The 243,793-nt window shown below is 34.3% G+C and overlaps 6 protein-coding genes, 3 non-coding genes and 1 pseudogene across 16 annotated transcripts; 3 read left to right on the top strand and 7 right to left on the bottom strand.

The window, feature by feature from the left end:
- Positions 1-1,089: 1,089 nt before the first annotated feature.
- LOC128988683 (RING-box protein 2) lies at positions 1,090-104,557 on the top strand. 2 transcript variants are annotated; one of them, XR_008490412.1, is made up of 2 exons: positions 1,090-1,305; positions 103,690-103,784. XR_008490412.1 is itself a non-coding variant. In XM_054410216.1 (2 exons), exons 1-2 carry the CDS (start codon positions 1,185-1,187, stop codon positions 104,502-104,504), a joined length of 306 nt encoding a protein of 101 aa, XP_054266191.1. In that variant the 5' UTR covers positions 1,090-1,184; the 3' UTR covers positions 104,505-104,557. The 2 variants fall into 2 exon arrangements, 1 of the variants encoding a protein (XP_054266191.1); XM_054410216.1 differs by lacking the exon at positions 103,690-103,784 and adding an exon at positions 104,320-104,557.
- LOC128988682 (facilitated trehalose transporter Tret1-2 homolog) lies at positions 4,902-68,264 on the bottom strand. Of its 7 annotated transcripts, none has more exons than XM_054410211.1 (10): positions 68,093-68,264; positions 18,402-18,586; positions 17,642-17,852; positions 10,451-10,576; positions 9,700-9,823; positions 9,310-9,483; positions 8,484-8,713; positions 7,742-7,891; positions 6,776-7,082; positions 4,902-6,304 (listed from the first exon to the last, which is right to left on the bottom strand). In XM_054410211.1, exons 1-10 carry the CDS (start codon positions 68,147-68,149, stop codon positions 6,003-6,005), a joined length of 1,866 nt encoding a protein of 621 aa, XP_054266186.1. In that variant the 5' UTR covers positions 68,150-68,264; the 3' UTR covers positions 4,902-6,002. The 7 variants fall into 7 exon arrangements, with proteins under 7 accessions (XP_054266186.1, XP_054266184.1, XP_054266185.1 ...); XM_054410209.1 differs by lacking the exon at positions 68,093-68,264 and adding an exon at positions 36,161-36,259; XM_054410210.1 differs by lacking the exon at positions 68,093-68,264 and adding an exon at positions 31,600-31,745.
- Trnar-acg (transfer RNA arginine (anticodon ACG)) lies at positions 96,784-96,856 on the bottom strand. Its single transcript has one exon. It is a non-coding gene; the product is annotated as a tRNA-Arg (tRNA).
- Positions 97,630-97,702, top strand: Trnar-acg (transfer RNA arginine (anticodon ACG)). The gene has a single exon. It is a non-coding gene; the product is annotated as a tRNA-Arg (tRNA).
- On the bottom strand, positions 99,244-99,315 carry Trnaw-cca (transfer RNA tryptophan (anticodon CCA)). Its single transcript has one exon. It is a non-coding gene; the product is annotated as a tRNA-Trp (tRNA).
- Positions 104,558-105,487: 930 nt separating the features above from the next.
- Positions 105,488-132,502, bottom strand: LOC128989201 (uncharacterized). The gene is made up of 16 exons (XM_054411073.1): positions 132,424-132,502; positions 129,193-129,370; positions 128,070-128,238; positions 126,493-126,584; positions 120,373-120,611; positions 116,972-117,157; positions 116,141-116,319; positions 115,567-115,678; positions 114,955-115,069; positions 113,971-114,110; positions 113,003-113,206; positions 111,876-112,031; positions 109,350-109,501; positions 107,366-107,546; positions 107,062-107,242; positions 105,488-105,503 (listed from the first exon to the last, which is right to left on the bottom strand). Exons 1-16 carry the CDS (start codon positions 132,500-132,502, stop codon positions 105,488-105,490), a joined length of 2,379 nt encoding a protein of 792 aa, XP_054267048.1.
- Positions 120,939-122,641, bottom strand: LOC128989916 (alpha-1,3-mannosyl-glycoprotein 2-beta-N-acetylglucosaminyltransferase-like). The gene has a single exon (XM_054412048.1). The coding sequence runs from the start codon at positions 122,564-122,566 to the stop codon at positions 121,145-121,147; it is 1,422 nt and encodes a 473-aa protein (XP_054268023.1). The 5' UTR covers positions 122,567-122,641; the 3' UTR covers positions 120,939-121,144.
- On the bottom strand, positions 130,238-130,347 carry LOC128991198 (U4 spliceosomal RNA; annotated as a pseudogene).
- Positions 132,503-141,272: 8,770 nt separating the features above from the next.
- Positions 141,273-145,942, bottom strand: LOC128990115 (putative uncharacterized protein DDB_G0282133). The gene is made up of 4 exons (XM_054412369.1): positions 144,935-145,942; positions 144,347-144,413; positions 141,965-142,042; positions 141,273-141,605 (listed from the first exon to the last, which is right to left on the bottom strand). Exons 1-4 carry the CDS (start codon positions 145,922-145,924, stop codon positions 141,511-141,513), a joined length of 1,230 nt encoding a protein of 409 aa, XP_054268344.1. The 5' UTR covers positions 145,925-145,942; the 3' UTR covers positions 141,273-141,510.
- Positions 145,943-151,784: 5,842 nt separating this feature from the next.
- LOC128990776 (anaphase-promoting complex subunit 7) lies at positions 151,785-178,686 on the top strand. Its single transcript, XM_054413353.1, has 14 exons — positions 151,785-152,270; positions 158,967-159,065; positions 160,886-161,012; positions 162,135-162,316; positions 164,415-164,521; positions 165,182-165,365; positions 169,171-169,241; positions 169,379-169,511; positions 170,949-171,059; positions 172,085-172,216; positions 172,753-172,881; positions 173,405-173,550; positions 177,062-177,248; positions 178,507-178,686. Exons 1-13 carry the CDS (start codon positions 152,199-152,201, stop codon positions 177,237-177,239), a joined length of 1,671 nt encoding a protein of 556 aa, XP_054269328.1. The 5' UTR covers positions 151,785-152,198; the 3' UTR covers positions 177,240-177,248; positions 178,507-178,686.
- The last annotated feature ends 65,107 nt before the right edge of the window (positions 178,687-243,793 follow it).

Below are 243,793 nucleotides of genomic sequence, written 5' to 3'. Positions count from 1 at the left end.
TACTACATCGGTGGCTCAGTTAGTGTTCGTAGCTTCACGGACTTCGGGCCCAAGTCGGATCTTATGGTCACTGCATGCCACTAAAATTTATCAGTACAGTTCCACCTTCGCACTGTACCGGCTCGCCCCTTGCTTTGCTGGATATACGTTCCACGCACAGATCTGTAGAAACATACTCCCTTAGTAGATTTCTCATCCTTATGGAACAGCTGAAGACAATTTTATTGTTAGTTCATGTACGGTTTATGTAGAGGTCGTGTTTTGTTTACAATTTGTTTCCCGTTATTACAGCCATTTAAAACCTCGTTTAACCAAATAATACGATCTAATCATAAACAATAACTTGTCCCCTAGTTATATAACCAAAAAGTAAAGCACAAATCAAGAAATTACCCTAAAATTATGGAAACAAAGTTTCATCGACACTAGCGCCTTTGTGTCACGTACATGAACTAGACACGAAAAACGTGCTTCAAAATTTACAATGGGATGAGAAGTCTACTTAGTCTATGTGGACGGGCAAGGTTAAAAGAGGTCACCAACCTCTAAAAAAAAAAAAAAAACACAACCATTTCAAAAATAGGGTTCCAAGATATCCTGGGAATATCCTGTACTGCTCTGTGTGGGTTTTAGGCTAAAAATATGCGTCTTATCATAAGACTTTTATGACCCACTGAGCACTGACCCAGCCTACGAAGATGAATTAAAATTGTTCAGACAAAGATCTAAAAGTTTAAACTACTAAAGAGAAATAAATGACAGGTATATTTCATTGGTAAAATCCAAGCGTATATTAGGGGGTCCATAAATACCCTGACTATAAATACAGAAAAAGGGTTTGTTTAGCAGTCTGTTGTCAAATTATATGACAAAAAGGCTTTTGTTGTATACGTTTTGAGGGAGAATAAAAAAATGTGGTATCACCATGAAATATGTATAATATAATTGCTGAAGCTTCTCGCTATTATTTAATCCATGGCCTTGTATCCAGGACTTCCAGTAAAACTATCAACAATTTCTATCAGCTGTCATGCTGTCAAATTGGGTTTTTTTTTGCTTCTGTTCTGCTAGCTTCTGTCAACTGCTGGTACTGGTGGTGGTGGTAGACTGTTTTGTTTTGTCTGTTGTCCGTTGTCTATACTGTATATTTCGGATTGTAGTTTGCTAATTTGTGTTTAGAATTTATGGAATCAGATAGTTCGAAATCTGACAAAATGTTTTCTTTAAAAAAGTGGAATGCTGTTGCTATGTGGAGCTGGGACGTAGAATGTGATACTTGTGCCATTTGTCGTGTTCAAGTGATGGGTGAGTTTTTAGGTTAGTTAGGCCTATGTATAATCTTTGACTCTATCCAATTAGTCAATGGTATAATATAAACTACACTCTTAAAAATTATTTTTAATTATTGTTTTTACTGTCCAGCCTAGACCTCAGACCGCAATTGAAAAAATATGATTTCGAATCAAGTTTTTTTCACAGTAGTGAGATTATATTTAGGCTCAGGTCAGGGGGCTCAGCAGATAACTTAGGCTAACTTAATTTTGGCACCTCCGTCATCAAAGATCTTAAATCAGTCTCATACTAGGTAACTTAAGCCTAGCTGTTGTATTCATCTCATCTCAGGTTTTTATTTATTTATTTATTGCAAACGGCAATACACCAATACAAAATATTACAAATATGATAGCGTTGAAAACAATGTCCAGTTTTACAGTTTGATTTATATACAGAACTAGCTGGCCCGACAGACGTCGTCCTGTCCTAATGTGGTTTTATGTCAAATGCTCGTTCATTTTCAAGATGAGCTCGTTTGCATGGCTCAATCACGTCCTGTTTGAAGTTCGTTCGCTATGCTCAATCACCTTTAGGTTAGAGCTTGTTCGCTGCGCTCACTTGCCTTCAGGTTAGCTCGTTTGCTACCCTAATTCTACATTATTGCGTAGGCCTACATTTGAATTAAATTACTGTTGATTCTTGAAAAATCCACCCCCAGATAGTTCGACACATTCATCAATTCACTGCTGCGATCATCTTAGCATAATTTTAGTTGTTATCAAGCCTATTTACAAGTAGAGTACATTCACTTTCTCTGCTTTTTTTATTTATTTGTCAATCAAACTTATATAGCCTATGTAACTATTTAGCATTTGACCTTACCTTAGGTAATATAGGTTTCAGTTTTTAGGATTAAACTGATAAATTTGAAAGTGTGACAGTCTAAAAGTAGCCTATTTAAAAACAAACCTCTCAAGTTGACTTTTCTTATCCCATAGGTTAAATGTATTATATATTGAAAGCAGCATTGAATAAAACAAACAGGCTAAGTTACTATCAATATAATTTTCTGTTGTGTTTGGAAAACTGTTATTAGTCTTAACTTATGCTTTTGAAGACAAAAACTAACTATGTTGTAGATTTGTAACTTGACGAGAACCTTAGGAACTTTAGGGAGCCATTCTAGTACTGATTTCTAGTAATGAAAGGCACATTTGTCAGTGAAAGGCACAAAAATAGTTTGAAACAAGGGCTAGTACTAGGAGGTACTTATTGGTGTTTACACTTTTCCACTTGAATTGCTAATTACTGTGTAGTCTTAAAATGTACATTTTTCCTACCACAGCATGGAAAAAATCATTGTCACACCTTTAAACGGTAGTACCACAAAGAAGTAAGGTGCAGAGGAAACACGCTTATGGGCGAATGTGCACATCCATCTGGTGTTTTGTGTCGGAAATATACTTATGACGAGCAAGGAAGAGCCTGAAAAACGGGAATTGTGCGGAAATTCCTGTTTTAAAAATTGTCAGCGCACTGAAGCCTGAAATTCCTCAAACCTATAAAGTTGCCATGTCAGTGGATGAGAATTATTATTGAATCAGCATTATGCACCCACATTGCAAGCGGACAATATTAGAAAATGTTAAATACTGAGCTATCCTTGCTCCAATTAATGCTGAAATCTAAATATATAAAAGGCAAAGCCCTCACTGACTCACTGACTGACTCACTCACTCACTCATCACTAATTCTCCCACTTCCCATTAACCTAGGAAGCTGAAATTCGGTACACCGATTATTTGGGCATTAAATAAGAAAACTAAGTAGTTTTTATTCTGATCGGGCTTTCGGGCTCCGCCCCAGTGGCTCTGGAGTTTCCCATGTTAATCTTATGAATTTTCATATTTAAAAGGAATTAAAGAATCTTAACAGCTGTTTCAATTAAACATGTTGGTTCTGTTCTATGATTTTCAATAGCATTAAAGTTACAAGGATTACCAACAGGGTGCAGCATTATTATTTTTTATTTATGACAACACCTAATTTGCAACCAAAAGGTGAGTGAGCGTAGCGAACGAACTTCAACCTAGAGGCGAGTTAGCGTAGCGAACGAGCTAATCTGAAGGCAAGTGAGCGCAGCGAACGAGCTCCAACCTAAAGGTGAGTGAGCGTAGCGAACAAACTTCAACCAGGACGTGATTGAGCCATGCGTCACTTATGAAGTTAAACGGGGCAAAGCCCGCGGGTACAGCTAGTTGGAAAGATAAACAACAAAATTATCCAAATGCTACCGGGCCATGAGAAGGCTTGCAAAAGTTTTGAGTCAATAATTATTAACTTATTTAATAAATGTTTTTCTTCCAGTACTACCTTCAATAGTTTCTATAGAAATAAATCAATGGACGGCACAAAAATTCAAAGGAGATTACCTTTTCAATTACCTACCATTCGTCTCTTTGCATCAAAATGACATCTCGATCTTTTAAAAATTTGTTTTTAGGACAAATCAAGTGAAACAGGATGTTACAGAGAAACCCCTTATTGTATTAAAGGTACTTTCACTAACATGTTCACTACAACTCACACCAAGCCCGAGGTCCCGTGTTCAAATCCTGCCAATCACTAATGGGTATGCCTCGACCTTCTAGAACTAGCCTGAAGTGATGTGTAAAACAGTTATGGGCTAATTCAATAGCACTATTTAGGTTTTAATCAACAGTTTGTAAAGATTTCTATTGGTGGATTTAAGGATTAGCTTGAGTTCTCAATGTGACTTTCTCCGTTGTGAACTACACAATAACAAGCAAAATTAATTAATTTTAAACTATTGTACTTGTTGCTCGAATTCGAGCAATTGCGAAGTATTACAGGCGTTATTTTAAAAAGAATAACAGTCATAATTCCCGATGACTTTAAAAGAGTCAACTGAAAGATTATGGAAATACTCACGATGTACATTACAGTTCGATGTAATCAACATATCGTGTAAATATCTAATAATTTTTCAAAAGCTGATCTTGTTTTTTGGTGTTTTCTACAAATGTTTCCCACTCATAGCCTTCATTTTTCTTTTTAGTATATCAAATTGTCAAGGCTTTCTCGCTTTTTACCATTGTAATATTTACGCCAACTCGGGAATAAATTTAAATTCAAATAGTAAATATTTCAATTCAACCAAGTCAGTAAAATGTTTGTAGCACACGTTTCCTTAAATTGCAAATAAAATATTTAACAGCAATTAAATTATCCAGCTCTGATCATAATGTAAACAAATAGGCCTATGTTTTTCATAAGGATAACATGGGAACTTTGCAGAGCCCAAGTGACTTTTAAAAAAAAATTATGGCCAGTTTGAAAAATCTATACAACTAGACACACGTTTTGGTATATAATTTGAAGGGTAAAATCTTAAAACAAAAAAAGCCTTGTTTACAAAGTTTCACGTATAACAATATAGATTTCATAAGCATGTAAACATGATGGTATAGGCAACATTTGGTCAGAGACTGTATATGACCAACCTAAGTAGAATCATGTAAGTACCTAGCTTAATTTCGGCCGTGCCTAATTCCTTTGCTTTGAAGTTGTTTTTAATTTTTTGGGTGACAAATAAAATGGATTCCTTGTTTAAAAATGATCACAATACTTTATTTAGTAGGTATAAATACAATTCGTCTATCTATATCCCTAAGATAAAATAAAAAATAAGTTAACACAATGTAATTCTCATTTTATATCCCATTTTGCAAACTTATGTTGAAAAAGTCCATACAAAAGGTTGACCAAGAGTTTCAAATTGCACACGTTACTAATTTTAAAATCAAAACATGATATGGGTAATGAATTTATTTACTAGTAATATAACTAGTTCAGGTCAATAAGAAAGTAGTTTTGATTTATACTTGAATATAAGTTTTAGAAAGCTAAAACTAGTTCTGTTATTAACAAACGTTTTAAGGATAGAAACGGCTTTGGACTTAAATTCAACATAAATTTGCAACTGCAGTATCAAAATATAAACAGTCTCTAATGTATCTATAATATCAGGAAAGGCACTTATTACACTACAATAATTTAGTAGATGTCTATAATGGCTAAGTTATGAAGTAATTCTCACTAAAACTAGTTAATATTTTGATATTAAATGCTGAATCCATATCAAAATCAGTCCGCCGCAAGTCAACCTTGGCTCACAGATCAGTGCTGACGACTAACGAAGCAACAAAAATAATTTATAACAATAATAACATTATTAACAACAATATGTACAATAGCGAATCATTAACTGGTAACACTAAACCCTGACTTTATAATAAACATCACTGGACAACCAAAACGTTGTCATTATTCTCACTCGGCGCCCTTCGGTTCTAACCAAAGCTTAACCTTCCTAGCAGAACAGCCTTAAGACTAAAGATTCAAATTCTCAGATCTTTCTTGAGGAACGGAATGTCAGTATGATTTTGGAATGTCATAAGAACGAATTTTAAATATAAGTACACGCATAACTTCTACAGTTAATTGTCTTAATCAGATTCAAATTCAATATGAATCAAGAAAGATTGAAATAAATTTCAACAACTCAGCTCCACCGAGTGATGGAAGACTACCTTTGTGCTCTACACAATCAATCTCAATCCTATATACATCTCAATCCTCAAAATTATCTTTGTACAGGATGACTGGCAACAACGTAACAGCAATATCGCTATATCGCGACGTACTTATATCGCTATGGGAGTTGGCTTCAGGTTAGCGATGGAGCTCATTCTTCTGGCCGTTCTGACTGGAATCTTGGGACCTTCACCGATCAGATTCCTCTCGATGTCTTCCAGGCTCTTGCCTTGTGTTTCGGGAACGCAGTAGAACACGAAGAAAAGACTTATGAAGCAGCAAGCGCCGTACATGAGGAACGGCATGCTGTAGCCCCATTGGCTGCCAAAGTCTTTGAAGGTCTTGGTGATGAAGAATGTGGTGAACCAGTTAAAACTGGTGGCAATGGAAGCAGCTGATCCTCTGATTCTGGCTGTAAAAAAAGAAAAGGATTGTTAGAACATTGCCTTAAGTTTACTAAAATTTACCATTTAATCTGATCGTTTTGATATTCAGACTAGAAGAACATTTTTAAATGCTTGCAGAAGGAATAGATCAAATCAGAACCAGCAGAAATAACTAGCCAATAATTTACTATTTACTTTTTTTCATCTACAGGGGTGCTTTATATTATATTATCTTAATTGCTACAAAGTAGGAACCTCGCTTTTAGTTCAGCCCAACAATTCCATCAAGGCTAAAAACTTTTCATCAAATCTTTTGTTTGTGTAATGTGTATGATTTCAAGCAGAAAATGAACAATGAGTGTCCATTACTGTATTTTAAACTTCACTTGGTTTGCGCAACACAAATTCTACACAATCTAACTTTCAGAATTCAGAACTTATCCTTATAGTTAGCTGCTAACTTAGAGTTAGTGCAAAAAATCTCACAACACACTTACCAGGCAGAATTTCTCCCATCATGAGCCAAGGAATGGGGCCAAATCCGATGGAGAATCCGATAATGTATACGATGAAGCTGACAAGAGGAATCCACCCCAGATGGTCCATGTCCACACTCGTGTACTCTCTGAAGTAGAAGTAGATTCCGAGGGAAGTGATGGTGACTGTCATAAGGCTGCCGGACAGGTAGAGAAGGATCTTGCGACCAAGACGATCAATCAGAGCAGAGCTGACAAAGACTGTAACGAGGTTCACTAGAGCAATGATGATGGTGCAGAGGTTGTTGTCAATGGAGCTCTTACTTGCCTGCAAATTTACAGAGATGTTAAGACTACTGGGATTTATAAATGAGGAGCATTCATTTTTTTGAAATGAAAATTGGATACCGTACCTTAAAAATATACTGAGTCACCACTCTCGCCATAAGCTGAAAGTTGTGCTTTTTTAGTAGGTAGCTTTATTTGAAAGGACTTGAAAGGATGTAAATTGATTTTTGAAATAGGAAATGAGTTAGCCATTTGAGGGATTTCAATTGAGATGGAACTAATCGTACATCTCTGGAAAAATTACGCCATTTTTAGAACAAGAAAAAGTGTATTCAGTTACAGTAGTTGGAAGAGCATAGGGTCTGGGCTTAAGTAGCAAACAATGATCATGAAAGAAATAAGATTATTGTAGTTCAAAGACACGTGAATGAAAAACTGAATGGACTTAAAATGAAACATTATAATGCTTTAACTAATTTAAAAAACTTTTATGCCCAAAAATTTAAGCAAAAGTGCAGTGGAGGACTGGCATGTTGCTTGGAGCCATCTCAAGTTTGAAATAATGATTTCCGATAATTGTTTGTATATAGATTATTATCTAGCCAGGTTCTGAAAATATGTGCTGTAGTTGAGACTTAAACAGTTGATGTATTGGTAATTATGTTATTAAAAGAAGTAGTAAAATTTTTAATTTCCTACCTTAAAGATGTCCACAGTGTAGAACATGACAGCGTTGATTCCACTCATCTGTTGGAACAGCATAAGTCCCATGGAAATGACCAGAGGCTTTGCGTAACGGCGGGAAAACAGCTCTCCTAGACCAGGGTTTGAATCTTCCAGCTGGGACTCCTGTCAATTGAAATACAAGTTTGAATGTTGAATAAACCAATGTGAGATGCCATTGTAGCAGATTCATTGCAGATAAAGAATTATTGATGTTCTAACCTTCCTTAAGATTTACTTGTAGTTATATTTTCTACTATTGAGGCGTTTTGAAACATTTTTGTAAAATACAGATCAAATTTTGATCAACCAAGGCTTGGCAAAACAACCAAGGCTTTATATTTTGACAGTGGCTAGGCTTGAAACCTATTGTCTGATATGTAGAAGATTGTTTTAAAATCTAATAATCATGACTGTTAGATCCTACAGGTATATTTGAGTTCTCTAAGACAGATATTGTTTACATTCAGTAAATTATCAGGTTGTCAGAATAAGTACAGGTTCATCCCGTCAGTTCTAGACACCGTGTAAATATTGATACTTAGTCAACCCTTTTGCTTGATAATCTTTTATGTACAAACCTTTAAAATACATCTGCCCAGTCTTCCACTTCCATACATACCAAATGCACTCTACAACCTTTAAATAAGATTGGATATTCCAGAATCATGCTTCGAACCAAATTTTAAATTTAAACAACAGTATTTATCAATCTTACATGGTGGTTTTTCTCAATCTCGCTGAACTCCTGGCTAACGTCGGTGTATCTGCCTCTCAGCCACTGCAGGGCCTTACGAGCTCGCTTCTTCTTCTCCTTGCCGATGTACCAACGAGGAGTCTCGGGGATGAGGAACATACAGATGATGAAGGGGATGGGGATGGCAGCTCCGACTAGAGCTAGGTTTGACCAGTTGAGGTACTTGCCGGAGAAGAAACATACGAGGATACCTGGAACAGGATGTAGGCTGTAGATTTATATACATAATTTAGATTCCTCAGAGAGCTACTAAGAGTCAAGAAATAAAATAATGTAAATTGTATGTACCTCTACTGAAGTAAATTTGAAGCTGTTACGGTAAAATAATGTTGCAAAGAATTCAAAATTAGCAGAGTTAGAGCTGAGGACTAGTTATTGTAACTCAGCCAAAATATTTTACAATATTCTAGTAAACCATTCCAAATTTCCTTTCTACAGTAAAAATTGTGTAAATTTAAGGTGATCCTAAACAGATAGTTTATTCTAAATATTTAAGCCACAAATTACATTTTGTATATAAGATATACTTAATTAGAAATGGTATTTTTTAGATATTTTTATAAACCATCTTATCTGGTACTAATCTCCAAGTCTACAAAATCTATCATCTGAAGTAAACTGCAATGAAAAAACAACTTTTTCTTAGCCAAATGTTTAAGACCTCTTAAGTAGAGAATATTTGAGAACTAAGACCATTTATTTTTACACATAGTTTATTTTATAGAATGTTAAATTTGACTGAGTCTTGTAAATTATTTTGCTTTTGGAAGTTTAATGGATAACTCACCTAGATTACCAACAGATGTTGGCAGCAGTCCTAGAATGCCTCTGACTTCTGACTGGATTGTCTCCCCAAGGTAGACAGGTAGAGCCAGGGTGATGATACCAGTACAGAACCCAGCAATACATCTTCCCGCATACACCATGCCGATGTTCATGGCAAAGGCGATCAGCATGAACGCTGCAGAAAAAAACAGTGGTGTAAAAACTGTTTGATCTTTGACAGGAGGAGCATCAAAGTTTGATTTGAAATAGAAGTAGGGAAATCTACAATCACAAAGATCGGCTCAAGTTTCATAAGCATTTCTGAATTGTGTCCAAGGTCTTGTTTAGCTAAAATCTAGAAAAGCTCAATAACATTGTTGGAGAAAGTAGAGCAATAGTATTGCATACTTACAAAGTAGGAAAGGAAATGCTGTCAGAAGAATAGTGGTTTTGCGACCTATCCTGTCGATTGCTGGACCTCCTATCATACCTCCAAAGATGGCAAAGAGTGGCAGTAAACTACCGATCCAGGACTCCTGTAAAATGAAAAAATATTGTTGAAAAAGATGAAGTAATTCAGAATCAATAACGTAATTTATGGTCATAGGTTTGGTTAGAATCCTGAATACGTACTAATAATCAATTTTAAAGAAAAAGGATAGTTAACTTGTTCAACTTGTTTGGGTACAAATGTTTCCAATTGGGAATCACTGTTTGTGCAAAAGGTAGTGGAAACTTCCCAGACGCACCAAGTTGCTGTGGCGTCATTGCATTGAGACAGTCCAAATTGTTTATCAAGTGAGGCGTCTGTCGATCTGGTGGATTGAATTGACTCGTATCAGAGGTCTGTCTTTGATTGGTCAATTATAGGAGGCTCGATCCTCAATTGATCTGTAATGCCAAACACTCTTTGACTGACGTCAATCAATGATACGTGGCGTTGGACAGTGTAACATTGTGTTAGTTGAAAGGTCATTGAGATTTAATCTGATAAACATGCCTTAATGTGTTTGTGTTAGACACTTTAAAGTTACTTTTTTATTTGATACATATTATGTTGAGTTGAGCCTCTTTGAATGAACTGAAATGAAATTTTAGCATCTTGAATGATGTCGAGGAACTTGAACCGCTCCAGGTTTAATTGGATGATCTTGAAAACTTACATGGTTCTCCGTAATGTGACCTAGTGCCCCAGGTTGATCTTTCATGGAAGGAATGGCAGGTGAAGTGTAGGAACTGACGAATCCCACGATCATGGAACCCAGGGACACAGAGATTGCTGCCAGCACCTGTAATGAAACAGTTTGTCAGCATTTGACAGTTTGGTGATGGAATGTCAATCACAATACAACATTGTGCTTTCGGCCTTTGGATATTGATAGAAATAGTAGATGTCCCACTCACAAGTTAAATCTGAAGCCAGTTTTTTTAGTAAAAATTGAAAGTATACATTTAAAGAGTGTGCTCTTGTCAACCACTGAACTTTTTAGCCACGTTAAACTTTAAGGACTTATTGTTAACTGTAGCATCTAAACTGTCACGTAAACTATCACAGTTTTAGAAACTAAAAGAGGAAATTGTATGGTGGCATAATGTGAGTGGCTTATTCATCAATGTTTATTTCCTTGACAAATATTTTACAGTTGGTCCAATATGGGATATTAATTGTGTATCCAAAAGTGATTTGCGGGACTTAATTTTATTACAGTATAGAAAGAACAATTGACTTGATTTAATTTGCAGTTTATTTAACTTTTCCCCAATGTTGATTTGCTGATCTGACAATCAAACGTTACAAAAGACTGTGTTTGCCCAGATGTTCTGAATGTAGCAATGTTGTGTGTGATGAGTTAGGTTTTGTTGACAGTAGTGATATAAGTCAGAGGCAGTTGTGTACCTAGTAATATGTTGAAGGTTATTAATAATTTCACTCTTAACATTTCCAATGTCAAAAAAATCCATCCAATAGTACAGCACAATAATTTACCAATTTTTTTTGGTTTTGCAGTTTCAACTGTTTTGGGAAATCACACTGCAGAAAATATTATTTTTGTCAAAATCAAGGGAAAATATGTTCTATTTATTATTTTTGTTTCTATAGATTAAATATTCTTTGTTGCAATCAAGCAAAACGTTTAATTGGTATATATGTATATAATATTTTGGTATGGTATTTAAATAATATTTAGCCTCTGGATCATGTTTATACAAGTGTAAAAGGGATATTAAAAATCGATAATAATCACCAGACAGTTGTATTTAACATAAACAAACTCTTGTAAATATTAACATTATTTCAATGCTGTGGATGATTTTTTATCAGCACGAATAGAAAAAAAATATATATATATATATTCAAGTCGGGACTCAACGTATTGTCGCAAATTCTAAAACATAATGATTACACATCTTCTAATACAAAACTTTACCTGACCTTCTAAATGAAAAAAACGCACGTTTACCCTTCAGTTGCAGACAAAACAAGCCATTCACAACCCCTTGATCTACCGGCGTCTTTGATTAGCAAAATCTAAACGTACAAAACGTCGGTTCCTACGTGTTGACGGAAGTACTGAACACGAAGGTGAAGTCGTGAGCCGACTGTCGTGTTCAAGTGTTCATTCAAGTTGCGTAGCTTGTGTTCATTGATACGCTAACTGTTCAGGGTTAATGTGTCTGAATATCTGCGACAAATCGCCTTATCTTTATAGTGTTTGCGAGATCGCGCGTTTCGGTTGATTTTGTCATGTAATTAGTGTTGATTTGGTTAGTTATAAGTTAAAATTGAATATGTATAGACACTGTTGTAGTGTTCGCCTTCAATTGTCGATGGTTCTACTGCAAGCCAGATAGTTTCTGGATCCAGATGTTATTTTGTCTGGGAATTAAATTCATACTATGCAACAGCTTTTATACCTTTCCCTTATAATAAACGTAAAAAATTTCAAATGCATATGTTAAAATGTTAAGTAATTTTTTTATCTGAATTAATAAAAAATAAATCCAACTGCGGATTGTAACTAAAACGTGTCGCATCACTTTAAAGAATACCTAAAATATAAAATACTAGACAATAAACGATCATAAAGATTGTAACTGGCGTATGTAATAGTGTGTAAAATAAAATTATACAACAATAACACGACGATAACTATAAAAATTAGATTATCCGAAATCATAGATGGATGCATTTTTTTACTTAGTAAATAGCCTCAACCATTGTAGTTATATTGCTCGTAACATAATGTTAACATGCTTTTCATTTAAATCCTTTGAGGGATTTAGGCTAAAATTCGAATCAATATACAGTTTAAATCGGTGTGTTTTGGTAACTTAACAAACATTGCTCTACAAATGTTCAATGTCACTAGTCAAATACGTCGAGATTTGTAAATAAGTGGATTAGTGGATAGGTTTGTAGACTTTGACGTACATAGGTTTCATGGCTTTAGAAAAAAAAATGTACAAATTGAATTTTAGCTTGTTAAATTCATGTAACTAATTAGTTTACTTATAATGCCAATGAAGAAATATTATGTTAAACTCTTTTCAACGCACTAAAAATTAAAATTATCTTGCGTAAAAATGTCTTCAATTTCTAGATATTTCCCCTCTCAAAAAAAAACGCACATCTTTTTTTAAATACAATTTAGTACAGTAGTTTGCTCTGCTACATTTACTAAGCATATTGCCCCATTTCATAACTTAACTTTGAGAATATGCAATATAAAACTATATTTATGTACTGTATTAAGATCTAACGGGTTCACTTCTTATATTTTGTCTTAATATTTGGCCGAGTGTGTAAAATTCAGATAGTTGTACATTATGTATCCTCATAACGTTTACCTACTTATATTGCATTATTTCACGGTGAATAATTGACACTTTATTTTTTTTATTTATACCAAGTCAAGCACAATAACACTCCCCAATGCCCTCACAAATTTATCTAGTACCTATAAAGTCACAGCTGAAATACAGAGAAGCTACCAAATATATTAACATGTAACCGAATATGGACCTGACAGATGACATAAAAGAAGACTTCAACAATTATATCCTTTTCAAAACTATGAAATGGAAACTAAATCGAACCGATTTGGCAACTCCGCCGAAAACCGACAACATCGCAGATACAATCCCGGGAACCCCACGCCCCGGTCCTTTTACACCCCTATTGTAAGTCTAACTAAAAAAAGGTAACTTATTATCCTACTCTGTTTAAATATAATATACCTACAAGAAGGTTTACCCTATTCTAAAAATATCACACCCACTATGTTATGTAGTGCAAACTACATAATACGTAGCAATATAAGTGATACGTATATGAGATGTACCATGTACAATTATCAGCGTGTTTATGGCTAGCTCCGGTATTTGCTGCCTAGGTCAAACACGTGGTAGATGTAGCTCCGGACGCTAACCTCTCTTTTCAACCCCCAACGAGCGGCAAGGTTCATTTGTGCAACACAATTTGAACACACAATTCTTATTTTGCGAATTTGTTATTTTATCATTATATTTTATACCTTACCAAAAATGCATTGCTCGTGAGTAATTTGAGAGTTGAATTTATCAAACGAATTAGTATTGATGAGCAATGATTATAACAAAAATTTGCTTTTAAATACGCACTGTAGTAGTTAATTAAATTGAGCCAGTTTTACTATTTGAATAGTTTATCGCATTTCATGCTGTTATATATTACACCTCTAGGTAGGTGCTATTTTGAAAAATAAAAACATAATTCATAATGTTTTTTCTAAATAGCTAGTTCTACTGATTTACAGTTAATTTGAGCCGTCTTTGATTAATTCAGTTCCAGGCTACAACTTGATTTATCTTATATTATTTTCAAACATAATTTATAAACATTTTTTTAAAAAGCTTTTTTTACTCTTTTATTTTGAACAGGTATTATTTATTTCACATATAATTGTTGCAGGAAAATCCTAATCATTATTCTAGTTTGAAACAGCGAGCAACTTAAAACAACCAAAATAACCATTACATACGATTTTTCTAATTATTTGAGAAAATGTCACCTGAGAAAAAGTGAAGTTTGGTTTGACGGATGTGTCGTCGAACACAGTGACCTGTATGTTGGAGTGGGTATCAGCTCGCATCAGCACCTTCATGATGACTATCAGCAACTATCAGCTATCAGTATCAGTCGCGAACACCAGTATAGCACTATAGCTGCACGACAACGCTGCCGACTATATAGCAGGGGACACTACCCCCCTCCCTCCTCCTAGCGCCTTACGTTTACACCCCACGCCGCGAAGCGCCACCCACCGAAAGTCGTCAATGATTTAAGTGGTTATTGTGACGGCATGAACCCGAAAGTATGCACTGAATGCTCAGTTTTTCGTTAGATATTTTATTTGTAAACAAAAACGGAAAACCATTGTGTACAACGTTATTTGAGTTTTAAATTAGAATGTAGTTATTGTGATGGGATGGGTTTTTCAGTAATAGGATATGATAATAGAAATTAATAATTTTGTGTATTATGTATAGACACCAGCATTTTTAACCTAAAACGAACTATATTTAACCTATTTTATGAAACATTAATAAATAAATCAAATACTGTACAACGATTTCGTATATTATGTACCTAATTAGTTTTTTTGTGATTAAGCTTAAAAACCATCACTACTATAGAAAACAAAAAATAAATTTGTATTATTATGCAGTTAGTTTTTGGTCATGTTTGTGCTTTCGTGAAAAATACATTTATCAGGGAAATTGATAAAATGGATTTTTAATTCGTAGGCAATTCGTGTTTTGTTTACTGGTTAACCTATGTTTAAATGGTATAGTTAAATAAATATATATAAACCTAGGTAGTAAAATAGTAAAACTATATGATTTATAACTAAAGTATGATTGATTTGGATTAAATTGTCATACACAGAATGAGATTACAGGAAATTGCGGTCATTTCACAATAATTTTGTAAATTTTAGAATGAATTTGTTTTAAATTTTAACACTTTCGTTTTGAATTTTTCTCATGTAAACGATAGGGATTTAATTTTATTTATGGAAATAAGGTGATTATTTACAGTTTTACTACACAAGCAAATTATGTACACCGTTTAATTCTCTGAAAGAGAATAATATTTTGTGAAATCCTGATTCTAAACAACTGTTTAATTCAGTAAAATGTTTGCATTTTTGTTTTAAAACAAAAACATTAATATGTTAAATATCTCTCTGAATCCACGCACAAAATATATTCAAGCTTAATTACTTTTTGATTGTTATTCCAAGAACAATGTCGAGATGCTAACTATTGTCGAGTCATCGAAGGTAACATTTTGACCTCGGGGTTGGGTAGACGCGCCAACGCGCGGCCTTTTTGGTAAAACTCCCGCCCTTTTTACAGCCCGATGTGCAAAGAATTCGAATTCAAACTTGCCGCGTCAGATTGTGAAGATTGCAATATGTAAGATGCGAAATGAGATTGTTGTGTTAATGTCACTGTGTCTTAATGTCTAAAATAATTTTCGTATTTATAAGATGGTTCTCTCGTGGATGTTGTATTAATAGTCATTACTAAGTTATCGACCAAGTTACATCAGCCTGTCAGATTAATGTACTGATGTAAGTTCCGGCGCTACCGTATAATTCTTGGAAAAGAAAAATAGTTGATTTTATTTATTGATGTACAAATATCACCGGTTTGCTACCCCTATACGATATTTTAGTTTTTATTACTTTTTTCTGTTAATTAATTAAATTACTACTTGCCCCTTCATTTATAAACTCATACGTTACTCAAAATTATTTGAAATGTGAAATTTTTTAATTGGTCCGCACACCTAAATAATAACTTAAATAGGCATATTTGATAATTTAATCATAGGTGTAAAATGATAAAATGTGTTACTTTATATTTGAAATTCGTGATATTTGGTTCATAATTGAAATACGAGCACTTAATTTATAGCTTAATACAATGTTTTTACAAGATTTCAAAATTATTTAGTTAAATATATGTTTATAATTTGAAACCTAGCTGCAAGTATCAATTTAAAAGTGTAATAATATTTATCTTCGTTTGAATTTAAAATTAATAAAAATATTTGTTTTATTTAATGATTTTAAAACTTTTTTATTGAAAAAAGAACCCTACAACCTGTACACTTACAGATATTATAGAATGTTATCATTGAATTTGAATCGTGATGGCGTATTTGAGTTATTTCCAAGTATCATACTATCACTTAAAATACAAAATTTAACCTAATCATAATTTAATGTAATATTTCTTGCCTGCGAATTGTAAGTGCATGTTTCGCTGATGGGCTGAATGACAGATCGCACTAGGGTTATCTTCATGTCTTGTGTATGTTGCCTGTCACCACCGTGTGCCTATGTAGCCCCGCAGTCCCTGTCTGTGTCTACAGCACCCTGAGTAGCTGTGTTATACCAGTCAATACTCAAAGAACCGTTATCGAGCTGTTATCAGCCTATTTAGCCGGTTATCAGTAATATTAGCCGGGCACATGGCGACAAATGATCCAGTATTTTTGCCAATGAATACCGCCCTTTGTTTGTGGTCAGAATGGTTTTTGCGCGGTGATGCTGTGTGTGGAATATTTCTAGGTGCTTAAAACCGTAGGCTTGTGTTGGAACTAGATGGATTTCCTGATTTTTTTTTCATTTTTTTGAGACGCAACATACTGTTGTTGATCTTACAGTTGTTAAAATATTGATAAGGGTTGGTTAGGTTAAAAAGTATCTCCGAAAAAAGACAATTCTTCGTCCATTCCTGTTAGGAATCAATAATATACTGGTTTAGCAAACAAAATTATTCTGTTTAATCCTGATCTAACCACTGCCAATAACAAAACAAAAATCTTCAGAAAGTTGGGCCCCGGTTCAGCGTGTTTTAGGGTCTTTAGACATTCCATTATGATCTGTTGAATTCATTATCCCTCTATTTTCAATCAACATATTTCTACACTGCGTTAGTGATTTAATCACTGTCCCTACGTGAATGCAATTATCTGATCCATTTTTATCTTGACTTTGAACAGTCATTACTTCCACAGCGAATTCCGTTTAGTTAGGTTTGAACGCAAGGGGGTTTCCTTACTGTCATTTCTGCAGCACAAACAGGGTAGGTCTTACTATTCACAGACTACCGTTTGTCCTGCTTTGATTAGTCCAATCCTGATTAATCACTGTCTACAACCAAAGACAACGGTTCCTACTTGAGGCATGTTCACTTTACAGCTCAATTTACAAACGGTGGCCATCCAGAGACTAGCGTGTAACCCCTTTGATCAGTTTGACGTGATCACTAACTACACAACATATATTTGTTCCTACCTGAGGCACGTAGGTGTGACCCTCTTGATCGTCGACGTTGATCACAGTTTGACTCGCCGGCTCCTCAGGCTTGTCGTCTACAAAGTTGACCATCTCCTCGGCCTTCGCCCCGACTTTTTCGGTGATCTCGGGCACCTGGGGACGGGCTAGCAGGAGGTTCAACTCCTTCTGTTGTCCTGGGTCCATCCTGGGCTTGGCGCGGGTAAAGTACCTGTGAACCAGAGAGAAATGTTACATTGTGTCAGAGTGTAGTGGTCGTGAGGATGCAGGCGGTTTTCAAAGTCATTTCGGATGTTTTTTATGATAGGATATTATAATGTTGCGTGAAATATTTCTGTCGTTTGTCTGAACTTAAAACTTTACTTTGAGGATGAGTTATAGACATTCAATTCACAAAAGCTGTTGCCAGATTTAGGAATTGATCTTAGTTTAACTAAGCCACCAATAGAGCCTGATAAATTACTGATTTCAGTCGAAAGTACCTACTTTTAAACCAAGTCGAAAAAGCCGCCTCATTGCAAAATAAAGTCTCTTTTATTTACGATTTATATTTACATAAAGTAAGTCAAAGAATCTAGAAAAGAGATAAATTAGAATTTAGACATTAGGACTTTGTGTTTGGCTCTACAAACTCTGCTCTAATTGAATACTAATTGGCTTCAGCTGATTATTGAGGATGGCTTGCTTCAGTATCCAAATGACATTGGCCATAGTTATTTCCGTATGTTCGTCGGAGGGTTGAACCTCTCCTTGGACCTACCCTTGTCTCCTCTTCTGCTTGATCAAGGCGGTGGTGGATCCTCCGCTGGTAGCGACGCTCGCTGCTGAGGACGTCGCCGAGGAGACGATGGAAGGCCGAGGACGGTGATGGGACGAGAAGAGGCGTCCTCCGCCGCGCTCGATGATCTGAAGCTCGTCCTCTGACAAATAGTCCGAGGAGGCTGTCTGCAACAAAATAAACCATTGCACTTTGCGATATTTTTGATAGGCGGAAGGTTTGGGATGACTTGTGATGAATTTTGATGCTTGTGTAATTGGGGTAGGGAAGTGTGCGAGTCGGATGTTGCAGCGTGGAATGGGTATCTTCAAGTGTTGTGCGATTATTATCGATATTAATACGTAAAAAATATCAAAGTGTTGCGTCTTGGAACCGTTGACCCATCGGGGAATGTTTCAACGTATGTCAGGCGTTAACTTTTTTAAGTGTCTCTACAGTAAGATAATTTTCGTCACTCATGTAGGCCTACACTTGGATATATTTTAGTCATGTGATTTAAACTGACGTCTTTTGTAAAGGTGTGTAATTGTTTGCACCTGTGTAATCATAAATAGCAAAATCACGTGAGTCTTCGAGATTTAGTACAATGTTAAAAAAGTTTAAAAAATTGCAAACACTCAAATCAAAAATTGGAAATTTAACGTTTGAAATAAATCGAAAATTGGGACTTTTGATTCGCCTAGTAAACGTTCAAAATACATAAACAAGATATAGATACATTAAAACAGTAAAACGCTCTAAGTACATTTGTCGCTACTGTATTTCCTCCCAAAGCGTTTGGGTTTACTAAAATAAATGGGACGGTACATCAAAGTGCTAAGTAACCAAGATTAGTGTTATCCGGTTAAGGTTAGCCGAGGTTACATTGAACATGGTTACAACATGTCATTGGTTACTCACAGCATCCGTACGGCTCCGGTATCACTATCAGTGCTATCAGTGTCCAGTGTGATTACCCTTGGACCAAACTTTGCGGGCTTCCACCCAACCTAACCTACGCAATACACCCTTTCAGCCGTCAGAGGCGTGGGCAATACATGGAGGGTTGGAGTTGTGCAAATAGTAATTTACCGAGAGGTTACACTAAGAGATTGTCACAAAGATTCCATACGCATTTTTACACACAATTGCACAAGTGCGTGGATCACTACAGTTTAACACTTTTGCATGAGCTGTATCTTTGTCGAACCACTCTCGAGTTCCCATAATGTTAACAAAATTAACACATAAAAAACTTGATCATTATCTATGAGAGGTTAGTTGTTGCATAATGACAAATTCCAATTGGGTTGGAATAGAAAGATAACATTTATTCTTCTTTTCCAACTTTTTGTCAATATTTAATGTTTAGTTTAGGTTTTATTACAGGTACGTACGGTATGTTAATATGACGTAACATTCAACTACACTTGTCGATAAAGCTAAAATATTTGCAATGTAATGACGCAATCTCCTTGGTTTTATGACTTATTCAAAGTCTTTACCTTTCGATTTTGATTATTTAGGAAGTACATATAGTTTCCAAAAGTTATCACAAAATCATTCATGTTCCGCTAAGTTTGTGCCACGGAATATTTACAATGGAAAACCTAGCCGGAGTTATATAACAGTTCGAGAACACTAAATGTTAATTTTGGCAGGCATTTGTTGATCGAAAGTTCTCAAGGACTTTTCGTTTACGTTTGATTAATTCTGATCACATCCGCTTCTAGAACTTATGAAGACGTTAGCATAATACGCGTAAGTAACCCTGGGAGTATATAACCATTGTTGTGAATTACAGTTACATCTATTGTTAACTACTCAAGTATTTTACGAATGTAATTCATGACTGAAATATTTACCAGTACACACAATTTAGTTGATTGTCAAACAAAATTTTTAATTTTAAGTATTTCGAATTAATGTAGATCGATGAAAATATTTGAAAACCGTATATGGTAAACGTAGACAGATGTTGAATTTATAAAGCTAACGCACGAAAATAAAATTGTTATCCATAACATTTTAGGCATAAAAACTTATGTAGCAGATAATTTCTACGGATATTGGTAGGTTTAGGCTAAAGCAGATTGGAATCCGCATCGTATGCAATCCTTTGGTTTATTTGCACCTCACTTCACACATCATTAATTCGAATAATTGTTTCATTACTAAGTTCGATTGTAGTGTTTATCGTTATTCCACGTTAATTTGAATTGGATGCTGAACGTTACAGTATAAAACCTTAATAATCCATAATCTGTTTAACGCTTTAGTAATTTTGAAATAAAATGTCATCCCTGGTTTAATAAGAATCGAATTACGCCACACAACATGGTGCATGCTAGATCAATAATTAGTCACAGTGATTACACTAAACGATTTTCAATTTGTTTGATTTGCAAATGTTTACTCTTAGTATGGTGAATAATAACAATTCACTTTCCCCAACTCACCTAAAACATAAGACGTGTTTAAACCGTTCCTAGACACCAACACTACAACTTTCTTAAATTACTTTTTTGTCGCCAAAGCTTCCTGTAGACACCACGCCTGAAAAACTCGCTTAAACATCGTGACAGGGCAGTTTGCTATACTAGACACCTCACCAAGATTACTAGACACCAAGCCCAGATTATGGTTATGTTAGGTATCTGAGCGTGGTGTCTAGTAATCTTGACAATGGCGTATAGTAATCTGGGAGTGGTGTCTAGTAATCTAGGCGAGATGTCTAGAATAGTAAACTGCCCTGTCATTGTGTTTAAGCGAATTTTTCAGGGTTGGTGTCTAGTAATCTAGGCGTGGTGTCCACAGGAAGTCTCGGCGACAAAAAGTCAATTGAAAAAGTTGTAGTGTTGAAGTCTAGTTTAAAAACGTCTTATTGGACGTTTTAGATTAGTTGGGGAATGTAAATAATAACCAAGTCGACAGTTCCAAACCAACTAAAACTAATTGCAAAATAACACATTTTAAAACACATATTTTTACACAATAATAACCCTATAGGACTTACAATAGTAAATATTTTCCGTAGTAGTTGCATTGTAGTCACGTGTAGAAACCAGGACCAGGAACCAGGAGCCGGTAGTCAATGACAGTCCTGAGGGAAGGAAGGGGATGATTGGGTGGTGGGAGGGGAGGAAAGTAGGGGTGATTTCCAGAACCTTCCATACCATTCAGTACCGTCCTATCCTGGGGGTGGAATGGTGGGTGCGTCAGACCGCTTGCACCCCATAACCTAACCCACGATTCACGTATAACAGCTATAAAGTCGATATAGGACGAACGCTATTTCGTATTTAAATAGATTTTGTCTACAATTTTGAGTTGAATTGCATTTATAGTAGGTTAGAAAGTATTTTGGCAACCGTAAAATCAGTCTCGTTGTCTGATTGTAATTTTCGTTAGGTAGTATAGAAAACATCTAATTTTTTCACCGTTTATGCTAAGCTAATTTACAATGTAGAAGCTAATATTGTTTGGTATTAAAATAATATCTAGCCTTCTACAAACGTTTTGTCTTTTTACAACAGTGTTTAATCGTGTAAAAGATAGTCCCAGTTTGTGTTAATAACTGTAGAGTGTTACACTAAAGATGCAATATTTAACATCTACACATTCATAGTATGTACTGTGTAATATGTTCTCGTGTTATTTTTGCACACATAATTGACTCACAGGTCTTGAAAGATCTGGGTGAAAATAATAACGAAATATATTTCAGCGAGATTCATTTAAAAGTTTGTACAGTCATTTTTATTTTCCCACCAACCATTACTTTGAAGTCCTTTTCACACGAAAGGTTGTGCATTTGCCAAACTAATGACCGATTTCGATCCTTTCAACCTTCTCAAAAACCATAAAGCAACTCGTTTCACGTGCCTTAAATGTTTTGAACGTAATACATTTATTTTCAATAATAAATTTATATGTTTGCCAAAAGTCAACAAACAATCAAAGTAAGTATGAACAAGGTCTATTCTAGATTTCTCTTTTCCCTCTATTTTTTACCAAAGATAGAACTGGATCATTATAAATCAATCATTTAATGTATCATTTTAAAATTAAAGCTAGCTATAGAGTAAACGTGAACGTGATTGAATCAAAACAGCTGATCTCAACAACTTGTCGAGATCAGCTGTTTTGTCTCCACCTGTTCACAGCTGATTCGCCTCATCTAACCTCGACTCTACGGAAGCTCCAGGATACTCAGTACAGTACTGGGATGTCCAACACGTCAAGGTTTAGGCCTACGTGCGGCCTTAGGCCTCGAACCCGTCCAAGTTACGACTTTGCTCTGATTTGCGAAAGATTTATTTTGATTAATGGATCGGCATGTTCACCGATAGTGTAGTATATTACACGCCAACGTGTGAGACAAAGGCCTATCCGTGGGTATGCTAGATAACTCATCTAGGCGTGGACCTAATTATGTCTGTCATTGAATTTTGGATGCTAAAAGTAGACATCCGATCTACATGGACCAGCAATGGTGGATTTGTTCCATAAAAATTGCATTGTATGAACAACATTAAGAGTGTGCTATCTAAAATTTAATTCTCTCTTTAGTTTTTGTTGGTGGTGTGGCAAAAAATATGCTATAGTTGACAACGAATTGTCCTTTCTGTTCGGTTTGATTAAATAGTTGGTTAAATTTCTAGCACTACGTCGAATTTTGTTCTAAATACTAGCATAATAATTTTAACATGGGTATGGATTGCTGGGTCTCATCACACTCCAGAGTCAAAGATTTCAAGTTGACGGGTTCAACTAGGGGTTTTAGGGGTTGAGGGTTCAATTTTAGGTTTGCATATGTAAATTTATTTTTAGCTCTTGATTATATATTGTGCGAACCGCAATGCAGTAATAGAAAATTTCACTAAATTAAATAGAATTTAGTTATAAACTAGTTCAGTAGGTAAATTACTTGAGTAGACCAACACAATACAGTAATAGTAAAGTAAATTTACTAGTTACTATTAGCGCATAATCTAATCTTTTCATTTTATCGTGTTTTTTATGGCGATGTTTTTGTTTCTGTATGTCGAAAATCGCAGATTTTACAGTACAGTAATTGTTTGAACCTAACCATACGGCTATATTTTGTGATTAAAAATTGGGCGTTGTTCGACCCAGCACTAAATTAATAATTATATTAACTGTTGTGATTTTTTTTTATAAGTGGATTGTGTGGTTGAAATTAAAATTTATACTAGGCCCGCTTTCTATGGTATTAAAATAAATATATTAGGGAGCATATTATCTGTTGAACTGCATTTCGTTATCCTGAGTTATGAAATATAATTGCATTGTATATTGCCTACACACGATTATTAGGAATTCGGGTCTGTACATTTCATTAACGAGAAAATTGTGTTTGTTTTTATAAAAAAAGTAACTTACAGAGGGTAGTTGTAGATGACAGTGAGGTCCCCACATCTTTTGGCTTTCACACACATTTGTCAGCCGATACAACCCACAGTGAGACATTTTCAGTATGTTTTTCAGCACTGGACCACCAATGTACTAAACTCACTTAGTTCAAATGTAAGACTGACCAGAAATACTTGGTTATCTTTATATACTCAAGTAGGTGATTAAAATTATCGTGATTTTGGAACGTTCCAGTAATCAGTATTTCAAATGTAAATGCACAACAAAATGATAAATTAAACATTTATATCATATTGTTCTAAATTTATCCATTCATACAAGATATGAAAGGTTAGTATCTCCGTTTAGATAGTAGAACTATTTTATAATCGAGTCCCTTTCGTAAAGTTCCGAATGTAAATCATAGAAGTTACTGGTTTTTAAGATAAAGCTCAATAATATTCTAGATATATCTTTGAAGCAATGTTTTTGACAAATGTCGAGTAATTTCAGTTCAGAATAAATTATAGTGAATGTATAGTTTTTGTAACGATTATAGTATGTGTTTAATATTTAATTACAATGTACAGAATACTGAAAAAGTCAAAAATATTAACTATTGAATAATTATTTTAATAATCTTACCAAATATTCGTTAAGATCGCTGTTGCCCTTTAAAGTTTGTTTTGCAGACTGACCGAAATCACCAAGAATGGGTCACAGGTCTTTTGATATCCACTTTATACGTCATTAACACAATGTGATACTTTAACATTGTTTGGACTTTGTAAATCGGTCGCAACTCACGTGATTCGAGCCGTGATTTCGACTGATTTTGATTAGTTTCCGGAATTTACTCCTTTTGATTATAATTGGCATTTGCCGGTTTTTATTTGTTCTTTCATTGCCGATTTTGGATTAAATTAGGCTTTAAGTAATAAAATTATGCGTTAGTCCTAAACTGATTCGATAATTATCAATAGTGTTTATCGTTTTTATAACTTTACTGTCTTTTATTACTGAAGTTTTAGAATCAAATAATTGCAACACGTTCTTAAATTCTTCTGTTTAAGAGCCTAATCGTTCGTGTTGTAAAACGCAATATTTTTATATAAAAAAAATTATATCTATGCACCAATCGGATACTTAGAATTAAGATAATCGTTGGTTCTATTATTTGTGCTATACTTAATTGAATCCAAAATATAACATTGAGAGTAAGCAAACGCCGACGTTGGCGTTGAAGTGCCCAAGTATTAAGTGGAAATATTGATCTGCTTTAAGTGGTTGAGGGAGGCGAATTGGGATAGGTAAGGGGTTTCTTAACCTAACATACATGTGAAAGAGTATCATATGTCTTTTAGACTATTGTTGTTTCTTTTACGGTGATGAAAATCCATAACAAACATATAAATATATGTCGGTATCATACACCTCGCAAAATAGATTGTTAATATATGCAATGTTTTTTTCGTTCGTGGATGTTTAAGAAATACAAAAATATGTAAACTATGGGCTACGAGTACCTTATATTTATTCTTTGTACATATACGGCTGGAACTGATAAATGTTTTACGTTTAAACATTTATTGCCTTCTCAAAATTCTAACACTAGGCTATATAGCCTTTGGACTTTCTCCATTTATTTTCAAAATATATACATTAAAAAACTTAATGCTAATAACTAAACGAGAGGAATATGCTCATTTTATTTTTATTTTCATTATATGGTTATTTAAAAACTTAATCAGCAATTAAAATATTTTTTAAACAGTTAATTGCCTGTGCTTCACCTCAAGTGCTTTTTTGTTAGCTTTTTAAATTAAAAATTAAAATTCTCAAAACATTTATAATTTGTTTAGGGTATGGCGAGATACAAAATGTTAAATCCTAATGTATTTCTCAGGGATTTAAAAGAATATGTGTTTTTTAACTTATTGTGCATCCTCACAAATTATAATTAAAACATTTTTCGTTTAGGCCTATATCAACTTGTAATCAAATATACAAGTACTACATTATGTAACATTTGCAGAGTTATAAATAGGCCTACTCATTAATTAGGGAGTCAATTCAAGTTGATTATGGTCTACGTAACTATAGCTAATGTAATTTGCACACGATTTTGCTATTTCATGCAGAAATTTCCCCTGATTCGAGCGTCAAGTCAAAGCTGAAGCTACTGAGGAAATAAAGGACAATCAGCGGTTGGGGTTTGTAGGGGGAGACAGGGGGTAGCATCGAGGGAATAGACGTAAATTAAATAATTCATCTTAATTAAGATTGTAACTTTTAATTAACTTCGAAACATTTTGTTCAACATTTCAAATTTAATGTTTTTTGCTTTAATTCACATTATTACCTCTAGATTAATCTCTATTTTTCATTTGCTTAAATTGTATTATTTTATTTTTTTTTTTGTTTCATGGTACTTGGGTTTAAATTGCGATACGGTGTGCTGCGAATATGAAAGCGCCTTCAAATGCCTAACGCACAAACACATGAGCTGTGCATCTGAATTGCGGTACAAGAGATGCAGGCGTTAGCGTAGGATCGTAAATTTGTAGAACAATGTATATTTTTGTATTTCTTTTTTTATTATTAATGATTTTACTATAAATGACATAAAAATTATATTTGAAGTTTCCCTTAAATAAAATTATTTATGATGTTAACATGAAAATAAGTTTAAAACTTTTATCAAACTTAATTGATGAATAAAATACAGTACTACTTTATATATCAGTTAAAATGTTTAATATACAATTGGAATACGTTGAATCATTCACTTTATAAAAGTCAATGGCTGAATGTATAAGTAAATTATTTTCTTTTGCAATCCGAAGATATAAGAAAAATCTTCATCTTTTTCCAGGCTTTATTATACTGTAGTTGTAGGAGTATCTGTATAAAAAATGTCTGTCGATTTTAAATTATGGTATTATTGAGTAATTTGTATATTGACAAATTCTGTTTATTCTGCGTTTAGCCAAATATTTGGTTTTTTTTTTAAATTACTGTTTTCATAAATGTCTTTGAGTTGTGGAGTGTGATTCAATAAATACAATTGGTACGTAATATTATTACGTAAGAGGTTGGTTGTAATTTTTTTGGAATAATGTTAATTCATTCAGGTTCAAAATTAGCAAAATACAGTAGCTTGGGTTTACCTACTTATATTCAAAATTTGTATTAAGTTTATCGGCAATTTGTATTGTATTTGTGCATTTCCCATCTCTGTAAGCATTTTTAGCCCGGAGATATCTATTGCCCGGAGATATTTTTTGCCATCTATTATCTATGGAAAAGATTAAACTCTTTTTAGCGAATTTCCCATATAGGGAATAAGCTATTACCACAGACAATATAATACTTTAACCTTAACTTACTTACTTAACCTTACTTTAACATTAAAGTATTATATTGTCTGTGCTATTACCGTAGTACTCGTGGTAAGACCTGGACGCGGGACTGATTTTTTTTTCGCGTTTTGAGGTCCCTAGAGGCCAAAAACACCATCCGTTTGAATTCATATATATATATATATATATATATATATATATGTGTGTGTGTGTGTGTGTCCGTTAGCACGATAACTCGAGCAAAAATGATCCGATTTTGACGAAATTTGGTACAAACGTGTAAACCTACGTTTATTCGAACGAGTTCGCGATCCAGCATGATCGGACCATGGCAACGGGGGTTTACGGGGGGTTTTATGGGGTAAAAATAGGTTTTTCCCATTTTTGACCCAAAAGCATAAAATTTAGCAATTTCTTTCCAAATCATTTTGTAGAGCTTACAAAAACAAATAATTTAGTATATTCAAGCGTTATTATATGCCTAATGGTTACGGAGAAAATTCCAAAAAATTGTAAATTTAAAATTCCAATGTTATTCTTATGGAGAATAAGTAAACTGTTGTAGTTTGCTTGTTTATGAACATATTTTGATCAAATTTGGAAAATGTTTTTATTTCTTACTAACTATTAACATTTTACAAAAAAAAAACAAAACAGTTTTACCCTCCCTGATGCAGCAAACCTAAGTACTTGTTAAACTAATTCTATTTAAATAGGGAATAAATGTTATATTTTTAAGTAGACATTTCAGTGTAAATCTAATCAGTCAAATGGAAATTCGCTTAGTCTGCAGGTTTGCTGCGGCGGGGGTATTTTCACTGTCCGCTGAAAACTAAAAAGGTTATTGTACATTACGTTTAGATTATTTCCGATATTTATTGCTGGAAGGTAGAAAAATACTATTGAGTCACTTACTTCGGTGTATTGATTCATTAGTTTATGCGTGTATTTTACAATTTCCTTTGATGTATCTACCGATAAGTATCTTACTTCTCTGTGATGTATCTTTGTATTTATTTAATTCAATCCGTCTACTCGTAAATCTTTTATCCAACAATTTTCGTAAAAGTTACGAAAATATATAAAATTTGTACAGTATTGTGAAATAGATCGGTTACTAAATGGTTGTGCAAGGACTCAAATATTTAGTTTTGTAACCAATAGAAACTCATAGCACTTGTTACATCAGAAAGCATACCCCCATGCAATCGGGGGCATGCTTGTGAACTGTGAACTTGTGAACTGTAGTTTTAAGGTCTTAATTTTTTTCTAATTCAATTTTTTTTATTTCCAGGTAAGATGTTCACAAGTCCTGACCCAGTTGGTAACTACTGTAGTTTCAAGTTAAGGTCAGTGATTTCTTCTAGTTTCCCAGAATGTCCAAGGTCACCAGGAAGCCTAGCCTGTGTTGCACAATAGATAAGCTTTTCTCCTATACTTGTTGTTCGTTCTGGAGTAGGTTTCCGCGTGGCCTTGAGACGGTCAAGGTCGTTGGGGTGCGGTGACCTCTCGCTCCAGTTATCAGTTCTTGCTGCAGAATTCCGCCGACCGGTGTCCTGATTCATCTTCAAGGAATTCGCTTTGGAAACTTTAAATAGACTGCTAATTAAATTGCTGTATGAATTATTTATAGTGTAGATCGTTGTTGTTCGTTAACTTGTATTTTGGTTTTACATGGTTGGCTTTCGATTAGAATGCATTTGAAAATCTTGTTCTTCGGGAGATTATTGCGTTGCTGAAGTATCAGCCTTGAACTTAAGGACTCGGTTATCTTCGCAGACTAAAATATTCATGCTTTGTTTGGGCTTCTTTGCAAAAAACTTTAAAATTAGTTTTTATATAGAGGCGTATATAAAAAATATATATATTATAGAGGTGTATGGGAGACTCAGATGGAGGCATTGTTTGATGTTCGTGTCGTTGACACTGATGCTCCATCTTATGTCGCCATCCCTCATCAACAAGTTATAAAAAAAGCGGAAGATGAAAAAAAAGGAAAGTATACTAAGGCTTGTGATCAACTACAAGCATCATTTACTCCTCTTGTTACAAGTGTTGATGGAATTTTTGGGAATGAATTCAAAATGTTTTTTAAGGGTTATGGCTGAAAAACTATCTGAAAATGGAAAAAAACCCATACAGATTGGTAATTAATTGGTTAAGATCTAGAGCAATTTGTGCTGTTTTAAGGGCAACCAATATGTGTTTGAGGAGAAATAGAAAGAACGGTCAGCGAGAGAATTTGAAGATGGAACTGGAATTCCAATTTTTTTGAAGTAAAAATTAATCGTAAATTTCTAATTGTACAGTATTCTAAACTTTATTTTCTAAAATTTCTATTATAATTTTTTATATGGGTCTTTACATTCATTTTAGTTGTACCTATTTGAAATTTGCCCGTATACAAAGACGACTCGGTTCTCCCGCGCAAGTTCAAGTATTTGTTCTTGTTTCCAGTTCCTGACGAGATATTTATAAAATTTCATAAAACTGCCTGACGATAAAATCGTTTAAAACTTCTTCCCTTGTTAGTTAATTACACCATTCCTCTAAAGGTCAGGAGATTTACATAAACTTATTTTCCCGCGGTTTACGGAACCTGAAGACACTTTGCTTTAGGTTTTATGTTTTCTACGCAGTGTGACTGGCCTGGCCACTTTGCAAATCTAAATGGTCACGAGGAGAGAGTTGGGTTTGTCGACCTGTAGTTCCCGCCAAATAGGTGATACCCAGCTGATCACAGTTTGGCGGATGATAAACACCAGGTGATCGTAATTTGAACGAAATATGTGAACAGGTGTGCTAACGTGTAATCCGCGGAACCTTCTAGACGCTCTAGTTTCGATGTCCTGGAGACGATTATCTGCATCAGCTGATCGCAATTTGGAGGGAAGGTGTAAGCAGGTATGTCAGCGTCATGCGTGGAATCTTCTAGACGCTTGTCAGTCTCGTTGACCTGGGTTTCCCGCCAAAAGTGATCTACATCAGCTGATCGCGATTTGGAGGGAAGACGTAGGCAGGTATGTCAGCGTCATGCGTGGAACCTTCTAGACGCGTGTCAGTCTCGTCGACCGGCTGTCTATAAATAGACACGCAAAGAAAGAGACGCGAACACGCTTTCACACTCCAAACTTCGCGGATTTTAAAAATAGAATGCAAACTGTGTTGGGTCGCGTTGTATCTGAACAATGATCGGTCGTTTCTCAATAATATCCGCGAATGAAAACAATATTATTTAATTTTAAGTTAAAACATCTATCGTCTAAATAAGTAAAACAATTAATTTTAAATAGTTCGTAAAAGTTGGTTTAACTATGTTCAAAGTTGTTAAGACTCGATTACTCAGATCCCAGAAAGACTTCTTGTGTAAATTTGGTTTTCAACAAGATTACGTAACTATGGAAAGTATTTCCAAGCCGGCTCTATCGCGGTTATATGTAGAAAATATCAGTTAAAGACTCATTAAATCCTTTAAATAGTGCGAGGTCTAAATATACAAAACAAAGTCTAAAGATAACCTAAGTAGGTTATGCTTACTGCATCGTTGCGAAATCCACAACAACGCTGCATTTGACCGAGTTATGTTGTGATGAGTTGTACAATGAGTTCCAGAAGTTGTCAGTATTTGGTTGAATTTACATTTACTAAACGGTATTGTGAAATTATGAATTGGATGAAATCTCATGGATTAGAAAGGTACAGACTCCGCACATGGCAGATGTTTAGAAAGATGTTTGTTTATCAGAAGTGGACTTCCCATTGATTATCAAACTGAATGGAATATTTTTAGTGTTCGATTCTAAATTTGGATTGTTAGCCAGGTAAGCCAGATGTGACAGTTTTATCAACAGTTTAGAAACTAAAGTTTAAAATCCCGACATTATTTTTCTTTGCGGTTGGCAACAATGGAAAAGACAATAGTAAGTTGTTATCAGAAGTTGAAGGTCGTCGGTTCAGATGTCAAACGCACGGGTAGACTATGTCGCTTGTTGAGATATCTTTGAATATAAAAAATCGATATATGTTTCTGTCTTGTGTGAAATAATGTATAGCTGCCTATTTAAAATTATGGACTAATACCACCAAAATTACAACAATAGAAAAAACATTGTGTGTATAAATGTAACTTTATCGAGGTTTTACTTATTAAATATGAGAACTAGATTGGATGGGGTGTATTATAGTGCATATTATTTTATGTGGTGAGAATAGCCTATATGGTCAACTATATGGCCTATATTGTAAGTAGCCTGCTTATTATTCTGTGTCTTGTCTGTATGCCTTTGTAAAAAATATGAAGCAAATGTATAAATTGTACAAATTTCACACTTCTTTGACTACTAATTTCATATAAACGATCCATTAAAATATTTTAAAATCCAATTTTCAAACAGAAGTAATATTTCCGCACCACTTCTTAATTTACTAAAGGAGGTTAAGGTTTAAAAATTTAGTCAACTTACAAATCCAAGATTGCCATCGTAGCCTTGAGATTCTTCTTTTCCCCACCAGCGAAACATGTTGATAAATAGATAAGGCGCGGAGATAAAATAGATAAAACGGATTGTCCAGTGAGACGTTGACACTCAACCACAGTTGACTTGCCTACTGACGCGCCGACGCTGCCCGCACTATATATATACAGGTGGACTCTACTACCTGAGCTGAAAACATCGCTGGAAGGCTCCAGTCAGATTTACGCCACAATTGCGACTCTTTGGTAAAAAACCTGCGGGAAGTGCTTCCCCGAACGCGGGTTAGTTTGGGTTTCGCCAAAACTTGTTAGTCGAACGCGGGTTGGGATAGTAACAGCAAAAACAGTGAGCTATAAATCGTGTCAGATGTTTTTGAAATAAGGGATGAACAATTTTTGTTGTGCTTTTTGTGGGTGTGAAGTGAATTTTTTTTAAGACATACAAGTTAGTTTTACTTAGTTACATTTAATATTTTACTCTATGGCTTTAGGGGTTAATGTATTCGTACGCTTGTGTGTGATATTGTTGATCTGAAGACAAACATAGCGGTGTGGCGCTATTTATGATTGATCGTGACAAGAGTTAACATCTGTTTGTTGTCTTCGCTGTTAATACTTTTGTTTGTTGCCCTCGGGACAGTTGTAGATTTGAAAAATATTTCATTCAGATAGAAAGATGAGAAAGAAGACATCAATCGTAAAAAATATGTAACCATTTCGAAATATTCAAATTTTTAAATTTCCGAAAGTAAAGTTGAATACAAGATCTGAGTTTAATTAACTGTCTTATTTGAAAACTACGTTTTCTCTATGTTACAGAAAACTAGTTCTACTAAACTAGTCAGAAAACTTGTGTACTTCTAGAAAAACAGTCAGAAAACTGCATGTAAATTTTAGGACAAGTCGTATTTAAGTCGTTAAAATAAACGGATTATAGCTTTGAACGACAATCTCGTCCTTTAATTATGAAATTGGTTACAGTATTAGAAAAGAGGTAAAAAATTCGTATAACGCTACCGGTAGTAAAATTTAGTTTATTACAAGAACACTGTAATAAACTGTTAGTCTTCTTTAAACTAATGTTGTTAGTAAAAAAATATAGTATACAAAAATAAGAATATACTAATAGGAAACGCTGAAAACCAAGTGGAAAATGCGAGTAAAAATCAGATACTGGTACTTTCGAGAAAACCTGTGAAGTAAATATTGTATACTCTTTACTTGAAAGTGCTTGTAGCTAGAAACTATCTTCAAGACATGTTTTTTTATTCGTGTTAAAAATCGTGTATTGATTTGTTTACTACTGTACCACCAACTGTGGCAAACAGCTGATTGATGTTTTCAGCTTTGACTGGATATCCTTGAGGGTTGGCCGCCAAAAAGCCGGCCGGCTTGCGAACGTCCCACATCGCCGGACAGGCGGACAGATGCCGGTTTTGCAAAGTTTGATTAATTCACTCAAGAAGCGTACTATATATAGCCTCTATACACGGACACGAACCGGTCCGGGCCTTATCTAACTTGGTACTTTTCCTTTCAAAGTCTAAAAAGCCGCTTGGGTGAAATAAGCGATAGGTCATCAAGTTCTCGATGGGAATCCCATTCAATGTGCAATCGTTTAAAAGGTTTACCTTGTAAACTGGTTGTTTTGGGTGTGAATAATTTTTCGTTTTTAGTCTTTACGTAATATTTAATAAATTTTTTTGTAGGTAATTTACGTTGGGATACATAAAAATTCTAAATGTGTTTGGTATAAAAAAGGTCTTTGTGTAATATTTTGATATTACGTAGTATTAAGTCTAGATTTTCCATTTCAACAGTTTTTCTATAAAAAAAAAGGATGTCAGAAATACGGATATGAATAGTAGATTTTCATATCGCATGATATTTTTATCATCGTTGTGATTCTGTGCGTGACGTCATTTTTAAAGTGCATTGATATAAATAAAAACTCCACTAGCTATAAAACGCCACAGGTTTCATGTAAAATTAAAAATTGTCAAATTCTACGAATTTTATCATCATTTAAAAGTATTGTAGAATAAGATTTATGAAAATATTATGTAACAAAACATGACTTTAACAAAGACCAGAGTGCGTGTTTTCAGTTTAATTGTAGATTTTCTATAAATCACTTCGTATTTTTTTTACACTATGTTTTCGAAAACTCACTTATAAGTTTGGGTGTTGGTCTCGAGTGATAAAATGAATTGAGATATTGCCATATACTAAGTCTAAGGTAGTGACAGAAATGTGTAAATACATTTATAAAAATAAATTATTAAATTTTAACGGGTGAATACATTTTAAGCAAATAAACGACGTAATAATTGTTTTACATACTTTTTCCAGTTATTGAAAATTTACATGGATACATATTAAATTTTTTATCGCCTTTCTTTCAAAGATGCGACAACCGATATCACAAATAACCCCCACATCTATGTTTTTTATGAATACTGCGTTTTAAACCCCTATCCCCCTGCCCTACGCAGTACGCCCACAGACAGAAGCACAAAAACGTGGAAAGTTCTAGAATCTAGATCCCAACCCTTCTGTCACCTGTGGATTGGCTCTAATGTAGGAATTTTGTAAACAGTACTATACGGCCTGAGCGCGTTTCAAAACCCTTTTAAATAAACCACCTCTAATAATTTGTATTGAATGTATTTATTTAAACCTGGTTTCAAAAATAGTACAGTTTTTGTCGTAGGATTTGGTTATAATTTTGAAAACCATGAGTGCATTGCATTGTGAAGTATTACGAAAGTTGGCGCAATCGCAAAAACAGGTTTTCACAGTTCAATCAATTTAAATTTTTAAACAATTAAACTAATTATTATTATGAATCCAAATGTTGCAATTATAATTAAATTATATTGCAAATCACAACGACAATCTATTCTGTCTGGAAGTTCTTTGGTGCCTCCCATTATATTTAGGTTGATCAGTGATTTGTTGGGTGTAGAAAGCTTCTAAAACTATTTTTACAAATTTTGGAACTCAGTTTATTATTACTTCAGTATTTTTGCTTCATCATTTCAATTACACATACAATTATGAGTAACGTCGTGGAATTATACTACTGATGAAACTATTTCGACTAGGCCTATTTTATTTATTCGATATCGTAGCACTTGTGTATCTGAAAATATTATTTTTTTTCGTTTTGATGCATTGAAATGTAGATAAAAGCGCCAAGTCAACTGAATTTCACATTCAATAGTAGTAAACCTTAGCCATAAATGATTTCTTCAACCATCCCAGAAAAGAGGTTAAAACAGTTTATAAAATACGACTACTAATTAGCGTGCCACTTTTAAATCGAATCAAAGAACATCAAATGATATATTTGAGTTGATTAGAGATTACACAGTAAGAATTGAACTCATATTTCATTGTTGTGTATATTTTCCATTAAATTGATATGTTTTCAAGTACGAAAATTCAGCGTAAAAGTCGGACTTCAATGAGGGTGTAACTGGTTCGATTCACGGCATATTCACAAAATCTAAGGATTTTGAATCGCTTTCCCTTAAAAGTGTTTGTGATTCCTTCATAATGAAATGCCACTTGTTTGGACAAAAAATAGTAAAATTTACGTCAAAAAATGGCGCACTGGATGCAAATGTGTAACGCGATAGTTGAAATGCGCTAACGAGTCACGAGCAGAAGCTGAACATTTGAACAAACTCGGCTAAGTGCTAATTCACCGCTGTAATGCATACAGTGTATAATCAGATACAGTATGTACATGATTGAAGTGTAGTTAACATCTATACAAGCTATGTACTGTATTATTGCAAGATGATAAGACAACGTTTTGGGAGTAGCTTACTCAATATTTTACATTATCTAAAAAAATAATTTTTTCCAAAATTATCTGTAATTTTAATTACATTTATCAGTGACACAAATGTATTCATTTGTCAGAACCGACACACATTTAAATGAGAAACTATGATTATTTGTTTCAAGAATAATTGTACGTATAAAGTACTTAGTATTTGTCGGTATATACGCTCATTAACTTTTAGCAATAAAAATACTGTAGGCGCTACTTAAAAATTTACTTTAATGGAGATTTTATTATTATAATTTGAAATTTTACCCCGTTTTCCGGAATATTAAATTTAACAAATTTACGGAAATCGGTTATTTGAACCTGTCTGACTTTTACCATAACATTTTCGCCAAAATTATGCATTTCAATTTAATAGATTGGTGACGTTATATTATTTTTTTTAATTTTTAAAAACTAAAATTATTCGTAATATTTCTATTAAACTATTAATTATGTTCTGAATTTACCCTTATAGTCTTATGAAAAAAGTTTAAAAATTCAGCGAACAACGTAAAACAACAAATAAATTAGATATTACAGTACTATCTTTAATTATTTTTAACACGAATAATTTCAAATTGTGGCAATTTATAATGTATAATTAACTAACACTCTAAAACCCATGTAAAGTTACAAAAGGCTAAGTATAATTTTACAAATTTTAATTTCAATAATTTTAAATTGTGTAATAATTTAACACTCTTACCGTCTCGTCTCCTTTAGTGTCCTCTGCATTTTCAAACACAATACTCAGAAACCTACTTCGCGACTTGATCAAATCCCGAAACATTGCCGAGTTGTCCGCCACCGTTGATAATAATCCAATTGATAAGAAGCGAACAGGTGAGTTTAGGTTATGTTCTTTGCGCCGTGACGTCGCAGCTCCTGATTGGTCGACTGTTGCATGATGGGAGGTGTGTCATGACGTCACAGCCGAGCCCCCCGTCAGCTGGCTGCCGTTTCTTACAGCTGTTGCATCAGATGTTTTGACCAAGTGTAATTTATGGCGCCAATACGTCCTTGGAAAAAACATGCTAATTTGCCTACAAGTTTAACGACCGTTTGGAGAAATCTAAATGTCAAGGTGTAAATGACAGGTCATTTCTATTTTTAGATGTTTAGCGAAACAATCTAGGTGGTTATGGCGCAATTACGGCACTTAGCTTTTTTTAACACACCAACTCGGTTGTTAAATGTTATTTACCAAAACTGCAGTTAAATTGAATCGGAATTAGTATTTTATCTCGGGTTCCTTTGAAGTTAGGTGATTTCTGTATTTTTATAATTTAATTCAGGCTCCACATACATTCTCCAGCTGCAATCTTTTAATTTTTTACTAAAAAAAAAAAAAATTCACTATGTGTGTTTGATAAAAATATTTTGTTTACACTTATTATTTCTACTGTATTATCCAATTCCCAGTAACGTAGCGTTGACAGGCGTATTAGATTAAAAAATTTAACCATCGTTTAACTAGTAATTTATACTTTTGACTTTATTTATCTATTTATTCCCCCTAAGATACATGCCAGTAAATATGAATTATCAACAACTTGCTGACAGTCAGAGTTGAAAAAAGCGATAATTCACAAAGCATAACAAAACAAAGAATGCCTAGTAACAATAAATATTGACTCAAAAAAGACTAACAAGTTATAGTTCTAGGTCATAACACTGACGTCATAATATTAGCGCATGGATGTAAGACTATGCAGAAAACGTAAAAGGTATACTGTACTATAAATATTTGATTTTATGACCGTGTTTGTTACAGTTTTATATTTAACAATAACCACATAACTTAGTTTAAACTCATCTCGATTTCTTGTTAAAGAAACATCTTGAAATATATTCGACACCCCGTCTTATATTCGTTACCCGTCGTTAGTAAGGGTAACAAATATTTGACAAAAATCTATAGTTGGAGGCGATTTGTGATTAATCAAACTTAAAATGCTTTATTATATAAATGTGTTTGAATAAAATCAGAGAAAATAATTTACCAATTTAATTCTTAACATTTGAAAAATGTTGTCATCGACTCATCAACTCGTCGATTTAGCAATCTTCCAATGTTAAAATCTTGTTTGAAGGATTCCAATATAAATGTGAGGGTTGCCTATAAAAAAGAATATTCTGAGGTGAAATCACAGGATCTAGAGGTCTTTGCATTTGCGTTTGAGGACAAATTTTACTTACGATGTAGATTTTATGGCGATCAATAGTTTTTGCGATGCGTCTACATTCTTCACATTTACTACCGGCAATGGCCTGGTTCCTGAAGGATTCCCGATAAAATTCTACTTGAAATGCGTAGGTGTCAAGAGTATTTAGTTCGTAAACACGTATATAGGGAAGGAGTGCGGAAGGAAATAGAATAAATACGTCTGTATCTAAGTTGATTTTGCATTTTGGCTCAATCTCTTATAATGACATTTACTGTATGTTTGTTTACGACGGATCAAATCATAACAACAATAATTGGTTCAGATTTTACCAATATTCTTTTACACAAAAAAGTTTCATAGATTTATTCCAAATCCATGCAAACTAACTAACCAGTAGCCATACTATTAGCAGAAATATTTTGGTTAGTGAAAAAAAACTATTTACTTTTCCGATAAACAAATTATTCGAGTAGACCTAATCCTAGTTGACCTAGCTTAGATCAATCGATCATTGCACAATTCTGCCGTGACAAAACCTAAGCAAAAATGTTGCATACATTTGATCCTTCTGCACTAGTTACAAAACTATTCAGGTCATTATTAGTAAAAACACTCATTACTTAAATACAAAATTGTGCTATTTATGTGTTGTGCAGATTTAGAACAAACTCTATGGAATTTAAAAATATTCTTTGTGTAAATATATTTTAGATATTCACGAATAATGGGAGAACCAAAGCTTCTGCGAAATTTATAGATACAGACGTGTTCCTATAGAGTTGAATATTAGTCGAATCTCGAATCAATATCGTCGACATAGATGCAGCGTGCAGTTTCCTCCTCCATGATAAATGTGAGTAAAGTAATGATAATAAGTTTCATATCAATAGTATGATAAGAACTCCATTATTACTTGGAGACTCTCATCAAACACATAGACTTACTTCATCACAACACTTACTGAGGAACCATGTGAGACAATTCTAGTTATTCTTTCTCAATTCAATTATAAACATTTTATTGAAAAAAGATGATGCATTCTAAATCAAGGTAATAAGTGCAAGTTAAGTATAGATTTTGGGTTTAATCAATGTAGTCCTATGACCTGGGTCCACAGTTATTTTTTATTCGTTACTTACTAGTTCCACCGAATTTTTTTAGTTATTGCCGATGGTATGCTTCTGTTATATTATACGGTGTGTTAACATTTTCGACCAACTCAAGTCTACCTCTATGTCAATCTCTCCAACAAATTGTTCAATCTAATTAGTTCTTGACATTTCTTTGAACTCTTTTTAGCAATCGAAGTTTATCCATTTTTTTCCTCCCTAACTCACGAAATTTATCCAAATTATTTTCATCCCTAATCGTTATCTTAGAAAATTTCCCATATAGGAAACAAACTATTACCGAAGGTGGTATGGTAAGGCCCGGGACCAAAAGTCACATTTTCCTCGATATTCCGACAAATTCTGTTATTACTCGAAATTGACCCATTTTAAACGTCTTGTTTATTACACTAACTCCCTAAACTCCATTTTATAACTCCAAGCCACCCTTTTATCAATCCTAAAAATTCTTTCATTATAACCAAAGTTCCATTTTCTTGAAATTTCTCAGGATTCTTTCAGCAATCGAAGATCTTTTCGACTTCACTTAATGTCTTCAAAGGACGTCATTATTTCTATCTCCTTTGACATTTCGTTCAATTGCGCAACTATATGCACATTCCTGCAGGCCAAATTGCGTTTCCCCAATCTAGAGGTCAACCCGGACATTGAAAATGCAAATCAACACGCGCCGCGACCTCTACTATCGCGCATGACGGCGATGCGCAGTGACAAGTACAAGCTGCGCAGTGACAGAGCATGCGCACAATCTGTCACTCACACACTCTGTTGCGTCGCGACCTCTACTATCGCGCATGACGGCGATGCGCGGTGACAAGTACAAGCTGCGCAGTGACAGAGCGTGCGCACAATCTGTCACTCACACACTCTGTTGCGTCGCGACCTCTACTATCGCGCATGACGGCGATGCGCGGTGACAAGTACAAGCTGCGCAGTGACAGAGCGTGCGCACAATCTGTCACTCACACACTCTGTTGCGTCGCGACCTCTACTATCGCGCATGACGGCGATGCGCGGTGACAAGTACAAGCTGCGCAGTGACAGAGCGTGCGCACAATCTGTCACTCACACACTCTGTTGCGTCGCGACCTCTACTATCGCGCATGACGGCGATGCGCGGTGACAAGTACAAGCTGCGCAGTGACAGAGCGTGCGCACAATCTGTCACTCACACACTCTGTTGCGTCGCGACCTCTACTATCGCGCATGACGGCGATGCGCGGTGACAAGTACAAGCTGCGCAGTGACAGAGCGTGCGCACAATCTGTCACTCACACACTCTGTTGCGTCGCGACCTCTACTACCGCGCATGACGGTGATGCGCGGGGACAAGTACAAGCTGCGCAGTGACAGAGCATGCGCACAATCTGTCACTCACACACTCTGTTGCGTCGCGACCTCTACTATCGCGCATGACGGCGATGCGCGGTGACAAGTACAAGCTGCGCAGTGACAGAGCGTGCGCACAATCTGTCACTCACACACTCTGTTGCGTCGCGACCTCTACTATCGCGCATGACGGTGATGCGCGGGGACAAGTACAAGCTGCGCAGTGACAGAGCGTGCGCACAATCTGTCACTCACACACTCTGTTGCGTCGCGACCTCTACTATCGCGCATGACGGTGATGCGCGGGGACAAGTACAAGCTGCGCAGTGACAGAGCATGCGCACAATCTGTCACTCACACACTCTGTTGCGTCGCGACCTCTACTATCGCGCATGACGGTGATGCGCGGGGACAAGTACAAGCTGCGCAGTGACAGAGCATGCGCACAATCTGTCACTCACACACTCTGTTGCGTCGCGACCTCTACTACCGCGCATGACGGTGATGCGCGGGGACAAGTACAAGCTGCGCAGTGACAGAGCGTGCGCACAATCTGTCACTCACACACTCTGTTGCGTCGCGACCTCTACTATCGCGCATGACGGTGATGCGCGGGGACAAGTACAAGCTGCGCAGTGACAGAGCGTGCGCACAATCTGTCACTCACACACTCTGTTGCGTCGCGACCTCTACTATCGCGCATGACGGTGATGCGCGGGGACAAGTACAAGCTGCGCAGTGACAGAGCATGCGCACAATCTGTCACTCACACACTCTGTTGCGTCGCGACCTCTACTACCGCGCATGACGGTGATGCGCGGGGACAAGTACAAGCTGCGCAGTGACAGAGCGTGCGCACAATCTGTCACTCACACACTCTGTTGCGTCGCGACCTCTACTATCGCGCATGACGGTGATGCGCGGGGACAAGTACAAGCTGCGCAGTGACAGAGCATGCGCACAATCTGTCACTCACACACTCTGTTGCGTCGCGACATCTCGGCGCCGCGCCGTTGTCTTCAGGAAAATTGCGTAACAGTCTATTTTACGAGTCTACTCGCATAATCGCACTTGCGATCACCTTATTTGATGGTTTTTATGTTCAAGTATTCCTTGCTTATCAATTTCAACTACTGTGAACCGATATAAATTAAAAATTTCCCATTGGTATCGTCTTTCAGTAGACCGTGGAACCAACCACAAGTTCTAAATCGAGTACAACAAGTACGTTAAAAAACTGACGCAACAACCTGTCTGCAGATTTGCACGTACGCGACATTCCCCAGAGGCAAACAGGTGTTTCGCAAGTGCGGAAAGCTTTGTGCGAACTGCTGATGCAGCTCGGCCAATGGGAGCGCGCCGCTGAGGACACACCCTCGGCAAGCTGATTGCTGATTGGCCAAGGCCAGGGGCAGATGTCCTTGACGTCATCAGACACCGGGTGTTCTGCGGCAATTGACCGAGGCGACAGACTAATCTGAGACATGTTATGTGTTGACGATAGTGATCTTCCGGGTCGTGAACTTGCCTCCGGCGCCATCTTGGAATGGATGTGATTGACAAAAATGTCACCAGTCTTCGTTTCATGCGCAGATGTACAAAGAACATACGTAAGATAAAATAGGGTGTGATGCCTAGAGGTTAGCTCCTTGGTCTTCGGAGCGAGAAATTCGATTCTCGGCGAATTCGCAAAATTTCAGCCCACCTTCCTTTTAGTTTATTCCGCTTAAAATGCCGACGGCGTAGAAACTATCAAAAAGGACTCATTTTCTCATTTTTATAACGTAGTAACAATATTTATATAGTAAATGAGGTACTTTGAGTATTTTACTTAAATTATGTTTTATAAGTTCTAACCTGAAATCACTTGTATTTGCCACGAGCAATGGTTTAGCTAAATTGTAGTATAGTTAAACAAATCTAAGCGCATCGAGAACACATCCAGCCATATATAAACTCTCAGCATTGATTTTACTCTGTTTGGTATTGAAAATGTTGAGGTTATATGTTGAAATAATATGTTGGTCATCAACCGGCTTGACTATCGATTGGCTAGTTTGAATCTGGACTTAGCTGTCCCTTTTCATTGGGGTTTTATAAGGAGTCGTCTTCGCCTTGAATGGCGGACCCTTGTGTGGTGGTAACGTGTTCATTATCATGAATAAAAAGCATTACTCAATGCCAGACATACAGTATCGTGATTTAAATTTGAGAATCCAACAAACGTGCGTGCCTAAAATAAAGAATCCAATATTACGAAACCAACGAAAAAATTCTAAACGTCATTAAATTTGTTTTTGTACAACTAAATACATGTAGGACAAGGTAGACTGATGATTAAAACCCAAGGAGATGAAATTACTGCATAGTAATTGAGGAATATTATAAAGTAGTATACTAGTACCTGTTTTAGTCTGATTATATAATTAAAACACGTTATTAATAAACCCTTAAACAAGAATCTTTTATACGTTTTAATATGTTACTTGAACAGTAATAAAAAAACGTAAATGTAAGTAGTTGATTGCAATTCTTACAGTGGTTATAGTTGCTTGGATAAAATATATCAATGTACTACTACTGTGCATACTTTTTACATAAAAAAAGGATCCTCAAACATCCTCAAACCTATCATTCCTATGTCTTATCCTATTCCTATATTATAGTTACAGTTTTTAATCACGAAGCCATATTTGTGATAAAAGTAGTGACTTCACATATCTTTTCACCTCTTTCGCGAATCTTTTTCGTTATCAATGATATCATTGCTATTAATACACATTGTACAAGGAAAATTTAACTAGTTGAATTTTCTCTTATCTTTGAAAGACGTTTCTTGTTTAGCCTTATCTCAAAATACTTAAACACCAGATGGCTAAATGGATTAGTAATTTCCTGCCACTTAACTTTACTGTAATTTGCCATTCAGTTATAATACAAGTGTTACCATAAGTGTTAACATAACATTCACCATCCAACTAGATTAGATATTGACATCCGACACTTTCATTGATCGATGTGCACTTTCAGGTTGTAGTAGGTAGCAGGATCTTCTTATGTGTTTGTCTATTTGTATACCATAAGCGTTCACTTGTATATGTAAATCACTTAACAGTAAGAAACTGAATAATTAATATAAGTATTGAGAGAGAATGGTAAGTTAATTACAACCAGAACTAAACATAAAACATAAACATTAGTCAATTGATTTAACTAATAACAATTGGCTCAGATTATTAAGGCAGACTACATATTTACCATACATCTGACTTTCTTTGGGGTTTCTAAATTTTCTTTTGTACCTTTTTGGCGGTCGAAGGGCCCCCCATACACGGTCAATATTATTGCAGAATATTGTTATTGAACATGGCTATATTGAAGGTGAAAATCAGATTGTGCAACAGATTGAGTGAATACAAAAAATATTGCATAATCTTCAAAATATTGAACCGTGTATGGCTAGTATTGAGCAATATCTGTCAGTCTGCCAGTTTAATCTGCTAGAGGTAGGTAGTTTTTGAGTTAAAATTGTGTTTTAAACATTTAAACTTTGTGAATTGTTTAGTATCAAACGATTCTGCGTATAATGTGAGTAGGTTTTTAAAGTGGTGTTTCCTCTCCCTTTAACATTATCTTTTTTACAAAATGGAATCTATTTCTTCTCTATTCCAATCCATTCCAGCCATACTCTCATTTTTCCATATTTGTTTATCTGTGTTTTCCATTTCTCATCTCCCATATTCTGAGTAGGCAAGTATCTTGCGCCAGCTTTGTTCTCATGATATAACTTGTTGTTTAGTTTCTTATCATAGTCCTTGACTTGAAACTTTTGCAGTTTTTTTTTTTAAAGAAACTTTCAAATGTTGTCTCCTGAGGGGATTTAACCTCAGTTTCCGTTCATATAACAGTTCAGCTTATTATAATCCTCATTCCAGTGGAGTTGTAACAATTAAATTAATTATAATTAACTCATAACAATTGACACAATAAAGGCAGACTATTTACAATACACACTCTCGGGTTTAAGAGGATACTTTTGACAACGCTATGAATAATGGTTATATGAATGTTCATGACTAATAAATAGATGGATAAGGTTTATGTTTTCTGTAGTTTTAAGGGGGTACCGATAAATAAGTGCAGGTTAGATTTAATTTTTACTATCATAATTTGCTTGAACCTTTTAATTTAGTTACTCTGGTGTTATACCAACCAAACCTAATAATTATAACCTAACCTAACTCAATTATATCAATTATTTAACATGGGGACGCCCCTATAAATGCGTATTTTAACCCAAATATGAGCGAAGGATGAGTGTAGGATGAGTGGTGCGACCTTGTAGTCTTGTTAGTGACTAAGGCATGTCCCTTAAGACACAACCTAACCTAACCAAAGAGTGGGGTTTCAAACTAATAAAAATGTTATTTGTAAGTTGATTTATCGGTGTGGTTGGTAAAAGTACCCAAAGTACTAAAGGTATGTACCAAAGTATGTATACCAAAGTACCTTAATTTAATATGAACATTGATTCATTTTAAGATTTTAGGTACATACTCGTAGTATGTGTACTCATATAGGTACAGTATGTAGTAATGTTTTAGTATAGAGATTATATAAAACGGATCTACTATTATGTTGACAGATCTTTTACTGTACTGCTATGATCGTCAGTTAAAATAAATCATGTAAATCATGAATTTTCTACGATAAAAGGGGTAATTGTCTTCTTTACCAAACACCTCTGTATACTAGATCAAGGTAGTGGACTGTTTAGCTAACTATAGATTACTAAAGTTCGACGGTTAATGAACTGATAGTGTTACTAAATATAATCTTTATCTTGTAATTATGTTATCAAAGATGATAACGACTCAAATGGATTTCGCGTTACCTCTTAACTCAGCCATAAACTATTTTGCGACATGTTAATACTGTGCAACTCTTTCAAGTATCGATCTAGCGTACAAAAGTACTACAGTCTTATATAAAGACAAATGGGTAGGCCTAATGCTTTAGAGTTAAGAATAAGGGAAGTGGGGATTTTTTTTATATTTTTAACGTGAAAAAATCAATGTCATGTAAACTGTAACACCTTGATGGTTATGCATCAATTACAAACTTGATCAACAATTTATTCTTAAGCTGTCTTAGCTGTTTTCGATTCCAAAATATTTGGTAAGATGTATGTTACTATTAAAGGGAATATCAAATTTCTTTTATTCGGATATAAAACTTTTATGGTTCTCTTATCGTTATGCACCTTATTGTCCCTATTCATCAAATAATCGTAGCTCAAACTAATTCTTGCCATAGGGTAACCTCAGTAGATTCTCCACCCAATACAGTATTGTTACACGATTTTAAATAAGATAAACTACCCAGCTTAATATTTTCTCGTTTACCCAACATCACATATAGTATATTTAGTCTATTTAGTTAGACACAGACTATATACATCGATGGTAGGTAAAATATCCCAAGTTCTGCCAAGTTAAAATTAAGAGATACAACTTCAAGAGCCAAGATTTAAGGCGCAAAATTCCCACTAAGATTGATTTAGTGGAAAGATTTTACCTTGGAACAAAGCTCCGCCAATAGTGAATTGTTGCAATTTACCGCGTTTATGAAGAAGCAACTAGCGAATCACGAGTCATAGTTGCCATAAATGCTATTCTTACCACATCAAGTGTGATAGTTTATGGCATTGTTTACGTTGGTTTTGGAAGGTCTAATGTCCAGTTGTCAGCCAAAACCGATCGTCATGCAGCTATTTTTTTGTAAATCATACTAGTTTTATGGAGTTGTAGTTTTATGTGGATGGTTTATGTTTCAGTGAATTTCTCTATAGGGAAAAAAGCTAATACCTCAGGTTACTGGGAAAGACTTGAACTTCGCTTGATAACTCAAGTAATTTTGGTCCGATTTCGATTAAATTTGGTATACGTAGAGCCGAATAAACTTGATTAAGTTCGCGAATCAGCAAGATCGGACAATATAAACGGGGTTTTATTGGGTTTTGAAATTGTAAAAGAAATGTATTTTTAACATTTTTACTTAAAACAGGGAAAGGTCTAAATCGAATTATGTACAATCATAGTGTGGTCCAAAAAACAAACAAATTCGTACATGAAACATTGTTGTTCAATTTAAGGTTACGGAGAAAATTACAAAAACCGTATATTTAAACCTATTATTATCATGAAAAAGAAAAACTTTAGAAGTTGTTTTTATGGTTATATTTTGATCAAAATTCCGCAAATTTATTGATTTCATCCTAAACTATTGAAGACACTACTACCCACCCTTCCCCGTAGCGGAAATCGAAGGTAATCTTTAAATCTAATCTTGTTAAAGGGAATATGGTTCAGGATCAATTTTAATTCAAATCCAATCGGTCAAATCGAAATTCGCAGTCTGCAGGTTTGATGTGGCGGGAGTATTCGTATAAGAATGGTACCCATCCATCTAGGGCCATAAAAGTGACAGTACAAACAGAATTAGTATCAAATCTAATAAAAAAAACTCAATGAGTATGAGTAGGTAAAAATATCTAGAAGAACTCTGTACTCGACTCTCTTCGCAGATTTCGTGAGATTGGCAATCAATGTACATTCTGTTACCGCAACCCTATATGGTTTTAAAGGGACCAAAACCCACCAACCAAAAGGGGACTATATTCACCATCTGAAAACATGTGTTTAAAACTAATATACTCTCACAATATCATTCCATCTAGGGAGCTTATAATCAATATGTTGGCCGACACACTTCTTATTTGACTTGTGATAAATGAAGACTTGTTTAATCTGTTGACAGGAAGTACAATCAAGCCAAGGAGATCCAGATCTATTAAGTCTTGTGAAAGTTTAGATCAGTCAGTGAACCCTGCGAAGTGCGAAGTATGGCAAACTTGGTATCCTATACTTGTAAACTTGATAGCAAGGATAACGTGGTATTTATATAGAGTGTTCAAAAAAGGTGCGGACATATTTTACCTACTGATTTCTTGGGTAAAAATAAAGAGAAAAACCGGAATAACATTTTTTTTTTCAAAATCGCTTCGTTACCCAGATATCAGCTATTTTGTATTTTTTACATAAGCATTTTTATCTTTAGACTTTTACAACTGATCTTTATGAAACTTGGCATGTATGTTAAGGTAGAAAGACCCATGTAAAAAAAATCGTCTTGATTCAACACAAAATTTCAAAATGGCGGTCATTTTAATTTTAAAAAAACTTATTTTTTTCAAAAACGGCTGGTTTTATGAAAATATGTCAAGAACACTTTTATTTAGACTTTTCAATTCCCTATCAAATGATACCAAGTTCAAAAAGATCAAATAAGAAATAATACGATTTTTAGGTGCGAATTGGGTAGGATTTGCTAGTCAGGTTTGCCCCATTTTACAACTAAAAATCATAATATTTCAGCTATTTCTTATTAGATCTTTTTGAACTTGGTATCGTTTGATAGATAATTAACAATGCAAAATAAAAGTGTTCTTGAATTTTTTTTCATAATAGATATTTTTGAGTAATTTATGTTTAAAATCTTTAAATGGCCGCCATTTTTAAACTTTAGGTTGCATCAAGATGAATCTTTTTCTAACACGGGTCTCTTCTACCTTAATATACGTACCAAGTTTCATAAGGATCAGTAGAAAATATTAAAAGATAAAAAAAATATAAAAAAATACAAAATGGCGGATATCTAGTTAACGAAGTGATTTTGGAAAAAAAAATATTCTTGATTTTCTCTTTTTTTGACCCAAGGAATCACTAGGTAAAATATGCCCGCACATTTTTTAAACACCCTGTATATCATACTTGGGATTTTCAAATTCCAATCTCTAAAAGGCCTAAACAAGTATATTATCTTAGTTTTAAAATTTTGAAGTTTCAATTTTGTACTCCAGAGATTTATGATAAATAGATAACTAACCTTCGTTTATCAGCAAATATTTAAAACACGCCTCTTCAGTTGAATATAGTATTTTTGTTAGTTTGGTTCTTTGCGAAGATTGATATTTACATACATTGCCCACTGTTCTTATACAGAATGCTATTGCGCCTTTTCAATCTGTTGGCCGTGATATTGAACTTGGTGAATAGATGTGAGACAAACAATCTGATTGTTCAGATGTTGTTGCCGACTGTTAAACGTCACTAAAGCATCACATAGCAGCTTATTTATCGTAGAAGTAAGCATCATCGTACATGTAATACTTAATATTAATTCCAACTTTGAAGTTTTGATAATTCTTTGGATAATAAAAACAGTTTTCCATATATTTGTTGTTTTTTAACGGATACAATTTAATTGATTAATAATGCAAAAATTCTCTCTTATGATGGATTCGATTGATAATTAACATTTGGATTTAATTTTTTATTAAACAAATTAGGGTGGTAATTATGAATAGTAACCTGTATATTAGACTACTGTGAAAATAAAACATTGATATATAAACGCAGTAGCCTAATCAGAAACATTTGAGCACAGTTGCGGGCCGAAAAACTTGATACAAGAACAAAATAGCCTAATCAGAAACGTTTTAATACAGCCATTGACTATGGTAAAGCTCTGTGGCGAAAACCGTGTACACATAAAGTCAAATACTCTTTTGGAAGCCTCTAAAGACGGTGACACACTATCGATCTTTTCCCCGAACAAGACCCCGAACCGAGCAGGGAGAAGGGAGAAGGGAGGTCGAAGGGAGGATGTTCGATAGTGTGTCACGGGTCCGTACACCGATCAAGACGCCGAACAAGACATCAGGCCGAGCAGGGAGACGAGCGCTCTGGAGGCGGTTTTTTGGCAAAAGATCAAAGAAAAGATCGGTCCGATGTACGGTCCGATGTACGATAGTGTGTCACGGTACATTTTTGCCCCGTACATCGTCGCGAGCGCCGCACCGAGCGGCCGCCTGCGCTAGCATTGATAATTCCGCGCTCTCACTCGCACACACTCTCTATCTGTCTCCAAACTTCCTTTTGCCGCGCTCGGTAGAATTCGTCTGGTCTTGGTCATGTTCGGGGAAATGTTCGGAGTAAAATTTTGCTGATATTTATCTCCCTTCTCCCTTCTCCCTGCTCGGTTCGGGGTCTTGATCGGGGAAATGATCGATAGTGTGTCACCGCCTTAAAACCTCGCTAAGCACATTAAACAAATACGAGGATATCAAATGAAGTGCGCGCATAATAGCATGACGCCAATAGTTTGTGGCTAGTCGAATGACAATTACTTTGTTGGCGCTCTTCTATGAGTCCTCTCAAATTGGCCGTCGAGATGAATCAACGCCAGTCAAAATTGCAAGTTGTGCGATCGAGAATGTTCTACTGTATGTCAGTTGCGTCGACAGAAGGCGTAACGTTGAAATTGTATTACAAATTAGGGTCTAAAAAGTGTTAAGAAGGTCTGTGTTGGAATCATGTGATTTTGCTACATACTAATATATGAAAGATTTATTCGTGTCTTTAAAAACAACTGTTCCAAAACCATCAAATCTATAGCACTATAGTGCTGAAATTGTTAGGTTTAGGATTAAATTAGATTCTTACGGCGCCAAACCGGGGTGCATTGTTTAGGACGGAGAAGAGTGAAGGTGAAATGAAATGAAATGAACCTCTCTCAGGATCAAGCCTTGTGATTACCAAGTGAGCACTATAGTATATTCACCATCCGCCCAACTGTATTTCAGTATTATTACGTATTTGCATTAAGAGCTGTCCTTAATTTATTTAGCCCAGACAACATTTAGATTACGTTTACTTGTACGAAACCGGGTTTTTGTCCTAGGACACTAGACACGAGCCTGAAATTGTTTTTCACATTACTTCAGGCTAGACCTAGGGGTTGCGGCATTATCACATGGATACAATCCTTTGGTGATTTGGCAGGATTTGAACCTGGGACCGAAGTCTCGTGCTCTAACCACTAGACCAGCTCACCCCAAATACGAAACAGGCTAACGATTAACAATCCGTTTATATTAAATGGAGTGATTGTCTTCTTTTGATACCAAAACATTTTGCCAAGAATAAAATCCGGTAATCTCAAAAATAGACAAGAAAAATTGCTTCAACCTCAGCTACAATTGATACGTGCTTCAACGTTATGGGGGATCTGAGGCTTGTGTATTAGAGGCGTCGAAACATATATTTGAAGATAAATTACACACAAAAACCAATAATCTCATTCATTCTATATACTTAATTCAATAAGGGGTTTCCCTGTAACATCCCTTTTCCAGCTGTCATACTTATCCGATTTTTACGATTTAGGTATCATTTTAAAGCTTGTAATCTAGTGCACCTGCGAATTGGAGTTAAAAAGGTAATTTATTTTATGGTTTCGCCCCCTCACGTTTAATTTGATTCTAGAGTCAACTTTCAAGTACCTAGTTATGCCGAACAACTTTCATTATATCGGGTTTAATGTGAATTGTAATTCAAAAGCTGTTTCTTCAGTTAAATGCAACTACAGACAGATTGTTAACAAGACACTATATAGTTTATAAAAATGAATAGGCTAATTTTTTCAATTTGCTTATAGTGTAGGTCTAGAATCTAAAATCAACTGATTAATTTATAATTAGAAGTTTTATTCGCAAAACACTGTTCTAAACAAACATAATCTTGAAAAGGTGTGTTGCACTGAACCAATTTTGCCTCGAAAACAAGTTTTGGATCTTATTGTTGCGCAATTTGCACGGGCCCCCTCATAATTTTTCTAGATCTTAAACCTCACCTCAATGATGAGAAACGCCACCCTAGTGAGCCGCACCATGCTGCGTCGCTGGTACGTCCTGGCCCTGGTGCTGATAGCAGTGCTGAAGGACATGCCGTGGGATCTGCTAAACTGCTGATCCACTACTGCAGCACAGCCTCAGTTAATTGCTTGTCTATCAACCTCTCATTACGGCCCACCTCAACGTCAGTGGGAAATTAATTTCGCAAATAATCAAACTCCGCCGTTCTGTTTTATTTTTGGCGGGTCATTGAATTTTAATCGTTAATTATGCTTCTGGGAATTATCTGTGTCAATTTTTGTGGGGTTTAAAGTGTGATTATGAACTTTTGCTATCTGTTTGAAGGGTAGTTTTGATTCACTAATGTATTTTATACGTTTAAATCGTACGAATATGAGTTTTTCCATAAAAAATGCCCATATAATTTCTTGTAAACGTATTTAAAATGCACATTGAAAAGGTGAAACTGGCGGGAAAGTAATATAAAAAAATATTTAACAGTTGTGTTTTGAGTAGAATTACATGCACCCTGTATTCGGTTATGTTAATCTAAGAATTGAATCACAAAAAAAACTATAATGAAATTCAGTAATTTTAAACATTTTGTTGTTTCAGTATAATTTTTTTAAAGATAATTTACGAATCTTGAATGGAATTTTAGACTTTTTCTTCAGCAACCAAAAGTCGATGATAGAACATAAATGCTGTAAATATCTTTAAAGAACAAATACCCCTGTACTGTTAAGATATTAACCATTAATATGTACATGTGGTAAATTACAGAATAATTTTATAGCGAGTGTCCAATCAAAATAAGCCTCATTTTACAAATTTTTAAACACTGTAGTTTCTAACTTGTTATTTGCGATTCAACCTTAAGTGTATGTACTTCAAGAATGTTACTAGGCATTTTTAATAAATCCGTAACAAGACATAAAGAAGTTTTTTTCTCATAACAACCTATTAATTAAACTAACTTGTAACCACTGTAATATTGTTATTAGACGATAAACAATACTGTGGTGTTATATTTCTATTTCATTCTTTATACTTGTTTTGGATCGGAAATCATTGAAGTTATAAGGAAATCTGATCAAAAAATAAATTAAATGGTCGCTTACCCTACTTATTATTATTTTACTGTGTGGTCTTTATCAATAGTCCTTGAAGTGATATATTGATACTGGATACGCCTTGACATAGGTCAGTTAGATACGACAGTTCCGATATAAAGTAGTTTGTACTATCGTAGTATCCATGTAACCTTGTGGTTTTATGCTTACCCGTTTACGTGTTTGGCCATGAAGGATTTGAATAAGAATCTTGTTTGTCTGAACGATGATTAGTTTAAATAATCTCATCACGTGCAGCTAAACTGTACTATTTTTAAATGTTTAAGTTTGTGTTTACTATTTATGCTACCTTTTCAGCAACAATACTTTCTATTTATTCATCCCACACCTAATCGTTCCTTTTTAGAATTTTTGCCTCATAATTTGAACATAAATTAATCTTCTTGTCTTCATTGGCACATCCAACTTTTCCCTATGAAGATGAATTAGTATTTTTTTGTCAAAAATTTATTGTTTTGCTTTTGGCTTGTGAATCTTTTTTATGAGCTACAGGTAAATAGGCCTGACTGAAATCGAAGAATTTGGCTAAAAATATACCTGTGTTACATTGAAATAAAAATTGAAAAAAAAATGTATACTGGATGCTACATTATGTGATAAAATTCTAATTCTGTGATAATATTCACTTCAAACGCAGTATAAGTACGTAAAAAATACCACATTAAAAAGGGTGGCTTCTAAAAAAAATCTTATTGATACAGAAATCGTAAAACCAATCAGTACAGAAACTATTGCATTTGGTACACTTAAACAACCACATTCTAGTGAAACCAAATACTGTAATTTGAGTACTGTACTCTCTTTTCTAAAGTGCAGGCCATACAGAACTTATTTAGGTGTCGGCTTAGTTTCTTCAAACCATAAAATAAGCTGGCTTAAACGCTATTTTGTTCCAAAAGTATCAACACTATCAACCATGCCAAGTTGCATACTTGATTCGCTTTTTACCAAGAAACCTCTCATATTGCTTTGTTTGTTTTGGCCATTGACAAGTGTCTTAAATCAACAAATAACGCAAACTCAATTAGTTAAATAGTTCATAGAACCAAGTTTGCTGTATTCGAAGGTATAGTAATTTACAAGAGCACAATCTTTTGGTCACTCACATCAACTACGACAATTTTAATTAAAAAACCGGTGACCACTTTAAAATGGGAATAGAATGTCTAGTTGTATCAATAGTCAAAGCTAAAACTTCATCGGAATGGGGTGTCTACGGATCATTATAGCCTAAGTTTGCACACTTGCACGTAGAAAGCACTTGTAACGTGGTGTTCGCGTTCTCATGACGACCAAGAGCACGTTCTCTCTACTCTATGTCTTTATCTCTCCCCCCATTCTATCCTTCTCTCCCGGCTTCTAGAACCTTCCAGTCGACCAGACTTGCAGGAATGTAATTATCGTACACCAGTTAGCAGTTAGCAAGTACAAGTATCCGCGTTTGCAAATAGAACCGCTATCTCTGAAGAGTTTCTGTACTAACAGAAGAAGAAATGTATGTACGAGGATGTCAAGTAAAACCTATGTTCTTCCTGTAATAATCGACTCATACGTTTTTACATACGTTTTGTACAGCAAACAATTTTAAAAAGTCTTAGCAATTTACTATAATGATTGCGACAAGTAACATAATTACTATTCTGTACGGTAAAAGGTGTAAAATATAAAAAAAATATTTTAAGATTTTTTAAGTTACTAATTATTTTTTTACAATCATCGGTAAGCGAATACGTTTGTTAAACAATATTAAAACAAATATATTGTTTTAAAATCCGTTACATGCCCACAACTCAATTTTTTTCAATTACACTTCTATTACCTATCAAAACCTTTATTAGGTAATAAATAATGAGAAATACTATTTAGAAATGTTTTTTTGTCACACGCTATATACATTTGGAGAAAACACACAAAATACAAGAATAACTAACGCAAATTTCAAGATTTTCGAGAAGTTTTTTGGTTAGGTTAGGTTATAACCCAACCACACTTCTCGAACTTAATAAAAAATAATTAGCAACTTTAAAAATCTTAAAATGTTTTTTTTTTTACACCTTTTGTTTACCAATATGTTGAAATACAACTCTTAGTAATTGTTGTCTTCTTAAATAATAAACACTTATATAGCTTATAAAGTAGCAAATCCAACTAATGATTGAACCAATTTTATTTGTACTATGCGTCAATCTCAGTCTTAATTTATATTTATTAAAAGTAGGCCTATATTATGAAAAAAAACCTATATAAATCGATTAGTGTTTTGCTTAGTATATAGGCGTTGCTGGTTCGACGCAATTTAGCATTTAGACAAATTTACTAAATATAGATCCTGTATTTCAGTCCGAAGTTGATAGAAATGGAAATTTGGCGATGATTTGCATAGGCCTATTTCTAACATGAGGTTGGAAATAGATCGAATAGAGACTTCATTTGAATACATAGAAAGAATTCTATGGCACTTGGTTATTTCAAGAGAAAGATGTTATCTTACAAACAGGTGTTTATAAGATAATTTTCAACTATTGTATTTTAGCACGGTTTTACGTAGTTTGATGTTCAATCACGAAACACACGTTCTCGTTTTGTTGAAATGTCACAGTCGTTATTAAATTGTATTTTTATTTTGAAATTTAATTTTTGTTATATAAATACATGGAAAGTAAATTAAAGTAAGTATAATAGCCCATAAGTTTGTCCGATGATGATTTGAGTGTGCGTCATCAATCATTATTAAAAACAATTAAAATAGTATATTAATTTTTAAGTATCTTCAGTAACTCGACGTATGTTTATTAACTTTCCGTAATATTATGTAATGCGTACTATGCTAATTAAGAAGTTATTACAACCATATGATATACTTATAGGCGTTGCTGATAGGCTACTCTTGATCAATATTAAATTTGTAAAAATATCGTACCATTCCCAAGCATAGTAGGTAGCTGAGTACTGCACTTGCAAGATAATTATTACTGCAAATCTGATCCTTTTTTTACGGAACAATTCCACGAATAAACACAAGGGGTTTCCAACCAAGGGTTACATGTGTAATGTAAATATTTTTAATCTGTGATTGATTTGGCCTGGCCATGGCCAAGGCTACACCCACGCCGTAGTCTGTATCTGTGACTTGGGGTTATTTTTGGACAAACTGTGTACAAACATCACCTCTCTTCGGTGGTCCATCTGTGCTTAAAATACTTCTGGAACTTGGAACTTCTGTCGGGGAAGTAGAAAAGCGCGCGAATATTTGGTTGAAGCTGAGTTTTAGAAATGAACGTTAGTATAAATAGCAAATCAGATCTATGGCTGAAGTAGTTTTTTAATGCAATTAATAGTAATAAAAAAAATAAATGAAAATGAAACGTATTGCAATTTAATACTGCTTTAGTATTTAATTGTAAATACAATTTTATGTACTGCTATACATTAAATCTGTATATTGTCTGCAACTTATGGTTTGTCAACGTTTTCGCAAAATTAGGTACTGTATTTGCAAATTTAGGAATAATAATCCCGAAATTATCCTCATTCGTTGTGATACGTTTATCATTTACGAATTACGTGTGTATTTTTAAAGTTCATACCTTAAAATAAAAACATTGCAAACTAAATAACTGACTTAATTTTGTTATTTGTATTAAGTTTTATGACTGGGTGAGAAAGATAAACACAGAAAACTATAAATCAGTGCTTATTTTGGAAGCAGTAACATTTAGCTGTAATGTTTGGCTGGAAGTTACAATATGTGCATGCATATAACCATGTTGTCAAATGAAGACATTTTATGTGTTAAATCTGTGAACACAGTTTAATAGACTTTAAATACTTTTACCTTAAAAATCGATTCGCAGATGCTATACAATCTGGTATAATTTTTTTGTATTACTAGCCTACTTTAATTGGTTAATAATACATTACGACCATTTTTATAACCATTAAATAATTTGTAAAAGTTTACTAGGTTTTTACAGTGTTTCGTATAATTTTAACTGTTGAAAACATTCTTTTATGCCTATTAGGCTCATTTTTTTTATTTGCAATATTTTAATGTGCGAAATCTTTTTTTTTACTTTTTAATTAAAACATTCCATGGTAGTAAATTTGTATAGTGGCCCATTATTCATTGCTACCCGCTTAATTTTCAAGTCAAATGACTATATAAGACATAATTCATCTTGTTTTGCGAAGTCTCCGGGCAGATTACCATATGGAACCCGCATACATCTAAGAATATCTCAGACTTGCCGTAATAAATTAACAGTTTTGCCCAAAACTGGATTAGAAACTGTTGCCTTAAATTGATGATACAAGTTTTGCACATTTCCTTGTAGGATGGAAGGGATTAAACGGAGCTTTCCCACGGTTAAGAGGAAATTCTTGGGGGGGGGGGTAAAAGCTTTTTGTGTTGTGTTGGGTGCTGTGATGTCATAGGATAGCGTTTTAAGTATGTAATTTTTTAATGTCCTCCATATACATGTTGTTTTAAAACTATCTCCTTAAACTCCGAGGGCATGTTCCTTAGACATAAAATGAGGTTACTAACCTGTCGTCAATCAGTCCTATATTGTCGTGGATGACTATAGCACAGACAAGGGAAACTTTTATTTCCTTAGTCGATGACTATAGTTTCGGCAGTCTGGTTTTGTCCTTGGCCGGCCTCACGCGCATGTACATGATTTTGTATTATAAATGTTTTCGTATGTGTTATGTGTATGTGTGAAGTAATTTTGACGACGGCTTGTGCAAGAGAATATGTTTGACATATGACGACTGAAGAGAAGATTTGAAAATGGGTTTTTAACCCCGTCATCCACGACAATATAGGACTGATTGACGACAGGTTATTAACCTCATTTTATGACAATAAATCAATCCTGGAGGCAAATTATGTATAAATGTTCCTTAGGTCAAAACAAACAAAAATTATCGTATACACATATGCCCTATCTCGCTTCGTTTTCCGTCTGTCAGTGTGTATGTGTTTTTTTTTTCATAACTTCCCACAACTTTTAAACCACTTAGGTGCCAACTTCAAACTTGGTACGTGTATGATGACTAATAGGAACGGTTTTTTCGCAAAGCATCAAGTTTCTACTTTGTATAGTTTTAAAATGACGCCATTTTTATTTTTCTGAGCTTAATAACTTAAAAACGAAAGCATTTATAAGTACAACTTTTATAGGGACGTAACACAAATAAATGCAAAAAAATTAATTTTTATAACGGTAATACCTGCTAGTTTATTGAATTTGCCCACATTTTTAGTTTTAACTTCAGAAAATTTTATCTTTCTTCGTTATTTGTGTTATGACCCTATAAAAACTGTACATTTCTGTAAAGGGACTTAAATTTCCAACCTTTTTGTTATTTTGAAACTATTATATAAACCCTACGGTTTTTGAGTTGAAAGGCCTTAACATTAAAATGGCCGCCATTTTGAAATTATACAAAGTAGAAACATGATGCTTTTCAAAAGAATAGTTCCTATTAGTCCATCATACACGTTACAAGTTTAAAGTTGGTACTTCGAGTAGTTCTAAAGTTATGGGAAGATAATATGTAAAAAGTACATACACACCGACAGACGGAAAACGGAGCAAGACAGGGCATTTGTTTATAAGATATTTTAGGTTGGTTTTGACCTAAGGAATATGGCCACGGAGTTTCAGGAGAGAGTTTCGAAACACCCTGTATAACAAAAACACAATCGCTGTCATAAAAAAAAATATTGAGGTACTACTAAAAATCTCAATAAAGCAAATTTCCTGAAAACATTAGTGCATAACATGATAATTAAAGTTTTATTTCAGTGCATCATCTTATACTATAGAATTGAGTGAACATTAACAAGGAGAGAAGAATGGCAATATTATAGGTTAGCAAGCATGATAATAAGCTGCAAACTGCTTTTTCCGATCATTTAGACATTAAACCCGCTTTTCTATCGCTGAAGTGGGTATAGCATTTTAGGTTTACAATTTATTATATAAACTTAACTGTATGTGATAGACGTACGAGCCATAGTCGATGTGCGATACTTTTACAGTTTGTAGTATTGACGTCATGTGGATTATCAGCGAATGCTTTCAGCTTGATTACCCATATGGTAACATTTACAAGGCTTTTATCATGATAAGTTTCTGCATTAACAGTACATGCAGTTATAATATATCATTGGGTGTAATGGCAAGCACTAACAGAATGAGCAAATTATGACCAAGCTTTTGACCTCGTAATTTTAATTTATTTAGGGGTTAAATTTGTAAACCAGTTTTTTATTTGGATAAAAATGTATCTTAAGACTCTTTGTTACGATCTAGGCTTCGCTTTGCACGTGGAATTTAGTGTTCCTTATGATGTTTCTTTTTTGTGTTACCCAAGTAGTCTTTCAATGTTATTTAAATTGGAAAAAATATGTGACAATTTTAAAGGAATGTTTTAGTGGAAATTCAACCAGTTAGATGAATGGCTATTTAACCTTATCTTCAGGTTTGCTGCGGCAGGAGTATTTAGTAGTATGTTACATAGGGGTATTTCAAAATAACATGATTCAATAATTTTACTTGTATTCTATAAAGTACTTTTTCGGCAAAATGTGGCATTAAATTATTTTTAAACCAGGAGGTCATATTGGATTTTTTTTCAAAATTTCATGAAATTTTAGTGCTTACTAGAAAATTACACTTTTTGCACCCGTAATTATCAAATAATTAATAAAAATTCCACAGATTATGTTTTCTTTACTTTTTGGTTTTGACTGGAACTTAATATTATTTTCACTTCTAACAAAACCGGTCTGTTTTAGTAATAAAGATACAGTGCGTTTTTATTTCAACGGTTTTGACACTCGTAAGATAACCTTTCAGAAAAAAATGTGTTGTATTACATTTTATTTGTTCGTAACTGCTTCGTTTTGTGCGAAACCCCAAAAGTCTCACGTCAATTCCAGTTTTAACACTTCATACCAGATTTGAGTTCAATAATAACGGTTAGGCATTATACATAACACATAAATTCTGAATTAATTATACAACACATTTTATAGGCCTAGGTAAGATTTTGAATTTATGTTGATTAACTCAATTTATATTTTGGTGGTTTGAGGTTTTTATGCGTTACCTATTTGCTGAGAGATAAATGCAAATATTCTCTTCCGCTTCACTAGTTGCGAAACTATAATTCAGGGGTGTGCAGACACGTTGTTTTATTTCTGTTTCGGAATGCAATCAACCACGGTGCCCAAGTGCGTAGTGAGGAGTTGGCCCGTGTCCAACACGCGTGGAACACGCCCGTGTCACGTGACCGACACGCCGACACGAGCACGACAAGACAGAGATAGAGAGTGTGGGACAGGTGCCATGTTGACAATGTATCTTGGACGACATTGTGGAACAATTTGGCACAAACGGTGTGTTTTGATTGGTCTTGAGGGAGTAGGTGGTGACTTATTTTTTTCAAATAGCAACGACTATTGAGTGACCTCTAATTTCGAAGGGTTAAAAAAAACACAATTACGTAAACCCAAGGTGGATATCTCACCCCTAGCCAAAATGGCAGGTATTCCAAAATTTGACTTGTGTGAAAAAGCACCAATTTCAAAAAATAGAAAATTAAATCTGTATTTTTTTACAAAAATATATAGAAATATTATGTTGGTGGCATTGATTGTTAACAAAGGTTCCGCAACTTTTTACATAAAACATATTTTTAACCCCCTTAACAGGGTTGGGGTTGGGGTGACTTAATTTTTTTCAAGAAACAACCCCTATTGAATTATCCCTCATTTTAAAGGGGTTGTCAAGACATAAGCAATGGTGCAAACCTGAAGTTGATATGTCATCCCTAGCCAAAATAACAGGTATTTAAACAATTGATTGGGTTGATTGGATTTGATTTGGGTATGATTGGAGAAGATTGGGTGTTGATGCATTACAACTTGAAAAAAGATACATTTTATAACGAATATTGTTATTAGTATGTCACGGGCTATAAAATGAGGGGTCACTCAATAAGAGTGGCTTTTTCAGGCATTCAAATTTTAAATTGATGAAATGGGTGCTTTTTCGCCCTTTCACTCAATCAATTTTTTTAAAAATACCATTTTGGCTAAAGGGGACATATCGACTTCAGGTTGGCACCATTGCTTGTGTCTTGACAAACCCTTAAAAATGAGGGGTCACTCAATAGGGGTTGCTGTTTGCAAAAAGTCACCCCCTATCCACAATCCTGTAAGGGGAGTTAAAAAATATATTTTGGTGTAAAAAATTGCGGATTCTTTGTTAAAAACCAAAGCCACAAACAGAATTTTTATATCTATTTCGGTTTAAAAAATAACGGTTTGTTTTAATACTTAATTTACATACGTGTCGATAAGAAAATATGATGCCGTAACCTAACGAGATTCAAGATAAAATTGAAAATGGTATTATTCAAAATACAACTTAATTCATCCCAATTGCGCACACCGCATACTTATACATTTTATGCCCGGACTTATTATAGTGATACGGTTCAGACTTAATCTTTTTATGTTTCCTAATGACCAACAACTGGTTCCAGTGTATGAATTACTTGAAGTTACATTTATCACGGTTGGCTTGATCCTTCCTTTAGCTATCAATAACATCAGGACCTTGACATTTATAACAAACATGTAAATCTTTCTCTACCGGGTTCCTGCCTGTGATTGGCTCAGTGCATTTAAATTGAAATCGGACAAGTTCAAACCAGTTGTAATGATTTGTAGTTTTAGATTATTGTAGACGATAATTTCCTTTGGATAGTTTATTGATTTATCAGTCGGAGGGTTGGCAACAGTGTGGATTTGGTTACAATCTGAGTTTGGTTTTAATGGCTTTTAGTGCATAGGGTCTTCCATTTTCTGCATTCACATTTTCCTAGTAACAAATCTACTCTATTACTGCACCTTTATTTTTATACTGACACAATAATGCAGGCTCTTCAAGCACGACTCGATCCAAGGGTCTTGTTCTTAATTTTTGTCCATTAAATTTACTTGTTTTTAGTTTTTCTTGTAAAAAATATGTTTTAAATTTTTTTTAATTCTGTATTTTTTCTGATTATTTTTACATTTGTTTAGGTTTCAATTTTGGAAAATATGCCGTTTGAATAAAATAAAATGAATGTGAAATTCTTGTGATTTTAGTTACAGTTAGTCTGTACATCTACTCTTGAATGCTCTAGGTTATATTTTTGTAGCTGAACTATGGAACAGTAATATATTCCGAACATAAAAACATTTATTTATTTTTATAGAAAATAGCCCACTTTTCAAAATTTTTATCCCTATAAAATCATTATTTCTGAGACATTTAGAATCTTTGCAAAATGTTTAAGTCATTGTCTAGGGAATGATAATCCAAAAATCTTTTGCTCGCAACTATTTTTTTATGATACATTGGCACCACTTAATTAGTAAGGTACTAAGCAAGCTGAACCTGAAAAACTTTACTACGTATTGCATTTATCGTAAGAAAACTAATTTCTATTCTTTTTATAACATCGACTCTGAAGTTGATATAGTATTGAACAACTTTATTTTTTATTTAGTGTAAATATTAGTAAAAATTATTGTGATCGCTCAGTGCATCACTGTGTTACTAATGTTAGAATGCACAGTGCTGAATCCAAGTTTCCGGCTTTCTTACGTGTTTCATATTAGAATACAATGAAAACTCGCTATCATCCATATTGATGACCTTGCCAATGCGAATCACTGTAGCCTAGATGTCTCGTTGTTACTGTTTTCACGCCCCCTATACTCCCACGTTATTTTAAAATCGTTCGTCTAAATATGGGGTTTTATCTAACCCAATTTAAAGTCATTTTTGTAATTAATTATGTGAATATGTTAAGAAATTTGTCTTCATCTTATTATAAATATTACAATTATAAATGTTTACAAGTCGCTTGTGGTGAGACTGATCTTGTTTTTTTATCTTTGTCAGTGATACAATAACAAAGGCAGTTTCCATTTCGGTCGTTTAGTGGAAAGCAAAAATCGAAGTCTACATTATAAATAGCCGCAAAGTTTGCATTTGGTCTAAATATAGCTCAGCGTGTTTTACGGACTCTCAAACATTTGTTTAAGCTATCTCTCGTTATTATATTATCTATTATCTGAGTCAAATAAAAGTAGTCAGCTTTTCAGTACATTTCATAAGTTACCATTTTTTCCATCATACCTTAATTATATTAAATACATGTGATACTTAATCTTCACAAATAAGTTATTTAGCAGAAAAGATTAATCAATATACATATGAAATTAGTCATTAACACTCGTACTTTGAAAAATGGTTTAGTGCTGTAGAAAAGTTATTTCACTTAGTTTATAACTATGTGTAGGAACTAAACAATACCCTTTGAGGTTTTTAACTATAAGCAATGACGGTAGTAGAAAACAAAAATTTAAATTAAAGTTTCAAGAAATGTGTGAAATACTACTTTGTAAAATGTTTTACCATTCACATTTTAAAGGAACATTGGTTATTCCTTAGTAACATTGGTTAACATAAATGGTTATTCTTTTAATAATAGTCCAAACTTTTTACAATTTGGAGATACCTGAAATCAACCCCTTATAACTAAAACCCATCCCCTCAAAAATAAATTAATACACAAAAAGTACCAAGTCCTAATAACATCGGACATCTTGACCGTTTAGCATTTATTGTACAGAGGAACCTGCTAAGCTTGGGGTGGATGTTAACAAAATGTTTGAATGTCACTTGAAATAACTCAATAATCTATTATCAAGATAGCACTCAACAAAAATCGCCGTTATCCCATATATTTTGTTTAATGAATTTAAAATTCCTAATATATCCCAACTCTTTACAAAAATTATTATTTTGCATATTCATAAAAATAAAACTTTCTGTGGAAGGAAGTGGCTGTGAAAGTATGTTTGTGGTGAATGCAAGTTTTATTTTGTGAGTTCGTGTAGGTAAGAGTGGTCTGTGTGAATGTGTTAAGGCCATGTGTATAGAATGTATGTGCCAAGCCTCAGGCAATTTAAATTTATGTGTTATTTCTAATGGGATAATTTCCTACACTTTTTAACGTGCAAACTGAACGTGCGATATAAGCGTGCATACATCTTTCTTATTTCTTTTTGTATATGTTAATTTCGTATTTTTCCCGTTTCTGTGTGTACAATATCTTTCTTAAATGTAGCCTACATTATTGTTTTACTGTGCGGAAGATGGACTCAATCCCCAACCGCAGGCATTAGCCCGTTTGGGGATTCTATTTTATAATTTGTTTTTGTACCATTGTACTAATTCTCTACTACTGAAATAAAAAAATAATTCTTCATTCATTCATTCATTATTCATTCATTCATTTATACTCGATAACAAGACCCTCAATAACAAGTAACCCTTAATAACCGGTGTCATTTTCAAATCCCATTGAATTTATTTTACCCTTAATCACATGTTTCTTGCAAACCTCGACAAGAAGTCAACTTTGATAGCAAGTCTCATTTAATAATCCCCATGAGAGTCTTGTTAATGAGGATCTAAATTAATTATATACTTTAAGCTGATTGCCAACACATTTTTCTATAGAATCCAAATGTAAGTTCACAAAGTTAAATCGTGATATCCCTGCATTTCCTAGTTGTTCCGAATAGTATAGCATCAAACTGAATCATTTGTCTGATTCTCCCTTGACCTTGTAATGCTTCTTGTAATTCACTGACCACATTCCTAGAATGCAATTGTAGATGCGTGCAAGCGTGCGGAAACACCTTCGTTCTGCTGGGTGTGCGTGTCTATGAAAATAGTGCGTATGTTGCCACATTCTTCTGTCCTGACCTCTGAAATGTTCACGGTGGTCTCTGGTCAGATTCAATCATCAACTAAGTAGTTGCGTTAATAGTGCGTATGTTGCCACATTCTTCTGTCCTGACCTCTGAAATGTTCACGGTGGTCTCTGGTCAGTTTCAATCATCAACTAAGTAGTTGCGTTAATAGTGCGTATGTTGCCACATTCTTCTGTCCTGACCTCTGAAATGTTCACGGTGGTCTCTGGTCAGTTTCAATCATCAACTAAGTAGTTGCGTTAATAGTGCGTATGTTGCCACATTCTTCTGTCCTGACCTCTGAAATGTTCACGGTGGTCTCTGGTCAGTTTCAATCATCAACTAAGTAGTTGCGTTAATAGTGCGTATGTTGCCACATTCTTCTGTCCTGACCTCTGAAATGTTCACGGTGGTCTCTGGTCAGATTCAATCATCAACTAAGTAGTTGCGTTAATAGTGCGTATGTTGCCACATTCTTCTGTCCTGACCTCTGAAATGTTCACGGTGGTCTCTGGTCAGTTTCAATCATCAACTAAGTAGGCCATCATCTTTATATCTTCCCGCAAACTGCTAGCATTTTTATAACATTGTTTAACGATCTTAAAGCTTATTTTGGAGGTACAGAACTGTATAAGTACAGTAGTTTATAATCGTACTAATATACCTAACTTTAACAAAAAAATCCTACATTAAATGTCTGAATTTCATTAGTTGTAGGCCCAATGAACCTGGAAATTTCAAATCTTATGCTCACTCAATGTAAAAGAAGCTTTACATTACCGTTAAAAGTATTCAATAATGAAAATTTATTACGAGATATATCTATTACAAAGTTATTGTTATATCATTGCAACTAATAATTTAAATTGCCTAATACACCTTGTAATTAATATTCTCATGATTGAATGTATTATACTTTTGACGAACCGATTTCCATTTGTTCTAGACCGGTGTCCATTAGTTGTGATGTTGTGAGTGGTCAGATGTTTTATTTTTAGAACTTGGATGGCAACGATAAATCGATATTTTGGAACAATAATTTTTACTCCAAATATATAGAAAATTTCCAATAATTTTTTTTAACAATTGGAAAAACCTCCATACATTTTTCAAACATGTTTTTCATAAAAAATTACTTTTCTGTTTTATTAAAGTAGGCCTATTGCATTTCTTTTTTACTCCTGTGCGTTTTTCATCTCATGTATTTTTTGACATTTGTCTTACAAGTAAAACAAATACTCTCTTTCGTCTGTACCCCGCCATCAACATTTTTCCTTGTGGGAATGCTGTGGCCCATGTTTTGGAGCCATCGTTGTAGAAACCGTAACGCACAGTCAAAACGATAAAAGATATACTAGTAGACCTGTGTTAGTATTGGAGAATGCTCTGAGATATCTCCCGGGGAAAACTAATACGATTATCTTATCAGCGATTCTTTCTTTCGCGGCGGCTCTGTCTCTGTGCTGCAGGCAGATTCTGCATGGCCACTAGCACGCTATTGTACAGACGCGCCGTGGAAATTTCCATTCATTCCGAACCCGGCGCCTCATAGCCTCATAGCTGTAGCACTGACGGTGGCAATCAAACACTGATTACTGTCATTAGAAATGTGGTGGATTTGGTGTTCTAGAACATTCCGATAATTATATGTTTGCAATAAGATTCGGTCGTTTTCAAATTAGTAGGTCACTTTCATTACAGTTTATTTTTTGAACGCCAATAATGTTTGTCTTTGCTAAACACGCTAGTGTAATTTTCTGTCACTACAACTTTTGGGGAAAGTGGATTTGCTTATCACATGTTTGTGGATTTGCAGGGATTGAACTCGTCACTCTGGCACTGGAGTGTGATGCGCTTACAACAAGACTGTCAACACAACCCAACTTTTAGTGTGGTAATAGTTTGGCGTTGCTATTGCAGTAAAATGTGTTAGAGACAAGGCGTTATACTTGTCGGACACATGTGCTTTTTATTCCTCCTTTTTTCATTTATTTTATTTCCTTGGTATGGTCATAGTTTAGCGTTACATCGATAAAATGTGTCATAGGGAGTAAAAACAATGAGTACTGATGGAATTGAAGATACACTTTAGTTGTTGTAACGTATTGTAGAGTGTAGACTCCTCTAATTCATTTAACGTACACTTGGAAAAACAGTTTTTCGTATATAATTTCCATAGGTTATAAGTCTAACAGCTGTTTGAGTTGTTTATTGTATCAAATACAGCGTTTTATCACTATGGAAACCCTACTAATTGTATATGATGTTTTTTTTACGCAACCCAAATTACAAGTACTACAAGACACTTTTTGACGGGTCTGACTTAGGGGAGGTACGAATGAGACATTAGTTCAAAATTCCTCCGTGAACAGCGCTGTAGTAGAGAGTACTTTGGCAAAGAAGGTTTACTAATCGCAAAAATAGTTCTGTTCATCAAATAAAATTATAAATGCCTCAAATTCAATTTTATTATTTTTTAATTATAAAACTAAACTATCATAACCTAACCGAACTAACCAAACTTGCTGATAATGAAATAATATAACAAAAGTTTATTAATAGAAAAAATAATTCTGTTTATTAAATAAAACTAGAAATTGCTCTACTAAAATTTTATAATGACTTTAAAATAAAATTAAACTGTCATAACCGAACCAAACCAACCAAACTTGCTGATAATAAAAAAATCTTGGACAAAAAGTTAATGCCACGAGCGGGATTTGGACCCGGGACCTTCAGCATATCAGCCCGGCACGCTAACCATTAGACCACCGAGGCCGATAACTACTGATTGTTTTGTTACGGTAATGGCGTTCCCTCAGCTAATAAGAAGCCCACAGCTGTCATCGTAGCCTCTTCTATACCTCCCCTGAGTAAATACCCTTTTTGACGACGAAACAAGATCATATTTTGATATTCCTATATCCTTTATTGCATTGCCAAACAGCTGATATTCATTGTTGCAAATGAATTCTAGTGTTATTGGGATTTTATTGTGAATAAGTCTCAACTTAGTGTTTCCAAAAGCTCTGTTTTGGCATGCGAAAAAGACCAGCGTCTTTTTACAATAAGTTATCAATAACGCTAAACCTCATAGATATCTGGAACTGTGCATATTAGCCGATCGCCAATGAAGTAAAGAAAACAGGGATACCATCACTGCTTTTTGGTAGCTGTGATTATTTACTTAAACCGGTATGCTAACATTTTCAATTAAATGTTGCCTATTCGTCAAGTGTCATTGTAAAAGAAATATTTTTTTCAGTGTTTGACATAATTTCAACTATAATTCCCCCCGAACTTGTTTTACATAAAAAACGGAAGTTGTATACCCTGCATTATTTTGTTTTCAACGATTTAAAGCAAAAATTGCACAAGAACTGATGTTTCAACATTCAAAAAGAAGTTTCTACGATATCACTGAAAAATGATTTACATGCCAAAGTTAAATTTCCATATGAAAATCGTATCTCAGAGTACAAATACATACTCTGAGGTCGTATTTGTCATGTAACGCCTTATTACACGGGTCAGCAATGTCGGTACAAGAGTGTAGAGATTTTGCAGCGTGCCGCGCCTGTTGTAGCCTCTGAAAATGTGATACAATAAAGTGTTTTCTATTTGCATCTGCACTGTATTTAAAATTTAATATGAATACTGTGTGAAAAACATTACAGTAGTTAATATTACGAACCGTTAATTTACTACCAGATACTACGCACAATACAGATGTATTGATGCTGTGTAATTCAATATATCATGGATTGGATTAGGTGGGATGTGTAATGGATTTTGTAGGCTTACACATCATGTTATGCAGGTGTTGTCATCTTTACGATATTAAGTGTTGTTATAATTGTTAGGCCTATAATATTCGTATAAACGTAATTGAATTTCAATTGGTTGTCCAAAAATAATATTTAAGTGTTTATTTAAGTCAAATAAATCATTGTAACACAAAATCAGATCTGCTAAAAAAACTCGAAAAGGAGCAAATGGAAGCTAGTATAATTGCGTTGTACCATTAAAACTTAAACTAAAAACTTTGTTCAACGATATTACCTTTCACAGTAGGCATTTTGATTGTTTTTGTTAAAACAACTAAAAATCGTAATTTCCGAAATCCAAAAGTATAGCAGCCTTCTTTACAACACCAAAGTATTTTACTTCCTTATATGTTTGCATCTCAACTCAAATTTGCCAGCTAAGTAGGCCTACAAATACATAATTGACCAAAGACGAGCGCAAACCGTCACCAACAGTACAACCTTTTATCACTTATCACTCACCAGTTGACGTCTTGCGCGGGTCATCTCGCCGGTATCATTGCCTGGTGTGGGCGTCATAGCTGATAAGCACTGTATACAGTAGACGGGTAGACTTGTAGATTGTAGGTACACTAGGTAAGCAGGTCCACTGTTGACCGGAGCTAAGTATCCACTGACACTGTGCCGGTTCTGCTTCAAGTTAACACTGTGTTCAATGTTTACAGATGCCATTAGGCTCAGCCTGCCAACTGTTAGGTCACTACTTGGCCAACCTTGTGACTTGTATGGCATTTTGCAACCTCAATCACTAATCACTTAGGAGATCTGGTATTGGTGGAAATGGTTGGTGTTGACGTTTGCGTAATGGGTTATGTGGTGTTGACCGATCACCTAGACCTAATCGTGTTATGGGGTGTCAATCAGTGATTGGCTGACACCTATTAATTGGTTGACAACCCCATAATTCGTTGAGTGATTGGTTGAGACCCCATAAGACATTGAGTGATTGGTTAACAATTTATAAGGCGTTGAGTGATTTGTTAACACCGAATAATTCATTCGGCGATTAGTTGGCACCTAATTATTTGTTGAGTTATTAGTTGTCACTCCGATAATTGATTGACACCCCAAATTAAGTTGTGTGATTGGTAACTCAACCAACCAAACTAGAGATTATGGTTTGTGAATCAATCATTCAACTTAATTTGAGGTGTCAATGAATTATTGGAGTGAAATATAATCACTCGACGTCTTATGGAGTGTTAAACCAATCACTCAACCAATTATGGGGTGCCAATCAATCTTTGAACTAATTATGGGGTCTTAACCAATCAATGAACCAATTATAGGGTGTCAACTAATCCCTCGTCCATTAATGGGGTGTCAACCAATCCCTCGACCATTTATGGGGTGTCAACGAATCACTTAACCAATTATGAGGTGCCAACCAATCAATGAATTAATTATAAGGTGCTAACCAATCAATAAACCAATTATAAGGTGCCAACCAATTACTGGACTTGTGGGCAATCGTTCCCTATCTCTACGTAATATGGCTATGAGATTCATCAGTTAGCGTTATACAAAGTATAAAACAATCGCCGAACTTTTTGTTTTACCCATATTTAATAGAGGCGAAAATGGTCAAATTCGGTCCTCTCCCTGTAAGCGCTATAGAAAAAGAAACTCCCTGATCACGGATACAAAAGTCCTACACACATATGACGATCCATAAAATTGTTAAAAACAACTAACCGATTACTAAAAGGTTCTTTATGTTCTTTTAAACTAATGACCAGCCACTCAATGTAGACGTTTTAAAAGATTATAAAAGGTCCGAACCAATCTGTGGCACTAACAGTATAAAGATCTAAAAACCAAACTTATTAGAATAATCCAATTAGTTACTTATGTGTTATACAAACTGTAATATAATAACTAAAACAACCTATAGCGAACTACGATCTACACTGACCAACTTGTTAGCGCCTCACTTCACCAGGTATAAACCCCAAACCCCATCACCTGGAATATTCCGTCCATGTTTGTGTTGTAAAGATATACTTGTTTGTTTTGACTGCGTATTATCGAACGGATTTGTAGGTTAATTGGTCGGTTCCGTGGAAATCGTATAGAGAGCTCTTTTATCGTTATCATAAACAAATTGTGGAGTGGCTGTTGGTCAGTGTGAACCTCTATCTAGTTGATCTCGGTGCAACTTCTTTGTTCCGAAAGGCGAAGTTGTTGCCCCAAAAAGTAGACGATCAGGATTATTTCTGAAACAATTGACTCGTATTGATACGAATTATGGTAGGAACGTCATTGATCCAAAATGCACTAAAAAAACGAAGCAATACCAAGCCAGTGCTCCGAAAATGTGTTTGGAGTAACGTCTGGACCACGGACATGATCCACCTCATTCTATCACGTCTAGGCCCCAACCATTCGACTTCATTTCCGAATCTTCAAATTCAGTTGCGTTGCGTTACGTACAATCTTGACTATTGTTTTCTGAAAAGCAAAACAAACGGTTTTTTAGTCACTAAATATTTATACCACTTATTTTTTAAGTACTTTGAAATTAAATTTCCTTTCATTAATATATTATTAAAGATCTTTAAGATGTATTCTTAAGATTATAAATTGTCTTTGGTGAAAGTAATTAGCTGTTTTGTACCTACTAACCAATTAGAGAACTGTAAGAAAGCACCATGAGGTACCAAGTTCGCCTCAATAAAGAAGTATTTTCTTTAATTTAGCCTACTAACTGATAATCTATTGCTATAGTAAAAAAAAAATGTTGGTTGATTAAAGACGGTCTAAGATTTGTCTCACTGTTTCCCTATAGGTTGTTTTAGTTATTATATTACATTGAATAAATAAAACATGTACTAACTTAGAAATTATTTGTAAAACCGTTTCGCCTCCTTTCAGTGTAAGAATGAAGGGATTACATATTGTTAGTGTTAATTTTCCTCACCTTATTTAGATAAAACTATATTTATTTTACCCATCTTCTTTTTGTTACTCGTAAATTCTAGCGAACCTTGTTTCAAAAAGACATCTTGCTCTATAGTTTAAGATGTCATAGAATCAATATATTACTCTCAGATAAACATATTTGCTAATGTAACAATAAATAATCACCAGATGGATATTCCTACAAACCATGTACCAGTAGTTTAATTTTTCTTCACTATTTTTCTTGTACTTACTATTTTGTACACTGTTTCTTATACAATTATTACATTACATTAAGTATGTAATCATTAAGATAGTAATTGTAATCATTTAGTATCTTACATCTTATACATTATTTTAACTGTCTGTTGATTTTTCAGGTAAGTAAAGAATATTCAATCTGAATGAGTAAGTATTCAATTAATGAATAAAACGAAACGAACTCAATATATTAGAATCTGCTCTAAGTCATGTGTGAGACTAACCATTATTTTGATTAAGAATCCAGGTAATATTTACAGAATCAAAGGCCCCAAGAAACAATTTTTTTAAATTAAAACAAGTTAATTCTAACGATTAATTAATACCATGGGTGTCCATTACATAACATATTCACCTCTCAAAGACAATGTAAATCTCTCTCCACCAACTTTATTTTACAGTTTCATAGATTGTTTCAAATGACATAAAAACAAACTTTTCTGTTAGTTTCGCTTCTGCCATCAAAAATATTTTTACAAAATCCGATAAAAATTAATGTAGTATTTACCATCAACATTTTCAACCAACAAATTTGTGTTAACAACAACTGTAAGACGCTTTCCATGGAGTGTCTGCGTCTTGTGTTACAAAACAGCAAAAATCATTGTTATTAATTAGTTACCAAGACATAATTATTAGTTTTTAAATTTTTAATTTTGTATAGTACGTTTGACCATATTTTTCTAGACTATCCTTAGCAGTTTATATTTCTAAATACATATGCCTGGTAGAATTTAAATTCGTGGAGTTTGAAAATCGAATATAAATTTTCCAAGGAATTTAATAATGTGATTAGTCTCTTTTACCAATGTCGTTATCTGTATGATTAACAATGCAGTATCAGTGTTCAATATTTGGAACGTAATTATAATGAGAAAAGTTAAGAGCCGATTACTTTGAAATATTTTAAAACCAAAAATATACATTACTTATATATTATTATTTTTAGGAGTTTGTTAATGGCTACTAGTTAAGTAGGTAACAATTATATTCTATGATGTAACGAAGTATTTAAATCTAATTTCTAGGTCATGTTAAATACACAATGTGTCCAACCCATTATACACTCTAATCAAAACATCAAGAATATAGGTAAAAAAAGTAATCTATTTTTTAAATTTATATACACAATTTAGGCATGTTAAAAATTTTTAAGTCGAACCTTGAATGCTCAAAACGAAAACAACCCAAGAACCAATCAGAGAAATTACAAGTTGAGGAAATTCCCCAGACTTATTTCGCCAGGTTAAACAAATCTTACTCAGAAACAATTTTTAAATTAAAGCGTTGACGTAGTTTGGTTTCTGTAAACGTTTATTTATGCAACTAGTTTGTATTGTACTTTTAAATTGGTACATGTTTAGAAGGCTAAAATTGTCTTCTGTTAATTGATTCGCAAAAAAATGGTGACGTCAATTACAGCGAGTTCCTGCATCCTCTGGAGTTTTGAAATCAATACCAGAAACTATGCATTGTATTTAAATAAAGGGAAAACGAATATGCATCGTTGAACATAATTAGTGTAGGTATTTATAGAACACAATGAGTACTTTCATAGTTTTAAGATTGTGAATTTCTCTGTAAATTTGGTTATACAAAAATTGTTGAAATATTTGCTTGTTTTAACCATTCTAAAAAAAAGTTTGATGAATAATCGTAATCAGTTTTTTTATAAAACCATAGCCGTCCGATACAACTAAAACCACCAATAATGTATTTTTTTAATTGAATACTTCTACTGTAACTGAACATATAATTAGATCATCGAACTAACTCAATAAAGGCATTACTACTATTGTTTTCTATTGTTTGCAATTTTTTCATTCGTGTTCCTACTAAAAATGAGAAATATTAAAAGCTAATATACTCGCCGCAGCAAAGCTGTAGACGTAGACTTAGCGAATTTCCATAAACCAAATTGGATTTTTACTCAAATATTTAAAAAAACAAAATTAAAGATTTATTCCCTATTTCTATGATATAGATTTTATGAGTATTTAGGTTCGCCATTAGGAATAGCAATTAAGTTTTTCTACTGAAATTGTATTGTTTAAGAAATAATCTAATACATGTTGCCAAATTTTATAAAAATACATCCATAAACAAGCAAACTACAATATTTTACTACTCCATGAGAATAATATGACAATTTTCATACTTTTTTAATAAAGATTTCTCCATAATCATTAACTTTACAACAACGCTTTAATATAATAGACTATTTATTATCTTAAAAAAACTTGTTTTAAACATTATAACCAATCACGTATTACCAATTGAGATTGGGACGTTTAGGATTATTTTAACCCAAAAATGATCGAAGGATGATTTTAATACCCCCGCCGCAGCAAACCTGCAAGCAAATTTCCATTTGCCTGATTGGATTTACACTAAAATGTCTCCTGAAAAATATGACTTTTTTATTCCCTATTTAAATATAAATAGTTTAACGAGTACTTAGGTTTGCTGCAACAGGGAGGGTAAAATAGTATTGTTTTCTTAAATTTTAATAGTTTAGTAAAAAAAATCATTTTTCAAATTTGATTCAAATATGTTCATTAACGAGCAAACTAAATACAACAGTTTACTCCATTAGAATAACATGGGAATTTTAAAATAATAATATTTTGGAATTTTCTCCGTAATCATTAGGCGCATAATAACGCTTCAATATACTAAATTATTTGATTTTTAAGCTCTAAAAAATGGTTTGGAAAGAAATTGCAAAATTTTATGTTTTTTTAGGTCAAAAATAGGAAAAACCAATGTTTACCCTATAAAACCCCCCATAAACCCCCGTTCCCATAGTCCGATCATGCTATATCGCGAACTCGTTCGAATAAACGTAGGTTTACACGTTTAAAGCAAATTTCATCAAAATCTGATCATTTTATAAATGAATTTGAACGGATGGTGTTTTTGGCATCTGGAGACCTCAAAATGAAAAAGTAGACCTACGGTAATAGCTTATTCCCTCTATGGGAAATTCGCTAAAAATGGAGTGAACAGATGTGTGAAGCTTTGTTACAAGATCAGGGGACCATTCCATTAAAAGTTTGTTGGTTTTATACGATGAAAAAACTGTAAGGACCAAACGATATTCCTTGCTTTGACCCAGTTGTACATATTTCAAGATGGTTTCGCGTCAACCTTGAATTTAATTTAATATTTACAGGCATATTCTTCAAAATTACAAGAGGGACACATACATTGTTAATTGTTAATTAAATGTTTACTTTGTCTTTCCGTAATTAAATGTTCGTATTCGTGTATTTATTGTGTGCGTGTGACATCGATGTCTTCGTTTTTGTAACCCTGACGATGCCGTATTTACGGCGAAACATGTAGGTTTTTAACCTCAATCAACATTTGGATTACTTGACGAGGTATTGTACCATTATTATAGTGATATAAAGTAATCCAGGGGCCATCAACATGGAATTTAACATAAATTGTCTCAAATATTAACATATTTCCATTTATCGATGTTTAAAACTAACCTTCACGGCAGTGGTACGAGGGGACACAACGTTCCGTCCTCAACTCGTACCACAACCAGTTCCTCGGTTAAAAATAGACTCAGCTGGCGAGTGGTCACGACCAGCCTTACATTTCCGTTGCAAAATTCTGCCACCTTGAAGGTTGTAAGGACTTTAGATCATCAACATCAAACCACGCGATGTTGGGCCTTGGAGTCACTCGAGGAGTCAACTCGACAGAGAATCACCAAATTAGGTATCGGTATTCGGATACGTCTTCTTGTTCTTTAACGATGTTAGTGGATATACTGTAGCTAGGTAGGTGAGGGTATATAGCCTACAAGTGGTATGTAGCCTACAAGTGGTATGTAGCCTACAAGTGGTATGTAGTCAGAAGCTTGCTGGTTTGATTCTGAGAAACTTTACTTTTTGGTTATTTGACACTGGACCCAGCTATCCTATAGTGAGATTTAGCATTTTTACTTTTTCCGTTAATGACCGCGAATGGCTTTGCAGATTTCAGTAAAAAATCATAGTAATAAATACTCTTCTTCTTTATTCTTAGTTTAATTTTTACAATAACCTTGATTTTCTAATCTAACTCTTACAATATTCTTCTGGGATAAATATCGCATAGCCTCGTTATACTGTATAGTTAACTTTGCAAAGTTTTTCAGCAGTTCGGAAAAAGTGGTATGTAATTTAGATGGCATCTTATCAATTAAACTTCGTTACAAGTCACGTGGTACGTCGAGTCACACTGCTTGTCAATCAATCTGCTGAAACACGTGACTTTCTGAGTACAACACACTTCTTGATTGTGATCTGAGTAACTTGTAACATGTGTCGGTCAAGCTGCAAGTCGGACAGAAAACATAGTCCAGGGACACTTATGTGCACAATTATATTAACCAATTGAAAATATAAAGGTATTATAATTTTCAAATCCAGCATTTCCAATAATAATCGTGAAATTATTTTACGTGAATTGATTAAATTTAATTTCAACCAATAAAAATAAAGTTGTAATTGAGATTATTGATCGAAATTGTAATTCTGTTCATTATGGAGGTAATAAAAAAATAAAATCAAAATTCGGGATCAAACCTATGAAATTTAAGTAATTCAATTTTTAGTCTAACAAGTCTTAAACAGTTTCATATTCAACGACCAAAATATTGTGGCAATTTATATAAGTACTGGTATCCATTTTTATAGGTCGTCGCCTCCTTTCGCGAATTTCCCATTATAATAAGCTTTCACTATAGTTCTTATGGTAAGACCTAGACCCGGGACCGATTGACTTTTTAGTTTTGAGGTCAAATCCCCAGAGTTCAAATCCCTATCCATGGGGTCAGGTTTTATGGGGTAAATAATGTATTCCCATTAGTTACCCCCAAAATAAAAATTATCGCAGGCTCTTTTTAGAGCTTAAAAACAAATTAGTATTATGTACACAGAAGCGTTGATGTACGATTAATAATTACGGATAACAAATAATACTCTAAATTTAATATTCCAATGTAATTTTTTTTTTAATAAGCATCCCGTTGTTGATCAAATTTGGTAAATTTATTTATCTTATACAAAACTATCCCCTAGAATTTCACAAAAACACACTATTTATTGCCTGCAGAAACAAAGCTACTCACTAAACTTTATGTTATTTCAATAGTGAATAAAGTTTGGTATTCTAAAGGCTCATTTTTTAGTAAAAATTCAATCAGGGATATGGAAAATCGCTTAGTATGCAGGTTTGCTGTGGCGGAATATTTTTGTTTAGCGGGGCTATAGTGAATGTTCACAAGTATGCTTCAGCATACTTGAACAGTTTTTAATCACTAGCACTACAAATCGACCCCCAAAACCAATGCGGCATTTCTTGAAGTTCAGAAAATACTTCAGGGAATTTCTTCAAATTCAAAAGATCGGTTTACCCAATCGTCAGTAGCTGTATTTGCAATGATGGTAATGTCACATCACTAAGTAAGGCATTGGCTACACTTCTTGCTAAAAAGGTGCCGACTTTTTTTAACTGCTACCAATTATTTTAACTTTATTTACCTGGTTATTCCAGTAGTACGTTTTCTGTGCCTACAGTTACCTAACAATGTAATGTTGTCTCACTGATTTGAGAAAGCAAAGTGGCCGATTCGCTCATCAGTGAGACAATGTTAACATTGTCTCACTCTAATTATTTTGTCTCACTCCAGATTTGCAACGTGAAGGCACGTTTCTTTACCAATCAATTTGTTTTATGGTAACTGTAGGAAAAATATATTGTGCAACTCGAGTGCAAAGTGCAATCGCCTCACTCAAGCCTACGCCGTAGGCTCGTGAGTAAGGATTTCTCTCTAGTGAGGCAATTGCTCACTTTGCTCACTAGTTGCACAAATAACTATTGTAATTTATTTTTAGACTCAAAGTCTAAGATTTTGTAAATCGAAGATCGCATTGACCTTCCTCGGACACACTGACCTGCTAATCTCATCAATGACACTGACACAGTTTATTATAATGGCCTACATTTACTTGATCATTCGCACTTTAAATGTGTATTACATGACTTCGAGGTCTTCATTGTGTATCTGTTGGAAATTAACTAATACGTTCTTTTGGATAACGTACTTTTTCGTAAACCAGTTCTGAGACTTAATATAAAGTGCTTACTAAGCACTTGAATTAGTTTTTTTTTTTTTTTTTTTTTTTTTTTGCCTTTGGAACCTCACTCAATAAGATTAGTATATTGAATAAGCAGGATGGGAATTTATCGGGTATGCAAAAGCTCCTTGACTCACAGTATTCTATTCGTGGTATTCTATTACGTAGTATTTAGTTCTATTCGCGTTCAAATACGCAAGTACTAATGTTTCCCTTTTAAGCCAATGATGTTAATGATAAGCATGTTTATTTCAGCTATAGCTTCTGCTACATAGGCTATTACGATCGTTACAATTTGTCTTCAAGTTCACTAGACCATCTTATATTTGGGAGCTCACTACCCAAACACCCTACTTATTTTCAACTGCAAAAATGTTCATCCATCCAACCCAATTACATGGACTTGGAGGTACGGCTGGCATAAGTAAATTAATTTGCTTCCGAATCAAATTTAATAACCGCTCTATGATGAAACGGCGCATAACGTTCACCAAACGTGCAGTTTGATCCTTTAAAACGCCGAGGACATCTCACCAAGGGTACTTCCTTGTCGTTCTGACGCACGGTCGAACCTCGCTGATCGCTGGAGAATAAATCTCATGAACATAAAGTTGGTAAGTGGGAAAATTCCACTAAGTGAAACCGAGCACTCCATGTGTGCAAACCGTGGCTGCGTGCCAAACTAAACCCCATTAGTGGAGTTGGTGGAGTTGCTAAGTGCGGCGAGGTACGAATGTTTGTGTCTACACGTGTGTAAAGACCTAACATACTGTATCTGTTAGCTATGTTTGTCGCAAAAATTGTCAATGTATTATTTGAATGATTTCAAAACTGTGTTTCTAAAAATAATTCCAATTGTTTTATATGCATCAAATGCAGTATAATCGAGGATTATTTGTATTCATGTCGTTCAAATCCTTTTTGGGGTGACATCGTATAAACATGTTGAAAAGTTCAAATTTAAATCCTTTACTCATTGAGTACATGATCGTAAAGATACAGAGTGTCAACCGGTATTGTTTGCATGCTTAATACTACTGTATTTCCTTATTTATTTGCCGATTTGGTTTAACAATCTAAACAGAATCCAATTATTTCTTATACGCAATAGAATCACCAACAAAAATAATTCGTAGCCCAAATCCTTGTATATTTTCGAATAGAACGTGTTTCTTCGATGCATTTTCGATATCATTTGGAGCATGTGAACGTATAGTTATAAAATATTTGTGTTAATCAAAATACGCCAAACAATAATTTGTTTAATATCCTACTCAAAAGGTATTTGAGTAAAATAAGTCCGTTGGTTGGCTAATATTTGGTTACCGTTTAGAAAATGGAGATGGTAAATATTGTGACACTTATGTTTCTCTTCGTCTGAGACGTAGATATTCTCTTAAGCGAATTTCTCTGTAGTAGTGGAACTATCAACGCAATTTTCATGGTATTTAATTGGTTGCACAGTATAGTACATGTTTACGTTTTCGAATCCCTTGAGCCCAAAAACGCTGTTCGCAGACATTTTTGTTCCCAAAGTTTTATGAACGTTTCAAAACTTAGTTTTCTTGTCGACAGATTTTAACTTCATAACTACCTACCAGACTATGTAAACTTCGTAAATCTAACAAAACGATTTTTGTGTGTACCTAGTTGCATTCAATCTAATGCATAGTACTCCATAGTTAGTTACGCTCTCTATACTAACTACTGTGCGAAACTGTTATTTTAGTGGGTGTGGATCTTAGTTTTAATTTTCTTTTTGTCATTTTGAATACACAACAAACTATTGTAAAATTCGTTACAGATATGTAGTGACAATGGTATTTTATGCTTATACCGGATACACCTCAAAACTAACTGTGAGCTTGGTTACCAATACTGGTGTTTATTTATTCTATGCCAGTACAAACACTTGTGGGTACACTTGGATTACCAGGATCGGGATACTATGCTATGATCATGCATTAACGCAGTCTAGCATTACTGCATGTAGTGTTATGTTAGGTTTAACATTGAGTCTTTCATTGAATGACATTTCCTAGTTCTTGGCTTTGACCTCCCTACACCTTTTTACGACCCCCTGCATTAGATAAGATAACTGATAAGCGTTATCTAGGTCGCCACTTATCACTGGTCAAGTTACAGGAAGGCCTGAGCCCTTGTCAATGTTTACAAACAGGTTGTAAGTAGCACCTCGGTTGCATCAGGCCATCTGATAAGACGATACGAGTGATAAGGCATGAGTTAGTAAACGGTCAGATTGCATCAGCTGGGGCTAATATTCGGACGTCAGAGGGGATATCTGGGTTCATTATCACTTTCTATGTTGATAAGGGAGTTTAGTGGTTTAATGTTAATTTGTGTGACTTTAATGTTAAATTGTATGATTTTAAAATATCATTAAGGGTGCTATGGTCTTATTGTGTTTGAATATGACGTCTTTGCTCTAACGATGTTTGTAATATTTTACAAACTGTTCGTTTTTTCAATATTTTACCAACCGAGGAATTTTTCTATTGGCTTAACGCTTCCAGTGTAAAATGTTCTTTATTCTGTAATTAAAAACTGATTGAAGCCACTCTAACATCGCTATGGGTGTAAATCAAAGATTGTTAACTTATCAAAATAACCCGTTTATATATTTCCATCGCATATACAACAATAATGACTGGCGCAGGTTTTCATGAATGGTTAAGATTCGATACTGAACATTCCACAATACGACAATCAATACACCTCCTGTAAAAATATATAGAATATTTCAAATAATATTCAGTATAAACCTGTGAAGAACAATGTAGGATAAAGCAATCAAATTAAAACATCCAAGCGTGATTTAGTTATAGCCAATACATCAATTTAAGTTGCGTTTATAATGCCATTATAAAATGAGAGGAGACAAAAATCTGCACATGTGGGTGTATTGTTCCTAAATAATACATAATCTGTTCTATGATATTAGTACACTTTTGTTTGTTTGACGTTGTTAGGTCGGAATAAATATTTCAGACTCAAAATCCTTATTAATCACGTCTTGCCAACATACCAAAACAACACGTTTTATTAATCAATTTAGTCTAAAATGTCGGTCAACTGGCTTAACCAAGTGGAACGTCGGTCAAGTGGTACCTCTGGTTGTTGCCGCTTATTCAATTAAATTCATTTTTCTCCATTAAAAAAAATAAAAACGTATTACATGTATATAAAGTAGTATTTGTTTCCGTGACTGAAACCGACTGAGTTCGTAATTAAATTAGCAACACATGTAACACTGTTTCTTCTGTAAACTTGTTCTTGTTAAGCCCACTATCCTTTAAAGTATGTCCAACCTTCGTTTAGCAGTTTACAATACTTGTTTACGTTTCAGACCCAGCCAGCATTATAATTTGCCAGTAGCAACGTCTTTAACTTTCGACCTTTCGCCATTTTCCTCACTGCATTAGTCATGACTAGTTGGCATCCAAGTGTCAAGTAGCCTGTGGTAGAGATTAGATGTGGTATACTGGTATACTGTACCTCAACAGGATATACTGGTCAAACCCTGAAATGTCTGCAGTGACGTGTGTCAACTACGGTATCAGAATCTGATCTTTGATTCTTGATACTCTAGTGGACATCTCATAGTCGTTGTAATTAGTTCTAGTTGTATCAAGATTTCAGGAATTGTTACAGTCTGTTGTAATATAATACAGGCTGTAACGAAGAGAACGATTCTAACAAGCGTACTCGATCTTTCTTTGATGATTCAATAAAAATATTTTTCCAAAGTGACATCATTACAGATTTGTAACTTTTTACTTAAAGGTATGTGATATTATCTGTTCATAAAATCTGCTGAAGTGTATACTTTTTGTTACAAATGCCATATGTGTTTTTATAAGTGTGATTACAACTTTCTTGCATCCTCCTTTGGTGTTCTAACAACCCAACTGATTTATTTCTTTTTGAAATTTACCACTACAAATAATAGCAAAGTTTCCCTTATTTCATCAATGATAGTTGACGATGAATTAAGAAAGACTCGACACACTTGTCAGATAAAATAAGAGAGATAACGGATGGTTTAGTTATCAATTTTTTCAGGTCCAACCTCGTTACAGTATCTGATAAAAATCACCAGATTTTGTACAGACTCTTGTACAGCTTTTGTACAATACAGACTCTTTCTGGGAAGGGACTTCCTCAATAACTTATGTTAACTTAACATGTTTATCGTGATTCAAGGCAATAGCTGTCTTAAAGTAAAGAGTATACGACACTAGGAGCGAAGATGAGTGAAGAATAAGGGTTGAATGGATGATGATAGCTTGGTTACTGTAAGACAAGTTGTTTCTTATCCACAACACATGTCCTTAGCTGTGGCCAGCTACCAAATCCTTTATTGTAACCCTTCTCGATAATTTTCACATACAATCGTTAAGTTTTATCGTAGCGTGTAACGGCTTATGAACCATCGACACTTCTGGCTCTCCTCCGGATAGAAATGACGTGCGTAGTAGCGAATATCCGATTACTATGTGACCACTAATTCCACTCGTCTGCCCGTATCTGTATGAGTTATTATATCAAGTACAAACAAAACTGCAGAAATGTAATCCACAAAATCAAAATTCGTTGACTCCGACAGTTCTATTGTGTCTGCCGCTCCATTGTTCTGCGCAAATATGAGATGGCATCTGCGCGTGCGTAGGCACCGCGCCGCGCCGTCGCGTCTTTTGAATCCACGATTAATCAGTGACATGCGAATAGTGGACTTGTCTTATCGCGAATATTTCTTTTGACCTTGATTGCGGAGAGAGCTGTGGAAAATTCCACAGCCATCTGTGCATGATTTTATCTCTGGTGATGTTGCCAAGTTTCTGAGCAATTATTGTATATAATTGTACCAGTTTGTAAAATTATCGTAGGGCCTAGATCGTCATGAGAACGTATGAGCACACACTCTTAGAGTTGTCTATCCACAATTAAAATAAAACTGAAGGTAATTTAAGTGATGTGAAGGAATCTGGTTGCATTTTACATCTACAAACTATGTGTTACTTTACCAACCAAAAATCTAAACAAGGCTGTAAATTATTCAGCAAGTTTGTTCTTGAACCTAGAACAAGACAAATGATACCCTTTTTTCTGTGTATTGTTTTTGTGCATTTTCTATGTAAAAAAGGCTATAATTCATAATGGATCAAGGTCGTAGATAAGGCGATAATCATCAAGTTGACTTTTCAACTTTTGGCCATATACCATCTTCCTCCTTGCATTAGTCATGTCCAATAACTACACTACACATTTTGCCGAATCAATGAATACATTTTGCAGCATTTACGCGATGGGGCGCACGCGGAGAAAACCTCCGTAAACTGACATCTCGCAACTGAATTGCAACTGACAACCACATAAGGAGGAATTTGGGGGTAAAAATAGCTTAGGTGCATTCCCGGGATTAGGTGCGTGAAGTATGGAGCCGGACACGACTGCCGACACCCATTATGCATAATTTATATTAACAAAAACTACAAGTGTGGCGGAGGAAAACTCCTCAAGCGCCCTCTAGAGGGATAAGGAGTATATTTATTTTAATCAACAAGTACTCTTAAAATCCCATATATTTTACTTAGTAAGTTCAACCGCTAGTTATAAACAGTAAGTTATACGTGTCGCTAACCATTATAGTTGAAGTTATATAACCATTACGGTTTTGTACATTATCGACATCGACGAGAAGGGTGTGTCTCCGACCTTCACTTGCTTGTTAACTCTCATTCCACTTCTGTACTCGCAATTATGGTACTACTCGTATAAGTATGGTATCAGCTCAATTATCGTATATACCAGTGCGGTAAATGTGGCAACGTCGCGGAGGTGTGTCCCTAGCTGCTCTCTGATTGGCTGACGGGGCGAGCCTCCGTCGGGGAACCTTGCCGCTAGCTACAGTAATGTAGTCCTTCCCTACCCTGCCCTGCACACGAGATTACAGATTGCACAACGGTACGCCGGTCCCACTGGCGCCGTCGACGGCAGATCGGGTTTCTAAGAAATCGATCGGAAAATAGACTTAGTAAATTTCGCTCCTTTTATGGTTGGAGTAAAAAGTTGTTCTCGTGTGACGTCCGTGAAATTAATTCAATTGCAGATGTCTTGAGGATACTTTTAGAAATCAGATCTAATTGGTATTTAGGTACGTCTGGTAGGCTGTGTTATAAAAACCATTGACCTTTGTATATCCCATCTATATGGACCACGTTTAGATATTAAATTAAAATAAGACAGTCAAATTAGCCACTCATAGAGTAGGCCTACTCTGCTGTTAAAATTATGTATACAGTTTTTTTTTTCGATTTGATTTCTGTGTTGTTTGAATTTTAACACAAAAGATGCTTTACAAGTGTCATTTCAGTTTTGCTTCATCGAAACGTATTTCTTGATTTTATACAAGATCGCGCCACTCAACCTACACTCATCTCCATTCATACTTGGCTTAATACCTACTTTGTATTGTCTCCATTTCATTTAAAATGATAAAGTATAAAGTATGAAGATAAATAGTCAACGCTTTGTAAGAAAACCAATCTACCACATTGATGGCTCACTTGAAAGGTCTTTTCATACTTGCTAGCTTCAGCTTTCATCTTGGAAATGTCTACTTGTAGTGTATAATATATGTGACTGGTATGTGTGAAGAAAATGTTATCAGTTGAACTTTGTGGTTGTGGATGATAAAAGGTACTCTCGCGTTGAATAACTGTGGAGAAAGAGCAACCTCTATATACGAGAAGTTCCTTCTGTTCAAGTTTACTTCCTTTCGTCATTAGGCCTATAGTTAGTAAGAAATTGGCATAAAAGAAATGATGTCACAATGTCAGTTGTTTAACAAGTGTAATTAATTGTCAGATCAGCTGTTCCATTCTTGCATTGTTGTTATTCAACAAGAGGTTTGTTGAAATAGAATATTGAGAACGTTACACCCGTATATAGAATTCCTTTTCATTTAATCTTTTTCGCAGGGTTTATAATTTATATGATTTGCCCTACTTCGGACAACGCTTTCTTAACTTAGCCTGTTCAAATTGGTCAAACGCACAATAAAGGTAAACTATCATTCGCCCATTCAACTCCTTCTTCGTAAAATTGATTATTTCCGTAGTATCAATGGCATTTGAATACAAAATTACAAATCCCATCTTTAATATAGACCAGGCGTGGCACTTAGTTAAACCACAGATAATATACTAATATTATGGTGGTCTATTGTCTGTGGTTAAACCTGCTATTCGCGGGGTGAGTAAACGTGTTATTTTTCTCCTTTATTTTCGCTGTTATTATATTTGTTGTGGCACGACAGGTTTTATAGTTTTAAAAATTCTTTACATTTTGTATTGTTTAAACAGTTGGTGAATCCCACATAAATTATCAATTAGCATCAGCCCATTCTATCACAGACTCTATTCAGTTCCTTTTTGATTCTAAAACAGGTGACAAATTTTAACAGGTCTATCGGAATGCTCAGATCTATCCATAGTCAATGATCCACTCCCCCATCATTCTACCCCAGGAGGATTTATATTAAAACTGTTTAATTTTGTAAATCTGATGCTTACTAACGTTATTATTTATTTATCTATACAACACGTCATAAAATGTACAGCTTGAATTAGGTTAACCCACTTGAAAAAGTCATTACATAAGATACGCAAATAAAGGATAAAGAACTTATTCATATTACGTTTTGGTTTGTTCTCACCTAATACAGGTTACCTGTTATCAGAGGGTGAGGATGGGTTTTGAAAAAAATCCGAAATATGAACTTTTTTCTAAATATATGGAGAATATACCACGTGGAGTATGAAAAATAGTACTGTCGCGGTGCGTAAAAGTAGACATTTGATCCAATAGAACTTGAACTGCGTGCGACACTTATTTGGATTCTAAACCTTCGCGGGTATTTAGAGATCGCCGAGCCGCTGCAACATTTTGTCGGTGCATAAAACCGGCCTTATAGATTCCGCCATGCCAATAACCATGTAGTTTTGCAACCTCATCAACATCATAAGAGTTGTCAGGCTCATTACCCCCCCCCCCCCCCCCCTCTACAACCGAGAACAACTTTTTCCTCCTTCGTCTTTTTGCGGCTCACAAGGCCGGGCACATGTCAACTAAAATTAATTCTACAGGCGAGCCTAATCGGTAAACATATTTTTATGGAGTTGTTTTTCACGTCAAGATCCAAGATTGCAGAAACCCCAGCTGATTGTTTTGTACCTTTTCTGGTTTCGTTTTGCAATTTTAATATCCATTATTGATGATACTTGTGAGATGATTTATCAGTTTCGAATTAATTCTGCTGTTTAGCCTCGTAATGTTTAATTTGCTTAACTCTCGATCTGCTTGAATAGTTTTTAAGAATTAGTCCATATAGTGCTCAATTGGAATTATTGTTCAATTCCATAAAGCATGGTACATATGTTTGTCTCTTGAAACTTATATTATGAAACTCCATAACCGTAACTTCATAAAAGTAATGTAGTACTTTTATGAAACCGATTTTCATAGCTATGCTGTTATTTCCTCTTGTAAGTTCACAAAACGTACACAATTTTTATTTGGAAAGAAAAATTAAAATTTACTTTAATAAATAAGGCTGACTAACCTATAGAGTAATAGAGTACTTGTCACAGGGGAAAAATAAAGTTGTAATATACTAATCACCATTGTTTAAAAAAAATCACTAAACTATCAAACAATTTTAGCGAATTTTATCAGGCATTAGAACAACAGTTCGTCCAAATAACTAGGTCATACAAATAACTACACTATTTCCAACTTCATGACGTCCATATCTAGAATGTCAAATTGTACATTATTAAGTTAGTGAAAAATTAGAGTTTTGGCCAAAAGTTTATGATATTTTTGCAACAAAAGTATCTATCCGTTCCTTCTAGGCCTACTCAAAGGCTGCTTATGTTTTCTGTATTTTATATGTGATGATATTGTATCACAAAACACATCCGTATGTTTCGTTTTTGCGTGACATTATTGAACTATGAAAAACGAACTTATTCTCTTCTAATTATTTAATTTATGAAGTTGTACTTACAGTGTAGGCCTAATTCAATAGAAATAGCTGCATGTTGATTTCTATTCAATAGAAAGTACAGGCATTAGGTAAGAAGGTATCATGATATACAATGATTTAGGTACTACATCTGCTCTTTAGCGTATAAAGCATTCTCGACGGGGGGGCCACCAGTTGACCGACAAGATACTTGGTCGTCTTGCCACTAGACCGTCTTTTTTAATTAAATAGATAAATACTGAAAACCAGTACGTCGACAAGTTATTTCATCGTCAGTCCAGTTGACCGGCCTGTAAATCTAAATTATTATATACGAGAAACCAACTTGTCGTCAATCCTCCCGACCGACTTACCACTTGCTCGTCTTTTAGGTGGGGATGTGTTGAGCGGCAGTGCCAGCGGCGCGCGCAGCTGTGGAGGGCACTGCAGGCGTACCAACTTCTGTATCTTGTAGCGGCGGTTTTCATTCCGACGATTTTCAGCTATCACAATGCAGCGGACTAGCGAGGTTCTTATTACGTGTAATTGTTTGTTTCTCAATCGATATTTTGTTATACACAGTACAGTGAATATAAATAGGCCTATATTAGTTTACTTCAATGAAATAAATGTTTTATTTAGCTAAATAAATAAAAATACGCCGATTGAACAAATAAAATTGTTACAGACAACAGGAAGTCCTTAATATGATCAAAAAAGTGTTTATCTTTATTAAAAAATTACTGAAATTTGTAAATTTACTGCTGGCGACAAGGGTGGTGCCATACATAGGTTTATCAATAAATAAGATAAACATGGACAACCTTATGCAGCTATAAGTCAGGAAACATTTGTAGAAACATTAAAAAGCAATACCAATTTATGAAATATGATAAAATATTTACAGGAAATGTTGATTACTGTATATACATCGTGAGTATCTCCAGCAGTTACACACTGGTGATCTTTGAGTTGGCTCTTTTAAACTCATTGATTATTACTTTTTTTCGTTTTGAAATAAATTCTGTATTACTTTGAAATTGCTCGAATTCGAGCAACATGTACACGAGTTTGAATATTAAATTAACTAACATATTTATGTAATAGGAGGGTCAAATATTGTTAACAGTGGTGAGGTAACTACCGTTACATTTATTCAATTGAGAGATAAATACAAATTGATAATACCGGTTATTTAAAGCTTTGTTGTCTATTTTTCCCTCTCTTAAAAAAATAAAATAAAGAATGAATTTAGACTTTTGGTGACATTAGTTTGTACTATTTCTCCTTAAATGACACTGCTGTCTTGGTAAGCAATAGTTATCTCGGTAAACTATTTATTTGCTGAAGTGCACAGTGTGCTACTTAGCCTGAGAAACATCTTTTGTTTTATGATTTTGTTGTAGGCCTATTGAAAACCTTGTCAAGAAGGAATTCCCATTGCCTGTGTTACTGGGGAGAAGTTTTTCTTAGTAAAGTCTGTAGACGTCTTCGGTTTTACACAGAAACATGTAATTATAATTGAAGAAGTACATGTTTTATCCTCTCACGTTGTTGCGTGGACAATACTATGGTAATTCAATTCTGTGTACTTCAATTGTCTAACTGGCCCTAACTGACGCATCCTTGTTTTTTTTTTACTAAATAATGTAGTCTTTACTTCCGTGGATCTTTGCGTTTTATTGTTTAACTGTCCTCAAGTAAGTCTGTGTTCTGAGTAAGTACTTCAAATGCACGGCACTACTGTATATTCAGATTTTCTAATGAACTATCATAGATAAAAGGAGTATAGACATGTATGTATGACAGAGTATGTCTACTCCTTTTATCTATGGTACTATTTCCAAGTTCATCTGGACGACCCTGCAAATCGTTTCTATTAAAAAAATTGTATTTGGTTTATGTTTATGAACTTGTATGAGTGTTGTTAACTAAAGCTAAATTCACATCAAATTAATTAATTTAATTTATTTTAATAGTATTTCTAATTAATTTCAGTTTTAAGAACATATAGTAAATAAATCCTTGTTGAAACGGCTGTACTATCCATGCAATTATTGTCAAACTATATGTTTAAAGATTCCTGGACGGCAATGTTATAATACTAGTTGGAGCAGAGGTACTGGATCTAGGGTTAATACAGTTTTGTGACGTGTAAGGTATATCACATGCAGAAGTCTCTCTCCCTCTCTCTCTCTGTCTTTGGATGTGTAGGGTTGGCGAGGGTTGTAAAATTGCTGAAAGTGAAAGGGACGTGGCTGGCGCTACGTTCCTAGTTTTTGGCCTCTTGATGCTAACACTGGGTCGGATACTCGAGATCAAACAACAGCGTGTGTTTAGTACAAAATTGGGTCCACAGTCACATCTATCTATCTATATATTAATAGGCAAGCATGTTTCTTTAAAACCTTTTTTCTCAGCTCGCGTGTATCGTAGGAAAAATCTACGCATACCGTTAGAAAGCTAATTTCCTGTAGGTGTGCAGAATCCCTTTATAAATTAAAATAGGCTCAAAAATAAGCACAAAAAATGAATTTGAAATTAAAAAAAATTAACATGGGTATTATGGGTTGCTATGGTGATGACGAAATAACAACACAATATAAACAGAAAATCAAAACAAATGGAAGACATTCCAATCACATGTTTTATTTACAGTGTGGGGTGAAAATAGAGAAGGTTGTACAAAACATACTTTTGGTCGATTTTTCGACCACGGGGCGTGCTCTCGTACTTATTTAATACGCAAGCAGGATTTTTGTGACAATTATTCCTCCGAAACTACTGAACCGATTGACATGTTTTTGGTGTCATTGGAAAGAGCGTAACGTGAAGTTGTGCAGGAAACTTTCTTTTTAGGTAAATAATTAGAGAGTGAGGCCCTGGGACCCTTTAAAGTTTCGTATTTCTCCATAAGATTAACACGGGAAACAAACATTGTTTTGAAACTCCAGCTGTTGTCAGGAATTAAATATTAATAATTAGTTGCTCCCCATGGAAGCATGAGAGTTCTGTAGAGTTTGTAGCCTACACCGTATTGTCTACAAATTGGCTAAATAACTTAGGTACAGTACATTATAAAAGCTGACAGACTTTTTATTTTGACTTAAATTGTAAGCTTACCATTTCCCGTCCATGGGCAGTTTGATAGTTAAAAATAACCCTTTAAACTGGAATAGGACTGTTATGTAAATTGTGAGTATTTCCATTAGTTAATAATCTTTTAGTTGACTCTTTTAAAATCATCGGAAATTATGACTGTTATTAGTTTTTTAACAAGTCATTTGTTTATATGTAACTCCTGTACTTCTTTGCAATTGCTCGATTTCGAGCAACATGTACACTAGTTAAGCTATAATTTTATACAATAGCTAAGATATTCCACATTCCAACCAAATATCTGGCCGAAAGTAGTTTTTGATTGCATTTTAATTGAATAATTTGTAACGAATCGAATTAAACCACGAATCGGACATACCATGATCCGTATGTCAAAATGTATGTTTTAATAGGTGAGGAATCCGATTATGGTATTTTTAAACTTTCGAAAATGTATGGTTTAGGCTGTAGAGATAAAATTACGGTGAAAATCAAATATATAATTTAAACGATTTTTTGTGTTGAAATTCTAAAATAAAATTCTTAACTCCTACCCCAAAATATGCCGATTCATAATGTTTATTACAACTATGATCGATAATGTAGCCATAAGGTCAATACAAATTCTTATATTTCGCGCGACGATTATGAAAATATATAGGTTTTTATTAAGGAACGGATTGTACAAATATATTGATCCGTATGTCGAAATGTATGTTTTAGTAGGTGAGGAATACGATTTTGGTATTTTCAAAGTTTCGAAAATGTATGGTTTAAGCTGTAGAGAGAAAATTACGGAGAAAATCAAATATTGATTTTAAAAGATTTTTTGCGTTGAAATTCAAATATAAAATTCTTAACTCCTACCCCAAAATATGCCGATTCATAATGTTTATTACAACTAACTATGATCGAAATTTAAACTGTGTCTATTTAAACTGTGCGTGACACAATGATGATAATATCTTACTTTTGTCATTTTTGGCTAGATGAGCTAATACGATAAAAATCAATGGCAGCGTTATTAAGAAATGTAAGCATTTCAAGTTGATCGAATAGTGGAACTAATTATGTGGAATGTTTTCTGAATAGCATTAGACACTGTGACGTTTGACTTATTTCCAAAGTCAACGAACACTGATAACCAGTGCAAATTTTAATCCAATATACCATGTGGTCCTATTGTGGTTTAATGTCAAATGCTCTTTCATTTTCAAGATGAGCTCGCTCGCATCAATCAAACACGTCCTGGTTGATGTTCGTTTACTACGCTCAATCCGGATATTGTGGCTACACAAATACCAATAAAAATAATCAATTATAATCAGCTATTCGCTTAGTTAATTTTGAAATATTTAAATTGTTCAGATCAGACAAATTGACAACAAAAATTGCGTTGTAAAAAGTCACTATGAGATATTGCTGATGAAGGTATGCGAAGGGGTGGCAAGGTCATCCAACGCGGCTTCTCTTTCATCTACGCAGTTCTAGGCTTCTCTGGACTTCCCCAATACTTTCGTTCTCACGCCGATGAAGGACAGGTCAGGTTGATTGGAAATGGAAAGAAGTTGTAAAAGGTGCTTGTCATATTTATGATAGTCTCTATTCATTTAGGGCTTATAAGGGTGTTGTTAAGTTAGGGAAAGCAGACGCGGTGGCGTTCTTTTGAAGATATTGACCGCCCTAGTGGCAAGTCCCGCACCCGTGGACTTTCCCCAAGACTTCGGTTCTCACAGTGATGTACGTCCAGAGAATTGTAAATTAAAACTGATTTATATAAGTTCTTCGTTATTTTTACGATAGTACCTTACCTATTCGGTGAAGGTTTTTAGGGGTGTTCTTAAGTAAGAGAATAGGGATGACAGACACGGTGGCGTTCTTTAAAAGTGGTAGGTCCCGCTCCCGTCAACTTAAATATTTGAAGGGTTTGGTATTTTTTTTGTTTGGAGCAAATATAAGCATTTGTCAATTATATAAGGCAAGGACTATACAGATCTTAGCATACACAGCATATACAGCAAATACAGACATTATTTTCTTCCGCGTTCTCTTCCCATTGCGATTACTTATATAGTTAAGTCTTTTTTGTTTTACTTGCGATATCAGTAATGCTCCATATTTATTATGTTGCCAATTTATTGTTAATTTGTATTTTTCAAGTTTCTATGTTAGTTTTACCTGATATTCTCACAGCAATGGCCTTTTCGAACAGAAACAAGTAATATTGGCACGGGCTTGGAAATATGTTTCAAATCAGGCGAAAGTACTTGGAATCACACGATTAGCCGACATTTATGTTATAGAAAGGATTTCATGTGTTCTAAATAACAATCTCTCTAGACATCGCCAGAAGTTATTTTACCATCCATGCGATTCGGGCAACTTTGTCTAGCGATCCTTTAAGCTCGTGATACCCAACATCTGTTGACCGTTATTAAGTCACTGGTATCGCGGTTGGTTAGTAAGTATTCCTTTGGTTAGTAATACATCATAAAACCAAAATACATTAAATAATCAATGCTCAATAGCATTCATAGGAATGCCCTTTTCCTTTGTATTGTATTTTGTAATTTGTTACTCTAGTATAGACTAGTTGTTTCCAGTTAATATTAACTATACAGTACCTATTTAAAAATCATTAAAAAAATTTAATTACCTTTTAACTTCTCAATACAAAAAAAGGAATAATTTTAAGCGCTTAACTTTTAACTAACCGTAAATAAAAATCTTAAGCTCAATACTGTTTTAATAAAGGTTTTAACAGAGTAGGCTTAGAATACTGACTGACAGACCAGTTAAAATGTTTATCTTACTTTTAAAATGTTAAATAAGAAACTCTTCACATACCATGTCTTTTTGTAAACACTCTAACGTCTTCAGCCAAATGACCTTGGTTTCGTTGTTCTTTAACCATTATTTTTAGATCATCAAAAGCGCGGCATCTTGAAATTGTTACGTACAATTCCCCATGCAGCTCTAGCAGATAAAGACCAACTTTTCGAGGACGAATTTTAGAGGAACACTCTTTTTCCAGCTGAACTTCAAGTAATAATTTCAAGACTTCATCATTCATAACTTTCGCCATTAATCTGGTTCTATTAACCAGTCCTTTTTTTGGATTTAATTTTCTTAGTAAAATTACAATTACACCTTTTTTGACATAACTTGCGAGGAGGTAAACCCTTATCGAGGAGGAAAATATGTCATTCTGAACAGTGTACAGACAAAACTCTAATTTTATTTGCAGATATTTTATATACAGCACCATTTGATTAACTGTATTTTTTCACTTCTATAACAGATTTCGTTTCTCATGACGCTTGATGAACGACTTATACACCTAATAACAACTTACTTAAATAGGCAATCCTAACGAACTACTGTTGCAGTAAACTTAACTGTTACACATGTTTGAAATTTACAACATCTTGCATAATTACAATACTTTGTGCCTGTTGGCTACTATGAATCGTTTGGATTAATTTAGGATATTAAACTTTTTTGATATAGGCCTACACAAGGTAAATTGACCTCCATGTTACCCAAAATTATACACAGGTCCTATATATATACTAGTGTACATGTTGCTCAAATTCAAGCAATTGCAAAGTATTACAGGGGTTATTTCAAAACCAATAACAGTCATATTTAAAAAAGTTTAACTCAAAGTTTAAAAAGAGTTTAAAAAGAGTCAACTCAAATATTACCATTGTGTAACTCAGACCCTGATTACCTAAATCCCTGATCTTCGTTATTGATAAACCTTAAGCATTCCGGCTGGCATTGGCATTCTCCTTCTCAAAATGCCTCGCTGTACAGGCAACACATGTCATTGATAGAGGGTCAAATTGAGAACGAAAAGTCTTTTAGGGGTAGTGTTAGCTCGCATTCGTAACCTAATAGTTGAGATTGTCCAGGGTCAGGTGCTGACGTGTACGCCTCCTTTCTATGTTTCGTTGTTGTCGCGTCGGAGGCATTTAAAAGAAAAAAACAACAAATAAACAAATTATAGCTACACAAAACAACGATAAATGCACAAATTTAAGTTACAATCATGCTAACACGATCTGTCATAGCGACACAAAGCAACGATAAATATATAAATTCAAGATACAACCATACTAACACGGTCCGTTTTCGTTTTGGGGGTTATGTTTACACAAACTCAAATAGTAAATAAATTTACTCAATGCGTTTCATTGAATCGAAAAATAAATAACAGTAATTAAACTATACAGCTGATCAAAATGTAAACAATTATGTTCTTCATAAGGATAACATGGGAACTTTCAAAGCCACTGGGGCAGAACCCAAGGGACTTTGTAAAAAATGTAAGGCCAGTTGGCAAATCTACGCGACACGCTCTTTCCAATGAGATGTCAATGGATACAATCGGTTAAGAAATGGCGGAGGAGTTCAACCGACAAAGTTTCATGTAGCGTATTAATTATATATTATATATATACACCATATTACCACACTACAAATGTAATTCTACAATATACGGTACGTAGTTTTATCCAAACAAACGATCAAAACCCCCTAATGATATTGTTATTTGATTCAATAGTCAATGCACATAAGCGAGTCTTATCTTTCAAAGCAGATTAAATAATACAAAGGCAGAGGAATGCGCGAGAACGAGGTCACTTCACGGTTGCTATAGAAACGACGAAACTATCCATTAGAATTGCGCGCCAACGTCAACTAAACTCCAGACTGTATAAACACGCCGAATGTGTAGTGTTCGACGGAGCTAGGCTACTTTCAGTTGGCAAGACTGGCTTCTAGCCTCGAGCGACGTGGTTCAACCACGAGAAGCGCCTCAAACTCCTGGGTAATCCCCGGTTAGCTCCTCCCACTCTGCCCCCTATCCCCACCTAAAAGACGAGCAAGTGGTAAGTCGGTCGGGTCGATTGACGACAAGTAGGTTTCTCGTATATAATAATTTAGTTTTACAGGCCGGTCAACTGGAATGACGATGAAATAACTTGTCGACGTACTGGTTTTCAGTATTTATCTATTTAATTAAAAAAGACGGTCTAGTGGCCAGACGACCAAGTATCTTGTCGGTCTACTGGTAGGCTCCCTTCTCGACGCCGTATACATAGAATGACCACAATACAATGCAGGAATGTCGAACGTTTGCTGGCTATGTGATGAAGGAGCGTACACAATCACAGACTATAGACTAACGTTACTACACAAGTTACTTGGATACGCTTTGTCAACGTAGCTATAAAAAAAATATATGTAGTATTTTTTGTATGTATTTTTGTATGTATTTTTTGTATGTATTTTTTGTATGTAGTAGTCTTATATGTAGTATTGAAAACCGTACGACGGATGCTTGCTTTGTAGCACATCGTGTTTCTTTTCTGATACTTTTGTGGTTTTTATCAAAATAAATTTTACTTAAAGCTTAAATCAATCGGAAATTATTTTTTTAATCTTTTTAAATAATTTTAATGGAGTCTAAACCTTCTATTATGATAAAGTTACATGAAATGGTTATGTTATCAGTACGTAGCGAATCCCACATAAATGATCAATTAGCATCAGCCCATTCTATCACTGACTCTACTCAGTTCCTTTTTGATTCTAAAACAGGTGACAAATTTTAACAGACCCATCGGAATGCTCAGATCTATCCATAGTCAATGATCTACTACCCCATCATTCTACCCCAGGGGGATTTGTATTAAAACTGTTTAATTTTGTAAATCAGATGCTCACAGAACTAACGTTACAACACGTCATAAAATGTACAGCTTGAATTATAAAAATGGTTTTAAAAACAATCCGAAATATGCAATTTTTCAAAAAAATATATGGATAACTAGCAGAGTACCAGTCCTTCGTACGGGGTTGGCATATACTGTAAGTATAAAATGCTTTGTTATATCTTACCTCAGAGTAATAAATATTACTCTGAGATCTTACTCAAGCTTTGCGTTTGAAATGTAGGAGGACAAAGTTTAGAATTCATTCCTACTCCTGGAATGTCAGTTATTAATAAATATATAATGTTACCTTACCGTACACTACTACCAGGGCTAGAGATACACCATTTTGGAACGGACAAAGTTTGATCAAATTTGGTTCTTTAAATTTATTGTATGCTACTTTAGAGAATAACACATCTACCTTAGCCATAATGTTCTAACACTGCATCTAAATAATAGAAAAACAATTATCAAACATTCGCAGAATATCACAAATTATTCATTAAATTTAAAACATAAATATAACTGTAAACAATCCTACTTTGACAGATTGAAGCTGTTGTCATAAATGCAAAAAATAACAGTGCTGCACCCTGTTGGTAATCTTTATAACTTTTTAATGCTATTGCATATCATAGAACCAGATTGTTTAATTGAAACAGCTGACTAAATTCTTTAATTCCCTTTAAATATACATAATCCTAAGGTTAACATGGGGAACTACAGAGCCACTGGGGCCGAGCCCGAAAGGAGTTTTGAGATTAAAATAGGCCTATATGTTAATCGGGAATGTGAACTATCATCATGCCAAATTTCAGGCTAATCCGTCCAGTGGTTTATCCGTGATTGAACTTCAAACAAACAAACAAATAAACACACGAACAGAATTACACTGATACAGTATTCTGACCCCCAAATCGCATGTTTACATCGCAAGTCATAGAGATTTATACGACCAGGAAAGCAGCAATGACAGTGTTGTCTCAAACAGTCACAAGTTAGATTGACCTTGTGTAGTGTTGGTGTTGGTTAGCCTGTTTATAGTTTGTACGCAAGTGAAGCCCTTCAGTCGGCGTCACAACAATACGTCATGTTGAACTTACCCGCCAGAAACGCGGCGTCAATTTTGGAGGGAGATTTGATGGATAAAAAATAAATGTAGACCGTTGAACAGGGGTTATTGATAATTATTTTTTAATATTTGATGAATAAATGTATTTTTTGGTTCATTTATAACTGAGCGCATCCGATTTGTGTGATACATGAGTTCTGTATTATATTTCTGAAGAGGAAAATGTATTATTATAGATTGCATTGATCCATGCATAGGTTCTATCCTAAAGAAAGATGGTTGTATTGTGATCCCAAATAGGTTAAGGTGCAACGAAAAACTTGCCTCATTCTACGGATAGTAAATTTCAACATTGATATCATGACAAGGTCAATACTTTTTTGTGCAGTTTGAAATTTAGTAGTTGGTATAATTGTGTAATATAAGTCTGAACAGTTAATTTATAAGGACCAAGGGGTGCTTAATTAATGCAAAGTAACCCTGATTTCAAATTGCGTCAAGATTAAAAAAGTAGTAATACGGCTATATTTTTTTCCAAAATAATTCTTGGTTTAATAAGGCAAAGGCAAAGTGAATTTCCAACAAGAATCGTGTTTATAAATTCTTTGGGAATCAAACATAGACACCACAGTTAATCGTTACCATTGACTATAAATCCTTTCGTTACTGTGTGACGGAATTAAACACGATGCAAACCGTCCGTTTGAACAATTCTGATTATTGTTGCTCATATAATTGTATGTAATTAATATTTCAATCTATTGAAACCTCTTAACATCAACTAAAATTAAACTTGAAAAGAAACGTTATTTATTTATTAAATAAATCAAAATTTTAAGAAAAATGCTGCATCCTGGTTGAAATGTAATTATTATTTTGATTTAATGAACAATCGTCAAAAACATCGACCCTGCCAGGATTCGAACCTGGAATCTTCTGATCCGTAGTCAGACGCGTTATCCGTTGCGCCACAGGGCCTCTTGTGTACGTTTGGGGTGGCAAAACAATCGGCCCTTGGCAACCGGTTTTCGGACACAAAGACTTGTCTAAAACAATTAGTCAAACAGCTAGGGTTAGGAATAAGGGGGCTAAAATTATGAGAAAATCTTTTGATAAAAATATTGCCAAATTGTAGATTTAAGATTTTATTTATGCGTAAATAAACTACATGTTTTCAGTAAAACAACAATTCAATGTTTGTCCCTAATTCTTTGTACTCAGTATTGTAAAAGCTAAATTGTTATATTTTCATCCTGCAATAATTGGTAGGGTGTCAGCCAATTGCGCCAATCCTAATATATATAATAAATTGAGTTTGGAGCGTTAACCAATAATGTTAACAATGCCAAAGGCGATGATGAGCATTTCAGAATAAACACATTCATAAAAGATTTGTCTGCCGTAAAAGTATATTGAGCTGATATCCTCTTAGCCTATAGTTGCTTAACTTCAGTGCTTCATAAGGACTGTTTCAACACTTAAATCAACCACTACCCTAAATCTGAATTATTAAAAACTATCTTGATAGGGATAAACTAAGGCAACATCACCCCATATTCACGTTTATAAACCGTGAAATGCTGCGAAAGGTGTTTCCACGGATATCTGTTCTGATTCGGGGTTGTTTCTGAGTTATAACACTGAGTTGTCTACATTTCTTTATACTGTTACTGCTACAGTATAGCCATTAAAAAAAATAGTGCCCCTAAAAGCCCGGGTCCGTTTGCTCGTCCACCATCCCAGTTTTCAAGGGCCCTGTGGCGCAACGGATAACGCGTCTGACTACGGATCAGAAGATTCCAGGTTCGAATCCTGGCAGGGTCGAAAATTTTAATCAAACTTATTTGCAGTACGGTAATATATATTCGCAGTATTAATATAATAAACATTTGCAGTTCTCTCAATTTAATACCATAAAATATTTGGATTTTTCAAACCGTTGGATATATTTAAGTGGAACAATGGTTTTTAGGGAATTTCCCATATAGGAAATAAGCTATTACCTTTATTTTTCTTTTTAATACTTTCTTCTGAAATGGCGACCATACAAAGTAGGTTACCGTAGTACTCATGGTAAGACCTGGACTCGGGACCGATTTACTTTTTCGTTTTGAGGCCCCTAGAGGCCAAAAACACCATCCGTTCAAATTCATATATAAAAATATGTCCGTTAGCACGATAACTCGGGTAAAAATGATCCGATTTTATGAAGTTTTGTGTAAACGTGTAAACATACATTTTATTCGAACGAGTTCGTGAACCAGCATGATCGGACTATAGACAGGATTTTAAGGGGTATTTTATAGCGTAAAAACTGGTTTTCCTATTTTTGACAAAAAAAACCATAAAATTTAACCATTTCTTTCCAAACAATTTTGTAGCTAGCTTAAAAAACAAATAATTAGTATATTGAAGCGTTATAATGGAGAATAAGTAAACTGTTGTAGTTTGCTTGTTTATGAGCATATTTTGATCAAATTTGGAAGATGCATTATTTCTTGCTTGACTATCAACATTTTGCAAATAAAACACCTTTTTACGCTCCCTGTTGCAGAGGGAATAAATGTGATATTTTAAGGAGACATTTTAATCCAATCAGGTTCGCTTGCTTAGTCTGCAGGTTTGCTGCGGCGGGGGTATTATTAATCAATTAAAGGTTTAATTTGATTTTCACTTAACGCAAAAGTGTCTTGTTTCAACGAGTTTTTATAATTCTTTTCATACAAGTGACAAGTTTGTAAAGCTTATTGAAGTTTGGCCTACTATGCGAGTCACGTGAAGTTATTGATAGACTCAGCTCAGCACCCACTAATGCATACCAATCTCGTCCTTTTCAGATTTCTTAGTTATTGTTGCTGTACGATGTACAATTCGCCGGTTCGATCATGAGAAAAGCCCGTAGCTTTTATGGTTCGAAAGTGGGCCTATCTTCCTGGATTTAAATATCATTATTATGTATATATAATATTATAATGGCTTGACTGATGAAACAGCTTAGTGAAATAGTTACACTGATCATCTCACATCATTCTTCACTCTTATTTGGCTAAAAACACACACCTAGCTAGGTGGCGTCCCAATCTCATATTGATATACCTAATGACTTTATTTTATTCGAGTTGACATAAGGTCTACATTCACATTCCCATTATACAGTTACATCAACCCCCCCTACATAAAACAAATCCGTACTTTTACTCACAAAGTAATAACGATCTTAACATAATATATCAATATTGATCGAAATCGCTGTCGTTCAATATAATGCAAATTTAAAATTGATTTGAACACGTTTATATAATTTCATATTGCTGAAAATAGTTATAGAGTTATAATTTTGATTTAGATCGATACAAAAAGTTAAGTGACCCCGACGTGATTTGAACACGCAACCTTCTGATCTGGAGTCAGACGCGCTACCGTTGCGCCACGAGGTCTACGAGGGAATCCATAGCTGAGCGTCTACAGCGCTACTAGCGGCTAGTGCTATTACTTGATACTTGTCTCGCCGACCCCAGTATTCTATTACAGTATTATATTCAGGGCCGCTATGAAAATAAAAAAATACCCCGGCCGCAGCAAACCTGCAGACTAAGTGAATTTCCATTTGCCTGATTTGATCTTTAATTAAATCTATTCAAATAACATTAGGTTTAATGAGTACCTATTAAGTTTGCTGCCTACAGGGAGGGCAATAAAGTGTGTTTTTTAGTAAAATATTAATAGCTTAGTATAAAATAAATGGATTTGCCAGGTTTGATCCAAATATATAAATAAACAAGCAAACTACAACAGTTTACTTATCCTCCATAAGAATAACATGGGAATTTTTAATTTACAATTTTCTCCGGAACCAAAAAGCTGAGCTTTTATACAGAAAACACTTCAATATACTAAATTGTTTGTTTTTTAAGCTCTTCAAAATGGTCTAGAGAAAATATGGGAAATTTTAAGTTTTGAGGGTCAAAAACGAGAAAACCCAATTTTTATCTCATAAATCCCCCCATAAAACCCCGTTGCGTTCCCATGGTCCGATCAATCGATCATACTGGTTCGCGAACTCGTTTGAATAAACGTAGGTTTACACGTTTGTACCAAATTTCGTCGAATTATTTTTGCTTGAGCTATCGTGCTACCGGACATATGTATGAATTTGAACGGATGGTGTTTTTTGGCTTCTAGGGACATCAAAATGAAAAAGTAAATCGGTCCCAGGTCCAAGTCTTACCATGAGACCTACGGTAATACCTTGTTCCCTATAGGCCTATGGGAAATTTGCTAAAAAACTAAATATGTAAAATTTACATTTAGTCCAGGCAAGGAATGCTCAAAAATGATATAGTGGGAAATGTTTAAAACACAATTTCTGACTTCGTAACTTTCTTAAGTCCCTATAGTTAGGTGGTAAACGTACAAAAATTCCCTGCCTCTAGCCCTTGTGCTGTGTGGGACGGGGGAGGCTTGAAAGTACAGTTTTTTTTTCAGTTTTTTTGCTGTAATCTCGGAAATCATGCGCCCAAACGAAATTATGGCTATACACAAAATGAAAGCTTATTAAATTGCCAGCAAGTTTGTCATTTACTATTTTTCGATATCTTGTATGCTTTTCGCGTTATTTACTACAAAATATTTATAGATTTTTTTATTTTTTTGACAAGTTAACTGTTAAACGATGCACCCTAAAAATAAATGCTGGGTATAAAGGGTTGTAAATAAGAACATCAAATTCCCTTCAATAATATATTTGACTTTACTACCTTTACCTTCTTCTGTTCAGATCTTAACAAATTAACCATCAGTATGATAAAATTAAAATTTAATTAAAATTTAAGAAAATTAGAATTTAGTTTTGAGCAAGGAATTTGAAGTCTTAAGACAGATGTTGACTAATAGATTTCAATTTATCACCTTACCCAGCCAACTAATTGGTTGAAACATTCACCATTAAGTAAAGTGAGTACCACCCATTATAGCAAATACTGTATATACTTGTGGGCTGCCTATCCAGCTTCCTCACGGTGACCTAGCATTTTTACAGGAAGCATGTTCGCTGAAATTTTTATCCCCAAACGGGAGATGTTTTTATGTTTGACGGTTAAAACTGAATACTTGGAACAGTTTTGATCTAACTTAATACGCCTTTGGTCACTGTAACATTACTTGTAAAAATATACCAACTAACTAATAAATAGTATAGCTCGGTTTTGTTAGGTCCCATCCCCACCAGTTCCTCTCTACCTTGTCCATTACAAAAACAATACAACTACTTACTATACACTATATATACTACTTACTGTACGTACAAATATAGTTTGTAATTGTATGTAACAATACTCAATCCCACTTAGATACCCAGTTATGATGTACACTTTGGTTAAAACTTCATAGGTATTGTTTTAGCATAAAATTTGTATTGCTAATGCTAAACAGTGTGTTTTTCCTTAATTTGCATTTAATCAATCTTGCATAACTGCAATGATATATTCTTTGGTTCTAACCCAACCAAACCTTACAGAGGATTTGTAGATAATTCTAACATTACGACCTGGAAAAAAAGGAGAAAAAAAATACTGGGGCTCGTATGGAAAAGGTCCACCACCTAATATTATTAGTGTTTTTAGGAAAGCCATGGGACTGGTTAGGAATTATAGAAAAAAAGATTTAGTTCAGTTAGCTTTTATGAAAACTAGAACTAGAGTCCTTGGGGCTAATAAATAAACACACAACTCAAAACATATCATTGCTATTTTGTCCCAAATATGAAATACGTGACTTCATCAGAGAGAGTTCATTGAATAGAAAAATGTGTAAATTTCATTTGCATAGATTAAAGGCATTACTGTGCCACACTAGAGTAGTACAAAAAGGGTAGTGTAGATTGTGTCACTATAACATCATACATTTTTATAAATATAATTGAATTTAGTTGGTAGTAATAAATTTAAGTAATTTTGAATTACATTTATTACTACCAACTAAATTCAATTACATAACATAAAAGTAGGACATTAAAAAACAATTCTAGTTTTTTTTTCGAGTTAGTTTTGTTTGAGAACTATTTTCAGAACATTGGTACATTTTGCACCCAGGACTCCAGGCCCGCCTTAGTAGATGGGCCAGGTGTGCTCGGGCGCAGGGTAGCAAGGGATTTCAGGTTTGTTTGGGGGACAAGCAAGAGAACAATTACCCTGCACGGAAGGAGGAGGGGGTGCAATTGTCTCTAAGGCTCTAAGTGCAATGTATCAGATCTCTTATTTATTAGACCTCAATTTTTTATCGTCTCAGAACGCTTAGATATGAGTCAATCTTAGTATGGTTTGTACTGGGACCAAGCTGACCAGCTGGTAGAGCGTGGTAGTCTTCAGTCCCCAAGTTTCTTGGTTCAAATCCTGCCAATCACTGATGGGTTTTAGCTAAATCTGATAATGCTTTGACCCTCTAGTCCTAGTCTTGAGTAATGTACAAAACCCTTCTGGGCTAGAACCTAGTTTTTTAGGATGTTAACCTTCCGTCGGGTGCATTGATTTTAAAGCCGGGTTTTCCTAGGCGCGGAGTTGGCGAGCGGAGAGAGGAACGCGGAGAGCGGACTCCACTTGTCTTAGGCAATTTAATGTTACTGTTTTCCTAGAAGCGGAGCGGAATGCCTTATAATTTCAATTCCGCTCTCCGCGTTCCTCTCTCTGCTGGCCGACTACGTGCCTAGGAAAACCCGGCTTTAAACACCAAAGGGCGCTCACGGAAGTTACCTCCGGGAGTACAAAAACTATACAATGATGAGTAAAAAACATTTTATAATAGCAATAAAACTGTAAAAAAGCATGTTTATGTTAATTAAAAGCGTATAGAAACAGACATCAGGAGAAAGCTCTGAATCTGCTGAAAAAAACCATACCTAACTCAATCCAGTTCAATCCGATTCAGTCAGTCCCAGAGCCGTCGCCGTAAACAGTGTTTGAGAGTCGCAAAAGCGACACATAACACTACAGCGGATGTGTTATGAGTCGCTTTTACGACACATAACACTCGGAGGGTTAAGATGTATATAGAATAGAAAATGTTATAGATAATAAACAATAAAAATTCATAAGTGTTGTGGATAAAATATACTTACTTTTTGTACATAAATAGTAATATCATATAAATTTAGAAAAAAACTGCAGTAGTATGACATAAAAACACCTTTGTCATTTGTTTCAAGGACAACTCATTTTGTCATAGCTCTTAGAAAAAATTATAATAGTGTATGAAACAAAACACCTATGGTCTAATGAAACAAATCATTTCTAGAAGGACTACTCATTTTGTCCCGAAAACAAAGTGAGTTGAACCGAAAAAAAGTTCCCGAACAAACACACCAAAATAAGTGGTCTAGTGGTCTTTCCACTAAACTTTGTTCCCTATCCTTCCTTTCAACACTAGCCAACAATTCCGCAATTCGTTCTTCTTCATCCATTTTATAATATCGCAAAATAAGGTCAAACACAAGGGCGAACACGAAACTCCGGGAACCCTGTTACATCTTAGGGCACACTTCCAGTAGTGACACGAACCACTCCCCAAGGTCAACTGTCAACTGGGAAAGGGGTTAGAGTAGCCGAAACCGATTCCGCGAAAGAGGTGCGTGAGGTACGCAAACTATGGTTCTTATAACGAAAAATGTAGTGACCCGGAGGTAACTTCTGTTATGCGCCCGATGAAGGAAGACGTGCCCGGTGAAGGTCTTCCGTTAAGGGAAGATGTGCTATCTGCTACTAGGTCCCCCTCCCCAAGACCCCTTCTACTCAATCTTATACCACCCTTCTGTGTTGTAGATGCTTGTCTATGCTGTCAAGCAGAGAGCAATCAAGACACGAGGTACGGCAGACAAGACTGTGTCGTGGTGTGGGGAGAGTGTAACCACAGTTTCATGTCACTTATCAGAGTGTTTTGTGTTGTAGATGCTTGTCTACGCTGTCAAGCAGAGAGCAATCAAGACACGAGGTACGGCAGACAAGACTGTGTCGTGGTGTGGGGAGAGTGTAACCACAGTTTCATGTCACTTATCAGAGTGTTTTGTGTTGTAGATGCTTGTCTACGCTGTCAAGCAGAGAGCGATCAAGACACGAGGTACGGCAGACAAGACTGTGTCGTGGTGTGGGGAGAGTGTAACCACAGTTTCATGTCACTTATCAGAGTGTTTTGTGTTGTAGATGCTTGTCTACGCTGTCAAGCAGAGAGCAATCAAGACACGAGGTACGGCAGACAATACTGTGTCGTGGTGTGGGGAGAGTGTAACCACAGTTTCATGTCACTTATCAGAGTGTTTTGTGTTGTAGATGCTTGTCTACGCTGTCAAGCAGAGAGCAATCAAGACACGAGGTACGGCAGACAAGACTGTGTCGTGTTGTGGGGAGAGTGTAACCACAGTTTCATGTCACTTATCAGAGTGTTTTGTGTTGTAGATGCTTGTCTACGCTGTCAAGCAGAGAGCAAGCAAGACACGAGGTACGGCAGACAAGACTGTGTCGTGGTGTGGGGAGAGTGTAACCACAGTTTCCACTACTGCTGCATGTCGCTGTGGGTCAAGCAGAACAATCGCTGTCCCCTCTGCCAGCAAGAATGGTCCATCCAGCGCATGGGCAAGTAGCCCACAGCAAATATGTTTTGTGTCATGTTGGTAATAAAATTGTTTTCAATGTACGTGAGTTATCAAGTTCATTTCTTTGACATTAGTGTACTTTTGCTTTCTAAATGTAAAACTGCCAACCTCTCTCACCCCTCTGAGCTCAAAGGCTGGTTCAGCAGGTTGGATCAGCATTATCAAAATTCTACTTACAACTGACTTAGTGGTAACTGAACATAGACGGCTATAAGCTTTTCATTGTGCTGCAACCTATAAGCTGTCAATGCTAAATGTCTAGTTTTGAACAACTAAACTTAAACTTTTTGCGTAGGAAACAATAAGATCTATGGTCAAGCTGTCTCATAAGGTATTCTCTCTCCAGCTAAGAGTAAGGGTTAAATTCCCGTCTTGGCCAGGGCTTGTGTGCATAGTCCTTTCAGAAATAGTAGCAACTTGTACAGAATGTTTTTTGTGAATGGCATTTATATCAAGTTCGTATAGACCATCTACTCTGTGTACAAACAAATGGGGTTCATTCTCCTTCATAAAAAAACATTTAGTTTTATTTGTCTTAAAAATGTTGTCTTTTTCAATAAATTTTGAAACTAAGAAAAATTTCTTCTACATTAGGGTACAAACCACACTTCAAGTAGTAACCGATCCAATTTAATTTTTTCCAAATTGTACCAAACATAAATACCAACTTTCTCCCACAGCATAGCATCTCAATCAGCTGGTGACTGTAAACATCAGGCTTAGAATAACAGTTGCACCTAAAATTGGTATTTTGTTTTTAATTGTATATTACGGTACTAGTCCTGAAAATAGGTGTGTGGTCGTTCCCGTGCACGATGATGTCAAGTGCGGGATTATCATATGAGTCTGGGAAACTCATTTTGGGCGAGTGACGTACGATATTTTACGCCATACTACTCTAAGCTAAATTAACAATAAATAATCTCTACAAATCCTTATATTCCCACCGACTAAGACTAAAGGATTAACGATCAGTATTCATAACCTCTACGAGAGGTTATGTTATTGTTTATAACCACTCATTAATTGCCAAATATAATAAGCTATAGGGTGTCCGGTAAAACTCATTACAGTAAAGGGGTACGGAATGAAAACCCATTTAATTAAGCTCAGGGTAGCCAGCTGTTTTCTGCACTAAATACTACACTGTTTTAAAAGTTTGTTAAAACAGTGTAGTGTGGCGTAAAGGAAATTACACGGTATTTGTTTTGTAATAATATTACAGGAAAAGCTGATAAAAAAAGGGATAAATAAATGTCCAGGTCTCTGAAAGTTAAGTCTTCCTAAGTGAGTGAGTCCGTGGCTCAGTCGGTAGTGTCGCGGACTTCGGGCCCAAGGCAGCGATGTCGTGGGTTTGGATCCTGGTCACTGCCACTAAAATTATCAGTACAGTTCACCTTTGTACTGTACCGGCTCACTCCTTGCTTTGCTGCAAACGTTCCACGCACGGGCGGTTAGTCTATGTGGACAGGCAAATGCAAGGTTAAAAGAGGCCGCCAACCTCTTTTTCGAAAAGAAAAGAACTGAAAGCTTCTTACAATCTCTTTCATGAGTCAAAAATCCCCATATTTCTTATGGTCCCTTATACTCCCACCCTGCTCTGTTTCTGATCTGAGTCTTGCAGTATGATTTTTAATTGGCCAAATACAGTGTCCAGGTCAAAGTTATTTAACTTATGACTTAATATCACTCCTGTATTTTGATAATCACTAGTGTCGCTGTTGCTCGAATTCGAGCAATTGCTAAGTATTACAGGCGTTATTTTAAAACGAATAACAGTCATAATTTCTTATGACTTTAAAAGATTCGACTCAAAGATTATGGAAATACTCAAGATCTACAAACAGATCGATATAATCAACATTTCTTGTAAACATCTTATCATTTTTCAAAAGCTGATCTTGTTTTTTAGTGTTTTCTACAAATAGCCTTACTCTTAGCCGCATTAGGTTGTCCATAATAACAATTATAAATTAAAAAAAAAAACATTATTTTTATTTCTTCTTCTTGGAGGTGTTGTATGACTTTCCTATGTTACCATAGTTTGCAAATCGGTTTATTCAATGACTGCTCAAGAAATATTATATTCAAATTTCAAAGGATTCATCTGTTCAAATTTAAACAAACGTGTTCTCCCTAAGAATAACATGGGAACTTTGAAGGCCACTGGGCGAGCCCTGATGGAATTCTAAAGTTTTTTGTTTGATGGCAAAACTACATGCTGCTAAGACCTTTCTAACGACACCTTGGACATGGTGATCGGTAGCACCACCGCTCCAAAACAATTATGACAAAAATATGCCTAGCGTATTAAATATATAGATATTAAAAATATAGATATATTGATAGATTATCATTGTAATGATAAGAAAATGCAAAACTGCTAATCACTTGTGTATCAATGGGCTAAATTCAGATACTGATACTCAGAATGTAAATAAAGATGTACAATTTAAAACAAAACCAGGTCAATAGATCTACATTCTACACAATTATAAAAATACATTCCTTTAATAAAAAAAAAACAATGTCATACTGTATTTACAGTAAAGAATGTTTGAAATATACAATCAAAGTAGACAAAACAAACATCAGAGATCGGCCAACAGTATACAATGAGAAATGGACATGAGCCATAGAGTGGATGTCAGCGTTAAGCTTGATACAGTGGAGATCCTGCACTATAATGCTGAACTTCACTTGGCTAAGGAATCGGCACTCACTCTCTGAAACAAAATATTTATTATAAGCATCTTAAAATCTCTTCCATGGACAAATAAATTAATAAATAAAACTGGTAACAACTTTCGTATCATGGTCAATGTTTGTAGCCAAGATATTTCACGTACCTGTACACGTGTTGTGAGTCTTCAGCACGTTGACAGTAAAGTAGAGAGGTTCACAAGAAGCACCACACGGCCTCAACACAGCATGGGTCACTTCTGAATCTGACACGACATTCTTGCAGTCTCCTTTCTGCGCTCCCCGCGACATACACACTCTCAACTCTCCTGAATTGTAGGTCTTGAACTGCAAAGCATAAGGTAGGGATATAAGGATAAGGTATTTAGCATAAATTGTCTATTATTTGCCTATAATAAACTATAATGGTTACAAAATACTTTTGACCTATTCTTAAAGCTCTATTGCACAGGGAATTTATAAGCTGTAAGTATGACATACAACTCCCGCTGGTAACCAATGCCTCCAACATCATCAAGACTAATCCTGCTTGTCGCTTGTGCACTAGCCGCTATGTGAACATCACTGGATTTAGATACTTTGGGCTCAAGGACAAATTGACCCAAGCGGGTCCTGACCTTTAGGTGAAACTTTCCGAAATGGCGGTCAAATCGTGAACTCATCATTTTCAAAGGCACAAAACATTAATTTTACAAAACTTTAATTCCCAAAAAAATAGTTTTGTGCAAGACACTACGTACGGTCCCATTTTGCTTGTGGTCATAAGCTTAGTGGTAAATCCATCTCTGGCTGTGAGTACACTTGGATAGTTATAGTTGGATAGTCTAGTGTACTAATAATCCAGTGAGTTACGTGTAAACTCACTGGCAGATTCAATTTTTTCCAGAGCTTTTTCAACAGCAGCTATGAGTAGGTGCGGTGAGTACATTTGGGTGGTTTACGACTTGCATGTAAAAAAAGTCAGCTAAAAGCTTGTAAACTCAGACTGTGAATTGGACCTTTATACAGAGTGAAATTGAAGCAAATTCTTTTGAACTTTTAAGTGGAATTGGTGGCCACTTTTACATTGAATCTTTCACATAGACCTAAAATCATTGTTTAAGATGAATCAAGCAAAACATAGGGTAATTGCTATAGCTCTGTCTAAGATCAGGACACAGCTTGGAGTTTTTGAATGCAAATACTGTACGAAGAAAGATCTAATTTTTATACAAAATTCATCTGATTCTTCTTAGGCTTTTGTCACACACTGCCGGTCTGGTAAAATCGGATCAGGCATGCTGGATCAGGTAAATTTGGAAACCATTCGAAAACCATTTAATTCAAATGGAAGTCCCCATACTGCATCCGGTCAGGTGCGGTCCGGTAAAATTATTTTGGATGAGAAGCGATAGGCTTTCGGCGCTGGAGAGCTCGCGCATGTGCAGACAACTTCTATTCACCACGTGACAGTGACAGTAGGCACTGAAAGAGAATGAAGTTAAAATAAATTTCCATAAATTTCTTGAAACTCATCCGGAAGTACTGAAAAAACTTTTTGTTGTCAATCAAGCGTGGGAACAAGGTATGAAATTCTCCCTCATTTATTCTACTTGCGTTTATACTGTGCACCCACAACCTCTTCTGTCGCCGACGCTTTCTTCTTCCGAAGCAAGAGCTGCTGCAACTATGAAGATCTCTTCTACACTGTCACTGTCACTAATTTCTTTAGGGAAATTTTGTTAAAATTAACTAATTTGTTGTTGGTTAAACACTTCTTCAACTCACAGTAGCCTACTGCTGTCCTCTCATAGGCTAGTTGCCGGAACTGGAACGCCTGATGCAGTGTGTGGAAATTTGCCGGATCCGGCGAAAAACACCGGATCAGAATTAACCGGACCGGACACAGTGTGTGACGACTGACGAGCCTTACCGAGACCATCACTAAGGCCTGATCAATGACAGCTGTGTCCAGTTTTTAGATTTCCTGATCATCTATACCCTATATTATAATAATTACGTAGATTTCACCTTTTCTTTTCATAAATCCGTTTATTAACCTGATATATTTACTCTTGTTTGTAATCCTGAAGTAATCTCTTGCTACAAAGACAAAAATATAAAACCAGATTTATATTGAATTAAACTTACATTAATCTTCACAATGTCCAGAGATCTATAAAAGTAATCAGGATGAATCCAAAATACATGTGTTTGTCTTGGAGTGATGTATTCGTTGTACCAGACTTCAGGCCACTGATGTAGGAGTTTGTTTGTACAATATGCTGGCTTTAGGGATCTATCTGAAACGAAAAGTATAATTACCCAACTAGATTATTTCTTTGCAGATGTGTCCAAACTGACTAGTCGGAGAAATATAGGATATGACCTTAAAAAAATTTCAAGAAAACGTTTTATGGTTTTATTTTGTAGAGTTGGGTTTGCAAAATGACATACTAAAAGTTGCCAAAAATCGGTGCACAAGAAAACCACTAAAATCAAAATTTAAAATGGCGGCTTTTTCCAACATTGGGCAAATTAAAAAAACATATTTCACATGCATTTGTTATGCACATTTTTTTAGATATTGACTTGGGACCACCGCCTGTATTTATTGGGTGGTTAGTACTTCATTTTTATAGGGAACATGTTTTTGGCCGCCATCTTAGATCCGCCATATTGGACATAGATATTTTTTTTCAATATAATGATAGTGTTGTGACACATCATTATCAACTAAATTTTTACGCTGATTTCGATGCCGAAATCCGTTTTTAAATATCTTTATTCATTTAGAAGATATATTCAAACGAAAACTCTCCACCATACATTTCTTATGGACGTTTCGTAGTTTGATAATTGTTTTAAAATTATTTTTCTTATATCTCCAGTTCTTATTTACGCTTGTAGTTCTTTCTAGGCTTAAAATATTCAGTAGTGTAAGGGCTTTCATTTGAGCTCTTGATCATTAAAATCAGACAAGTTAAAGACCAGCTACAAACCTCAGAACAATATTAAATTTAACTTTTTAGAAATATATTTTTATTAAAAGGTTTATAACTCGGGTTGTTAATACGACACAAAGTTATTTTTGGTCTCAAATTACTCAGTAAATGTTTGGCTTTGATTTTATTGATCATTAAACAAAATCTGACAATTTTAAAATGAGTCATGGACCATAATTTAACATTAAAATGTATTTATATTGAAATTTGTCTTTAGTTTAAGACGTATATCCCCAATTCTAAATAACTCCCAAAACTCTTTATAGTCTTAAATAATTCGCCAAATTATTGACTTTTATTTAAGCTATGGATTACTTTCCGGGAGTTATTAGGGTTGGGGATATATGTCCTCAACTAAAGACAAATTTCAAAATAAATACATTTTAATGTTAAATTAAGAACCATGACTCATTTTAAAATTGTCAGATTTTGTTTAGTGATTAATAAAATCAAAGCTAAACATTCACTGAGTAATTTGAGACCAGAAAGAACTTGGTGACGTGTTAACAACCCGAGTTATAAATCTTTTAATAAAAATATATTTCTAAGAAGTTAAATTTAATATTGTTCTGAGGTTCGTAGCTGGTCTTTAACTCGTCTGATTTTAATGATCAAGAGCTCAAATGAAAGCCCTTACATTACTGAATATTTTAAGCCTAGAACGAACTACAAGCGTCAATAAGAACTGGAGATATAAGAAAAATAATTTTAAAACAATTATCAAACTACGAAACGTCCATAAGAAATGTATGGTGAAGAGTTTTTGTTTGAATATATCTTCTAAATGAATAAAGATATTTAAAAACGGATTTCGGCATTGAAATCAGTGTAAAAATGTAGTTGATAATGATGTGTCACAACACTATCATTATATTGAAAAAAATATCTATGTCCAATATGGCGGATCCAAGATGGCGGCCAAAAACATGTTTCCTATAAAAATGAAGTACTAACCACCCAATAAATACAGGCGGTGGTCCCAAGTCAATATCTAAAAAAATGTGCATAACAAATGCATGTGAAATATGTTTTTTTTTAATTTGTCCAATGTTGGAAAAAGCCGCCATTTTAAATTTTGATTTTAGTGGTTTTCTCGTGCACCGATTTTTGGCAACTTTTAGTATGTCTTTCTGCAAACCCAACTCTACAAAATAAAACCATAAAACGTTTTCTTGCAATTTTTTTAACGATCCCTATGTAAGTTTGTTTAGTTTGCTTGGACTAGACTGTTGTATTTGAATTTTGAATCAAAACTTGGAGTTTCAGAAAATAAGAATAAAGATGCAGCTGACAGCTGAGTATAGCTTGTTCATAAAGTATGAAATTAAAACAGGAGTAAAACTTAGTTTTTAGTCCCAACTGGTGTGCTAAATTCAGTATTTCCTAAAACCAGTTGGTTATATTGATTTTTTATATACTTTGACTTTGTGAAGGGCCTTAAGGGTATAGTAGCCTTTAAAAGTTTGGTTGTGGTGAGCGACATTACTTACAAATTGGTTTTCTGTGCTTTCCATGGAGGTACCCAATAAAAACGATCGCCTGCTATTCAAACCAGAAAAGAGTTTAGAGCCTGACTGATATTCTTTGGGCAGTATTTAATACCGATGATAAATCACGTTTTGATTTTCAAAAGTTCTTCCAACAATTGTACGTAAGTGTTTCTATGTAATACCTGATCTTACAGCTGACTTTATACGGTTGACAATATTTCCCATTGCGGAATCTTCAGAGGAGATAACTTCATCTGAGCTGCTTACTCCACCAATTTTCAGAAACTGTTGAAATCTACCTGCATTAACTGTGCTTGCTACGTAAACAAACTGCACTTCTGAAACATGTATTAATAACTTATTACAAACTACAAAATATTTCTCTTCCTACAGTTACCTAACAATGTACATGTTCTTTCACTGATTTGAGAAAGCAAAGTGGCCAATTTGGCTCATCAGTGAGACAATGTTAACATTATCTCACTCTAATTACTTTGTCTCACTCCAGATTTGCAACGTGAAGGCACGTTTCTTTACCAATTTATTTGTTTTATGGTATCTGTAGGAAAAATATAATGTGCAACTCGAGTGCAAAGAGCAATCGCCTCACTCGAGAAACCATTCCTCGCGGCTCGTGAGTAAGGATTTCTCTCGAGTGAGGCAATTGCTCACTTTGCTCACTAGTTGCACAAATAACTATTTTTTAGCATCAAAAGTGCAAAAAAGATTTTTGAGTAAAATTTCAAAGGCTTAAAGAACTATCAGTTAGTCATTAGTACAATGTTAATGCTCACTGATTTATGATGACGATTTATACAATTTTCAATTAATAAATATTTGTAATAACTTAATGAATTAAACAAGCTGCTTTACATACAATCTTTACATTCAGTCTTCATGAATTACCAAATAGATAAACAAATCTAATAATAGTAATAATGGGAGGGTGGAAAGTTTTGTATAAACTATAAACATGAAAATAAATACTTTCAAGACAAAAACATTGTTTCTAAAAAAATAAAGGTTAAAGTAACGTTAAAATAACAACTACAAAGGTATTTTGTTCATCTATAGCATAGCCACTTTTCAACAAGAGGTACAGTACACGGTATCAACATAAACTTTAAAACAGTTCGCCAAATGATAGTAAAATGTCCTCAATAGCCTTTCAGTATTGAAAACAGAAATTTTAATTACCACAAGAAGTTTACAGCACATTTTCACTGGAATTCCCTCTGTGGCTTTAGATAAAATGTTCATGATAATATTTTGACAGCTGTATGATTAAACTTATCTATGAATTTCCTACCTGGATTTCGAGATTTTACTAATGTTAAAATATCCTCAGCATAGTACATATCCTTGTCTCGGATTGTAGAGGAGTATCCACAAACCACCACAACATTCTGCTTGGAGCTCCTTGGATAAGGAGATGTTTTTTCTCTTTCGTTTTCAACTTCCAAAACATCTTTCAAAGCAGTGAATGAGTTGTGCAATCTGAGTTCCTTAGGGTCTGTAAGATGAAAAGTTACTTTGATAAAACGCAAGTTAACAATATTTTAAAATGGCGACATTCATCGCCAGATGACTGAAGGTTATTACCCTAATGCAATGAGTGAGGGTAAAGTGCAGAAATGGTTATAGAGTGTAAGATTACTGTGAAACCCGTTTTTGTTTTTGGTCTTCTGTGAGAAGTCTGGGTACCCACAAAAAACACAATCCCTTCTGAAATGAACATTTTCACCCCCATATTTTAGACTTCGTAGACCATTTCTGCATTTCTCCTCTATCATTGCATTAGTCATAAACTTCATCTGGAGATGAATGTCAGCATCAGATATGTTTCTTATGGTCAAAAACCTGTCACTGACCTCATTTCCTAAACGCCGCGAGATTCAACAAATTAAAACATTTTAAAAAGATACAGCGAAGCGTATACGTAAGCTAAAGAGCTGAAAATTCTGCAATTCTGTTCACAATTGATGCCAGTAAGTGGCAATGAGTCCTGTAGTGGTGTAGGCCTACACAAGAACTACAGATATATATATATGTAAAACGGCTCTTACTTAAAAAAAAAACAACCTTCATAATACATTGCAAATAATAAAATTGGACAAAAGTAAAATGGCACAGAATGATAAACCAGATCTTATACTTTTATGTAATCTTTGCTTTTATTAATAACATCACATTAATATTTAGCACACTCCATATATTTGTGGATAAAGCATTTATGAATTGAATAGGTTCTATTTGGCTTTTCAACACTTACAGTACCATTTTGACTCCCCAAGTACATATTTTGGTATAACGTTGAGGGATTTGATGTTGAATTGACTCTAACTAGTGCAGAGTCTCCATTTATTACGGTGATTCTTCCTCCATAATAGCTAATGTCAAAGTTTTGTATCAGCAACCTGTAATATATAACATTAAACTTTTACCTTATTTTATTTCAGTTTAATTGCTTAGAAATTAGGGTCTTATACTAAAACTAGCTGTACCCGCGGGCTTTGCCCCGTTTAACTTCTTAATTTTCAAGATGAGCTCGTTTGCATGGCTCAATCACGTCCTGGTTGAAGTTCGTTCGCTACGCTCACTCACTTTTAGGTTGGAGCTCGTTCGCTGCGCTCACTTGCCTTCAGGTTAGCTCGTTCGTTACGCTAACTCGCCTCCAGGTTGAAGTTCGTTTGCTGCGCTCACTCACCTTTTGGTTGCTAATTAGCTGTTGTCATAAATTAAAAAAAATAATACTGCTGCACCCTGTTAGTAATCCTTGTAACTTTCATGCTATTGAACATCATAGAACAGAACCAACTTGTTTAATTGAAACAGCTGTTAAGATTCATTAATTCCTTTTAAATATGAAAAATCATAAGGTTAACATGGGAAACTCCAGAGCCACTGGGGCGGAGCCCAAATGCCCGATCATAATAAAAACTACTTAGTTTTCCTATGTAATGCCCAAAGAATCGGTATACCGAATTTCAGCATCCTGGGTAAATGGGGAGTGGGAGAATTAGTGATGAGTGAGTGAGTCAGTAAGTCAGTGAGGGCTTTGCCTTTTATAAGTATAGATTAGGGGAAGCAATTTTAGTTTCTTAAAACAAAGAGTTTTGGTTTTGCCTGACTCAATTGCAATAATCTATTTCTCTCAATATTTTTGACTGAAAATCACTTAAATCAGTCAGTACGGTAAGGACTAAGACTAGTGTTCCAGTCGCAAAAAACAGCTTAAATATGGGTAGATTCGGCACTTACATTAGAAATTGAAGTGTAGAATAAGGAGGCCACGTTGCATCGAGAATTACGAATAAATTGATTCTTGGAACTATTGTTCCTTCCCTTGGGCAGGTTCGATCCCCAAGCAAATGAGCTGAAAGATCAGTGATTACAAGTCAATACTGTAGCACAGTCAACCAAAAATAATAACAAATCGATGTAGGGATAATGAACCAAACAGAAGCAATAACATTAATTGCTAGTGATACTTTAAAAGTGGGTATTTTCAGCATGCACAAAAGTAAACTTTCGCCATAGATAAAACATCTCCCTTGGTAGAGGCAGTGCTTGATGAGTAAAAAGTGAGGTGCCAGAACTGTAACCTATTTGATATGATTTGTAACTATTTACGCACCTATGTATGCCAATAATTTTATTTTTCCAAAAGAGAGGTACCGGAACTCCAATCCGCCACGTTCCCCAGCAAATCGAGCACTGATTATAGGTGTTATCATCATTAACTATTGGATACAGAAGTAGACATCCTATATTTTAATTGTCTCTGGAGGCTAGCCAGAGATGACATAAAACATATTCATAGTAAAGAAGCATCGCACATAATTAATGATGTTTGCACTTCTTTCTACTCACAATAATAATGTAAGAATCTTCCGACAGCGTTGATGCAGCGATAAGCCATTATTGAACTGTCGGTAAAGTAGGTTGTTATTTTAAGACTTAATAATGCAGCAAATCGTATAGTCTGAAAAACATTTCATTCGTTAAGCAAACACAGCTATAATGTCAATAGATACTTTTTCTCTCAAACTTTTTATGCAGGAAGATGAGAGATAAGACTCAGATTTGTCAATCAAATGTTTTTATGTACCCAGTTTGTAAATTTAATATTAATAATCATTTCAATATTGCCATTTTTTGTGATAGTAAATCAAATTGTGTCAAGGGTCTCAAGAAATCCTGTTTTTCAAATATCATAATCAGCAAAGGTTCTGCTGTTATCTCCAAGTCCATGAGAAAAATCTAATGAACTGTCAGAGGATCAAATTTCTATATAAAACAAAAATACAAGCACCCAACAAGATAAATTTTAAGATATCAATTATTTTTAATTTATGATTATTAATTATTATAAATAATTATATCCAAATTAACCACTCCGCCCTTCCCTTAAATATTGTTTGATATGTCTTGTCTAGACTACTACCTGTTCAGTTAAAGTGTTTTTATCTCTTTCCATGAGATTGTTAAAAGCAGATTTCCGCTTGCAAACGTGATCTTCAGTCACAGTTGAGTTAGAGTAATACATTTCCAAAACCTGTGACAATTGCTGGGTATTAGTCTCGGAGATTCCTGGCTTCTGCACCTTTCGTCCTAGTAGGAGTCCTGGAAAATTTTGCATAATCAATGACTGACACAGTTTAATGGTTTTATACTAAATCATTCTAATAATTCAAGAGATTATAACAGATATTTTCTGTCATGAATAGAAAATAATATAGTTTTCTTAAAATTTCATGATCTGGAATCCTGTTTCGCCCTCAAATGTACCTTCAATAACAAGATTAGTTCACAAACTAAGCTGGAAAATATCAAAAGAAAAAAAAAACACAGAAAAATGTTAAGTATAGTTCGGCCGCTTAGAAAGCGACCTCCTCCAGCATTGGTTTAGCATTAGCGCGCAGGTCGTTTTCTAAGCGGCTGAACTATAGTCATAACAAGAAACAACAGACCCTGAAAAAAAACAATTAAAAGAAAAATTTGAGTAAATAATGAGCACAAAATGGACAAGTCTTTATAATAGATGGCGTCTCAAGCAAGACTGAGGATACATGTCTGTCCGATAAATGGCAGAAGTGAAGGCATTGGGAAACAGAAACGGCATATACCGGGAGAAATGTCGGAAAAAAATGGAGAAGCAATATCTGAGTATAAAGGCACAAACAAATTTACAATGTACAGTGCAATAAAATCTTTTCACTCTGTTATGGTTAGTTACCATTATTAGAGAACTTAGAAAAATAAAACTATATCATACCATCTATTCCACCTAATATTTCAGCATCAGTTATTTGCCACTGGTGTTTGTCAATAATGTCAAATGGCACTTTGTCAAAATAAAAGTGGGTAGGAATCTGTGTGTTGTTCCAGCGCCCCGGAATCCTAATTTTGACATTCATTTCATACAATGGACTCTGCTCTACTGCAGCTTCTGCCAAATCGCCTGCAAAACAAATATCTGTTTAAGCGAAGTACTTAATTATTACTAAACAGTATTGGATTTATAAGTGACTCATGCTGTAGCTTTATCATTTGATAGATCAGTTATTGTATTTCAGGATGACCCATTTTTGCACAAATATTCATGAAGTGTACTTTATTATTGGGCGATAAATGAAAGCAAGTGAAACTAAAACCAAATAAACTTTTTTTTCAATTTTTGAATTTTTGTTCAAGAATCAGTTTGTGGTTTGTTGAGTACAAAAACTAAATGCTAAGTGAGATTAACTGTCATTGACCCACACTAAATGGTGAGTTTGCTTACGTTGTCATCATGTTAATGTTGAAAGAAATTGGCAGTCAAAGTAAGAACATGATTGAATGTTATATTTCCAACATCAAAGCTCCCGATGGTTTTACATCTACAAAAAACATTCTGATATAAAATCATGTACAATAAACTAATGACTTTTGGATACTGAAGTTGATAACCCATTTAATAGGTCAAACTTTAGTAATATTGTTTTAAATTTAACCTGGACATAGTTGAATTAGCCACTAAACATTTTATTTTCTCCTTTAGGTTCTAGTACTATGTTTTGGTGTGGCATGATAGATGCTACAACTTATAAGCCATTCTTTCAATTTTGTTTGGTTTACAAGTTTGCGCATCTAACAGAATTCAATATTTGTAACAGGTTACGTACCTTGACGTCCACAATTCCTTAGTCGGTATTCGTTGACTATAGTTTCGACTACTGCGTAGTCATTATCAAAACGGAACGTTAAAATATTACATTCGTTGAATGTCGTCAAATCTTAATACATCGAACACAAACATAACACGATCTTAATACATCTGTTCGATGTATTAAGATTTGACGACATTCAACGAATGTAATATTTTAACGTTCCGTTTTGATAATGACTACGCAGTAGTCGAAACTATAGTCAACGAATACCGACTAAGGAATTGTGGACGTCAAGGTACGTAACCTGTTATAATTGATTACCAATTACGGAAGGCTTCAACATGAATCTATCTATCTATCTATATATATAATAGGCTAAGCCGTTTTTTGTTAATCGAACTCCTCCGTTATTATTTGCCCAATTTTGACGTTAGAGGTCTCAAAATAAAGGTTAAAACGTGTAGTTGTGCCCAACGGTATTCGATTTTTGATAAAGTCGTTGGTAAGGGCGTCAAAGGCCCTTAAAGTCAGTTTTTTCTCCATAAGGATAACATGGGAGATATTTTTAATTTATAAAAACATATGTTTTTAGTTGAAAATAGTCAAAGTCTACTACATAAAAAATTAGTGTTTATTATGACTGTTAATGTATATTAAATGTTATCACGTTTGGTAACCAATGTATATTAAAGTATACTAATAATGGATCATACTACTTTATTTTAAAGCTGGGAATAGTAAAATTTAGTTGAGAAAAAGTTACCATGATTTACAAAACCGTAGGCTACTGTAATACCTATTTAAAATCACAAATCTTTGACATTTATTAATTTGACACGAAGCAGCTGATCTTCCAGACAATTTATTTATAAATCAAAACAAAACAAATCCTATACTACTAATTCATGTTTGTTGCTATACAAATTTTTTAAAATTATTTGTTGTGTACCTATCCTAAAAATGGGACCCCAGAAGATTTGGCTGCACATTGTTCAGGTCTTGATACAATAGCCTATCCCTTGCTTTTCCCTTATGGAGGGATCGACTCGGCAACTACACACCGGAGGCCCACAGGCTATCTGTTAGGCTTCAGTATTCTGCTGTGGAGGTAAGGTTAAACTTCAATATATAGTTGAAATTTTTACCAGAATTGAAGGTGAACGTCTCGGTTTCATTCATAGGGAACAGTCAAAACTTCGAGCAGAGCTATATATGAAACTTCATGACGCAATATGTACACGAGCAGGAAATTAAAGAGTTCAAATAGGCTAAAGCTGATAGGAAGCTGATGGATTCCCCATTTTGCCAGCAAAAATGCTTGGAGTTGGATGCGCTGATGATTTCATCCAACCAAACGTCGTTAAAAGTATACAAAATGGTCAAAATGAAAGACAAAGCCATAGCTCCAAAAACAGTGACTGTGATTTGATCAACAACAAAGTCTTGAAAAAATTGCCAGCTGAGCCCAAGGTGTTCGAAATCATTTATAGTTTGCTTGGAGGTAATTTAAACGCCCATCTAGAATGCCCAGCAGAGTTTTTAAACAATATGGAGGTCGGTGGATTGCCAAGACACAGATTGATTTAAAAAACGGGGCAATGGTTTTATTGATGAGGAATATCAATACACCAAGAAGGGCCTCATTAATGGAACAAGACTCCAAGTGGCCAAAATTGTTAACAATTTAAAAGAATGTAAAAGTCCTAACTGGAACAAGTGAGAGGGGACATATTTTGATTCTGAGGATAAAAATGTGCCCGTTGGAAACAAACTTACCATTTATAATGAAAAGCTGCCAATTTCTGTTAGCTTTATCATTTGCAATGATAATCAATAAAGCACAAGGGCAATCACTTAAAAGAGTAGCACTGCTCTTACCCAAACCAGCTTTCAGTCATGGGCTTTATGTTGCTTTAAGTAGGGTGCTACATATTTTGATGGTGTACCCATATTCATCGCGGAAAATTCTGACCAGGGTAATTTTCCTGAAGGTGATTGATTTCACAACTAAAAACTTAGTAAGTTATTCAAGGAAGTACTTTTGTAAATAAAATAGGATAGAAAATGGATTCTCTACTTTCCATCTAAGGCTTCATTCATTACTGTATTTTATTTTCGACTTAGAATCAATATATAACACGATGGATTTGTTTTCTAAATTGATATGTTGTTTTGCGGCGCGATGAGCAGCACGGGTTCACTAGTAAATTCAATATTTGGCTCATGAAGCACACTCTATTTGCAACCCATAGCTTTGATTTTTACTTTTGAACTAGCTATAAAACTTGAACTCGGATATGGGATGTCCACACATCTCTCCATATTGTGAGAGATTAGATTCAATATTATCAGTAGTAGTAGTATACCATGATTGGAACATTTATCTTCAACAGAGAATCTCCTAATAATCTTTACACCTACAAAAATAATATACCAAATTATCATATGATAAGCACAAATCAATTCATAACTTTATCCATCAAACTTAAGACTCAAAAGTGGTATCAACTTGATATCAACACATTACCTGCAAGTGTAGCAGCCCAGACGTTGTTGATAGTGTCAGTAGGTAGCAGACGACACAAGATCAGCTGTTCTGTTGTCAACAGCTGTGATAGTGGGATCTGCTGGGGTGTCAGTGCTGCCAACATAGCAGTCAGTAGTCTACCAACATTCACTGAGCCAGCTGGTGTTAGTACAACCCCTGTCTCTATAGGACACACACTGTACATTCCAGCACCTCCACTTCCGTCAGCTGACATGTTCCTGGGACAAAGCTACTTTTATATTTTGTAATATTATACTACTACACTACTTATACTTATACTAGCATGCTTTATGATGCTTCTCGAGGATGATCTGTATGCTACTATTTGAGTACCTATGAACCTGTGAAAAGGTTTCAAACTCCATTGACATGCATATAAGCTCTTATAAATGATTTCACTCTGGTTATCTTGCCCATTCTAATGGCGCAATTCAAACATTGCTTAATGGAAATGATAACCACATAACAGTAAAACACACTACCTACTTCAAAAATACTCTATTTATTAAAGTAAAACATACAAACTTGAATACTAACTGTGTGCAAACTGTCCGTAAACCAGAAGCTGCAAGTAAAGCTTTGCCACACTCTATTGTTATCTTTAAACCTCACTCGACTGAAAACAAAGTAGATGCATCAAGACTTTTTCCAGGAACTATATTCTAGTCCAAGATGCTCTTCATTTCCTCTGGACAAGTGCAAAACATGATGCCTTGTATACATAGGTACTTAAGAATAGGTAGGTCAAGTGTCAGCTCCAAGTTAAGTCGTACCCCTTCCAGTTGGCATGAGGAGCAATGTACACTCTTAGCTTCTTGTAATAAAAAGTCACAATGCCTCTGTAAGCTGTGCGAGGTACCCCACCTCTGTAGTCATCCATGAGGCCAAAAGCTTTGGCTATCCGGTTGAACTGGTCCTTGGTGTAATATTGTATACAAACAGGCCCATCAAAGATGTAACCCAACTTGAGATCACGGTACGTCACAATTCTACTCTTATACACAGCTTGCAGGAATTGTTTATCGTAGTAGCCTTTTAAAAGAAAAGTCAAATTTTTCTGTGTGAAAGGTACAAATTGATCATTGAGGTATATGAACTTCAAGTGGTTCTCATAAAAAAGACCATTGCTTACACCTGTTTTCCCAAATGTTCGTGTTCGTGAAAGCTCAGGCCGAAGACAAGCTCGGTTTTTCCGCTGCTGTGGTTGTCGCAGCCAATCATCCCAGAAGCTGGTAGGCCACTTGACTGAAATCTCAGCCCAAACTTGTTTGTTTAACATCCAACCCAGCCCAGGAAAGAAGTCTGTTCTGTAAATAACATCTTTCTCTGCTGTATTCACCAAGGCGAGTTTTCCGTTGTCGTTCCACGCAGAAACACACCACAGCGTAGGATCTGCGTGAAGTAGAGGAAGAGTTCCTAGAAAATACTCGAATATGTCAGGAGAGACGTCTAAGTCATCTTCAATGATAATTGTGGTGTTAAAATTGAAGATGTTGAACATTTGATTTAGAGCCCAGCCGTAGTGCCGAGCTATTTTGAAATACCCTTGAAACATTATTTCCTCTGATGATACTTGTATGTCACTTTGGTCAGGTTGTTGTATGTGGTAGAGACGATCACCATAAGATCTTATAGCTTTTGCTGTTGGTTTGTGGTCACAGTCCTGACTTACAATGATTGGGAAGTAAGTGGAATCTGGTTGGTATTTGAGCAACTGGTCCAAACAACGAGTTACGGTTACACGGTCACAAGCCATCACTAAAACTGCGATTGCTTCTGGAGGATGTCTTAATAGCTCTTCCCTCCTTCTCTCATACAGCTGATCTGCTTCCAAAATCACTTCTGACTCATTCCCTATCTTGTTAAACAACCTTTTATCATTTTTTTTCATCTGCATGGATGTATTAAGTCTTACTAAAAGTGCATGGATAGCTTTCCGCTCAAATTCAATTTTTTGCTCCAATTCAGTTAATTTTTCCTCATTGTATGAGTTTATAATGAATTGCTGTTGAGACCGATGACTGCATATGTAGTAAACTGTAGTGTACGAGACAATGGACAGAATAAACAAGTAGGCAAATAGATTCTTTCGCATAGTGAATAACACACCATTACATTCATGTAGTGAAAAATCACACAGCACTGTGAAGACACACATGTTGGAAGTATACATTAAAAATAAACATTAGGATACAAATATTTGAGTGTCTGAAATCCAATCAAACTATTGAAAAATTCAATAACTCTGAAATTGATATAGGTAGGTAGTTTATTAATTTGTTTGTTTACTTCCTTTAAAACATTCAACAAACAATGATGTCTAAAACATATGGGTTTAAAGTATCAAATGATTATAAACATGTGTTCATTTTATTGCCATTTCAAGCAGGGGTGCCCATCCCCCCCAAAGCTCACGTCGCAGAATCCCCCCCAAAGTCCCATGCCGGAAGGTCTGGGGGCTAACCCATAGTTATGTTTATAATGCGGGGAGGGAAGGGGTGCCCCCGACACTTGACTCGTTTGAATCAAACTTTTAACTCAATTTAAATGGACAATTTTCCTTTAAAAAATCTTGTAGCAAACTATTTGTTAGTTTAGTTTTAATTTAAATGAGTTGGATTTTTAACATGCACACAATTTGAATCGAAATTGGCCATGTAGTTTTTTTCCCGATTTCCATGAGTTAATAGGTTTTAAAAGGGAAAATCACAAAAGTTGCAATAACTTTTGAACCATCATTTTTACGGCATAGAGGGTTTATACAATTGTTGTCATAGTCAAAGAGTATAACATGTTAATTTTTAATCAAAATCGTTCGGGCCAATTCTGAGAAAATTTTATTCATCCATTATTTTATAGGGTTTTATGGAATATCACTATTAAAAATCCAAAATGAAAAAAAACATCAGGAGAGACCATGGATTGGTACCTAAAATGCCAAATTTCATCAAAATCGGACTCGGACCACAGGCGTGGTCTGTAGCTCTGTACCATACATACACACATACAGACAGACACACACATCACTTCGAAAACCACTTTTTTGGGATCAGGGTTTTTACATAAACATTTCTTTTACCATATTAAATTGTAGGGGAGAAAGTACTTGAAGTTATGTCAAAAAGTTTGAGATATTTTCTAAATTGCCCTTTAATCCACTTCTGAGTTTGGTCCTTTTTAAATAAGTGTAAAATATTCAGTCTCAAAAATATTACAGGGCCTAAACTTAATAGTATATTTCGTGCCTAGGGCCAAAATGAGGTTTTGCTGGTTTGAGGTAGTTTTTAAGTTTGATACGAGGTCGAGGACTTAAAACGATCGAGAACTGCAAAACCATTTCAGTCCGTGGTACGAACGCTGTTATTCACCACCCCACACTATACCCTATTACCACTAATTCACCTCAATGATAATGCACTGCACACTGATATAGTCAACACAACTACAACTTTAAGGTCATGTGGATGAATAATTTGTGGAATCAGCAAAAATAATAATAAATAGTTGCTAGGCAGCGGTGACAATAAAACAACTATATTGCAATGCTATGGATACTGATTGTGTATTTAAAACGGGCAGCTGATTTTGCGGCCCTAGGGATGTAAAAACCTGCTCGATCCCCAAATGACGATGACAGCTGGCATGGCCTGCAAAACGTAACTTTCAGCCACCAATTAATGTACCTATATGTAAAACAGTTAAAAACCTCATAGTGTGGTAAAATAGTATATTACGTTACTAGTCCTGAATCCCGTGCGAGACGAAGTCGAATAGTGGTTTTTTTTTATACGAGTCCGGCCAACACATTTTGGACGAGTGACGTACGATAGTTTACGCCATACTACTAAATCCGTTCAAATCCCTACATTACCACCAACTAAAGGACTAAAAATCACTAGTCATAACCTCAAGAGAGGTTATGTTTTTGTTATAACCACTCATTGCCACCCAAATACAGTATAATCAGCTGATTGGTGTCCGGCAAAACTCATTACAGTACAGTAGTACTGTATGAAACCCCATTTGATTAAGGACAAACAGCTGTTTTCTGGACTAAATCCTTGCATGGGAAGTTCGTAATAGTATATTACGTTACTAGTCCTGAAAATAAGTGTTTACCGGACGAGTGTGGTCGTTCCCGTGCGAGACGAAGTCGAGTACGGGATTACCATACGAGTCCGGTACACACATTTTGGACGAGTTACGTACGATAGTTTACGCCATACTACTTAATCCGAACAAATCATTATTTATTTCCACCAACTAAAGAACTAAAAATCACTAGTCAGAACCTCTAAGTGAGGTTATATTTTTGTTTATAACCACTCATTGCCACGCAAATACAAGTATAATCAGCTGATTGGTGTCCGGTAAAACTCATTGCAGAACAGTAGTACGCAATGAAACCCCATTTGAATAACCTGGCGGCAAACAGCTGTTTTCTGGACTAAATCCTTGCGTGGGAAGTTCGTCAAAATAATGTAATGTGGCGTAAAAATAGTGTAGTGTTGCGTAAAAAAATAATTATATATCTATTCTAAGACTAGTAAAATTTGTTTGAAGCTCTTTCTAGATTCAAGAAAAGACAATAACAAATACAATTTAATTAATCCAGAATCATGTGTTTCAGTTCTTGAAGTTAACGTAAACACATAGCCTATCAAAAACCTTAATTAAATTGTCACAGTACTGTATGTCAATTTCTTCCAATGAATAAATGACCCAGGCATAATTATTTGGTAGAGCCAAAATATTATCACAAGCTTTCATGTTGTAAAAATAGCAAAATGATTATCATTATCATAATACTGTTTTTTTATGAATCAAGAATATATTATAATAAACAAACCTAAAAACCCATCAATAGGTCCTCAAGGCAATGAGACTATTTGAGAATGAGTTCATAATGAAAGGTAAAAACAAACTCAAATTGCAGATACAATTTAATAAGCAACCATAATCCTTTGACAGCAGTTGGCATGGAGTTGTTCTCACTGTCAAACATGATACGAGTCAGAAAGTGGAAATCCACATATAAGTATCTATATATTTTATAGCAATTATAAAATGATTTATTAATCAAGATAAAATGTCAAACGGGATTTTGATTGCATAATTACCCCAGTAATAAATTAAGGAGGTCGTAAAAATTATCTGATTAATCTTTTATGTGCTTTTAACCAACCACTGGCTTGAATCCCCCCCAAAATCATAAAATCCCCCCCAAATAAAATTCTGATGTCGCATTTTGCGACATCAAACCCCCCTGTGGGCACCCCTGATTTCAAGTAAGTTTGTCTAATGTAATATTTTTGAACCAGACCATTTGTTATACATAAAGCTTTTGATTTATTTGAACAGCACCAATTTGTTAAATAAATCTAAATCATGGCAGCCATATTAGGTAAAGATAATGATTTAAAATTGCCTTATATTTAGTTCAATAATCAGTGTAATAATGGAGTGAAAGATTCATGTAAAGAGTTTTCCCCTTTCTGTATGGAGAAACCTATATCAATACTATTCTAGAGGTTAAATGCCTTTTTGTTGCCAACATAAACACTTGGTCGTCTTGAATAGCGACTGGTTTCGACACTCAAGGTGTCATTGTCAAGCCTTTAAGAAACCGAGTGACGAAACTGGTCGCTATCCAGACGAGCAAAGGATTAAGTTGTTCAAAGTAATACACAAGGTCTCACCTCCAAAATAATGAAACCTAGCATAGCCTATCAATTTGACTGAAAAATATTTTACCATTCATGTACATTTAAAACGTATCTATATGTATATAATTCAGTTTTAAATGTCTAAATAATTAATAATAAAATAACTGTGATTCATTCTTAAAAATAAAAATGTCCCTCCATTATAATTTAAGATATCGGTACCTTTTTAAAGTTAGTATGTGTTTTTTATATTCAAAAATACAATTTTTGAGCTGTTAATTCTCACAAAGATGCTTCCATTGCACCAAAACACTTTTTTGTCCAGACATTATTTAAATCAAACCTTAGAGATCAATGAGTTTACTGTACCATATTTATAAGGTTAGTAGACCAACTGTCATATTGGCAACGTTTCCTGTTACACTCAACGTACCTGAACTGTTGAGGAGACTCTGGGCAGATCTTAGCTTCGTCTCCTCTCTGCCAATAGTTAACCGAAGTTGACAACATCAGGTGGAAGGTGCACTAAAACAGTGTTATTAGATTAGCTTGTCACGACACATCAGAGGTCTTTTACAGTGAGAATGAGTGTTACATGGATGAGATGAAATTTTTTCCCTACAGTTACCTAAACAATGTACATGTTCTCTCACTGATTTGAGAAAGCAAAGTGGCCAATTCGCTCATCAGTGAGACAATGTTAACATTGTCTGAGCGCGTAACATGTAGACAGCAAGGTCTAATGGGCACAAAATACGTAATGCCGCAACCCCTAGGTCTATAGCCTGAAGTAATGTGGAAAACAATCCCAGGCTCGAGCCTAGTGTCCTAGGACAAAAAAAAAATGGCTGTAAATCAGCTGGTCAGCTGTTGTACTGTTGTATCATTGTCATATTAAAAGTTCATTTCTGTGTAAAAATACGTTACGTTTCTTTACCAATTTAATTGTTTTATGGTATTTGTAGGAAAAATATAATGTGCAACTCGAGTGCAAAGTGCAATTGCCTCACTCGAGAAACCATTCCTCACTTGCCTACGGCTCGTGAGTAAGTATTTCTCTCGAGTGAGTCAATTGCTCACTTTGCTCACTAGTTGCACAAATAACTACTGACTAAGATCAGCTGGTTTGTTATACAGGACCATTTATTAACATCTAAATGATCAAGAACAGCTGATTGTATTCATTGGCTGATCCTTGTTTCAAACTGTGCTTCTAGCTTCTCAGGACCGTACTGGGGATCTTCTGATTAGAAATTGAGTTAGTGCTCAATGGGATCGTCAAACTACGGTCCGTAGCTTAAGGCAAAGATAAATTATGCACATAATGAACTAGATGATAGATTCATTCCTGAAAAAGTCTAGCAGATTCTTTGATGTCTCTTATTTAATAACTGGGTTAAGTCTTAATCGGTAACAATAAGACGCATAACACCACACTTCGTTTTACACTCACACTGTGTTCGTATTCGTGCTTACATGCATGTTTGTGCCATACTGTCTTGATGAATTAATTTATTGATGGATATTTAAAGTAATCAGTTATAAATTTATGAATATGGGGACGGCGCCTAGGTGTCTATTTTGACCCAAATGTGAGTGAAATATGAGTGTGAAATTGTGTGAAATTATATTTGTAGCTTTGTTACTGACTAAGATCAGGTTTTGTTTCAATTGCCAGGATCATTCATATAAAGCCCATTGATCAGGGATTGCTGCGGGTCCAGTTTCAAACCATTAAAAAGCTACATACTTTTCGCAGGATCGAACTGGCACAGGAGTTTGTATAACATATAGAAGAAGACAAAGTAAACAGGAAAGAAATTTTGGACTGTGTATGCAACTTTGGAAAATCTTTTGAAATCTTGTAACCAACATCAATTTTGCAGTACAAAACCATAATTTACACTTCTTCACTGTTAAACTTCCAACTGGAAGAGATCATTGCCTAATTATTGACTTAATTTTCAAAATACTAAAACACCTCTATTCTTCATTAGTTATAAGCTTTACCTTCTCAGATTGTGAAAGTGAATATGCCTCAAAAGCTCTCCGCTGAATTGGAATCAACCTTTCAAACAACAAGTCCTGCTTCAGAGCTTGAAAGCCACTTCTGCTGAAGGGAATGACATTTTTAATATTCACAACATTTGGACTCCTCTCTAATCCGTCAATGCTAAACCTGGAGTTGGAAAAAACTATTAATACACAACCTATAGTGTATATTATTGGATGGTTGTTATGCTAGCAGTACTCTTTCTCCTAGGGGCTCACCAAGGCTCTCTCCAAGGCGCTCACCAAGTAATTCGAGTGAGAGCTCGTCATAGATCGCAAGTTAGGTAACCATGTACACTCTCATAGTCGAAATGGAAGCCTTTTATGCGCTCGGAACTTGTACACTGTACAGTCTAGGGTCCTTTGAGGTTAAAAAACCGACTCCAGATGGAGCACAGACGAACCAAGTCAGGGTGAGATAAGCCAAGCACATCGAGTATACTCTTCAACTTCCACCCGCTCGCCTTGTCTTGGTGAGACTGTACTGAGGCCATTAGAAATCAACTTTTTTCATTAGATGTTGGCAGAGCATAGCTAAATATCAGCATAGGCACTGGTTCTTTAAAAAAATAACATAAACATCTAACATATTACCGATGAGCTTCCTTATGATTTTAATTACAAACTAGTTCTATAGCTTTTAAAATTGCTTAGAAATATGTTACATAATATCAATCAGATTAGTTCTGTATACAACACTAAGTTTTCCTAGGCGCGGAAGCAGAGTGCGGAGAGAGAAACTCCGTCTTTTAATAATTATGGAAATTCAATGTTACGGTTTTCCTAGAAGCAGAGCGGACCACCATGCTAATTGCTTTTTCGCTCTCCGCCCTCCGCGCTCCGCGCTCCTCTTCCGCGTCTAGAAAAGCGCATTTATTTTATCATAGGTGTACAGTGTACATATGTGAAAAATTCATGTTCACACAAACAAGTAAACAATTAACATGTCTGTTCTTCTAGTGAATCAACAAATTGAATTTACCACTTTGTTGCATAATAAGACCTTTCCACATTCTTTGTGTAAAATTTAAACGCAAAACATTTCTGATAATTGTTTTTCATCTTGATGTTTTTCACTCACCAGTTCAGGACATCTGATATTTGTTGATTTAAACTTGTCGGGGTGTAATAACCGGAACTTATTTTCCTCATAATTTCTATCATTGTTTCTAAATTCATTGGCAGAAGAAAAGGAGGAGGACTCTGATAACATTCCAACAAGTGTTGAGGGATTTGAGTCTTCTCTGAACTGTCAATATCTAAAAAATATATCTCTTTATTACGGAATAAATAAAGCTTTAGGACTATTTTCTACAATGATGCAGACGTATAATTGACATTGTATTCTACACATACAGTAGTATAACCATAGACCAACCAACACAAGGAAACTTCTCATCCCATCAAAAATTTCTAAGCTCGCTTTTTATGTGTAATTCATGTCCGATGAAACTGTTTGCTAGTGTTGACATTTTGTCTATAATATTTTTGGGGTAGTTTCAAAAAGGTTTTTGTGCTTATTTGAGTGAAAATTTAAAAACGTACGTTTTCACGTCCCTGGCCTTTTACTTCGTAGATACTGGATTTGTACTTTATTATTACGTGTTTTAATATTTTTTGGGACGGGGGCAACAATTCACACACATTTATTTGGTTTTAAATAGGTTCTATGTATATTTTTTGTATTTTTAAAGTCTCTAAATTCACGACCATGACGTGTCCCAAGGGTACATTTTCCAACTTTCACGCTGTTTTTAGACTAATTATTCATGCCAAAATATACAAATCCATATTTTTATGCTATCAATAGTTATTAAACTTACAAAAAAGGAGCATATTATAATTTTATTGTCATTGCAAACTGACTACCATGACAAAATAAGTCTGTCCCTCGATTTGGCGTCACGACCATTTGGGAAAAATTTTCAACTTTGGAGCACGACAGTGGCAAGCCTGGCGTCGATTGCGTCAGTTCGTTTTAGATACTAGTTCTGAGTGTACGTCAAGTTTTTTGTGCCAGTCGTTTTATGTTGAAAGAAGTAGTTACAAGATTAATAAAGGTAAGTTTGTATTTTTGGTGTGTCCATGACCGTACGTAGTCATTTGATGAAGTAGACGTGGTGTTAATTTTTATTGATATTTCAATTGATACATATTAACCTAAAAAGTTTTCAATTAGCAATAATCGCACCTCAGTTGAACTTCATTGGTTACGATATTGCCACTGCGCAAAGTTAAATAAAATAGTAATCTATTTGTTTTATTCTTTTTATTCCGTAAATTTAACTGTATTGTTGTTGTTCAAGTAGCTTATTATTATTTTCTCAGTGTCTATTGTATTATTTTGATTATTTGTTAGGTATATATATGTTGTGGTTGTTTTAAGTGTTATTGTAACTTTGCTGTGTTGCCAACCTGGCCGATGGCCCTTCCGGCCAATGCCTAAAGTGTTAATTTGGCAGATGCCCTGCGTGGTATCTGGAAATGTAAATAAAAGCAGCAATAAAGCACTTTTTCATTTCATTTCATTTCATTTCATATTAACCTAGAAGTCCACTTTGTATCCTGGAACATGAGGTGCAGAGCTACCGCCAGAACAGAGCCAAATAACACGTAATGTCATGACCAAAGTTTCACGACCACCGCGGATATTTTCACGACCAATTCAGCCTTATGGATTATACTGTGTTTGGTCGTGACAATAACTTAAATATCATTCTAAATTGAACAGTTTAGTTCAATTGAAACACATAATTTTATTATAACTAACAATATAATTGAAGGATTGTTTAGAAATATTTAGATTATTCCAGACAATTCACGACCGTACTGCTTGTCCCTGACCATCTTTAGTTTAAGATTTCTATCATAAAAATTTCAAAAATTAAAATATTATCATATTTCAATGTTTTATACACAAAAGAAGCACACCCCTATAAACCCATTACGATTTTTCGGGTCTCAGGTAAGTTTTTTCGGAGTTATACAAACTTAAAAAGATTTAATTGGTTTTTTTTCAATTTTATGAGTTTTTTATTTTTTTCTAGAAAGACCAAATATACCAAAAGCTTAGTGAGCTGTTTATTGTATAATGGCCATAAAAGTAAATTAATTTATAGCAAAACATAGTTATAAGAATAATATTAACTATTTTTAATATTCAGTCTTATGTCCGTGATGGTTGTGACAAAATTTTGTGTCTTTCCATCAAACATGCTCTATTAATAAAAAATCACCAAAGACATTGCGTTACCATGGACATTTTATGAAACTTCAAATGTCAATGAAATAAAAAAATAAAAAAGTTTCAAAAAACGGAACAAAAAGTTTTTAAAGTGCTTTTCCTTAAAACGTACGTTTTTAAATTTTCGCTCATTTACTGTTTGGTTAAATGAGGTTTTATATGACTAAAATAACAAGAAACAAATTGAAAGCAAAACACAACCTCTACACTCTACAGTGCACTGGACAGAAAGTGCGTTAAATTGGTTTTGGATAAGTATTTTAAAATATCCTTCCTCACTTATCGTGGTAAAAACGCCATGCGTACACAATCAATGTTCACTAATAACTAGATCCAGAACTTCCCTGTCTTCTATCTCTTTGATCAACAGAATCTTCAATACTTCGCTCTTCACACTCCTAATGAAATCACTAAACTACAGTTTAACACAGTCAGCAACCAACTGTTGAACTAAATTATACATGTTCTTGGACATCGGGCCTTAAAGCGATTGACGCCCATCGATCATCTCTCTGCGACGGACGCAACCGACGCGCCTTGGACAAGACAATACAAAAAAGTAAGAGACAAAAATTTGTTCATTTTGATTATTACAAAGAGATTGGACATAACTTGGTTATTATAACTGTACTCTGCATAGCCCAGTGGTTACAGAGCTCACCTTAAAACCTGAGTTTCTGGACCCAGATTTCACTTGTAATTTGTCTATCAAATTAATGATGCAATCTAACTAAAGATCAACATTAGATTGTAACAATAGCAGGGTTTGGACTGTTCAATTACAAAAATGTAAAAACTAGTTCAATGGGGTGGATTCAAATTAAATATGTAGGTTTATTAAAAAAAATGGCTTCATATTGTAGCAAAAAAATACCCAAATTGTTGTAAGAAATCACCGAAACAATCAGTTGATTGAGCACTAAAATACTCTACAAGACTCAAAATGTATGAACAAAATAATAGTTAAATAATATAAAATCAAATATCTTAACGATAAAAAAAAAACTTCTTATTAATATTGTAAATATAAACGATATATGTACTATAAATGTGAAATCTATCACTTACCAATGGTCCACATTCCTAAAATAAGTATTGTAGTAAAGGTGTAACCCATGCTGACTGCAAACACACCTTCACTACTCATAGTTCATTGAGATAAGCTGAGATAAAAGATAAATGACTCACCTACACACTAACATCCACTACTCCACTACACTCACCTACACACTAACATCCACTACTCCACTACACTCACCTACACACTAACATCCACTACTCCACTACACTCACCTACACACTAACATCCACTACTCCACTACACTCACCTACACACTAACATCCACTACTCCACTACACTCACCTACACACTAACATCCACTACTCCACTACACGCAACTTGCTGGCTCCATGTAACAACTCTAGGGTTTGGATGGTTTCCATACAAAAATTTACAATTTTACTGTCTTAGCATGTATTCTAAAAAATAAAATACACCCGAGTATGGTTACAAAAGCTAATAAAATTGATTTTTCCTTTTTTTGTGTTTTTGAAGATTGGCAAAAACGGAATTTGTAAACAAAGGATTTCTAGAGGTATTAAGTTTAAAAAATAATAATCGGTTTGAAACAATCAATACAAAATGTATTAACATTAACATGAAAAGTAAGTTAGTTTTACAATTAAATAGTTTTCAAATTTTAAATGGTGAGCTTTATGTTGTAGTTTATCAATGCCCAAGATTGGTATAAAAAGTTGTTTAGTGATAATTCATACTGAAATTGTAGATTTTAGGGGTAACTTTATGTAGCAACAGAACCATTTATATACTTGAAGGTAATACTGTTTTTTATTAAAATGTTAATATTTCAGTAAAAAAAATAAAATTTGCTAAATTTGATGAGACTCTATACTTCTAAACAAGCAAACTACAACAGGTTAATTAATCCGAAAGATTAGGAAATGTATAGGGATTTCTTTACTTTCTTTGAAACCATCTGTTGTAGAACCAAGGTTCAAGATACAAAATTGTTTGTTATTCAAGCTCTACAAAATGGTTTGGAAGAAATAAATTACGGTAAGCTACAACATTTTTAGATTTTGAGTATTGCAATGTGTTTGGCATCTGAGAAAACCCCAATGCAGATTTTTAAACCAATATTTTAGAAGAAATTACGGTAAGCTACAAAATTTTATGTTTTGATCTTGAAAAAAGGGAACACTCCATTTTTACGCCATGAAACTCCCTGCGAGACCCCGTTCTCATAGTCTGAACATGCTGGTTTGCAAGCTTGTTTGAATAAAATCAAAATTGGGTGTTTTTTTTACCAGAAAACGTATTGGAGTGAAAATTTAAAAACGTACGTTTTCAGGAAAAACACTTTGCAAATTTGTTTCCCCTTTTTTCAAAACTTTTATTATTTTTTTGATTTTATTGACATTTGAAGTTTCATAAAATGTCCATGGTAACGCAATATCTTTGGTAGTTTTTTTTTTTAAAGAGCATCTTTAGTGGAAAAACACAAAATCCTGTCACGACCATAACAGACGTTTAAATGAATATTAAAAATAGTTAATATTATTTTTATAACTATGTTTTGCTATAAACTAATTTACTTTTATGACCATTATACATTAAAAAGGTCACTGAGCTTTTAGTATATTTGGTCTTTCTAGAAAAAAATAAAAAACTCAAAAAATTGAAAAAAAGCCAATAAAATCTTTTTAAGTTTGTATAACTCCGAAAAAACTTACCTGAGACCCGAAAAATCTTTATGTTTGCATAGAGGCGTGCTTCTTTTGTGTATAAAACATTGAAATATGACGATATTTTAATTTTTGAAATTTTTATGATAGAAATCATAAACGTGATGGTCAGGGACAAGCGGTACGGTCGTGAGTTTTCTAAAAAAATCTAAATCTTTCTAAACAATCCTTTAATTATACTGTTAGTTATAATAAAAATATGTGTTTCAATTGAACTAAACTGTTCAAATTACAATTATATTAAAGTTATTGTCACGACCAAACACACTATAATCCATAAGGCTGGATAGGTCGTGAAAAAACCCGCGATGGTCGTGAAACTTTGGTCGTGAAATTACGTGTTATTTGGCTCTGTTCTGGCGGTAGCTCTGCACCTCATGTTCGAGGATACAAAGTGGACTTCTAGGTTAATCTAGCAACTGAAATATCTTATAAACAAAAATTAACACCATGTCTACTTCATCGAATGACTATGTACGGTCATGGACACACCAAAATTACAAAAAACACAACCTTACCTGTATTAATCTTGTAATTCCTCCTTTCAACTCAAAACGACCGGCACTACAATCCTGACGTACACCCCGAACTAGTCTCTAAAACCAACTGACTCCATCAACGCCAGGCTTGCCACTGTCGTGCTTCAAAGTTGAAAATTTTTCCCAAATGGTCGTGACGCCAAATCGAGGGACAGACTTATTATGTCATGGTAGTCAGTTTGCAATGACAATAAAATTATAATATGCTCCTCTTTTGTAAGTTTAATAACCATTGATGACATAAAAATATGGCTTTATACATTTTGGCATGAATAATTAGTCTAAAAACAGCGTGAAAGTTGGAAAATGTACCCTAGGGACACGTCATGGTCGTGAATTTCGAGACTTTAAAAATACGAAAAAAATACCTAGAACCTATTTAAAACCAAATAAATGTGTGTAACATGTTGCCCCCATCCCAAAAAATATTAAAACACATAATAATAAACTACAAATCCAGTAGCTACGAAGTAAAAGGCCAGGGACATGAAAACGTACGTTTTTAAATTTTCACTCATTGAACGGATTTTTTTGGCCTCTGGGGACATCGAAACAGGAAAAAATAGGTTCCCCTTGTAGGTCTAACCATGAGACTTATTCCGTAAATTTGCTAAATGTAAAATTTATATTCTTTTGATATTTTGGAAACGTTTGAGACTGGGCCAACATTTTATGACCATCTTCACCCTAAGATGCTAGATTCTAGTCTGAATCTGTTTTACACATCAATTCAGGCTAAAAATTCAGGCTTGGGGGTTGCGGCATTATCACATAGATAAAACCGTTTGGTGATTGATAGGATTTGAACAGGCGTTCTGAAGCCCTGCTCTCTACCACGAGACTAGCTTGCTCCCCCCGCCAATGGTATTAGCATAGATTAAACATACTCGAGTATTCTTATTAATCTATGGTAGCTATGTTAGGGCTTGGTAGTTCAGCCCACCTTAAGCTAGATCATCTGTTAAAGAGCATCGTCTCAGAGCATTTTTTGGCCGGCGTTTCAGGTCAACATCCTATGACGCCAACAGTCCACTCGCTAGGATTCTTCGCCTGGGAAACACGGTGTCAAGCGCAGTGGACGTTTTCTTCGACGGCTTCAAACTAGCTCGAAGAAAGTTCCTCACTGTCCTTGGCAAGCGACGAAATGAAATTCCTTAATCGAACTTATGTCTATGCTTTCACCATCAATCTTTTTTGTTGTTATTCAGCTTGCGCTATTTTTCAACTTTTTGTCATCATTATATTCATTTACATATTTATTGTAACGGGTTTTGTATTTATTTATATTGTTATTATTAATATTGTTATTTATTTATATTGTTATTTATTTATATTGTTATTTATTTATATTGTTATTTATTTATATTGTATTTATTTATATTGTATTAATTCTATCGTTATTATTGTTGATTTTTTCTATTGTTCTATCGATTGTCACATAGTTTTTGTGTAAGTTGGAAACTGTTTGTTGCTTTTTCTCTTCAAATGGCTCTGCCGTTGGTATGTATAATAATATTAATAATAATAATAATAATAATAATAATAATAAAGAAGGACTGGGTTATAATGAGAGAGGGAATCTCTCTTTATCGCTTGGAAAAGTTCCACCATAAAAAGCTGTAAGATGATTTTCAAAAATAGATCAATTATTTACTAACACGATATCCAAGGGTTCAAAGTGCAATTGGAATTTCTGGCTCGGTGTCTGTGGATGTGCTAAAATTCGAGCGTAATGCTTTCCAAGTGGTTTGTATCTTGGACTTCAGTGCGAGAGGGACAAGTTCGATCCCCAGCATATCTAAAGAAATTGAGGGGCTATAACTGATTTTCCTTTAAAAAAAATTAAAAGCGTAATCACTAAAAAATACTAGGTTTCAAGGTGTTTGAATATGAATTAGATGAAACACCCAGGTAATTATCATTAAGTAAGCTAAAAATATGGGACAGGTTTTAATCCCATTAATTCCATTCAAAATCAGAACATCAATTGAATGACAATATCTAGAGTAAACAAGTTAGGAAACATTGATTTTCCAGTCAGTGATGTTTGTACTTTGTTGAACCATGGATGAACAAGACTCTGTGCATCAACACTTCCGTTTTATTCGAAATATTTTGACTTGGTTAGATTTGTTTGTCTATAAAGAAGAACTCTCCCAATCTCGAAACAGCTACCATACTTACTATTTTTCCAAACTGCTTTTCATAAAGTCTTGTGTACTTTTTTATGGATTTTTCATCATCACCTTCCATTCATACATGTTTTCCTTAACCGTCACTCCCACAGCGTTGTTTGCAATTGATTTTGTCTACAGCTTATTTAGCTTTTTCTTTGTGTATTTTGAACGCCAACGGTTTTTGGATCTTCTTTTTGAAATAGATGTTTTTGATAAGGTGAAATTGATATGCAAACATCAGAGACAACCAACACATAACAAAAAATATGGGAAAATATCAGGATTGGTATTTTTATCAGTCTTCTTTTTTCTGACAATTGTTGTAGTTTTGTTGACTGTTTATTCCTTTAAACAAACATTTTGGATCTTTACTAATCTGCAACTGATGAGAACCATCACTGCTTGTCAAATACTTCTGTCAAACGTTTTAAGTTTTCGGTTCAGTGTTTTAATTATATTTTTCTCATATGAAATCGCAATCAGATATAGGAATCTCAATACCAAGATTGTGCTCGCAATCCACGATGCATTGGATGGACAAAAGGAAGCAGTTTTGGATCGATACAGATTACTCTACTTTCAATTGTCTAGGATCCAAAATAAATTTAACAAATATTTTGGAATCGCAACAACGATTTTCTTTTGTCATGCATATTTGAGGATCATTTGTCTATTTATGCAAATACTGAGTCAGGTTTTCCTTCTGTATTCAATAGTTTTTATTCTCAAGAATTTCATTGAGATCTACGTGGTAGTGAAATTTGCAGAGCTTATAAAAAAGGAGGTAAGTAATCCTGTTTAGTAAAATGGTAGCACAACAGTTATAAAAGATGTATTAATTTAGAAAATGATATGATGCAGATAAAAATATGATAATGTAGAATCATTGCTGACTGCAGTAGATAATGGTAGAATGTAGACAAAAAATACCCCTGTTGCAGCAAACCTGCAGACTAACCGAATTTCCATTTGCCCGATTGGATTTTCAATTAAATCTATTTAAATAACATTATGTTTAACAAGTACCTAGGTTTGCTGCTAAAGGGAAGGTAATAAAGTGGTTTTTTTAGTAGAATATCAATAGCTTAGAGTAAAATAAGTTAATTTGCCAAGTTTGATCAAAATATATCCGTAAACAAGAAAACTATAACAGTTTACTTATTTTCCATAAGGATAGCATGGTAATTTTAAATTTAAGATTTTTTGAATTTTTTCGGTGACTAACTGTAAAAAACCCCTTTATACTAAATTATTAGTTTTTTAAGCTCTAAAAAATGGTACTCAGAGAAATTAGGAATGTTTTTGTTTTGAATGTCAAAAATGAGAAAAACCAATATTTACTTTCCTATAGGGAAATTCGCTTAAAGACAAAACATTTTATAGGGTGTGTGGACAGTGGTGTGGACAGCGATATACAACCAACAAACTGAATAGGATGATTTTAGGGATGAAAGGAAAAGTGTTTACACTTTTCAATGTTTCACTTGTGATAAGAGTAAAATCAAACTTCACCTTTGGGAATTAGAAATCTCACTTTGCAATATCATTCTCGCTTTTTGTACATCCAATATTACAAACACTAAACACATTTACCTATATAAGCTTATAACAATAAATTTTGTAATTTCAGAACAGTGGGATGACAGATGTCTTTTGCAGTATTATTCTTCAACAAATGTCTCCAAGATTCCAAAAGCAGGTACTGATAATGGACATATGTGTGCAGTAACTCTTAATCTAACATGGGTATAAAATCAGTAGAGTAGTAGAGCAGAATATGTTTTTTTTTATTTGTTGTAAATCAATTATTCTTTATTAATTTACTGTGTAGATACATAAAAATGAATTAATTGCAAAAATTTAACAACTGTTATCACCAAAAAATGGATACACCTATGGTAGCAAACCTTAAGACTATATGCAAATTTATATTTGGCTTTTTTTTAGTTTTCATTTAAGTAAGTTAGAGAAAGGATAGCATAGCTAGAACAATTACATGCTTATTGATAAGTTATGACCATTTTACCTTTTTGCATCGAACACTTACAAATCTAAAGACTTAGAAAATATGTATAGCATTCTCAAACTTCAAATTTGCCAAGGGCATCATTATCATAGAATGTGTGACAAATCTGCAAAAGCCCACTGTCACTTTAATTTGAGGGTAAATGTAGAAGCTAATTAGATCCGTTCACATAGGTACACAATCACAAAGATTACACTTCAAGAATTGCAACTAATCTACTATGTGACATTCAGGTACATCTATTTACTCTACAACTTCATCTGTCAGAGCAAGACATATTCCCGGAACATCTGTTCAAAGTGAATAAACAGACCATTGTTTCTGTAAGTACTTACATTTTTGTAACCAATTTATTTTTACTAGTGTACCTCTTGCTCGAAATCAAGCAATTGTTAACTGTTTATACCTACAGTTCAATATAATCAACATTTCTCGTAAATATTTTATAATTTTTCAGAAGCTAACCTTGTACTCAGTGAGTTTCCTCATTAGTCTTATGGTCCACTGGCTTTATTGTGAGGGGTTGTTCCTGGAACTGAGAGAGGTGTAGACCCTCCCTGCCAGTCTCTGCTCAGTGTCAATGTCTTAGTTACTGTGTGACTGTGTGTGCCCAGTCCTGAGGAGCCCTCTCTCTTAACCCTGCATTTGCCCGTCCACATAGACCTCTAGCCTCAGTGTGAAAATCATCTACCTATCTAGTATAGCAAGGGATGAACATATACAGTTCAAGAACTAATGTATTGATAAAAATTAGTAGCGGCAATTGGGGACGCAAATTATCAATATTAGTCTTTTGATCAGGCAATATCAGTAAAAGAAAACTTAGTAAATCTTTCTGAGCAATAAATATAAATTATTTAAGTTAAACAGCAGTTTTACCTTTTGCTACATTAGATACTTTGTCTTTTAAACTATTTTGGGGCAGCCCTAATAAAAAAAATTAACTGACGTTAAGTTAAACATTAATTGTAATAGGTATGATAAAGGAGAAGAACAACGGAACTTCGAGGTCTCTATCACACCCAATCCAAGATGACAACCATTTGAAATTTTAGTAAAATCATGGCTATATAATTATGTAGGCAAAGTATATACCTATTTCTTTTATGAATTGGTTTAATCTGGATCTACGAGGAGGCAGTAAGTAAGGGAATGTATTTATCTATAACAAATTTTTGAACATTAAAATTTGTTTACAATTGGTGAATGCTTATGAAAATTGTTCTTTTTACACCTTTTCCAATTTTACAGATACACGATTTAAAAATTAAAGAAATATGTACTGAGGGCATTTCAATGTATCTAATGGGAATTGGCAGTTTATAAAATATGTTTACTGGACATGTTCTTTTCAGTCCATTTTCAGCCATTTTCAGTCATGGATAGGAAACTGGTTACAATACTCTTAAATACAATAACTTAAATTATCCAGTAGTTATATTAAAAAAATTATACAAAAAGATAAAACGGAATTACTATGTTTAACACACAATACAGAATAAAAAAACACCTTTTTTGTAATACAGATTAGCTGAGAGTTATTCAGTCAAATATGATAAAAAGCCTATTAGATAACCTTTGCTCTGCCTTGCAAAAAAAATCCTTTTAAATCGATAAAATGTACACTTTTCCAGATGTCAACATCAGTGGCAGCGTATTGCACTGTTCTGTTGAGTCTCGTTCCTACACACCGAGAAGAAATTTATCAACTAATCATCAAGAATATTTTTGATAAAATGTTTTAGAAAATAATTTAGATGTTCATTGTTATGGAATGAAAATGGTGTATCACATGTATTGGAAAAATGTAATGGTGAAGAAAAATACAGCAATTTGTGAGACGTTTTGTGGTTTTAACTTTTTGTTAAATAAATATCTGTATTTGTACAGAGGTCAAAGTGACTTTTCTACTTTCACTTGTAATGGACAGCCTTTGTGCTTTTTAAAATCTTGCTATGGCATTCACTCGCTGGTACGTATAGTAGACTTATCTTTGTAAGTCAATAATAATGTCTATAATTTCCTTATTAACACCTTAGTAAAATTTTGTTTTAATCAGCCCCTAACCTACCTGAAAAACTACTTATCTTAATCAAATATATTTCATAACCAAGTATTGTTTTGGTCATGTTTTAAAAATGGGTAACAACAAACACCTTTAAAACCTTTAGCTAAAGGAAAACTTTAATTTAAATTTAACAAAGATCTTAGAGCAAATAAATACAACCAGCTATGTGTTCTAATTTAAGGATAAAGGTGTCCGTTGAAGACGAAGATAAAAGCAGTTCTTTATCATGAAAGGCCAGAAAGGCCTGTGCTATTGAAGGTGTTGAAATGAAATGAAATGAAAAATTATTGACTTAGTTTTTGAAAATTAAGATCATTCTAGAATAAGATTCACTCACTGTATTCTAGAAAAAAATCATTAATTCATTTTATTATTGATTCTAACAATCACACAAAGCAAGTTCTTCTGCAGCACTTTTACAAAAATTTTGATTTCTACATAACTTAAGTTACTGATTACAACCATATAAAACAAAATAATCGCCTTACAATCCATGCAAATGTGGCAAACAAAATTGTCTAAAGCAAAATAAATTTCAAACTAAGTTACGTTGTTCTGAGTGAAAATGACTATTGAGTTTTATGCGACAACAGATTGGGAATTTGATGCACTTTGGTTCCCAGAGTCAGGCTGATGTCTGCGATAAAGATAACCTCCTGCCAAGGCCAAAACTCCTGCAAAAATAATAATTTTTTTGTGGAAATGCTGACTCAAAACTGGTATTCTATTTACACTTACTCTGCTGACTAAAAATAAACTCGTTAAATTCTTCCCATCCCAGTAACTAATTAATAAGCAGTAACACCCTAAAACTTAATTCCAAATGTTGTTGAGCCCTCATTTCCTTATTTTCTATATCAAATAGGTTTAATCAACATTTACAAATGTACTGGAAAACATGGATGAACCATGCAGCATATGCAGAATCGAGCAAAAGTATTAGTTCAAAAGAGCTTTGCATTAAAAGTTGTATCAAAAAGAGTGAATCGGGTTTGTTGCTGGAGAGATTATAATGAGAAAAATATTTACTTACCAAGAAGAAGCAAAAGAAATACTGTTGTACATATCAAAGCTGTTGCCAATAAACTTGTATTATTGTTGTGGTCATCATCTGAAAATGAAATAAATTGTTTTGTGATAACAACGACAACATAAACCCACATGAGCCTAGGTTTTTAGGATTTTTAGTGAGGATAGCAGCCTTACTGTACCTCTGAATGAAAAAGAGTTCAAACTGGTACAAGAAACACACAACTTTACATTATACACAGAGCATTCAAATATTTCACCCTCTCGAACAGCATTTTCATCTAAGGAAGGTATGAGTTGAAGAGAGTTTTTCAAGTCTGTGAAATATTAAAACTACGCTGTTGCTTTGTGTCAAGTTTGGTCTTTCTTATGCCTATTTGGACTTTTTCTCATTCAGGTGTGTTTGTTAGTAGTTTAAATAGTAAGTTTTAATGATTAATTTAAACCTATGTTGTAATATTAAAACACCCTAAAGTCCATGTGACACCGACATACGCCACTCCTGCCGCGGGAGTACCACGCGCAGATGTTTTTCTTTGAGCCATGTCACACCAAAAGTTTGCGTCTGCAGCGGAAGTTTTGAGATTATTTCATTACAATTTATTTTACATAAGAAACACATCTTACCTGTTTGGTATGACATGTAAGTTTTCTGGTTTTTAAAGTAGTAAAGTGTTTAAGAAGCATTGAATGGGTTTATTTATTTGTTAGCGTATATAAAAAGTGATCTGTAATTATTTAAAAAATTTAATTTGGACCTTATGTTGGAAGTTCAACCATTTTAAATATGGATAAGGATAAATTATCCACTTTCAGGGTTTTGAGCGTTATTTTTTGCTACACTACAAAGACTATTTACTTTTTAAATAAAAACATACGACTATTTTAAAACTAGCCTAATGTAATTTTTTTGCTAAACCTTATATTAAAAGTTCAAGTTTACATTGATTGTACAGTTTTGGTTGTTGCAAGTTGAAACAGTTGATGAAACAATACAAAATTGTTTGTTAACGTCGACAATATAACACATTTGATAGGAAACAATAATTTTTTACTGAAAACATTATTTTTGTATGGTAAAAAAAAATTATTTTTTCTGGTGATTAACGTATACTACGAAAATAATACAAAACAACATACATCATCAAACAAAATAAATTTTCTTTCAAACTGTATTAATCTGTATTACTTTTAAACTTTATAGCTTGGCCATTCGAGATGCCCCTTTGCGCATGCGCCAGACAAAACTCCCACCACAGTAGTCAAACAAAATCGCTGAGTACCTACGCCTGCGGGGGCGTGGTAGTGCGGTGTGACTTGGCACATTTGATAACATGGTTAGCGATTTTTCAAAATTCGCTCCCGCTGCGGAAGGGAGCTCAGTGTGACTTGCCCTTAAACAGTCTTGAGGTGTTCATTATTTTTCATTAACATTTTCAAAACGGGAAGCCACCTAGCAAGGAAGACTAATTTTGGAATATTTGTCAAGAGGGAGTCATCAATCTGGGGAGCTAAGCTATAACATTAGATTAAGCAATAATACTTGGTCTAATGTAAAAAAATACACACACCAGAATGCATATTTTAAGGCAAAGATATAAAATGGCTGACTAAGATCAGCTGTTTTTAAGCCCGGACCATTGAAGCTAAATATTAGATTCAACTAGGTCCCACTTATAGATTGCAGGGTGTTCATCAAACGCCTAGAACAGCCTTTGACATCAACCAATTGTGATGTGTAAAACCACAAACTTCTACCAAGCTCCTTTTAGGACTTTTAAAGGAAGTTTTACTCATGTTGTAGCTTTAAATTAAAGCACATCTATTAATTTATTTACGAGTGAATAGGCCTACCTCTAAAAATGCATTGTAAAAGTTATTTTAAAAAGAGGATGAGGTATCAACAACATTTTAACGTTTTTAACGAATAATCCCAAAATGTAGGTACTAAAATAACTTTGATAAGAAGTCGATTAACTTAAAGTATACATACTCATTTGATAATATGATATAGATTACTATAAATAAGATAGTCAATAATCACCAAAGGGGGCAAAAAGGAGCCCCAATCCAGAAAATGAAATTAGTAAAAACTAATAATTAGTATAGAAATTGACAGAAAATTATCTTACTAACAAATAATCATCACATGTGCCATTTAATTTATGATGATAACCTTTATGGCAATGACAAAAATTACAGTATATTGTATGATTATGAATGATAATTTAATACAGCATTCACCCTACTTTAAATCCTTTTAGAACTTAAGTTTTCTAAAGAATATAAAACCTGAATTTTGGCCACAGAATTGATCACCTATATGTATTTTATAACTTGGCTATTTCCATATAAAAATATATTCTAAACGCATCATTGACTTTACCTTTTAAGTGTTCATTGAATTCATCGTGGTCCTCAACAGGAAAAACTTCACCATAGAATTGTGAATCCTAAAAAAAATATTAAAACTTTGATTGTCCGATATAATTATTGGCATAATGTCTAACTTAAAGGGTTCAAAACAGAAATTCTAAAAGGTCAACTGACTGGCCACTCCCATTTTCATGAGGAAATTTTATTGAATAACTTAAATTCTTTTATTATTGTTCACTAAAATACTGTTAGGCTGTGCATGAAAATTTAATTATCAACAAAGAAGGAAGATGATGAAATTTTCTGAAAAATATAATCAGGATATAATATTGGCAGTTTTTTTACTTTAGTGTTGAGGGGTGACAATGATAGTAGATGCAGGACAATAAATGTATGTTTTAATATTTATAAAATCTCTATGAAAACCCAAAGCTAGATTTTTATCCTACAACTTTTTTATATAAATTATCCTCATCATCATTCCATAAAAATAGGAATAAGTTCAACAACCATTTGAACAGTTTGTTACACATCTCATCTACAAAATGCTTAGTTTTATCTTTTACTATAGGCTATAGAAGAATTTATGGCAACATACCTTCTTATTCTCCACTTCATCATTTAACAGCAGGCTTCCATCTCTGTAGTGAAACGGTTGCACACCTGCATCAATAGATTTTGGTTTTTCAGCTTGATTTGTCAGTAATTCCATTTTGTTTGGACCAGATCCATCTGACAGGACTTTAAAATTGTCACTTTTTACTATTTTAGTCAGATTTTCATTATTTTCTTTTCCCTTAGTTGAGTTTACTTCTGTATCATCATTGCTGAGATTCGTGAAAATGTTTTGAGGATAAGTCAAGTTCTGAGAGAGTGTTTCGTTGATGCTCATGAGGTTTGATTTGTTTGCAAAACTTAATGAAATCAGTGTGTTTAAACTATTTTTTCCACCTGTAAAGTGAGAACTGTCTGAGTTACTATCGTTAATGTTGTTTTCAACGCTTGAAGTATTTGTATCAGCATTTTTAAGCTCTAATGTATGGTTCGCATTCAGATCTTCATTATTTATCTTCAACATGCTCTCAGGATCAGCATCTCTCTTACTCAGGTTGTGTGAAGGTGACAAGTCATAATCAAAGAATGGTGATTCAGTTACTTGCTGCAGATCTTCCACAGCAAATAGAGCTGACATGATATGCTCTATCAGATTTGAAATCGCTCTTAGGAAGAAATATCTGGTCATCTCACTTTCTACAAACTGCGGATCCATCACATCTTCAAACTTTGGTGTAGTGAACTGCTTGATTGACGTTGCAACTGAGGTGTTTTCATCTGCTTTGAATTGTATTTCACCAATGGGATGATGGGGTACAAAATTAATTGTATGGTTTTCAAGAGGAAGTTTGGTAAAGTTTGAGGATGAATCAAATTTCCCCTCAACATTGTTTGCTTTCTCACTAGATGGAGATATAGTCAACGATGATTTATTATCGGAAAAGTTATAACCAAAGTCTGTTTCAACCTCATGAAAAAGGTATACTCTTGATTTGTCAAGATGAAGCGCCAACACATCGTGGTGGATGAACATGACAAACAGATTCAACCCTGAAATTGAAAGAACATAGTATTTACAAAATAATACGATTAGCTTGAAAATATTGGCCAATTCAAATTGTTCAAGTACGTGATGATCAAAGACAAACTTTATGTTTAGTAATAGCATTGACTACCGTAAATAGCTAAAGGGGCATACTGTTAGCAACCTATACCTGTTGACTATTACTGCTATTAGCAACCTAAGAAATACCTGTACTTGTAACGGTTTAAAATGTTTTCTTGCCCAGATGACTTTACTGGGCAGGTTCCCTGTTGGCAGGTTCTGGGTAATGATAATAAAAAAAAAATTAGAGTAAAAAAAATATTTGCTATCATAAAGATTACTTGTGAGCCATATGTGGGTTTTTGTACCAAAATCTCTCCCTCTCTCTCTCTTTCTCTCCAGAAGTGGCTTTAAATAGTATAATAAATGAGAATACGGAGATATGTAAGTAGGGTGTAGGCACATGCACCAGGCTTAATCCTCTTAATCACAGTCGGTTGACCGTAGGTTGGTGTCGAACGCTTCCGCATCATACCGTGCATAGCCGAACTGTTAGCTTCAAATTGTTAGCTCTATTACTGTCGCTGTCAAAACGTATCGTTTGTCGGTTAAATTTAAATTTAATTTGACTGTCATAACCTAACCAAACTAACCAAACTTGTTGATAATAAAAAATCGAATGAAGGTTTAATAAAAAAAATAGTTCTGTTCATAAAATAAAACTACAAATGGCTAAAATTCATTTTTATAATTTTTAAATTATTGTAAAATTAACCCTCCCAGTGTTACTTGACGAAAATTCGACAAGCAGCACACTTTGTGTAGTGTTACTTGTCGATTTTTCGACACGCAGACATCGTTTACGGCGAAGGCTCTATGACTGACTGAATCGGATTGAACTGGATCGAGTTAGGTATCGTTCTTTCCGTAATATTCTAAGCTTTCTCCAGAGGTCTGTCTCTTATTCATTTTAGTTCCGAAAATATTGTAGCAGACAGCTGACGTGCGTGTATTTGTAAACAGCTAGGTTCCCCCGGACCGATGACTGATGTGTTTTATTACGTTTATCATTGTTTTAGTGTTAAAAATCAAAAGTAGTGATATACGTGGTGCATTATAAGAAGATTTAAGTGGTTTTGAAGTGCTGGTTGATGATCCTGAAGAAGTAGGTAGTGATATTGATGTAAATTATCAGCCAGATTCCTAGCTATGGTTAGGCTATGCATTCTTAGCTAAACGCTATGTACTGAAATCAGTTTTTTGCCCATAACTTATTTATTTGCAAATATACTTCCTTATATTATTATATATTTGTAATCCTCATAAAATTTAGAACAAAGTGGCTATTTTCAAATATTTATAGGCCTATAATTTATACAATTTCATTGAGCGCGAACTTATTTTTTTTTTGAAAATTTTCAAAATTATATTTTTTTTTACCTAAAATTTTTTTTTTTTTTAAAATGTTCCTTATGTTTTATATATAATATTGAAGCCCATGATTTTCCAAACAAAATGGTATATAGAACATTAGAATTAACATGGTTTTAAGCTTCTCAGATCCGTTTTAATAAAACCTTGCAAATGCGCCAAAAATAGGTGGACATTAAGGCCTAAACTATGGACACTTGGAGGGTTAAACTGTCATAACCTAACCAAACCAACCAAACTTGCTGATAATGAAAAAATCGTACAAAGGTTTACTAATAGAAAAATATTTCTGATCATAAAATTATAAACGATTTAAATTCTAACAAAAGATGTACCTACAGTTAAGAAGTAATCGCATTCTAAGCGAAATCTTTGACAAAAATTTAACGCCTCCGGTAGGATTCAGAATTCTCGATTCCCCACCCCTCCTCCGGTGACCACTACCCTCAGGCCACAAATCAGGGGATTAACCCAAACAAAGATCTGGGACGCTGTCCGTCTCCCATGTAAGTAAATTTGTACTTAAGCAAACTTGGAAATAGTAAGTCATGACAGTTATTTTTTATTTACTAATTAACACATCTTACATGATATGTTTTAATTATCTAAGATTATTAAGGTACATTCACAAAAATAAAGTTGGTTGATATTATTTGAGATGGATCTGAATGATTCGCCTATTTTAATCTTAAAGGTTTTGTTGACCAGAGGTAAAATGATTTCTAGCAATGATAATGACTTTGTGATTTCTAGCTTACATACATTTGATAGCTAATTTTGTAATTGAAGTAAATATTTAACTTACACAAAATTGTTGATTGCAGAATTTTATTTTGCACACTCATATCAAAAGATTTTTAATTCACAAAATAGTATGAGCTCTTCTAATTTCTAAACAATATTATTAATGGTGCTGGAAACATGTGTTAACATATATTTGATGAAAGCAACAATTGAACTTCACAAACCAACTAATCACAATATTGTGTATGTGTGTAACACTAAATCTGGACTATATAAAATGTACCGTGACAAAAAATATATTATACCTGAAATTGAGATAATATAGCCTATCTATTGCCAGTTTCTCTCTTAATCGGTGTCAGTTCTCCATATTAGAGATACTGTACCGCATTTGGTTTGTTTTTAATCTTTGGGACAAATAATATTTAAACAAAATAATTCCGTTTCCAATTCAAGATGATAAAAAACCTACTAAAATAGTCTTAAGCACTTCTCCTTTGATCTAGTAGGACTAGACATTTTCAATCTTGCATGTTAAAGTTGGGAAAAATTGATTAGATGAATTAAAGCCTCCACAGCAGTGAGAGTGGGATGATAATTTAACTGATTTCCGTTGAATTAGAATACTCAATATCTTCAACCAAGCCAAACTAAGGATAAATATTAGGCTACTATTTTGTATACTGTATTAATGTAGCATCTTTAATCTCTTACAAAGACTATCACAACAACAAAAACTAATGGAGAAATTGTTTAGATCTTGGCACATTTCTGCATGTAAGTGGCACATTATTGAACTATATAATTTGTTTTTGTTGGATAAAAAATGGGCTTACTATACTTACTATAGGCCTACTTACTTACTACTACATTCTTACTATACTTATAAAGTAGGCTCATTAAAGAAGGGATGACTTAACTCAGTATCCAAAAGTCAAAGTGAACACTTTCATGTAAACTTGTTTCACTAAATCGTTTTTTGAATTTAATGAAAACAACCATGAGCTCATGAGCTGATAGGAGCAGTGTGTGCCTCCCTTTCAGGTCAGGTATACTCATCTAGTTATGGAGTAAAACTACACCATTCCAACTCCACTGTGATCTAAGATCTAAAACCACAATACCAATGCTGTTGGTTTTGGTAGTACCCGAAAGTATTAAAGACATCCTTTCTTTTAAACTTCACCTACTGAATAAATTTAATCTCTTTTGTAACTGTATCCAGGCCCACGGACTTTTATGTAGATATTTACAATGTATGAGCTTTAATACATATAACCAATTTGGTGACACTTTACTTAAACACTTTCCATGTTGAAGTATTAATTACAACTTGAGATAGGTGAAATTCTTACCCTATCACAAAACCTGAGGGGAAATTTGATATGTATTTTCATGTTTAATGATGTTTTAGCACTTAATGCTGCTACCTTTTCAATATCATTTTAGGGTAGATTTAATTTCATGATATACACCTCACACTTTGGTTGAAATAATTGTCAAGGACTAAGGACGTAAGTCAAGTGTGTGTGGCATTATTTTGTTAAAATAGGTTGAATGGTAACATGAATAAAACATCCAATAGTCAATGATACTACATAGTGTTGGTTATTCTATGATGGGTTTTTTAAAGCATTTCTCTGGTTCAATGATGACATTATTCACAGAGTGTTAACAAAATAAACAAGAAATTAACAATAATAATATTGTGGGTTCGCCCAGACCTGAGACACCCTCTGTAACATAATTGATTTATAGAAATATATTCAACCAATATATTAATTAACCAATATATTCATACCAATACTTGAGGGGGCCTTCAACTTAGCCTCCTGTTCTCAGTTGCTTCGCCAAGATGAAAAGTTAATGCACCAGGAACATTGTTTAAAGATTTCAGAAATTTTGAGGTGGTTTTTTCAATAAAGGCCGAGATAGACTATGATGGTAATAAGTGATAAAACAAAAAAAATCTAAATAATGATAATATCTAATGAACCTACACTTTAAAATCATCTACAGCTAATCCACACGGATGATAAAATAAATCTTTAAAAGGAGTATATTAAATCGATGATTGATTAGGGCTACAAAAACTTTTCGTACTGAGAAGCTGCATGACTTTCAGCATTCAAATCTTGCCATGCTTTCTCGATGTATGATGTATGTATGTTGGATTTTGGATTGGTGGATGTAAAGGTGGTAGGGGTAGGAGGACGGTAGGATTCAGTATCTCATGTCACAATCGGGTTATCTTGTTATCTTCAACTTCAATGACTCACAGGTATAGTAGGTAGCCATAGAAAAAAATAAGAATACACTATAAATGGGCAGTGCAACGAGCAGTTAGAATTGTAAATCGGAGATTGTAGAACAGCTTAAATATAATTCAACCTAAAGACCATGTGGTGCAGTGGATACAAACTCATATACCGGTACGGAATTCCTGGTAATGAAATGAAAAGGGGACAAACTAGCAAGACTGCAGCTAATTCTAATCAAGACATAAACAATGATTTCCTTACACCCCTATCAGACATGGTTGTACCCAGAGATGAGCAGGGGGGGCAGCTGTTCCCCCTAGAAGCCAGGATAAGGTATAAAAAAATTGAGATCCAAGAAAAATGTTATTAGTTTGAGAAAAGATGAGTAAGATAGTTTACAGATTTTTAAGCCATTTTTTGACACGTTATCAATTTTTCATTCGTTTCTGAGTTATTCTTCAATAAAATAAAAATGCCAATAGTAGTAATAAACCGACCAATTTATTGCAATATGTATAAACTAACAGCTTTGTGTAGTAACATGAATTAATATAAACCCAATTTTTGTGACATTATTTTGTTTTCATTTGCCTTCAACAATAATGTAGGCCGAAGCCGAACGAATAACATTTATAGCATTTTGAAAAAGCCTGGGAAAATTGAATTATTGAAATAGTGTAGCTACATGCTTAGCTAAACCAAGCCAGCTTTAACAAAATAAACTAGAAAAGAAAAAGAAGATTTGCAATTATCGGGTCTGGCTTACGGGAGATATAAATGAGGCAACGATGACATCATATTTTAGTTCAAAATTCATCCGTGTACAACGCTGTAGTAGAGACCACAGCGCGTAATTTTTATTTCACTGTTAGTTAATTTTAAGAAAAATTATAAAATTAATCTTACATTTTTTTAAATATAAAATTTAACTGTCATAACCAAACCAAACTAACCATATTTGCTGATAATGAAAAAATCGAATGAAGGTTTAATAACCGAAAAAAATTGTTCTGTTCATAAAATAAAATTTTAAATACCTCAAATTCTAACAAAAGATATACTGTAGTAATAAAACAGTAGTTGTTAAGAAGCAATCGCATTCTAAGCTAAATCTTTGACAAAAAGTCATTGCTATCGGTGGTCTGGTGGGGATCGAACCGGCTACCTTCAGTTCATCAGCGAGGATCGCTCTCACTTTATTACACCGTACACCTTCGAGGCCGATGGCTCATTACCGAATCGTTGAGGTAAGTTTAGTAGTGTTCCTTTAAGAGAAGAGAATTGATTGACAGCTGATGTCATCGAAGGCTCTTCTATACCTCCCTTGAGTAAATACCGCCCGCAATTATCTGTCTTTACTCTTTGTCTACTTTTCTTTATCTGTCATCTGTTCGAATCAAAATCAAAGCAAAGCATTGTTTTTGTTTTTCCTTTGTAGCAAGCTGTTTTGGAATTCGGAATCCAATTGAAATTTTAAATTGTGAATTGGTAAAATAATATAATATAACTGAACCGGTCCAACAAATAGTTGCTTTTTCTGTTGATTTAGGTCTATCTGTGAAAATATCAGTCCTACTAAAGGCTAAACTTAAGTTAGGCCTACCAGTTCAAATTTATTACTTCAGCTTAGCCTACTACCAGCTACTTACTTTTTCATCTAACTTATTTACTAGAACTAGGCATAGGCCCAAGTTTAGGCTAGAAACCTTAGTTCAATAGCATAGTGCTGAGTCCTAGGTCTACCAAACATTTAAATTAGTAAGACATTGATCCGTCTTATTTGTTGGCCTTTAACCTAAATCTCAATCTTGTTAACAATAAGAACCATGGCATCAACGCCATATGATCAGATTAAGTTATTATATGATCAAGAATTGTACTCGAACGTTGTTTCATTGGTAAGTACATTTTTAATGGAAGTAGGTGGCTGCACTTTAGTATATGGTTGTTACCTTTAGGTATACCCTTCATAGGCCTATACCCTTGTTACCTTCATACCCTTCATAGAACTAACCTAACTAAGATCTGTCCTACACTCTTCAAAATGAAATTTTTGATATAAGTTATCGATTATTTCATTCGATATATCAAGTTTGGTTAGTTAGGTTAGCCTAAATCAACCAAATGAAATACCGTAATATTTCGATATAGGCCTATCGATCAATGCCGATAGGCCTATTTATTCGAATGAGTGTAGAACAGATATTAAAGTGCAGCCCACTAAGTAAACAGTAGGCCTAATAACATTTAAAAAAAATTTTGTTTACCTTACCGCAGCTGATTTTTGGTGATATGTGGTTTCCATGGCAACACAAAATTGTTTGTTATTCGCTAAAATAAATTAGTAAATACGCAAATCAAGAAGCAAGATATTTATAAACATTATAATAGTAAGAAGAAACAAAAAGGGCGAAAAATAATAATAACTAAAGGCGCTGCCTAGCGGTGACAAAAGCGGCACTCGTAAGTCGGCCGCCGGGCCTGCAGCGGCCGTACGAGTAACGCTCGTAAGTCGGCGCCAATGGGTTAAGCATTAAACCCCATATTAAAATGAGATTTAGAACCCTATAAGTTACTCAGATTATATTCAATAGACTAAGTTATATTGATTAGCCTATTTCATTCGGTTAACTTAGTAAGGTTAGATTAACCTAATTTATGTTACCAAACTTCATATACTGGTATCGAATAAAATAATCGATATATCGATCAATATAGGCTTATTCATTCGAATGAGCGTAGGACAAATACTAAAGTGCAGCCACTTAGTGTATTCTAAGTTAGAATTGCGTAAGGAACCTAACCTCAAAATTGTGCTTGACCCTTTTTTGCAGAATGTTGATGGTGTATCCCGGGTACTTTGCCGCCTGCTTTTTCCCTCCATTTCACAACACTGAGGGCCGGCTAGCAGTTTTGTTTAACTTAGTGCGGTAATTATTCTGTATAGGCCTAGGTGCCTCCAAACGAATTTTTAATTTTGATATCTTACTTTATAGTTTTTTACCTCCTGAATCCAAATATAGGCTACCATTATTTTTCACAGCTGATGAATATTTCTAGAGGTATCGCCGTATTAATATACAACATTACAATAAACGAGGTAGGATGGATGACATTTACAAGTGGAATGAGGGTTAAGTAAACCAATCGGCTGATTGTTTTCAATCATGTCAAGCAAATGGAAGTGACAACTTTAATTAGCTAACTTAACTCTGATTCTACAATATGAAAATCACCTGATTAAGTTACACTTTTCACTTTCTAAGACCAATAAGTTAATAATGTATTATTGTTACCAGTATTTTATCCTTATTAATGGTTTATTGATTTATATTTCGCCGTTTAGAAATTACATAATAAAATGGTAGCTATCCTAACATAACCTAACCTAACCAAACCTCTAGAATGTGTAAGCAAACTCCTTGTTTTGATGTCAGAAAAGGCATGTCAGGGTGATAGGTCGTGCTTTTTGTGAATTGGTGACTGCATTAAGTTAAGTCCTTTGAAGGTACTTAGGTTAGAAATGAAATGAAATGCTTGAAATGAAATGAAATGCTTTATTTCCGTGAACATGACACATGTATGGAAAAAGTAAAAAAAAACAAAAACTAAGTAAGAGTACTAAAACATTGTAAAAATTACAAGAATTGTTTGTTCCTGCAACACTCCATGCATAGAAAATAAAATTAGTTTAAGTTAATAAAACAGATTAGGTAAGTTAAAGTTTAGGTTATAATGTAAAGTTGTTAGTTTATGTCACCTGCAGACTGTTTTTGTAAAATTAAAATCCAGAAAAAAAAACACTTCAAATTACTACGGTATTTCAAAAATGCAAGCATTTTTGAAAAAGCAAATGTTTTATTATTTTTCCATGTCAAAATTGATTATATTATACCCCCGCCGCAGCAAACCTGCAGACTTAGCGAATTTCTATTTGCCTGATTGGATTTAAACTAAAATGACTCCTTAAAAATATCACATTTATTCCCTATTTAAACAGAATTACTTTAATGAGTACTTAGGTTTGCTGCAACAGGGAGGGTAAACAAGTTTTTTTTAATGTAAAATGTTAAAAGGTACTGTGGTTTAGTAAGAAATTAATGTATTTTCCAAATTTGATTAAAATATTTTCATAAACAAGCAAACTACAACAGTTGACTTATGCTCCATAAGAATAACATGGGAATTTTAAAATTACATTTTTTTTGAATTTTACATTTACATTTTTTTTTAATTTTCTCCGTAACAATTAGGCGCATAATAACAGTTCAATATACTAAATTATTTGTTTTTTAAGCTGTTTTGTCACCAATTCACTGTTTTTTTACTGTTTTTGTTTGTTTTGTCACCAATTCACATACAGCACGACCTACCACCCTTAACATGCCTAAATTAGAACTACATGTAATTAGTCCACCAGTCCATCTATATCTCCACAATGTAACAAAATTTCTATTATAGAGAACATTAAGTTATTTGACTACAGAATCACTTAAAATGTTATCCATCCTATCTTGTTTATTGTAATGTCGAGTATGTTTTTACGGCGATATCTTGGGAAATATTCAGCAGCGGTGAAAAATAATGGTATATTTGGATTCAGGAGGTAAAAAACTATAAAGTAAGATATCAAAATTAAAAATGTGTTTGGAGTCACCTATACGTAATAAATACCCTTAGTGCTGCTAAAGCCGGGTTTACACTAGTTAGCCTATGTAGCAAAACTTGCTATATAGCAGATTTGTGTAACATCTAACAATATTATACTAGGGTTGCTTTCAGAGAGGTGAAAGCCAGTTGAGCGGAACAAACGTGATTTGATATTTGTAAGTAACTAAATGTAAAAAAAATCAATAGATGCTGGTTTTATTGATTAAAATTATAATAATTCAGATTTGTTTTTACTACATCTTGTTATTCAGATACCTCTTCCAAAAGTGCATTATGGTAGTTTTGGCCAGGAAAATATTATCAGTTTATTTGGTGCAACACAAATAAACAACTCGATCACCTAGGCCTACCTATAACCTACACTTTACCTCCCTAATCTTACCTTATTTCAAAACACTTAATGAAGTCACGAATACTCATAAACCCCGACCTACCTTCCCCACATGCCTAAATTAGATAAGTGTAATAACTTACTGCACCGTCGATGTAATTCAACATAATATAACCTGTGATGTATTATCGGATTAAATATCGATTTCGATTCGGTTCAAAATATCGCTTATTAAATCCTGATTTCTAACATTGGCTGTTTCTAATCAGCTGGCAGCACAAATAGGTTCCCAAGAAAGTAGTCACTGGTCCGTATCCCTCCGCTCCTTGCATTGAGAAAGTAGTTCCGTATATTTTCTCGATTTTCAGTGAATTCCGTGCCTTAAAAAAATGTTTTAACGGCATTTTCTTGTTTATTGAAATCATAGGAATGGTTTAAAAACGTCTAAAAGAAAAGTCTATAAAGTTCAGAAATACCTTATGGTTCTCTTGTTTACATTTTTCTTGTAAACAAAAAACTGTCATATGGCTACTTTAGTCCCATAAGCCTAATGTTAAAATTTGGAAATTTTAAGTTCGTTTTAAATTGCATTAGCATTATCTAATTGAAATTTGTTTGTTTATTAACCATCTCACTATTAGTCTAAATAATCTTGTTAAGTTTAGCTGAAATGTGTTCTGCCGTTATTGAGTGATGTTGCTTTATTTGTTGCATTGAAGTGGATCCCAAAGAGCTACGCTCGCTTCGCTCGCTCCGCTCAATAACATATGCTAGAAGTAGAAATAGTATTTTTTCAAAAGTGTTATATAGCACTGCCATATGTAGCAGATCCTGCTAAATATAGCAAAAATTTTGCTATACATCGGGAGTCGGTAAAGATCAAAAGAAATACGTGCTACATCTAACATTGCTACCTATATGTAGCAATGTTACCTATACAAATATTTTTCATCCAGCATCTGCTATACAGGGTGATTGATATAAGTGTGCCAGCCGTTTTATTCGAAAACTATAAGAGATATCAAAAAAAGTTAAATGGTAAGTGCCTTGGATTTTTTATTAAAAAATTTTTAGTCAAGTCAAAAAAATTATTTTAGCCGCCATTTTTCCAATACGGCCGCCAACTTTGATTTTTCTTATGGGACACCCTGTATTTTATGATGTGTTCTGGTAGAAAATGTAATTTTAAGACGATTTTATTCTTGTAATTTTTTTCATAAACCTAACCGTTTCAAAGATAATAATGGTTTAAGTTGTGAAATTTTGAATGGTTTTCAAATAAAACAGCTAACATGCTTGCTTAGGCCTTTATCGAAACTCTTTCTCATGCAGAAATTTCAAAACTTTAACCATTATTATCTTTGAAACGGTTAGGTTTATGAAAAAAATCACATTCTTAAAATTACATTTTCTACCAGAATACATAATAAAATACAGGGTGTTCCATAAGAAAAATCAAAGTTGGTGGCCATATTGGAAAAATGGTGGCTAAAATAATTTTGTCGACTTTACTACAATTTTTAAAATAAAAAGTTCAAGGCGAAAAGTTAAATGGTGGCCATTTAGAAAAATTTCGAAATCACCCCAAAATGCAGAATAAAAAATAAAGGGAAGTCCCCCATAACAAGTTGTTTGTCGGATTTAAAATTAAAAAGTTAGCTATTGGAAAACTTTAGGCTGGACACCCGGTATATGCAGCATTTAGTGTCATCAGTTAACAGTTGTAATGGTTGTAGCCTCCTGGGGACGTTTTTGCTGGTTTTTGCTCAGCGATCTTTGTTTACAACGGAAGGACTGGAAAGTGACAGTGTGGGGGATCAGGATGCTATTATAAACTTAATTGAACTGTTCTGTGGACAACCGGTGTTGTGTTGTGGTCATACGTAAAACGTTTTTGAAGCTACCGTCGCCTTATTTCGCGTTTTAATTATGGATCGTCAGAGTGATCGTCATCATTAAGGTTGCTTCCTAAATCTGTTACATTGTACTTAATTTCTCGAAGCAAGAAGCGGTCAAACCTAAAACCTTCGCTTCCGCCTCTGACTTTCTAAGATCACCGTGATAGCTGCTGCGAGCAATAGGTCTCTTCGGTGCGACATTTTCGATACGGAATGCGAATGAGGTTGTGCTACATAGCATATAGCACGAGAACCGTAATTGTCTGTAACTTTTTTGTATAGGCTAGCAAAAGTTATATATAGCAATGTTATATAGCAAAAGTTATATAAAAATGTTATAGCAAAAGTTATATAGCAGGTTTTGCTACATAGTGTAAACCCAGCTTAACTTATCTGTTGGGTTTCTGTAAGTTAAAACTAAGTACATCTGAAACAGCTGGAACACAGTAAGTTAAATGCCAAATTGAAATTAACCTATATAAAACGTTTTCACAAACTTAACTTATCCATGCAGTGGATTAACTGTTCCCGCCATGGGCCGTGGCCGGCCATGGCGCAACCTCAGTGAATATGTTAAGTTGATTCACAACAATGAATCGGGCAATGATAGGATGGACTAAGAAGCTTTAAGTAAGTTAATTGTACACAATAACTTGAGTAATTTTTGTAAGATTTTAATGAAATTTGGTTTTAAAGAAGGTGTTAAGCAAGATAAACTTTAATGAGTTTGCGAACCAGCATGATCAGACCATGGGAACGGGGTCTTATGGGGGTTTTATGGGGTATAAATTGGTTTTTCTCATTTTTGACCCTCAAAACGATTTCTCCCTAATTAGACTTTCTTAAAGAGCTTAAAAAAAACAAAAAAAAACAAATAACTAAGCAGCAACAAAGAACTGTTTTACGCAAGGAGAACTGTCAAAGAAGGATTGCTTACAGTTATGTTTATGTTTTTAATGTGATGAATAATTTGTGATTTTTGTGAATTTGTAATATTTTCTTTTTCTTTATTGTTTAGGTGAAGTGGTAGAACATTTTGGCTATATGTGTAATAGCATTAGTATACCGTCAATTTAAAGAAGCAAATTTGATCAAACTTTGACCACCCCCTTTGCAAACGCAAAGCTTGAGTGCAACTGCTACAAGCATTTTAAGCTTATATGCCAACCCCGTACAAAGGATGGGTACTCTGCTAGTATTGAATAAAGAGTAAAGACTATTTGAATCTTGAATGATGTTCAATCATGTTTCGATGGCTAAAGCTTTAATACAACCTTACGACTTCTTCACAAGTTGATATGATCACTGGTATCAAAAGTGGATTAGCCTACTTAGTTATATATTGAAACAACTGAAATTAAGTTACGGTACTGATACTTTTGGTTACACAAGTATTCTTTTAAATACGATTGAGTCGGATGTCAAAGATTCACCCTTAACTTAACCATCAAATAGCAATAATTTACTTTTTCTTAATAAAATAGCTAGGTAGCGTATGCACAGTTAAAATGAGATAGGTACTAAGTTGTGTTAGGGTAGCCTATATTGCTTTACAATTTCATCCATTTCTAAAGTCTTTGCATGTTCTTCAATTCCCATGGAGAAATTAGAAAGTTTTTACAGGAAAGTCTATACAGCCCCGCTATTATTCAGAGAGCTATCCAAAATATTAAAAAATAAATTTCCTGTTTCAGGCCAATCTTGTTTTGACTGTGAGTGATTATGGCAATGACATACTCAATCCATCAGCAAAGTTCCAAACCTACGTTCATTATGGTGACTCACTTTTACAGGTAAATTGATCTTCTTTACTAGTGTATTTGTTAAGTACAGGGATGTCATGGTGCTGAAACTCACCGAACGGCGTACTGGCACTGGTTTTGGACGGTAGTGGAAATATAATTGTAAATAAAGACATACTTTTCCGTTCAGACAAAAAAATGTTGTGCAAAAAACAACTAAAAATAATTTTATATAGGCTATCGTATGTAATAAAAATTTAGTTACCATGGACCTAAAGCCGGTTCCAGACATGCGCCATTTGCAAAGCACGAAATATTTGACGTTTGGCGATCTAGTTGTCTTGCAATTCGCCAATTAATGAGTAGGCTAGACTCTACACACATGTGTTGTTTTCCGAGCAACTGTTAGTTTTTAGAATAGCAAAAATATTCGTTCACTTTGATGTGTGCAAAAATACCAACAATGAACGGGAAAACACAAGCATGAGCATTTGCTGCTTGCTGCTTGCCAAATAGACAAACGCCTAGCCACACTACTCGCGATTCGGCGAGTCGCTGTTTGGCACTTGGCGAAAACGCATGCCTGGAGCCGGCTTAAGAATGAATAGAACATAAATGATGCCAAAACCTGGCAAACTACACAACTTCATCATGGTCGCCATTCTACGCAAAGACAAGATTACACAAGAACACGTGCCAAACCCAAATAATGAAACAATCTGAAGAAGACAAAAATCCATTTCTTTAATTTATTTAGGAAAGGTTTAGAGAAAAATGGTTTAACACGTTCGCTGCTGACCGCTAGATGCCGGGACGGCGCCAGGAGCTGAACTAACGCTGGCCGCTGCGTAACTTTGCCGCCGATACAGAATTACAGTAAAAACAATAGTAGGTAGCTATACTGGAGGGATGTTCTGCAATAAATCTGGCTTTGGACATAGTACTAAGTGATTCTGATAGATAGCAGCACTACCTAGGTTGCAGTCGATAAAGTAGTGTCGCTATCTAGCAGGAAAGAGGTGGGACAAAGCCCTGTTCTATCGACCCTGGTGGTGATTTTGGGAAACTATATTTTTTATTGTCAGAAAAGTACGTCCCCATGAGCTGAAAGGAAATATAGGACGCTCGTGACGAGCTGGCTGATCCATGGAAACGTTAAACAACAATGAACGGTGACGTTCCGGAACGTTCCTAGCTCCTGGCGCCGTGGCACGGCTTCTGGTAAGAAACAACATTTATGTTGTAAACACTAAATAACTGTTTTCAACATCAAAATGTTTCTTTTTCCAAAGTAGTGTTTCTTGGTTTTTAGGAACATTAGTCTTAACACTTGTTCCTAACTCCGGTGTATACACGGCTTTAGGGCAGCCTAATAGTGGGCAAAACAACATTTGCTAAAGGCCTACTTACCAATTACTGAGCAGTCAGTGTTTCTGCCTTTTAATTGATGTTATAATTAAAACATTGTTCAAATTGCAAGTGTATGGATATTACTAATTTGCAACGGCCTCCCAAAGTTTTTGTTGCATGAATGGGACTCAAAAAAGTGTATGCTATTAAGATTCATGAAGTTGCTGTCTAGTCTACATTAGCTAACAACCTAAGTTCAGGAAAAGCATTGCTTAAAGACATCAAAATGTGTATGCAACAAGCAAATGTATGTACATGAGCAAAAGAAATGTATCACATTAAGCAAACTTGCTTTCACACTAATATGTACTTAATGGTTTCACTGCTATCGAGTTTGAACAAGACTAGACTTGTTTAAGTTCTCTAAAATAAATGCTCCATGTTAAAAATTTAATTCTAGCTAATTTAAAACTGAATACTGTACATTAGCTTTATTATTTATTTCTAATATTTAATTTCAGCTGGGACGGTATGCACAAGCTGTTGCCGTTTATAAGCAGGCTCTACAGTTCAAGAAGTCCATGCTCAAGTCAAAGAATGTGACTAAGCCTAATGAAACAATCGTAAAAGATTTGATGCCAGATACTGGTAGGTAATTGTAATTTTGTTGTAAATTTAACCCTAAATCGTGACTAATGCTACTGTTTGCTAAAGCAGGCCTAAATAAGACCTATTATGGGACATCTACCTCATTTTCTTACAACATTACCCCCCCATGGTAAAAATTCAGTCATGAATAATATCTGCTGCCATTAAAGCTTTATAGTGATTTAGTCAATCAAGTGTCTAAATGATATTAGGCAACCAATAAAGTCATACTGTCTAATCTTTCTTCTGAATAAAAATTTGATTGATCGATCGATTGATTGATTAGTCAAAGTTTTTTCCACTCCAGGCAAATAAAATAAAATAAAATATCCTTTTTTATTCTTGTTTGCATAGTGACACCTAGAAATCTTTTGGTAAAAGGCCTACTTGTCTATGAATTGGCAGCTAATGATCAATTATAGATTCAAGATGCTTTATTGTCATAAAACACAAAGCAGTGCATGTACAAGCGTCAAGATTAGAATACAACACATGACTTACAATTCTCTCTTGATTATGTACACTCAATGATACAAATATCATATTACAACATAAGTATAAATGTGGCAAAAGCATTCACCAATGAGTATATTTTTATTAATTTTGTCTTTAAACTTAGAATAGAATGTGGCAGTTTCAATACTGTTGGCAATAAATTGTAAAATTTAATAGAACTATATAACCTCTTCACAACAGGCCTATTGTTATATGTGGTGTCTTGTATTAACACAATCTTTTATTAAAATAAGATCAATTGAATGAAGATCTGAAATCAATGTGGTTATAATTCATTAACTTAATTAAATTTAAATTTCTTAGTTATGAAGGTTATTTATTTTTTAATGCTATGGGGTATTCAGAGACTATACCAATAATGATAAAGTTATAAGACCATCTTAATTTTCTAAGCAATAAAAAAATCTTTGATAGCCTAGTTGTTAGCTTCTCAAACTTTGATGCAGAGGGATGGGTTCGAATCCCAGGGTACAGCCACAAAAGTTTGAGATGGTTAGAACACTTTCCTTAATAGCGTTTTGTTACTTTTATACAAAATCCTACTAGTGCAGTTATAAAAAATAAATGTTTTGTCGATTGTCTGTAACTGGTGTTTGTGATTAACAGATATCAAGTACCAGATCCACCAGTGTCTGGTCAAGATGAATCGCAATGATGAGGCTATGGAGGTACTACAAAGTATCCCAGTCAAGCAGAGAACTGCCAAGATCAACTTTGCCTTGGCCAAGCTGTTGCAGTGTCGTGGCATGGAGCGGTCCGCTGTCTCTGCGTACAAAGAAGTCCTCAGAGTAAGTCCCACATCTTCTATATGAAGCTGGTAAACAAGTTTCTCAGCAAGAAATGTGAAAGTAGTCATAAATATTTAACACTTTTTGCTCTGTAACTTGAGTTTGATTTTCTGAATCGTGTGACGGTCACCTGAGATTTATCCTGAATATTAACGAACACAGTATGGCAAATTTTAACCATTATTACTGCCATTGGCAATTAGGCTAGCTAAACATGATGCAACTCCACTAGCCAGACTTTTCTCTCAATTTAGTTGGGACTTCTAGTAGCCAGCATTATCTTGCAATATGTTTTGGTTGAGTGTCACTTAGACACTTAGGCTACAGAAACATGTTGCAGATCTACTAGCTAGTGTGACTTTCTTTTTACTATTAGCCACTTTCTTTAAAGTTGTAATATGTTATTTGATTTGAGTTTATAAGCCAATCATACAACTAGAAATAGCCTATTCTAATTTTGTGTTAAGAGTGTTCTGATGAAAGTTACAGTATTATCAAAGTTATTTACTCATCTGGTGTCTCGTGAACTTGATCGTGGATGCCGAAGAACCAGAGACACTCCCTCTGAATAAGTCCTCGTGACCTTGAACGTGGATGCCAATGAACATATTATTTCTTCACCAAAGAATTCCATCTACCCACGAAGAAATAGATTGATCGGCGAATTTATATCGGTCAAAGTCTATCTCGTACACTTAATCACGAGCCGGTTACATGTGGTCCATTATCGTCCACTCACGCCGACAGGAAACAATTGGTGACTCAGGTGTAGGCTACTCGAACCTCGAACTACAGTCACTTCGGTATTATACCAACATTTACTCCCAAGCCAATTACACGTGGTTCGATGTCATCCACATATGTCGATAAAAGACAGTTGATGACTCGTATGCACTCGAATTACAGTGTTTTACCAACATCACGTTGAGCTCCGTTGACCATCATCTACACACGTCCGTCCCACTCGAACTCCTCCGTGCTTCTCTCCTCTGACGGTGGACTGTATGCCCCTATGTCAGCGGAAGTGTTTTACTAGGACGCTCCTAGCGGTCAATCTCCAAACTTCTTGTAACTTCAATAATGATAAGGTAGATTGTATTGTGCTGTGCTCTACGCTTTAGTTTTGAAACCATTCTACCGTGTTGTATATTCTATCAAATCCGATTCCCACGGCAAATAGTTTTCTTAATTCAATTTAATTTGTATACATCGTTTCTTATTTTGTCAAATTTGCACCCATCACACTAGCATTATGATGAAATTCTGTTGGGTTTTGGTTGAGTGTCACTTAGGCTACAGAAACATGATGCACCTCAGCCAGCATTATCATGCAATTCTGTTGGATTTTGGTTGAGTGTCACCATGATGCAGCTCAGCCAGCATTATCATGCAATTAAGTCGGGTTTTGGTTGAGTGTCACTTAGGCTACAGAAACATGATGCACCTCAGCCAGCATTATCATGCAATTCTGTTGGGTTTTGGTTGAGTGTCACCATGATGCAGCTCAGCCAGCATTATCATGCAACTAAGTCGGGTTTTGGTTGAGTGTCACAAAGTTTTCAACACATCTATTACTGCATTATATTTGATGATTTGGTTGAGCACGGGATCTGTGGCTTGATTGTTCTTGTGACGGAAGGATTCAGCATTCCGTTCAGTATGACCGCCTAACCAAGAAGCGTGGGACAGTTGGATTAGAAGGGTGGGCTGGGTGCAAAATTGGGGATGGTTGCAAATATACGTTATCTTCCTCGGCCATAGTGGTCCTCAAGGTGTTGTCCCACATTTGAATAGGCCTATGTCTTATTCAAATTCTATTTTGTAATTACGTTAGCGAAGTACTTGGAATTCTTGTCAAATATGTACGTGGACAAGGGGTCTGGTTTAGCTGAATTCATTTCCCTTCCCTGTAGTCCTCGCAATAGAAAGTCAACTAGAAATCAATTCCAATCAAATATGTATAGCAAAGAAACTCTATTTTCAGTATCTTATCGTTTTGACGTTGAAAACTTAGATTGGAGAATCTCTAGTCACTCAAATATAGTTATAGTTACACCAGCCTACCTCTGTATTATTAATAAAAACTAATTTCTTTCAGGAGTGTCCACTAGCACTTGAGGCAGTAGAGGGGCTTCTCAGCTTGACTGTGTCAGGTGCAGAGGTAAATTCTCTAGTCATCGAGGCCAACCTCACCAACATGGATTGGTAATTATTTCTAGATTGACACACAATCCTGTTGTAGATTAAGACTGTCCACACACTGCAACAGTTGAGGCGATGTTTTTTGCTTAAAGGTATCTTAAGTAACAGAGAAAATTTACTTTTGTCATCAGTCGCTGACCGTCAGAGTGTTCTGCGCATTCATGAAGTAATTCTCTACCTAGATAGAATAATTTCAAAACTAAACCCTGTTTATGGTTTGGTATTAAACACAAGCAATCCCTTTTTGGAACAAGTATTCATTAAAGTCTTGTTTAAAACACTAAATCTGCTTGTACACAATGTTTTTTACATTGTAGATACCTCCGGTTTAACCCTCATAATTTTACAGGGTTTTATATTGATGCAAACCGACCCAAAACTCTAGTGCCTTGATTTGCCTTGCCTTCTGCCGTGTGTGCCCGCTTTGCAACAAGTTGAGTTACTATTGCCTTGACTGTTGCAGTGTGTGGCTGGCCTCACACTCGAACAGGCAAGGCGAGGCAAGTCTCATGCAGTGTGTGGTGCTCCGTAAGGGCCATACCTTCTCTGCTACTCAAAATGCCTCGTACTGACTGTTTCATTGGTAACCTTACTCGAGACCACAGACAGGCAACAATTCTGTTGATGTTTTGTCTGCTAGCTGTATGTGCGTTGCTTGTCCAGGGTGAACAACTGGATCAAAGCCCACGCTCACCTGTATAGCAAAGAGTTTTCTCAAGCCATCAATGTGTTGAGACAACTAGACGAGAGAACGCCTCTGAGAGGCAACCACTCTCTCTTGGTGTCCCTAGGAGAAGCTTACTACTACATCGGTGACAACACCAAGGCTTGCAATGTTCTGTTAAGGGTATGTACCTTACTGTTATACTTGTGCAATTTTACGATTAGCAGCATAGTTTCATTTAAGAACGTTTATTGCAGCTTCTTGTTCTTGGCTGTCAGTTCTGTGTAATAATTTGTATAAGAACTCATTGTGCAGCGCCTGAACTTTTTAGTTAGAATATTGTTTAAGGTACATACCTTCACAGACCACAGTTCAATAGAATATGGTCAAACTCACTACATGTTTCGCCTATACATAGGCATTGTCAAGCGATTTTCAAGAATGTTTCATCTCATCCATTGTAGACTAGTGAAGAACATTCATAGAAATACACATGTAAGACGACACATAGTATGATAACACATTAAACAATTGGTCAGCTGCATTAAACTTTTGAGTCAGCTTCCGTACCTCCACCGGTTAATAGTAGGCCTACTAATTGTTTAATGTTAAGGGTGTAGCATAGAGCACAAGGGCCTAGATTTTTTAGGATTTTTTGAGAGGATAGCAGGCTTACCTGAATGGGAAAGAGTCCAAACTGGCACAGGAAACACAAAACATAACTTTACACTATATACACAACATTAGAATATTTCACTGTCACTGACAGCATTTTCAACTAAGGAAGAGAGAGTTTTTTTGTTGTGTATATAGTGTAAAGTTATGTTTTGTGTTTCCTGTGCCAGTTTGGACTCTTTCCCATTCAGGTAAGCCTGCTATCCTCTCAAAAAATCCTAATTGTTTAATGTTTTATCGTGCAATGTGTCGTCTTACACTTGTATTTCTATAAATGTTAGAGACAAGTCTACAATGGATGAAACGTTCTTGAAGGATAACTTGACAATGCCTATGTATGTACCATACTCTATTTAACCGTACTCTATGAACTGTGTGATTAATGGTATAAATAATAGAATAAAATATACTTAAGAATAGTTGCACAGATAATTTTCTAAAAGAGTATCGACCCCTAACACTCTAATCCTCAGTCACTTTATATTTTTTCTATTTATCTTCACTAGAATGTGAATCTTGAATAGCTGTTACAAAAGGCCAGCTGAACAAGATTGTTTTTCACTCTAAAGTTGATTGGTCATCATTCTTAAAATTTTTCAAGGAATAGTTTCCCAATGGACTTATCTCATCTGGGGAAGTAGTGTACTTGATCATTTTGATAGTGGGTTTGGTAGGTGTAATTTGCAGATAAATTATAATTTATGTGTTAAGTGCTGCCAGTCTTTTAATAAGTGCTTCTAGCCAGTATTGTAATATTATCTAGTTGGCATTGATTAAATAGGACTAGACTGCTATAGGTCGGCTGGTTAGAAAGCGACCTGTGCGAAATTTTAAGCACATGTAGGGGAGGTAACGGCGAGGGAGGGTATGTTCCTCCTCTCTGCGTATTTGTTTACATTTTGATCAGCTGTATAATTTAATTGCTGTTAATATTTTAGTTGCAATTTAAGGGGGCGTGTGTTCGGGAAGGGTGGGATGGCAGCGGAGTGGGGGAAGAGCCATAGTCTGTCTCACTCCCACAGCTCGGTATCTCTCTCTCGCACCAATTCTACGAGGAGGTCGTTTTCTAAGCGGCTGAATTTATTGTAAGGTACCAAATTTTAAAGGGGGGTAAAACGTACTGCCAATCAACAAACACCATAACTTACCCGATTTTTATCCACAACAACTTACTCCTAGGCCTATGTGTTGGCCATAGCTTGGGCTATGGGCAAAAGAACGTAGGCCTACTTTTAATAACAGTGAAGTATACAAAATCACCCACAACTGCATATTTATCAGTAATAGTACTCCATTTAAGCAAACAAAGTTAAACCGACCGATTTTACAAGTATTTATCTCCGACAACGACGACCTAACCTCAAATTGGTGTTTGTTGACCAACGACAGACGATAACTAGACCGGCTCAACAGGTGAATTCCGATCAGCTGTTGTCTATTAGTATCTAAGTTTGCCGCTTGAGTGCATAAGCCTCGAGCGGACTGAATTGAAGGATTTACTTCCAAGACGAGACATTTGTTCGTCAACTGCCGAAAAGTCAACTACGTCTCGAGCGCTTACGATACGTCTACCCGGTAATCGGAAGGTTAGATATATTAGTCAATCTTACATTCACGTTTAACGATAATCTTTTCCTTTTAATCTACGTATTTTCGTTCCAAAATTAGATCTTAAACTAGTGGCTTATAGGGGCAATAGCCCCTATATATATTCTAGTAATTACTTTGTACAAATTACTCCTCTCGTGGGTTACCCTGCCTTTAATTATTGTTTAACATTTTTGTTTATTATAATAAGTATAATAGTTATTATATAACTGCATAATGCAGATGTCTGCTCTGTTTAAAATACAAATTCAAAAGGACTGTTCATTACTGTTCATGTTTATAATACAAACTTTCTGATCATAATACAACTAAGGGACATTTTCAATAACGATCTTCATTACTATTAATTAAATATAATACTGTATACATTTCTTTGAATATAGACAAATTCACTTAGATAAAACACATAGAGATAATGTCATCCTCCAAATTGTAAAATGCCAATTCTATAACAAAATCTCTCTGCAAACAACATTTGTTGTATGGTATTTATTTTGGTCCATTCCTTGGTCTTTATTTGGTTATAGTACTATTTTAACATCATCTGGCCGCTTTCCCCGGCTAAAAGCAACATAAAGTAGACCATGGGTAAACACTGGTTTTTTTTCTCAAATAAATGCCAACTTTTGTTAAGGTTTTTCCTTGCGCTTTAGCAAAAGCTAATCGCAATGGGAATTGAATCCTTGTTTGGTTTAAACGGCATATTAGGACCTGTAGATATTAGTTTTATTATTGGCATGAAAAATATGTTCCCTTTGCCTACTCCAGTAATTACTTCTAACTTTACACTTTTTCAGACATACCTAGCACAACTAATCATACTCAATTAACTAATCCAGATACATATTACAGTACACATTACCATATGCTTTAAATATAGATAAACCACATGTTTTCAAGTAAACAAAGCAAACATGACCTAGATTCCCATGCTATTTAAACGTGAATTATTTTATCCAGTAACAACCTTTTGGTGCATAATTAAGAAAAATTAATAATTTTCCCCAAAATGTCATGCCTAGACCTTTAAAATGAGACCTCTCCCAGCTTTCTACGGTCTCCCGTTAGCTCACAATTTCATTGTAAAATTTTTGGCTTACAGAATTAGATATATAGATAACTAAATTTAATCACTTTGAATCCACCGACTTTAGTTTAGACCCGCCAGTTCCTGCCGGTCAGTGACTAGTGGTAGCTATAGTTAAGTTTAATTGTTAGGCACGAAATTTCTATTAACCTGTCTGTCCGACAAATAAATATTACGTAGCTTTTTTGTTCAAGTAATTAATTCACCGTTTTAATACCCCGAGACTTGTCGTCTGAGTTCTAAACCCCGTCTTTGGCGGGAGAGAAAACCTAGTCTTGGGAGTTATTATTTCATGATTGAGCGTAGGTTTAATGTGACGAATTCGTATGAATGACAACTTTTGACCTCCTTTGACACCTGAAGAAAGCCCCCTGAGGGCTGAAACTGCAGTAGTGTAAACTACTCCAAGGATGACCTGACAGTTAATGTATTTCAACCATTTTTAATTAACATTATTATTGTAAAAAAGTATATTTTAAAGCCACACTCTCAAGTGCTTACACTCTTAGAAAGTTTGAAATTACATATTTATCTTTACGACTGCATGAAACAACCAGCGGAATGTAGATGAAGTGTTTCTAAGAAAACTATAATTGACTTTATATTTTTCCTGTTTAGGCTCATAACGCTAACCCAACCATCACTCGAGGATTAGACGTGTTGGCATCTCTGCTAGTCGGTGAACACAGGTAAACTATTCTACAAACTATTTTGTACATATTGTCACAAGTTCTAGACATCAAACTCAAGTAAAATACAGTATATCAATTCAATTTTTCTTTGTCACCATGAGACAATTTTGGAATTTTGTCAATGTGTTGTGCAGACTACCAGAGTTGGAACGTCTGATGCCGACCTATGACCCCAACCTAGACGTGAGTCATGAGGTCTACACTGCTATTGGATATCTTATGTATGCCAACAACAACCCTTCCAGAGCTGCGTACCTGGCTCACAAGGTAACAGTCTTAATTTCTCTAGTAAAATTGCTACATTTAAAAATTCAATTTATTTATTTACAGCATATACTAGTTTACAGTAACTACTCAATTTGGTACAATCATTTTTTAAATCACGGTTCATTACAATATTGCAGGGCAAACATATTTTAAAGCCTATTTAACATATTTAAACATATTTTTTTTTATTAAGCCTGAAACCCATAGATTAGAGAAATTTCATTTATCTCCCCAATATATAGGCCCACAAGTTTACAATAAGTTACCACTCCGCATAAAAAATATTGATAGTAAAACACAGTTCAGATCCACCCTGAAGACCTGGTTAAAAACAAAAAAATTTTTTTCTATAGAATGTTATTTAAATAGGGACGTTAAGTTAGATTAATAATTTAGTAAGACATTTTTGTTATTTCTTAGTTTTGGTATATCCTGTATATGACTTTATGTCCTGTCAAAAAATGATGTAATGACATGTAGTAAATAAATAAATAAATAAATAAATAAAACAATTTTCTTGAGAAATTTAACACTGTTGAAATTGTATGGTCAATACACCTGTGTCCTACTGATCCGAATGTCCAGATAGTTCAAAGCACCTTCTGGGGGGCAAAAGCTTACTGTACCAAATTGAGAAAACATTTCTATGTGTTCTGAAATGCTGACCAGAGTGTGCAGATGACAGGGAATTGGATGTCAATTTTGATAACTGCAAACAGTCCATTAATTGTGATTGTCTGTGAATTTATATGAAACCGAAAAATTTTGAATATTTGCCTTTGGCCAAGCATCCCATTCATTAACTGAGAATCCTTTGGTTCTCTTTTGGGGTTGTTGTAAAAGTAAGAAAGAATCTGATAGAATAGATCTCAGGTGTTGCTGTGATCGCGATCACAGTGTCACCGTGATTGTTGCCGTGATCGCGGGAGATGATCATGGGTGTTTCTGCTTTTGGGGGAACAATATGGCCATTTACAGTGATAAAAATAAAAGGTTTCTCCTCATGAAATTTTACTGCATTTCCAGCTAATCTGAACAATCCACTCAATATAGCAATCTGAACAGTATCCCATCTAGTTTAGATTAAGGAGACTTTGGTGTAATTCCAATTAATATTTCAGGAATTGCTAGTTTAAAGAGACTATGACTATGAGCTGTTAAAAATGTTAAGGCGTGTAAGTTTAGATCAACCAAATCTGTTTTGTTTGCAATTTATGTAGTCCAAGTATAGTAGGCTTATCACTATAAGTACTTCTTGTAGTACATTTTAAAACAGTGGCTGAGATATGCTGAAATTGTAATTTATAGTATTTCATGTTTATTGTTACTGCAACAAAAATTGCAAGGCACCTTGAGATCAAAAGGTGTTGTAGATGTCATTTGAGTTGTATACTTGGTGTTTGGGTTTCGTTGTTTGATTCTAACCATTTTGTGCAGGCTTGCCTTATGAAGCCACACAATGTGGAGGCGCTGATATTGAAAGGCAGAGTTTTGTACGATCTCAAGAAGTACCAGGATGCCGTGCTGCACTTCCGAGAAGCTCAGCAGGTCAGTAGCGATCTTTGGATCAAGGGTTGAACATTTATTAACTTAAGTAAGTTTCTATATACGACTATCTAATCTTTGGTTGGCCAACCTTCCTTCTAGATAGTAAAGTGCTGTGGAACCATACATTTTTCCCATATGATGTGACCGTAGGCTCATCAAGACATTGCCTTTTGCCACCCCTGCCTGTTTAGTGTTTGGTGTCTATACTAAGATGATCTGTGCCACACTTGACTGTAGAGTATGATTTTTTTTACACTGCATGCCAGACAGTTGGTCAATTCCTCAAACCTTCATACCTGTCTACCACTCAAGTCTTAGAGTGTGAACAGAGAGCTGTAACAGTGAAGTGTCGCTTTTTCTCATTTTTTAGTTCAGTAGTGCCATTTAAACTTTGTCAGTTAGTGTTATTTGTTATGATGGTTGGTGAAAGGTTAGTGGTTTGGGGGGACAAGCTTGAAGCCTTGAACAGTTTTGAAGAAGAGGAAATTATTTCGATTCGATGGTTTTCAACATAGGCCTATGTACAGCTTTTTTTCATATCATTTACCTTCTCACGTATCTGTCCTTGTCACGGCTGGTTCAAGTCAAATTGTTGAGACTACTGTATTTATGTTACATGTTTCCACCCCGAATACTAAAATAGTGTTTATCATGTGTGAGTGACCCGTAGAAGCCTTCTGGCTCTATTGTTAAATATCATTTTACTATCTTATTTTTGTCTTTACACTTTTTTTACAAACATTAAAACATAAATATTTTAAAGAAAATACTAATTTTTCTGTAAATAACTCCCACACTTGCATAATGTAATTTATTATTACTATTAACAAATAATGTTTTGTAAGTAGGCCTTTCATTGAAATTATGATTGATGGTACAAGACAATGTTTTGAATTTTTGCCTATTAATCAATTGAAAATATCACCGGTTCAAATATATAGCCTACAAAACACAAAATAATTATAAATAATATTTGTAATTATTTTGTGTTATAAATAACAATACTGTATCATGTTTGTTGATAGGCAGCCCAGTACCGCTATGAGCCGTACAAAGGTTTGGTGGACTGCTACGTAGCTCAACACCGGATAAGGGAAGCCGTCAGTTTTGCGAGCAACTGTTGCAAACAACTGAACAACACGCCTCGAGCTCTTACGGTATGACATGAAATAAAACACTTGGAATTGATGTATTCTTTATTCTTTTGAATGTAAGAATATTAATTCATTGTAATGATAAGATACACCTGAAATTCTGTGTCTAATATTTATTTTATGTTACTGTTATAATCAAGACTTCATTTAAATAATTTTAAAGCCTTTTACAGGTTTTCAGAATGTTTTAAATGTTTTTAAATCCAAAACTAACTGTGGACAATGTTATTATTTTTAACTTAGTTAGTACAGTAAGTACTTTATATAATTAATTTTCAAGTAGAAGGCCTTCTGTAAGAGAACAGTCTGGACCATAGTCGTGCTACTATTTAACCTTATGTTAGATAAAACCATAAATTGACCCAATGTCAAATGACATCTCGGTCCAGAATTGATCTCGCTAAGAATCAAACTAGCGACCTTCAAGCGACCTTCATATTCTAAGGCGAGCACTGTAACTGTTCCGCTATCCAGATTAAGTTTAATAATGTGACAGTCTTGTTTGAAGGTAACCGTACATGTTTTTTTCTGTTTTCTAGTTATACGCATCAGTTCTCATGAAGGACCCGGTGACACTAGTGAAGGCTAAGAGTTTACTGGAAAAGGCTCTTCAACAAGATGAAAGTCACTTACCCGCAGTTTACTTGTTGGTGCAGATACTAGAACAGGTTTGTATGATGGCAACAGTCTCAGAATTTTTTATAGCCTAGCAAAATTTTGTACACTATTTCAAGTTGAACATTCTATGCAGTCATATTGAATTCTTGAACATCTTCTATGGTCTTGGTGAAATCGTGAACATCTTTTGCAAGAACACCTTACACGGTTTGACTCAAGCGGTTTGATAGCTTATTATGTGTACTAAGTACATGATGAATTAGTTTGATTTTAAACATTTGTTTAATTGAAACCTGTTCAAGGTTTTAGACCAGTTTTCTCTTCTTCTTTTGATCCTTTAAATATATTATTATCTGAGCTTTTTTGAATTTTTTTCATAATTACTTAGGCTTAATTAGTAACATAAAATGAGGTTACTAACCTGTCGTCAGGTTCCTAACCTCATTTTATGTCAATAAATCAATCCTGGAGGCAAATTATGTATAAACTAATTAGTAAGTTAGTCCAACATTTTTCCTTACCATTTAGCTAATCTGTTTTCTAATCTGTGCTAACAATTTGAGGATTTTGTAGGAAGACAGTCTGGAAGCTGTGGTGGCCTTGTTGGAGAAGCAAGTGACAATAAATCCTACATCTAAACTACATCAAATGCTTGGTGACATATATGCCAGGATAAATGATGAACAGAAAGCATTTGAAAACTACCACATTTCGTTAAAGTGAGTGTTTTCTGACAAAATTAGGGGTGTGCGATGCATCGAAAATGCATCAAAATTCCGAGATTTGATTCAGTGGTGATCAAAAAACGATTTGATTCATGAGGAAGTCAGTATCCATATACGAAAAATGCCTGCAAAAATTCAACGCAATACCCGCAATACAGAGGCGTGTTGATGTTGCGTTTCTTTTCTGAAGGCGTTTTTATTTAATTAATTCTTTGCAGCAGTAAGAGACATGTTTTACTACTGTAATAGCCAAAACAAGTCACTCCAAAATCATTCTAAAATTAATACAGGTCTGAAAAATTGTTACTTGATACTTAACTAGTAATTTATGTTTTAGACTGATAAATTTTGTATTTTTTGTCTGATATGTATTCCTTGTAGTTTGTAGGTCTGATTCTAACCTCTCATTTTATCAATTTGAACCAATTGAAAGTTTCAGTATAAATCTTGTAAATGTTTTTATTTGTTTACACCAAAAATATCTTTATTTGTAAAATCAATACTAAAAAATAGGTAACATGCTTAACAATATGATTCTGCAAGTAACAATTATGAAATAGGCAAGTAAAGCAGCTCACTGACATTTCCAGCAATACAGGTTCTTCTAATACATGATTTAAAATAAATATTTTTTCACCTAAAATTCATGCATATGTATGAATAGGCCTCACCACATCGACAAAAAATGTCAGTACACAAATGTGGCAAATTTTAATTAGCCTATTTTATTTTGAAAACTGAGTTTATTATAATAACATTTTCCTTAGGGATGGTCAAGTCTCGAAATTTCGGGAAATTTTCGGGAAATTTTAAATCTCGTTACACGAGACGAGATTTCTTTTTGGCCGAGATTTTTATCAAGACGAGAATAAAAAAAAAAAAAAAAAAAAAATTATAAACGCCTGCAGAAAGTCAATGCAATACCCGCAATACAGGAGCGTGTTGTAGTTGCGTTTCCTTTGCGAAGGCGTTCTTATTGAATTAATTCTTCAAATGTAGGCCTATATATTACTTTAATTATTTTAATAACATTTGAGAAGTTTTGTTAAGTGTTTGTTAGGAGTGTGAGGAATGTTTTATTACCATAAAAAAAGTCAAAACCAGTAACTATTTTATAAAAATTAATATTTTATTTTATAATTTATTTTATTTTAGGATGAGTTGAACTCTATCCTAACTGATATCACTATGTTTCCTAATTGTAGGCATTTTTAATAAGTTAGGCGTGATTATTAAAAAAATGTTATGCTGATGTTTTTTAATAAAAGATTGTAAATAATCTTTCCTACTATCATTATTTTTGTATTTAAACAGTCATCTAACAATGTTACAAAATCTGGTAAAAATTCCGCACGTGCATTTCCCGTTGTGTATGAGAAGGGAAATCCCGTCTCAAAATTTTATGAGAAATAAAAAATCTCGTCTCGTCTCGTCTCAAACTAAAAATCCAATCTCGTCCATCCCTAATTTTCCTATTAGACAGAGTAACAAAACTTAAATAAACTTAAATTTATGATCTAAATAATAAGTTACTTAGATTAATAATGTTGTTGTCCATTTGAATGATTTTACATGGTCCTTTCAACACTTTAATGAATATTTATTTTTTTTTAATTTTGGTGGAAGATTATTTTTTTATTTGACAAACATTTTTTTATTAGTCCCTCTTGCACAATCATCATGCCAATTACTGACATAGAATTTAGATCATATTTGTTTTTTTAAATAATTTTCAAATTTTTTATAAATTTTTCTCTTTTTTTCATCTAAGTTACTTTACTCCATTGACAAGTATGAATAGAAAAATGCTGTATTGCTTTGAATCGAGTTGCATAGATTCAAATCGAAAACCTTTTGAATCGAATCGCTGCTTCGAATAGAAAGTTTTTTGCTGCTTCGCACACCCCTAGACAAAATATTAATGGTAACAATTGCAAGAGTTTCCTTCCCTATTGTATGGAATTGAGAAATTTTAAACTACTTAACCTTTATAATATTTCTTGATGGTTTACCAATTGTGTTTTGGTCGCTAAAAAGTATCCTTGCATGTTCACTGGTCTCGTAGAAAATATTTGTAATATCTTGAGCTTAGGAGAAAAGGATCTATTGTGTGTTACAAATAACCCTCCGAGTGTCACGTGTTTTGGCCTTAATGTCAGCCTATTTTTTGCTCATTTGCAAGGTTTTATTAAAACTGATCTGAGAAGCTTAAAAACAATGTTAATTATACTGTTCTATATACCATTTTGTTTGGAAAATCTTGGGCTTCAATATTATATTTAAAACTTAAGGAACATTTAAAAAAAAAAAAATTTTTAGGTAAAAAAAATATAATTTCCAGAATTTTCAAAAAAAAAAATAAGTTCGCGCTCAATGAAATTGTATAAATTATAGGCCTATAAATATTTGAAAATAGCCACTTTGTTCTAAATTTTATGAGGATTACAAATATATAATAATATAAGGAAGTAGATTTGCAAATAAATAAGTTATGGGCAAAAAACAGATTTCAGTACATAGCGTTTAGCTAAGAATGCATAGCCCAACCATAGCTAGGAATCTGGCTGATAATTTACATCAATATCACTACCTACTTCTTCAGGATCATCAACCAGCCCTTCAAAATCACTTAAATCTTCTTATAATGCACCACGTATATGACTACTTTTGATTTTTAACACTAAAACAATGATAAACATAATAAAACACATCAGTCATCGGTCCGAGGTTAACTAACCTGTTTACTAATATGCACGTCAGCTGTCTGCTACAATTACGATCGGCTCGGAGAACATACAGCGCTTAGAGACAGACCTTTAGAAAGCTTAGAATATAATGAAAAGAACGATACCTAACTCGATCCAGTTCAATCCGATTTTGTCAGTTATAGAGCCTTCGCCGTAAACAGTGTTCGTGAGTCGCTGCAGCGACGCATGACACTCGGAGGGTTAAAGGCAATAACATGGAAACGTGGATTCCCATTATTCTGAAGAATAACAATAGTAATTACACCAAGGCTTGATTCCATAACAACTTTTCTTGTTTGTTCGTGCTCAATGTTACACTTATATGTAAATTAGCAGAAGGGACTCAAACAGACACAAAGGGTTGTTCCCCAAACATACGATAATAATTAATTTTTCTAGGGATGGATGGGATTGAACTTGAGATGGTTAGATGGTCCGAGGGGTTTGAGATCACAAGAGATGTATTTGTCATGATCACGGTGAAATCACTGATGGATAGAAGTGTAGAACAAATCCTTTCCTGAGAAAATCCCATTCCCAACCAAAGTTCGGGTATTTATTTTCCCTTTAATTTCAAGACACCTTTATTCCTTAATTTTGTCAATCAGTTGTGAAATTTCACACAATCATATGAAAGCAGTTGCACAGATTCTTTTGGTAAAATCTCACAGGTTTAGTATAATTTGTAAATTTCATGTGTCTTTTTCTAATCCATTGGTATTTTTATTATTTTTTAAAGGTAATGTTTTTCGTTACAGTCTAGATGCCAACAACCGCAGGTCCATGGAAGGTATGCAGAGACTACACGCGTCTCCATCACTATCAGCCAATGACAGGTCGTACTACCATCACAACATGAGTGATGTTGAACCTGAGCCTAGCAATGACAACGTACCCGACTCAGACCTAGAAGCTAGCAGCGAGATATCCTTATGATATACTTGGGTAAATCATAGTTCTCCCCTTTTAGTTAAATTAGAGATGGTCATATTTAGACAAATTTTGTCAAAATTTACACTAGTATAATTCTAACTTAGTTTGCCGGACAACAGTAAAGTTTAAAATTTCACTGTTGTAGCGATCATCTTACATGCAAAGATTGCCTGTAAAATAAGATCTCCAGCAAGCTCCTGTCACTGCTGATCAATCTCTAGTTCAAAACCTATACCATCATGTTCTTTATCTCATTGTCTAGCTGGTACATTCCCACAGTAGAGAATGATGAGCTGGGTAGCTGAGTGTTTATAGTGCTCGCCTAGCAATCTAAAGGTCACTGGATCGATCATGAGAAAAGTCAGTAGCTTTAGATGGTTAGAAACTGAACCGAACATGTCCCTGATCATTGGGCTTTAAATAAATGATACTGGCTAATGATAAAGGTGCTCTTAGTCAGGAACAAAGCTTAACATATCCTCACACTCCATTTTACAATCATCCTCCAACCATGTTTGGGTTTAAATACAAACCTAGGTTGCATCACAATCTCAATTAATAATTGAATTTAATTCAATGATGACGTGAGAGATAACCAACACTACCAGTGTATGAATCACATTAATTTTCTAAGGTGTTAATACCACCTAGTCTATTGACATCAATATATCGTTGACAGATATGGATGGAGAAAAGTGTTTGGATGTGGAAAATGTGCATTAAGGGTGGATGAAGTTTGAAGGTGGTTTTAAATAATCAGCCTGATATTTACATTTATTTGCGTGGTGTAGGCCTGCTTTGGGCCGTTCATTAGTTTCGGTTGAAGCGATGACCAAAGTTGGGGAAATTTATTTTGCAGATCACAGTATGTCTCTAAGAATACCAAGGACAATGGTATATCCAAGTGGTAACATATCATTTAGGGAATCAGCACAAGCTCAGATTCCTCAACTTTCACTGGGTCAACACTGATGAACTGCTGTGTTGCAAATGTTTGGGGCCTTCTACAAACTCCCTTAGCCACTTGTTCTTATTTCCTCCCGCCATTTGTGTAATAACTTCTGTCAATTGGCAATGGATTTTGATTGGAGTTGACCCCCCTGCTACAGAAACCTTATCCATACTTGTAGGGGGAGCATGAAATTCTTGATTTGATCTTTGCTAAGCCACAAACATTTAATTTTTGCAGTTCATGCTATTTTGGTATATTGTTTTTTTTTTTTTTAGATTAAACATAGAATTTTTCTTTAGAGGCTTTATTTTGTTTCAGGGATCCACCGAAATGATCGACGGGAATGAGTCTGATGTGTTGATTTAAGCCCAAGTACGAACTTAGTAGCATGATCATTGTGTTTGTCATCAGTCGTCTCTTGTCTATTACATCACACAGCTTATCACAATAATTTTAATCTTTTCTATCATTGTTTTAAAATATACTATTTATTCATTATAGTTGTTTTATTCTTGGTTTGAATCCTAAAAATTATAGTCTTGTGGTGTAAGTATTCAATTATTGCACTTGAGAAAACCCTTAGTTCATCTTGTAAAAAAATGACTGTCTGCTTTGGTTACATAACAAGCTACCAAATATATTCTTAGTATAACAGAAACTTGGTCTGGCCAAGTTCGCATTACGAGATCCAATTAAGAAAATTACAAATAATGTAAATATTTTTGTTAAAGTTTTAATGGAGTACCTACTAATTTGTATACATTAACTTATTGGTTCTAACTTCTAAGGGAATTGGTGGCAGCACCAGTGTGTGTCTTACTCTGAGTGAAAAAAATTCCTTAAAACAAACTACATTATTCAGGGCAGTTACATCATTACACATCATCATTATATGGTGTATTCATTGGTAAAACTTTATAAAAGCAGCTAAAAGAGTTACCTGACATATGTCACTATGTCATTTCAGTGTGGATTTCAGATTATGTACTTTACTCTTATATTTCGTTCACATTTAGGCGGTTTTAGGGAAGAAATCTATCCCCTCCACTCTATTCTTACCTTTAAAATAAATGCTCAACAGCTGGTTAAGCAACATACATTAAGTACAAAAAATTGGGGGAGGAATACTTTATTATCCTATCCTATACTCTAATATGAGCAATGTTTGCTTGTATGCTTGCTTGCACAAAGATCTCAAAAACGGCTCCGACGATTTTCTTCAAATGTTGTAAATAGTTCATTTCTGGCCTAAAAACGAGTTTCATGCAGTTAGAACTGCCAACAAAAATCTAATTACGTAGAAAAATGAAACTGAAAGTCACATTTTTTTAACATTAGTCTTATGGGTTGCTAGGTAACCATGTTGGCTGAATTAAATAACAAGGAAAAAGTAAACAAAACAAAAGACTTGAAGTTGTAGCATGTGTTCATAATAAGCCAACTACCCTCAGTATACTAGCAAATTGCAAATACAGTACAAAAGGAAAAAAACATCACTTGTTAATATTTAGCAAAGATTATACTGAAGATTACTCGATACATTGTAGTCAAGGGTAGCAGTGCGAAGTCTGGGATCTGTTTATGAGGTATCTGCAATCCTAAAATGCTATGGGAAGGGAAAGAAAAAGGTCCGCAACGTAGGAAGTGATGAAGGAAGTAGTAAAGGCAATCATAAAATGCTATGGGAATAGAAGGAAACAGGTCCGTGACGTAGGAAGCGATGAAGGAAGTAGTAAAGGCGAGCAGTTCGAAGTGTGGGGACTGTTTATGACGATAACATCAGGGTATCTGCAATCCTAAAATGCTATGCGAAGGGAGGAAAACAGGTCCGCGACCTAGGAAGTGGTGAAGGAAGTAGTCAAGGCGAGCTGTCCGGAGTGTGGGAACTGTTTATGACGATTAGATAAGGGTATGGGCAATCCTAAAATGCTATGGAAAGGGAGGAAAACAGGTCCGCGACGTAGGAAGTGGTGAAGGAAGTAGTCAAGGCGAGTAGTATGGAGCGTGGGAACTGTTTAGGACGATTAGATTAAGGTGTCTGTCTGAAATGCTATGGGAAGGGAGGAAAACAGGTCCGTTACGTTGGAAGTGGTGAAGGAAGTAGTCAAGGCGAGCTGTCCGGAGTTTGGGAACTGTTAATAACGATTAGATTAAGGTATCTACAATCCTAAAATGCTATGGGGAGGGAGGGAAACAGGTCCGTGACATAGGAAGTGGTGAAGAAAGTAGTCAAGGTGAGCTGTCCGGAGCGTGGGAACTGTTTATGATGATTAGATTAAGGTATTTGCAATCCTAAAATGCTATGGAAAGGGAGGAAAACAGGTCCGCGGTGTAGGAATTGGTGAAGGAAGTAGTCAAGGTGAGTAGTCCGGAGTGTGGGAACTGTTTATGACGATTAGATTAAGGTATCTGCAATCCTAAAATGCTATGGGAAGGGAGGGAAACAGGTCCGCGATGTAGGAAGTAGTGAAGGAAGTAGTCAAGGTGAGTAGTCCGGAGTGTGAGAACTGTTTATGACGATTAGATAAAGGTATTTGCATTATTTGCAATCCTAAAATGCTATGGAAAGGGAGGGAAACAGGTTTGCGACACAGTAAGTGGTGAAGGAAGTAGTAAAGGCGAGTAGTATGGAGCGTGGGAACTGTTTAGGACGATTAGATTAAGGTGTCTGCGCAATTCTGAAATGCCATGTGAAGGGAGGAAAACAGGTCCGCTACGTTGGAAGTGGTGAAGGAAATGGTCAAGGCGAGCTGTCCGGAGTGTGGGAACTGTTAATAACGATTAGATTAAGGTATGTACAATCCTAAAGTGCTATGGGAATGGAGGGAAACAGGTCCATGACGTAGGAAATGGTGTAGGACGTAGTAAAGGGGAGCCGTGTGGAGTTTAGGAATGGATTTATGTATCTCCAATACTAAGACTGCTTTCAGAGTGAATTAATGATTTCCCCGAGCAAAGCTCGGTCCCCATCAGGTACTAAATACTTTATTCATTATTAGTATTTACATGAATACATTGAACAGGGTCAAATCTCCAAACTAGTACCATTGAATATTTGATACAGATATGAAGTTGTTGTATTAATAGTCAAAGCTATAATCTGGCTGAAATATTTAGGCGGTTTAAGGGGAAGAACTCTTATCCCCTCCACTGGAACTGACCAAGACTGCTGTTTGCTGTTATGTATAAGACGTAAACAAACCACTTCTATTTTTCATTTTTACCTAATTCATACAGGCCTTATACATGGTTGGAATTAGACGTTTTTTGATTGGAAAAGGCTGATTTTCAAATTATATCCTGGGGGCCTAGGGGGTATTCCATACTAAAATTTCTAAATTTAGGCACTGAAATCTGTGTTTGTAGCTATTATATGTGACGCGAAAAATGTTATCAAATTCGTCTTGATTTAAAAGTTTGTTTAGTATAGCATACACAGTTAAGAAAACCATAAAAAAACTAACTAAATTACCGGTACTGTAACACTTAAAAAATATAGCTCTTTTTATAACAAAATATAGGTTAAATATACAGATAAATAACCTGAACTTGAATTTAACAAACAAATAAATGGACGCAATGACGCCTATCACAAACGTCCAGTACGCAAAAGGAGTCCGTGACGTACTAGGTTTCTGACGGAGCATTTTTCTCCCAGTGACTAGATCACTGAGTAACTAAAGACTTATAGAGATCCATCACCATTAAAAAAAGTTGTTATTTATTCTTTTTACCTGCTCGACAGAAAAGTGGATATATATCCACTTTTCTATTTTCAATCGAGCTATAATCACCTATAAACACCACTATACAACCAATAACGATCTCAAAGGTTCATTTCTGCTCATGGATTGGAAAAGTGAGCCCGTGGACTTACGTATTTATAAGTGAGCGAATCAGTGTTACGTTTTCAAAAGATCGCTTTGAAAGCGATCCCGCAGATTTGTTACAGCGAGTCTGTGGACTCGCGGTGACATTTTTTCGGCGTTGTAAACTGCTCAATTTGAGCAATATTAAAAAAATAAAATTAAAAGATCAAAAGGTTACAGCTCAAATTTAAAAGCTATCAAAGCTAAATTAGAATAATATTTTCATTAGCAGTATTAAAAATAATTTAATTAAAATAGTAACTAAACAAAATAATTAATTTCTAATATAACATTATTAGTCATTAAAGTCGTTGATGTTGGTATATTATAACAACATTTACATTATTATTCTACAATCAATATTAACCCTTTGATTGCCACGGTTTTCAATATTGTTAGAATTCGATTCCGTCTGTGCTCTCCATATCAATGTCATCGGTACTGTCGCTGTCAGTTGTGTCGTTCTGGAGATCAACTACGATACGCTGGAAGTTGTCATCACGGATGCCTATTTCCTTTAAAAAGTCCTCTTTCTGAATATTCTCACTGTGTCGCACGCAGTTTTTCCAATCTTCAACGGTAACACGTTTAATAGACTCTTCCAGTAAATTTCTCACATCTTTAATCTTAAAAGTTTTGTTTTGCTCTGCCACCTCCCCTTTCACCTGTGACCAAATCAATTCTATAGGGTTGTACTGACAATGGTACGGGGGAAGTCTCACCACTTCATGCCCCATCCACAGAGCAATGTCATCGATTTCGAATCTTTTATATTCCTTTCTGTGACTTCTGACGATGTTTAATAATTCTCTGACAGTGTGTCTCGGGTTGTGAGGTATCCCTTTGCTGGTTAGCCATTCTGTAATGTCCTTTTTTTAGTCTTTGAAGAGGGAATTTTTTCTTTCAGTTTTGAGTGATAGCTGGCATTGTCCATAACAACAATACACCCCTCATCTAAGAGTTTCAACATATCTACAAACCATTCTGTGAAAACTTCGTGGTTCATTTCCTTGTGGTAGTCACCTGTACATTTGGACTGAAACACCAGCTCAGCTCCTTCAATGAAACCGTGCTTTGCTGATCCGGCGTGAACAATGATTAATCTCGAACCTTTAGGCTACCGATTGGGACACGCAAACCACCTTCGTTTGACGAATGTTGCCAAATGTATTTCTTTGAATGATTTTGGTTAATCCAGGTTTCATCCAGGTAAACTATAGGCCGCTGTAGTGGATCTTCTCTTAAGTCATGCATTTTTCGGAGGAATTCTAATTTTGCTGTTACTATGTCGTCTCTTTCCATTAAAAAACGCCTACCATCATTACACTTCTTAAATGTGAACCCACATTTTTTTAAAACCTTCCGCATAGAGTCTCGCCCCCCTCTAAACCCGATTTTATCTCTTAAAACATTCTTCAGTTTATCACAGGTCACATATTCTCCTCGATCATAGAACTCTAATACAGTACGTCGCACGACATCTCTGTCAAAGCCGTCAAGGCCTGTAATCCACTTTTTATGAGGCTTCTTTTTTGTAGATGATAGAAATTGGTTCCTACAATTATTATGTATAGGATTTTTGTTTCCTTCTGCGGTAATTCTTTGAATACTTCAAAGTGACAATGAGCATGCATCTGCAGTAGCTTGTTGTGTGTTTGAGAATAATTCCAATACTGTAACATTTGGATGGGTCTTAACTATATCCTTTAGGTTTTGATAAACACTAAACACTATTTTTTTAGTCTGTACTGAAATATCTGGAGCTTTAGTTGCCATTTCAAATCACACTGTATTACTTAAGTATACAGAAACCAAACCACATAGTAAACAAAAACATCAACAAATGATTACTCATTTGTTTTGACATTTGCTAACAAAGCGTTATCAGCTGGAGAGGCTATTAGACAAATAAGTGGAGAGGGGATATATGTAAAATTCCCCTTAAACCGCCTAAATATTTCAGCCAGATTATAGTACCATGGGTCACTAGTCTCCATAGTAGTCTTCATAGATAATCATACCAAAAATATGTCCTCCACTGGTCTATTATTTGACATTGCTACTCTCTGAAACTAGAAACTTTAGCTTACATATGACTGATTGGTATGCAGAACAATAATTATAAACAGGTGGTTGTATTGTAAATAATTTATTCCAGTTTTGACTTCCTTGTTTTTCATGTGTACACATTAACTTTACAAGAACCAAGATTACTATATTCTTTGCAGTACTTTATAGAATTGGTTTTCCCCCCAAAAAGGAACAAGCCAAATATAAGCAAACTATTTGTCCACATAAGTATTTAAGTTATAATGGCTGATATTGATATTAGCGAGATCAATTTTAGTGAATACAAACCTCATCCGTTTCCAAACCCGATTCAAGGTAGGTAAACAAACTAAGAATTTTATTAAATATAAGTGTTTTGTTTAGCTTTATAATTGTCAATATTGACATAAAACTCATGAGAGCTAATAAATGGTTATCTGTGCTACATAGTAGAGTAAATTATGAGCTTAAATTTGAAAATATATTGATTGACATGGCTGCCAACAAGAAGCATGATTCTAAATGCTCAACAACTTAATTTTCTCCAAATCTTATGTCTTGCAATTTTGCTGTCAATGTTAATCTATAACCAACACACTATATAGTGATAATAATAGTTCAAAAACGACAACCGAAAAATAAAGCCAAAAAGTTGTTCAGGTTTACGAGATTAGGGAAAGCTTTCTAAAATTTAACAAAAACTTTGTTCTTATTAGACTTGATTTACACTTAAATACTGTTGAAGTAGAGCTGGTGTAAAAGTTTGTGAAGTACCGGTAATCAATGAAGTATTGCAATTTTTAAAACAAAGTTAAGATTTACTCTTTACTTATAATAGCTAAGTAAACAAATGACTTTGCAGGTGATATTGTAGAAGTAGAGGATGACTCTACTTTGACGATGAGATATTCTATTGTCATGTGCATTATACTTTTGATCCTAACAATATGTAAGTAGTAGGTACTGTGTTTATAAAAGTTATAAAGTTAATGTTGAAAGTGCAGTATTTCGTTGATAACTGAACACAATATAAAATGTGATTTTGTTATGCAGCCCAAACACTGGTCTTATGTACTGTTGACATTTTGTTGTATAAGTTTAAGTGATGACCCATAAACAAATGGCATTTGGGTTTATTCTGATTATAATCAAACCAGCGATCTTCAATTTGGAGATCAGTGCTATCAGATGTAGGTAAAGAAATGCAGAACATGTCTCATGGAGGATACAATTTAGATATGGTTGAAGCAAAGATGAAACAATCATTGAATTTCTGTATCGATGAGTTTTGTTTCAGCCATGCAGTATGCTAGTGAAAAATTATTTCTATAAATTTCATTACATAGATACAATTTTGCTGATAGGAATTAGGTATGAAAATGACAATGTTACTTCAAACAGTGTAGACAAAAAACCCATCTTTTAATTACTCGATCACAAAAACAAAATACTATTAAAAGGGTACTTAGATCCTTTGTTTACTCTGTGATAATTAATTATAAATAAAGGCAGTCCAAAGCTAACGGTTTTAGCGAATTTCCCATATGGGGAATACGCTTTTACCGTAGAGGTCTTATGGTAAGACCTGGACCCGGGACTGATTTACTTTTTTGTTTTGAGGTCCCTAGAGGACAAAAACACCATCCATGTATGTGTACGTTAGCACGATAACTGGAGCAAAAATGATCTGATTAAGATGAAATTTGGTAAAAACTTCATCAAACGTGTAAACCTACATTTATTCAAACAAGTTCACGAACCAGCATGATCGGACTATGGGAACAGGGGTTTATGGGATAAAACCCATAAAACCCCTATAAAAAAGATAAAATTTTGCAATTCCTTTCCAAACCATTTTACAGAGCTCCAAAAAAAAACATTATTATTTAGTATAATCAAAGCATTGTTGTATGCCTAATTGTTACGGAAAAAATTCAAATAAGTGTTAGTTAAAAATTACTATGTTTATTTTTTATGGAGAATAAATAAACTGTTGTAGCTTGATTGTCTATGGACATATTTTAATGAAATTTGGAAAATCTGTTTACTTCATACTAAGCTATCAACATTTCAATAAAAAACCCTATTTTCTTCCCTGTTTAGCAGCAAACCTAAGTACTCATTAAAATTAATGTTATTTAAATAGGAAATAAACCTGACAGTAAGGGAATAATTTAGTGGAATTCCAGCCAGGTAGATGGAAATTCGCTTAGTCTACAGGTTTGCTGCGGCGGGGGTATTTTACCATTTCTATGACTTAAACACCTAACTAAACTTAAACATGTTGCAGTGTCAGCTACGGCCATGCTGGTGTTTGTATCTGTGCTGAAGTGGCGTCACACTAGACTTCAGAACAGATCTGCTCAGGAAAGCTCTGATGAACCTGAAGAAGAAATGCAGTAATGTCTCGTTAACCTACTAAAGTAATAAACCTTTACATTGGCAAAACCCCCTAATCATTCTGTTTCACCAGCACTGTTTTGAAAACTCGGAGATCCACACTGTTATTGTAAAGTGCTGGGTTTGTTATATATTTCAACGTTTTGTGTTTCTAACAGTTTAAAATCATCCATTATCATGATGACTTTAGAAACAAAAGTCAAATGCTTACTTGACCCCGGGGCTCTGGCCCCTACTGCCCCACCCTAGTCAGCCCTGGTTCTGGATTAAAGTTGAGGACCTTCAAATTATGTGACAAGAAGACAGTTTTTCATTTAATACTGCCTGATGATAACTCAAATAATGTGAGTTGAAACTATCTCATACTGCAATGTTCCAGATCGTATGAATGCAATAATTTGAAGTAGTTTAACACGTTCGCTACTGAGCGTCGCATATATGCGGGACGCCGCGGTCATTACCACAGACCGAGGTATACATTTGAATCTTACGCATAGACCGGCTGTCACTTGGTTAGCAGTACACACAGACCACGGGCGAAAACCTGTAAAACAGTGATCATTTACATTGTAATACCAATACGCTATAATTGTGTTTGTAAATTATTCATTCTTGTTTTTTTGTAACCTTTTGTAATGTCGCATATTTGCGACGCCTGGTCTACAGCGAAGACAATAGTGAAATTATCATAGGTTTCTTGAAATAGACTAACCGTCGCATATATGCGACAGTTCATTTTTGTTAGTGTTTTGAGGTGAAAGTAGGTAAACAAAGCAGATTATTCAAGAACAGTTCATAACTGAACAAATATAAAAGCTACATAGGATAATGCAGCATATATACATACAGTGATGCAGAAAAGTAAAGACCAGTTTTTTCAACTATCATTATGACGTCACCAATCATCATATCCACAGACCAAGCGACGACGCAGTTGTGCGTCAGACATCTCTGTAGACTACTGCAGGGAATTCAGTGCCTTCAAAAAGACCGTTACAAAGATATAAGCATTTTAATAACATTAGAACCCCGAATATGCGACGGCAGTCTATTTTAATGTGACGGCAGTCTATGAGTGGAAACCGGCCGTCGCATATGTGCGTCGCTGGTCCATGTGAATGAAAGATTTTGTACCATTGCAGTAGCGAACGTGTTAAGTAAGTAAGTATTGCAAGTAACACAAATTTAAAGTAAATACACAAGATCAGGAGGCCAAAACTCAATCAAATGAACCCTTTAATAATTATATTGAATTTATTTATATCAACTACTCGATCTACAATATATAAAGTCATAAGTAAACTGACATTATTAAAATCTTTATAAAAATACACGAGAGAAGAGACAAAAAAGCATCATCATTTTCAACACAACAAACACAACACAACAACAACAACAAACAACAACAACTACAAGTCTAACTTGGTTTTCATAAACCTCTTTTGCTTCTCAAATATAGTTATGTGACTTTACTTTCTTCTGAGTTCACCACTTTCCGAAATTGGGTTTGAGACAGTATTGAAAGAGATATGTTTTATATTGTGAAGTAAGATAAGGTGGTATTCATTCATAATTCATATCCCAGTACACTCAATACCTACCTATTTTAAAGTTCTACTTGTAAGAAAATTAACTATTTTGTAACAGATCCCATCAATAGGATTGTTATAAAGATTAATACTATACAGTTTATACCAATTGTTCTTCAGATATTTCTTTTGGTAATCAGGGTATAAAATGTAATTTTCTAACAATCAGAAAAATGCATTAAAACTAAATATGCAAGAGAAAAAACTTGCACTGACTAATAATAATGACTGGACTAATAATAACTCTATAATCTGGATTATAAAATTCACTATTTAAAAGTATGCCTGTTGTTAAAAGATATATTACTTATATAATATTATAATATTTCTTTGTGTAATATTTCTCTTATTCTTATATATGATTCCCCTATTGGGTCTGATGATGATTGGAGTGTCCAATCGAAATCGATCACCACTTACCATCTTTTATATGTATTTACCGTCTTTTGAGTAAACAGTATAAGTGTAAATATTTATAATTATAAGTGTTATTAGACATGTCTTTTTTGCTTTCAGGTAAATAGGTCCTGTAAACATATAAAAACGAAAATAACTTAAATTATATTTTGAAAAGGTTATTTAATTAAAATGTAAAGCCACATCTATTCCTGAAGTAAGAACTCATACTTTAATCAACGATGCACTTACTACACAGAATTGACTATGTTGTGTAGCCTACCTCAATAAGTGGGATTAGAGAATTAAGGATTCAGTGCAATTGCTTCACATGGGTCGGCTAGTTAAATACTGTTCCCAATTTGTTCAATTTGATTAGTTTCTTCACAGAAAGTACACAATTTGACAATAACTGAATAGACAAAACATGTAGTGAATCCAACCACACACACTCCAACATCTAATCACTACTTTGTTTAACTGTTGACATGATGATAGCCTAAACAGTATGTTGGCTACACTACACAATACATTTTAAAATAATTCTAAATACTACTCAAAAGCCTACAAATCTTATATAGCTTCCAAACCAATGTAAATAATATATGTACACGAATGCTACAAAGTAGCAGAAAATTATTTAAGTAGAATTATTTATAAAATTACCAATTTAAAAACTCCTATACAAACAACTTATTTTAAATTGAAGTTACCATAAACTTGCACCTACATGCATATTAAAATAAAAGTATAAACACATCTGAATTCGGTAAATACGTTTGCTACATTTTAAGGTAATATTTACAAATGTAATGTTGGATAGAACCTTCAGTGGTTGAAATAAGCAAAACCCAAATCAAATGCCAAAGTAATCAGTGAGTCTACTGGAAGTGCTTCTCCTCCTCACTTGAAACAAAACACAGATAATTACATTCCGCAGTGATCTACCAATCTGTAATTGTGAGAACAGTCGTACAAATTATATTGGTTTATTTTGTGATTTAATACCTTATTCGATTCCATACTTAATTTAATCATATTTACTTTTATGAAAACATTGCCTCGAGTTATTTCAACTAACAAACCAGTGGACTAAGCTACTTGATAACACAAAAATATTTTTAAAGTTCTGAGAAGTACTTTTTTATGTCTCATATTATGCTTTGAATTTGTTTGGTGAAGAAGTTTTTGAGCGTATAGTAGATTACTATTGTGTGTCAATATCAAATTATATCAATAATAGAGCGGGTCAAACTCCAACACAAATCTGCTCGGATTAACCTGTCTTATCATCCAACCTCCAGTCTAACCGTCCTAAAGTGGGATTTATGTTAGGGATTCCAGAAATCTCTATCCTGGGAAATATTACCCAAATATTACTCTGTCACCTTTTTTACAGTAAAAGCTTCAAAATCATTAATGTTTAAAAATTTATATTTTACAATAATATTACTATAAGTTTGATCTCACTCAAATAAACTAGTTGTATATATTTATAAATTTCTTCAAGTTTATACCATTGCAGTGCATTTAAATTCGTTATTGTATTAGATATTGAGATGACCTTACTGTGATTTCAGTTACTAAGATTTTACCTAAGATATTGAAGTGGTGTAATGGAATATCTCACTATTTAGCCAAACATATACAGCGTTTAAAACTTTGCATACAAGAATCCAACCTCCAAGCACAAAGTCCAAATTTTCAGAATGTAAGTGTAGTCAATTTTATATGGATAGTTTTATTGTATTGTGATTATAAGTGGCCTGAGGTATTTTATTTCAAATGATTACAATACGAATACACTTTTAATTCATAAAATAGAGTCCTCGGTATTTATTTTTACTCTTTATAATACTGTAAAACAGTGCTGCAATAGAGTTGTAACGATAACAAATACAGTTAGAAAGAACCTCAAATATCTCATTATGATGACTGGTGTGTCGACAAACGCATACATTTATTTATTTCAAACAATATGTTCCTGGCGATTATGTAACATGCACATTGAACGCAACACTAACAATTCTTTATCTAAGTTATGCGCACATAAATACCTAAGCAAATTTACATTATGTGTTTTAAAATATCTAATAAAACGTGAATTTATAAATAATATGATATAATGATTCTTTATAAATAAAAATCACACACTATTTATGTGTTTGAAAAACACTTGCCATGATATTTAGTCGAGATAATAATACTGAGACAAGTATTGGTTTCAATGATGAATGCTTAAAAATACAATAATACCTGAACTTATTTAATTGATGTATGTGCCACATAAAAGTAGTCTAAATTCAATTTAGGATTAAATGTAAAAGATTACAACAATTGGAATCATGACATAATACGTAGAACTATGTAGAATTAATACGCAGAAGGTGTAGTATTAATAAAACCAAAATCCCTTATAAGTGATTCTAAAACATGACATGGGGTTTGTCAGAATAACAAGACAGAATTTAATTATATTTCTAATAAGACGTGCAGCTTAAGACCCAGTGACAAGCCTTTGTTTGGAAGATACGATGTCTTATTCATAAAATATTTTCATCCACATCACGAAACTGTATTCTTCACAATGCTAACAATTAATCATTCACTAATTTAACTACTAACTTGTTGATGTTACATCTTGGAATAAGAGTTAATCAATTTTGTTCTGGTCAATTCATAAAATGGGGTTCGTCCAAATTAAATGATTTTTTTTGTCCAACAGACAATGATAATTAATTCAATATTAGTATCCGGTTCTCAAGTAATGCTCAGTAAACTCGTAACTCAGTTTTAATCAACTGATAACATTTAAAGTAAAAATAAATACAATGCTGATTAGTTTATTTTATAAACATCTATAACGTATCATTCTAGATTAGCGTTATTTTAATTGACAAGTTAAATTGGAAAGTTAAATTTATATTTTATTTATATATAGCCTTTCCGAGTGTAAGTAGTGGTTTTCGTGACAGAAATTTTTATAAATTGCAAAAATATTTCGCATTAAACATCTTTTGACCATAAAATAGTAAAATTTGTTGAAGTTATTATGGCCAGAGTATATTTATCTACTGAAATCTTAAAAGACCAAAATTATTAAATAATGGACCACTATAATACAAGGAAGGAACGTACTAAACATATGCAAAACTATTAGCTAAAGGTAAAGAAAAAAATTAGATTAATAATATTTTGATTCTGATAATAACAAGGAACAAGGTAGTTATAAAGGTTGTTTAAATTCAACTGTAATAAATTAGCAAAAAAAAAAAAACATCAAAACCTATATCTTTGTAAATAAAAGTCCCATTAACCTTTAGTGGATATCCATTAGTTTCGTAATCATGGAGATTTTAAAGCTACGAGTGAAATAACAATTAGTGATTATATACATTTATATAATGGAAAAATTACATTAGTTATAAGCATTGAAAATAATAGGGACGAAAATTAATTAGCATATTAACTTTAATGGCATTTCAATATTCCATTACTAAAACATTGTTTTGTGCTTTTCTTATTCATAGGTACACGGGAGCTATATACATCTGTTTACTTTCAAATATAATATACACAGCCGATTCTTTTCATACTGAATTTGCAATGAGTACAAAAGGATCGCGGTAGAAAATCGAATTTTTTACAACAAAATGAAATGTCTTGTTAAAAATAATACTTTGTTTAAGGCTTCTGCTAAGCGTTTAAATCCAAAACTAAAATTGCTAAATTTTAAATTACGTCTGACCAGTGAAATTCACATTTTAGCGAATTTCCCATATAGGGAATAAGCTATTACCGTAGTACTCATGGTAAGACCTGGACGCGGGACCGATTTTTTTTTTCGTTTTGAGGTCCCTAGAGGCCAAAAACACCATCCGTTCAAATTCATATATATATATATATATATATATATATATATTTATATTAAATATTTAAGTAAATAAGTACAACTGAGCACCTTGTATATTATATTTTATAAAAAGAAGTGACATGTTTCGGACATTAGTCCATTTTCAAACTTCAAAATACATTATACACTTAACTGTTGTTTATATTGCTTGTTTGTAATGTCCGAAACATGTCACTTCTTTTTATAAAATATAATATACAGGGTGCTCAGTTGTACTTATTTACTTAAATATTTAATATATCAGCAGCCCTTACGTGAACACCTAAATTAATATATATATATGTGTGTGTCCGTCAGCACGATAACTCGAGCAAAAATGATCCGATTTTGATTAAATTTGGTACAAACGTGTAAACGTACGTTTATTCGAACGAGTTCGCGATCCAGCATGATCGGACCATGGGAACGGGGGTTTACGGGGGGTTTTATGGGGTAAAAATAGGTTTTTCCCATTTTTGACCCAAAAAACATAAAATTTAGCAATTTCTTTCAAACCATTTTGTAGAGCTTAAAAAACAAATAATTTAGTATATTGAAGCGTTATTATGCGCCTAATAGTTACGGAGAAAATTCCAAAAAATTGAAAATTTAAAATTCCCATGTTATTCTTATGGAGAATAAGTAAACTGTTGTAGTTTGCTTGTTTGTAAACATATTTTGATCAAATTTGGAAAATGTTTTCATTTCTTACTAACTTATTCACATAAAAAAAAAAAAAACAGTTTTACCCTCCCTGATGCAGCAAACCTAAGTACTTGTTATACTAATTCTATTTAAATCAAGAATAAATGTTATATTTTTAAGTAGACATTTCAGTGTAATTCAATCAGTCAAATGGAAATTCGCTTAGTCTGCAGGTTTGCTGCGGCGGGGGTATTAATAATAATCCTGCAGAACCTTTACCACTTTCATAACTTCATTAAACTTTCAACCAATAAAAACAATTATAATCAAACAACTGTAAAGCATAAAACATGAAGTTGGTAAAACATACATTATCAAATATTTCTCTGTGTGTATTCAAAGGTTTGAACACTGGATACTTCTCTGTACAAGGAGATACTTTTGCATCTGACCACAGCCAACTTGTAAGTCCCATCAATTAATTACTGATGCAAATTTAAGTGGTTGTAGCAGAGTCAAAGGAAAGTAACTTAGGGACTCTGGCGTTCCACTTAAGTTGTTGACTGTTGAGTTTGTTGTTTGGTGTTGACTTAAGTTGTTGTGTTCCACTCCTTTTAATAGCATCAGAGATCCTACAACACGAAACAATAAATATATGTTAGGTAAAGTATACAGTCCAGGTATTCATTACAGGGTGAATCAGACCACCCGAGCACATACTTTTAACGGGGTATTCAGCAGCTTGTTTAACTCACAGACTCACTGATCAGTTATACAAATGTTTACCCACTTATAGAATAGCTAGGGGTCTGACATTTTTTGTGGGGATCCATTTCGGTCCCAAACCACCCAGGAAATCAAAAAAGTTACATTTTCAAATTACAATCCCCCCCAAAAAATTCCTTTAAACCTCCCTTTTTTAGAAGAACACGTTTTTTAAACGGCCATATAGTTTAAAAAAGGTAAGAGCTAGCAAAGATTTGAAAAAAATTTCACTGTCAGGAATTAAATTTTCTATGGGAACCTTTTAGAAAATCGCACTCCTTCACCTTCAAAAAACGCCCTACTTAAAAAATGTTTAAATGTCTTAAATTAACATGTTTTAATTTTTTTTATTACTTTTCAGACATATATTCCTACTTTTAATGATCCCAACATTGAGAGAAAAGTGCCTTAAGTGACATCTAAAAGTAGTAATCTAGTAAAAAAAATAGAATGGCGGATTTCCGATAAAAAACGGATTTTTTTACAATTGTTGGGCCAAACCATTGTGCACGAGTTATCTGATTCACCCTGTGTAATTCACCCAGTAAATTTCAAACATGTGAAATATGGAACAAGTTCAGTTGTAAATTATGTTTTCTCCGTCATAATTAATTCAATTAATTAATTATATCATTATGTCAGTCACTATAATTAGCCTTTATATGATGAATCATTTTTCATATGTGTAATCAAAAGTCCCTAACCCGTTGTTTATTTAACACATTTCATTGTAATTACACAACGAACGTAATTATGCGTGTCTGACGCAGAAAGTCCCTACTGTAAACAATGTAAATGCGATCGACATCCAGTTTCTCCTAATCAGATAAATTCTAATTGAAACGATCGTATAATCCACTGTATTTAGCTAAGAATAGTTTTCAATTACAGTTTTATCTTTATTGGTTTGACGTATGAACTAAAAAAATTACAATTAAAAATAAATGATAATGATTTTGATCTAATTTAATTTTAGACGATGAGGGCCACAGACAAATTTAAAATTAGTTCTCAGTTGTCATGCTTACTTTTGTACACTATTAGTATTATTTATTTAGTATTTGTTGTGGCAGTCGTTTCGTATTTATACGTTTTTGCAGTATTTTTGTTTTTTTACTAATAACACGTCCGTATAAGTTACACAGGCGTTTTCTAATTGAAATAAATTAGACACAATACAAACGAAAGAGAAAGTAATTTTTTTTCTATCCTTTCTGATCCAGTCATTTGATATAATATAAAATATTGGTGCGAATTTAAGCAACGTAATATGATTTGAATTACAGTATAAAGTAAGTTTTTTTTCATAACTATCCCAACTTAAGGTATATTGTTGGCACGAAGAACCTGTACTGTTATAGGCCAACTAATACATTTTTACTACTTTACAGGATAAAACATATAAATGCAAATCCTGTTTGCCAGGTTGAGGAATTTATGTAGGTAACTTGTAAATCAAATAATGAGGGACGGAGAATCAAGCAGTAATGAATATTTACTACACCTAAAGTTTAGCATCAAAACGTCGAAAGTTTCTTGTTGTGGTGTAAACTTAACTCAATTTGATGTGCCAAAATCATGATTATAAATCGTTTATGGCTTTTATGAAGCTATTGAGTCATAAGATTATATAGCAATAATCTTGCGTATGCTATAGGTGTATTTAATTTAAAATAAATTATTACATTACAATTCAAAGATAGTAATTCATATCGATACCAGTACACTTTTTAAAATAATATAAATCACAATATTTTGTGCTTCTGGGTTAACCTATGGCAAAACAAATCTCATTCCTGTACACATACTATCACACTACTATCTGTCATACTATTACATGTAATTTTCAACACAAACTTCAAGAAATTCTATTTTATTCGAGGTTTACTTCTTAGAGAAAGAAATATGTAAATTTTTAGAACTTACATACTTTTAGGATTGGAAATCATAGAACTGTGTTAAGAAACAAAATATTACTTGGTATAATAAGTGGGATAGCTTCAATAATAAAACATTAATAATTTAATCACAACAATTAACAGATCACACAAAGGTAATTTCGATTATCAGAATATGTTTTGTTAACTAACAAAAATATACAAGAAATATTTGGCCACCTAGTTGATTCAGAACAAAACTTATGTAAAACTATTCTAGAATTCTATAATAAATTAACAACTAAAATAGTTTTAAAGATCCATGCAAATTTACGAAAACGTTCTGATTTTCGAAAGAATATTAAGTTTAAAATAGCGTTCAAAATTACAATGTTCAACTTGTCATCTTTAACAGAATTTCAGTGAGTCAAAATCAGTTGAAATATCGCATTTTTTATGTATTTTAACAGCAAGGATATCCTGTTACTTCTCCATTCCAAAGCCGTGTAAACAATAACGCACACAATAAAGTCAAACGATCCGTAAACACAGTTTATTGTTTTTGTGATCGTTGGATAACAAATTACTTCAGGGGGCAACAAAAGGGTGAACAACTCCGCTCCGGATATGGTTGCGTACATATAATTTTTAAACTTTAATATTTAATTTATTTTACGAAGTTACATGGAACAAAAACGTCCTAACTTTAAGTATTTACCTAGTGGTTTGAATTAATGAACCATCTACATTAACTTTACATTTTTATTATTTTTATTTTCGGGTTTCTTTACTCCTTTAGCATTCTAACATTTTTGCAAGCAATTACTCGAAACCTTCTTCTTATCATATAACGTCAACCTTTTTGTTACCTCAATGAGAAATGCCATTCGGGTTATGTGATTATTTCGCTTGGATTCGAACTGGTAAATTTCAGATTTGACGATGAGCACTGAAACCACTTGGCTACACAGTAATTTAAAAGTATATTTAGCTTTAAAATGTAATGTTGCAAAACCAAAAAGAACCTTTTTATCTATTAATGCTGACTCCTCATGACAAGCCAAATACTATACTTTTACTGACTTTTAAAAGAGCACAAGTATTACTTTTTGATATTTGCAAATTAAAACAAAATTAAACAATACACCGTCATTACTAAAAGGTTTATGTCGTGTCATTCAACTTAATAAAGTATTCTTCAAAACCAATTAATAGTTTGAACACTTTGGATCTCAACACCAAAGTTTGAAAGAAAATTGTTGAGACGTTAAATGCTTCATTGATTTTACTCAGACATAATTCCTGATAGTCAAGATAAGTTTCCCTCAGAAATGGTAGTCTTGAAAAATGAAAAATATACACACGTCAAACATTTCTCAGTATTGATAATATTTTAGAATTGCCTGTTTATGGTTTTCAAATATTAGTGTATTTTTATTATATGCAAAATATGCAAAATAAGTCACCATCTTTTATTTGAGTTTAGTATAAGTATAAATTCAATACATATTGTTAAGACCAAATGTTTAAACGATAAAAACTTCTGTCAATGTTTTGAGTATAACACAAAACATGCCAACACCTTGAAATTAAGCCTTTGATGCACAGATTACCGTTCTCACGTCCTTGCTTTTGCGATTGTTATGACAATGAGATTACGACTAACAGCAATAGATAACTTTAGGATTAGGATGAATTGAGGGATAAAAACAGATAGTTCAGTTTTTGGCTTCGTCTGTTATGATAACCAGCTTTACCTAGCTTAAATAAATTGTTATGGACAAATCATAACACGACCAATTGGTGCTACTAAATAAATAAAGATAGTTTAAATTTCACGATAATTTATAGTACGTAATTTTATACCTTTGAAAAATACAAAAAACACAATATGTATTTTCACTAAAAAGCAAAAATTGTACTGATAAATTTATATTAATTAAAGATTGATAACATTTTCAATTTTAAGTTTAAATATCAGTTAACAAATATTCTTGTGCAAAATAAATGTTAAATTTTCAATCGTGTCATTTACAATTGAAACATAACAAATTACAAATACGAACCAATGCAGATAATCTCCTCTGTAAATAATATAATGGGATTGACGGTATAGTCTGTGGATCTCAAATGATCAAATACTTGACAATACAACAGTTTGTTATACTATTTTATCTAATGGCTTAGCTTATATCACCGTATTAAAAATCAATAATTATTGTTACCACATGTAAAGTGGTTTTATTATAAAACTTATTGTTTAATTGAATTATTATATAAATGTATCATACTTCTGTTCATAATTTATCTGTAAATATATCGCACTCAAAACATTATACAATTTCTAGAGAACTCTGTAAAATAAAACGTTAATAAAGTTCAGTTGAAGGTATTTTAGCGAATGGTCGACTGCGTGTTACAAGATTGAACTAAGTTTAACTTTCTTTCACCAACAAAGTTTCCTTTAAATTAATAATCGGTCTCTTTTGGAATTTATATCCAAGTATCCCACGATCTTAAATGCTAATGACCTCATTGGTATAGGCCAATCTTAATTACTTGTAAGACTCGATTTCTTTATCCTTGACCGACCAAAGTTCTTGATCCTTTTTTTTTAAGTTAATAAATCGATCATGGTATAACTGCAGCTTTTCATACTCGTAGGAAATCCTTGAACTATATTAAACCCTAATGAGTTACAAATTTTGAAATGCCGTTTATGCAGTCTTTTCATTGCTTTATTTTACACAAATAAATATACATATCAGCATCTGTGACATCATCATTGAGCCTAATATCAGAGAACCGGCTCTCGTTTGCTGTAACAGTAATATCTTTTACGCCACACTACACCGATTTAACGATCTTCCCACGCTAGGATTTAGTCCAGAAAACAGTTGTTTGCCACCAGCTTAATCAAATGGGGTTTCATTACGAAAAGTACAACCTCTCTTAGAGGTTTATAGTGATTGTTGGTCCTTTAGTCCTTTGTCGTATTATGTAAGGATTTAAACAGACGTTTTATTGTTAAGTTAGCTTAGAGCAATATGGCGTAAAAAATCTTACGTAACTCGTCCAAAATATGTTCACCCGACTCGTATGGTAATACCGCACTCGACTTGGTCTCGCACGGGAACGACCTTACCCGTCCGTTAAACACATATTTTCAGGACTAGTAACGAAATATACGAATTGTAGTATTTACTTTATTTAGATATGGATTTGTAATAAAAAGAAATAAAGTGTATACAATTTTGAAGATCGAAGGAATGTAAAGTTGATGTTTCTAAATGTGTCCTGTTTCAAGGGACCACCAACCAGCAAGATGCTCCATCAATTGCAAAACTCTCCAAGTGTCATTGACACGTGTAGCGAACTTTGTAAAGGCTTCCTAAACTTGTAAAAGGACACAGAAAGTTTAAGTTATAAATACAATTCTTTACACCGCTAAAACAAGTTAAGCATTTAGTGAATACCCGTGATGACCCGTGAATAAATATCAAACTAACTTTTAAAACCAGATCACAACTAGAAGCACTTAAACCTGAAAAATATAATTGATTTGATAAATAGAAGTATATGAGGCTTAGCGTTTTTACTACCTAATGTAAGAAATTAAATCATTTTAGGACACTTTTATGAAGAATTTATAATCTATTTACAAATTATTGTTTGGTTTTAATTGAGGAAAAGCCGGTAGAATGTTTTAATTCTTGGAATTTGATGATCTACGATCAGTGCCAGAATTAACAATCGAGGCAGGCTTCACATTTATTTAGGTAAAATCAAATATTTGGTTCGTGACTAATTTAATTTAATTTGGTTTAAATGTACTCTTAATGATGTAATGCGCTTTGCTGTCATTCAAATCAATCCTTGAAAGTAATACATCCGAATGTTTCACATAATATCGTCACTACTTTTGCGCAATCCTTAGGTAGTTCAATTAATTAATTTGTATTGTGAAAAGTAATTGTTATAATTAATGGTGGCGATATTGATACAAAACCAAATCCAAAATATACCTATTTAGATATATACCTAAAAACAGCATCGGTTGAAAATGGGGTTTTATAAAAAGCTCCCGTTTATGGGTTTTAAGCGTTGATTAGTAAAAGATAAAAGCCATTTGAAGAAACTGTTTGAATTGAATTGCTAGTACTGTAGTACAGTATGGTAATTAATAATTGCACCTTGATGAACGGCAATAAATTACAAGCATGTAAAAACACTTGGGGTTTAACTAGTTTTAAAAACCACCCCCAATAAGTCTCCTTCGCCTGAAAAATATAAGTTTTGGACGGATGGGATGGTAAACGTGACAAATTGTATAACACAAAGCAAACCAATCGACCACAGACAGCAATAACAACAACCGTGGTGAAGAGAACATTCATATCAGAAATGGGAGTTGTATTGTGTTATTGATATTGCAATTGATCAAATTTCCAGGCAATATTGATGACTAATTTTTACCCATCTTTTATTTTTTTATCTTCAAAATTCTGTGCACACTTTAACGGAGTAAGTAAGTTTTGTGGGTGGAATTTTATCCCCCTGGATTTTTAGACGCTGAGCAAAACTGACGTCAGAAACTAGGGGGGGGGGAGATTTTGGCCACAAGCTTTTGAGTTGCCCAACATGAGTTGACTAAATTAAAGGTAGAAACACATCTTTGTACGGTCGTTAATTTAATCATAAAAAATTAAATGATAAAACCTAGAGTGTACGGATCGGAATTTTACCCCCGGACTTATACCTTCTTCATGTGTTTGGCTCTAAATTTACGTTCCGGATTTTTACCCACGGATCTTTACCACTAAAAATCTTACCCCATTCAGGAGGTAAAAATCCCGGCCATACATCTGCAGTTTCCTAAACCCTAGTTATATGAACAGGGGGTAAAATTCCGGATATTATTGCTACTTTAATTAATTAATACTTTAATACTTAATACTTTTTCAATGAAATGGCGACCATACAAAGTAGGTATTTCATGCCAAGTATGAATGGAGATGAGTGTAGGATGTAATCTGTAATTGATTAAACATTAACAATTGATAAAAAAATAATTTTACCAAACCAAAATAAATGACATCGATAAATTTCAATACTCCTTTAATTTTCACCATAGGGTGTTCTGTTTTGTGTTTGGTTATTACTAGGGAAAGATTTGTGCAAACAAAAAAGTCAAAAAATTTAAATTCAAAACAGGAAATTTGAATTATTTATCTAATGGATTTACAAAAAAAGAACGTTATTGGGACCGTACATTCGACTTCAGTTTACAATACGCAGGAAGATTTCTAATCACACGGTGAAAAGAAATAAATGTTTGGAAATTAAATTAGTTTGTTTGGTCTTCCAAACTACTTACGTGAAAGCAACTTAGTAATAACATCACACGCGTTTTTGTTAAGAATGAAATATTAGTATCTAAACTACTAAATCACAAAAATAAATGGGAAAACGACATCTAACATTTATGATGAGGAACTAAAAGCCCAAGTCGTTGAGAAAGAGCTTCAAGAATAGTTTTACAATAGGTTTCTTTTATATTTTAAATGCAAAAAGACAAGTATATTTTATGACTTCGTTCACTTTCGAAACAATATTTTCTTTAAATTTTACTTTTTCTTGAATATTAAAAGAATCAAGTGTTTTTTCAATTGATCTTGGATCAACTGTATGGGACAGCAGTTTGTAACAATATTTATGTTCTTAAAACAGGTTTGGTTAAAACCTGATTTAATGTATGACAGTGCATTACATTTGTCAAACAGATGTCAATAAGCTAACTTAGTGTTAGTAAAGTTGGAAATATAGGGCTAAATATGGCAAATATTAGTACTTAAATCGTTTGACGTTTCAAACGGCGGAACTATTACATTCAACCGGTTGAGACTGCAGGCGAGTAAGGTATTTATAATTACTTAAGTGTCAGAAGTGTTACGGGATGTGAAATATGGAGTTTGAAATGTATTTTACGAGAAAAGAATATTTTCCGAATGGTTAAATGAAACTGGGCTGTAATGGTGAAAATATTTATAAAATAAACATAAAACATAATCAAAATACCGAATAATTTTTTTGTTACCTTCACTTAGAGATACTGTTTATATAAAAAAAAACTTTAAAACTGCTAACTTAAGAGTATAAGAAGATTCGCGCCAGATCACGCAGCTTTACAATATTATTACTGTAAGTAACTTAGGAAAAATGATATAAACCAAGTTGCCAAATGTCGTAAAATGTAATGTTATAAGTTGGAAAAAGTATTATGTCCTTCAACAAAAAGAGTTATAACAGTAAGACAGATGACTTGGGGCGTCGTTAAACATAGATACTAAGTTTACTAAAATATTACTTTTCGAGAGTACATTATACACTCGAAAATCAAAATTCTCCCAAAATTAATTAATAATATGATTTATTAAAATGAAAGTGTCATCACGTCAAAAATTAAACAAGTTGTTGTTTGTCATAAATAATAATATAATTGAAGTTTTAGATTTAGAAAATGTTAGGCTGTACTATTTATTCCTTTCCATTTATAGTAATAATCCAGTTTTATTTAGTCAGTGGCAGGGATAAGACAGTGCTGGTCAGCCTGTATAGTTTTCTATCAGTTTTATCAATTTTTTATTCCATTTTAAGTATTTTTACAAAATGACAAGTTTCAATTATTGTGATTGTGACAGTCTTTTAAAGAGTCTATTGAAATACCACGGTGTATTAATACATTGATGATGTGGTTGCTTATTAAATGACCTGACGAAGTTCTAGGAAACGAAACTAGTCACCATACCAACAACTGTGGTTGGATAAGGCAATCGTTTTATTTGATCAATAATATACTCCAACAAAGGGTCACATAGAACAATACAGTAATATTGAATAGATTATTATAGCATAAAAAATAATCTTTAGTCTTTAAAAAGGTAATATTATTTTAATTACGAGATTTGTCATCAGTTATAGATTTTTAAACTGAAACTATATATTATTTAAGGTACTAAAACTAGTAATAAGTTTGAAAATATATATTTTAAATTTTAAAGTGGACAAGTTATTGTAAAGGATAATTGTCTTACAGCTTATGTATGCATAAATATTAAACTGAGGAACATATTTATAAATACATACGCAGGTCCCAAACTGAATTTAAGCAAAACAATTTACTATGAATCAGATAAAATATGTTTACGCTAAAGGTAACTTTATTAATACTGGTAATATTTTGGTCAAAGCACGCAAACAAGATTTCTTCTTTATCAGAGTAACAGAAAGAGAGCAATTCTCTATAAAGTGACAGAGCGTTGACAATAAACAACAGTGTAAATAACAAGGGTTTGAATTAATCTTACAAGGCCATCAGAACAGCTTTCCAATCTCTATTGTTGAGAAATATTAAATTACCAGCCAATATATTACATGGAGCTTATTATTTTCGAAAATAATTCAAAGCAAACTATTGTAGTTTTTAGTCAAATCTAAATGAAACAAAACAATCTCAACAACATTAATCGTTATGGGTAAATTGCTTTAGAAAGCAACTAAGTAACTTTAAAATGTGCAACATACTTTTAAAAGTTTTCATGCTATTGTGTATTCAAGCTATGAAATGTTACGGATTAAAACTTTCAGTGTGACGATAATGGAGTTTTTTACAACTTAAAAGTTTCAAGAACTACTCCACAAAAACCAAGTCAAATACATAAGAGGGAATCAGAATTCAATTTTCAATTTGGTTGGTCAATCGTAATAAGTTTATAATGAAACAATTTTACATTTTAGCAATAAAAACAGTACTTCTATCAAATGTTGAATGTTAGGATAAATTATAAGGCTTTGAATGAAAATCACGGTGTTAAACTCATTAACTTAAATTTCCCCCAGAGAAAGGTACGTTTTTGTCATTTCAGTTTTGACTTTGGAACTTACTTAATCAAAAAGTTATAATAGAATTTCACAAAACATTAACAGAGCTTCTATTTATTGGATGGAAAGAACCTTTCTATTGTTCATTTGTTGTTTTTAAACCTACAACATACGTAATTAAAAGCAATTTAACTTCTGTTTTAAGTGGTTTTACATTAATTTGTGATTAATTTTTATGGTCCGTAATTTTTAAATCTAGATTTGTGTATTTGGTATCAAACTTTTGATGCAAGTATTTGTTACATATATTTTATTTAAAATAATTAAACTTGTATTTTTGATTATATAAAATTGAAATTGCCTTTTTTGTTTGGTGTTCACTACTTCACTAATGTTTATGTATTTATTATCTTTGTCAGCAGAAAATTTAAATTTGAATATCTTGGATCGCTTACAAAATAATGCTCTAAGATTTGTATATGATCTAAAAAAAATTTATCACATATCAGAAAGAAAAGTGAAATGTTATCAGTGCAGGTTCCTACCTCAAAGGCAAACTAACCACTCGAAAAGAAGTACGAGTTAGGTGCACAAGACAGGATAACAACAGAATTTGCCTCGTGTTAACTTTGAATGCAGTAAGAAGGGGTTTTATCTTTTCGGCCCTCAGGAATACAATTCCTTTCCTGAAAGAATTAAAAATTTATGTTATAAGGCTTTCAGAAAAAAAACGAAAAAAATTCTATTTGTAAATATAGATTAGTTGTATTAGTTTTAATTAAATTATTTGTTTTCTTTTATTATTGTACTGAAGACTGTGTATCTGACTTGAGTTGTTTTGAAAAGCAGTGTATTTTTGTACTGAAAACCGCTTCAAATAAAAGACGTTTCTATTCTATTCTATTCAAAGATATTTTATAAATAAGCTCAAATTAAATTGTAAAAGTAGTTTTTTCGGGCTATCAAGAACTAACCACAGGCAACAATAACAAAGGTAATCTATTGTAAACAATAATTTAGGTTCATGTTCATTTGTGTGGATAGGCTCTCTAACATGAATTCGACGAATTGTACAAGTTCATGAGGCTTACTTTTAAGGCCCATCTTTCAAAAGGTTTGACAGCTAAGAAGAGAGTCTAAAATAATAAAAGAATAAGAACGAGAGCCTAAAACAGTCTGTCGGGTTAATAACAAAAACAATTTCGCTATTGATCTATTTGGGGAGCGAGCTGGCGTAGTGGTTAGAGCGCGGGACTTCAATCCCTGAGGTCCCGGGTTCGATCATCAAGTCACTATTGGATTTTATCTAAGTGATAATGCCGCAACCACTAGCTCTAGCCTGAAGTAATGTGAAAAACAATCACAGGCTTGTGCCTAGCGTCCTAAAAAAATGATCTATTTTAATATGAAAATCTAGTGTTATTGTGTCAGAATATAGTTGGTGGCTTTTGTCAGATGCAAACGGTTTTCAGGGCGATTCTAAATTATTGTTACACTTTTGAAACTCTATAAATGAAAACCATACAACCTATCATCACGGGGTGAGAATCGATTGGCAGAGGAGATTCTAAAGTTTTGTTTGATGCCACTTTGGTTTACATAGTCACAAAATTAACCTCTACAGATTGTTTTTAAATGTTAACCACAATGTAAAATTTTTTCAAAAAGCCTGCTGAACTGATGTTACTGACTAGGTTTTCGCAAACCCTAAAACATAGAACACTTTTTGCTCTTTTGAAGCCATGTTCCTCGCAGCTTTAATAATGGCGGACAGTAATAACTGAGTGGTAAATTATAGAACTAATTGACCCCTAGCAGTATTACTTAAATATTTTGACAATAGAGTATGAAGTTTGGATATTCAGACAGGTAAAAGAGTGTAATTTATTTAAAATCGTAGTTATAATCTAAAAACGTCTGTAGAGGCTAGTTTTGCTTCTATTTTTACAAAGTGGTGTCAAACAAAACTTAAGAATGTCCTCTTTTAATTGATTTTCACCCCGTGATAATAGGCTGTATAGTTTTTATAGAGTTTATAGAGTTTTAAAAGTGTACTATAATAAAATCACCATGTATACAATTATGTATGAGGAATTTTACGTCATGGAACCCATGTTATTACTTTTCTTAAGTGGCTAATTTTTTTTATTACTACTTTAAAAATATAAAATGTACAAAAATTAACAATTTTGTTTTTACGGTATTCAGTTGTTTGTATGTTTTACTTAATATTTATTTACTGTCAGTCTGACAACGAAAATGAACAATAAGTAATGCAATATTTGAAGGACACAAGTGTTATATTTTGAGTATAAATTTTTGGGCACAATTTTTAGTCGTATTCTTTATCATATCTCTTTGCATTTTTGGAATAAATACAATAATCTATCTCATTCTTATTCCTACAATCTTAGAAAAAAATCCGCTGAAACCTTTGATTAACTTAAAAATTCACGTAAAATGTTTTCCCTCTCGTAGCCAAAAGTTTCCAGTTTCACAGAGATAACCACATGTGTGTGGTCAATCTAATATTTTGAGGAATGTTGTTGGTTTTGCACCTCATATGGAGGCTACAAGCTTGTGGTTATTGTATTGCATAGTCTGAATTACAAACCAGATAACAGATACAAGTGGTTTATGAATATAACTATTTAAAAATTAAAAAAATTTTTGCCTGAGTGCACTACATTTAGCAAAACTAATAATACCTAGTTTACGAAAATATGTACAACTTAAACTTGATTATTCGTGATGTATAAATGGTGTTTTCTTTGTTTCCAGTACTGCAAAAAAGTTTCTAAATATTCACAATCCTTACTATTCGAATCAATCTATTAGGTTCAACCATCTCCCACACTTACATATACGAATATTTTAGTTGTAATACAAAATAAAAAAACACAATATTGAAATTTTTTATACAATATTGAAATTTTCTTTCGTTTATTTATAATTTTGGTTCTACTATTTTTTTTATTGCTTCTAGATTATTGAAATACCAGTTTAACTTTTGAAGAATCTTGAAGCAGTCATCTTTAATAACTTTGGACCTGTGCAAAGGTTGATGTGAAAGTGTATACAATAACATAAAAAAATAAAAAATAAACTAAATCAATAAATAAGGTTACCTTCGTCAATCAGCTCATAGAAGTTGAAACATTGTTACGGCCGTTTCAGCATATCCATGCCATCATCAGACGTTCAGCCTTAGTGGCGTCGTTAATATACAAAAACACAAACTGTCACACGCGACGTACACATACATAAACATAAACGGGGGTTTTTTACTAAACAGGCCTGTTGATTAGACATATCCGCACAAGGGCAAGTAGCTGACTGGAGACATTCATGCGGTGTCGTGTCAGTGGCGGCATTATCATTTGTACTTTGCCCTCTTGGTCTTGAATCCTTCCTCTGACTTAAAATACTATTGAAAATTACATGTGATTTGAATTGTAGTTTGTCATTTAAAATAAGTTCGCTATTGTCATTTTTTGTATGTGCTTTGTAAATTTCAAATTCTTCCAGGGTGTCCAATTTATTGCCTTTTGTACATGTGTGAAGGATTTCCAAGCCAGTGTTGAGGTCATTTAGGTCGTGATTACTGTCCATTAGATGTTGGGCAAATGTAGACTTTTGTTTGTCAGCTTTCGGTTTCGGATGATGCTCCTTATATCTAGTTTTAAAAGTGCGCCCCGTTTTTCCTACATAAACACTAGGACAACTAGCACATTTAATTCTGTATACCCCTGACCTATCACCCTTATCAATAACCTTTCTCGTAACATTAAGTTTGTTCATAGTCTTGTTATTTGTCCTAAAAGTTAACTCTACACCGTGTCTTTTTAATTCTTTGGCCAATACATTCTGTAACGAATGGGAATATTCCACACATACATACTTCTTATCATGCTGAACTTCATTATTTTTAATTTCAACTTCTATGAGCTGATTGACGAAGGTAACCTTATTTATTGATTTAGTCACAAGATCAGCTCAGGGGCTAAAAAATATGGATTTTAAAAAATAAACACCATGATCTGGATACGGTATAAACATAATTTATATTTAGGGTTGATAATTACAAAACAATTAATGTTGGAGAACTTATAGTAATTGAAATAAGGTATACCCATCTAGCACCAAAGTAATCAGTAAGTCTGCTTGGAGCGCTTCCCTTCCCCACTTGAAACAAAACACAGATAATTACATTCCACTACGATCTACCAATTCGTGATAATGTGTACAAACGTGTAAATTATAGGTTTTGTTTTGTGGTTTGATTGCTTATTTTATAAGTTAGTTATACAGTATTTACTCTTGTGAAAGTATTTTATTTGGTTATTCTCTAGCAAAATCTTGAATTATGTTGTTGAAGTGTTTGAGCTAATGATTAGTATTTCGTGACAATATCAAATTATAACAGGCCAGCACCAGAACAAGCTAAACTCTCTAACACAAATCTGCTCCGGATTAACCTGCCTTATCATCCAACCTCCAGCCTAACTGTCCTAAAATGGGATTTATGAGGGGGATTTCCAGAAACTGTCCCTTTCGTTTTATTATGCTCACCTATTGTTCCGTTGATAAATATTTTAGTAGTAACAGTTTCAAAATCATTAACGCTTAAAATATTTATGATGAACACCAAACTTTAAGTCACCCAAATAAATATGTTAACTGAACTTATGTATTAAATTCTCCAAGTTTATTATTTTAAAGTGCACGTTTCCTAAAATATTTATTTTGCAGCTAAGTCATTGAGATTCCCGGATGGACTAAAAAATCTGTAATATATCACTACCAGGCAAAACATTTTAGATTTATTTACCACTTTACTTATGCAAGAATTAAACTGCAAAGCAAAAAGTCGGATGATTTTTAGAGAATGTACAATTTTATCAATCTTATGTGAATAGTTTGATTGTTGAGCAATCCAGCATTTTATTCGCAGTTAATATCTTCCAAATTAAAATGAATAAAATTAGATATTTTGCTCTTGTTTCCAATAGAGTAAAACAGTGCTATAATGGCGCAGTAAAGATAATAAACACAGCAGAGAGGGTCTCAAATATCTCATGATGCTGGCTGGTGTGTTGCCAAGCACATACATGTATCTCTTTCAAACAATATGTTTCTATCGATTATCTTTGTCAATCCAGACGGTTAAGTAACATGTAAAGTAAACGCAGCACTGACAATCATTTAACATAAGCAATGAGCTTACCTAAATTAAACGCTTAAATTATCTATCTACAGATTAATAGGCAAGCATCTTTTAAACCTTTTTCTCAGCTGGTGTACATCACAGGGAAAATCTACGCATACTGTTAGAAATATATTTTCTTGTAGATGTACAAAATCCCTTTATAAATTAAAATAAGCTCAACAATAAGCACAAAAATGAATTTGAGAACTTCAAAAAATTAAAATAGACCTTATGGGTTGCCATTATGGTGACGAAATAACAACGAAATATAAAAATAAAATCAAAACAAATTCCACTCACATGTTTCATTTACAGCGGGAGGTGAAATAAAGTAGTCCGTACATTCGATATTTTTGGTCGAGTTTTCGACCACTGGACGACCTCTAGTTCTACTAAAACAACTACTATGAACTCATTTTGTAAATAATGTAATTAAGACTTCTCATACAAAAAACTTAAACAATAGGACACTATTATGTTAAAAACGAAATACAATCCTCCATTAAGTTAATAATACTATTTTGGTATATGTACATTATACTACCGATCAAATCCCCTAAATGATTAATTTTTTTTTATGATTATTGAGTATTGGAAATGTCGAACTATCGACAGTACAGCCGATGTAATCAATCGATACGTAATTGAGACAAATGCGATTGCTTAGAAGCTAAGGTAGTTTACAACTGTGTTTACAACATATGACTTTTATTCCCTAGGGAGTAAAATAACTACTTTGGACCCAAAACGCATTCATTAAAACGGCTGTTTTTGCTGCAGTATGTCGAAGTTTTATTTAATCAGCAACTTATTTTAAATATTCATTTACTAGCGAGATCTTAAATGTCGATTAATTTGTGTTACCACACAATGTTGTTTAAATTTTATCATAAAATAAACAATAGGTTTACATATTCATGCTTAATATGGCAGAGATAAGATTAAATTGCCCACGTCTCATACGATGATGACGAGGGGTACACCTAAGAACGTTTATCTAAACACGTCAATTGTTATGTTTAAATTTACTGTCTCTCATCATAGAATTAATAATACAAATAAAATCTGACTATATTTGATGAGTAATTTGTCAAGTGCTTAACCACAAATCCCAACCTGTTGTTTATTTAATGTCCAATGTGATTAAAATATTACGAATGTCATGCATGGTTTAGCGAAACGGTTAATCCCAACTGTAAATGATATAAATGTGATTGACATTCAGCTTTCTCAGAATTAGGCAGATTAAATTCAAACGACTATATTATCCCTTGTATTAAACTGTAATACAAAATGGTTTTACATTTATCGTTTGATATTTACTAATTTGACGTGGAACAATTATAAATTAAATTTGAAATGATTTTTCTGTTCTTCATTTAGGCCTACTATAAAACGACGAGTACCTATGCTGATGTTCGTGCTAGTTGTACTACGAGTAATACATGCTTTTAATAATTATTGTCATTATCAGCTAACGGGGTAGCCATAATAGATTTGCAATATGTGTTTTGTGCCTTTTAGAAGATAATGGATGAATAATTCGTATTATAAATAAGATAAAGTATTTTGAAAGCATATTTTGTACGTTTACATTTTCTCAGTATACGTTTTGAAGACATTTATTTTAAAAATACATCTGAAAAGTGAAAAACTTCAAATAAACAAAAAACAAATTTGTTTTCCAAAACACAAAATGGCCAATTTAGTGGTTTTTGTGAAACACAGCAATGTGAATATAGGTTTTAAGCGATGTAGTAATAAATGCACTCTATATCATTAATATCCCCTGAATAAATGCATTAAGGTCACAGAATATTGTTTAGAATAAAAAACCACTACGAATACATGTTCAGCTTACTCTGGTAATACTTCCGGTATCGTTGTTCAGGAAACCTTTTATTAACGTCCGGTTTCATATGTTCATAGAACGCTGTTTACGATAGTAGACTATTCATATGCATATCTGCGTATGCGATCCAAAGCTATCTATTAATAACGAACATGTTTTCCTATCACATAATTTTAAATATCGTCAGACACTTCACTTTGAAATCGTTGATGTTATAATATCCTTTTCTAAAACTTATTTAATGTATCTCTTAACGAAAGAAACTGGCATATTTTTGTACATTGCATCCTTTTATTCACCCAATCCCTTTTTAATCCCCAAGACCTTACAATTGAAATGTTTTTCATACTTCTAAAGGTTTTTTATTAACTAATGGTTATGTAATCAGGGTTCATATAGTGGGGTCGTATAGCTGCATATGATGGCAGAATATTTCAGTTCTGGCAGAGAGGCTGCAATTTTAGGTGGTTATAGTATACAAGTTTCTGAACCTAAAACCGCCCAGACCCCAATTTTTAAGGACCTCGGTCGTCCGTAATGACGTCATAAAAATGGCGGCCGTAAGATGATGCTGGGTCCCCATGAATTGGCTATAATGACCGAATGCCTGAACCGATTTTCATTAAATTTGGCACACAAGTGCTTGAATACATTATCTCAGCCTGGGTTGAAAATGGTTAAGTTTCATCAAGTCATTTCAAAATGGTGGCTGTTCAAATCTAAAAAAATTATGAGGAAAATAATTGTGAATTGTTTTATACAGGGTGAGTTTTAAATGAGTTCCCCACCCTATTTTTTTATACATTTCTTAAGATATCAACTTTAAACCATGTCAGGTCATTCTAGTGTAGCAATTACTTCATTTTGACTGGGTTTAAATTTTTGGCCGCCATCTTGGATCCACTATTTTGGATAAAAACATTTTACATTTGAAAAAATAACTTTTTATCCAAAATGGTGGATCCAAGATGGCGGCCAAAATTTAAACCCAGTCAAAATGAAGTACTTGCTACACTAGAATGACCTGACATGGTTTAAAGTTGATATCTTAAGAAATGTATAAAAAAATAGGGTGGGGAACTCATTTAAAACTCACCCTGTATAAAACAATTCACAATTATTTTCCTCATAATTTTTTTAGTTTTGAACAGCCACCATTTTGAAATGACTTGATGAAACCATTTTCAACCCAGGCTGAGATAATGTATTCAAGCACTTGTGTGCCAAATTTAATGAAAATCGGTTCAGGCATTCGGTCATTATAGCCAATTCATGGGGACCCAGCATCATCTTACGGCCGCCATTTTTATGACGTCATTACGGACGACCGAGGTCCTTAAAAATTGGGGTCTGGGCGGTTTTAGGTTCAGAAACTTGTATACTATAACCACCTAAAATTGCAGCCTCTCTGCCAGAACTGAAATATTTTCCTGCTACCCAACCTGACTAATAATCCACCTTGATTTCTTGTTTTGTATTATCTAAGTGCTTAATCTTTAAAAAATACAATCACATTATCAAATTCATAATCGAAACATTTTGTTTGTACATTTTTGTTTGCTTTATTCCTTTGAAATGCTAGATGGAAATCTTGATTAATATTCTGCACTTAGTTATGTAAACTGAACTTTCCTTGTTTAATCCCTGCTAATGCCATTAGCGTGGTCTAACATAGTACCGATAATACATTAGATTAAATAGGTGTTTATAGCTACACTGTTTACAACGCTTGTGTTTAGTCAATTTACACCATGTTTCTCTTAAGTACACTATTAAGTTTAATTGCTACTGCTACGACTATCGGACATATCTGACCATATATCAACCTATATTCACCAACTAAGTGAATAAGTTCTTATATTTAAAAGTGAGCATTAAAAAGTAACGCCCTATATAGGGAAATCTGCTAAAATATTGGTGGATGAATAAACAAACATCACTAACACGACGTTGGCTTTAGATTTGAATTAGTTCGCCTGGCTCCGAAGGGAACACGGTGTACAATTTAATTTAATACCTACTAACATTTGTAGTTTCTAGCTAGATGTTATTTGGTTCACTTAATTTAATTTCATTAGCTTATAGTAGCGACTTACCTAACTATAGAGATTGTCTAATCAACAGTTCTATGACGTTTGCATTATGTTATATAAAAACTTCCTATTTGTTCATATATGGCTTGCTATGCTTCAGCTCAGTGTCTTTTTCAAATAATGGTGTATGGTGAATTAAATAAATATTAACTCCAATCGCTTCAGATAGAATATTCAGTGAGTTTTTGAAGAAAGATTAGTCTTAACTGCCAGGATGTCCAGAAACCTTGCAGCACTAAACGTAGATACCAAACAGTACAAAGCCATTACCAATGAACGATAATTCTGTTTTACAGATCGTTGAATTCGTGTAGTTAACTTCTAAATAAAACAATGATATATGTAAATCAAGCAATCATGAATACTTACTGCAACCAAAGCTTAGTACCCAAACGTATTAAGTTTGTTTCGCTGATTATCCTGAACAAATTTACTCGTATTAATAGTGTATGCCTTTAGCGAAGCTGGGATACAACACAATTCTTTAACATATAATAAAAACATTTTGGAAAACACACATGCTGCAACGTTATCGTTTCTTTGATAATTATATCTGGTTATTTATTCCGAATTGTAAATGTTCATACATAAATAAATATACATAGCATCCATAAACTTCATTGGAACAAAAAATAATTGAGGGGGAAATGAAAACACATAGCCTAGGCCAAACAAACTGTAATTCTTCTTAAAATATCATTTAATGTAGACCTAACAGCCAACTCAATTTCTTTCGATATCTTCCCTTTTTATTAAATAGGACCTGGGATGGACACTTAATCATTTAGATAGCTTAAATGTTCAACGGCTTAATGAATATTGTAACTCTACGTTAAATATACCAGCAATGTAAACTTGTAGGATCGTGTACAACCTGTTTTTCTATTCATATTTTATTACATGTAACAAAAATATACTCATTTCTTGGTTAAATTGAAAAGGTTAGCTACTTCAAAATAATACCCAGAGGGATAAACATTATGCATAATTTATAAGATATTAGAAGTTAAAGCTCAACGATTTAAGTAATGAGATTTATTTATGAGATAAAAGTTCACCTGGCGAAACTCATGTCCTAATAATTAGTCTTTAAGTCGTCGAGGAATTTTAAATATTTAAGTTCGTTAAAACAGTTGATCAAAAGCCATTATGCCATAAACAAACTATTTTGGTCGGTATGCTTCTGTGCTCACTTGGTTCTACTTTCCACTTATTATGTTACTATTTTTAGTTGTTCGAAATATTTGCTAAAATACTTGTAAATTACTAGGAAAAATAAACATCGTAACCTATTATTTAAATAATACCGAAAGCAAAAAAGAAACAAAAAAACAGAACCTGGGTTTAAAATATAGATTCTTGTAATACCTTTTTTATAAAAGGACAATGGAGGTAAGGGGTGACGAATAAACATTTTCTGATTGAAATATTTCCTGGGCTGTAAAATATTTCACATAATATAGTTTCTTATCTAATACACTAAAAGAATTGTTTTGCACATGGATCTGAGGTTGTATTATACTTAGAGAAAGAAAGATGCACCTTTAAAAAAACTGATAATCCAAATCGGTGAACACTTAGTCTACAAATTTAACAATATAATGAAAACCTAATACGCTTCTTAGTATGTTGTAACCTTCAAATTCCGGTATATGAATCAACTTGTAAATATTTTCATTATTTTATATATTTATTTATGGTAGACACCATTTTATGCTGTAAATTTCAGTTATATTTTTTACAGGTGGCCAAAGGTAAAAAATATAACGTAATAATAAAACATGTGTGTGACCAATAAAGCTACTACAGTACCTACACTTAGAATTAACGAAACGGATTTGAGAAAATTAATAAATATTGTACAGAAGCAAGTGGCAATAAATGCCTAGTTATACATGCAGAAACAATAATAACAATAAATATTAACAAAATAGAGACTAACAAGAAGCGAACCCAAATAAAAAAAAAAAATAATAATAAATACATAATACTGTATGGATGCAAAAACAGCAAATTTACAGAAGACAAACGAATTTACAGGTACGATGGAAAAAAAATTTAAAACTTAACAATAAAGGCAACATCAAACAAACCATAATATAATAATTATGAAAAGGTCATGCACAGAAGTGAGGGGAGTCCACGGCCCCAACACTAAGTCATTGCCACACTCCTAAAGAAAAGCTAATTTATAAATAAATTAAACATGCACATGCTCCTCTGACGAGTATAAGTTTGTAAGCTCCCTTCTAAGATGATTCTCGGAGATCTGAATGAGATCGAAGTAACTAGGCAGGCTGTTGCCCAGACGATGAAGGCGTGGCAGAGCACTTCGGTAAGAATACTGTGTCGGACAATGAACTCTCTCAAAGCGAGAGCCCTCTGGATCGAACCACCCGAGCACTGTGCCGTGTGTATGTGCTCAATGCTCAACGGCACTGTTTAATTTGTTGTGTGGTTGGTACTACTGGCCGCGTCTGCTGGACGTTCGTCAGATGACATTTTGTGGCTCCCGTTTTTCAGACTTTGGGTTTGAGATTGTTCCAAAACTACGGGGTTTTCTTCCGGAAGAGTTTTCTTTTGTGAACCCTGAAGTTTTTACCTTCATAGGTCCCTTTCCATCATCGTCAGCATGACGTACTTTGGCTAAGAGTTTTCATACCACGGGTAAGTTGAATTCGCCAGGCCTAGTCCTCGCTTATTTCATTTTGTTTCATTTTTCACTGTTTCACTATCGTTCAGAAATGTTTTATAGAGTCATTTTGATGTTTATTGTACTGTTTTCTGAGAGTTTCGAGTCCACTAGATAACACAATGTGCATGCCTCGTTGAGTTAACTTTGTCAGTACAAGTGATATTAAAAGTTGAGCCAATTTTCATGTTTAAGGTTAAAAGACCAAGTTAAAGTGTTAACGTCATTTTTGTGTAATTTTTGAGTCATTTTGTGTAATTTCTGTGTTTAACTGTGAGCTGGTCTGGACCCAATCATGTCAAAAGTTTCTAGGCTAGTTCTAATTTTGTTTGTGCTAGTAACTTTTGCTAGCCTAAATTGTTGCTCTGGTCAATTACAGTAGCCTAGCCAAGATAATAACTTAAATATCCATTTTGTTTGTCCTAAACTTGTGAATAGTAAGCAAGCACATTCATGCACTTTTATTCATGTGAGATCATGTTACCTTTCTCTAGAGAACCATGTTGATTAGGCTAGACTACAGAACAACTTTGTAAAAATGTGGTCGCTGACTGCAGGTAAAGAGAATGTTTTACGCCCTTTGAATTATTCAGGCCTAGTGCAACCTAAATATATGGACTCCGAGACATGTTAGCTTAATTAGGCCAGGTCAGTGATCTATACTTTGTATCAGGGTCGGCGACTCCACTTGAAACCAGTGTTTCCACGCGACCAAAAAAATAATCCCGCTTACTGGGTCGAAAAATCCCGTTTTATCCCGCTTTTAAATCGGTGAAAAATCCCGTTTTATCCCGCATGATTTTTTTGGTACAATTCCTAGCATTAAATTTTACGTATCATTTTTATAAGTTGTTTAAACATCACTATTATATTTTGCTACAGTATTTAAACAATTTGAGTTAGTTTTTCTCTAAAATTGAGTAGAAAAAAAAAATAAAAATAGTCGTCACATCCGAAAATCCCGTTTTATCCCGCATCCCGTTTTAATCCCGCGCAAGGTCTAAAAATCCCGTTTTCGGGATAATAATCCCGCGAATGGAAACACTGCTTGAAACCTGCCACCATTAGAATGCTAACAACTGCACCACGATGAGCCTTCTCCCGGGCGGATGGGACTGCGTCACACCACTGACTGTGCACCACCACCCACTGATGGTGACACCTACGCAGCTAGGCCTATGTCTACTCCGGCCTAATACCGTGCTGCAGTGTCTGGGAAGCGGCCACCATGTTCTCGGCCTACTTCTACTTCCTGCTAACTCACCTGGATGCCAGCAAGGTTTTACGGTCAGGTCAGTCCAGTCCATTTGGAGAGTCTCATCCATCATGAAGAAATCTCACTCAACATAGGCTTTTATTTAACTTATATAACAAAATCTGTAATCTTTTTACCTGCAATTTAACTAATTAGTTTTTCCTCTCTAAATTTACTTACTTAATATTTTTTCCAATTTTAAATTCTATTCCTTAATTCTGTTTCACACCCCTTGATTGAGGGTAAAACCCGTTTTTTTGCCCTTGACGGTTAATTTTAACCGTTTGGAATATATTTTTGCGAGGCGACCACATTTGTTGATATGTGTAAATGTTTTTCATGTTCGTTTAAATGTAAAAATTATTTATTTTAATGTAGGCCTAGGACTAAAGGCATTAAATTAATTGTTTTAAATGATTTTTATAAGGTGGCCACCTAAGCTAATTTGTTTTAAATTTGTTTGAGTCAGTATACTAAATGCTTTTGCAAAATGTCACTTACGCCTAGTGTCACTTAACTCGATTTTCATTTTTAAATTAAATTGTATTTTTATTAAAGAAATTTTTAAATGTTTTAAAAGCTTTAACTTAATTATTATCTTGGCTAGGGCAATGTGTTATTTATTATTGTTATTTAAGAATCATTGTTGCATTTATATATATATATTAGAATGAATAAATTTATATTTGTGTCCAGCCAGCTCTTGTGTTGTTATTGTTGGTCCTCCACCTCAGCAATATTGTGCCGGAATCCCACCATTGATTTTGCGCTTCCAAGGGCTTCACCCTTTTGATCAATGGAGTTGGGAATTCGGTTACAAATGGTAGCAGAGCGTGGTTGGTCCAATTTACTGTGCAGTAGGTTGATAAAAGTAGTAGGAAAAAAAAAAAAATTTTTTGCACAGTAAATAAAGTTGGTAATTTTTTCAAATGAAATTTGTTGAGGTTAGGAGGACATGGCATTTGTGTTTAGTCATAGTGGTTCATTTGTTCTTTGTCTGTTAGTTATTTATTTGTTTTTGTGGTCGTCTCATGATTCTGATTTTGGCCTGTTGGTGGCAGGCTGATGTTGATTGTTGGCCCCGTGGTTGTGTTCTCGTCTGTGAATTAGAGGTCTTAGGAAGTTAGTGATTGTTATTTGTCGCATTGTTGTGTCTGAAAAGTGTCAATTTTTGTGTTAGGTGTCAGAATGTCTAGCTCTTTGATTCCCGAGTTTCTGCTCAAGGACGAGCTTGTGTTTGAGGTGAAGGCTAGGGGAGCTGAACCTGCGACTGATGTGAGCTCTTTGCGTACACAGTTGCGAGGATTGACAGCGAGTAAGTTTGTCACATCGTGGCCACCCACCTTAGTGGTCACTGATGAGTTGGAGGCGTGCAGGTCAAAATTTGAGGAGTGGGATGGTCGTGTCGAGGAACTGAAAGAGGAGCCCTTGACCGGTAGGGCGAGGTCCCGAGCGATTTCTCGCATTGGACATTTGAGGGGACGCACTGGCCTGTTGGCTACCGTAGGCTCACTCAAGGGGGACGACCTTGCCTGGCTCAAACAAGTTTCTGGGAACCTGGATGAGATGTTAGCGGCCCTTGGCCCTAAGACTCAACGCACTTCGGAAGAACCGAACGTGGCGACCGAAGTTACTCTGGTCAGTCGCAATGAGGTTTCGACCGAAGTTGGTCCGGCTCCAGCTTCTTGCTCTCCCATTCCGTGCGCTCCGGCTCAACAAAACGAGCCCACCTCCAAGTGTTCTGGCTCTTTGGCCTCTGCCTCGTACAACAAGCTTCCCAACCCTTTGACGCCTCTTTTGCAGGCTCTGCCTTGTGTTGATGGATTGGAAGTCCACAGATTGTTGAAATTTTTGGCAGACTTGTTCCGAATTAGGGAAATTCCGGGTGTTGATGACTCACTGCTTCTCAGTTTGTTGATCCCATATTGCCGTTCTCCACTGTCTGATTTGTTGAATCTGGTTCTGTCCAAGAAGGGAAATTTTGAGGAATTTCACAGGCAAAAGCATCAAACTTTTGTCCCTGGGAGGATGCGTGAGGACCTCAAAATGCAGATGTTTTATAGGTCGCAAGGGCTTCGTGAAAGCCTCGCTGCCTATTGCACGGAGGTTCGCAGTGCCAGTCGTGTGTTGCGTTTGGACCTCAGTGAGGAGGAGGTGGTTCAGGTAATTCTGGACGGGATAACACCGGAAGAGCGTTCCCGCCTGGTGTTTTGTTCCAAACCTGTCACCTTTGCGGAGCTCGACCAGCTGGTTGTCACAGCCAGAAATGTGCAGCTCATCGACCAACGTAGGGTGGAAGGGACTATTGAGGCCAACCAGCGCACGCCTCGTGCTCTGGTGGGTCAGGTCTCTTTGGGAAGCGGAGATGTGCCCCGTCGTCCTGTTCTCATATGTTTTGGGTGTGGACAACGTGGTCACATCCGCCGTTTTTGTCGGCAACAAGTTCCCGCCGTTCCAAAAAACGGGGATGCCGGGGGTTTGCCTCGGTAAACCCCCGCTCTCCACCACCTCAGCTGCCGGGATCTGTTCCGCCTGGCGAACCTCTAGCCAAGGGCTTAGTGGGTGTCGCGCCTCTTGGCATCCGTGCTCCCACAAGCGTTTGTCCTCACATTTTCGTCACTGTTGGAGATTCCATGTTCCCTGCTCTGGTAGACTCTGGGGCGGCTGTGAGTCTCATTTCCTCGGGTTTTCATCAGATTTTGCTTGAATCTGGCGCCATCAGAAGAACTCGGGAGGTTTCTATTACTTGTCTCACAGCAAGTAATGCTCCCATGGAAGTTCAGTTGTCTGTGGCTTTCAAGTTCAAAATTGAGGGATTTTCTTGGATTTGGGAATTTTTGGTGTCCAAGGATTTGGGGATAGATTGTATTTTGGGGGCAAATTTTTTGAAGAAAACCGGTTTGATTGTAGATTTGCAACGTGAGTGCTGCTATTTCAAGTTCAAGCGCAACGTGCTTGTGCCTTTGGCAGGGCCCAATGGGCGTGCTATGGTCAAGGAAGTAGCACTAGAAGAAGGGCCCAAAAACAAAGAGAAGCCTGAACCCTTTGAACATTTGGCGCCGAATCGAAGAGAGGCCTTGCAGAAGTTGTGTTCTCGTTTCCCTGAGGTTCTCACTTCGCGACTTGGCCACACCACCTTGATGGAGTACGAGATCTGGCTCAATGACAACACACCGCTGCGCAGTCAACCTTACAAGTTGGCGCCTCCAAAAATGGAAGCTCTCAGAGCCATTATTGATGATCTGTTGAAGGATGGGGTCATTGAACCCTCTAGATCTCAATACTCAAGTGCGGCTTTCTTGGTCCCAAAACCAAATGGAAAGTCTCGCATGGTTCTTGACTACCGGAGGTTGAATGCCAAAATTGAGATTGACAGTGTGCCTTTACCGGATCTTCACTCTGCCTTTGACTGGTTTGGAAAGGCCAAGTTTTTCACTGTGTTCGACCTCAATCAGGCCTATCACCAAATCCCCCTCAAGAAAGAGTCGAGACATTTGACAAGTTTTTGTGTTCCCTGGAATCTCTATCAGTTCACGTGGGTGCCTATGGGAATTGCCGTAGGAGCTCAAACACTGACCCGTCTGTTGGACTCAATTTTCCATGATGTCAAGTTCAAGTTTGTTTTCAATTACCTCGATGATTTGTTGGTGTATAGTGAAACTTTTGAGGATCATTTACGTCACATTGAGGACGTGTTGACTAGGCTCAAACAGGCTGGACTCACAGTAAACCCTGAGAAGGTAACTTTTGCCCAGAATGAAATTTCCTTTTTGGGGCATATGGTTTCTTCCAGAGGAATACGCATTGATCCAGCCCGGACACAAGGTATTCGGGATTTCCCCGCCCCTCGGGACGCAAAGGGTGTCGCTCGTTTTGTGGGGATGGTGAATTTCTATCGCCGTTTCATCCCCAATGTGGCTGAAATCGCTGCTCCCCTCAATGCGCTCAGAAAGAAAGGAGCAAGGTTTGAATGGGGAGATGCGCAGCAGTCGGCCTTTGAGCGTCTCAAGGAGGCTATCATGCAGCCACCTGTGCTCCGGATGCCTGATTTCTCTCGGCCGTTTGTTTTACAGACGGATGCCTCCTCCTGTGCCATTGGGGCGGTGCTTTCCCAGGAAATTGATGGTGTCAGACAACCAACTGCGTTTGCGTCACGCACCCTTACACCTCCAGAAAAGAAAGCTTCGTCTGTCTATGAACTGGAGTGTTTAGCGGTGGTGTTTGGCGTTGACAAGTTCCGGCGTTTCCTTGAACATGCTGAGTTTCTCCTCGAGACAGACAACCAGGCTCTTTCTTGGCTGCTGGCACACCCTCGCCAGCTTGGTAAGATAGGGCGTTGGGTTGTCAAAATTTCTGCCTTAAAATTTAAGGTACAGCATGTGCGGGGTACGCAGAACATCATCGCCGATGCCTTGTCTCGGATGTATCACGACGCTCCCACACCTGGAGAAAATCCCAGCTGTGGTGCGGTGCTGTTGGAGTTTCCCCTGGCGTTTGGAGACATTGCTCCGCACCAGCGTTCTGATCCCGAGCTCGGTCCCCTCATGCAAGGCATCGAGTCTGGCACCCCAAAGCCCCCGTACTCCCTCTCCAAGGGAGTCCTCTGTTGTCGTCCCAGGTATGGAGGCGGTACCCGCATTGTTCTCCCTTGTGCTTTGGTTCCCATGGTGTTTGCCTACTTCCATTCTTCTCCTGTAGGTGGGCACCTGGGCATTCACAAAACCATTGCAAAAATCCGCAAGGAGTTCATTTGGAAGGGAATGGACAGAGACATTGCTGAAAGGGTGAGAGCTTGCAAGCTTTGTTGTCTAAGCAAGCCCGCACAAAACTCCAAACTTGGACTGTTGGCCTCGGAGGTCGCCAGCCGACCCTTTGAGAAGGTTTTCATCGACTATGTGGGCCCGTTCCCACGTAGCAGGTCAGGTAACACCTACCTACTTGTTTGCGTTGACGCCTTCTCAAAATTTTGTTGGTTGTTTCCCCTCCGTCAAGCGACCACCTGCCTCACCGTCAAGGCTTTGAAGAGCCGTCTGTTCCAAAACTTTGGCGTTCCCACCCAACTTGTCACTGACAATGGTCCTCAATTCACCTCCAAGGAGTTTCACCGTTTTTGTTTCGGACTTGGGGTGGAACATATCACCACATCTCCGTATTATCCCCAACCTTCTCATGCCGAGCGTTTCAATCGCAACCTGAAGGCTGCGTTGATTGCCTACCATGCAGAAAAACAAACCACTTGGGACGAGTCACTTGAGTGGCTCCAGTTGGCTTTCAACTCTGCCCGGCATGAGAGTCACAAAGCCGTGCCTTTCGAATTGTTCCTTGGTTACCCACCCTCTTCTCCACTCTCAAATCTCTGGGGAGTGGCGGAGTTGTTACCTGTTCCTGGCGTTAGTGACGTCCGAAAGTCTTGGGACGCTGCTAAGAGAAATCTCATTGCCAGCAGGGAAAGGGTGCGGAAACGGTACAATGAAGGACGCAAGGCAAACCCTTTCAAGGTTGGTGATTTAGTGTTTTGTCAAACTCATCCAATCAGTTGTGCTGCAGACAAGCGTGCTGCGAAGTTGTGTTATCGGTGGTCTGGTCCACACAAAATCATGAAATTTTTGTCTCCCGTCACCGTGAGGCTTGCTCATCCCGACACTGGGGTAATTTTCAGAAAGGCCCACATCTCCCAATTGAAGGCTTTTCGGGGACAGCCAGATCTTAGGCTAGGTTAGGTTAGGTTCCTGCCCTGTAGGCCTGATCACCCTGCAGTGTAGGAATGTGAACTACTCTGTTGGGTCAAATTTGTTTCTTTGCCATTACTGGGCCCAGCAAAATCATCCCCTGGAAGTGAGTTTTCCTTCCAGAAGACAGAGTCGTTGTCCTGGTTTTCTGTTGTTGCCCCGGGAGGTTAGGTTTTCGTGGGGGAGGTTGTGCCGTGTGTATGTGCTCAATGCTCAACGGCACTGTTTAATTTGTTGTGTGGTTGGTACTACTGGCCGCGTCTGCTGGACGTTCGTCAGATGACATTTTGTGGCTCCCGTTTTTCAGACTTTGGGTTTGAGATTGTTCCAAAACTACGGGGTTTTCTTCCGGAAGAGTTTTCTTTTGTGAACCCTGAAGTTTTTACCTTCATAGGTCCCTTTCCATCATCGTCAGCATGACGTACTTTGGCTAAGAGTTTTCATACCACGGGTAAGTTGAATTCGCCAGGCCTAGTCCTCGCTTATTTCATTTTGTTTCATTTTTCACTGTTTCACTATCGTTCAGAAATGTTTTATAGAGTCATTTTGATGTTTATTGTACTGTTTTCTGAGAGTTTCGAGTCCACTAGATAACACAATGTGCATGCCTCGTTGAGTTAACTTTGTCAGTACAAGTGATATTAAAAGTTGAGCCAATTTTCATGTTTAAGGTTAAAAGACCAAGTTAAAGTGTTAACGTCATTTTTGTGTAATTTTTGAGTCATTTTGTGTAATTTCTGTGTTTAACTGTGAGCTGGTCTGGACCCAATCATGTCAAAAGTTTCTAGGCTAGTTCTAATTTTGTTTGTGCTAGTAACTTTTGCTAGCCTAAATTGTTGCTCTGGTCAATTACAGTAGCCTAGCCAAGATAATAACTTAAATATCCATTTTGTTTGTCCTAAACTTGTGAATAGTAAGCAAGCACATTCATGCACTTTTATTCATGTGAGATCATGTTACCTTTCTCTAGAGAACCATGTTGATTAGGCTAGACTACAGAACAACTTTGTAAAAATGTGGTCGCTGACTGCAGGTAAAGAGAATGTTTTACGCCCTTTAAATTATTCAGGCCTAGTGCAACCTAAATATATGGACTCCGAGACATGTTAGCTTAATTAGGCCAGGTCAGTGATCTATACTTTGTATCAGGGTCGGCGACTCCACTTGAAACCTGCCACCATTAGAATGCTAACAACTGCACCACGATGAGCCTTCTCCCGGGCGGATGGGACTGCGTCACACCACTGACTGTGCACCACCACCCACTGATGGTGACACCTACGCAGCTAGGCCTATGTCTACTCCGGCCTAATACCGTGCTGCAGTGTCTGGGAAGCGGCCACCATGTTCTCGGCCTACTTCTACTTCCTGCTAACTCACCTGGATGCCAGCAAGGTTTTACGGTCAGGTCAGTCCAGTCCATTTGGAGAGTCTCATCCATCATGAAGAAATCTCACTCAACATAGGCTTTTATTTAACTTATATAACAAAATCTGTAATCTTTTTACCTGCAATTTAACTAATTAGTTTTTCCTCTCTAAATTTACTTACTTAATATTTTTTCCAATTTTAAATTCTATTCCTTAATTCTGTTTCACAACCCTTGATTGAGGGTAAAACCCTTTTTTTTTGCCCTTGACGGTTAATTTTAACCGCTTGGAATATATTTTTGCGAGGCGACCACATTTGTTGATATGTGTAAATGTTTTTCATGTTCGTTTAAATGTAAAAATTATTTATTTTAATGTAGGCCTAGGACTAAAGGCATTAAATTAATTGTTTTAAATGATTTTTATAAGGTGGCCACCTAAGCTAATTTGTTTTAAATTTGTTTGAGTCAGTATACTAAATGCTTTTGCAAAATGTCACTTACGCCTAGTGTCACTTAACTCGATTTTCATTTTTAAATTAAATTGTATTTTTATTAAAGAAATTTTTAAATGTTTTAAAAGCTTTAACTTAATTATTATCTTGGCTAAGGCAATGTGTTATTTATTATTGTTATTTAAGAATCATTGTTGCATTTATATATATATATTAGAATGAATAAATTTATATTTGTGTCCAGCCAGCTCTTGTGTTGTTATTGTTGGTCCTCCACCTCAGCAATATTGTGCCGGAATCCCACCATTGATTTTGCGCTTCCAAGGGCTTCACCCTTTTGATCAATGGAGTTGGGAATTCGGTTACAGGGACTGTAACCATGGGACTGCGAACGAAAATCAACCCTGCTCTGCAAATCTAGTGAATCAACCGAGGCTGTGATGATCTTCTTTAATAACAGCATATCAAAGAATTTGCGTCACAGACTCAGAAGAAGAAGCCAAAATCGACGTTCCATTTCATCCAATGATACCTCAAGGTAGCAAAAGCCCAGATCTACTCCAAGTACTCGGAGAATCTTTCTTTGGACACTCCAAGAACGTCAACATAACCTATCAGGTTTTAACTATACTCTGAAATGCGACGTGTTCAAGCTGAAATATATCCATATAGCATATAATCTTTTGAGCGACGTAAAGTTTTTTTAAGATATAAGGCGAAATTAAACAGCATCACTACTTCCTAATCATCATAATTATCTGTTGCTTTTAGTCACAATCTTCTTGTCACAACTAATGTTAAAAATACTAATTTATAAGCTGATGTTCATGCAACAAAGGCTTCAAATTTCTAGGTGTTTGACTTAAATCACATACAAGAAATATTGTTCGCAAATACAAAACTGTTTTCAGTAAATACTAGCATAAGTTCAACATTTAACTTTGATGATGATTTAGTTGTTTTTTATTTAATTTAACACTCGTTACAATCCATTATTACTATTATCGTTTCTGATGGATATGAAAAAGAGTGTATAAATTGTTTTAACTGCAATGTACATGTTTATAATTTACAATAGACGAGAGAGAGGAAAAACCTATATCTTCACATATGAAACACCATAAACAGTTAGTAATATAGGTTTATGAATTGTAATGAAACAAATTCGAAAAACTCGCATAGGCTTTAAAAAAAATGCAATGAACTATATTTTACAAAATTATTTCAAAAGGTAGTAACTGTAAAACAGTCACTTTCACAGTAGTGTAGCGAAATTATTTATCGATTTATTTAATCGGTTGCTTTTTTGTCAATAGTTTGGCATATCGAAAATATAATATAATGTACAAATCAAAATCCGATAAAATGAGACGTAATAGACGTAATTATTGAATTGCTTACTAAACAGCTGCTTATTTACATTAGCAAAATTGAAAACAAGTTAGTTAGAAGACTTTTACAAATTCAAAAGGTATTACACATTAAAAGTATTTTCGTTTTCTAACTTAGTTATTATTAATCAATGATGCATTGTGGCAAAAGATATAGTTTATCATCAAACTGGCAAAAATATATTTTCAACCACGCTTATTTTCCGACGTCAATTGAGCTCGGGTCGAAAGAGTCACTTTACCGCCTAGTGATGAAATGCACTAATGTATATGATGATTTTTAACTACCTATTGAAAAAGTTATGATTATTTATAAAGATAAACTCTTCCTTTTGATATACCGTTTACAATAATTTGGAAATATACATTCATTTTATACCACACAAGCATAATTAATTAACCTTTTTAAACTAGTAGGCTTCGTTTAAACTATAAAAATTGCATTAACTAGCTATAAAAGTTTTAAGTTATTTATAAAAATTACAAATTATAATTCAAGCTGGAAACTATTACAAATTTTATACTAGGCACTTGCTTCATGAAATGAAATACCATAATAACAATATTGATTAATAGAACTGTGACATACGTCTTTGTAAAGTGTTTTTTAATGTGTTTGCTCAATGAAAGAGAAAAAAAAAACCAGGTGCGTTTGAGAGTGTTAAGACACACACGATCAGTCTTAAGAGGATTTTAAAAGGAAGATTAACTGCTTTCAGAAAGCGGATTTACTTTCTTAAAAGGATTTTCTCTCTTACAAAAACCGTTACTTCACAATAACTTTCTACGTTTGACCTTAAAAGCGTTATATGTAAGACAACTTAATCAATTACGTTCACAGTTAATCTTTGCCTAATCACGTGTATGAAGTTTGGAATAAATATCCTTATTAACTTGTTGGAGATAAACATAAGAATATCGGCAATGTTACATCAGCAAGGCCCATCCACGTGCCTAACATAAACTTGGTGGTTCCAAACAAAAAGGATACAAGTCTGTACGTAACAGTGGTTTGGGAAAGAACAAACAACCAACTTTTATGTTTTTCAACTCAGAGTGGAAACATTCCTTCAAAAGCTCTATCTGTGTATATTTATAGTACGATAAAACATGGCAACTCAACTCATAGATCGATTTTGTAGATAGTTGTGGGCATATATTAGTTAAGATACCGAACGGGTTTTTTGTTTTTTCAAAGTTTGTATAAGCTCCGATCTCAATGAAGTCCGAATGAGTACGAACATCTTTTTACCACAACTCTGAAAACATAAATGGACAAAAAATAATCAATTCTTATGAATTTGGTTGACTAATTCCGACAATTCGTCAGATTATCTATCAAATATATTCAAAAGTTACTCAGTTACCTAAATTCCAAAACAAACTTTTGTACTTTAGATTGTTTATTTTTTTAAGTGCCATAGATATTGACAAACTATGTAATAATATACTAACTAAATTGCTATATTCTTGCAGCTCAATTGGTTTATTATATGTCATACAAATATTGTATAAGTTGCGAATTTTTTTCTTTTTCTGTATACAGTTACTTTAAAATGACTAATCAGATCAAAATAGCATAACAACGAATGGCAAACTGATACCTCAGGAAAATTTGCCTTATAAATATTTATGTTTTTTTAAAATATATAAATATTTTTACAAACTTGAAATAAAGGTAGGAATATACACATTAAAACCATATATTAATAACCATATACACTACCCAGTACCCCTGAATAGACCAATCACCGGAGAGTAGGTAGGCAAGATTTTATTTAGAATTATTATTTTAAACGCTACACTAGCAGCAATTAACAGTTGTTCCCCAGTTCTGCCAACAAGGTGAAGTGTAATTTAGTAAAACTAATTAGCCATTGATCATGATATTCTATAGATTGTATATTCTGTGAATTAAAATAATTTAAGTTTAATAAACATTTCCCTTACATCAATATAACCGAAAATACTTAAAAAGACTTTAATCGATTTTACAGACCTGTTTCTAAACACAATTATAATTCTGACGTGCCCTTATTCATAGATTCCTACTCATTGATTAGTACTAATCAATGAATTACCATTTCTTCATATTGTTTTTTTTATTCATGAAAATACGGAAGGATAAGTGTTACAAAGGATGCATTATTAAATATACTACATTTCGAGATATAGACTACCAAATTTACTTGATATAGATAACTAAAAACACATCTCTCTCATCCTATTTTACCCCTAGACTAATTGTAAGATATATTTTATTTTTAACACCATTGATCTGGCTGGATCTCTATACCTCCATAAATTTATCTATATAAATACCAAACCTCTTAATTTACCCAAGAAATTGAGAGCAGTCAGATTTATGGACTCAATAACGTTCGTTTGGGGTAAATCCATTCCCTTAATAAATATCTCGGTTTGAATTCAAAGGCTTTGTGTGGCTTTTGGTGGGATAACATCGATTAAGAATTTAATGTGAGTTAAACTGAATGCATAAATCAGTGAGAATATTACAATACTAAATTACATACAGGGTGAATAATAAGTCAAGACCCCCCCCCTCTAATATTTTCCCAAGTAAATATTTAGAGATATCCTTTTGGTGATCGAGTAATCTTAGCAGGAAGTTTCATTTTATGATTTTGAAATTTTTTAGTGTCCCCCCAAAAGGCCGATTTGGGGGGCAACCAAAAATGTATCTATGTAAACCCCCATCAAGTGACACCTCATTTTGAAGTGTTTACAAAAACTTAAAGAATGGTGAAAACCAGAGTTCGATATCTCTTGTCTATCCAAAATGGTAGCCAATATTACCATTACTAACCAATTTTACCAATGATTTTCCACAACATTTGACGGGCTACCATTTGGGATAGAGAAGAGATAGTGACCTCTAGTTTTCACCATTCTTTAAGTTTTTGTAAACACTTCAAAATGAGGTGTCACATGAAGGGGATTTACCTTTAAAATTTTTAAGTTGCCCCCCAAATCCCCTTTTTGGGGGACACTCAAAAATTTCAAAATCATAAAATGAAACTTCCTGCTAAAATTACTCGATCACCAAAAGGATATCTCTGAATATTTACTTGGGAAAATATTAGAGGGGGGTATTTACTCAGGGGAGGTACAGAAGAGGCTACGATGACAGCTGTGGACTTCTTATTAGCTGAAGGAACGCCATTACTGAAACAATACGGTCAGTGGCCATCAGACTCGGTGGTCTAGTGGTCAGCGTGCCGGGCTGATGTGCTAAAGGTCCCGGGTTCGAATCCCGCTGGTAGCACTAACTTTTTGTCCAAGATATTTTCATTATCAGCAAGTTTGGTTGGTTTGGTTCGGTTATGACAGTTTAATTTTATTATAAGTCATAAAATTTTAATTTAGCAATTTCTAGTTTTATTTAATAAACAGAATTATTTTTTCATTACTAAACATTTGTTATATTATTTAATTATCAGCAAGTTTGGTTAGTTTGATTAGTATTAGTAAACCTTCATTGCCAAAGTGCTCTCTACTACAGCGCTGTTCACGGAGGAATTTTGAACTAATGCCTCATTCGTACCTCCCCTAAGTCAGATCCTTAGAGGGGGGGGGGGTCTTGACTTTTTATTCACCCTGTATATTTTTGTATTACATTGAAAATTTTAAAACTCTTGCCTAATAACTAAAGTCATTTCTATGAAGAAAGATTTTTATCAATGTTTTCATTATATAATAATCCCGCCACTAAAGGAACTGCATTGATAATTCCACTTGTTAGTGTCACAATTGGTGTAGGATGAATTGATAAATCGTCTAAATGTATGAGAGATTTCAATTAAAAATAGTATGAGCCTAAAATATCTGTTGTTATCTTTCACAATCTACTTTTTTACTGATTGTTTTAACATGTAATGTATCAAAATATTAAATAATTCATGTCCCCGATGGAGAATTATTATACTTTAAAATATCCCAATGTTTAAAAATCTCATAATAAATACAATTTTCAAGTTTATTTGAAATTAAACTGTTGAATTAATTTAACCAAAAGAGTTGTACAAACAAAGCATTTCGATGTGATTTCCACTTTCGATATTGTAATGATTGACTGATATATCTTGTGGCTAGTTGGTTAGGGATTTGAGTTCATTTCATTGCATGTTAACTATATTTCTTTCATTTTCAATGCGCCAACAAAATTCGTAGTTTGGCTTCATTATTCAAATGATAAATTGTTTTATAGCAATACACTCCTTCCTACATTTACAAGAATAATAAAGTTTATTATTACTTTTTCCAACAATTCTTTTTTTGTTTTTCCTATTTTTAAATGCTTAAATGTAGCCTTCGTTTGCTTACATTTCAGGGTAAAATTCAACATAAGCTTAATGGAAACATACAAACGCTAAGAGTAAAATTCAAATTGCCTTAGGATAAATTACCGAATAAATGCCAGTTTTAAGGTACGTTTTGCTTGGAGCGACAGGTGCGACGGTCGCGCAGCGACTGTCGCCGAGCGGCAGTCGCGGGACACTGATCTTAGGGGTTTTGCATAGTCCTGTTTTGCTTGGAGCTACTGTCGCTAGAGCCGCGAGCTGCAGTCGCTGGGTACTGCTCCAAGACCAGTCAGCAGCGACAGTCGCTTAGCGACAGTTGCACTTCTGATTGTTTTTATTATATTGTACGTACAACATTTTGACAAGTTCGGTGACTTTTTATTTTCGCTATATGGCGTCTTCGGCTACGCGGACAACGTCTGGGATTAGGTTAAATTTTAGTGGGGAGGAAGACGACCGTTTATTAGAAGTGGCCAAACACTCCGCGCTTTATGATTTGAAATATATCTCCTACAAAGACCAAAGAATAAAGGACAACGTCTGTCCGGCAATAGCTGGTGAAGTCGGAAGATCAGGTTATGTTATTATATTACAAGTTATTTTAATATATTAGTATATTACTTAGATTGTCGACTTTAAAGAATTCTAATTACATTTTCGTTTAGGTGATTAAACAAATATTTTTCTGTATAAATAGTTATTGATCAAATTGGCTTAAAAGTCAGGCGTGTCATATGCAAATATATAAAATGTTAATTATTACAGTAATGTGGTAAGAAGAGACAATTCAAATATTAATGGAGTAGGTTTTACTAAGTGAATTTATCGAATTTATACTGAGTGCGCACTTTTGAGGTTAGGTGCACTGACGGTACCTCGTCTCGGTCACGCCAGGAAGAAGAAATTGTCGCTCGTAGCAAAACAGTCTACCACCCCGCGTCTGCCGCTCGGCGACAGTCGCTGCGCGACAGTCACACCTGTCGCTCCAAGCAAAACGTACATTTATAATGAGTATATATTAATACTTAAAAGAAGATTATACTAAAAAAAAAAAACAATACACTGTAAACAAACTCCTAGTTAGGCTTCAACTTAATCTTGTTCATACTACTGTATATTCTTACACAAGACAACGGGTAATCTTGTAAGAGTTTTTTAACGATTACAATTTTCCATTGGACACTGGATCATTTTCAGAACAAACAGAATGAAACTGTGAGAAATCATTTAAATGTTGTATTTTTTATCAAAACTACAAATATGTATTTTTTTAAACAGCTATTTAGGAACTCATACTACTTACCATGAATTGTGTTTGAGTAAAATCAATGAAGCATTTAACGTCTCAACAATCTTCTTTGAAACTTTGGTGTTGGGATCTAAAGTGTTCAAACTATTAATTAGATTTGAAGAATACTTTAAGTTGCGTGACACTAATTAAACCTTTTGGTATCAACCTTCAACACTGGTTTAATGAATTATTGTGTACAGTTACAAAAGGAAAATTAACAAGTAGGCTAGCTTTCAGGCCCATAAAATACAAGGTTTTCCTTGCCATCTTCTATTCTATATATATAATACGCTAAGCCGATTTTTGTTAATAGAACTCCTCCCACATTTTTGGACCGATTTTGATAATTAAAGTGTCAAATAAATGGCCCTGGTCCGTAGTTTTGCAAAGTGTTTTTCATTTTTTGAAATCTTTATTAGTTTGGGCAGGATCTTCCATCAAAGTTGGGTTTTCTCCCATAAGATTAACACGGGGAAATATAAATATTTAATAGGAAACTTTGTATCCACTAATTTGAGAGAACGGCTGGGCGTAGAAACTTGGTAGAGGTGTCAAAAGAAAGGTCTTGGTCTGTAGATGAGCCATCGACAGAAAAACGTTGTAAATTCGCTTAGGGCTCTGCCCCAGAAGCCTTTAAAGATCTCTTGACAGATTTGTTTACATTTTGGCCATGTGTATCATACTTTTTAATGAAACAGCTGTTAATTTTTACATTGTGTTTTAAACAACACGCATTTATTGAGAGTTACTGAATTATTGTCCAAAAGAAGTATTAGCAATGTTATTTTCTGATTTTAAAATGGATTTTCTTCTGTATCATGTCATATTTTGCAATATAACGTTCCATAACGAAATCAGTGGAAATTCCTTTATCACAGAACTCTTACAATAATTTCTTATTGAACTACGTATCTTATATCTGTTGTACGGGTTGTAGTCATCGATCTCTATTATTACTGTTGTAGTCTGCCTTTTTCACCACTTTTGCCTATATTTTATCATATCATTCTACAGATCAGCATAGGTTCATGAGATTATTGTCATACATGTTTTCAATTATTGGAAAAATCTTCGTTTGTGTAATACAATACAAACTAATACAAGTGCAGAAGGGCACGTTGCCTATTTGAGACGTGTCCATATTTTGTTAAATTCATAGTAATATGCTGTAAGCACTTACGTAATACACTTATGTAATAAGTGTACAGCAACTGGGAAAAACATTTTACAATATTTATGTAGAAGTATGTGCATGATTTAGAAAGCCATTAAGCTGTAAAACTGCTATTTACTACTGGCTTTTCAGAGAGGTTACTTCGATGTATTCATTCAGCTTAGTGAAAACACAATATAGATATGTATACAAATAAGAATTTGAATTTTCTTCTCGTGTGTCGTTAATACTATCTTTACGCAATTGTTGCGTAAACTTAAAAAAAATGACTTGCAATTTTAAAAATATGCTCTCTTATTAGAATGTATGCAGTAGCATAGAGAGTATCATATACAGTAGCAGAATACAGTATCATAAAACTCTAATAGATGTATTTGTAAAGGTTTACATATAAATTTAAATTTATATGTACTAATTTAAATATACATGTTTCCCCACAAAATGTGTCTGTTACAAATAGAAATGTGCTGAACAGAACTTGCAATACCGTCTCTGTCAATAAATTGCATTGAATGAAATGTAATACAGTTCCTTACAAATTTAATAATATATATTACTGGGCTGTTCATCCATAAACACAAAAAACCATTTCCAAATGCAACAAAAGCTATTCATTACTTCCAGAGTCCGTACAAAACTGCTATCTGGATGATGTGTTACAATTATATTAAATTAATTAAGGTATCCAGCATTTAATTTTATGCAGTACTTAAAATTATGACGTTTGACCGTCACCATGATTATACAATGAAAACTATTTGTTAAAATAAAGTTGATTGTATACTTTACAACCTAAGGTGACGGAGAATAAATATGAACAACACAGTAACATAAATTTATGTTTTGAAACATGTATGTGCTGAATGAAAGTAAAACTTAATAATAAATTTACTACTTCAAGCGTAATTAAATACTGTATTTAGCTAATGAATACTGTCTCACCACAATTCAACAAGATCCGATTCCAATATTAATAAACAAATCCTCGTTTCGTAAATGTTAAAAACTCAAAAGTGTCAGTTGTAATTAAAGCATTATAAACAAGTCCGATTCAACGCTGATAATCTACTCTGTAAATAGTGTAATGGGATTGACGTAACAGCCCGTCGATCTCTAATGATAAAATACTTGACAATGGAACAATTAGTTATAAATATTGTACCACATAGCGTAGCTTATTCCACAGTATTTATAATACACAAAATATTGTTTTGCAAAAGTAAAGACCTGGGTTTTAATAAAAAAAAAACTTTAATTAATTACAAATTATGATAAAGCGTTCAAGCATAATGTTAATTTAATAGCTGCCAAAATACTACAAGAAACATTATTAAACCTTAAGAATACGCTGTAAAATAAAACGCTAAGTTGAGTTGAAGGTATTTTAGCGAATGGACGATTGCGTGTTACAACTTTGAACTAAGTTTAACTTTCTTTCACCAAAACCGGTGAAGTTTCCATTTAATGAAAATAACCCTTTAAGGAATTAAGGCCTTTAAAACTCCCTTCAGCTGAACGCAAAATCATTAGTTTGCAATAATGTTTAATTTCTAGAAAAATTAGAATTGTTTCACTGACAGGTTATTAGGAGTATGCCAACCCACATTGCTATTTTTTGCTATATCTAGAGACTTTTTAATACATGCAATACAAGTGTAGATCATAATTGTACATGTACAATCTGAACGTTAAGGAATAGTTACAGTTAAGTTGAATGCTACTGCATTCAATCTGTTAAAATTAATGATTGGTATGGTAATCTGCTTAAATGTATTTTATCCAAAACACTTTATTCATATTTCTCATACTAGTGACGCTACTATGTGCATCAGTTATCCAATTATTATACTAGGTACCTATATGGATCAGAAACGTAAGTAATTAGCAAAAAGACATAATAGAAAATAATATTTGTAAAGTAAATCCGTAGAAAGATATTTATTTGGCCCGACACTCAATAATGGAGTGTGGAGGAGAAGACTTAACACCGAGATTAGGGAGCGCTACAAAGACCCAGACATCGTAGCGGAAGTCAAAAGTAGACGGTTGAGATGGTTCGGACATACTATAAGAAGAGAGCAAAACTCTCCAGTGAGGAAAATACTTGATAGGAACCCCGAAGGCAGAAGACCACCAGGACGGACTAAGCTAAGATGGAGGGATCAAGTTCAAAAAGATATTAGAAGATTGGGAGTGAATATGAAGCTCAAGAAAGAGGCACCTGGAGGCAATGCGTGGGCGAGGCGAAGTACCATCTTAAGGTACCAGTGTCCACTCCAGTAAGTAAGTAAGTATCCATTTATAAAACATGGGTGTGTCAACAAAATGTTCGTCGGTCATGGTTAAAGTTTGAAAAATTATCCTTAATGTTGCATAAACACTATCTATTAGGAATACATTTATGATAACATTGGCTGTTGTATTCTCAATAAATATTTTGTATCAGATTATTATTGTGCACAGTAAAAAAATAATACCATGAAAACTAGCTATATTGAATCTTTATTTGATATATCAATAATTTTACGGTAATTATTTCGACAAACTATTACAGTTAAAAGGTTTTTATTACAATAGAGGTATTTTAAATATTATTTTATGCCACCACCAATAACTCTCCTTTTTCTGAAAACTATGGTTTATCGGACAGACAGAATATTAAAATTGACGAATCACCCGACACAAAGCAAACCAATCGACCACAGACAACAATAAATAACAACCGTGGTGAAGAATACAGTCATATCAGAAAAGGGAGTTGTATTGTGTCAACGATATTACGATTGATTAAATTTTCATGCAGCATTGACCAGCATCATTAATTTCTTAAGGATTTTTCCAATTTTCATTGTCATTAAAATATATTCCATACTATCAATGGAAATCACAGAGTAATTTATGTCCAAGCTTAAATCGGGTTCGAAATCAGTTAAATTAAACGAAAATATTCTTGTGTATTAAACCTTACCTAGGTACCGTAAGAAACTTAGCCTTTTAATCTGACTTATGTTTTATTTTTAAGAGGTTTGCTAAATAAAAAAATAATAATATGAATAACGTTTCAGTGGCAATATTTTTAGTGTTATTTAGGAGGGTAAAAAATCCATTTTCCTTTTGCTATTATTATCTCGGTAGCCAATAGGTACAAGATAACACAGCGGATGGCCAAAAGGCAAGAACAATATTGGATACATAACTTTATATCCCTCCTAACCATTGATGAGATGCTTCAAGAATACATATAATTAATTTATGTCGATTTTAACATTTTATATAAACTTCTTCCAAATTGAAAAGCTTCAAAGATAGCTAGCTCTATCTTGTCTACAAATATACATTTAAAGCAAAATGTACAGTAGTATAAGACCAAAGATTTTACCAATGGAGTAAGAAATAGTATCGTGGACATGAAAATCCAAATTTAATTTAATAAAATAGGATCCAGACAAATTGATTATGTAGTTTTCAGTTAATCTATATTGAAATTTTAGTTACTATAAACAAAGTTTAACACCGTATGAAAAAAACCAAGAATAGTTGGCTTAGAAAAATTAAAAGTATGGTTAATAAATTAAAAACGATTATTTAACGAATAAATTAACAATATATAATGCCGTCGATAAATTTCAATGTTCAACGCATTCACACCATAGGGTGTTCTGCTTTGTGTCTGGCTATTGATAGGGAAAGGTTCGTGTAAATGATAAAGTCAAAGCCTGTGAATGCTAACCAGCAAATTTTTTGTTGGAATGGATTTACCCAAAAGAACCTTGAGACAGTAAATTCCTTAGTTTATAATCCCCAGTAAGATCGCCAATCCCTCCATGGAAAGGGATACATTACTATTATATAATTTGATTGTTTGATTTCCTTATCTACTATAGATGCAGCTTGGAGATAAAATCCCAATACTAGATTTGCAAGATAGGTTTCAAAGCTAATACATTAAAAAAATAACGAGAGAGACTATTAAATTTTTTCAAATTTTCACGTATTAAGCCTATATAAGAAATAAAAAACAATTTTTACCACTTTTAAAATTTTGTTTCGATAAGTTAGAAATTTCTGAAAGTTGCGAAATCAATATTTTCTTAATACTGTAGTTGTATTTTTGCTTGAATGTGTTGAACATACCGTATTTATTAGTGTAGACTAAAAACATAATATCCTCGCAAACACATTTGATATGGAATTTATACTCAAAGACTTAAAACCCATTAAACACTTGATCATGAACTTTAATTATTAGTAAAATCGTAAAAATTATTAGTCGCCTATAGAAATGTTTTTGGATCAGTCCAATAGTATTTAGACCTAACTGTAAACGTATAAAAAAAAAAAACACACAAAAAGAAGAAATACATGAAGGAAACGCAATTTTAAGATATGTTGACCTAAGGGAGGGGTATTATTTTTTATGAAACAGTTTGAATTACTGTTAAACTAAGAACAATCTTACAAGCCAAGGGCCAAAAGACATAACAAATAATGTTTAAAGTTGGAAAAAGTATGATCACCTCCAGCAGACAGTGTTGTATCCGTGAATTAGATGCCTTTCTCCGCCATTTCATAACTAGAATACTATTTGATCCTTTTGCTAAAATATTACATTCTGAATGTAATCTCTACATAACGCAATTGATATATGTATATCCAAACAGCCCCAAAGTAATTATTAATGCATTATTATTCATACATTTCTTATTTTTATTTTAAATCGGTGTTTTTTGTTGGTGGTTTGTTGAAAACACATAAGAAACTTTTACCAATAAATAAATATGAGACAAGAAAACTAATCAAGACACCATAGTTCAAGAATCATTTTATAACTTATGTACAAATACAAATATGATGGCCAAAGAGTTAAATTGTTCTTCATATTATTTAGTTCTAGGTAAGAGGTATATGCATTAACATGAGCAGATTACGAGCTGGATTTTAAATATTTTTATATTTTAAAATCGAATCAATGATTCTATACAGGTTTAAAATAATAAATTATTCAACGCTAATAAGCCATTTAGGTCAAAAACTTCGAATTACTTTTTTCAGAGTAACAGAAGGAGAAAGGATTCCCTTTAAAGTGACAGACAGAGCGTTGGCAATAAACTACAGTGTAAATAACAAGGGTTTAAATGAATTCTACAAGAACAGTAGTATATCCTTTCCCTCTCAATTATATAAAAAAAAACATTAACTTATAAGTAAATATTATGGATGTTGTTATTTATCTTGGAGAGCGTTTCAAGCAAAAATATTTCAATCTTTGGTTAAAATTTAATTAAAATTATTAACTTATGATAACTTGTAAAGGCAGTAACCCTAATTGAATATGTTGATTCCTGTTGTAAAAATTGCCATGTCTATAACCAACCCATAAACAAAATTATACAAATGTTACTGCTTCAGTAAACAAATTTAATATGATACATTTTTAGTTTTATGTGCTATGACAAAATCAAGTAAACTAAAGCTGTGGAATGAAAGCTGTATTTCGTATTTCTCGCACAATACATACACAAATAAGACATGTTCTACATGATAAGGATTCAATTTGCAATAGAGAGAGATAAAGGTATATCATATTTACTGTACAATCTTAAGGATTAACAATAGAGTCAAATTAGATGTACAAAATAAACCTAAGATCTTGCTTTACATTTCATAATTCTGCAAGTCTACGAATTGACTCTTCTTATAAAATGGATGCTGGATTAGCCATTCAGAATAAGGGTTAGGTTAGGTGCGGTGTAAATTGGCTTCAGTTGAAATATCGACATGTTATGTACTGGTAAATGTAAGTCCTGAGCAATTCTCGTGTTGTAATCGTGATTTTTGACATTCCCGTTGCAGGTTCCAAGACGGCAATACACATTACTTCAAGCAGACAGATTTTCATCACAGTTTGACCCTTGATTCTCTGAAGGATTTTCTGCAGTTTTCCGCATTTCCGATACTGTTCAGCACTCGCACATTACTATTTTGAATGACGCACTTTAAGTTGTTACATAATGCAGCACCCCAAAGAACAATTAATTTCATACCACAAGTGGCACTGGAACAAATGCCACTGAAATGTAAAACTCTTCTGATGGCAAAATTTACGCGGTTCAACTTGTTGCATAGTTCATCAACATGATCCACCCATAACAATGAGTCAATTATTAGGCTAAGGTGTTTTGTAACTTTTAGCTTATCAATATTGGGAAACTGTGACTTGTACGCTTTCAATCTGCACAGAGAAACATGTTTTGTTTTAGCTTAATTAAAGACAAGAACGTTCTTGTTACAGTACTTAATAGCCATGTAAAAACAACTAAGTAATGGCTTTCTAAGACTTCCTTATATTGGGGCCTGTTTACTGTGTCGTCTGCATACATAATAGCATTGATGTAAAGACTAGTGTACGCAGGTAAGTCGGTTGTAAAACACAACACTAAAGACAACAACAAAACACAAACAGTAAAGTATAAACACAACAGGGCCTAGAGCAGAACCATGTGGAACACCTCTGTTAATTGGAAGTATATTTAATCGGGCCGAGGTAATGCCACTGTCAAAACTTTGCCTTATCTTCACTACCTATTCTCTTTATTTCAGGTAACTCCCTAACCACAGCAGAGATTTCAACTGTACGAAAATGTACTTGAATGATTGTATTTGTATAAAAAATACAAAATGAAAGCAATAAAAATCACGGTGATTAACCTAAATTTCTCGTAGAGGAAGATACGTTTTGTCATTTCAGTTTGTACTTTGGAACTTACTTAATCAAAAAGTTATAAAAGCATTCCACAACGCATTAACAATGCTTCCGTTCACAGGGTGGAATGAACATTTCTATTGTTCGTTTGTTGCGTTGTTAATTACAATATATTTCATCAAAAGCAAAAAGTTATGTTTTTGGTAATTTAAAACTTAAATTGGTTTCTGTAGAATATTTAATGCTTAAAACAATTGTTCATTAGTGTTTTGTGTATTTCATTTTAAACATAGTTGACGCAGAGTGATAGTAAATAGAAAAAATTATTATATTATATTATTATACAGCTTACTTAATCACAAAGTTATAATAGCATTCCACAAAGCATCAACAAAGCTTCTATTTAAGGGATGGAAAGAACCTTTCTATTGTTCGTTTGTTGCTTATTACCGTTAAGTATATTTTATCAAAAGCAATTCAACTTGTGTTTTAGGAGCTTTTACATAAATTTATAATGAGTTCTTAAGGCTCTTTAGTGTTGCCTTTTGTTGTGAAGCTTTTTTTTACATTTTGAAAAAAAAAAAGACTCAGAAAACATTTAAATTTAGGTTTAATGATTCAAATAAGGCCTTAAGGTATTCTAAACATATATGAAACGCATAAATGTATAGATCACTAAAATAATCGGAAGTTTAATATAAAAGACAGCTGGTGGAAACAATTTTAGGGCTCCCATATTTTTTTGGAAACCATATCACTTATCACATTATACGACCTAAAACCGTCTGTTGGAATAGTTTTGTATTACCATAGATAAAACACACACAATACTTGCTTGTTTTTGTCTTGTTGATAACTAATACAATACATTTGAAAATAATGTATAGCTTTTTACTCCCGTCCCCTTACATACTAATATTATTAAATTGAAAAAGTATCGTTTTCGCCAACACGTTTGAAAAAATGGTTTAAGTGGAACTGTCCATAAAAAACAATGATTTTCAAAAACGATTCCTTTGTTTTTAAATTTCCAGCTAAGAAACAAAATATATTACTCTATTTGTATATTTTTAAAGATAACAAATAAGTCACCCCGGATCGTGTGGAGCCCATTTCAAGGTATGTTATTGGCAGCCCATGTTTATTGCAAGGCTGCTTTGTTCTTTATTTTTTGGGAAAATATTTTCGGAGGGAAACCAGGTTGAAATATAATTGGAAATAAAGATTGCAATCCAAAGGAATATGTAATTCTGTATTTTAATTTAGATGAGTAATGTTAGTACAGTATTTCTAATTGTTTTTAAGTAACAGAAAGATAAATTATATTACTGATGTTTAATTATTTTACGTTATTTTATAATTATAGTAGGGTAAATATAGGGATTCTATCGCATCAGCTGATCTGACCATATGGAAATAATTGCTTTAAAAAGGCGGAAATGACGTAGAGTTGGGTTTTATGCGGGTGGTTGGGGTCCTACGTCACTTGTGACGTATGTGGGTAGTGACGTAGGTTGTTGAGATCATTTGTGTGTTTAAAAGAATGGGAAACTACTTTACACTTATAAGTGTAGGATAGCTTCTTTCTTTTGTTTATTGGTTATTTATAGAAAACACAGAACCTTGCAGGAAAAAGTATCAAAGATACGATTTGGATTAGTTTCTCGTAATACACTGTACTAGTAGAAAAGGATTATGCAAGACTTGTAACATATACTTTGGTGAGATTGTAATTACAAGTCAAAACTGCAGACTTTGAATGTATGCTCAACCCAGTGCAGTCTAACAGCAGTGAAGAGGACCATACAGGAAAATAAGATTTCGATTAGTTTCTCGTGATTTTGTTGTCAGCTCATGACGACAAAAGATTCGTTTGTAATGGTGGCATTAGGACTTTGCTGTGGGGACATTACAAAACACCTGAGAATTAAAAGATGGAGAACGAGGTTAAGTTTGACTAAACTCGAGTGTAAATGGAATAAGTCAGAAATAGAGACTTGAGTGTAAGATTGGAAATAGCTGAAAAATTGATTGCCAAACTAAACTTTATAGATCGAACAGTGTACAATGAGGTCTTGGAAAGGTCATCTTTTCTTTTCTTTACAGAACAACTGGCAGCTGTACATATGAGTAAGACCAAACTTCTATTCAACAAAGCAATCTACATCGAGTTTATTTGATTCACCCACCGTTGGTGTTTATTGTTGTTTATATCTAAAATTTGGTACTTTTAAACAATTTCCAAATTCAAACTATCCCCCTTAACTGACATGTTTACGTACCGTAAAGAGAAGTACTTGACCATCTGTCTGTATGATGTACAAACGGTTCTATTCAGTCTGTGTGATAATCAGAAAGAAAACCTGAGCTCACTCACTGTGCAACAAGTCGGTAGAGCAGTACTTGGAAACCATCCAAGTCGGCAATAAAGTACACTACTGTTGAATGCAAAAACTGGAACCCGCATTAATCGTTCTGTTGGTGGACACACACACACCTGCGGGCGGTGTCGAGAAATATTTGCAATCCATAACAAGTCGGGAAAGCAGTACTTAGAATTTGAACTATCCAAGTCGGTAATGTAGTATATGCTAATAATATTGTGCCGGCATCTGTGTGGAGAAATATTTCCAACTCTAAACATCCATGATCACAGTTTAGTATTACTTTTAATTCTGTAGGTTAATTCTGCTCTGTAAGCGGTAGTTGTTTAATACCCGAGATCTGGAAATACAATGACGGAGACAATATTCACTAAAAGAAGCCCCTCGTTGCCCCCCCCCCTCCCTCCCTCCTTGTATCGTAGTGGGAGTAGCGTGAGTCGTTGATCTAAGAGGTTTGCGGGTTCGATCCTTACCAATCACAAAAAATAAAATTTTTTTTATGTCATTTTATACATATCTACTTGCTGTAGTACATAACAAATGCAAAACAAATGATAATTCATGTATCCAATGTTAAAAACAACTGAAAGAAGGCTTAAGTGTAACTTTACCGTTGAGTATAAAAAATGGCCTTTGTAAAGGCCACCAAAATGTTGGATGTTAAATTTACATTTCATAGATGTTATGTACTCTTGGGATGATGGGTGGTCTGAATTTATGTTTCTTCCTAGTAGTTGGCTGTGTATGAGCCAGAAGTTCACGGGTTCGATCCTTACCAATCACCAAAACGTTTAATTTACAGTTGGAGTAATATGTAGATTTTTTGTATGATATTGTATCGTAGTGGGAGTAGCGTGAGTCGTTGATCTAAGAGGTTTGCGGGTTCGATCCTTACCAATCACAAAAAAAATTATATTTTTTTTTCTTTTATTTTATACATATCTACTTGCTGTAGTCCATAACAAATGCAAACAAATGATAATTCGTATATCCAATGTTAAAAACAACTGAAAGAAGGCTTAAGTGGAACTTTACAGTTGGATATAAAAAATGGCCTTTGTAAAGGCCACCAATGTTCGATGTTAAATTTACATTTCGTAGGTGTTATGTACTCTTGGGATGATGGGTGGTCTGAATTTATGTTTCTTCCTAGTAGTTGGCTGTGTATGAGACTGTGTATGAGCCAGAAGTTCACGGGTTCGATCCTTACTAATCACCAATCGTTTAATTTACAGTTGGAGTAATATGTTGATTTTTGGTATGATATTGTATCGTAGTGGGAGTAGCGTGAGTCGTTGATCTAAGAGGTTTGCGGGTTCGATCCTTACCAATCACAAAAAAAATTATATTTTTTTATACATATCTACTTGCTGTAGTCCATAACAAATGCAAAACAAATGATAATTCATGTATCCAATGTTAAAAACAACTGAAAGAAGGCTTAAGTGGAACTTTACCGTCGAGCATAAAAAATGGCCTTTGTAAAGGCCACCAAATGTTGGATGTTAAATTTACATTTCGTAGATGTTATGTACTCTTGGGATGATGACTGGTCTGAATTTATGTTTCTTCCTAGTAGTTGGCTGTGGATGAGACTGTGTATGAGCCAGAAGTTCACGGGTTCGATCCTTACCAATCACCAAAACGTTTAATTTACAGTTGGAGTAATATGTTGATTTTTGGTATGATATTGTTATCGTAGTGGGAGTAGCGTGAGTCTATGATCTAAGAGGTTTGCGGGTTTGATCCTTACCAATCACAAAAAAAAAATTATATTTTTTTATTTTATTTTATACATATCTACTTGCTGTAGTCCATAACAAATAATAATTCTTGTATCCAATGTTAAAAACAACCGACGAGAATTATTTAAAGGCATGGCAAATTTTTTTACTAATTTTACTGGTCTAAGTGGTCAGCAAACTGGTTTTTAGTGGACGGTAAACACTAAAACAAATGCATTTCGCTAATGCAAGTGTTTCATACTAGCACAAGATGCTAACCTTGAGTTAATGAGCTTTCATCTCATCCCACCATTCCTAACTGTCCAAATAGTATTAAAAAAAACAGCAGGGCTAATAACTGGTCACTGCTTTTAAAGATGTAGATGGTGTTATGATGCTTAATCGTTAGTATGATTTCAAAACTCCAAGATGGTTTAACTATAGTGAGTATCCAATATGTTGTAAGATTACCTTAAAAATACACTATTGAAACTGTACTATTATAATATTACTAGTACTGATGCCCACCTAGCGGTGTAAGCAAAGAGAAATGTATTGTTTAAGGGCGATGTTGGACCATTGTGGAATATTTAAAATTA

This window comes from Macrosteles quadrilineatus, unplaced genomic scaffold (genome assembly GCF_028750875.1).
Source record: "Macrosteles quadrilineatus isolate MER2022 unplaced genomic scaffold, UCM_ALF_1.0 Scaffold_3__2_contigs__length_128488019, whole genome shotgun sequence".
Classification (NCBI taxonomy): domain Eukaryota; kingdom Metazoa; phylum Arthropoda; class Insecta; order Hemiptera; family Cicadellidae; genus Macrosteles; species Macrosteles quadrilineatus.
The sequence above is the reverse complement of the archived record's forward strand: the minus strand, read 5'-3'. Positions and strand labels throughout refer to the sequence as shown.

Bases quoted from the DNA above. Each gene is read 5' to 3' on its own strand.
- LOC128989916 (XM_054412048.1), bottom strand. From the start codon at position 122,566: ATGTATACTTCCAACATGTGTGTCTTCACAGTGCTGTGTGATTTTTCA.
- LOC128990115 (XM_054412369.1), bottom strand. From the start codon at position 145,924: ATGTTCATCCACCACGATGTGTTGGCGCTTCATCTTGACAAATCAAGA. The intron at 144,414-144,934 runs GTATGTTGCCAT...TATTTTTTTTAG, and splicing joins ATGAAGTGGAGAATAAGAAG to GATTCACAATTCTATGGTGA. The intron at 141,606-141,964 runs GTAAGTAAATAT...TTATTTTTGCAG, and splicing joins ATTTCTTTTGCTTCTTCTTG to GAGTTTTGGCCTTGGCAGGA.
- LOC128988683 (XM_054410216.1), top strand. From the start codon at position 1,185: ATGGAATCAGATAGTTCGAAATCTGACAAAATGTTTTCTTTAAAAAAG. The intron at 1,306-104,319 runs GTGAGTTTTTAG...TTTGTGTTGTAG, and splicing joins TTGTCGTGTTCAAGTGATGG to ATGCTTGTCTACGCTGTCAA.
- LOC128990776 (XM_054413353.1), top strand. From the start codon at position 152,199: ATGGCATCAACGCCATATGATCAGATTAAGTTATTATATGATCAAGAA. The intron at 165,366-169,170 runs GTATGTACCTTA...TTTCCTGTTTAG, and splicing joins CTTGCAATGTTCTGTTAAGG to GCTCATAACGCTAACCCAAC. The intron at 173,551-177,061 runs GTGAGTGTTTTC...TTTTCGTTACAG, and splicing joins AACTACCACATTTCGTTAAA to TCTAGATGCCAACAACCGCA.
- LOC128988682 (XM_054410208.1), bottom strand. From the start codon at position 23,891: ATGTCTCACTGTGGGTTGTATCGGCTGACAAATGTGTGTGAAAGCCAA. The intron at 18,587-23,804 runs GTAAGTTACTTT...ATTTTGTTGCAG, and splicing joins GTCATCTACAACTACCCTCT to ACAGCCTCCTCGGACTATTT. The intron at 9,484-9,699 runs GTAAGTATGCAA...TTTTTTCTGCAG, and splicing joins AGCATTTCCTTTCCTACTTT to CGTTCATGCTGATCGCCTTT.
- LOC128989201 (XM_054411073.1), bottom strand. From the start codon at position 132,502: ATGAGTAGTGAAGGTGTGTTTGCAGTCAGCATGGGTTACACCTTTACT. The intron at 120,612-126,492 runs GTACGTTGAGTG...GCTTTGTCCCAG, and splicing joins GAGTCTCCTCAACAGTTCAG to GAACATGTCAGCTGACGGAA. The intron at 107,547-109,349 runs GTAAGTTTAATT...TATGCTTTGCAG, and splicing joins TGGACATTGTGAAGATTAAT to TTCAAGACCTACAATTCAGG.